At 52.4% G+C, this 280,351-nt stretch overlaps 7 protein-coding genes and 1 pseudogene across 15 annotated transcripts; 5 read left to right on the top strand and 3 right to left on the bottom strand.

Moving 5' to 3' along the window:
• Window positions 1-41,250: 41,250 nt before the first annotated feature.
• Tbc1d16 (TBC1 domain family member 16) lies at window positions 41,251-125,330 on the bottom strand. Of its 3 annotated transcripts, none has more exons than XM_052195871.1 (12): window positions 125,258-125,330; window positions 106,594-106,832; window positions 104,774-105,371; window positions 53,110-53,271; window positions 52,135-52,282; window positions 51,057-51,224; window positions 50,434-50,582; window positions 49,431-49,565; window positions 48,461-48,647; window positions 45,465-45,644; window positions 42,996-43,142; window positions 41,251-41,979 (listed from the first exon to the last, which is right to left on the bottom strand). In XM_052195871.1, exons 2-12 carry the CDS (start codon window positions 106,769-106,771, stop codon window positions 41,731-41,733), a joined length of 2,301 nt encoding a protein of 766 aa, XP_052051831.1. In that variant the 5' UTR covers window positions 106,772-106,832; window positions 125,258-125,330; the 3' UTR covers window positions 41,251-41,730. The 3 variants fall into 3 exon arrangements, with proteins under 3 accessions (XP_052051831.1, XP_052051833.1, XP_052051834.1); XM_052195873.1 differs by having other exon boundaries at window positions 51,057-51,221; XM_052195874.1 differs by having other exon boundaries at window positions 53,110-53,229.
• Window positions 125,331-128,445: 3,115 nt separating this feature from the next.
• Window positions 128,446-163,810, top strand: Ccdc40 (coiled-coil domain containing 40). The gene is made up of 18 exons (XM_052197246.1): window positions 128,446-129,216; window positions 131,864-132,008; window positions 134,360-134,517; window positions 135,948-136,031; window positions 136,130-136,349; window positions 141,594-141,751; window positions 141,868-141,990; window positions 142,092-142,213; window positions 146,500-146,743; window positions 146,833-147,015; window positions 150,670-150,915; window positions 151,969-152,182; window positions 153,386-153,555; window positions 153,745-153,836; window positions 154,434-154,554; window positions 159,217-159,405; window positions 161,311-161,469; window positions 162,785-163,810. The coding sequence occupies exons 1-18, from the start codon at window positions 128,539-128,541 to the stop codon at window positions 163,031-163,033; spliced, it is 3,555 nt and encodes a 1,184-aa protein (XP_052053206.1). The 5' UTR covers window positions 128,446-128,538; the 3' UTR covers window positions 163,034-163,810.
• A 1,919-nt stretch (window positions 163,811-165,729) lies between these two features.
• On the top strand, window positions 165,730-183,626 carry Gaa (alpha glucosidase). Of its 2 annotated transcripts, none has more exons than XM_052195653.1 (20): window positions 165,730-165,903; window positions 167,908-168,486; window positions 170,510-170,655; window positions 171,355-171,520; window positions 171,596-171,692; window positions 172,024-172,143; window positions 172,232-172,350; window positions 172,436-172,567; window positions 174,776-174,886; window positions 175,496-175,609; window positions 175,696-175,780; window positions 176,334-176,451; window positions 176,934-177,067; window positions 178,354-178,505; window positions 179,247-179,395; window positions 181,179-181,320; window positions 181,895-182,047; window positions 182,266-182,430; window positions 182,660-182,812; window positions 183,183-183,626. In XM_052195653.1, the coding sequence occupies exons 2-20, from the start codon at window positions 167,953-167,955 to the stop codon at window positions 183,240-183,242; spliced, it is 2,850 nt and encodes a 949-aa protein (XP_052051613.1). In that variant the 5' UTR covers window positions 165,730-165,903; window positions 167,908-167,952; the 3' UTR covers window positions 183,243-183,626. The 2 variants fall into 2 exon arrangements, with proteins under 2 accessions (XP_052051613.1, XP_052051612.1); XM_052195652.1 differs by having other exon boundaries at window positions 165,730-166,035.
• Window positions 183,627-186,867: 3,241 nt separating this feature from the next.
• On the bottom strand, window positions 186,868-199,952 carry Eif4a3 (eukaryotic translation initiation factor 4A3). The gene is made up of 12 exons (XM_052195867.1): window positions 199,688-199,952; window positions 197,648-197,720; window positions 195,954-196,020; window positions 195,371-195,433; window positions 194,462-194,594; window positions 194,215-194,295; window positions 193,592-193,733; window positions 193,260-193,398; window positions 192,684-192,799; window positions 187,526-187,633; window positions 187,297-187,424; window positions 186,868-187,076 (listed from the first exon to the last, which is right to left on the bottom strand). Exons 1-12 carry the CDS (start codon window positions 199,854-199,856, stop codon window positions 187,060-187,062), a joined length of 1,236 nt encoding a protein of 411 aa, XP_052051827.1. The 5' UTR covers window positions 199,857-199,952; the 3' UTR covers window positions 186,868-187,059.
• LOC127694319 (eukaryotic translation initiation factor 1-like) lies at window positions 188,395-188,772 on the top strand (annotated as a pseudogene).
• A 13,129-nt stretch (window positions 199,953-213,081) lies between the features above and the next one.
• Card14 (caspase recruitment domain family member 14) lies at window positions 213,082-242,027 on the top strand. The gene is made up of 21 exons (XM_052194225.1): window positions 213,082-213,465; window positions 214,711-215,066; window positions 218,095-218,232; window positions 218,775-219,100; window positions 220,350-220,517; window positions 221,856-221,975; window positions 222,456-222,581; window positions 223,038-223,187; window positions 224,945-225,061; window positions 227,731-227,873; window positions 228,041-228,129; window positions 230,009-230,069; window positions 230,257-230,449; window positions 234,269-234,395; window positions 234,656-234,896; window positions 236,194-236,257; window positions 236,864-236,975; window positions 238,103-238,276; window positions 240,352-240,473; window positions 241,167-241,282; window positions 241,823-242,027. Exons 2-21 carry the CDS (start codon window positions 214,856-214,858, stop codon window positions 242,025-242,027), a joined length of 3,003 nt encoding a protein of 1,000 aa, XP_052050185.1. The 5' UTR covers window positions 213,082-213,465; window positions 214,711-214,855.
• Window positions 240,915-252,839, bottom strand: Sgsh (N-sulfoglucosamine sulfohydrolase). 2 transcript variants are annotated; one of them, XM_052194223.1, is made up of 8 exons: window positions 252,709-252,838; window positions 249,949-250,109; window positions 248,109-248,214; window positions 247,604-247,754; window positions 247,165-247,321; window positions 246,793-246,874; window positions 244,981-245,184; window positions 240,915-244,259 (listed from the first exon to the last, which is right to left on the bottom strand). In XM_052194223.1, the coding sequence occupies exons 1-8, from the start codon at window positions 252,794-252,796 to the stop codon at window positions 243,700-243,702; spliced, it is 1,509 nt and encodes a 502-aa protein (XP_052050183.1). In that variant the 5' UTR covers window positions 252,797-252,838; the 3' UTR covers window positions 240,915-243,699. The 2 variants fall into 2 exon arrangements, with proteins under 2 accessions (XP_052050183.1, XP_052050184.1); XM_052194224.1 differs by lacking the exon at window positions 240,915-244,259 and adding an exon at window positions 244,266-244,709 and having other exon boundaries at window positions 252,709-252,839.
• On the top strand, window positions 252,801-279,428 carry Slc26a11 (solute carrier family 26 member 11). 5 transcript variants are annotated; one of them, XM_052194217.1, is made up of 17 exons: window positions 252,801-252,955; window positions 254,037-254,265; window positions 255,044-255,236; window positions 256,611-256,696; window positions 258,664-258,743; window positions 259,807-259,949; window positions 266,215-266,390; window positions 266,658-266,730; window positions 268,433-268,483; window positions 272,363-272,423; window positions 273,813-273,868; window positions 274,092-274,232; window positions 275,741-275,868; window positions 276,124-276,223; window positions 276,613-276,746; window positions 278,402-278,474; window positions 278,648-279,428. In XM_052194217.1, exons 2-17 carry the CDS (start codon window positions 254,086-254,088, stop codon window positions 278,749-278,751), a joined length of 1,779 nt encoding a protein of 592 aa, XP_052050177.1. In that variant the 5' UTR covers window positions 252,801-252,955; window positions 254,037-254,085; the 3' UTR covers window positions 278,752-279,428. The 5 variants fall into 5 exon arrangements, with proteins under 5 accessions (XP_052050177.1, XP_052050182.1, XP_052050180.1 ...); XM_052194222.1 differs by having other exon boundaries at window positions 252,866-252,951; XM_052194220.1 differs by having other exon boundaries at window positions 252,874-252,951; window positions 253,906-254,265.
• Window positions 279,429-280,351: the final 923 nt, after the last annotated feature.

The raw sequence follows: 280,351 nt of genomic DNA, 5'->3' as shown, positions 1-280,351 counted from the left end.
TTCACTGACCTCCCACACCCACCCTCCCTCAAACTGACCCTCCCACACTGACCCTCCCCCACACTGACTCTCCCCCACACTGACCCTCCCCCACACTGACCTCCCCACTCACCTTCCCCACCCAATGCTGACCCCCACACTGACCTCCCTGCAACTGACCACACCCACTGACCCTGCCACACTGACTCTCCCATTGACTCCTCCCACTCGCCCCCCCACCCGACACTGACCCCCCCACACACTGATCTCTTCCCCCGACCCCCACTGACTCACACTGCCTGGCTTCTTGGCTGAGCACTGCAAAGCCCCGGCAGGCTAGGGTTGACACCAGCTCCACCAGCAGCCTCCTTGAGCCCCACACATTTGGGGGATAATGCTTTTCAGAATTCCAAAGGATTTATTTGAGCTCTAAAGATGCTGATCTGTGGAGCTGGAACCCCGCATTTGACAAGTGAGGTGATCAAGGCGCCAGTCCTAACGGCATTCTCGGGAGATTAACCTGGCAGCTGAGGTGCGGTGGACAAGAACAGGCAGCAGAGAGCGTGTTATTGCAATTTCAGCATGCAGCTCAGGAGTCAAGGTGATGGCAGGGCTAGAGGTAGAAGATCCAGGCCTCACGCAAGAGCAGAGTGCACTCCTGAATGAAGAAATGCTTTTTGGGGGCTGTGGTCACAGGCACACATAGAGAGAGGCCTGTGGCCTGGGCAGGGGGTGGAATGGGGAGGTAGGGGGAGTGGGGGGAGGGGATAGCGGATGGGGTGGGACAGCAGTCAGATGGTCTGACTTGTGGCCCTGGCTCTCCCTAGATGCAGATAGGACCCAGATCTTAAGTCCTTGGACTGTGAGGGTCATGTATAAAGCCTAGCGACACACAGTGCCCGACTCTGGGGCTCAGAAGGCTGCTGAGCCTTTGATGCCCTGTGCTGCTGCTGGCTGTCTGAAATGCAGTGTAGACTGAGTCACTGTGGAAACCCAGAGGAAACCTAGCAGAAGGCCGGTGGCAGCCTTCAGGGAGTGTCTGAGGAAGGTAGTCACAGAAGGGATGGATATAAGCCAGAAAATCCCCAAGGACACAGCACAGCGGGCGGATGGAGGGAAGGAAATGGGGGACTTTGGGGGCACCCACTCAGAGTATAAAGAGGGGCTCTAGGGATGGAGTGGGGGATCTTGAATAGACCAGTTTGGGACAGTAGAAAATCATGGAGGGAGGCAGGCATGTATGCTTACACACAGGCATCGGACAGAAGTAACCAATTGGTGTGTCAGTGTGGATGGAGAACAGGGGAGAAAGAACCAGTTTGCCAGGCAGGAGGCCAGCAAAGGGGTGTGTGGGACAAGGAAGACCGCAGGGTGTGGGCTGGGACAGAGGAAAGGGGCGGTGGGAGCTCATTGACAGTCCGCCTTGGAAAGGGAAAGGTGACCAGTTTGACGGAGAGGAAAGGGGTGTGGCAAGGTGGCCTCCCTGACTACAGTTTTCAGAAAAGGTGAGCTCATAGGTTGGGTGTCTGAGATTAGGAAAGATGGCAGACTCTGTAATCCTCCCCTGTACCACTACAAGACACTCAGTCTGCCACCAGGGGAGGAGCCTGAGCTCAAGACTAGAGCACAGCACCCCAGGTTCCAAGAGTCTGGGTGTTCTTGTACATGGTTGGCTGGAAGTGCCCCTGGGTCCCTCCCCTCTCCCCATCAGAGTTCTAGGGGGAGCCTCTAGTGCAGCCAGAGTATTAATGTAACAAGTTCACAGCCTCCCAGGAATCCCACCCTCCCCGTGGCTGCTCCCAACTCTGGAACTCCAGTCCCAGGGCATCTGGTGCTGTCTTCTGGCCTCCAACAGCACTGCACACACACGACACACATACATAGATGTTGGCAAAGTAACATACACATAAAATATTTTAAAAAGAAAGAAAGCAAGGAGGGTGACTGTAGTACCGAAGCAGGAAGATGGAAAGCTCAGGGCCTGGGGCTGGAAACAGCTCAGCCATTGAGAGCATCGGCGGCACCATCTGCCCAGTGCTATTTGCTCTGCTTGCCCACAGTACAGGTGCAGGGAGCAGGAGGAAGCCCACTGCCCTCGGTCACTGGTAGATCGGGGAAGAGGCTCCACGAGGGAGGGCGTGATGTGAGCTGTTTCTCTGTGTTTGTTTGTTTTGTTTTGTTTGTTGGTTGGTTTGGTTTTTGTTGCTTTGTTTTCTGCTCACTTCATAACAGGAAAACATTTAAAAGGGGTTCTTCTTATAGATGGATTTCTTTTCTCTAGTGAAAATAATTATTATTGGGCTGGAGAGATGACTCAGCCATTAAGAGCACTGGCTGCTCTTCCAAAGGTCCTGAGTTCAATTCCCAGCACCGACATGGTGGCTCACAGCCATCTGTGATGGGATCCGATGCCCCCTTCTGGTGTGTCTGAAGACAGCAACAGTGAACTCATATACTATGCATATATATCCTTAAAAATAATTATTATTGCCTGTGTGCATGACATACATGCCATGCCACAGTAAACATGCAGAGGTCAGCAGACAACTTTGGAGTCCGTTCTCTCCTTCAGCTTTTCTAGGTGTCCCTTCCATGTGTGTAACCACATGGAACATTTATCATAAAGTACACACGTACTAAAAAAAATGTTGAAAAATGTGTGTGTGTGTGTGTCTGAGAAAGAGAGACAGACAGATAGACAGAGACAGACAGACAGAGACAGAGAAAGGGAAGGAAGGAAGGAGGAAGGGGTGTGTAACCACATGGAACATTTATCATAAAGTACGTGCGTACTAAAAATGTTGAAAAATGTGTGTGTACATGTGTGAGAAAGAGAGAGACAGACAGAAACAGACAGACAGACAGACAGAGACAGAGGACAGGAAGGGAGGAAGGAAGGAAGGGAAGATAGACTTGCTGTTTCTGGTCATGTCTCCTGGCTCCATCTCAGGTCTGCTTGGTCTGTATTGAGTTTTCTCTTTCTGTGCAAACACACACTAAAATTTCAATGCAGCGACGATGGCGACCCACGGACACCCACTCACTCCGCTTTTCTACTTCTCTCTACCGCAGAAGATTTAAATGATGAAAATTAAAACTGAAGCCCCCTAGTTAGTTGACCCTTGTGGGGTTATGTTTGCGGTTTATCAAATAAAAGGACCCAGTGTCCACTTTGACCTTCAGAACTGGGGCACGCCCATGCTAGAGCACGCCCATGTGTCTGGCTTTCAGCTGTGGCTACCGCCCAGATACTGTACAAGGGCCAGCCCCTCTGAGCGTGCAGAGGAAGCCACTGGGCCTCAGGCCAGTGTCCTACCTTTAGGGTGGACTCTGGGACAATGTTTAAAATTCCTCAGTGGGGATTGCTTCCTGCTACCTGCTGGGCAGCAGGCCGGTTGTTCCTTTAGCCCTCTGGAGAGCAGTGCAGACACTGCCTCAGGTTCATCCTGTCTCGGATTGTTCAACCTGGAGGAGGTTCTGGGGCTAAGGAGACAGACACTCAGGGAGGAAAGTGTTAGTAGAGTATCCAGTTCCGGGAGACAGTGCACAAAGGGGAAAGGAGGGAAAGAAGGGGGGAGGGAAGAGGAAGGGAGAAGGGGGGGAGGGGAGGAGGGAGGAAGGAAGGAGGAAGGAAATACAAAGCATGACAAAACCACAACAAAAAGCAGGGAATGGTGGTCACTCTTGTAATCCCAGCACAAGGGAGGCTGCTACAGAAAGGCCCCTGGGGATCGCTGGCCACCGTAGCCCCTTTGGTAAGCTCCAGGCCAGTGAGAAACCCCATCTCAAAAAAGAGGGGCACTTAGTGGTTAACAGAACTGGCTGGGGTTTTTGTGGGTGGAGGGAGGGGACACCAAAGTTCAATTCTCAGCATTCACCTGTCAGCTCGCAACTGCCTGCCATTTCAGTTCCTGGGGATCTCACATTCTCCTCTGCCTCTGAAGACACCAGCCATGCATACGGCGCATAAACATTCATTCAGGCACGACACACCTACACGTAAAATAAAGTAGATGGCTGCTGAGGAGCAACAGCTCTGGTTGACCTCTGGCTTCTACACACATGTGCACATAGAGACACATGGATATTACTCACACACATACACACAGACACACAGACACAGACCCATATACAGACATGTGTACACACGCACAAACATACACAGATAGACAGACACACATATGCACACACATACTCATACACAAACACATGCAGACACACAACACACATATGCACAAACATACACAGACACACACACATATGCGCATACACACATGCACAAACATACACAGACACACACATGCACAAACATACACAGACACACACACATATGCACACACTCATATACGAACACATACAGACACATAACACACACATGTACAAACATTCACAGACACACACACATATGTACACACACATGCACAAACATACACAGACACACACACACACATATATATGCACACACATACCCATATACGAACACATACAGACACATAATACACACATGCACAAACATACACAGACACACACACATATGCACACACACAAATCCATATACAAACATGCACACACACACACACACACACACACCAAATTCTGAATACAGTCTGCTTGACCAGAGCTCCGTTACCTAAGAGAATTAGAAGAAAGCATGTCCAGGCATTCAGCACGGACAGCATGTGAGGCCCGGGCCCGGCAGGGCCAGGCAGGGCCAGGCAGGGCCAGGCAGGGCCAGGCAGGGCCAGGCAGGGCCAGGCAGGCTTTGGGGTTCCAGTGCCACCAGCTCGGTGTGCCTTCTATGGCAGGTCTCCAAGATGTGGAGAGACCTCCAGGGACGCCGGAGCACACAGCCTTTGGAGAAGAAGCCCCTCTTGCCCCAAGGGCTGGGACCTTAGGACTGCTGGCATCACTGTCTCCTGAGCTCTCAAAGGATTCTTTAGAAAGAGTTCAAGGGCCCGGTCCCTGGGGAAGAGGTTAAGTAGCTGAGAAGGGGGATTAAGCGCTGGACTGGCTGTGGGCGGGGCCTGACTGTGGGCGGGGCCTAGGGTAGGCTTTGGAGCCAGCTGCTCTTCCCCAGCTCCCCTGCCCGCCAGACCCTCGCCTGTAGCCATGGACTTTCTCTTCCAAAGGTCTTGGGTGTGATCGTGCTTATAGATCCCGGGCACTGAGTGTCTCAGGGAGGTCCAGGACGAGGTCCTAAGACTCATGTGTATGCCACCCCTGACAAGGGTATAGAAAGAAAGAAGTGGACAAGATTTTTTCAGGGACTCACCGGTCCCTGACCTGGGAACAGAAGTCTCAGGGGACCACAGGGGAGTCCAGGCCTGGCAGAGTCTGTGGCCATTCTGGCAGAAGCAGGTGGAAGGGTCAGCTCTGTCCACCCCTCCTGACCTCTCAGGCATAGCCATGCCTTCTGGGAATCTCCACTTAAGGATTGATGGTATAGGGACGAATCCTCGGAGCCCTTCACCCCTTCTTCCAGCTCTCCCACAGCAGATGGCTGGGTAGTGCCGCCATGCTGGAGCCGAGAGCAGGGAGATGGTGCCTGTGCTGGACAGGTTTGTGTCAATTGACACCGGCTAGAATCCTCAGATATGGAGAACCTCAGTTGAGTAGATGCCTTCATACATCCCGCTGTAGACATTTTCTTAATTAACGATCAGTGTGGGAGGGCCCAGTGCACTGTGGGCGGAGCCATCCTGGGCTAGGTGGTCCTGGGTTCTATAAGAGAGCAGGCTGAGCAAGCCATGGGGAGCGAGCCAGTAAGCAGCACTCCTCCATGGCCTCTGCATCAGCTCCTGCTCCAGGTTCCCGCCCTGTTTGAGCTCCCGTCTTGACTTCCTTTGATGATGAGCAGCTATGTAGAAGGGTTAACTGAAATAAACCCTTTCTTCCCCAAGTTGGTTTGGTCATGGTGTTTAAATCACAGCAATAGAAACCTTAATTAAGCCTGCCTCACACGCACTAAGCCCTGGGTTCCATGCCTCCATGGGGAACGGGAAAGGGAGTCACGTCCAGGCCCCAGCTAGAGTCACAGTAAAGTTACCTTTTTTTTTTTTTTAATTTTAAATCAGTCATTTAAATCTTAAATGTACCCAGGCTTTTTACTATATAACTGAGGATGACCAAAGAAATTTATAAAAGAAAGCATTTAACTGGGACTTGCTTACAGTTTGAAGTTCATGACCATTATGGTGGAAAGAACAGCAGCAGGCAGCAGCAGGCAGGCAGCAGGCAGGCAGCAGGCAGCAGGCAGCAGGCAGGCAGCAGGCAGGCAGCAGGCAGCAGGCAGCAGGCAGCAGGCAGCAGGCAGCAGGCAGGCAGCAGGCAGCAGGCAGCAGGCAGGCAGGCAGGCAGGCAGTAGGCAGGCAGCAGGCAGCAGGCAGGCAGCAGGCAGTAGGCAGCAGGCAGGCAGGCAGCAGGCAGGCAGCAGGCAGCAGGCAGCAGGCAGGCAGCAGGCAGGCAGCAGGCAGCAGGCAGGCAGGCAGGCAGGCAGCAGGCAGGCAGCAGGCAGGCAGGCAGGCAGCAGGCAGGCAGCAGGCAGCAGGCAGCAGGCAGGCAGGCAGGCAGTAGGCAGGCAGCAGGCAGGCAGGCAGGCAGGCAGCAGGCAGGCAGGCAGGCAGCAGGCAGGCAGGCAGGCAGCAGGCATAATGATGGAGCAATAGCTGGGAACTTACATCCTGGTTCAAAAGGTGGGGTGGGGGCAGCAGGGCTAACTGGGGATAGTATGGGGTTTTTAAATCTCACACTCTATCTCCCAGTGACACACCTCCTCCAACAAACCGCACCCCAACCCTTCCCAAAGTCCCACTCTAATATACTAGCCTCTCGGCCAATCTCATTCCAACCAACACATTGACCTTGAACCTCTGATCCTCTTGCCTGCTCTGCACCTTGAGTGCTGGGATTATAGGCATCACCATGCTTAGTTTATACACCGCTGGGGATCAAACCCAGGGCTTCTGCATACTCAGCAAGCACTTCACCAGCCCGGCTAAGTCCCCAGCCCTGGCTTGAGGTTTTAGCAAAATCATTCCAAGGCATAGTCAGGGGGAGATAGGATTTAGAGGGACTGAGAAAGACTGCCCTATTCTTCCATAAAGTAGGCTCAGGTGGATCCCAGGCCAGGTCTCCTCTGCTTCCTAAGTCCAGGGAGCAATACCCATGCTGGTATTGCAGAAGTGAAATCATGGTGGCTTCTGTTTCCAGGCAGAGGGGTCGCCACTTCTCTGCCCCTTTATCTTTAGACCCTGGTAGCTAACCTGCATGAATTCTGGCACAGAGAACCATCTTTGACAGGTAGCCGGGCATTCTGAATACTGTTCTCTGTGGCCACAAGGTCTGTAGACCAATGGTCCTGTACTCTTATTGTGGGCTAAATCACTTATTGTGGGCTACGGGACCCAGGTAGCGCATGCCACACACTGGATTCTACTATCTGAGCTCGCTCATGCTGTAGACTCTATCCTCAGACTCAGAGCTGCAGTCTTCAGAGGCCCTCTCATCATCCAGGATATATCCAGCTCTTTACCAGTCACCCACTTTGTTGCCGTCTTGCTCCAAGCCCTGCCAGCTTCTTGGAGTTCTAAGACGCTGCCTGCCTCAGCCATCAATCAGGTGAATGGCCCTTCTGTCTCTCAGTGACTTTAGAACTGAAAACTGGAGGCGAGCTGGTTCCAGAGACTTCGGGGTGTCCTGTTGTAGTAAATGTTTCATCTCAATTCCGGGGTTTCTTTCTCTGCCTTAGATCATTCAGCTCCCAGATAAAAGACACAAAACCTTTACATTTATAATAAGCCTTTAAAGCACTAGAGCCTGGGCTGATATCAATCTTCTAAGCTATTATTCCTACTTCCCTTATCAATAACCCCCAGTGATAACTTGCCGTGTTTGATCTGGGCAGCTCTTAACTCCAATTGGCCAGCCCTCACGTGACTCACCTACCCCATGGTGTCTTCTCCTCTCTCCACCTTCTTCTCTCTCTCTTCTTCTTGTGGTCTCCTCAGACCCCAAGCCCCAGAACTGAAACCCCACCTACCTCTCTTCTGCCTAACTATAGGCTGTTGGCATCGTTCTTCACCCATCAGGGATAACTTTCGGTGGGGCAAGATTACATAGCATCATTTGGGTCTCTGGGCCCTGGGGGCCAGCATTTAGCATTACAATACCAAACCTCAACAGTGTCCCTGCCTTTTTTCAAGAGTCCAGGAGCCCAGGCCCAGGGCATCCTAGAGTGGGTGGTCCTGTGGGGGACACGGGTCATGTGCCTCAAGTCTGGTCCTACTGGAACCCCACCTAGGAACTGCTCCCACCTCGGACATGGCCACAGGAAACAGATGTTCTGAGCGTGAAGCCTGATGGGGCTCAGTCAGGGAGCCTCTCGTTGGCATTCAGAGGCTGGCTTCCATGCTGTTCTCCAAGGACCTGTGCCACACTCACAGGCTCGGAGGGGCCCAGTGGTGACATCACCGCCACCTGGGGCAGAGAGAAGACGTGGAGAAAATGCCTCCCCCAGATCTGCTGCCACACATTCCAGGAGACCCTGAGGGCTGGGTACCTGTTACCATGGCAATGGTAACCCTGTTCATTCCTGAATCATCTCAGATGCTGCCGGATGCTGCCTTCTTCCTGCCCATGACTCTGGCTGCTGACTACTTCCTGCAGAGGCGTTTGCTTGCCGGGTGCAGGGAGCGCCCTCTTAGGCTGCCTTTTGGGAAGAATCCAGGGGAAAGTATGATTTTGACTTTAGTGGCATGCTGTAGGACACAGAGGCCAGATGGGGAGGGAACAAAGGAATCAGAAGGGAACTTTGTCCCTCATGGGTGGTGACAGGAACAAATGGGGTGGTAGCAGGTCCATGCTTAGTTTTGTTTTTAATTTTTATCTTTAAATCTTTGTTTTATGTACATGGGCGTTTTGCTTACGTGTACGTCTTTGCATCATATTGTGTGCCTTGGCCCATGGGGCCAGAACAGGACATTGGCTCGCCCGAACTGGAATTATAGATGTTTGTGAGCCTCCATGGGAGTGCTCCGAACTGCTTAAATATTTCTCCTCACTTTTTATTAAAAAAATAAATGAGCATGCCCCCTCCCCAGGATTCAGAAACATGAAGATAACCTCAAATATGAGGCTAGCCTGGTCTACAATGAATCACAAGCCCCAGGCCAGCCTAGTCTACATAGCAAGTCCCAGGCCAGCCATGGCTGCATAGTGACACCCTGACACAAAAATAAGTCAACCAAACAGAGCCAGGTGTGGTGGCTCACACCTGTGGGAGATGGAGGCAGGAGGGTGAGGTGTTCAAAGTCATCCTTGACTACACACTGTGCTCAAGGCTAGCCTGGGCCTCATGAGATCCTGTCTCCAAAAACATTTAGTGTTGGGCTGGTAAGATGGCTCACTGGGTGAAAGTGGGCTTGCCACAAAGCTTGTGACCTGAGTTCAGTCCCCAGGACCCACACTGTGAAGCAAGGAACCAGGGCCTACACACATACACACACACACACACACACACACACACACACGCACGCACACAGAATGAATGTAATTTTAAAGTCTTTTCTGTTTAGGTCCTTGTACACTCACTTGCTGTAGTGAGACATGACACAGAGGGCTGGAGAGAGGGCTCTGTGGTTAAAGCTCTTATTGCTCTTCTAGAGGACCTGAGTTTAGTTCCCAGCACCCACACTGTATGCTCACACCCGCCTGTAAACTCCAACTTCAGGGGCTCCAACATTCTCTTCTGGCATCTTTTAGCACTGTACATATGTGACACACACAACACACACTCAGGCACACATACATATAAATAAAAATAATAAGAAGAAATCTTTAAAATTCGGTCTATTTAAAAAATAATTTAGAGTCTACTTTTTTAAAAAAAAAAGATATAATTTCTTGTAACTACTATACAGCAAATCCTAGAGGTGACTTTCTCTTTCTTTTTCTTCTCTTCTTTTTCCTTCTGCCCCTTTTTCTGCCCCTCCCCACCTGCAAACAAACAGAAATATGGCTCAGTGATTAAGAACACTGCCTTCCAGAGGCCCCAGGTTCCATTCCCAGCACCCACACGGCGGCTCACAACCGTCTGTGCCTCCAGTTCCGGGGGACCTGACACCCTCTTCGTGTATGTGGTACACAGACACACAGAGGCAAAACTTCATACACATATAAAAATTATGATAAAACAAAAATGTATAGATTTCTAAAGTTTCTATCTTGATTTTTTTTTCTTTCTTGGAAAACGTAAATCATCTTTATTTTTATTTTGCATGTGTGGGTATATACATGTGCACTCGTGTATCTGCATGTCGGAAGTCCGAGGACAGACCTCTAATTTTTGTTTGGAAAGGGTCTCTCGTTGACTTGGAGTTTCACCAAGTAGATGAGGCTAGCTGGCTGGGAAGCTCCAGGGACTGCCTGTCTCCTGCCTCGTCATCGCGAGGATTATATCTCCACAGATTTTTTTTTTTTTTTTTTGAGAAACATGGCCTCACTCTGAAGCCAGAATGGTCTAGAGGTAGCTATGTAGTCCATGCTGGACTCAGCACGGTGGGGATCCTTCTGCCTCAGCCTCTCAGGTGAGGGAGTTACAGACGTGAGCTGCTAAGCCTTGTTTCCATCCTGGTTTGTTCCTTTTGTCCCTCCCTCCTCCCTCCTTCCTCCCTTCTTCCTCCCTCCTTCTTCCCTCCCTCCTCCCTCCTTCTTCCCTCCCTCCTCCCTCCTTTTCCTTTCACACATCCCAGGTGGACCTCAAACTTGGATGACCTTGAATGTCTGATCCTCCTGCCTCCACCTCCCATGTGCTGGGATTGCAGGCAGGAAACACTGCCCAGTTAACACCAAGCTGGAATCAGAAGGGCTTCCTGCGGGCTCGGCAGGGCAGGTTAGCCCTCCAGCGACTGGGTCCCACCCTACCGGTCTTCTTGTCTTTGTGGTAGCCTTGAATGCTTCATTTGTGTCCTTCCCATGGCTCTTCTGAGTCTCCTGTCTTTTCTCCTTTGATAATGGGGGGTAGAACCCAGATTATTTCTCCTGCTGGGCAAGTTCACTGTCCCTGAGTTACATGCCCAGCCCTGGGTATTACAAAACTGTTGGCAACTGACTGTGCTGGCGTTTTGCTGCCTGGAGTGGGATGGGCAAGGCTTTGTGCAATTCATGTTTCTGGCCTTTGTCATTTCTGTGTGTGTGTGTGTGTGTGTGTGTGTGTGTGTGTGCGCACGTGCGCATTTGTATGTCTGTATGTGTAATTGTATACATGTGCATCTGTGTCTGTGTGATCTGTGTGTGTATGTATGTGTGTCTGTGTGTATCTGTATATATGTGTCTCTGTGTGTATATCTGTGTGTCTGTGTGTGTATGCAGCTGTATGTGTTTGTGTGTATCTGTGTGTGTGTACCTCTGTGTCTCTGTACCTCTGTGTGTCTATTCGTGTGTCTATGTGTGCATTTGTGTGTGTCTGTGTGTGTATCTGTACGTATGTGTGTCTGTATATATGTATGTGTGTCTGTGTGTGTATCTATGTGTGTCTATGTGTGTGTGTCTGTCTGTATGTATGTGTGTGTGCATCTGTGTGTCTGTGTGTCTATGTGTATGTTTGTATGTTTGTATATGTGTCTGTGTGTGTAGGTCAGAGGACAGCTTTTGGGGGTCAATTCTCCCTTGCTTGGTGTCAGTTCCTGGGATTGAACTCAGGTCATCAGGCTTGGCAGCAAGCCCCTTTACCCGCAGAGCAGCCTTGCTGTTCCCCTAGTATTGTCAGCCTTGTTCCTCCCTGCTTTCAGAACTCTGAGAGTGCGATGCGTGCTTACTGGCTCCCAGACTCTGCCAAGGCTGGGCCTGTTCCCTGTGATCTCGGGGTCACTGGTTCTGGCCTCTGCCACCTCTGCTCCCCCACAATGAGGCTGGTGTTACCACAGCCCTTCTATCGTTCCCTTTTGCGTCTCTTGGTGATTGTGTGGTGAGTTTCTGTTTCCACTCTTGGCAGGAGGGCTTGCGGCTGCTTGCAGAAGCTCGCTCATGGAGCTCTGATTCCCTGCAAGCAAGCGGGCTGGAGCGGCAAGCGAGCTCCCAGCCGTGACTCCGCTCCTCAGCAGCAGCGCGGGCTTTCTCACTCATGCTGAAGCACCCGCCCTTCTAAGAGCAATGGATGGATTTTTGTCATCGCTCTTGGGTCATTTAACCAACTCTATCCGCAGACTCCGGTGGCCTTTGAAGCCTCCCTCTGAGCAGCAGTCCCCTTTAGGCTCAGCAGTAGGCCCTGGTGACTGAGGGCTGCAGCTCACAGTACAGTCTTTGCAAAGCTCCCCGAGTGCCAGTCAAAGCAGGTTTGTCTGGGCCCATGAGGGGGACTTCTGTGAATCCTTGCTGCATAAGGGACAGGCGTGTCCCCGAGTCAGGACAAATGATCAAATGAAGCACCTGGTAAGTGAAGGGGTCTCTGGCTTACAGAGTGAAAAGGCAGGAGAGTACGTTGCCTGAGGCCTGGCATCTCTTGGTTGGGAAGGAAATCTCAGGCTAGACTTTTGAGGAGTCCCCCTATTTACTGTCAGTGCCAATGGGGCCTTGCCTGGGCCCCAAGCACAAGCAGGACCTGGGGACAAGACTGCAGAGCCAAACCCAGCACCAGCTCACAGGGAGGAAGGTGTTCATGACAGTGAGGTGACAGAGCAGAGAATGAGGAAGGCCCCTAACGGGCACTGTGTGGTACTGCAGAGAGGCCTGAGGTCTGGAGGCAGGGAGTGAGGAGAGCGCAGAGGATTTAAACGACAGGGCTGACTGTGGCTCCGAAGGTCCCACCCCTACTCCCCCATCTCTCCCCTCCCAGCCCCCTCCCTGGCTCAGCGCTGCCAGGCTGAGAGCTGACATCACTCACACCTGCTCTCTCCAACCCCAGAGCCTTCTGCAATTAAAGTCTTAAGAGCAGGTCTCAGAAGCAGGAGGGGAAAAGCAATTCCCTGCTCAACATGTCAAAAGCTGCTCATCCCCAGCGCCCCAAGGAGAGACATCAGGCGGGAAGAGGTCTGTGTGGGATTTCCCAGGCGCTCTCACAGGGCAGCAGGGTCACCCCTGCTCCCTGCCGTGTGGGACAGCCCTTCTGTATAGAGACCGGGGAATGGGGGGTGGTGGGCTGAGGTCCAGACGCCAAGGTCCCACGAGGCAGAGAACACACCACAGCAGGTGCCCCCAACCCTGTCCAAGGTAAATGTCAGGCCCGGCTGTCTGTGCTCTGTTCCCAAGTCTTGTGCTGGAACGTGCCCTAAACATATCTCTCTGTGTGATGCACACATAGGTGTGTAGCTATGACACACACGACACAACATCCAAGCATGTGTGTGAAGGCATAATGCTTCATTATGTGCTTGCGTACACACCGTCTGTGTTTAAGCAGGCGAGATGCACATTTAGGTTTGTGGATGTGCACGTGTGTAAATTGGTGGAGCGGGTGTGGAAAGCGTGTGCATGTATGAATGTGTGGATTCTGGGTATGTCACAATTAATTTCCTCAGTATTCCAAAAGTTCATTCACGCTGGTGTCGGAGCCCAGGGAAGAGCAGGTACCACGTCTGAGGCCTTGGGTTCCATCTCTAGCATCAGCACAGAAGAATACAGGGGCCAGAGGGGTGACTTGGCAGGTAAGAGTGCATGCTGTGCACACCTAAAGACCTAAATTAATTCCTGGGTCCAACGGTGGAAGAAGAGAACTGACTTCCAAAAGATGTCCTCTGACACGGACGGTATTGATAATGGTGATGATGGTGATGATGATGATGGTGGTGGTGGTGATGATGATGATGATGATGCCGCTGGCGCCACCATTTCTTTTTATGAAAAAGAAAGAGAAAAGACACCGTGGAGATGGAGATGGCTCAGTACGTAAAATGCTTGCCACACAAACAAGAGAATGTGAGTTTGGCTCCTCAGCAGTCATATGAAAAGCCAGAGTTTGGTAGCACACACTCTTAATCCCAGCACTCGGGAAGCAGAGGCAGGTGTGAGTTTGAGGCTCTGTGAGTCTGAGGCTAGCCTGGTCTACACAGCACATTCTGGGCCAGCCAGGGCTACATAGTCTGATTGTCTCAAAAAGATAAAAATAAAAAAGTTGGGCGTTGTTGCCCAGGCCTGTAGTCTGGTGCCAGCCTGGGGGCAGCATAGCGGGGATAGAGACAGTCAGATTCGCTTGGCCAGACAGTCTAGCCAATCAGCAAGCTCCAGGCTCAGCGAAGGCCTGTCAGGGAAAAAGCAAAAAGACAAACAAAAACAAACAAACAAATCCCAAGAGCAACGGAGGAAGAGGCTTGCCAAACTTCATCTCTGCCGTCCACATTCACACGCAAGCATCTGCACGCACACGTGCGAGCGCACACATGAACCCAATGTGTTTTATGAGTAGACAGTGAAACGCAAAACAGGGCAAAGAATAGAAAGAAGGGACTTAGGGCAGACAGAGACACAGCTTGATGGTTTCCCTCAGGCCACGCCCAGCCCCATAGCAGGCCACGCCCAGCCCCATGGCAGGCATCTCTGTTCACCACTGGGTACCTGTGGTGCGTGCGTGCGTGCGTGCGTGCGTGCGTGCGTGCGTGTGTCTGTGTGTGTCTGTGTGTGTGTGTGTGTGTGTGTAGGCCAGAGGATATCTTCTACTGTCGTTCTTCAGGGATCATCCACCTTGTTTATGAGACGGGGTCTCTCACTGGCCTGGAGCTTGTGCAGGAGGCTAGGCCGATGCCCAGTGAGCTCCAGGGAGCTGCCTGTCTCTGCTCCCCTAAGGCTGGGATTACGATGTGTGGCGCTAAGCCTGGCACCTTCCAGTGAGCTCATTCTGCTTCTTGCAAGGAAAGCACTTTACCAGCCGGGCTGCCTTATTTATACCCTACTCTTTACCAAGCTTTTCACATTACCCTGCTACTTTTGTTTGAGACAGGTCTCACATAGCCCAGACCTGTCTCAAATTGGCTACATAAATAAGGCTAGCCTTCAATTATTCTTCCTTCTGCCTCCTCTGCAGGCCAAGTGTTGAGATTTCAGAAGTACACCAACAGGCCTGGCCCTGCTCTATCACCTTTTAAATTTGTCTCTGATCTCTCGCGCGAGCGCGTGCATGTGTGTGTGTGCGTGCACGCGTGTGTATGTTGAGACTGGACATTAAGGTCAGGTGCCCTCCTCAATCATCCCCCACCCTCTTGTTCGGCACAAGGGTCTTCCACCGAATCTAGAGTTCGAAGTTTCAGCTACACTGTCTGGACGGGAAGCCCCAAGGACTCCAGCTTGTTTCTGTTTGCCAGAGCTGCGGTTATAGGTGTATAGCACTGTGCCTGACCTTTGAACTCAGGTCCTCATGTTTGTGCAGCGAGCACTTTACTGAAGGAGCCGTCACCTCAGTCCCATCCCCATGAACTTTGTGTCAGAAAAGAAGTTTAAGGGGTAGTGGTGGCACACACCTTTTGGGAGACAGAGGGATCTCTGTGAGTTCGAGGCCAGCCTGGTGTACAGAGTGAATTTGAGGACAGCCATGGTTACACAGAGAGACCCTGTCTCCAAAAAAAATGGGGGGGGGGAGGAGAAGGAGGAGGAAGAGGAGGAGGAGAGGTTGTTTAAATGTCAGCACACCTAGATTTTCTTTGCTATACCTTCTGATCTCCGACCTCACCCGTGGTGTTGGGCATTTGTTCCTGCTGTCTTAGAGACTGCTTTTTCCAGAACTGCTCCAAGCCAACAAGATGGAAACATTCCTCCAAACCAGAATGTTTCCAATGTGGTTGCTACAAGACCCTCAGGGCACTGGCTGCTTGTCTCTGGTACATGGAAGGGTTTCTAAAAACCTTAAAGTGGTCTCAAAAAACTAGGTGACCCAATAGAAGGACGATCTTTACTATCCAAAAAGCAGTGAGCCTTTCCCAAGAGTGACCGACCCATCTGTCATGTGCCGCACCTGTAACCCCCTCCGTTCCCTTGATTGGTCTCCACACGATGTGGGGACACTCGGGGTACCCAGCCTGAGGAGATGCTGAGATGGATGGATGGCCTTCTGCAGCTACAGCCACCCCCCCCCCACCCCCGTCTCACCTTCCTCAAGCTTCAAAGCAAAGGTTCTAGAACACCACTCCATCTTCCCGCTCTCCCCTGGACTCCTGAACACCTTCACAGGAAGTCTGGCCCGCAGCTGGGTGTAGGAGGCCCTCTTCCTCTGCCAAGCATCACCCATAATCCTCTTGGCATATCAAGGAGAGCCGCTGTGAGGAAGGTGGCCAGCAGGCTCGAAGGACGGGGTCACCAACCTCTTTGCCGCTGAGATTCTCCTGTTGCAAATGCCTTATCAACGAGGAAGCTTAAAACCACAGACAAGCCATCCCCTGGCTGTGTATTCTGGAGCATGAAAAACAAGATGTCTACAGATCCCACGGGCCTGGCCCATCTGCCTTCTGGGACCCCTTGTCCCAGCCTCTGACACCTTCCTGCCCTCTCCGAGGCTGGAGGCCTTCGCTGTTGGCTCTCACCACATCGCTGAGTGGCCGGCCAGCCGCTGCCTGGCTCTCAAGCCGCCACTCCCACCCTGAGTTCTCTGCTTCTCTTAGCCAGCCCCACTCCCACAGCTCGGGAGCTGCAATGTCCCCAGTGTTCCTCGGCTTTCGACCACTCTAGTCTCTGCCTTGTCCTGGTGTGGCACCCCTCCTCCGGGTCTGTGTCCTGCTCTTATTCCCAAGGACACCGGTCATTAAAGTGAGTGCTCATCCTAAGTCCCAGATGGCCCCGTGGCAGCTCCTCTGTAAGGAAAGATGCCCATGAAGATCTCTCTCCTCCGTTCTGAGGGTCGGAGCACCATCAGGGAGCACCAGTCAACCCATACGGAACCCTGAAGGCTAATCGTGTTGCCGAGGCAGGCAGGCGTCTGCAGGCGTCTCTGAAGCGGGCCGGGACAAGGTTGTGAGTCCTCATGTCTTGCCAAGGGAACTCTGCAGGGAAATGGCAGAACCCTGTGTAGGGAGAAGACGCACCCTACTTAGGGAGCCTAAGGAAGACTCCCCATCATACAGTGTTCTGAAAGCCAGGTGTCTGAGTTGAGGAAGGAGGCTCTTGCCTCTGTCCTGGGATGCCTGCTGATCTAGGAGGTGTGACCCCCACCCCCACCCCACCCCCTGTCGTGTGTGGCTTTCCTGTCGAAGCTCACATCCTCCTCCCACCCCTCCCACCCCCATCTCCAGCTCCTTCCCTGAGGGCTGGCAGTGAGAAGCAGCTTGGTCTAGAAAAGCAGGTTTTGACTGGAGAGGTCGCCTTGCTGGCCTCTACCAAAGACTCATGGTAGGCCTTCCCATAGGTGGGCCTTCCCATAGGTGGGCCTTCCCATAGGTGGGCCTTCCCATAGGTGGGCCTTCCCATAGGTGGACCTTTCCATAGGTGGGCCTTCCCATAGGTGGGCCTTCCCATAGGTGGGCCTTTCCATAGGTTGGCCTTTCCAAAGGACCTCAGCTCGGACTGGCTCCTCATGCCCCTCCCCCCACATACAGCCATGTCCTCCCTGCTCAGGCCAGACCCTTGATACAAGGTTACTCCAACTCCAACTTACAGACACGCTCATCCCATGAATCACCACACCACCCTACCTACAGCCAAGCCCCTTATCCGCAGCCACGCCCACTCTATCAATAGATACACCCACCCTACTCAGACCACACCCACCCAGTCTAAGACCGTGAGCATCCTACACAGGCCACACCCCCTCAATTTGTGGCCACACCCATCCCTTCCAAGCACTACTAATGCTCAGTGGATTCCTCCCAGGGCAAGCTCTGGGACTAACAGAAAGAAACAGCTCCAGCCCCCTCCAGCGGCCCACAAGCACCGTACACGGTTCTCGCGTGGACACTGTGGAGTGGGCGGGATCCTCTGGCAGCACCTGTTTCCTAGTGGGGTTGGCACTGAGGGTGGTTCTCTGCACTGCTTGTGTTGGAAGGGACAGTGAGTGGAGAAAGCTCCTCCTTCTGAGTGTTCTGGGCTTCTAGGCCGAGGATGCCTAGAAGTCCTCTTGATCTTTCTGGGAGGAAGCCAAGGCTTCCAGGTCAGGCTCCACACTCACAGCAGCCTCTGCCCGATAACCAGTTCTTTCAGAAACTGGATCCTGCGTGGAGGACCTGCAGGGCCTACCCATCATGCAAACCTTGCTGTAGTTCACGTCTTAGGTCCTCTGCCAGAAGCCCTTGAGAGGCTCCCCTCGGCCCTCCCAGAAGCTGGTCATTTTATATTTTCTTCATCTATTATGTGTCTGAGACAGACAGGCTCTCGTGCTGCCAGGGCTAGCTTCAAGACGCTGGCCTCTAAGGCTTTTTCCTGTCTCAGCCTCCTGTGCAGCTGGGTGTGTGCCACCAAGCACAGCAGTGCTGCCCATTTCCGGGGAAGCAGAAAGAAACAGAAATGGAGAAGGTGGCGTCCTCCCCCGATGAACCACCACGACGTTGCAGGCCAAAGGCTCCCGGTCTGGAGGAGGCAGCTTGGTGCCCAGCCTGGGTCTGAGGCTTTGAGTGCCCACGGCAGGCTGTCCCTGCCCTTTAGGAAGAGGTAAAAATAGAAGTCTTCACAGAGCCAACCTGGTCATCTTCCCACTGGTCCTTCCTGCTGCCCAGGCCTCCCCAGGAAGTAAGAAGCCCAAGGACAGAGCTAGCGCGGGCCCTCTCATGCCACCTCTGTTCTGGCCTCAAGGACCAGGGAAGATGCCAGCTTGGTCATACTGGAACTCAGCCAGCGTCGGCGTGTGTAGGGGAGACTCCTGACCAGGGCTAAGGGTTCAGGGTGGACCCTGGGCACAGAGGACACCCATGACTCATTAAGCATCCAGAAGGATGACAGCTGGTGTTAGGTACAGACCCCCAGCCCACTCCTCACCTCTGTCCTTTACTGTCCCTCACCCCATTAAGCCCTATGCGACCCCAAGATATCGATGTTTTTAACCTCATCCTACAGGATCAGAGATGGAAGGTAACATCCCTGAGGCTACACAGCTACAGAGAAACAGAGATAGATTCAAATATCGGTTTCTAGGGTCTGTCATCATCTCCAGTTCCATCCTGGTATTGTGGGCCTGTGACCAACCTACCCTCTGAGCTTCTTCCAACTCACCTCCCCTGGGCCAGTGCACACCACTGGCCATGTCTGTGATCTGCTGGGATCCCTTGGGCTCTAGGGACAGCAGGGCTGTTCCTCTTCCCTGCTGGCTGGGATGCTCTGGTAGTGTCTGCGTGACAGACTAATCAATGGCTCTTATTCATGGTCACATCCAGCTGCCTGTGCACCAGGGGACTGAGGAGGGGCTCACTGGTGGCTATGTGGGTGTTAAGTGGCTTCAGGAGCTGGGCCTCTCTGCATCTATGCCCATAGTTGTCTCTGATTTGGAGACTGACCATGTGATAAAGAGGCCCCAGCCCTAGGTCACCGTTAGCCTCTGTACTGGCTGGCTTTGTGTGTCAACTTGACACAGGCTAGAGGAATCACAGAGAAAGGAGCTCCAGGTGAGGAAATGCCTCCATGAGACCCAGCTGTGGGGCATTTTCCCAATTAGTGATCAAGTAGGGAGGGCCCCTTGTGGGTGGTGCCATCCCTGGGCTGGTAGTCCCGGGTTCTATAAGAGCAAGCTGAACAAGGCAGGGGAAGCAAACCAGTAAGTAATATTCCTCCATGACTTCTGTATTAGCTCCTGACCTTCTTGAGTTTCAGTCCTGACTTCCTTTAGTGATGATCAGCAGTGTGGAAATGTAAGCTGAATAAACCCTTTCCTCCCCAGCTTGCTTCTTGGTCATGATGTTTGTGCAGGAATAGGAACCCTGACTAAGACAGCTCTAAGCACTGTGCCCAGAGGCCTTTGCATCGACTCCAGGGCTAGCCTGGCCTAGGCATTGACTTCAGGGCTAGCCTGCTTGCCTTCTGGAACCCCTGCCCCAGCCTCTGACATCTTCCTGCCCCTTTGCTCCACATTACACTCCTTTTCAAGACCCCCGCCCTCTGGCTCTCTGCCTCTCATTCCTAGTTCCAACCTCAGATGGCTCCCAAGGCCAGGAAAACCCAAGTGACTCAGACAGTTCTGGTGCCGGTGATCCCATCCTTTGGACCTTCCCTTATAAGGCCACCAGTGCCTCCTGCCAGTGTGTGTGTGTGTGTGTGTGTGTGTGTGTGGTGTTTAGGTAGCAGGTCAGGGAGGCTACAGTGAAAGGTAGTAGAAGCCAATAGGGTTAAGGGCCAGGTCAAAAGTCAGTGTGGAGGCCAAAGAAAGAGGCCGGCGGGGGTAGGGAGCAAAGGGAAAGAGGCCTGCTGTCCCCTGGAGTGCTCCGGGATGTCCTCTGGGTACAGCTGAATACACAGGGGGCAGGTCAGAACTGACAGGAAGTCAGGAGCAGCGGCTGAGGGCTTGCCAAAGGCTCAGAGCTCAAATGGGCCTTTGTCCTGCAAACCCTGATGGTCTTCTTCCGAGATCGGCACTGCCACCTGGCTGGTCACGTGCAACCTTGCTGAAGCTTGGCCAGTCCACCAGGGCGGGTCACCTCCCTGCTTGGGAATGAAGGAGGGTGCCAGGCTCCACCCAGCGGGGTGATTACTGCTCTTCTCCTGCCCACCTGCCTTGAGGTGGCTGGCTATAGAGGAGCCCACGGGCAGCCTGCCTACCACACCTAGCCTGCTCGCTCTCGGCACTGCCTGCCCTGCCGGCCCCGCAGCATTCCCTCCCCAGGGAGGAGCTGACCCCTGTCTGCCTGATGCCTCTGCTGTGAGTCACAGGGCTGGCCTCGGGCAGAGGGGGGCAGGTCCAGGGGCTTGGCCTTGTCACCATAACCAATGGACTTTGGGTGGATCCTGCCCCCTGGCTGTTTGCAAATAAAATGTTCTACGATTCTTTTACCCACACAAAAGCTGGTGCTAGCGTCCGGTATATTTCCTGCTGGTCTTTTTACAATGCACATCTGTGCACATTTTTAATGAGGCTGACTTAAAAAAGCACCCAGCGACGATAACTCTGGCGACATTTCCCCAGGACACTTAAAACATGCAACAGTTGTATTGAGAAATGACAGCAGATAGTGAATCCTTCTCTAGAAAGAGAGCAAATAAAATTCAATTGTTTTTAGTAAATCTTCAGTTGCACAGCACCACTATAATCTAATTCCAGAGCATTCTAATTACTCCCCCAAGCACCCCGTGCCCATGAGCAGTCATTCTGTGCCCCCTGCTTTTCCTAGGCCCTTGGGGCAAACCCCAACTATTTTCTGTCTCTGTGGATCTGCTTCGCTGGGTGTTTTCCTGCCACACAAAAGCCTTTTGAGACGGCACACATTTTGTAAACCCCCGTATTAGCTGGTAATGGTGATTGGTGGCTATGTGGGCTATGTGGTGATTTGATACAGTGTATCTTGGCCGTTTGGAGCCTTGATTGGCTCTGTGATCTAACTGGAGGAGGGGCTGAGACAAGCAGCCAACTGGCCTCTCCACACAGAGCGCTTTACCCCAGGAAACGGGCATGGTTACTTTTTCTTGCAGGACAGCAGGGCTCTTTCTTTGCTAGTTTGCTTGCAGGGAATCCCCAGTGCGGGCAGCAGGTGCTCAACGAGCGAGCGAGGCTGGGATGGTGTCACACGGGTCAGGGCTGTCTCCACACTGGCAGCCCAGCTCAGCCTGTGGCATGTCTGGAATGCCTCTTCCATGTCTCAGCCACTGCTACCAGGACATCCTTCCTTCCTGATTGGAGACTGTCATGCTGACCCTGGAGTTGACTTTGGTGTGGCCCAGTGAGTGACCCATTCCCTAGCATGCTGGAGACCCTGATTCTGACCCCAGCTCTGTAAAAACAAGAGAAGGTCTCCAGGAGATGAACCTGCCCAAACCCATATCCCCACTGCCATCTGAGAGCATTCTTTTCAGTCTCTGTTTTCCAGCTTGCTACAAGGGATTTTTATTTTATCTAAGTGGCTCTCAGCCACCTGGAAACCGCTGAGTGACTCAGAGAGGAGGGCTCTCCTGACTTCCCTCCGCCCAGCATTTGAGAGCCCAGGGCCTCTGGCATCCAGGACATCCATGCCAAGAACTTGCAGTGATTTCTTGATAGGACTTACAGGCTGGGGTTACCTGTCAGGACAGGAGGGCCCTCCCGTAGTGGCCTCTGCCAGCCCCCAGACCAGCTTGCTAGGGAAGTAGGTGAACAACTACATTCATCTTGAACGGTGCGACACTCCCCTGCCCTGGTCAACCATGGGCAAGTGCCCTGTTACAAAAGCCCAGCAGGACCCAGCCTGATCTACCCTTGTTGGGGGAGCTAACAGTTGCTAAGACGGAGCCAGAACAAGTCCAACTGCACCTGGCAGCCTGTCCCTGGATCACCCCTCCACTCCCCTCCCTCGCTGACCTCTGTGCCCCATCCTGTGGCAGTGTGCCAGGCCTTACTCACACATTGCCAGTGTCAGGGCCTCTGGGGGAAGGGGGGAGATGGGCGGAGCTGTGGCTTCTAGGAGCTGTGCCCAGGGCAAGTCCTGCTCTCTGCTCCTCAGCCTGCACTTTATAGCTGCCTAGAGGAGAAATCCCTTCTGGTCACCAGGGAGCTGAGTTACCTAGCGGGAGACCAAGAGAGCCTGAGAATTAGTGGCCTGGGCTCCATCCCAAGCTTGCAGGTTGCACACAGTAAAGCCCATGGGAGCTACGGAATCACCCTGCCTCTGTATCCCTGAAACAACTGCCTCCCTGTGAGGATGCCTCTCCCCGTCTTCCTGGGATTTCTGGGTGACTGGGCTGAAGGGGAATGTGCCTGTGCCTGCCTTTGCCTCTTCTCCTGAGCACCCCCTGACCCCTGTATTCACCACCGAGGCCCGGAGGAGCAGGCGGGCTTCTAATCATTTTTCCTACCTCAACAGAGAGGCTTCCAGACGGTGGGGACTTGGGAGTAGAAGCAAGAGTCCTCCCTACCTGGTCAGGCCCACTCCTCCCTACCTGGTCAGGCCCACTCCTCCCCACTGCTTGCTCTCATCTAGCACAGCGTGGGTCTCAGCTCACCAGGGGAGCTTGTGATCCAATGTCTCCTTGGCAACAACAGTGTCTCCCAGCAACCTGCCACCCCCCAGTGCTTGCCTTGCCCCTAGGAGAGAGAGGTCCCCCAGGAGCCCAAGTGTGTCTGGTCTGTGTGAGTTTCAGGCATTCCTGTTTCTGGCAATGAGAAGGGGGTGGTGGCAGGACATGCATGGGTAGCAAAGGGAAAACCCAGGGCTAGCCCCAGTGCTGTCAGGGAGGCCCACTTACTGGAGCTGCCAGGGGTTGGGGGGTGCCCCTGGGTAGCCACCAAGCCACCAGCCACAGAGGGAGATGGATAGCTTAAGCCTGGTGGAGCCTGTTCCTCCCAGACCCTGGGGCCACCACCCATGTAGTCCAGGGCATAGGTGTCTCTCATTCTGTCTGGGTTTCCTTTCCGCTGAGAGCCTGCATCTCAGCAGGATATAAACCAGCTGAGACACAGACCTATTTAACATCGATTCAAACCTGCAAAAGCTCCCGGATCAGCACTTTCAAACCTGGAGTACCAAGTCCAGGTGTGTGGTCCCTGATCTCAGAGAATCGACCTCATTTCAGTGGTGGAAGCGGGACTTGGGCAGCCTGGGGGCGGAGCCGCGGCTCTCCCCTGCCCATGCTGGGCCTGCACTGGATCCCAATCCTGAAGCACGCCTCAGCATGGTGTACGGTCTCAGCTGACAGGAGCTGAGGTCCTTTCCCGAGGTCCCTGGGCAAGGTCAAGGGCAGAGGAGCATGAACAGGCTCAGACTGGTAGGATGGTATCCTCTCGTAGGATGGGTTAGGTAGGATGGCATCCCAGTCCCACCCCTCTGCACCTGTTTATCCACAAACTGGAGAACGGCCCACTCCTACTGCTGAAAATCTTAAGGCCTCTAGTGACCCAGAGAAAGCTCCCTCCTGAAGCCCCAGCAATGATGTCACTGAGGCTCCATGTGGCCTTGAGTGGCTTTTCAACCTCCCTGGGCCTCATTTTCTTGTTCTGTGAAATGGGGACAACACAAGGCTTCCTGGTACCTCACAGGGTGTTTTTCTGACTGGCGACCCGACCTGGTGTTCAGCACTGAATCTCTGCTGCCTCGCCAGCGCCAGCGCCAGCGCCCCCTCCCCGCCCCCCCCCCGCGCTCCTCCCCCCCCCGCACTTCCCCCCACCGCGCTCCTTCCCCCCCCCCCCACCGCGCTTCTGCCCTTAGCCCAGGTTCTTCTCTTTCAGCTCCTTCCTGATTCTCTACACCACGGTCATCCCACCCACCCACCCCCACTACTCTCTGCCCGGTCTCCTTTCTCCAAACAAGCAAGCACTGCAGAGGGCCCGCCCCGCCAGCATCCCCAGCAGCGCCCAGCACTCTTCCCCAGGGTTACCCTCCTGTGATCCCAGTCCCGGGGCGCTGCTCTGACATCACGGGCGGGCGTTTATCTACTGCTCCTCACCTAACGCAAATTTCATCCGCGCCCTCTCTGAATCAATTTACTTTTATTGCCTCAGCTGCTCAAAAGCAATTTTTCAAGAGCAAAAAGGTCAGCACGTCCAACACTAATCAATTCTCGGAGAGCTCCTGCTGTCGCCAGGGGAGCCGGGACCGGGACGGCAGTCCTAGCCCTTCCCGCCAGCCCCCGCCCACCAGCCCCCGCCCACCAGCCCCCAGCCCAATCGCCACCTCACTTTTATTGCTTCTTGATGCCTGTCATTAGCGTTGTGTTTGAGATACCCCACAGTGTTCTTACAACATAAAACCTGGGTGACTTGCGGAGGGGGGCTCAGAGCGTTCATAGCCACTAGCTGACTCTGGACAGTAATAGCGGAGCTGATGGATCACTGGGAAGGGTGGGGCAGGACAGGAGGCACCCGACCACTTGTTTAAAGCTCGCAGATAGCCAAAGGCCACCCTGAAGGATCCAGGTCCTGCTGCCTGCCTCGGGCACAACCTTCCCTACCACCCTGAACTGGAGCATCAGCCAGCTCCTCCACACCCTGCCTCTGCTGCTAAACATGCTGCCAAGCTGTGGGCTCTTAGAAGACATTCCACAGATGGGGAAACTGAGGCCCAATGTCCTGAAGTCTAGAGGGGGTGGAACAGACATGCGATGTGTGCAGCTGCCCTTGTGCACGGTGCCCACCAGAGAACCAGATCCACATTCCTTGTCCCACATCAGCCTGACCCCTGACCCCTGACCCCTGACCCTGGAACACTAGAATCTGACATGCTCTGGGAATCCCAGTGACAGATACTCAGCATTCCTCATAGGTGACCCTCTTGTAGGCACTCTTAGGCCAATTTTACAGTTAAGGAAACTGAGGCAGGAGGTTCAGTCTTATGCCTTTACCTGCACAGCTGGAAACACACAGCTGGAAACACACAGTTTAAAAATGTTACAGGAGGGGCTGGAGAGATAGCTCAGTGGTTAGGAGCACTGACTGATCTTCCAGAGGTCTTGAGTTCAAATCCCAGCAAACACATGGTGGCTCACAACCATCTGTAATGGGATCCGATGCTCTCTTCTGGTGTGTCTGAAGACAGCGACAGTGTACTCATAGACATAAAATAAATACATCTTTTTTAAAAAGCCACAGGCTGGGATATGGCTCTGTGGTGGAGCACTTGCCTGGTTTGTACAAGGCCCATTCCATTCCCAGAACCACAAAATAGACCAAGAGCAACAAGGCTGGGGAGGTGACCCAGTGGTTAAGAGCGCGAGCTGTTGCTGCAGAGGACCCAGGTTCGAATCCCAGCACCCACACGGTGGCTCACTGTAACTCCAGTTCCAGAGGCTCCAATGCCCTCTTCTGGCATCTGTGCTTACAAGGCAGGAATGTGTTGCTGACACACGTGCAGGCAAAATGCCCCCAGACACCGAAAACAACACGGACAAGCCCTGAGGCTCAGTTAAGCGTTTGCCCTGCAAGCACATGGAGAGCCTACGTGGGGTGTCTATGTGTTATCATAGTGCCGGGGAGACAGAGGCAGGAGGATCACTGGGTCATGCTAGCTAGCTTCTCTCACCCAATCTGTGAACTCTAGTCTCAAAACATAAGGTAGAAGGCAGCAAAGAAAGACAGCGACATCTCTGTATGGCTTCCGCGAGCTGTGCACAAACAAACACACAAGCAAGGACCCATGCCTACACCACACCCACCTCCAGAATAACCAAAACAAAGGCGTGGCAAAGGCTTCTGATTGACATGATTGAACATGATTGACAGGTGCTGCAGAGCAATGGGAATGAGGTAGATTGCCCCATGGCAACGACTTTTCTCCTGGGTGACAGGAACACTCTGGGTGCACACGGGTGACAGCCATGCACCGGATCTGCATAAATACCTTGCTATCATATTCTTGGAAATGGTGACTATGATATTCAGACATGAACTCTCCAAGGACTGGGAGATGACTCAGGAGCTAAGAACACTTGCTGCTCTGACAGAAGACTCGGAGTCCATTCCCAGCACCAACATGGTGGCTCACAAACATCTCTAACTCCAGTCCCAAGAGGATACAACACCCTCTTTTGATCTCCACAAGCACCAGGTACTATCACCGCATACACATTGGCAAAACACTCGCATACATAAAACAGAATAAATCAATCTTTTGAAAAGGAAAAGAAAATAACTAAACTGCTTAGGTATTTGTCCAGAGGCCAGGAGATGGTCTGTGGCCATGATCCTGAAAACACAACTGCAAACAAATGCTGGGACACTCTACCACCAGCAAGAAGATCACTTCCCTCGGGAAGCCTCCCCACCTGCCCTGGCGGTCCTCGGAACACCATTGCCAGTCCTGAATTTGTTCATGCCATCTGCCTGTACCTGACTATGAGCTGAAGTCACAGGTCCTTGGCCATTTTGCTCTGTGAAGTCTCCACCTGGGCCAGATACCTTCCTCATCGTGCTTGGTTCCCTCGATGCGGATCCTGGGTGCTGTCAATCAGCCCCTCCAGGCGTGATACAGGCAAGTTTTCAGGCCCTCCTAGGGGCTCCCTCAAATCCCGGCAGCAGCTCCATCAGGTCTAAGCTGAGTTCTCTGGCTTTTCAGGGCTTCAATGTCGCCCGGGAGACCCTGGGCCTCGTGGGAGTGTCTCTTTAGGCCTCCTGTGCTGCTCAGGGATTGAAGCTCATTGACTCCCAGGTCCTTTCTTGCACTGACTGCAGGCATGCCCTGTCAATTTCCAGATTGTCTATAGAAGGCTAGCCAGAGCAGACAGGCAGCTCCAGTAGAGGCCGTTCCCAATCTGCCCTGTGGTCTCTGATACAAGCTCCTCTTCAATGCATATCTGCCCCCCAAACCCTCTGCCTCCCACCCAGGAGGAGATTCTGTCCCATTGTCTCAGGATCTTCTTTGGGGGTGAAGGCTTAGAGAGAGGGTTGTGGGAGGCCTCCTCAGCTCATGGCTTAAGGGGTGGGGAATTGATTGTTTGGGGGTAGCCATGAACAAATCCCATTTCTTCTCCAAAGCAACCACACCAGGAAGACCAGGCAGGAGCTGGTCAACACTGAGTCCTTGAGGATGTTAGTTCCTTCTGCCATCTCTGTCCCAGGCATGATGCTAAAGTCCTCTGAACAGGCTCCTGGTTAACTAGGGATAGCCAGTGGTGGAGGCTCCTGTGTAGACAATCACTAAGGAACAGAGAGCTGATGACAGTCTCTGTCCCTTATACCAGACACTGGAACCTGAATGGCTTCCCTATTCTGGCCAGGCTGCCAGGGCCCCTGCCAAGTCCTCTGGGGCCAATGCCAAGTCCCTCCAGCAGCAGCGACTGCAGAACATTCTGAGAAATCCCCTTGGGGTTTTCTCTAGAAACCTTGTGAGGCAGGAAGTGCTGTGGGGCCTGGGGCTGAAATAGCAGGTGGCACCTAGGACTCTGGGGGCTGGAGAGCTCTCACTAGGGGCCAGGCTGGTGAGCAGAGGGAGCTTGAGAGGCCCAGCCAGGGCTTCTGCCTGTGGCCACGCTTCGATGGCTGGCTGGATTCCACCTGACCCATTTATAGAGCTGCTGTGCTCAGAGCCAGAGAGAGGCTCGCAGGTCCACAGGTCCACAGGGGCTGGACCAGAACAGTCCAGGCCACTGTTTAGAGGACACGGACGGATGCTGCTCCTTATGGAGGCAGGTGACTCCCCAAGGGTGCCCTCTGAATACCTTTCCCACCCAGAAGAATCTTCAGCAACTCTGTCACCCCGGAATCATTCAGGCCCGTCCATGGAAGAGAAGAAAGCTACTAGTTTATCCTATTTCGTCAACACACTGAATCTTAAAAAAATATTTTTGTTCAACAAGAAACCGAATATTTTAAACACAGCCGGCCAGTCAGCAGCCGTCTCTAGAAGACTTGAGCAGCAGCCACCCTGGGACTGCCCTCTCTCACGTCCCTGGGTCCCTTCAGGGTGGGAGAGAGGGCTTCTCTGCCACTTTCTCCAGAGCCTCTGCTGCACGTCTACTCAAGGGCCACACTGTCACCTGAACGAATGGCTCACAATGGGGTCCATTATAGTCCCAAAGCCATCAAAGAGAGAGGGGGGCTGGGGGTGTCCAGCAGGAGCACAGTCAGCCATTGTAGTCCTGTTAGAAGTCTCAGTGATAAGGACAGAGGCAGGAAAGGCGGCCAGGCCTCCTGAACCAATTGCAAAACAGAACAGAAGGTTCAAGGACCCGAGATAGCAGGGACCACGCCGGGAGCAGGGACGGCCCCGATGGCCCCTCCACCCTCCTCAGCGGCTCTGTGGATGCCTGTGTCTATCTTTCTTCACATCCTGTGCCTCAAGGGGGTCAGGGCACCGAGCTGGCACCAGCCCAGAGTCTGTCTCCAAGTCTTCGCTGGCAGCCACACACTGACTACCCTGTGTCCCGTTTGTGTCCAGTATAGACAGGAAACGGAGGCATGGGGAAAGGCTGCTGCCATTGCTAGGGCGGGAGCTTGGAGGCAGGGCTCACAGCCCCCCTTTGACCACACTGTTCTTTTCCCCGAGGCTGTCCCTGGGGCTGTCTGGTGTGTACGGGACAATGACAGCAGGCCCCACCCTCTCCTATGTCTATCTGGACATTTCTCTCTGTTGGTACCTGGAGAGTCCAGGCCAAGTTTCTGTGGGGATGGCCACATTTCTTCTTCCAGTCTCAGGCGATCTCATAGAAGCTTCCTTCCCTTCGGGTCTAGGTCCCAGGTTCGGTCCGTTTTCTCCTGGGGACACCTGTTAATTGAGCTGAACACCTGTTCCAGTTTGGATCCAGCTAGTCAAGAACAGCTGTGGAACCACAAGCAATCCACTCAGTCTGTTTGTACCTCAGTTTTCCCAATCTGGGAAATGGGGGTGGGAACCATTCTCCCTCTCTTGGCCATGATGAAGAAGGATTAAGAATCCTCAGCTAAGTTCTAAACTGCCCGAGGTGTGTCTCCAGAACCTTCATTTTGTAGACTAACGGCACCTTGGGGATCCCGTGCCTGTGTTTGCCAGTGCCAGCCATCAGTGGGTCCCTGGGCTAGCTCTCACTGAGCGCAGGTGGCCGATGTGGTGTCCCTGAGTTGCAGGGTGGGGGTGGGGCAGCCAGCTGACAGCCAGTGAGCTCTGCCCCCCCATTCCTCGGAAGCATCGAAGTCTGCTGGCTTAGGGCCCCAGGCTGTCCGTCCCCAAGTGTGGGGTCACACTGGTCATCAGCTCCCCCATCAGACTTGGTATCCGCCTCTTCCTAAGAGCCTTTCAACCCTCTACAAGGTTCCGGGGACATCCCTCCCCTCATGGTCACTCCCCAGTCCATCAAGGCCAATCACCAGCTCCGACCCCACTATCCCCTGGCTGAGAATGAAATCAGTTTTAGGGGAGACATCTTATGATACTGCATGGAGCCCCTGCTGCGGTCAAGGTCATTCAGCAGAGGGGCCAGTCTGTATCCAGGGCCTTCTTGCTTCCATGATACCCCTGGTCAGAGCAGGGGGCTACGGGTACAGGATTGAGCCACTGGAGACCCGAATGTTCCAGAGCTATAGAGGGTGCCTGACCATGGTGTGCAGTGTCCCTGGGCTGAGCCAGGCCCTGGTGGCCTAGGTCTGGGGTATCTTCTGTCCTACCCCTCGGTGTCCTCATCCCTGGCCGGCCAGGAGGCCCCTGTCCCTGCTATGGTTTGCTTATGAATGGGGGCCCCTCCTCCCATAGCTGAGCCATCATACCCCACTCATCCGAGAGACATGCAAGAGCTACAGGCAGCAGAAGCCTATCTGAGAAGGACAATCGGTGCACGCAGACTTCCGGACCCCTGCACTTGGTCACGCCCCATCCCACACCTGTGCCCAGGTTGCCTCAGCCTGCGGTGGTGATGGAGGCTCAGGATTAGCTGTGTGTGCTGGGGCAGCTTGAGACAGTATTGTACGTGACCATCCTCTAAGCCAAAGGACAGCCATGTTGGGCAGTACAACTGGGCTCTCTTGCAAAGACCAACTCAGCTGGGCTTGTTGGCTATTTATACCCAGCCCCACCCCCACCCCATGTGGGGTAGGGTTGGGTCACCTGAGTACACAGCCACTTCCTACCATTGCTGCCTGCAGCACCCTAAGTGTACAGGGGAAGGGATAGGGTGTGTAGGCCAGGGTAGAGTGAGGGGTGAGAGCCAGTGTGAGGGTGGGTTGACCATGCTGAGTAGAGACTCTACTTTCCAGTGAAGGCTTTTGTGGGAGGCACGCCCACCCACACCCCTGAAGGCTACCCTTCTCCTGTGCTCTCTGAGGAAACCCAATAAACTCATTTGTTCCCAGAGAGGACTCTGCTGGGTTCCTGCCCACCTTTGTCATTGGGACTTTGGGAGGAGGGGAAGACATTGTTTATGTCTCCCTCAGAGAATGAACTTAGCAAAGGACGGGGGCCTTTAGGTCAAACTTCACCCAGCCTCTCTCTCCAGAATGTTTCCAACCAGTTAGACTCTCGTCCCCAGGCTGCCACAAAATAGCTGAGTGCAGAGGGGGACAAGCTATGGGTCCAGTCTCTGTTGTGGAAGCAACTTGGAGAGCTAGGTGCTGTCACTGTCCATACGCAGGTGAGCTTTAGGAGGCTCAGAGAGGCTAAGCAACTTGCCTGAGATCACACAGCAAGAGATTCCTAAACAAGGCCACATTCCTCAGGCCTGACTGTGCGTAGAAGGCATCTTCCACCTCCCCTTAGCTCCCTTGATTGTCTCAACAGGCTCTGCTGGGAGGTGGTGGGAGTCCCTGACACCACCCCCTGACAATCTTATATAGACTAGCGTGGTCTCAAATTCAATATGAAGCCGAGGATGACCTTGAATTTATGATCCTCCTGACTCTACCTTGCAGTTGCTGCAATTACAGGTATACTCCCCACCTCCCCCCCACCCCCCACCCCCACTTATGTACACTGAGTACCAACCTCAGGGCTTCTGGAGTGCTTGGCAATCTCTGTACAATCCAAGTTGTGTCCCCAGCCCCCAGGGGTCTTTGGGTAGAGTCTATGCCTGAGCGCCAATCTTATCAACACATCTCTACCTCGTTTACGACCTGTGTACCCTGGCATGTGTCCATATGGGTGGTGACACTCCTCCAATGAGAAGCTATTTGCTGACTGCCCTCCCCAGGAGGACCCTGGTTTATTAATTTATTATCCTGCAAACACCCAGGAGGCTGCTGCAGCTACAGATCGCTGCCTTACACAAAGGTGGCATCTGAGGCCCCGAGAGGGCAGGTGTGGTCCCCAAGGCCATCCTGTGAACTCAGTGTGCTCCCTGCTCCTCATTCCTGGGGAGCACGGTCAGTGGCAGCTGGACCTCCTGTCCCTTTGAAGTCCTTGGTTTTAAACGAACGCTTAGTAGTGTGTTCTCCTTCAAGTGCTGACCTACAGAGTACTTGGTGTGAGGTAATAGGGTGCACATCTACAGGGAGGTACTCGTCTACCTCAAAGGAGGAGGTGTCCACAATGGGGCTCTTCAGGCCCAGAAGCCCAGTCTTCTCCCCACAGGGTCCGTCCACCAAAGGCCTAGCGAAGGCTGAGCCAGAGCCAGGCAAGGCTCTGCATCAGATGACCAGGGAGGGGCTGAGGCTGGCTTGTTTTAGCTTCTCCTCCCCAGCTCATCCCACTGTCTTGGCCAAAGACCACCACTGTATCAAGAACAATCATAATGGCCGGGCAGTGGTGGCACACACCTTTAATCCCAGCACTTGGGAGGCAGAAGCAGGCAGATTTCTGAGTTTGAAGCCAGCCTGATCTACAGAGTGAGTTTCAGGACAGCCAGGGCTACACAGAGAAACCCCCCACCTTTTTTTTTTTTTTTTGGTGTTTTTGAATTTGGGTTTTTTCGAGACAAATCCGCCTGCCCAAAAACCCAAAAACCAAAAGTGATCGTAGTTAGGATTTTAAGGATGTTTGTGCTTCCTCCTGAGAAGAGGCCCTGTTGGCTGACAACTGTCCAGGGCAGGGGTCAGGCACAGACCCAACTCTAGGGTCTGCGAGGGCTATGTTCAAGACAGCTGTCTGAAACCCCACAGTGCGTGTGCTAACCTCCGCAGAGACAGGAAGAGGTCGAGTTCGGTGGCGTCATCCCGTGGCTCTGTGCCCAACTGCTCACCCCACCCAGGACCAGTCGATGGAGGCTCCTGACCCTGCGCACTCTTTGAGACCTAAGCCATCTCTTGTCCTGTGATTACAGGAGTAGAGGCACCATGTGTGTGTCGGGTTCAGAAGGACAGACAGAGAAGGTCTGCTGAGGGCAGGGTGTCCTGGCTAATCTGGTTCCTGGGGTGAAGGGGGGTAGGTAGATTTCAGGGCTAGAGTCCGAGGCCTGGAGGGGGAGGTCTCTGGGTGCCTCTGGGCTTCCAGGGCAGTGTGTGGTTTCCCTTGAAGTGCTGCGGGCTGGCACGGCACAGTGTCCTTGTAATTAGATTCTCCCCTATCCCCTGTGTCACGAGTTATTAATACTTACCTAGAGCGCACCTGTTATTTGATTGGTGGTCCTCCTCCTGCACTCCCGCAAGTGACTCTCCCCAAGCTTCCGGCTCAGGAAGCCCTTGGTCCCTCTCTCATCCTACATACTCCCGCTCCCAAGACCCCTGCTCCTTACTTTATAAGCAAGCTGTCACGGTGGCTCTGTGATGGCGTGGGAGAGCACAGTGGGATGATCACATTGGGTATGAAGTCAGAAGCTGCCACAGGGATCTTGGCAGAAGAGAGCATAGGGTGGTGGGAGCACAGTCTCTTCTGTGGAAGCCCTAATGAGCCCTGAGGACACCTCAGGAAGATGCTGCCTCTCACTGTGCACAAGTACCACTCTCTAACCTTGGCTCTGGGTGCAGACCTGGCCTGCCCCTTCCCAGAAGACAGGGCTAGTGAGCCCAGGTCCCGGGGGTTTGAACTGCTGTTGCATCTACGTGTCTTGTGCAGAAGTGTGGCTGACAGCCATTATGTGGACGAGAGAGGAGGAGGGGCAGGGAGGCTGGTGCAGCCCACCTTGGGATCGGAGGAACAATTAGGTCCTCTGCCTGGCAAAGTGGCTCCTCTACCCAGCTCCACAATGGAGTAAGCCCTGTGGAACCCAGGGACTATTGGGTTAGGGGACACAAGGCCCCTTGTACCCCCCACAAACACTCATCCCTCTCAGGATGGAGATTCTGAGTGGAGATGCCAGAACTAGGCTGGTTTAGAGAGCATAGTTGAGCTGTAGTCCACCTCAAGGGCACCTGACAACTGTGTTCTACCTGAGGCATGGGGAGGGGGCTGTGGATTTTTTTTTCCCAGACAGGGTTTCTCTGTATAGCCCTGGATGGCCTGGAACTCACTCTGTAGACCAGGCTGGCCTCGAACTCAGAAATCTGCCTGCCTCTGCCTCCCAAGTGCTGGGATTAAAGGCGTGCGCGCCACCACTGCCCGGCTAGCTGTGATCTTTTTGATCAGCCTGCAAATCTGCAACATCCTGGGGGTGGGGACACCATGGCCGCTGTGAAAGGAGGGAAAGGGGATGCCCAGGCAGGAAGCAGGACCTTCGCTTCCAGCCTTCCTCTGCTTACCTGCAGACACATCTGTCCCAGTCACCTACCTGGACCCCATCCCAGTGAAACTGGTAGATCTCATGTAAGCCTAAAGTCTCCATAGATACTTGTGCCAGGAGCTCCCCATCCCAGGGACGCCGATCACCTCTGAAACTCCATTTAAGCTTGTCTTCTTGAGCCGGGCGGCCCGAGGCCGGTCAAACAGAAATGCCCAAGAATGAGGGACCGCGGCATTCAAGGGAAGCATCTGGCACAACTGGACACTTCCCAAGAACCCAGAAAGAAAACTGGGGAAACTGAGCTTTTCGTGGAAGGGACTCGAGCCTGCTTTTGAGAAACACCCGGGTGGCCTGTGGGTTTGGTGGCTCGTTGCTACAGCCCGCAGAGGTGACAGAGGAGAGGGACTCAGCCTGTGGCTATCATGCAGGTTGCTCCTTCCTTCCACGGCCCCCTTGAGATGTGTGACTGGTGGACTTCCCACAGAGTTCACTGTTTTCCAAGTAGACTGGATTCCCTCTCGTGGAAGCCGGAAGGCCCCCACCCAGCACCCTACCCAAGGGTGGTCCTCAGGGCTGGTGGATAGAGTCTCCATTGGCAGCAACTTCTGGGCCAGGCTGAGCCACACCTACAGCTTGCACTTGGAGCCCCTGGGTTCTGGGGGAAGATGGACAGGTTGCCTCTGGGATGGGACAGCCTGCAGGTTCCCTCTGCCTCCTGCAGCACTAGTCTCTTTGCCCAGGACTCTCCAAAAGAAAAGCAGTGTGGAGAACACACTCCTGGGCGCTCCCTCTTCAACGAACACTTAGCAAGGTTGACTCCCACATGGCCTTTCTTTTAACCAGCCCTGCCCTTCACCTTCTGACGCCTCTCCTGTTAACTGTGTCGCTCTTCTCTTCCCTTGCCGCCTGCAGCTGGTGTTCTCATGCTGGCCACAGATCTTAATGGCACCACCCACGGCCCTGGCCTGTCACCCTACCCCACCCTGGCCCTCTTCCATTCCCACTGCTGGACAAGCTGTCCGTTCCCTCCTTGCCTTGCAGTCAAGAGACCCCTGGCCACCTGTGCATGGCTGCTTATGGCCAGGGGTGAGTGAACACTCTCTCAGGTGGGTCTCAGCTCAGTGGGCACTCCCACTTTGTGGTGGAGTGTGGCTAGAGCCAAGTGCTGTGCCAAACTGAGGACTCTGTGTCCTGTCTGCATCCTGAACTCAGAAGACTCTGTCATCCTCGATAATGTTGAGTGTCCCCCTCTGCCTGGGGGTCAAAGGACAAGAATCTGGCCTGAGACCAACTTCCCTATCTGAAGATAAAGCAACACACACACACACACACACACACACACACACACACACACACACACACCCTGCCTGCCATGCACACATGGAAGCCAGAGAGCTATAACTCTCTTGAGATGCGGAGATGGGAGGATGGGTCTGGAGAGGTAGGGAGCCAGTTATCCCCCTTGAAACGTAGGAACATTGAAATCTGAATGCCACCCACCAGGCCAGGGGCAAGTGTCCTCTGGTCCTCAGAGGTATGAGTGGGTTCAGGTCCTGGGCCTTTTGGAGGGTAGGACAGAAGGCAGCTGCATGGGAAATGGATACAGAGATGGCCTGGCGTCTCCTCTGCTTGGATACCCCTTCCCCAACAGGTGGGACACAGGCATGGTGGTGATGAGTGCCCAGCTAAAGCACAGACAGAGCTTAGGCTTGAAAGGGGTGACCTGGTGACCCCCTTTCACCAAGTCAGTGTGGGCCCGAGGTGTGCTTTGTGAATGAATGATCCATCATTTCTGCACTCTTGGCTTGTCAGGCAATATCGGGGGGACCCTTACAGCCAGGACTGCTCTGGAGTAATGAGGCAGAGACGGGATTTCTCTGGAGTGAGGAGAGGTAGCTTTTGCACATTCCTGCTCAGGGTGGCAGGAGAGGCAAGAGGAAGAGGCTGTAGGAATGGGGAAGTTTGCCTACTGAAGGCACAGAGGGGTGGGTGGCCTTGTCTATGTGAGCCTTGCCACGTAGGACATGTGTCAAAGCCTAAGCGACTCCACGTAAGTCCGCCCTGTTTCAGTGGGTGTGACTGTCCAATCCGTGGCTCAACATGGGGGTCATCCTGTGCCTCAGCCCCTGTGGTGACTGGCCTGTGAGCATGGCTGTCCTTTCCTGAGGGCAAGTCTCTCCTGTCCCCTGGCTACATGCCACCCTCCACTGTGGAGACACTGAGGCTACGAGCCTTCCTGGCTACCTCCTGCCCCTTTGGCCACTGGTCGTCACCAGCATCTCACACACCACTGACAGTTGGAGCTGAGCTTCTAGACATGTTGGGCCAGCAACCCTCTCGCTTCCAAGTGGATGGAATTTCTCTACAGGAAACTAGCCTCTGGCACCTTCATGAGTGGACCTCCAGGCTTGGCTGGCACCTTCCAGGCCTCACCGGGGTATGCTAGTCATGAATATGTCCAACAAAGGACAGACCCTTAACATGGGAACCCCCAGTGAAGCTCATATCAGTCCACCCTGCCCCTGGCCCCTCCGACGGCTGCAGGGGCACACAGTATATATGGAAGCTGCTCAAAGTTCCAAATGCTCCTCAGAACCCAGACCCTACGTACCTTCTCACCACCCTAGGCTGCGTGTCCCTGTGACTAGCTCACAGAGCTGGTAAAACAGCAAGATTCACTGATGATGCCCGAATTTCCCTGTTAATGCCTAGGCCACACCCACCCGGTTTCAATATGGTGTTTGTCTCCAAAAGGAAGTTTGCACCGTCTGACTTGGGCTTTTCCTGAAGTCAGAGCAGGGTGGCTAAGGCGCTGTCAGTCGCTGGTAGAGTTTCCAGGCACTGGGCAGCCTGGGTGAATGCTCTCTGCCGAGGTGACAGTCTGGAAACCCATAAAGGATCCCTGGGCTCCCCAAGGCCCTTCTCTTCCCATTGCCAGGCCCAGAGCGGCCTTCCAGACATGTCCCTGTCTTCCTAGAGCAGGGCTGCAGATCATTCCATCTGTTTTGCACCTCAGGTTCCCCTTCCCAGTACTCTCAGAGCAGCCAAGGAGCTTCACAGGCCGGCTGTGGCTAGAGGCCCCATGGCTCCTCCACAGGGCCTCTCTGCCCAACCCTGGGGCGCCTGACCTGGCCAGTCTCACTTTCTCTCAAGGCGCAGGACCATGTGTGTGGCGATACTATTTTATTTGTTTTGTGAGGGATCCATGAGAGTCATGATTCACAGGGGACCTGGTGGCCAGTCCTGACCTTGACCGGAAGGGGACTGCTTAAGAAAACAAAATGCAAACAGAGAGACAACCACTTGCCGTAGACATTAGCAATGGGGATATTTCATTACTTTAAAAACAAAACGAAACACACACACACACAAAGCTGTCCTCCTTATTCTCAAAAGCGTGGAAGACAGTCATGTGACTTGATTTCTGAGACCCTGAAATGCTATCTTCCCACCTGGATTGGAACACGACACATTTAAAGGCCTGGTGGAGATTTCCGCATGCGGCTGCTCAGAAAGTGCAGAGTCCTCAGGAAAGGGTCTTCCCCGCCGAGGGCCGAGGCCGTCCACTCCACGGAAGAGCTCTCTCTCGACACACACCTGTGTGCACAGCTAGGCGTGGACTGAGACCGCTGAGGCGGCTCTGTGGCTCATTTTTCTTCAGGGTAGGCGTGGGTGGCACAGAGTGAATGTTACAGGGAGATTTGCCCTCTGCAGAGGACAAGGTAGAGATGCTGGAGAGGCATTGGTTTGCTGACTTCAGACCTAGGAGGGCACTTGACTGGGAGTGGACAGCCCCTCTCCGTCACTGCTGCGGAAGGCTAAGGCCAGTGGGCTCGTCCCTGAGTGGCAGGTGAGGTCCCTGGGCCAGAGTTAGCCACCCTCAGAGCAGTTTTTGAGGGAGCCTGTGGGAGGGCCTTGTTCTCCTGTTACAAGCAAGGAAGTGGGCTGGGGGAACCCCTTGCTCCCTGCTGCGGAAGCTCTAGGGGAAACTGGTTTCCTAGATTTGGTGTGTCCCGGTCCCGCTAGACCAGGTTAGCCCAGGACGAAATGCATCACAATCTCTGTAGAAACACAAGACTAACATTGAGAGGCCACTTGGCTCTTCAGGGACTCCAGGGATCTGGCAGGTCCAGCCTTGGCTAGTCAGTTTCCCCGGTGTCCTCTCTGGTGGCCCAGCTGGGTGGCAGTTCTGGCTCATCTCTAACCCAGGTCATAGCCCTGCATAAGTTTTCTGGGGCACTTGTCATCCGGCTCCATTCTAGACAGAGTGACCTCCAGGGATCTCTGCCAGGTTCCTTCCCTCTGTCTGGCCAGCCCAGGGCGTTTCTGACACTCCCACCCTGACTGCAGTGGAAGGGAGCCGACAGAGGGGAGGGAGGTCATAGGCGGATTCCTGGCACCCTGGGGTTGCTCTCCATCTAAATTCATGGCAAACATGAAGCAGACTGCATCGCTTATAGCCTACCGTGAATGTGGCCCCAAGTTCCGCGTACTGTCCCCGTCTCATCACAGCAAAACCCCAGCAAAGCAGTAAGGAAAACACAAATACAGGCCAGAGGGCAAAGGAGCCTTTCAGGAGCTGACCCTGACAGCCAGCATCCCTCTCCCCATTTATTTATTGCCATCCCAACTGGGGCCATTAAAGGCACCAGTTCCAGGAGGCCGTCTTCTGGGCTGGTGTCCTGCACTCAAAAGGCAAGGCCCAACTCATCCCCTCCTGAATGTAACATGTCCCCCTCCCTGACCTGGGTCAGTTGGATCTGTCTGCAGATGGCCCAGCTCAAGGTTACTAACAGAGCCTCTCTGGGACTTCCACCCTCCTCTGCAGAGATGGGCTGGCACTTGAGTGGAACTTTCTGGGGACACAGTATCTTTCCTGTACCCAATGAAGACATCCTCTAGCCCAGAGGGAGGAAGACACATTCTGCTCCAACCCTGCTCTCTCCACTGGCTGCTACCCCCTCCCCGTCACTGTCCCTTCTCCTTGAAGAGTGAGTCAGAAGTGAGAAAGGCTCTCCAAGGTAGGCATCAGGTCTCAGCAGTGGCAGTGCACACGCACAACACACACATCAAAGGTGTCCTTCTTTCCAAGAGCCCTAGATGACGGGGCCTTGATGACATTAGGCGATGTCGTCAGCACAGACATTACGGGTGGGGCATGCGCACATGGACGTGCTGGCCAATAGCATTAAGCATCATTTTAAAAAATGGGTTAAATAAGCCTTGTGGCCGAGGTTCGGCATGCGTGCTGATTACCCGTGATTTGTACGTCTTGGCGGTGAGACGGCTAGAAGCCTAATGACTGAATTATCACTCTAATGCCTTTTGCTGGCTGGGAATAATCCCGGGGTAACAGCTGCCACAGGGCATTTGGCTGGTTTCCTCTAATTGCATCCAGATTAAGGTTGCTGTTCTGTGCGGGGGCCTCTCCTCTCCTCAGAGCAGAGCAGGGCTCTGGGAGCCCACACACCATGTCTGGCTGCAGAGGCCCCCGCTGGCCTGGTGCTGAGGTTACACCGGGGTCCAGTAGTCCACAGGACTAGAGGGGAGATACTGGCACAAGGCTGTCACTCAACAGCCTGGGTCAGGTCTTGGGGAGCAGTGGGGGAGGGGGACTGTGGGAGCTAGAGACTTAGAATAAATGCTCTCTGAGACTCTCCATGGCCAGTGAGTCTCTGGATCTGCTCCGACTGACCCTACCCCAAACAGTGGAGTGTAGATATTGGGGTGCAGTACAGAAGTGTGACCCTAGGGAGGGGTAGGAAAGGAGTTAGTTCCTTCCTAGGAAAGGAGGGATCTGTGCCTAGGCCTGTGGGACCTCTCTGAATTACCAGGCTTCTGCCACATGACTACCAAGAGAAGACCCTGAAACGAGGGTTCACTTTCCCAGGGCTGGATGCTTCCTTCAGCAGTTCCACTTGCTTTGACCTTAGCATGGTTAGCAAGTGGGGTATCCACTTGTAAGAAACACCGCCCTACCATCTGCCTCTACAGTCATGGGGTGGCCTAAGACCCAGAGGCCAGTGCTGTCTCACACCCATATACCTACCCACGGGGATTTCAGAGATGGTGACAACGCCAGAAGTGATGAGCCAAACCATCAGTCCCGGGGTCTGTGCCTGCCAGGTACACAAAGTTCTAGGTCACTAGGCTCTGCCCTGTATTTCTGTTACTGGGGTGACAGGCAGTGGATATACCTGTTTGTGGACCTAGCTTCCAGAAAGGGTCAGAAGCCAGTATAGAAAGCAATTCGGATGAAAGACCACTCCCGGGACTGCACTGCTGCTCACAACGCACAGTACCCCCCAAGATCAGGACAACCTCTTCCAAAGGCTCTTTCTAGAAGGACCTACATTCTCAGAAGTGCCTGCAGAGGGGGAATGAGCTCATGGAGAAAGGAGGTCTATAAGAGGCCACGCCCCTCTTACTCTGAAGCTCCACCCCCTCATTCCGAGCCTCTCCCTTATTCAGTCCCCTCATTCTGAGGCCCGCCCCTCTCACTTTGAGGCTCCACCCCCTAGTTCTGAGGCTCTACCCCTCATTCTGAGGCCTTGCCCCCTCTTATTCTGAGGCTCCTCCCTCTAGTTCTGAGGCCCTGCCCCTCTCATTCTGGTCAACGTGGCACCGCCCGCAGCACCACTCTCAGTGAGAAAAGCCAAAAAGCAGGGCACCTCCACCGACCTTGCTACCTGCACCCACTGTGAGGATTCAGTGGAGGCATCCAGGCTCCTTGCTTGCACCAGCTTTTGGGACACCGGCTAGGAATGCTCTGGAACACACCTTTATCCAACCACAATCCTCAGCTTTGGAGGACGAAGCGTGGGCGTGGCCTTTTCCTTCTTAAGAGGAAGAGCACCCCGGTGATGCTTAGATAGGGCTACACCACGGAACAGAAGTCCCCTGGGTCATGCACAGTGACAGGGGTACCTCCCCAGCCGTGTCAGATGCCTTTTTCTTGGCTGGGGAGTTAGATACTCCCCCTTCCCGGGGACCAAGTATTCAGAGGACCTTGTGGTTCCGCACACCACACCCATCAACCCATTCAGGCCCCAGTGGGTTGCTGTTTCTGCTAGAGAAGACACACCTTAGATCTTCAGGGGAGGACCCCAGGGGAGGGTGCATATGACACTTGTCTCCCAGGCTGTTCCTCTGGCTCCAGGTAGGCGTGTCCTTCCATACATAGCAGGCCACAGACCACTCATGTGGACACTGTGAAGCCCAACAAGGCCCAAACACCTGCCCTCACAAGCTTTTCCTCCCCCACCCCCCTCCCTCCCTCCCTCCCTTCCTCCCTTTCCTTTCGTTTTTGGACAGGCATCTTCATGCCAGTCTTGCAGCTGTGACCAAGACACAGTGCAAGCGTGCTTGGCTCACTCAGACAGCAGTCCTGAGCCTCTGTGTCCCTTGGCACTGGGGTATGGACGAGGCCTTTTCTAGACTCTGTCTTGCCCACGGCTTTCGGAGAGACTCCTGGCCTCTGCTGGAACCCCCAGCCAGTCAGCCAGCAGCCTGCATTCCAGGGGCTGGCCAGACATCCTGGGCTAGCTTTTCAGGAGCTGAATTCTCAGGACAGCTGATACCTGCTGTCAGTTCAGTTCTAGAGCCCAGTTTTGTCATCATGACAAGGTTCCCTTCACCCTGGCAGGAGGCCCTTGTGTCCTCTCCATGTCTGCCCCCTCCCCCTCCCACTTGCCCAGGACCTCCTGGAGGGCCCCATGCCCACGGTCAAGGTCAAGGGCAGGGGCTTTCCTATCTTCGGAAACCAAAGGCCTCCCGTGGTGCCTTTGGGCCTTTCTTGCCTTCTCTTGGGGGCTTGGGTGATGGCATCTCCACTGTGCCCCCATAGGGACAGCTCTCTGAGCCTGGGTGGTGGCCGGCACACTCCACAGCTGGCATGTACCCGCTGTCCCACATGCCTGTCCCACACAGCTTACACAGGTCATGGAGGCTGCAGGGAATCCGTGGCAGAAGACGGAACTGGTACAGGAGACTCCTGGCCTGCAGAGAGAGGTCAAGGGGCTAATGGGGCTGAAAGGCCATCGGGATACAAGAGACCAGTGGAACACTGCGGAAGCAAGGGCCACGCCCCTGAACTTACTATGTGGGGATAGAATAGTGCCCTGGGTCTCCATTGGCTGCCAAGAGGGGACCATGAGATACCTGGGCAGTTTAAGACACAGAGTTCCCAGATGATATAAATGTACACCGATGACAGAGCCACACAGCCCTTCCTGTCCCGTTATAACCCCCCCCCCTGGATAGTTAAAGGCTCCTACACTCTGTCCATGCTTCTCAGAGTTATCATTGGCCCCTGAAAAGTCTGTCTGGGTAGCCAGTGCACTGATGCGTCCAAGAACCCCTTCTTGTCCCCAAGAACCAGCAGAGGCCTGGACCCAAAGGACTGCCAGCTAGACCATGGGAAGCGAGAGGTGGCCAGCTTCAGGGTCACTTTTCATCCAGCCACGGATGAGCTACAGTCTCCCCAGGCTTTGTCTCCTCATGGAAGGAGGCGTTCACACACCGTAGCAAGTCAAAGAGGTCATGTCCCGTGATGACCCTCTGAGGACCATGGGGACAAAGTAGAGACACGGCAGGCCCACCGGGCTGAGGAGGCAGCAGCAGGTGCCAATCACACGGACTTGGTAGAGAAAGCCCAACGGGCTCTGCACTATGGTGGTGGTGGGGGTACCTGTGTGCAAAGGTGGAGCTCTGTGATATGGGAGGGACTCTACATGCAAGCTGAGCTCATGCGCTGGGCAGCGTTCTGTGGTGTGGACAGGGCTCGGTGGGCAGAGGCGGGTCTGTGAGGTATGGGTGGGGTTCTGTGTGCAGGGCTGGGTCCTTAAGGTAAGGACAAGGCTTTACATGTAGGGCTGGGTCTGTGAGGTGTATCAGGATGCTCAACAGGAAGTTCCTAGAACCCCCGTCCTTCCTCTACCATCTTGCTCACCCCTCCCTCCATGTGCCCCACCTATGTGCAGGGCGGGCCTGACAGGCCAGGCCGGGGCGCCCACCTTCCTGAGCACCAGCTCTCCACTCATGTGCATGGCCAGGTTTCCGAAGTGCAGGAGCATCTGATCCGTGGCCAGCTGCTGCTCGATGACATCATCCCCGTAGATGGCGACGATGGCCACACAGATGAACAGGTGGAAGTAGTCCGTCTGTGGGGACAGAGAGAACGTGTCAGGCTGGCTCAGGCTACCTGCGTCTGGGCCTGTGCTCGCAGGCCCCTGCTCTAGGAAACTACACCACCCCATCGTCCCCCACCTGAAGACAGGACCAGTGTTGGCAGCTACATCTGGAGTTTCTGTGACATACTAATGGATGATAATAGTGCCACCACGTGGCTGTTGGCGCTCTCTTGGGGGGTGTCTTCGAGGATGGCAAAGCACGCCCTCCTCCCTAGCCTGAGCTCACCACAGGGTCTCATCCGCAGGGGTCTTGAGGGTGCTCTGTGTGTGTGTGTGTGTGTGTGTGTGCACATGCGCGCACGTGCGCATGCAAAGGATTAACCAGACTGATTCCTGAAGACTGGAGGATAGACCACCAACATGGAAGAAGTTCTGGCAGCTGGCTTCCTGGCGGTGTGTCCCTCTGTATCAGCCAAGCATCCCCAGCTAGCATGGGCCCCACTCTACGGCTGGTAGCTGAGTATTTGGGAAGACCCCTACTAAGTGACTGCTTAGGGGTCCTGTGGAGGGCTGCTACCATCCTGCTGGCCTTCTTTCCAGATACCCACAGTCCCTGCCCGCCTTTCTTTAGGGCCACCTTGTGGTGCCTGGCCAGGTGGCAGGCAGTCACGATGACGGGCTCTCCAGCCTGGACACTTGAAAGTGCTCAATCCTGAAGTAGAAAAAGGATGGGGTTGGGGTATGGGTCTAGGAAGTCCTGTTGAGTATCCTGATGGCACCATGTAGCCTGTCATCTCCCAACCAGACCAGCAGTGTGCAGAGGTGTGGGTGCTGGAGTCCCCAGCAATTCCCCCTAGCTCTGCAGGAGTGGAGGGAGTGTGATACACGTTCTGCAGAGACTGGGGCAGAGCACAGGGCAAGCCCAGCTCCGGGGCACAGCAGTAAGCCGCAGTAAGCAGAGGACTATGACGTCCTCCCTTTAGGAGGCAGCGGCTCCCCTCTGGAGCCCGTCCACTGCCCACCTGCCTTTCCCCTCCTCCTAACCTCAGCTGCAGTTGTGACCACAGATCCCCACATCTGAAGGCAGCAGGAACTGGCTTCGTGGGTTTTGAACGACATGGCAGCCAACGGGGCTATTGAGGAGTGGGTACTGCCAACAGCCTCGGGATGGGTGGGGGACTTCTTCATGACCCAGCTGCCTTCCGGGCCTCTCAGTGTATCTATCTATCTAGAACAGTCTTAAGCTCAGGATGTACTGGCTGGTGGACTGATGTTGCAGGTGACAGGAGAGAGACTTGGGCGTGTGTTTCTCAGCTGGGGGTTGAAGTAGATTCGGACAGAGCTGCACCCTTGACACACGATGGTACTGATGTTTGTGTGTGCAAGTGTGTGTGTGTGTGTGCACGCACATGTGTGCATGTACACAACATCAGGCAGAAGACAGAGCCTCTCACTGGGACCCGGAGCTCAGGCATCAGGCTGCACTGACTGGCTAGTGAGCTCTGGTGAGTCGCCTGTGTCTGCTTCCTCTGGGGTTATGGGCGTGCACCAGCTTCTTTCGAGACAGGTTTGCACTGTGCAGCCTTGACTTTCCTGGAACTCATACACACACACAAAAAAAATCTGTCTGCCTCTCAAACACTGGGATTAAAGGTGTGCGCTGCCACACCTGGCACACCTGCTTTAAAAAAAAAAAAAACATGGATTCAGACATTCTGACGTAGATCTGCAAGCTTGCAGGGCAAGAGCTTACCACTGAGTAATCTCCAGCCTTTGGTATTACCGTGTTTAAGACCCATGAAGTCAAGTGACTTGTCTACTCTCTTACTGATGGCTTGGGTATTGAAGCCATGTGGCAGTCAGCCCTGTGGTCAGAGAGGAGTTGACAGAAGAGACACTGGCCATGTGAACACAGGTGGATGCCCGCATCACTAACCCAGGATCTCTCTGACACTGTGGGAAGGCAGGAGCTCAGGGTGGCCCAGCAGTCCCAGAGGGCAGGGCGGGGCAGGGCAGCAGCAGCCACAGCATGTGTGGGCACACATCCTGGGCTGCCTAACTGTCCTGCGGTGCTGATGTCCCTCCCACTGGCTGACCGTGACAGAAGGGAGTTCAGCCCAGGATGCGGTAACAAGCACGTGGGCCAGCAATTTACATGGATTTCAATTACATGGGAGGTGAGGTCTGAAGCCAGCTGCACGGGCCTGGAAATAGTAGCTCTGAGAGTGAGAGGCTGTGGTGTGGTGAGTGGGTGGAGCAAGGAGGAAGAGACCTCCACACAAGAGAGGAGGTCTGGGGTGATCCCTTGACCCTCCCTTCCCAACACTCAGGGGTGGCACCTGCACCGCTCACCTGGTAGTGGGCCCAGCAGGCCTCCCAGATGCGCAGGGCCTCGGCCTCGGGAAACTCCCGCTTGAAGCAGAGCAGGAGCCAGCGGTGGCAGAAGAGCATCTGGAGGCCGTCCTCACCCAAGGACACCAGGTGCTGATAGAAGCGCTGCTGTGTTAGCCGGAGCAGCTCCCGCAGGTACAGCTGGGGCGGGAGAGTGGAGGGGGCGTCACCCAGGCGCTGGACAAGCCTGCCTATCGGGGCTAGAAAGAGGACTGACTACTCAGAACACCTTCAACTCCAAAAGCACAGACAGGAAGTCTCTGTGTCTGCCAAACACATCAGCCAGCCACTATGTCCGCCCACTACTGGACCCTCTTCCTCCTCCCCTATGTGTGTGTGTGTGTGTGTGTGTGTATGTGTGTGTGTGTGCACACGAATGTATGCATTCGTGTGATACTGCGTGTCTTCTAACAGTTTATACTGCATGTCTTTTAACAGTTTACCTTATTTTATTTTTTAAGACTTACAGTATTATTTTAAAATTTGAACCGATTTATTTTGTGTGTGTGAGCGATCTGCCCGCCCGTCTATGCAGCACAGAACTGCCTGGTGTTCAAAGAGGCCAGAAGAGGGGGTCGGATCCCCTAGAACTGGAGTTATAGACGGTTGGGAACCACCATACAGGTCTTGGGATCCAAATCCAGCCCTCAGCAAGAGCAGTTGGTGCTCTTAACCACTGAGCTGTCTCTTCAGACCTTATTTTATTATTTTAAATTACGTGTGTAGTCTGTGCACATGACTTCAGGCAGCCGGGGAGGCCAGAGGAGTTAGATCTCTCTGAAACTGGGGTTACAGGCAATACCTGCCCGGTGTAAGTACTCAGAATCAAGCCCAGGCCCTCTGCAAGAGCAGTAGATGATATTAACCTCAGGGCCAGCCTGAGATGGAGTCACTCACTGAGCTAACTTGCCGATTAGCCCGCCTGGGCAGCAAGCTCCAAGGATCTACCTGTGTGAACTTCCCCAATACACACCCAGCATTTTACCTGAGTTCTGGGGATCTGGGCTCGGGTCCAAATGCTTGTACAACAGGCACTCTGCTGTCTGAGTCATCCCCCAGCCTCCACCACTGGAACCTCCCTCACACCTGTCTTCCAGTTCATCTTAGATTTAAAGATATTCTAGACAGAGACTATGGCATAGCCCCAGGCGCAGTATGATCTCCTGGGTGGTCAAAGAGGCTGACTCAGTGTGAAGTCATCCCCCAGCCTCAGTCGACCCCCAGGGGCTGTTTCTAACTTATGCTTGACCAGGCGGGTGAGTTCCTTCCATCCCACCATGGTCCAGCAACTCACAGAGCTGATTATGGGAGAGTAGATGTCTGAGTTTCAAGACCCTGGATTCCTGTGTGTCGGGTCACCAGGTTGCATGGGACTTGACTACAGAGGCTATTTCTGGCAGCACCGGGTGGGAGCTGCCGACTTCACTGACGCCACTAGAAAACCAGTCTCCAGCAGCTAATGACTCACTGGCCATGTGCCGCCAGGCTGTAGAATGATGGCGTCAGACCCTGTAATTGCCTCCCTGGGTACCGTGGAAACCTGACATCACAGGCCTGTACGATGTGATGCGGCGGCAGGGGGTAGGGGGGATGGGGGGGTGGGGGGATGGGAGTGGTTGGTGCCTGGTTAGGGTCAGAGCTGCTGAGCACAGCAGGGCCTCAGGACTGCCTCTCTCCAAAGTAAGCACACTGTCCTTCCCGGTGCCTGAAGTTGTGTGACTCTGGAGTCCAGGAGTCCTTCCCGATGGGCCAGGATCTCCAGTTTGTGGCCCATGGAAGGTCAAGGCCACCGTATGGCTGATAGCTCTCTAATGGATGTCCAGTCTGCACAACTGCCAGGATGCCCCGTGGCCCCTGCTGCCAGCTGTCTCCCTCACACCTCTGCCATGATCAGCCCTCTGTTCCCAGTGGCTGATCTATGGGACATGTTTTTCGCCCTCCCTCAGCTCTGTCCTCACAGCATGAGGTACAGCACATCCAGCAAGAGTTCACTGATCATGATTAGCCAAAACCCTCGCTTTCCCGGAGGCACCAGTGTTTGAGGTCTGACCCATATGCAATAGACACAGCCATGGAGGGGGGCACCTGGGACTCCTGTCTCCAGGGTCCAGTGCCTTCTGTTCATACATTCATTCTGTCAGCTTATCAGCTTCCAGACTAGGCCATCTGCAGGAGGGAGAGCAGGCTACCTACATCCAGGACCTGGAACTGGGCAGAAGCTTGACACAAGTGCAGGTGTGTTGCAGTGACAAAGATCTAGTCCCCGTCACCTGGTGCTGCCTTGTTTGTGTGCAGCTGATCTCCGTGGGGGAGGACCTGTAGCCAGTGTCAGCTGAGTCTCACAGAAAGGTCAGCCTTTGGGAGCAGAGATGTGAGGCTTGCCTGCTCATGTGCCATTGCACAAAGACACCCTGACTGTCTGCATCGGGCTCTGCTAGTCACACAAACCTGAACCAGGTAGCAAACCTTATCGAGGAGGCTGGATTAACAGTCCTGCAGGAAGGCGGGAAGCCACCAGGGCAAGACCTTGAACAGCTGTCCTCTGGTGTTTTAGGAGGAATGGATTAGAGACTGACTCAGACCCAAACGAACATCTCCTATAGGTGACTAGCTGGCCCTTCCCAGAAGGCCCATGCCCTGTCAGCAGAGATCCTGGTTTTCTGCTGACCTCTAGCCCCCCTGATAACATGGCTGCATCTCACCATCAAGATTCATGGAGCAACAGGAGGCAGTGTGCTATCTCTCTGAGACCTTCAGGGCACAGACTCACATGCACACACACACACACTCACACACACACTCACACACATGCACACATGTGCACACAGATGTAAACATACATACACATATACACAAGCACAAATATAGTCATGCCCTCATATGCACACAGTGATACACATGCATATGTACACACACACACACACACACACACACACACACACAGTTTCACGCCTCACCAGCTGCCTCTCCATGTCCTCGTCCCGTGGAGAGCTGACAAAGATGGTGTTCTGCATCAAACCCACGAAGCACCAGAAGGTGTCCGATTCATCCAGGACCTCAGCCAGGATGGGCGCCACCAGATCCGACATGCCCTGTGAGTAGCCCATAGCTGGGTTGTACACAGCGTAGTTCAGCAGGATCCTCCTGGTGGGGCAGTGGGGAGCAGAGGTGGCTTGAGCCAGCCCACCCTTGCGGTCTCCACCAAGGCCTGTTGTGACAGTGCTGGGTCCCTCCTTCATCTTGGCGTCAGGGGAGGCAGGCAGCCAGTGGCAGGGGCCACAAGCCCTATCTCAAAAATATGGGGTATTGGCTGGGTGGGGCATACACGCCTTTAATCCCAGCACTTGGTAGGCAGTATAGTCTCTTTGATTTTGAGGCCAGCCTGATCTACAGAGTTCCAGGATAGCCAGAGCTACACAGAGAAACGCAAAGTCTACGTTCTGAGGGAAGGTAGTGAGTGGGACAAGTGATGACAACCACTCGCTGGGGCTGGACACAGCAGAGGTGGCACAGGAATGCGGGGGTGACTTTCTTAATTGTCCACTGGCGGATGTATTTATTGGCCGTTAATTTTGTGCAGTTACTTGCCAGGCTGCAGCAGAGTATAAAAGGACAGCAGCTCTGGCTGTGCCTGGTGTTGCGACCGTGCATCCACTGCGGAGACAAGAAGGGCTGCGGAACGGTGTCCTTAGTAAACAGGGACACGCAAGGAGAGGGACTGGGGGCTTTGCTGGTGCTGTCAGATAGGACTGGGTGGCCACACAAGGTTCAGAAGCTGAGAGCTCTGCTGAAGTATCTGTGGGTTCCCTGTACTAAGCCTGGGTGGGGCACTGCACAGCAGACAGTGTGTGTGTGTGTGTGTGTGTGTGTGTGTGTGTGTGTGTGTGTGTGAAGGAGAGTTACAGGGATGCCAGAGTCACCACGTACCTCATGCTCTCCACGTTTGGATTGTCCTCCCCTCGGAAGAACTGGTTGTTCCTATCTGTCCGAACCACATCTTTGTCCACAGTGAACTGCACATTACGCCAGAAGGCTCTGTGCTCCTCAGGAGTCATGGAGAGCCTGTGAGGCAGACAGCACAATCCTGAGGTCAGCTATGGAAGGGGGATGCCCGGAGTACCAGAGAGAGGGAAATACAGCAGTCTGTTTGGACCTGGAGTAGCTGCACAATCCGGGAAACAGAAGCCTGTGCTCTGCTGAGCTCCAGCCTCTGTTGCTAGGGCTATGAGCAGTCAACCCTTCAGCTCCCAACAGGGTGTGTATGTGTGTGTGTGTGTGTGTGTGGTGTGACATGTATTTGTGTGCATGCACATGTATGTGTGTATACATGTGTGTGTGTGCATGTGTGGTGTGTGTGTTTGTGTGCATGCACTGACCCTCTTGCTCCCAACAGGATATGTGCATGTGTGTGCATACATGTGTGGTGTGTGTTTGTGTAAGTGTACACATGTGCATGTACTGTCAGCACTGACCCTCATGCTCCCAATAGGGTATGCACATGTGTGTGCATGCGCGTACATGCATATATGTGCATGTGTGTGTACATGTATATGTGTGTAGGGGGAGTGTATTCAAGGCTATCCTCATTTTAACTCATCTAACAGGTCTACCCCTCAGAGGAGAGCTGACTGCAGCCTGTGGGTCAAACCCATGTGGAGGCAACCTTCAGCCTCTGAAGTCGGGCTTCCAGCCTGGCTGTACTTGGCAAACATTGGCCCCTAGTTAAGTCTGTTAAACACAAATTCTAAAACTCCTGGCATGTGAACTAAGGAGCCTAGACCAAGGTGCTGAGGGTGCCATGTAGTGACTGCCCTTATCCTGCCAATGGTGCTGGCTCTTAGGAGACTCTAAGAAACCATGGTTCATAAAATACAAGGTCAGCGGTGAATTCCCACCGAGATTTGAAGGGACTTCTGGGGCCCCGACACACCTCTTCTGCTGGATAGCTGCGTATTCCTTTCGCTTCTGCGACCGAAGTGCCTCGCGTTCCTCAGACGTGGACTCGTGGCTATAATAGTGCAGCAGGAAAGGCCAGACCTCCCCCCGGATCGACACATCAATGCCACCAAAGAAAATGGCCTGGAGGAAGCAGTACAAATTGAGGGGGTGTGGGGGGAAAGAGTATAAAACAGGGCAGCTCAAAGAACCCCCAAATCCTCAGAGAAGGGTGTTGTGGGTCCTTTGGTGAGCCTCGATTCAGACCCCGGCAATTTGCACATGTTTACAAGGGGAAAGGGCTGGAGAAGCATTCCCATACAGGAGACAAACTGGCTCATTTCAATGTCAAAGCCCCCCCGGGGCGGCTCTCTGAGATCAACACGCTGTTCTCACGTCATGGACTAATCCTGGGGGTTTCAATACAGAAGAGTCTGCAGGGCCCACATGGGATCCCCAAACTCTGCAATTGTCTTTTCAATGAAGCTGTATCGGGGCCTCGGACAGAACCTGACGCAGGGGACTGGCCCTCCGGAGGTGATGGCTGGCCACCCACCCTCCATCCCTGCTGCCTGACTAAAGGGCTCTGTGGAGGCTGGCCAGGCGCCCCCTCCATACCTGCCGTAGCTTGTATTCCTCCTCCACCTGGCCCAGGTCGTTCAGGTGGTTGAGCCAGGCGGACACGTCCAGCCTCCGGTACAGGCTCTCCTCTGGGTGGATTTCCGAGGACGGCAGCTTGGGCCTTCGGATGGAGAACTGCATGCACGTCCTCTCATCCGTGACCTGCTGGACGGGTGGGAGGGACCTGGTGGAGAGCAGGTCTCAGAGCTTGGGCTTTTGAAGCCTGAGAGGCTGTTCCCAGGATGTCAAAGCCACTCTCTCCTCTTGGAGGAGGGGTGGCGCTGTCTATGCACACAACTCCTAAATGGCAAGTGTAATTAGACACAATTAAAATGAAAATACCTTCACCCTAAAATCTCTCTCCCTTTGCAACTCACAGCCTCCACTGCCCCCATCCCCTTCCTGCCCCAGCCGCAAAGAAAACCAGAATTAATACCCCTCACAGTCCAACTTCCCTCTGCCAGGGAAAGTCTGCAATAGATTCCATTCGATCGGCCACATACAAAGGCCCGCTGTTTGGGCGAGCAGAGAGCCAGACTGTCAGATTGTCTCCATGCACAGTCACGAGACCAGGGCGAAACCACAGCTGACATTTAATTCAAAAATCAAAGGTTGCTCATTGCAGGGGGGGCATCTGCCACCATCGTAATAAGAGGAGCCAGCAGGAGGCTCTACGGGAGGGTGGAGCTGTAAAGTCAGCCCCGGTTCTAATATGCACATGCAGTATCTCAAACAGGTGATTAAGAGGCTCTTATTACCTCTGTATGCAGATTGAGCAAAATATGGCAGAAAGCCTCGTGAAAACAGGGGTCTCCAAATGCTCAAAGTGACCTCCAGAAAGGCCTGGCGCAGCCTTCAAACCCCAAGCACACTGATGTCAACCACTTTGAACCACAGATGGCCAAATGACATACTCCTCGGAGGGGAACCCCCAGAGTCAGACCACCACTCCCCTCTCCCCTCCAGGAAGGTGCATTGGGACAATCCTGGACCCTTGGGGTTGGCATCCCGAGAGAGGCGCTTCCATCCCCTCACGGCAACCCACCACGTCCTGCCCCACTGTCGGCTGGGCTACCTGGTCCCTGAGGTGTGTCTCCGTGCAGAATTTCCATTGCTGGAACACCTCGGAGAGCTTGTCCAGGCCACCGTGGTGGAAGTGAAAGATCTTGTACTGGCTTTCTCGGCTGGCCACCACCAGCTGGCCACTGGTGCAAGCCTCGTCACTGAAGAAGGGCCATGGGGCAGGGGAGGGGTGAACGCATTAACACAGGTTTTGATTTCCGAGTTTAATCAGAGCCCGCTGTCAGCCACCTCAGGCAGGAAACAGCCGGTCCCGAGGGAGTCTGGCTGCTTGTGTGGGGAGCAGAGTCAACAAAACTCAAGCACCCCGTCTACCTAGGAAGCAAAGCAGCTGCATCCAGTGGACCCCTGGCACGCCCACCCACCATTCCTGAACTGTCCTGGAGACCTGGAGGAGTGTGTTAGGGCCCGCTTGCTGAATGGAGACCTCAACCCCAGAAGGGGTTTCTCAAACCTCCTCTAATCTCATGGCTGGATCAAAAGAGGACAGAGGAGAAGTTCTCCCAAAATCTCCTTCAAGACTGTCCGCCCCCCAACCACCTTAGCACCCTCAGGGGAAGGCTGGAATATGGGTGTGGGGTTCCTATGGATACTCTTGGTCTGTGATGACTTGGGCTGATGTGGGAAACCATAGTCAAGAGGTTGTGACAGAGGTTTATGAAGGAAAAGCCACCTAGGAGGCCCCTGCTGGTGTCAGCTGTACAAATGATCTGTGGAGCCCGGAAGCGCAGCAGTCCGCAGCATCCGCCTGCCACGCTTTCTTTCCTGAAGGCCACCCTTTGCCTGGATGAGCAGGGTGCTGGGTAGCCTCGGGTGGGAAACTGCTAGCATTGGCTAGACCAGTTGCAGGCCTCTACTGCACACGAGACTGGAAATGCACAACGACTGTGTGTGCCCCCCGACATGTGTACTTATACATACATTCATACATACATACATACATGTGCACATCCGTGCTTCAGAATCTTACCTGAAGAAGAGCCGCAGGGAGCGCATGTGGCCCAGGTCCACCCGGAACACACCGCAGATCTGCTCCAGAGCACATCCTCGCTGCGGCTCATCCCAGCGAGGCGTCTGCAGGAGGCCATTGCTGTCAGGGAAGCGCAGGTTGGTATCGGAGCTGGAGGGGGAGCTGGTGGAGGAGGAGGTGTGAGGATCTCATATTTCTGTGCTATGCTATCCCAGGAAAGGATGGGGAGGGGACGCGTAACATACACCCTAGGCTTAAATACAGAGAACACGATGGAACAGGCCCTGTGGAAACCGCGACCCAGATGTCAGTAAACGAGCCATTGAGAGAGCAGATCCCAGCACTCTTCAAGAACTATGATACTCTGGTTTGAATGGAAAAGCATTTTTTGTTTGATTGTAGTTTTTTCATGAGCAGACTCCACAGTACCTTAATACAGGTAGCAGGTTGTCAGGACGGCTCAAGTCCCCTCCTGGGTGACCTAAGGCAAGTTACCAGGCCTCTCTGAGCTTTAAATCTTACTTATAAAACCGAGGTAGCAACAGAACATGTGTGAACTGAGCAACTGTGAAGCCCTGGGGCCTGTGTGGGGCCGCTGCCTGTTGGTCTTGGACAGGATGTGGCTTCCACATAGGCTTAGATTTCTTCTGTTTCTCAAGGACAATGGTTATTGGAGGAAACACAGGGGTACTAACTAGTTAGTCAGTTATTAACTGACTGACTAATATAACCAACTTAACTAAGATTAACTATAAGCATCCCTAATGACTTGTGGACGTGGGCTTGGCCACTTCCCACGTGCTGTGGGGAGAGAGTGTGTAAAGGTAAACATTGGGGCTCTTCCTCCATCCCTCGGCGACCCAGGAGCTCCCTGACTGGACAGACTGGCTGCCCAGCACAGGTTCCAGGGTTCCTCGTGCCCGTTTTCCCCAGCACCATGGAAACAGTGCATGTCAAAGGGCCTGTTATTGTTTGTTTGTTTATTCTTCTTCCATACATCACAAGCCGACCAAACCTCTACCCATCCCTTTCCCACAGATCCACTCCTCTTCCGGTTCCCTTCAGAAAAGAGCAGGCTTCCCAGGGATCTCAACCAAACACAGCAAAACAAGTCACGATAAGGCGCAAGCCCTCACATCAAGGCTGGACGAGAGTCAACCCAGTAGGAGAAAGGGGATCCCAAAAGCAGGCAAAAGAGTCGGAGACACCCCAACTCCCACTGTAGGCGTCTACAAGCACACTAGGTGTTCTTACATAAGTGCTAGAGATCAAACCCAGCAAGCACTTTACCCGCAGAGCCCTGTGCCCAACCCTCGTGTGTTTTTATAGCACAGGATCTTATTACATGAGGACTGGGATTGCCCCACTGTTCAGAAAATGAAACTAAGGCCCAGAGGGGCTATGTCATTTCCCCAAGGTCACACAGCTAGCAACTAGTGGAGCTACGCCTGGAACACGACGCTCCCTTGTCATTTCACTTCAAAAAAAAAAAATCCACCAATTATTTACATTTTCCTTTTGCAAAATATTTAATTATACAGTTTTGAGTGTCGCTGGTTAAATCCTGGAGATGCAGCAGTGGTGTTCTGCAGACAAAGCTAAAGTATCGTTTGAGCAAAGGCGAGAGCTGGTTTCTTCTGGACTGTGCTGGCTCAGCACAGCCAGCAGCCATTCTCTGCTAGCAGAGGACCCAGCGGATACCACCCAGTGAACAGCTCCCTTGGAAGCCTGAGTCTAGCTCCTTCCCTCTCAGCCATCAAGGACAAAGCAGAGCACTTCACATACCCAGAATGCCTGGCCAGCATGTGGCGTGGCTCTCCTTCCCAAGCCGTGTCAGGGGGTCATCTCAGCAGGGTCCTCCCTCAGGCCTAGGATGCGCCCTCGTCCTCCCGGGTGGACCCCGCTTCTTTCTGTACACTGTACCCCTCATCCACAGTCTAGGAGAGAGTCTGCCGAGAGCTGCTGCCTACCACATCCTGCATGCCACCGATAAGCTCTGTGCAAAGTGCCTGGGTCTGTCCTTGGCACGCTCCCTTTAATTGCTACTGGGTCACTATAACGTGCTCCAACACCATCCTCCAAACTCCCAGAAGCCCACAGAGCAGGCAGCTGAGCCAGGCCCCTGCTGGCCCCTGGGAGTCGGGAGTGTGCAGGAGGTGAGATGTTTCTGGAACACAATGGCTATGTGGGCAGGCTTCTTGCCCCGATGTCAACATGGCGGCATTCGGGAAAAGGAGAGCTAAGTGGACAGTTAAAACGTCAGCGTTTATCAGGAGCTGGCGGAGAAGAGACACACACCGTGGTGCATGAGACAATGCAGACCTCTGTATGACATCACAGAGTCGTTTGTCCCAAGCCAGAGAGCACACAACAGCAAGAGAGTGCCCTGTGCCAACTGTGGGCTTCTGTCAGTGTGGTCCGTCCGTCCGTCCGTCCGTCCGTCCGCCATCGCATGGCTCATGCTGACGCTGGGGTGTCTGGGTGCCCAAGGCCCCAAGGACACATGAGAAATTTCTGCAATGAATCTAAAAGTCTATCAAGCCAGGTGTGGTGGTGCAAGCCCACAAGGCCATGCTCCAGAAATGGAGGAAGGAGCCTGAAGTCAGCTGGGTGAGCAACACAGGGTCTGGAGGCTAACCTGGGCTATATGAGATGCTGACTCAACAAACAAAAACAAAAACAAAAACAAAAACAAAAACAAAAACAAATAAATGTATTGGGTTTTTTGTTTTGGTTTGATTTGGTTTTTGGATTTGGTTTTTTTTTTTTCGAGACAGGGTTTCTCTGTGTAGCCCTGGCTGTCCTGGAACTCACTCTGTAGACCAGGCTGGCCTCGAACTCAGAAATCCACCTGCCTCTACCTCCCAGAGTGCTGGGATTACAGGCATGTGCCGCCACCACCACCCAGCAAATGTATGTTAATAATGATAATAATAAAACAGAACAAACTGATCACATACTGCATATGCTAAAAATTAATATTGTTAATATATAAAAATGCACATAAATTATAGAAATGAATTCTACACAGGAGAGTGTCGAAAAGAAAAGACAATTTACTGGAGAATACAAAAAACTATTTTTTTTTACTATTTTTAATAGTTTTTAGTATATTTATTCATATCTAGAGTAATAAAATGAGATCAGGTATGAAAGAGGCTGTTCCGAAGGTAGGCATTAAATTGGTGGTGATTCAAAGATTATAAACTCTTAGCTGGGGCCAGAGAGATGGCTCTCAGCTCTGTATGAATACTGTTCTTACAGCAGATGCAAGCTCAGTGCCCGTCACCGGCTTCTGGCCGCTCACGACGCCCTGCCACTCCCCGTAACTCAGGGGATCGCCTGGCATCCTCCTCTGACCTCTGTGAGCATCTGTGCTCATATACAGAAATGCATAGGTAAGAATGAAAAACAAATATTTAAAATATAAACTAGGAGGGGTGGCATACGCCTGTAATTCCAAAACCTGAGAGGGAAAGGCTAAAGGATCGGGGGGTCAAGTCATCCTAGAGGGGCTGGAGAGATGGCTCAGCGGTTAAGAGCACTGACTGCTCTTCCAAAGGTCCTGAGTTCAAATCCCAGCACCCACATGGTTGACTCACAACTATCTGAAATGGGATCCGATGCCCTCTTCTGGTGTGTCTGAAGACATCTACAATGCACTCATATGTATAAAATAAATTTAAAAATTCCTACAAAAAAAGAATGTCATCTTAGAGATCAGGACAGAGCATCTGATGCCCTATCTCAGGCAAGCAAATATAATAATAATAATAATAATAATAATAATAATAATAATAATAATAAATCATCTTGGGACAGCCTAGAGGAGTGTAGCAGACTTGCCTGATATTCTCTGAATATCAATCTGGAAATAAAATGCAGAAGGCTTAACATATCTGTGTGTTCTAACCATTTTATTTCCTTTCTAGCAATTAATTCAAGGACGACATGCGTGAATTGATACAGGACATCCTATTGGCAAAATTGACAAAAACCCACAGACTAGGAACAGAGGAGACCGTTCTCAGAAGAGGAAGGAAGGACACTGTGCACACTCTACAGCTAACGTCGGACTTAGCGGAGAAGGATGGAATTGCTTCCCTCAAAAACAGGAGCTTGGGGCTGGAGAGACGGTTCAGGGGTCGGCGCTGTTTGCTCTTGCAGAGGACTGCAGTTTGGCTCCCAGCACTGGTGTCATGGCTCACAACCATCTGTAACTCCAGTTCTAGGGGATCCGACATCTCCTGACCTCCGAGGCACCAGGCATGCACATACATGGTACACAGACAAACATGTTGGCAAAACACCCGTGCACATACAATAAATAAATCTAAGAAGCTAACAACTGAAACGATATTAAAACAAACCAGGAGCTAGGTAACGGCACTGGCTTCCGCCGCCACCCTGTATCCTCCAGTACCCGGGCTCGCCTCTGCTCAAGACAGGAAGAGGAAGGGGGGCCACAAAGACGGGAGGAGAAAGCACGCAGAGGATGTGACTGTTTATATGAGGCCTCTCCGGGGAATTATAAAACAACTCCTAGAGCCAGTGAGTGAACGGAGCGAGTTTATAGGCTAGGAGGTTAATAGAGAAGAATGCTCTGCCTCCTTGAACCATCCAGACACAACCGGAAAACCGAAGAGCACATTTAACGAACACACACCAGAACTGAAGCCACGGCTGAGGGGGATGGCTCCGTGGATCAAGCCTTGCCCTGGAAGCATGGCAACCAGAGTTTGGACCCCCAGAACCCAAATAAAACCCAACTTCACCCCAGTGCTTGGGAGGTGGAGAAGGGATTCCCAGAGCAAGCTGACTGGCTGGCGGAGTAGAAGCAGGAGCTCTGGGTTCAGTGAGGGACAGGAGTCCGATGAAGGAAGACACCAGATGCAACCTCCACATACATGCACGCACACGTGCCCACATGCCATCGAACATGCATGCACACGTGCCCACATGCCATCGAACATGTACACACATGTGCCCACATGCCATCGAACACGCACACACATGTGCCCACATGTCATCGAACATGCACACACACATGCCCACATGCCATTGAACATGTACCAACAAAGAGAGATCATGGTTGAGACCTCCATGCCGAAAACACACGGTGCTGAGAGAAATCAAACGGTCAGTGCACGAGGTCACACCACATCCATGTCCTCAACGGGTATGGATCCAATGGATGTCTCCGCAAGACAAATTAAAGCCAACTCCCTCATGCCACACCCAAAAGTTAGCTCAAGATAGAGTATAGATCATAATGCAAAAGCGGCAAACCTGCAGACCTCCCCAACATCACCGCTTTTGAGCTAGTGAGATGGCCCAGAAGGTAAAGTCTCTCGCCATCGAGCCTGACATCTTGAGTTGGATCCACAGGACCCAAATGGCGGAGAGAGAACTGATTCCTGCCAATTGTCTCCACCTCCACACATGCATTGAGGCTTACGTGAACAAACACATGTACCAGGCAAACACACAAACATATAAATTAATAAATGTAATGTAAAAATATAATCCTAATATAAAACCAAAAGCTATGTATCAGTATCAGTAATCAAAGATATTCCAGCACCTGAGACCTTGCAACAGGGTAGGCAGGGTTTGGCTTACACCCTACAAACCACAAAGGTAGTAAAAGCAGAAAACTTCCTTCAAAGCATCCTCATCAAAGGAAAAAGAGAAAGAAAGAAAGGACGTCACGGCCTGGGAGAAAACACACGTCCAACTGAACTCGCGTCTTGACTATTTATAAGACACTCTAAAACAGTCTCAGTCGGCCAAGGCTGCACAGCTTTGCAATCCTGATCTTGGGGGAGGCTGAGGCAGGAGGACTGGGGTTCAAGGGCAGCCTGGGGCAAGTGGCAAGCCTCTGCTTGCCCAATCAGACACTGTGTTCCTCATGCTCTGTGGGAAGACAGTTACTTGGGCCTGTGGGTACAGTGCTCTAAGCTGAGAACCAAGACCCAGAACAACTCAGCCGAAAAGATTAACACTGTGGTGCACAGACCAGAAAAGGCACTCAGGGACAAGGCTGGCCCACAGACACACAGGCAACACAGCAAGGGCAAAATGATTACACTGAGCAAAGGAAGCCAGATCAAAACAGATCACACTCACTGTGTGATGCCATCTGCACACCAATGTACCCAAGTGACTAACCTCAAAATGACAGAAACTGAAGTATGTGTGTGTGTGTCCTGTGTATGCAGTGTGTGTGCTGTACATGTGCTGTGTGTATATGTATGGTGTGTGCAGTGTCTGTGAATGCAGTGTGTGTGTGTGGTATGTGCAGTGTGTATGGCATGCATAGTGTATATATGTGCAGTATATGTGCATGTATAGTTGTGTGGTGTGTGCATGTGGTATGTGTGCATGTGTAGTATGTGCGTATATGTGTAGTGTCTGTGTACTATCTGTGTATAATGCATGTGTGTGTGATGTGTATGTGTGCAGAGTATGTTTGCATATATGCATGTGTGTGTGGTGTATGTGGTTTGTGTGTTTGGTGTATGTGGTGTGTGCAGTGTGTGTGTGTTGCATATATGGCCTGTGTAGTGTATGTGGTGTATGTGTATGGTGTGTGTGTGTATGTGTATGTGTGTGTGTGGTCTGTGTATGGTCTGTGTGGTGTGTGATGTGTGTGTGGTGTGGTGTGTGTGTGTGTGTGTGTGTGTGTGGTGTATGTGGTGTGTATGGTGTGTGTGTGTGTGTGGTGTGTGTGGTGTGTATGGGGGGTGTGTGTGTATGGTGTGTGTGGTATGGTGTATGTGTGGTGGTGTGGGGGGTATGGTGTATGTGTGTGGTATGTGTGTGTGTGTGTGTGTGTGTGGTGTGTGGTGTGGTGTGTGTGTGTGTGTGGTGTGTAGTGTGTGGTGTGTGTGTGTGTGTGTGTGTGTGTGTGTGTGTGTGTATGCTTTTGAATATGTTTTACTGGGGACTGGACCCACATCTTTAGGCAAGCTCTGACATAGAGCTACACCCCAGCTACACCCTCTTTTTACTTTTTACTTAAGACAGGGTCTTATTGAGTTTTCCAGGCTATTTTGAAGTTTCAATCCCCCTGTCTCAGCCTCCTGAGTACCTGGGACCAGAGGCCTATCTTCCAATTTTGCTGCTGTAGTCAAAATATCACATTCCCTGAGGTAAGCTTTTTTTTTTAGATTTTTTTTTTATTTGTTTATTTGATGTATACAAGTACACTGTTGCTGTCTTTAGACACCAGAAGAGGGCATCGGATCCCATTACAGATGGTTGTGAGCCACCATGTGGTTGCTGGGAATTGAACTCAGGACCTATGGAAGAGCAGTCAGTGCTCTTAACCGCTGAGCCATCTCTCCAGCTCTCCCTTTTTTTTTAGATTTTTAAGTACGATTTTATGTGTACATGATTTTTGTCTGTATGTGCATGCACACCACATGCTTGACTCATTCCCAAAGAGGTCAGGAAAGGGCATCAGGTCACCTAGAACAGGAGTTACATCCAGTTGTGAACAGCTATATGGACACTGGGAACTGAACCTCTGTGAGAACAGCCAGGCCTTCAGCTTAGTCGTCTTTAAGAGCTGTGTTCAGAGGTGTGAAGTGAACCGCAGCACAGCACAGCCACTCTCTGCCTCCCCCGGGACACAGAGGTGCTGTCTATGAAACTCCCGGCCATTTCCCTGCCTTCTGAATCCCCTGTAACCTCATCCTGTGCTCTGTGGACGTGAACTTGGCTGGGTGGTGGATGTGGCGCACGCCCTTCTGCGACTGGAGTGTTTCACTGAGCACTCGGTCATCCAGGCTCTCCGAGGAGGAGTGACATTCCATGAAGCAGACAGACCTCCCCGTATTTGTCCGTGTGTCTGTCCACTGTGTCCCTGATGCTTCTTTGACAGGAGCACCCCCTCAAGTCTCTGCTATCTGACCTTTTGGGTACCAGCCCTGAAGAGGAATTTCTAGATCATTTTGTTTTTAGGTTTTCTGAGGAAGTGCCTCCCCATGCCTATTTCCCACAGAAGTGGGACCGGTCCTCACACCAGCCACAGTACACACGGTTCTGTGTTCTCTGCGTACCTGCCAACCCTTGTGATGCTCTAGTCTGGTTTACAACAGCCATGCAGAGCTGACAGGCCTCTCCCCCTGAAGCTTTGGGTGACTTTCCTCGGTGACACCTGCCCTCCTGCGTACTGCCTGTTTGAATACCTTTGGGGAACCGTCTCAGTTGGGGGCTTTAGAAAATCTGTATATCCCGGATATTAATCTCTTACTGAATGTGTGATTTCTAAGTTTATTTTCCTTTGTACACTCTGTGGGTTTCGTTTTTGCTTGATGTACAAACTTAAAAAAAAAACCACTTTGAATTCGATTCGCTTGCTTTCCTTTTGTGGCTTGTGTCTCTGGTGTCACTCGGTGTCACTGTTGCTAGGGTGCAGGTGAGTCATGCAGGGCAGGACCAGGCAGGGGACCAGACACGGAGGCGGTGCTTCTTGTCTGAGATGTAGTGAGGCTATACACTGATGCACACCAACACTGGCCAAAAGGCAGGCGTCGGCCATGCGAGCGTTATCAAACAGCAGTTACAATCCACTGGAACTTTTTGGATAGGGTTTTTTTTCTTATAATTTTACTTCTTTACCTTTTAATTTTTGTATAGAAGTGCTCTGCCTGCATGCATGTCTGTGCACCGCATGTACAGATAATGCCCTCAGAGGCCAGAAGAAGGCACTGGATATCCTGGAACTGGAGTTAAAGATGGTTGTCAGTTGCCCTGTGGGTACTGGGAATCAAACCCAGGTCTTAACCATTAAGCCATCTCCCCAGCCTGGATTTAAATTATTTTTAATTAGGGGTGTGTGTGTGTGTGTGTGTATGTGTGTACTGTTCACATGAATCCAGTGCCTGCTGAGGGCAAAGAGGGCATCAGTTCCCCTGGAGCTGGAGGCAGAGGTAGCCGTGAGCTGCCTGACATGGGCGCTGGGAACCAGACTTGGGTCCTGTGCCAGAGCAGGAAGGGCTTGACCTCTGATCCACTTCTCCACCCCCCAATAGCGGCTCTAGATACCCACCAATATCAGCTCAGCGTCACTACCAGATTTCCAAGCAAGGGGGATTATTTTCATATAGAGTGGCAAGGTCATAGGGCACCATACCATTAAGTTATTATAAAACATTTCATAAAAGTATTTAATAACTAGGAAAAGTGATCACAGTACACATCAAATGAAGAACGTGATATTCCACCTTACAGATTTACCCATATACATACGCTACGGGTGTTACAATAAACAGACGTGTCTAGATGGCACCATTAAGGTTTACTCTCATCTCGTTTTGTGGTTTTTTTTTTTTTTTCAGATTTCCTGACAGGCATAGTGTATCCGTCCGATTATCGAAACCACCAAGCCAACCTGCCAGACTCTTATCCTTGTTGTTTGTTCTTACATGAGCCTGAATCTCCATTTATATTAGAAAGTAAAATGATAATTCAAAAAAGAAGGAAAGGGAACCGGGCTGGCCATCCCAGCCCGGGGGCAGGGAGGGGGGAGCTGGAGGCAGGAGGGTCAGGAGTTCAAGGTCAGCCTGGCCTATGGGAGACCTTGTCTCAGATGCAAGAAGAAAGCAGAGGGAGAGTAGAGAGACACGAGCTGTCCCCAAGGCTGCCCTTCTCCAGTCCCTGAGGCTGGGCGTGGCTTGCCGGCCCTGTTCATGCACTGAAGATATCAAGAATGTCACAGGTAAATCACAGCTCGGGAGACTCTCCGCTCAGGAGAAGAGCCATTCCTGCCCAAAAGATGCATCTGTTCCGAAAGAAGACCCCAGAGAGCGCCCATTCCCTCTTCACCCTGCACACTCAGCTGAGAAATGGCCTCCGGTCACCTTGGTCACCAGTATCCCTGCCCCTTGGCCTGGTACCCACAGGCTCCACCGCCAGCCCATCCCCCTCTTCCCTCTTCTCCCATAAGTGTTTCCTGGGGTCATGGTTAGAAGTGGCCAGCAGACCCAGCTCAAAACCACTAGAGTGAATCTTCACACTTCTGGGAACCAGGAAGGGGAGGCCAAAGCATGAGCAGGGCCACACACGGTCTACAGAAATCTGGAGAAGGCTCCCTTCTGGGTGACCGAGGTACCCGGAATCCACCCAGGAAGAAAGCAATCCTGTAGCGTGTCTCAGCTGCCTTGGCACAGACACCCACAAGTTGACGCTAAAATGTACATGGAGCACGGGAGGATTTGGAAGAGCTGGGATGTGAGAACACAGGGTACCGGGATCTTCCTAAACCCAAGAACCTACAAAGGCACAGACGTCAGGATGGTGTGGTCCTGGTGTACGGGGAAACATGGATGAATGAATGAAGCGGGTCCTAGCGTCAGACATGAGACGTGTTGACGGTTGAGTGGTCCCCAAAAAAGCGCTCAATAATCCAGCAGAGGGAAGAAGAAGTGTCAACAAGTATCACTGGGCATCCCACACAGGAGAGAAAGAAATTAGGACGCATCTCACAGCACCTACCAAGATGGCTCAAACAAAGGCTGGGTAAACGCACCCCAGCAGCCTCATTAGAAAGAAAGAAAGAAAGAAAGAAAGAAAGAAAGAAAGAAAGAAAGAAAGAAAGAAAGAAAGAAAGAAAGAAAGAAAGAAAGAAAGAAAGAAAGAAAGGAAGGAAGGAAGGAAGGAAGGAAGGAAGGAAGGAAGGAAGGAAGGAAGGAAGGAAGGAAGAAAGAAAGGCAGACGTGGGAGACATGGGGTGATTCCACTTACATGAAACAGACAGACTAGCAAGTCAAGAGAGAGAAAACAGACCTGTGGGTGCTGTGGCCTGAGGAGGTGGGGACTGCGGCGACTGGTGTGGGGTTTCTCTTTGGGATGGTGGGAAGTTCTGGAATTAGATGGTAGTGAGAACTACACAGCTTCATGGATGTACCATGTGTCACGGGAGTATTCTCACACTACATAGATGCACCGTGTGCCCTGGGAATATTATCACACAATACGGATTATCTCCAACAGAGGTCCCGGGACCCCTCTCTCCTCAGTTACCTGAACTAAGATAACCTCAAAAACATTTTTCTTTATTCTACAAATACCTTCTGACAGTCTCCTTTGACCTAGGACCATGGGCATGGTGCCTATGTGATGGCTTCCTATCGATAGGGGATGAGGCGGCCACACTGACCCAGCGCCCACGTGGGCTGTTAAGTGGTAGGAGGCAGGGTTGGCTGGGACCAGCCATTTGTAAGAAGGGGTCCTGGGGATTGGAGAGCTGACAGTCCCACGAGGATTAACACATGAGGTCGTCAAGACAGGAGGATAAGCACCAGTCCCTTTAATTTGCCCTACTGTGGGATATGACCTACTGTGAGACCTGCCCCCCATGGGAACTGACACGGGTTGCTGGTGAGTCGCTCAATTCAACTCCCCTCCTGCTGTCTTGCAGAAATGACTTCAACCAGCAAGTAATTTTTACGTTAAATTGCCCTTCTGTATTTGTTACTTGACTGATATTTGCAAGTAATAAATCAATTCATTCTTTTGTGTGGTTGAAAATTCACAAAACTGGGCCACGGAGAAGGACCTGTAGATGAAAGGTTGCCATGAAATCTTTCTATCTGTAAAGTGCTGATTTTAATCCCTAGAGTTTAGTTTTAATCCCTAGAACCCACATATAGTCAGACACAACAGCACATGTCTGTAATCCCAGGGCTCCTGGGGCGGGACTGCAGGCAGACCCAAGAGACTCCCTGGAAGTCCGTGGGTCATCTAGCCTGGTGCCTGCAGTGATGAATCACCAGAGACTCTGGCTCAAACTAGGCAGAAGGCAGAGACACACATCATTGTCCATGGGTGTTCCATACTATGTGTGCATGTGCACACTCACACACACACACACACACACAAAGATTAACAAAACACTGACAAGCAGACTCACAGCCTGGTTCATGCAACCCCAAGGAACCCCTTTCTCAGTTTTCAGGTGACTATTCCCTTAAAATGCATTCCTATGATTAGACACGGCCGAAGGTCCCTTTCCACACAGTTTGTAGACACTGTCTTTACCTGGCCTCTGTCTTTATCAGAGCTGTACCCTCAGAATCAACGAAGCAGGTTCAAAGTATTTGGGAAAGGTTAAAGTGGAGCTCAGTGACAGAAAGTGTGCTTAGCGCACACAAGGCCTCATCCTCCAGCCTCTCCCTAAACATACAAAGAAATACTTTTGCACACATGTGCACTAAGCATGTACAGATTCTTTTTCTGGCCATGAGCCCTTAAACAGCACACACAGCAGGTATTCTCCGTATCTACATTCTATGAGAACCTAGGAGTCCAACTTGGATTCTAAGCAGTGTATTACTGCATATAAAGCCTCAGGCATTTGCAGATTTGGGGATCCCCGCCTGGGATCCTGGCCTCCATCCCCTGTGATATTGAAAGATGACAGGGGAGGCACTTTCTCAAATGGAGCCATTGGGTGGTTGGGTCAATTGTCTCTCTGCCTGGGTCAGCACCACCAAAGAAGGAGTGAAGACGGGCCACAGTCTGGAGACAAGATTACCTGCCAGAGAACAGGGTGGTGTCGGGTGGTCAGGTGGCGCAGCCAACAGATAGGGATTACAGGTATTATCCTGGAGTTGGAGGTATAGGGGCAACCCTGGCTTTGAGGAGTGTGGAAGGCACAAGGCATACTGGGAGTCAGAAGAGGACATGAGGGTCAATGAGTGCACCAGAGAAGGGCCCTGGGAGGCTCTCTATGTGTGAATGCATGTAGTATGTAGTGCCTGTGTAGTATGCGTGTGTTTGGTGTGTGTAGTGTATGTGTATATGTAGTGTGCATGGGTGTATGTGTTTGTGTGTGTTTATGTGTAACATCTATGTGAGTGCAGTGTGTGAATGTGTATATAGTATCTATGTATATGTAGTATACATGTGTTTGGTGTATGTAGTGTATGTATATAGTGGGTGCAGTGTTGGTGTGTATGTAGTGTGTGTAGTGTTGGTGTATAGTGTATGCTTGTATGTGCTGTGTGTAGTATGTATACTGTGTGTATGGAGTATATGTATGTGGTATGTGTAGTGTATGTCTGTAGTTTATGTAGTGTGAAATATGCATAGTTTGTATAGTGTGTATGTGTGTATGTGTGTGTGTGTGTGTTGTACAGATATGGGCAGGCATGTCTGTCTTCCACTATAACTCTGAATCTCACTTTTTGAGATACTTTCTCAATGAGCCTATTGCCTCCAGTTGGCTAGACTGGCTGTCTGGCTGGGGAACTCTGGAGATTCACCTGTCTCTTCTTCCCCATGGCTGGGGTTCAGATGAGTGTAACTATACCCGAATCAAACTCAGTTCCCTCATGTTTGCGGAAGCAGCACTTCACAGATAGAAAGATCTTAAAAGTGTCACCCAAGGGAATGGGGGTGACTGGGGCCATCGGATGGGCCCATGCACACAGCTGCCAGTTGCCAAAAACTGGGACAGACGAGTGTCCACTGGAGGGAGGGGGAGCAAATGGCCAGAGTAGTGTGTGGGGCTGGAGAGTGGGTAAAGACACTGGCCCCCAAGCCTAATGAGTTTGACGCCTGCACCCCACAGAATAAAAAGGCAGACCCAGTCTCTGCCTGTTCTCCTCTGACGTCCGCACGAACAGGCACCCACTCTAACAACTACACAGAGAGTAGTGTGTGATGGTTCGTCCCTCCGTCAACTTTAGGGTTTAGGATCATGCTTTTGGGTGTGCCCACATGGGTACTTGCACAGAGGTTTAAGCAAGGAAGGAAGAGTCACCCTGGATGTGGGCAGCCCCACCAGAGTGCTGGCGTTCAGAGTGTGGGACAGTGGGCCCATGACAGGAAACTTGGTAGGCTGAGCAGGTTCAGAGTCCCCAGCACCTGGGCACCTGCCTAAGACAGCAGGTGGCTCCCGGCTCCCGCTCCTGGCCCCCTGCCAGATTCCTGGCCTGGAACACAGGCCACATTTTCCATATAAGGAAACATGACCTGTGATCACAGAGCCCAGAACAGAGTTCTCCATGCTAATGAGGAACCTAGAAGCTTTGAGGGTTTAGCCAATAGGCTTCCCTTCCCGAACATTCCTCCCTACAAAAGATATTTAATCTCTGATCCACCCTGAGGAGGTGGTACGAGCCCATTTTCCACGATGACCAGTCAATAAACAGTTTGGAACCAAGAACTGTCTCTCTCATCAAGAACTACCATAGGAAGCACGGAGAAGGCCTTTTCCTCCAGAGCCACAGCCTCAGCCTAAGTCTCTCGTAGAACCTCTCTCGCTCTAAGACAGCCGCCACCAAGCTAAGGACAACCGCCAATGAGGACCACCGTCCCGCATCAGAGATCGATAAAAAGAAGGTGATCTGGGCACTGGCGTCGTGGCCTCGGGTTGATGCAAAATTAAACAAGGCCAGTCGCAGACTGATACAGTAAAGCTGTATCATGGAGACGCAGTCACAGCAGCTGGGAAACTCAGCAAGTGTACATACAACAGAAACCGGCAGACAGGTTAGGGGAGCAGGCTCGGGCTAGCCATCTGGAAGGAGAAAATGGTGGTTGATTTTTTTTCCACACAATAAACATCCCGACTTGGACCAGGGAAAATTGTTGTTGTTCCGAGACACCAGGGCCCTCGACATGCTTACACCAACAATACACACTCGAGGGGGCTGGAGAGATGGCTCAGTGGGTAAGAGCACACTGACTGCTCTCCAAAAGGTCCTGAGTTCAAATCCCAGCAACCACATGGTGGCTCACAAGACCCTCTTCTAGTTTGTCTAAAGACAGCTACAGTGTACTTAAATATAACAACAATAAATAAAATCTTTGGGCCACAGCAAGCAGGGACTGAGCAAGCAAGGTTAACCGGAGCGAGCAGGCGGGCGGGGTTGACTGGAGCGAGCAGAGGTCCTAAAATTCAATCCACCGCAACTATGTGAAGCTTGCAACCATCTGTACAGCTACAGTGCACTCATACATAAAATTAAAACAGTAACAAAAAATACACACCCAAGACCTAATACACACCCCCACCCCACCCCTGCACGCAGCTTCTCTGGCTGTTTCCTGATTGTGAACACGGCGTGAGTAGCAGCCTCACGCTCCTCCGCTGTCATGGCTCCCCGGCCGTGATGGACTGTCCCTGCAAACACACCCTTCTTCTCTTAAGCGATTCTGTCAGACGTTTATTCACAGAGATTGGAGAAGTAATTACCGCAGTGTACCTACACTAATATTGCTCAGCCTTAAAAGGGAGAAAGTCCTTAGGCTTGGGCGTCATGGCCACACCACTCTGCTGACAGGACCAGACCCAGCATGATGATAACTACACACAAACACTGCACACGCAGCATACACACGTCCACATCACAATCCCACTGACAGGAAGCCCCTGCAGAGAGAGAGAGCGGAGTCAGCGGCTGCCAGGACCTGGGCCAGGGAGGCTGGGTGATTGCTCAGTGGAGCTGGGTTTCAGTTTGGGAGGATGAGAATGCTCTAGGGATAGAGGTGGGGCTGGCTCACAGCGGCATGGGTCTGAGCATATTTCACTGCAATTAAAGGGGGGGGGGTGCTTTAGAGATCTTCTCTTCTCCGCCCCATAGCACCACCCCATCTTCCTTCCACTGTAGCCTGGTCGTGTCAGGCACAACACACACGCAGGAGCAGTACGCATGGGCAGAGTGGGTCTGTCCCACCCCTGCATCGGGACGCCCACTTCCAGATGGAAAAACAGCTCCCATAGTAAGCTGTCTTGTGATACAGACTTCTGCTTGTGCAGGCTGAAAGAGGACAGTAGGTCTATGGCACATCTATAGGTCTATGGCACATCTATAGGTTTATGGCACATTTATAGGTCTATGGCACATCTATAGGTCTATGGCACATCTATAGGTTTATGGCACATTTATAGGTCTATGGCACATCTATAGGTCTATGGCACATCTATAGGTCTATGGCACATCTATAGGTTTATGGCACATCTATAGGTTTATGGCACATCTATAGGTCTATGGCACATCTATAGGTTTATGGCACATTTATAGGTCTATGGCACATCTATAGGTCTATGGCACATCTATAGGTCTATGGCACATCTATAGGTTTATGGCACATCTATAGGTTTATGGCACATCTTCAGAAGTACTCCAGGCAGCAGGAGGAAGGCTGGCCACCTTCTCTCCCATGGACCTTTGAAACCGTCTTCCTATCTAATTCCCCGTTCCACTTGGACGGGGAAACCTGCACAGACTGGGGAGCACCACCTAAGGCGCTCACGTTTTGTGCAATGGGAAGCTCATGGGAGAAGCCGGTTTGCTCTGCCTCTGGAGCCCTGTGCATTCCCCGCCAGCAGCAGGAGAGAGAGAAGCTACTGGCTGCATTACCCAGAAGGCCCCAAACACCCAGAAAACTCAGCTTCCGCCAGGAACCTGAACTCTTGGTGGAGTCTACATGGGCTGCATGGCCGACCGAGCTCGAGGCTGCAGGAATTTCTGACGAGCCATGTCCTCTCTGGAAGCCCTATCTTCCAAACGGCCTATGAAAGGGGCACCTGACCTGACCAGGTGTTCTTTGAGCCCCTGAGGAGTCTCTGATGGATGAGGAGTCTCTGATGGATGAGACAAAGGGGTTGCTTAAAAGAGCAAGAGCGGAGGCAACTGGAGCATTCTCTGATGTCCCAGCCCCTGATATCAAAGGATCAATGGAGGACATTGATGGGGAGGGGAGGGGAGGGGTGAGTCCATCAGGAAGTGTAGAAGACAAAAGCTTCCTTTTTGCCTCATATATAACTAACTGTTCAAGGCATGCGGTCCCCAGAGTCCCTAAACCTGTCCCAAGCTACCCAGGAGTCCTCAGTGCAAGGCTGGACACTGACACAGTTCCAGCCACACTGAGCCTACTCTCTGGGGCCACAGGTTCAGCGTGGAACTGTCAGGGACTGAGAGGAGACCTGAAGGATTCTGGGATTCGGAGTGGCTAGGGCAGGGAACTAACTGGCTTCAAAAAATGGCCTCCTTACGACCTTTCCCAAGGTGATAGCCAGCCAGGAGCAGGGAGGCCATTGCTCGGTGTCTGTCAGCCATTGCTCCGTGTCAGTGCACGGCTGCCCCATGCTCTTGCTCTCTGCACAGGAACCAGCGCTCACAGGATAGAGCCTTCCCAGGCCTGTCCCACCCCTGCATCAGGACACCCACTTTCAGATGGGGAAACTGAGGCTCTGGCTCTCACACTGAGCTGTCTTGTGGAGGTGTCTTCATGCAGGGAGACAACAAAAACGTAGGAAGAAGAGACAGGAAGACAAAAGGAGGCCGGGGACGTGGGCTCGCGGCAACAAGGAACATGGACAGCTTAGCTTCCTCGAAGATGGGCATCGGTGTCCTGGCTGGTTTTGTGTTGGCCAGATCCAGTCTAGTTATTTGGGAAGACAAGGTTGGTCTGTGTGAGGCATTTTCTTATAATGATTGATGTGGAAGGGCCCAGCTCACTGAGGCCCAGGCCACCCCGGGAGGGTGGGCTCCATAATAAAGCGCCACAGGAAGCCAGTCAGTCAGTAAGCAGCGATCCTCCACGGCTCCTGATTTAGTTCCCACCTCCAGGTTCCTTCCTGAAGCTCTGTCCTGACTTCCCTCTGGGACAGACAGTGCCAGGAGAGCCCTTTCTGCTCCCAGATGCTCTTGGCATCACAAGGGCTGGAGAGATGGCTCAGCAGTTAAGAGCACTGACTGCTCTACCAAAGATCCCAAGTTCAAATCCCAGCACGCACATGGTGGCTCACAACCATCTGTAATGGAATCTGACGCCCTCTTCTGGACTGAGAACAGCTACTGTGTACTCACATATAATAAATAATAAATCTCTCTCTTTTTTTTTAAGAAGCCCTAATGAGGGCAAGCAGCCACCTGTGCTCATAATCTTCCTGGTGGCCGTAAATTTCCACCCCATGGGAACACCAGCTCAGGGACGTCTAATGGAGACTGTACAAACTGAGGCTACATGGACCACACCCCAGAGTTGAGCCTGGAGACCTGCCGGAGCACAGATCACCCCTCCAAGGCTAAGCCAGTGAGGCTGACTGTGTGTGTGTGTGTGTGTGTGTGTGTGTGTAACCTCCATGTTATATTCGTACACTACATGTGCTCCTGGTGCCCTTAGAGGCCAGAACAGGAGATTAGATGCCCTAGCACTGGAGCTATGGACAGTTGTGAGCTGCCACGTGGGTGCTGGGAACAGAACTGGGTCCTCTCTAGTGCACTTAACTCGCTAGCCCACATCCACTTTTTAAGACAGGGTTACAGCTCAGGCTGACCTTGAACTCGTGGTGTTCCTAACTACTGGGATTAAGGGCACGCTCCACCATGCCCAGCAGCTTTTGCTGCCGTTAAGTTCACTCTCGCTGTTCCACCTGCTGGAATATTCCGCCACACCCTAGCACTCCCTTCTTCCTGACGTGGCCACAGCAGACCCCATTCTACAAACTTCTCCGACATTCTGTCTGCACTCTGACTTCTGCGACCCCCTCCTTTACCAGGTGAAGGCACCAAGCCCTGGGCCCCGGGAAACAGTCCGTGTGTTCTATGCACAGGCCTCAACCAGAAGGGAGCTGGCTAGGATGTGTGGAGCCCTCTATCCTGGGGGTCCCCCTGGCAAGGAGACTTCTCACTCTAACCCTGACACCTCGCTAGCATCTGTGCCATCTACTGAGGGGTCCTGATCCCCCTGGGCCAGGATGGCATCTTTAACATCAAAGCCTGGCACAAGGGGGCATGGAGGGGAGAGTTGATTTTTTTAGTGACACAGGATGGGGTGGAAAGTTTGACAGCTCTGTGGTCCCGCTTGGCTCTCACGGTCTCTAAAATGCACACAAAGCTAAGCTAACCATTCCGAGACTGTCAGCCATAATTAACGTCACACGTGCGTGCAGACACACACACACACACACACACACACACACACACACACACGGGGGGGTGGGGGGGACCTCTAGTGACCACTGGATCAATCCACCGACCAGGTCGGGCCCTGCGGCTTTCTGCTGACTAGAGTCCCTCACTCTGGAGGGCTCAGCCAGCCGTGCCCAGGAGGACAATTACCGCAGCTCCCAGGACGGCAGGTCAGAGCAATGAACCTCTGCAGCCATGTGAGAAACCTGCTTCTCAGGGCCTCCGCGCTAGGACGTCCCGAGGGAGCCCTGTGCCGCCTGGCTCACGATGTCATTTCTGACAAGCGGAGACAGGGAGCAATCTGCAAGAAGCTGGCCTGAGTCTGCCATTCCGGCCCTTAGACCCTCCCGTGGCCCAGCCTAGGGAGCCAACCTGGCCATCCCAGGCGGGACGGGGTGGGGGTGGGGGATGGAGAGGGGGGAGGTGGTCTCCAGGGAAAGAGGCCGGGTGGAAATAAATCACTGCTCTTTACAGGATGTCGCACTCTGGGAATGAGGCTGCCGCCACCGCCGCCGTCAGCAGAACGCCATCCCGGCTCCGGCGATTACTGTGACACCACGTGGGCACACGCAGGGCTAATTATGAAAGGTGTAAATCACAGACAGGGAGAGACAGGCACATCACTCAGGTTTATTACCCACACCGTTTAGGAAAAGATAACCAGGCCGGCCTGCCTTCTCCTTACCAACCCCGCTGTGGGGCGGGTGAATGGACGAAGGGGAGGCTGTGCCTTCATCTGCAGTGGAAGGGAGGAAAAACCACCGAGTCTCTTGGGTACCATTTTTATTTAAATCTTTCCATATTCAACTGAGTGACCTCATCCTTTTCCCAGGAAAATTAAGAAACATTTTGCTCAACGTATCCAGCGTACCCCTGGTTTGTATGTCACATGTGTCACTGAAGGGCCCTGTCACCCACAGGAGACGCTGTCATTGCCGTTAACTGGTGTCATTCATTACCAGCTGAAGACCAGCGAGGCAGGAGTCATTTGCTTTCCGTTTTCCCTTAAGGCATTTGCAAATGTGCTTCGAGGCCAAGAGACGCTGGTGCGTCTAATAAATAAAGCAAAATAATTAATAGCCTGCTCGGTCTGGAAGACTGTCCCCACACCACTCCTGGGCTGGGCGGTTGAGTTCCCATCTTGTCTTTGGAATACGCTGACTTACAGACAACATGGCAGCAGCATCCTGAGCTCAAAACCAGTGAAAACCAGGCTGGTGTGTCGGCCGGCAAAGGCGCTCACCACTAAGCCCGGTGACCTGAGCTCTATCACCAGAGCCCGCATGGTAGAAGGCAAGGACCTATGTCTGTCCTCTGACCTCTGGGTGCCTGTGTCATGTGCACTCCCCCATCCTCCACACAGAATAACAATGTCCGATTTTACAGTAATTAACATGGGCAAACATTTATCTCTGAACCAATGTGCTCTCGTGGGCTCCGTGTGCACAGCCCAGGTTCTCACAGCGAGACCGACGACATTTTATGTAACACCAACTCAAAGGAGGAATGGGAGTAAGGGCAGGAGAAAGCTGCCCTGGAGACCCCCGGTGCTGAACAGCCATCGGAAGCCAAGAACACAGGAGGATGCTGGGACACCGTATGCTCCGAGTGGGTGGCAGCCCCATGTCACCATCGGGACTCCTTTCGAGATGAAGCCACACATCTGTCCAGGTCTGGCTGGCACATGACACTTGCCAGAACGACAGGGTAGGAGGAGGGAGCAGGAGAGAAAGGAGGCTGACATTCCCCACGGGCCATGGTATGATGCCCCTTGATTCTTGAAGGGCCTCAACTTACCCAGAGGCTCAGGGCTCGCTGAGGTGTTCTGCTAAAACATCAGGAATAGTAGGCCCTGGATAATCGGTTAGTCCCAAATCTCAGTCTCACTCAGAGGAGGAGAGGCCCCTAGTCCTTTCTTCACAGCCAGAGAGCCCCGACCCCTGACCCCGGGCTGGTATGCCAACCTGCAGTAAAGCTCAGAGAACAGCCATGCCTCATGCCACCAGGGAAGGCCGACATGGCCAGGGTTAGGAATGGCTCACAGGTCACTGTGTTCTGCACACTGGCCCTGCACAGGGCTCCTGTGTTCCCCAGACCTGGGCCACAGAGCTGAGAGAGTGAGTTCCCTGTGTCAGTGACTTTGGCCCCCAGGCTCTTGGGGATCTATCTCTATAGCCTCTTGGGGTTCCACTGCTTTGCAGAAACGACTAATCACCACCCAGGCTGGTAGTTCCCCAACTTTCTGTGACGTCCCCCTAGGCAATTTAAAAATGGAATGAATACTAATAATAATTTGACTAAATTTAGGTGTTCCCCTTAGGCACTGATTAAATTTCACGAACTCCTTTTTGGGTATTCAGCCCAAATCCCCCCTCTCTCTCTGCTCCACAGTCAGATTTCCTAGCCATGCTGCAGGGTGGGCAGAGGCCTCCTTCCAGGCAGCAGCACAGGAAGAGGGTCTCAGGGAAAAACACAGTCTGAGTATAAGATAGATGGCTGAGGGCTGGGTAATCAAGGTTTGTTCAAATAAAGAACACGTGGTCCTAGAACCTGCAGGTGGCCAAGGACCTGAAGATCACCAGACTGAACTCATCTGTCCAAAGGAGGGGAGGACCTAGCGTGGACACCCTCTTAGAGGGAAGAAGGGCTAGAAGCCAGAACCTTCGGGGTTCTGGGCATCAAGGCTTTGAGACACTCTTTGGCTAGTCTGGATTTGCCAGAACTACCTCCAGGGTTTCCATGGCTCAGACAGCAAGGCCTCCCTGGCTCATCTCAACACACCTTGACTCTCCAGAGACACACCTGCCCTCCCAACCGGGACCCAAAGTCCTTGAGAAGACCTAGGGATGACTTGGACCTTTAGGTGCCAAGAGGAGCGTGACAGGACCTAAAGAGGCCAGGGTGACAGTCGTCTGCCACAATCATCCCTCAAGTGCCAGCAGTCCCTAGATTCCCTTGTCTTCCGCGTGAGTCATCAGCTGTTCCTTTCTGTCCCCTCTTTCTTCCCTCCCTCCACCCCATCCCTTATACAGTACAGGAGATAGAGCCAGGACCAGGTGTCTTAGGGTTTCTATTGCTTTGATAAAACATGACCATCAAAGCGGCTTATAAAAAAAAGCAGGTTCACACTGACCCATGGGGACAGCTGCAGGTTCACACCGACCCACGGGGACAGCTGCCATTCAAACTGACCCACAAGCAGGAGGCAGAGAGCACACCAGGAATTGTGGCAGCCTTGAACTCTCAAATCCCGCCCCCAGTGACGCTCCTCCTCCAACAAGTCCACACCTCCGAATCCTTCCCAAACAGTTCCACCATCTGGAGCCCAGGCATTCACACATATGAACCTATGTGGGCTACTCTTAAACAAATCACCACCCCAGGGAAGTGCTCTATTCCTGGGCTACCCTCCCAGTCCCCCACCTCCACTGCCTTTTAAAGGTTGTTTTTATTTTAAAAGTTCTTTTTATTTTGAGATGCTATCTCAGTGTATTTTCTAGGCTAGCCTCAAACTCCCCATGCAACCTAGGATTCAAACCTGCAGTCCTCCTGCTATACCTCCCAAGAAACTCAGATCATACAAGTATCACTGCTCAGATCATGCGTGTGTCATTGTGCCCAGTTCATGCCCTTTTCAAATCCACTCACACACTTGACCAGGCAAGCTGAATTTTTTATAGACCCCATATGCATGAAGCACATTAGAAGGATCAGGAACCTTTTCTCCCTCCTCCTGTCTTCCCCCACCCTATCTCAACATTCCCTGGGCTGGTTTCAGGACTGACACAGTCTCTAGGCACTGAGACACTGCCTGGCTTGGCTCAGAGCATTTAGGAGCAACCAAGACAGGGACCACAGCTAATAGAACATTCTTAGAGAAGATGGCTGTGTGACAGACAGGGTGGTTCCTAGAAAGGAACCTGGGATATTCCAACTCAGAGTGTCCCTGCAGTGTACACAGAGAAGTGGGGAGGCTTCTGTGTCAGGGGAGGCTTTGGTTGCCAGGGCAAGTTTGGCACTGTCTTTCTTGGATACAAATGTCCCCCAAAATGACAGCAATTGAGAAGCAAGCAGGCCCATACAGAACTGTCAGTTGTAAAGAAATGCAGAAGAACCAGGGAACTACCTGTCACTTCCTCACTGGAGGGATGGAGGCAGGAGACTTGTGAGTTTGAGGGCAGACTGAGCTATAGCACGAGGCTTCTCTAAAAACAGATAAAGCAAAGAGGGAGCACAGATAACTTTCACCCACTCTCGAGCAGAGGTGAGCCAATGTTGGGCATCTACCACAAAACGGGGTTTCCTGGCCCTGTGAGACACGCAGCAGCCACGCCTCCAAGCTGCAACACCCAGTCTGCCCAGTCACCCAGAGAGACACTTGAGAGTGTGTGACCCAGAGCTCACTGCGTCCTGTCTTTTCATCACTGGGTTTGGCCCAACTGGGCCTCACCCTTGTAACACATCTCCAGAAGCAGGAAGCACGTGACTCTGCAGGACACACAAGCCTAACACACATGCTTGAATGCACATACATGTAAGACGGCAGCTTGTGAAATTGCTGTGGGATTGCCGCAGCTAGAATATCCAGGAAAGGGTCCCATCAGCATCCCGGGATGCTGTTTAAAACCTTTATAGCAGACAATGCCCCCTAAGACACTTCTCCATAACACAGATGTCTGGGGTGTGTGGTCATGGCTGTGGACGGATGGATGGATGGATAGATAGATGGATGATAGATAGATAGATAGATAGATGGATGGATGATAGATAGATAGATAGATAGGCAGGCAGACAGGTCGACCCTAGGTGTGCATGGGAGCTTGTGTGTGCCTCTGTGTGAAGCTATCCATCAGAGCTCTAGATGCACTCACAGGCTGCGTGCGTGTGGGTGTGCGGCTGTCATATCATCGCGAACATCTGCACTTCTCCACATCCAGAGCTCAAACTGCTTAGTTACCTGGCAACCATCTCAGGCTGGAAGTGCCCTGCCCTGGCCTGTGTCTCTGGAAACCACCAGAGGAAGATTCTTACCTGTGGGCAAGCTTCAACACAGACGTGGCTATTAAAAGACAAGCAAAGAACTGAGAGCAGCTGGATGCCCACAGAAGGGGCGTGGCCAAGTGGAACACCACACAGGGAGATGCTCTGTAGATGCGAAGAAAGATAGCCAGGGAAAAGGCAAACGGCACGGCACGGGGGGAGTGGGCTCCGCACGGAGGGGAGGGGAGGGAAGGGGGAGGATACAGTCACTATTAAAAAATGGGTGTGTTCATGGGGTTAGGGTGTTGTGGGATGCAGGTGCCATGGGCCAGGCACGGCCCCTCAGGGAGACTGTTCATGTCCTTGTGCAACGAATACCTGTGTAAGAATAATCACAGTGTGTGTGCACGCGCGCATACACACGCATACACACACACACACACACACACACAGAGGGACTGGGTCAGTAAAGTACTGAGCTCCAAAGCAGGAGATTCTGCATCCTGACCCCCAGAACCCATGTAAAATGACAGGCCATTGAGCACAAAGGCACAGGAGGGTCCCTGGGGCTGACAATGAACTCCAGGTTCAGTGAGAGACTCAACCCTGAAAAATGAGATGGAGGCGCAGGGAGACGCTGACTCAGTCAAACGCCTGCTGAGAGCCTCGGAGTCCAGGTAAGAGGCCAGACACGTGGTGCCCAGCCTCGGGTGGGCGTGGACACAGGTGGAGCCCTGAGCGGGTTGGCAGCCTGCCTAGCCAAACTGCCGAGCTTCATGTTTGGTGAGAGACCTTGTCTCTCGGTGTACAGAGCATACAAAGACAGAAGACAGCAGAGGGAGATGCCAGGAATGGACCTCTGGCCTCACATACACTTGTGTGTACATATGTGTCTGTGCACACGCAAACACACATACTACACACCACCTACACACATACCATACATGTTTGCACACAGAGCACATGCAATGCATACACATATACATACATAACAGAAAGCACACACACACACACACACACACTCTCTCTTTCTCTCTCTCAAGCCATCAACCGACAACAGTAAGAAAGACCAACCAATGTCACATCATGTAGTATAGCCTGGCCCTGGCTTCCGGTCCTCCGGTGGACTGGGATTGCCAACATGCACCACCGTACCCTGTTTGCTTTTGGTACTGTTGGGGATGGACCCGGGGTCTCCAGACAAGCTCTCTCCTCACTGAGCAGTCCCCCCCCCCCCCCCGCAGCCTCATGAACTTATTCTTAACAGAAAATAAAATCAGGCTCAACAGCCCAATATGGCCACCAGCTGCCCATCCCGGCTTCCTCTAGACCTTCAGAACGTTCCAGCTCCAGATGCTGAGCAAAGCACTGTGGCGGTGACATGGTGTTTCCTTGGGCCACCCTAACAAAAGCCCACAGCCCTCGTATCAGGACGCCTCTGAAGGCCCTTCCTGCCACCTCAGCTTCCTGGTGCTTGCAGGCAACTCCCAGGTGCTCCTCAGCTTACAGGGCAGGGCTCCCATTGTCACGGCTCCCAGGTCTGCGCGTTTGTTCGTATCCTGTAAGGATAAACTCCGGGCCCAGGTCCACGTCCATCCAGGATGACCTCATCTTCCCGTTGCTTTGACCAGAACAGCAAAGCTCCTGCTTCAAAGCGTGGTCACGCTCAGAGGTTCTGGATGGCTACGCATTTGAGAGGGGAGCTATCCCACCTACCAGACACAGTTCCCAGGAAGGAAAGGCATAGTTGATGTCTCCACCCTGGTTCCAGGAAGTGACAGTGGGGACAGTTCCTGGTGGCGCAGATCAGTCTGTCTCATGTGCCACGTCGGTACCTTCCCTTCTCCCTGCTGGGGAACACCCACCCGTGCCCGGGGATCATGCTCTGGCTAAAATGCCAGCAGACCAGTGCTGCCTGTCTTTGCGGAAGCCATCTTCCATTGACCTCCATTCCCCCTCAAACATGCGTTTCCACTGTAAACTGTGCTAAATGCTATTTAGTAGCTAATTAACTTTCCTGTGAAGACCTCTCTAATTGCACGCTCTCCCCGGCTCTGCCCGGGTCCTGGGGGACCCTGAGCTGTCCGGGGGCATTTGTTCTGCCTGCTCCCACCTTCCCGGTGCAACATCCAGCTTGACAACAAACTGTCAATCAAGGCTGTAGAGGTCAAGGGGGACCAAATTAGGTGCCCTCCACCACTGCCAAACTTGCTTGTCAAAGCTTAATTTAAATAAGAAAGCAAAAAGGTTATGAAAAATAATTTTCCCCAGTGAAACTCTGCAAGGCAGCAGCAGCAGGGCAGCCTCCCCGGCTCCCTGGAACTGCCGGATTCTTCTCTGAAACGTTCAGCCGAATCTGCTTCTATTTCCACTGTGAGGGAGCCTGCCATCCGTCACAGGGAAAGATAATCAGAAGATAAAAGGCTTTGATTAGCCCTCGCATATATCACTGCTATGCCAATTAGGGTGCAGTCCCCATACACGGGAGGCAGGATGTGAAAGGTAGGCGTTGTCTACTCCAGATCCCCCTAGCGCAGAGCCGAGAACCTGGCTTTGTTCACGGTTGCCAGATTTTATTTCTAGGACAACCAGACGTAATGGTCTTCATAGCAAGTCAATACTTGCTCCATCAATCAACACAGGACAGTCTGTGATCATCACTAAGACAGAAATCCAACGGTAGCAGAGAGCACCCGAGCAAAGTCCTCAGCCCTCATTATCCGTGCCACCATGCGGGTTGACCCCCCACCATGTCCTCTGCAGAGAAACAATGTAACCTCACCTTCCCGCCCGGAGGATCTTTCAATAGAGAAAGCAAACTTCCATTTTGCCACAGCTGCAGCCAGCCTTGCCTTTGAGAGGCGAAAGGCAAGGGTGTGTTCACTCTTGTGGTAACCAGGACAACCTTGTACCTGACCTCTCAGACAAAGGCTCCCACCCTAGTGGGAGCATGGTTTCCACCTCAGAAAGCACTAAGCTAGAATGTTCTCGGTTCTCAGAGAGGGCTCAGCAAGCCTCCACCCACTTGGAAGGTACAGTTGCCTGAATGTAGTGTAGGGGCTCCCTGCTGCTGGGGAGGCGGATGGGAAGGGCATGGCATGTCACCCCAGCAAGAGGGGCTATATTTTGAGGTCTCTGCTCTTGTACTGGCCAACTGGTCTCTCCTCCCAAGATGGCTCCTGAGGTGACCCAGGATGTACTGTGCTTTCACAAAGAGGTCCCAAACTTGGTGATGCCAAAAGATCAGGAGTTGATAGGAATTGAGACTTGCCCAGAGGATTTGCCTCCTGAAGAATTGGTGGCTGGCCAGAGCCATCTTCCTGGCCAAGATTACAACCCTGGCTAATGGGAAGATTCAGTCCGGGACACAGAGATGGGAAGCAGGGAATTTGGACTTTAAGGGGCCAGGCAGTGGTGGCACACACCTTTAATCTCAGCACTTGGGGGGCAGAAGAAGTGGGATTTCTGAGTTCAAGGCCAGCCTGGTCTACAGAGAGAGTTCCAGGACAGCCAGGGCTACACAGAGAAATCCTGTCTCGAAAAAAAAAAAAAAAACAAAAAAACAAAAAACAAAAAACAAAAAAAAAAAAAAGAGAGAGAGAGAAAGAGAGAGAGAGAGAGAGAGAGAGAGAGAGAGAGAGAGGACTTTAAAGATGACTTTTTGTTTTGTTTCCATTTAGTTGTTTGAGACCCTGTGTCATGTAGCCCAGGCTAGCTGGCTTCAAAATCACTATGTATCCAGGGATCATCTCTAACTCCTGATCTTCCTGCCCCTACTCCTGAGTACCACGCTAGGTTTTCTGTCGCTTGGGGGATGAAGCCCACGGCTTTGTGAACACTCCGTTAGAAAGCTACCGATTCAGCCACACCCTGGTCCAAGTAGACATGACCAGGTATTTTCCCAGGGCAGGACCTTACTCTTCTTGAGGATGAAGGCTGTCAGGGTGGGCCTGTCATTTCAGCTCTATGACCGCAGCCTGGCTCTGACAGCAGGAGTCTGGGAGCCTCCTAGGGCCAGCACCCAGGGGGAAAGAACCGATGCCAGGGCCAGGTTGAGCTCCTGCAGGGCTCCAGGTCCTGGGCACACAGTTGCAGACCCAAAGGTTGGTACAGAACGTTCCACATTCGAGGAGCTTTTACACAGATGACTTTGTTTGCTCTTGGGGAGGAGCATGGGGTGGCCTTGTGGCTTGGCAGCCCTGAGGCTGTAGGACTTTACGCCTGTGGGAGACCAGGAGGGGAGAATCTCAAATCTGGAAGAATTAGATTGCCTGGCAACCCCAAACAAGGGTTAGGAGAAATAAACAAGGAAAACAGTAGAGGACTCTGAGCAGGAACTTTCTCTCAATCAAACACAACACCGTGTATGTGGTATGTGTACATGTGTGTGCACATGTGTGTATGAGTTCCCGTGTGTGCACATAGAAGTCAGAGGTCGACATAAGGCATCTGCCTCACATTCTCTTCACCTCATTCTTTTTTTTTTTTTTTCTGAGGCAGGGTTTCTCTGTGTAGCCCTGGCTGTCCTGGAACTCACTCTGTAGACCAGGCTGGCCTCGAACTCAGAAATCCGCCTGCCTCTGCCTCCCAAGTGCTGGGATTAAAGGCATGCACCACCACCGCCCGGCTTGTTTGTTTGGATTTGGTTCTTTTTTAAAATTTATTCAAAGATTTTTGTTTCTTTTTAATTGTATCTGTGCCAGATATATGCACATGATCCCCTGCATGTGTCTTTGGAGGCCAGCAAAGGGTTTCACCTCCCCGGGAGCTGGAGTCACAGGAAGTTTCGAGTCACCCAGTATTGGTGCTGGGGATTCAGGTCCTCGGAACAATACGCGCTCTTCTCCAATGAGTTGTCTCTCAGCACAATTCTTTTTTTTTTTTAAGACAGGGTCTCTCACTGAACCTGGAACTTGCCGATTCAGTTAGACTGGCTGGCCAGCGAGCCCCAGGGACCTACCTCTCATCTCCATCTCCTGAGAGCTATGATTACAGAGAATTATCACCACTCCTGCTTTTATGTGGCTACTGGGAATCCAAACTCAGCTCCCCATGCTTATTCCGCAAGCACTTACAGGGCCATTTCCCAGCTCCCCACACAAAATGCTGTTAAGTTTTCTCTGAAACTCTATGTGTATATGTGTATGCATGTGAGTATGTGTACATGTGTGTGTGAGTGTGCATGTGCGCACGTGACTATGTGTGTGCATGTGTGTTTATGTGTGAGTATGTATGTGACTATGTGTGTGCATGTGTGACTATGTGTGGGTATGCTGTGTGACTGTGTGTGTGTATGACTATGTGTATGATTATGTGTGTGTGTATGTGTGTGCTTGTGTTCTGTGTGATTATGTGTATATGACTATGAGTATGACTATGTGTGTGTATTTGAGTGTGACTATGTATGTATGGGTGTGATTGTGTATATGTGTCTGTGCACGTGTATGAGTACACGTCTGTTTGAGTATGTGTGTGGTATGTGACTATGTATGCATGAGTATATATATATATGTATGTACATGTGTGTATGCAGAAAGGGGAGAGGAGGAGGCCGTGCATCCTCGGGAATGATTTTATTTATTTTGAGCTCTGTCCCAGTGACTTCCTCAGGAGGTGGCTGTCCAGCCCCAGCCCCAGCCTGTGCCCCTCAGCAAGAAGGCATCTGCAGAGTCTTTCATGCACTCCCCAAAACAACACATTACACAAACAGTTCTGTCCTGTGAGTCACCCAATAAGATGGCCAAGTTCCTTGGCTTCAGCCACACTTATAGCTGAACTGGTCCCACTGAAAATATTTTCCTTTGTCTGCTATAGAGAGCCGTGAGTTTGGGCCAACCCCAGGGACTGTTCTTTGGGGTGTGTCTCCAAGGGGCTTGGCAGCAGGGACTAACCTGTGTCATCAGGTCGTTGGGTCTCAACAGTGGATGAAAGTCTCCCTCTGACTCTCTCTTGCGTGTTCTCTCTCTACTTGTGTGCATGAGAGAAAGAGACCCTACTCCCTCAAGGTCCAACACCCTCAGTCTGTGGCCAAGGGGAAGCCATTAAACCACTGAAAGAGAAAAGAGTTTCCCTGAAAGGCACCAACCAGGAGGGGTGACTGGGGATACAAACTCAGCAAGACCCCAGTGGGTCAGCTGCAGCGCCTTCGATGGCCAGAGATCCCAGGACGACTTAACATCTGAAGTCAAGTGGGTCCCGGGGTGCATCCTACCACAGACCGCTCTGTTCACACAGTCACTCAGTGGAGACGCTGGGTGGGGTTCCTGAGTCAGCTGCTCATCTGTCACCATCAGGGACACAGGCGCTATGCTCCAAGTGAACACTGGGCTCCGCTCTGACCTTCTGACCTGCTCTGGGGAAGCGCTGATAAATAGAGAGCAGCCTTTGCCTCTTCCCCATGCTCCCCACAGGCCCCTTATCTCCAGCTGGTGTGCTCTGTGCTGCTAAGAACACGGCTTTATAAACGGTCTCCCCTCTATGGAGACTGGCTCCCCACATGCCCAAGTCTCTCGTACGGAATGTCGCAGCGACGTCCAGAACCCACACACGCCCTCCCGTGTGCTTTCAATCACCCATAGATTACCAATACCACCACCCTGCAGAATAAATGCTGTGTCAACAGTCTTTATAGAGGATGGTGACAGGAAAAATGCCTACATGTGTTCGATACAAGCACATTCTCCCCCACTCCCCGGGTATTTTTGATCTGTGGCCAGCTGCATTGGAGGGCACAGAATCTGCAAAGACACAGAGGACACGGTGCTGACCCTGTGGGTGGGCTGGTCCTGTCATCTGCTGACTGGCAAGTCTCCATGAGCGCCATCTACAGGATGGCTCTTGTCAGTGACAGCATGCTGAGTCAGCCAAGGTCTCAGGCTCCCAGTGGACTGAGGTGAAGGTTGTGAGCTCTCCCAGAAGCCTCAAGGGCCCTACAGGGAGGTGTGAGGTGATCAGGGGCTTGCACCCACCAAACACAAGGGTCACGCTGTGGATAAACTGTTACTACAGCTTTGGAAACCCACAAGACGGATCAAATGTATCTGGAGCACTTTGAGGAAGAGATGATTGGCTATCAGGCCAGAACTGCGACACCAATGGCTGCATCCAACCTGGTTACCACCGAGGTCCTACGGACCATAGGGCCTCTCCAGCAGCCCTGGATCATGTACCCACGGTCTGCTGGCACGGTTGCTGGCTGAGCCAGGTGCGAGTACTTTCTTTTTAACACATAAACGAACCGTGGAGCTTTAAAAGGACCAAGGTCTGCCCTCACTGCCTCGTTGGAGAGTATGGAAAAGATTACTGAGGCAGAGGGTGGAGAAGGGGGCTCATGTGGGCCTCCCCATCATTCCATTCAGGATCCCCAAAGCACTAGCCTAGGGATCCGGCTCTGTGGGGTGCCTGAGGTCAAGAGGTCAGACTTTAAGGACCTGGGGCCCCAGGCCCATGAACTGTCTCCCCCAGTGCAGGCCTTCCGCCCACTGTCCACACCCAAAAAACCTAGATTGTATTTCCAATCTCAGAAGGGGGCGATGGGAGAGGCGGTTTCTGAAGCTCACAGGAGCACTGAGGAAGAGCTACCCCTGACCTGCTGGAGCTCTGAAAGTACCGTGCCCCCCCCTCCCCCGCCCCCGGAAAGGACCTGCTTGCAGAGCTGAGTGATCAGAGAGAGCATGCTACACCCATGGCCACACCCATGGCTCCACCCCGCATCAGGTATGCAGTGTGGTGGTGGGTCAAGTGGACACCCACCCCCATCAGCTTTTCCCTTTGAACATACTGCCAAGTGCTAGCTAGATCTGCCCTTGGCTGGAGGCCAGGATCGCTTCAGTGTGTTTTCCCAACGCTTAAGGTTCAAGAATAATTGTTGGTCCAGGATGGCCTTGGTGGGAAAGGCAGTTCTCCTCGGAGGACCAGGAATAGGTACGGGACAGATGTGGGTCCTATCTCCTGGAGAGCCTGACTTTACCTCCCTCCGGGAACACCAATTTACCACCTTAAGCATAGCGTCCTCACGGTCTGAATTTTCTCCCCCTAGAAGGCTGGATGATGAGTGTGTGTGTGTGTGTGTGTGTGTGTGCGCGCGCACGCGCGCGCACGCGCGCACATGGAACCCCAGGGCCTTGTCAGGCATGTCAGACAGGCTCTGCCACTGAGCCCCGCCCCCAGCCCTATATTCCAGGTCATGGATCCGCCCACTCTTCTGCATGATCACCTGATCTTCCACGCCCCACGTCCGCCTCCCGTGACCCACGAGGCTGTGAACCTGGATGTGCAAGCCCAGTCGGACCACTGCTCTTAGTCCTTCAAAATGTCATTTCCACCTCTTTATTTCTTCCCGCTCACCCTCCCCTCCCCTCCCCCACTCTTCCCTTCTTCCTCTCTTTCCATACTTCTTTCCTTATTTTTTATTTATTTGTTTGAAACAGGGGTCTGGAACTCATTATGAACCCAGGCTAGCCTTTAACTAGTGATCCTGCCCCCCCTCCCTAGAGGGAGTACAGGCACTCACCCCACACTGGCTCTTGTCAAGTTTTTCTTTTTTTCCCCATTTTGTTTGGTCCCTTTTTGGTGGTGTCGGGGATCGAACCTGGGCCTTGCGTGTGCTAGCAGGCACCCTCCTTCCCAGTCTGCTTTTTTTTTCGTTTGCTTCTAAAGATATCTATTTTACTTGCCTGTGTGTGTGTGTGTGCAACACATATGTCCTGGCACCCACAATAGTCAGATGAGGGCTTCAGGTCACTGGAACTGCAGTCATGGGTGGTTGGGAGCCGCCGCGTAGGTTGAGGGAACCTGAGTCCTCCACAGGAGTCACAGCGCTCTGACCCGCTGGCCACCTCTCTCCCCCTCCCCTCCTCTTTATTTCTAACACTGCTGTATGGACGTGGACCATCTTCATAATAATAACAGTAAAAAAGTATCTGAAGGCAGGTAAAATATTCTGCTATGCAAGCGTGAAGCCCAGAGTACAAATCCATTGCCCCGGATCAATGCCTGGATTGTAAACTAGCCCTGTGGGGCAGAGACAGGGTTCCAGAAGCAATCTGGGTTTAAATGAGAAAGCAGCCTTGGACTGGAGAGATGGCTCAGCGGTTAAGAGCACTCACTTCTCTTCCGAAGGTCCTGAGTTCAAATCCCAGCAACCACATGGTGGCTCACAACCATCCGTAATGAGATCTGATGCCCTCTTCTGGATTGTCTGAAGACAGCTACAGTGTACTCACATATAATAAATAAATAAATCTTTGAGAGAGAGAGAGAGAGAGAGAGAGAGAGAGAGAGAGAGAGAGAGAGAAAGCTGCCTCAATATCTGAAGAAGACACCCAGTGTCGATGTATGTGGGCCTCGGCACTCATGTGCACACACATGAAAACACGTGTGCACACACACGCACAAAGCCTGGCATAATGACGCGTGCCTGAAATTTCATCTGGAATCTACATAGAGAGTCAGCAGGACCAAGCAGGATCCAAGTCAACCTCAGCTACCTACGTTGTTTGAGGTCAGCCTGGGACAGGAGACCATATCTTGGAAAAGTAGGGGGCAGGGGGAGAAGCAGAAGGCACTGGTCAGCCCCAGACAAGGCGCCCTTGAGTGAGTGGGCCTGTCTTGTGCCCATGGAGAGTGAGTAGACAGGATAGGAAGCAGGCTGTATCCAGCTGGCCACCCACTCCATGCAAGACATCAACCACTTGCCTTTGCTCTGGGGCCAGTGGCCAAGCCAGTTTGGAACCTGTTTGGTCTCTAAAGAGGCTGCGGCTGGCTCAGTGTCAGGGACATTCACCACCACCCAAGGAGGAAGCAGAGGCGGTGGGGAAGGGGAAGGCAGGCTCTGGTCTCAGGCAGGCCACAGCAAGGAGCCAGGTCTGGGCCTGAGTTCATCCCCACTGACCAAAACTAAGTCAGTTGTCATGACAACTGCCTTCAGGGGGAGGGTCTCAACAGCTGCCTGGGCTGTTTAGTTTTCCCTAAAACCAACCACAAGGAGGAAGAACAGAAGGGAAAGGGTGTGGTGTCCAGGAGGAAGGAATGGATGGAAGTGTCTGGTGGATGGCCCCTGCTGATCTGGGAGAAGACTGCCACCTGCTGGGCACCCAGAGATCCCTGCAGCCTGCGCTGCCAACTCCACACAATAGAATTTCTGGGGACAGCGCCTGGTTTTCTGTTTATGAGGAACGGCACAGCAAAGAGGGAAGGTTGGGGCTACAGAACCCAAACCCTACCCTGTGGTAAGAGGTGACCACCGTTCTGCAAGGAGCTGGGGCCCACATGGGCCCTTTGGGGGTCGCCATGCCCTGTGCCCAGGAGCGTCCTCAGCGATGGCCACTGCCCATCCTGACAGATGCCTCTCAGCTCCTCCCAAGGCATTTCACCCCGGGTGGGCCTGGTGCAGGCTGATACCGTCCCTCACAGTCCTCCTGAGCACCCATGATCTTGGTAGCTGTAGCCCTGAACCCCTCAGAACTGACGCCCACCAGGGAGACTAACGGATGGGGGCGCATGCTGGTCATGAAGCCTTACCTACAAGGACCATGTTTCCACATCTCCCAAGAGGGGAGTCTGTGACCCAAATAAAATAGTGGTGTTTGGAACCACAAGCCTCTGAAACACTGTGGGGAGGAGACGATCACTCGACATGGCTGCCAGCGTCAGAGAGAGACTGAACTACCAAACATGAACCTTGCTGTGTTTAAATATTTACAGACGTGCAGCGGATGCTGGTGCCTTCTCCATCTCCCTGTGCTGTCCTCTTCAGAGCCATATTTTAGTTCCTGCTTCTGTAGGTCCTGGCTCCCTTCATCCCAGATCCACACAGCTGCTTCCTCCAGTGACCTACAAAGCATTCAACCTCACCCCTTGTCTCCTAGCCCTCCGTCAGCATGGGTTCCTGAGCTGTGCCTGGGAGAAACCGCTTTTCTTAAACATGTCTAAGAGCCACAGAATAAAATGGAACAGAGGCGGGTGTTTAAATCCTGTGAACAGTCTCAAGCTCTCCTCTCCTAGGGCTCTAGAGTAAAGAAGGCACTAGAACAAACATGAGCCAGGCTAGAGCTCCACAGAAGACTAGAACTCGACAGTCATCTCGGGACCCGTGGTCTAAAGCCTCTCCCAAGGGCTGTCTTGTAGCCCCATCATGCAGTGGACAGGCAGAGCAGAGACATGGCCCAGGGTTTGGTTGCCAGGGCCCACCATTAGGGCCACCTGTTTTACCCTTGGCAACTGAGGAAGATCAAAGCAGGAGGATGGGCTGTTCGGAGTGACATGTGGCTGAGTAAGACTGGGTGGCTGTCCACGTGGTTCCCTGAAACAAGGGGCACACTCCAGAGAGGGGTCACACTCGTGAAAAGTGAGGGGTCAGCAGGAGCCCCATGTCCTGCATGCCTATGACACAGGTGCCTAGGAACAGGAATTGAGACAGACAGAAGGTGCCGTTGGCTTGACTGCAAAGTGTAGGCATTCGAGCCAGAGGCAGATAAGGGTGTCTGCCGCTCAGGACAAAAGCCCCCAGGTTTCCGAGGGTTTCGTCATGTGTTGGTTACATTACGACAGCCAGCTTGGGCCCCTAGAGGCACTGCATGATCTCCTGGATGCCGCCACGTCATTCCCTAAGGGTGCCTGAGACCTCAGGCTGGCCTTGATGATCTATCTGAGCTGCTGATGCAAGAGACAGGCCAACAGCTGCTGGTTCCCCAGGGCAGCTCCTGCATGTAGAGCACAGGCCCCAGAGAGTCGCAGGAGCCTGTGCAACCAGTCGGCTAGGTTACGTCAGGGATAACCCTCCCCCCCCCCCCGCACCCCTGGAGGCTGTGGAGAAGTTCCCAGTCCTGGCTCAGGTGCCCTGGGCAAGGGGGGAAGGGATGGGATCAGGAGGGAGATGACCTGTCTCTTGGGACACTTGCCTCTTCAGCTTAGGGGCAGTAGTTTCCTTCCTTCCTCGACGACCTGGGAGCTTTAACCAGAAGCGTTCAGCCGTTTAAGACCTGCCAGTCTCTGCTGACAATCGAGTTGAGTTCAAGACAAACCTGACCATCCAATGTCCCCATCCCCTGTCTCTATAGCCCAGTTCCCTTGCAGCTGGAATCCCAGTTCGGAGAGGGGAGGAGTCTGGTCTGCAGGATTTCCTAACAGGAGCAGTTAGCCAGATCAGCCCTCTTGCCAGAAGCCATATGACTATTACAAAGGGAAAGTCTGCCCAAGAACAGGTAGGGGGAGCTGAGGCCAGACCTCAACAGTACAGAACCACACTGAACCACAGAGGGCTCAAAGCTGCTGACAATGTAGGGCTCCCAGCCACAGACAGTGAGGGGTCCTAGCGATGGACAAAGCTGGTCGCTAAACAATGCACCACAGAGAGCCCTAAACCAAGTCACGGACAATACAGTGCACTGAATCGAGGGCACTGCAGGTCACGGGCCACTCCTGATACCCGAATGCAGCAACCCTATGCTGAACTGTGTTCTGATTTCCCAGGGCACCGGATGGGATGCAAACCCCCTTTGAGTGATTCTGTATGGACCCCACACTGAGCAGATACTGATTTCAACACCCGGGTAGTTTCAATGGTTCATTTTACATCACTTTTGCTTTCAACAACATAGCCAAGTATTGTGAGATTGTCTCTCTTAGAAATGTCAGAAGCCACACCCACAAGGTCTCCCCAACATGACCTAAATGTGACAGGAACAAGAATGGTGCCAACAGACATGCTAAGGTGGATGGGGAACACCCACGAGGCCTTACCCCCACACAGAGAACTACAGGCAACCGTGGAATGCCTGTAGTGTAGAGTGTGGGAGAGACAGTCTTCCTCAGGGAAGGGCACCGGCTGGTTAGGCCGTGGTCAGCCCTGAGAACACACATAAGGTAATATTACACAGACTGAGCAGGTTGTATTTATACACTTGGGAACACACATACACACACAGACACACACACACACACACACCCCGCCACCACCACCACCACCACCACCACCACCACCACCACCACCACCAACAACAACAACAACAACAATTAAAGAAAAGAAGGGGCTGGCAAGATGGCTCAGTGGTTAAGAGCACTTGACTGCTCTTCCAGAGGTCCTGAGTTCAATTCCCAGCAACCACATGGTAGCTCACAACCATCTGTAATGAGATCTGGCGCCCTCTTCTGGTGTGTCTGATGAGAACTACAACGTATTCATATACACAAAATAAATAAATCTTAAAAAAAAAAAAAAAGGAGTCGGGTGGTGGTGGCGCACGCCTTTAATCCCAGCACTTGGGGAGGCAGAGGCAGGCAGATTTCTGAGTTTGAGGTCAGCCTGGTCTACAGAGTGAGTTGCAGGACAGCCATGGCTACACAGAGAAACCCTGTCTCGAAAAACCAAAAGAAAAAGAAAAAGAAAAGAAGGTTATAAATTTGAATGGGACAGCATGGGAAGGTTTGGAAGGAGAAAGAGAAGGAAGAGATTATTATGATCTTTAATAAAACCAGAAGGCACTGAGCCACACAAGCTCCCCCCCCCCCTGACATTAGAGACGGGGCTCTGCAGGCAAAGGAGTCTCTCCAACACGTACCGCCAGGCCCGAGGCACAGTCTGAGCACAAACCTCACACCTTCCACCCAAGTTAACTCACACGGGCCACAGACACAAAGCCACGAAGCCAGGAAATGCCGGAATAGCTAGCTTCCCATCCCCAGCTAGACCAGGGGTTCCAAGGCTTGGCATCAGAGGTGTGAGCCTGGAAGGGAACACGGATAAGACACGCGTGTTCAACAAAAGCCTAGTCTCTAAAATAAATCGAAAAGTACTGAAATTCAAGAAAGAGTGAAGCACCGGGCAGTGGTGGCGCACGCCTGTAATCCCAGCACTCTGGGAGGCAGAGGCAGGCGGATTTCTGAGTTCCAGGCCATCCTGGTCTACAGAGTGAGTTCCAGGACAGCCAGGGCTACACAGAGAAACCCTGTCTCAAAAAACCATAAAAAGAAAAGAAAAGAAAGAGTGAAGCAAACATGGCCGCTTTGGTACAGAGGGACACACTGAGGGACACACTGACAAAGGCGGTGTAGAGACTGCAGCTGAAGGTAAGGAAAGATGCGAAGCGCCTGGTCATCACTGGGAAGAGACTGTGGGCCTGTGGGCATCCTCCTGCCCAGATGGTTTCAAAAAAACAAAGCCAGATAGTCCTAATGGCTACTGAAGAGGCTCAAGCAGGGGGATTGCTGGAGTCCAGGAGTTCAAAACCAGCCTCGGTGGAGATACAGAAAACTGCATCTTGAGTGCTGGGCCCTAAACGGCACGTCTGTACCACCTCCTCCAAGCCTTGGAGAACATCACGGAAGAGAGTTCAGTGAGGACATAAGAGCTAGAAGATGGAGAGGACGGTGGAGAAAGGCCACCTTGTAACACACAACGGTGGTGTTTCCCCATGTGAGACCCTCACAAGGCCTGTCAACATTCCATCATGAACGAGGGCGGGGAGTTTGTGAGGACCCACCCTCCTCCTCCCCAGGAGCTCTGGGTAGTAAATGGTTGCTGCGGATGGAAGGGGAGAGATCTTCTTCAGTGGTGTAGCCGCTGGTGGAGTCACCTCCCACCAATGCTCATGCAAGCAGCTCTAATTAACTCAGTGGGCCAAGTGGCCATGGATGTAGGATGGGGGACTACTTAAGAGGACAAAGAGAGACAGAGGGAAGAGGTAGAGGACAAAGGGAGTCAGAGGGAAGAGGTAGAGGACAAAGGGAGTCAGAGGGAAGAGGCAGAGGGCAAAGGGAGTCAGAGGGAAGAGGCAGAGGACAAAGGGAGTCAGAGGGAAGAGGTAGAGGACAAAGGGAGTCAGAGGGAAGAGGCAGAGGACAAAGGGAGTCAGAGAAAAGAAGCAGAGGACAAAGGGAGTCAGAGGGAAGAGGCAGAGGACAAAGGGAGTCAGAGGGAAGAGGTTAAAAGACAAATGCTGGCAATGTAGTATGTTGAGGTGCATCACACTGGAGCCGGGAGCGGTAGCTTGGCTTTGAAGATCATACTGCTCTTCCAAAGGTTCCTGAGTTCTGTTCCCAGTATGCTTTTCAGGCAGTTCACAGCCATCTATAACTCCAGCTATGAGGTATCTGAAGCTTCTGGCCCCCATGGACACTGCACTCATGTACACACAGTCAGACAGACAGACAGATAGACACACACACACACACACACACACGAGTACTAAAATAAAAAAATATTTTCAAAAGAAAAAAATTAAAAATATGCCCTATATATGCATAAAACTGTCAAAAATAACAAATAATAAACCTGGATCAATATCCTGGATTGCTGGAGGAAATATAAAGGAGACAGTCAGAGCTGGAGAGATGGCTCAGAGGTTAAGAGCACTGACTGCTCTTCCAGAGGTTCTGAGTTCAATTCCCAGCACCCACATGGTGGCTCACAACCATCTGTAATGGGATCCCATGCCCTCTTCTGGCGTGTCTGAAGACATGCTACAGTGTACTCATACGCATAAAATGAATAAATTTTTAAAAAAAGACACAGTCAAGCTGGAAAAGTTTGGCAATTTCTTCTAAAACTGAAATAGATACCTTGTTGCCCAACAGGCCCACTCCTGGGAATTTGTCACAGAGAACAAAAACATCCAGACAAAAACCTGTCTATGAACATTCACAAAGGCTTCGTCTGTAAGCCCCAAGCTGGAAGCAATCCACCAACGTCCTTCAGTGAGCATGGTCACACTGCGGTCGTCACACCCAGACCGTGAGACACACAGCTAATATAATGGCATGTGGTCTTACCCAGACCTCAGCTGGGGTGGTGCTTGAGGTTCCTCGAGGAGACGGGAAAGGAAGCAGTGACCAAAGACGCAGACAGGAGCTGGGGACAGTTCTGCAGCGCTGTCCTAAGGGTGCCTTGTGCTCTGTATCTTGACGTGGTGGGAGATGAGGCCACAGAATACACACACACACACACACACACACACATGGATTTACAGACTGTGCCTGTAGCCACAGGGCACCCACAGGCTGGCTCAGTCTCCTTTACTGAACAGAGGCCAAGTGGGGGTATATCCAGGATGCCACCATGAGGCACGGGGCAAAGGTCATCTCTCCTGGGCAGTGCTTGGCCTAGACCAGGGCCAGGCAAAGTGCAGGCTACTGGCTGTGCAGACAGACAGGCAGACAGTCGATCTTTGTTCCCTTATTTCATTAATGTGTTTGTGTGTACGCACACACAGGTGCGGAGGTCAGAGGACTCGGTCCTTTCCTTCACTATGAAGGTCCTGGGACAAAATGTGGGCCATCGGGTGTGACACCCACCAGGAGCATTGCCATGCTGAGGCATCTCTCTGGTCCTGGCGTTTCTTTTGTCTGAGACAAGACTCATCCTGAAGCCCATCTGGCCTCTACTTCACGACCCTCTTCCGAGTTCCAGACCTGCAGGTGAGGGCCACCATGCCTGATTCTAAAATATTCCATCAACAGACTTCCTTCTCCCCACTCCTATACATACTCTCAGCTTGCTTGCTTGTTTGTGACAAGGTCTCATGTCTCGGAGGCTAGCCTCTAACTATGTAGCCAAGGATGACCTTGAGTCTGATCTTCCCACCCTGGACGCTGAGATTACAGGCATGCTTCACCATAGCTGGTTTATAATGTGCTGACGATTACACCGAGTTCCATAACACATCTCCAGTCCATACATTCTGGGGGTTTGTTTTGCTTGTATTGCTGCCATGGGTGTCCTGGAACTATGTAGACCAGGTTATCCCTGAACTCAGAGAGAGCTACCTGCTTCTGCCTTTTGAGTACTAGGATTAAAGCCATGTGCCACACCTGCTTTAAGTCTGAATCTCTTAAATGTTCAAAGGAAATTTTAAAAAAATATATATTTCACAACTTACAAATACCATACAAAGCTCACATCTCCGTGTCTCTGGTGAGGTTCACAGGGGTGGAGGAACATATTTGCAGACTTTGGGCGGAGGCTTTTGCCACACACGGTGGCATTCAGACACAGTAGCAGTACCCATCTGGTCCACAAACCACAAATGCCAGCTTTCTCTCTCATTCTCAAGTCCCTGGGACACAAAGTCCCAGTCAGATTCCACTGAGGCCAGTAGGAAAATCAGTCCACAGGGTAGCAGTGACCACCGCCCATGCAGCATCAGAAGTGCTCCCCCAAATTCCTGAAAAAGGAGAGGTGTATGTCCTTTCTCTTTTTTCCTTGGAAACAAGGTTCCACTATGTAGCCCAGGCTAGCCTCCCACTTACAGCAGGTTTCTTGCCTCCACCTCCCTGCTATAAGATTACAGGTGTAGGCCGGGCAGTGGTGGCGCACGCCTTTAATCCCAGCACTTGGAAGGCACAGTCAGGTGGATTTCTGAGTTCAAGGCTGGCCTGGTCTACAGAATGAATTCCAGGACAGTCAGGGCTACACAGAGAAACCCTGTCTTGGGGGGGGGGGGGGAAGATTACAGGTGTGAGCCAGCACGCCAAACAATTTCATCACCTTTTAAGAAGATTTATTTTCTTTCATGTTTATGAGTTTCATTTTGCCTGAATGTATGTCTGTGCCCCTTGAGTGTGCCTGTTGTCCACGGAGGCCAGAAGAGAACATCAGAGAACATCGGATCCCTGGAACTGGAGTTTCAGATGGTGGTGGATGCTGGGATTAACCGCTAAGCCACAGGTCCAGCTCCAGTTTGTCATTTTTAAGGCAAATGTTCTAAGGCCCCACTCACTTATGGGGACTTAGAACAAGATCCACATGGCTTGCCTCAGAGGCCAACTGGGGCTGAGGTGCAAAGGGCACACACACATGCACACACACACACACACATACATGGCATGCACACACACAGAGGCCTTCACACACATGTACTCACACACATGCACACAAATGCACTATAGCATGTATCATACTCACACACATGAATGCATACACACACAAACATACATGCACACATGCACAGACACACACATGCACACACACTGTAGCATGTATCACAACACTCACACACATGCACACACTCACACACATACATGCACACACACATGCATTCACACACACATGCACTCACATACTCACAAACATACATGTACATACTCACACAGGTGCATTCACACACATGTATTCATACACACATGCACACACATACATGCATGCACATGCATTCACACACGTGTACATACATACAATGCACACACTCGCACACATGCATACTTACACACATGCACTCACACATGCACACTCACACACATGCATTCACACACACACAAACCCTCACCATAGCATGCATCTGGAGGTCAGAGGTCAGTCAGTTCTCAACTCCCATGTAATCTGGGATGGCTGGCCTGTGAGTTCCTAGGGAGATCCTCCTGCCTCTGCCTTCCCCACACTGTAGGCATGCTGGGCATACACACAGATGCACACCACTTCACCTGGCATTTTCTGTGCCTTCCAGGATTGAATTCAGGTTGTCAGGCTTGCCCAGATAGTCCTATACCTGCCAAGCCACCTCCCCGTCCCCTCCCGTTGTTTTGTTTGAGATAGGGTTTCTCTGTGTAGCCCAGGCTGTCCTAGAACTTGATCTCACTCTGTAGACCAGGCTGGCCTCAAGCTCAGAGATCTGCCTGCCTCTGCCTGCTGAGTCCCGGGATTAAACTCGTGCGCCACCACTGCCCGACTTCCGTAGTCCCTGTTAATTTTCAAGCTCAGAGTTAATGTCGTGGCCGGTAACTCAAGCCGCTAACCTTGCTGAGTGACCCTCTCTACAACTGGATGTGAACAGGACCTCGACTTTGGTCCTAGTCATTGACATCGATGCCCCAGAACCTGGGAAACGTTCAAATCCCTGTTCCGCGGGAAGCTCGCCAGGAGGCCTCATAGGTGCCAGGGTACAGTAGGTGTTGTGAGGTTCAGATCAGGATGTGCTGGAGAGGGGGGACCCTAATCTAGCACACTCATCAAGAGGGGAGTGTGCACACAGACAGAGCAAGGTCATGTGACTACAGTGTGGCTGAGGCTGGAGACCACGGGAACTAAAACAGACGTCTCGATTGTGAAAGAACGTATTTCTCGTGTCTTCAGTGGCTGGCTTACGGTTCTTTATCATGGTGGCCCTGGGACACCCGTACCAAACTCTGAGCAGAGGGCTGAAGAATGTTAGGTATATGAGAGTGCCACCTGTCAGTCTGGTCACCATAACAACTGTGAGTGGCGTCTGCTGTGCTGGGCTCATTGCCCGGGGCTCCGCACATACCGCATGCCCTCACCAAGGCCCCATTTCACAGGTCAAGAGACTGAGGCTGGGAAGTGAGAACCTTGCTGAGGTCACACTGGGAACTGCGGATCTAGTGCACGCAGTTCACACCTGGGCATCTGGCTATGAGATGCGCCTGGCTGCAGCACTGCTGGATCCCTGGGTCCTGGCCCACAGCTCCTCCCATTGTCATGTGTATGACAAACACATGTATACATCGAGTAGCATGTGGAAGGGGCCGGGCGCTGTCGAGACCCAATCCAAATTCTTTGGCAGAGCCTCCGAGTTCCTGGAGTGGGTGGCAGCCAACAACTGAGGGCCCCATTGCAGCCCGGCCATCCTCGACTTCCAGGCCCGACAGTGAGACCGCCCTGACTGTTCTAGCCGTCCCTCAGGGGATCTGCGGGCCAGTCCCTGGTCTCGGACCTGCTGCTGTCGCCCGAGCTCCCGGGGGACCCCTAAAGGGCTACCCTCCAAGCTGGAGGTGCAGGTGGGGACAGCCACCTCGACTGGGGGTGGGCTGGGGAAGGCCAGCCTCCGCGAGGAGCCTGCCAAGTGCTACAGAAACATACGGCGAGCCGAGTCTTCCGCGGCACGGAACAGATTGCAGGGTGTCGAGTGGAGGGGATGTTTTAAAGAAATAAATCGCAGCTCCAGGCTGCAGAAGCGCAAACAAGCCCAAACAACGGCTCCCGGAAGCAGCAGCAGCCTCCTGCGCCAGGATGGAGGGGTGTGCGGGTCTCCCCGGGGTTTCCGGACCGGGCAGGGGTGGTGGGCGACTCAAACACCTGCAGCAGCCCACAGTGGGGCTCAGGAAGATCCAATCCTCCTGGGCGCCCCTCGGGATTCCTGGCTGCTACCTTCCCTTGGTCTCTGCAGGAGACCCTCCCGGCCACCAGCAGGGGGCAGCACCCGTGGACCGGCCTCTACCACATGACCCCCATCCCAGCCCTCCAGGTCCCCAAGGTGACTAAGACACCCACAGGCCCTGCCCTTCCCTACCTCACCTGCTCACCTGTCCTCTCCTGCTTCTGGGCCTTTCTCTACACTTGCTCTTTATTACCCCCGCTGACCCTTTCCTCCCTTCTGGTGTCTCCTCAGAGCACTGGGCAGATTCTGAGGAAGAACAGAAGGACAGGGCGAGACTGAGAGGGCTGGCCAAGCCTGTTCCCTCCTCCCTGGTTCATCTTCCTTGGGCACGCCTCCCTGTTCGTGATGGTCACACAGAACCGGGCCATTCAGGAAGCAACCCCGGAGCATGGCTCACCCCTGCCACCCGGAGCCAGGCTGGGGTGATGGGTGGGTGCCAGGAGCCTCTGGGGCAGCCACACCTCTAGGTTCATGGTTCCACCAAGCTTAATAATTCTAGAGCCTTTTTAGATACTCGGATTTCTCTTCGCACTCTGCGCTGTCTCCTACACGTGTGGGAGTACTGGCTGCCGCGCCAACCATGCGTGGTAACGCCATTAATAATTCAGCCGTCGAGCTGATGACTCGTTCCGGACCCGTTTCCTCCCAAAGGCAAAAAACACTTAGACCATTTACTCCAGCAAGCTCACCCTTCCAGGTGGGCTGACCCCCACGAGTGCCGACAGAGTCAGCGTGACACCCGAGTGACATCCACCGCAGCAGCTGTTCCAGGCTCTGCGCATGGCCTCCAGGAAACCTGTCCCTCACTCTCCACGAATGCAGCCACTTTGTCAGAATTCACATCTGGCAAACACGAATAAAATGAAAAGTTCCGCCGGTTATGTGACACTATTGCAGACACCCGGGGACCTCTGAAGCAGCAGCAAGGAGATGCAAGGGGATTTCAAGACCCCACTGGCAGGGGCCAGAGAGGTGGTTCAGCAGTTAAGAGCACTAGCTGCTCTTCCAAGGGATCCGACTTTAGTTTCCACCACCCACATCAGGCAAGGTTCATAACGATCCGTAACTGGCAAGCCCTCTTCTGGCCTCCGAGGGCACCTTCCTGCCCATAGCAAACACACACGCACACACACACACACACACACACACACATACACACGGAGGGGGAGGGGAGGGAGGAGGGAGGGGGAGGGAAAGATCCTACAGATGCGCCAAGTGTGCCAATGACCCTTATTACCCGAGCTCATGGGACTCAGTGATGGGCAAGAATGCGAGTTTCAGCGTCATATCCTCTATGCAGCAAGTTCAAACCCAGCCTGGACACATAAGACCAGGAGAAACAAAACAGTAAGACATGAGGGGCGGAGGATCTGAGTTTGATGCTTGGCAACCATTTGAAAATCTGGGACCCTTGATCTCAGCCCTGAAAAGGCTGACAGGAGCAGCCTGTCTTGTCAGCTACCCAGTTTGGCCCAATGAGAGACCCTGTCTCGGAAAACTGAAGTGCTAAGCAATTAAAGAAGGCATCTGATGTTAACCCTCCCTTACACACACACACACACACACACACAGAGGTGTGACCTCCCTTCTGCATGAACACACAGACATGTGCACCCCACACAGGTGTGTGGGCACAATGAATTGCCTGCACAGGGAACAATTTCTGGTCTCCAGAAAATACATACATACATGCATGCATACATACATACATATATACGTACATACATACACACACACACACACACACACACACACCCTTCTATATGCCCCATTCAAGGGCAAAGCTTCCTCCACCTGAGGTGGCTGGGGCTTCAGCTCGGAGGACGGAGGCCAAAAAACAGGGAGACTGCTTGGGGTAGAAATGCCCAGAAACAACAGAGGTGTGTGTGTGTGTGTGTGTGTGTGTGTGTGTCTGGACCTTGACACAGGATCCCTGCTGAAGACGCTTGCTTACCTCTGCGGCTGAGCCAGGGTCCTCTGGGCCTCTGGCAGGCTGGCAGGAACACAGAACCTCAGGAAGATGCCACCACCCTGCTGGGGACTCAAAGCCACCATATCTGTCCCTCACCTAAACACCAGTCCTTCGCTGGCTCTGGCACCCTGGGAATTTGTACCAGGAGTGACAGAGAGGACCTGCTGAGAGAGAACTTGGCCCTCACTGTCCCCAGGGAGAAGGCTCAGATGGCCTTCTCCCTGGAACTAAAGGTGGCAAGCCATCAGCATCTGCTCACACCGTTAGAAGGCTGAGATATTTTTTGTAATTAAAAAAAATTTTTTTAGATTTATTTTGCTTTTATAGGTGTTTTTTCTGTGTGGTGTGTGTGTGTGTGTGTGTGTGTGTGTGTGTGTGTGTGTGCATGCATCACAAACATGTCTGGTGCTTTTGGAGGTCAGATCCCCGGAACTGGAGTTACAGGCAGATGTGAGCCACCATGTGGGTGATGGGAATTGAACCCTGGTCCTCTGCAAGGGCAGTCTGTGCTTTAAATGCCGAGCCATTTCAGCTCTGGGTTATCTGTTCTGAGACAGGTCTCACTGTGTGTCTCTGGCTGTCCTGGGACACTATGCAGACCAGGCTAACCTCTGAACTCACAGAGATATGCCTGTGCAGGGTGTGTGCTGCCCCACCCAGCTTAGGGCTATGTTTGAAAAAATTGGCCCTCTTTCTAAGATTAATATTAATCACAAATTAATATGTGCAAAACTAAAATCTGCCTGATAACCGGCCTGTGCTTACACTCTCTCGTGTGCTTATCCTGACTCGGCTAGCCAACACTGGCCATGGGTGCTGTTTAAATCCGTAGTACTCCATACACCCAACTAACGTGCTTGGGTGTGGCTGAGGCTGGAGCTCAGTTGGCGCAGTGTGTGTCTGGGATGCAGGTTCCATCCCCAACACCGAATACACTAGGAACATCCTGTGACGTCACACTCCTGTGATATCAGGAGGCTGCAGCCAGACATTCAGGGCTTCAGGGTTACCCTTGACTAATGAGTTCAAGGCTAGCCTAGGCTACATGAGACCCTGACCCTAAATATAGATAAGAATGTGCCCTATTTCAGGGCTCCACGGGGTTGTGGCATGAGGGGCTACGATGTTTGGACAGCTCAGAAACAGACTGTTCTCCTCCATGACCAGCGTCCTGCAGCCTCACCGAACAGCCACCTTAGGTCTCAGCCCTTCCCATAGCTCAGCCTCAGCATCAGTCACCCCGTGTGCTTCCTGGTGCATACGTGTACGTGTGTGTTTGCACACGTGTGGAAGCCAGGGGTCATGCTTGGTGTCAAGTGAATGGCTGTTCTGCCTGCATGTCTGTCTGTGCACCACTGGAGGCCAGAAGGTCTCACTGGATCCCTGAGACTGGAGCTACTGGGTACTGTGAGTTTCCATGTGGGTGCTGGGTTCCCGGTCCTCTGAGAAACACCCAGCCAGCGCTCTTAACCACCGAGCCTCTGCCTCAGGAGTGCTGGGATCAGGGGCACATGCCCTCACGTGACTATTTATGTGTCCCTGGGGCTGAGCTCAGGCCACCATGCTTGTGACTGGCTGAGCCATCTCCCAGGCCCACTCTGGTTTTGAGTCTCTAGGAATTTGCTTGAAGTAGCAAGGGATTCTTTTGCCTGGTGCTGCAGGGCTGGGAGAGGTGGGGTTGGGGCACAGGCTGCGGGAAAGCAGACACTCAGGAGCACTCACTAGTGGGGTCGGCTAACATTCCTTCCCTCTGTGGGTATGTGGGCCAGATCCTTGCTGCCTCAGACGCCTGAGTGCACTTTCCTCATTCCGACACTTGGGGATCTTACTTTCCACACAGGGCATTTGGAGCAGGGCAGGATAAGGAGAATGCCTGCTGTTAGTCTCTATCCCTGGTACAAGGCCAGCTCACACGTGCTAGGCACACGCTCACAGGAGCTAGGCACACGCTCACACGAGCTAGGCACACGCTCACACACGCTAGGCACACGCTCACACGAGCTAGGCACACGCTCACATGCTCTAGGCACACGTTCACACGAGCTAGGCACACTCATATGAGCTAGGCACACGCTCACACGAGTTAGGCACACTCACACGAGCTAGGCACATGCTCACACAAACTAGGTACACGGTCACATGAGCTAGGCACACTCACACGAGCTAGGCACACGCTCACAAGAGCTAAGCACTCTCACACAAGCTAGGCACGCCCACACGAGCTAGACACACGCTCACACTCAGCTGGGTCTTCAGAAGGGACCCATTCCTCTTGGAGGTGAAGAGGTGACCAGATGCCCCTGACTGTGGTGTCATATTTGACACTGCCAGGACTGGAGCTGTGTTTGCTGACACCCTGGAAGGGACAGGAGGGTAAAGGGAGACAAAGGCCACCAGCGCCCAATCCATGTGAGCCAGGTCCCAGGCATCCACCCCCAACAAGGCCTTGAACCAACAGAGCATGGGTTCCAGGCTGTCGCTCAGACACGGGAGGGGAATCAAGAGAGACCTCAGAACTTGGTACACCTAGAGGTGGACCCTGTCCGACTATATCCCAGAGGCAGTGGACAAATTCAGACGGCCCAAGGGACCCTGATATGCTTTTAGCTACTCAGGCCTTCTGTGAGTATCCTGCCAAATAACAAAAGGAAGAGGAACATGACATTGTCCTGTCTGTCTGTCTGTCTGTCCATCTTCAGACGCTACTATGCCTGCGCATGCTATTCTTCAGTTCTGCCACTAGAGGGCACCCATGAGCCAGATTATCTGCCCTGCCCTAGCCTGGCCTCCCTGGGACTCAATTCCCTGGATTCAAGGAGCAGGCCAGGTGGGTACACTCAGGTCTTCAGAGCTAAGCCCCAGCCCCGTACAAGTGCTCTCCGGTCCTCAGCCCCGACACTATTTCTGTCCAGCATATAGGACCCACTCTCCCTTGGACCTCTCCACAGCCATGGTTCTCAAGACTGCTGCAAACAGAAACTCCTTGGGGAGTTCAAAATATAACAATGAACGGGACCTGGAGGCCCAGGCCTGTCATCCTGGCCACTCAGAAGCTGAGGCAGAAGGATAGAAAGTTAAAGGCCTGCCTGAGCTACCATGTGAGTTCAAACTCAGGCCGGACCACTGTCTGAAAACGTAGGAAAGGTCTGGGGATGTATCTCAGTGGTAAGGGACCCTGGGTTCACTCCTCAGTGCTGGAGAAGCAGGTCTGGGGGCTGGAGACTCGGCTCAGACGGTAGAGCACTTGCCCAGTATGCATGAGGCCTGGATTGGATCCCAGGTACTGGATAAACCCACTGTGGTTATCACACAGTCATAATCCCAGAATTTGGAAAGCAGGAGGGTCAGATAGTCAAGGCTCTGAGGAGTAGGGGAAAATGGGTTGGTAGGGATGGAGGAAGGGAGGGGGGAGGGAGGGGGAGGGAGGGAGAGAGAAGGGGGGGAAGGAGGGAGGAAAGAGGGAGCAAGGGAGGAGGGAAGGGAGGGAGGGAGGAGAGAGGGAGGGAGAGAGGAGGGAGGGAGGGAGGAGCCAGGATGTAACACGAAAAGATCAATAAATTCATGACAGACTAAAGCTAGCCAACCCCATCCTGTGATCTGGTCTCCTATCTTTAAGGACCACATTAGTGTCATGTGACACAGCCAGCAGGGCCCCACTAGGGAGGCCAGAGATGATCCTCTATTAGGCTAGGGTTTCAACTTCTAAACAGTGACTTAGGTGTGCCTTTTATTTGTATTTATCTTGTTTTGTGTTTTGCTTGCATGCACATGTGTGTGTCCCATGTCTGTGTCTGGCACTTGCAGAGGTTTAAGAAGGTCACCAGATTGCCTGGGGTTATGGATGGCCGTGAGCCACCACATGGGTGCTGGGAACTGAACCTGGTCCTCTGTAAGAGGCTGCTCTAACCACTGATCCATCTCTCCAGCCTGTCTTAAATGGAGAGAGAGGGGGGAGAGAGAGGAAGAGAGGAGGGGCTGGCTGCATCTGTGTGGAGGTCAGATCTCTCTTTCTAGCGTTTAGGTCCTGGAGACTGAACTCAGCCTTGGCAGCACAAACCTTTACCTGCTCTGCCGTCACAAAGGATGGAGCTTCCTCTCTTTCTTTGTAAACACTCTGTCTCAGGCAGGTGTCGCTGAGCCCCGGCTCCCTGTTTAGCGTGGGTCTGGGGCAAGCTTATCTTTCAGGAGCCTCTGCCTCCCCTTGTAAGATGCAGGCCATAATCCGCACTTCACACCCCTGTGAGCTCAATAATTAGTCACACACTCCATGCCTAGCACTGGCTCTCACCACCATCTTTATCATTGTCCTTTTACCAAAATCTAGCACGTTGAGTACCACAATGTCTGGGATACAGAAGACAGAGGTGTCTGGTGGGTTCATCCTTGGGTGTCCAGCGTTTGCACAGTTACACATGCGTGCATCAACCTCTGAGGACCTGTGGTTAACATTCAGTCTTGCAGGGAAGCTCCTTAAGTGGGAAGGTAAACAACTCAAAAAGCTTCAGGAAGTCCCTGAAACTGACCAGATTCACTAGGCCCCTTCCTGCCAGAGTAAACAATAAAAGCTGTGAATCCCTCTGAGACTGACCAATGCTGCAGAGAGCCCTCAGGAGACCAGACCAGCGGCCTGCAAGCAGCAGAACCCAGCTTTTCACCTACTGAGGCCCCTGGAGATGAGCTGCCTGCAGACTGCGCTGTGAGCTCCAGATTCCCAGCTCATGCGTGGGTGGGCATTGGTGATGCAGCTGTCTTTGCGTCATTTCCACTCCTGTAAGTAAGCCCTCACCCACATTCCTGTAAGTAACCTCAATAAAACCCACGGGTCACCAAGCTGGACTCCGATGGTGTCCACACCTTTGTCTGTTGTGGGCTCCCTATCTGAGCAGATGCGTAGGTTGTGTCTCCCCAGGAAAAGTTCTATTACACAACAGGACCTAAAAACCCTGAGGACACTGGGTGACATGGTGATCTGACATATCACCCTAGGCCCCCGACCAGAGGACACCTCTACAAGACAAGCCACCCTGTCTCCAGACTCCTGAAAGGGCAGCAGATGCCCTCCAGCCCACTCAGCAGCCAATCAGTCCAGGCACGAGCTCCCCACGGGGCACGAGCTCTCCACGGGGCACGAGCTCCCCACAGGGCACGAGCTCCCCACAGGGCACCAGAACATTGACTCAGCAGCGTGACTGCTGCCCACAACTCTCTGTCCAACACCCAGGGCTGTGATTCTATCTCTGCAGCTACAGTAGGAAACAATCCCAGTGGGCTAGGTCATGTGTCAGGCAGTTTATAAAGATACAACACAGAGCCCAGAAGCAGGCGAGACAACACCACATGAACTCACAGTACCACACAGGGTCATGAGCAGGAGTTTGCCTGGGGGCTGAGACACACCTGACACTCTCCTCCAATAAGAACAGAAAAGGCCAAAGATCCTGCCAGCGGAACCCTGGTCAGAGGCCACCCTACCAGGCAGTAGCCCTGTCTGTGGAAGAGGAACAGATCAAGGAGATGATTGGGGAAGATAAACGCAGGGACCCATCGAGTATCCTTCTCAGTCACCACGTGGTGGCCTGAGCCCGATCCTGGACCTTAGGGACTGAGCAGGTGATGTCCGAATCACTGCCCGCAACCCAGGCTGGGTCTTGGAGTCTGCATCATGAACTCACCTGCCCTCGCTCTCCAGGAATGCAGAGCTGTTCCCCTCCACAAGGGCTGCACTGATGGGTGAGAGGCAGAAGGGAGAGGAAAACGCATCAGAGTCAGAGTCGAAGGAGCTATCCCTGCTCACACCATCAGCCGACAACTCCAAGGAACCCTCTTCCTCCACGGCCTCGGGCCGTGGCTCCCGGCCATCCTCCAGCCCATCCTGGGAGCTGACTGTAGACAGGATGCCAGAGTCACTGTGCACAGGTTGTGAGGTGGCCAGGGGCCCTTCCACCTCTGGGCCCTGGGCCAGCTTCTCCCCATCTTCATCTGTAGGGCTGCTGTGCGCAGTATCCTGCGTGTTCTGCACCACCACCAGGATGTCCTCGTCTTTGGGAATCAGGGGAGGCCTTGGTTCTGTGGGAGAGGGTTGGTAGGGGGCGCCCAGGCTTGTGGTACGCCGCCTCCGAGGACGGGGCGCCTTGCGCACAGGGGAGCTCTCGGGGGTGATATAGCGTAGGGCCTCCTCGTCCTGCCTCTGGATGCGCGAGTTGGGGACCCACGCCAGGATGAGGGTCGCCCCCAGCAGCTCATCTTTCTCCATATACAGGCACAGGTACCCTGTGGAGAGTCGCAGGGCAGGCGATCAGGGGCTGGCTGGGCAGGTGGCATCCCAGCCATGTGCACAGCTCTAGGGAGAGGGAGGCAGATGGGAGACCCAATCCTGTCAAGACCGGATCCAAGATGGGCAGACGGATGGGGGCACTTGGGCCTCCTCCAGTCAGCAATGGCTCTCTTGGCTTGTCGTTCTAAACGGAGGTTTGGAGGAAGGGGCCTCTTTTAAGGCTGTTGTCAGCACCAAGCTCTCGAGGAGGGGGAGTGCGGCTGGCATCTCCCAACACAGCCCCAGGCTGTTGAGGGGCATCCCCCGTTCCCGGGCTATGACACACCATCTCCAGGCTTCCCTGGTTTTGTGATTCAAAACCCTTTAAGCAAGAGCCAACAACATCAACCACATACATCCCTGGGGACTTGAACTCCAGCCAAAATCCCCTTGGCACACTTCCGTGTCTGGCAGAGGTTGGGAGACTCCGCCAGCTGTTCCTAGCACTCACATGAGGGGGAGCCTGTTCCCACACCCTCCAGTCACATGGCCTTGGGATCCAGATGAGAGCCTGAGTAAGGTCCACCCTTGACACAACTTCGCAAGCCCGCAAGCGAGGTGCAGCTGTTACAGCTGTTGTTTTAGATTCGAGAGGGACTGGAACCTCCAAGCCCTCAACTCACAACCTAGAACCCTGCCAGGCCTCACAGGCGAGGCTCCCATCTCCAGCCTGCTGGACCAGCTGGGACCTCACCAGCGAGAAGCTTACATGCACACTCCCTGGTGGGCGAGCCTCTTTGCTGAGGTCTCATCCTCCCTGCGCTAATGCCCGTTTTAAACGTCCTTTCTGAGCCTCAGGTCTGCCTCACAAACAAGCCACTTCTGAGATTCCTTTCTGTGTCAAAGCCACGGACCCCATGTTGCCCTAAGAGGGGCCTCCGAAAGTCTAAGGCTGAGCCTCCAGAACACGGCAGGGGCAGGGGAGGGGGGCGCCATTCCCAGAGACCACAAGTGGACCAGGAATGGTCACAGGTGACACGAAGGTCCAACACAGAGATCTAGGACGTTTCCCTTTCCAGTCTCCCTGCTGATCCTCGACTCCTCAAAAGCTGGAGCCCAGGGAAGGACAAACCAAAAGGGTGAATCCTTGGGAAGCTCCATCCCATCCCTCGGGCCTTGGGCCTCCCCCTCCCTGGCTTGGCACGTCTAACCTGCCCCAGCCCCTCCCCCCAGACTCACCTGGGTGGTGCTCCCCAGGGCCCTGCAGCCCCTCGGGTGCGTGCACGCAGACATTGTTCTTGGAGTAGATGACCTCTCCATCCAGGACGGAGAGGGACCCGCCACTGCCCCCCGTGGTGAGGGTCAGGAGGTCCGAGGCCTTGGAGGAGGCCCTACGAAGGAGGCGGCCCAGAGACATGGCGGAGGAGCGCGCGTTTCCATCCTCCGCACGCTTGGGCCCGGGCAGGGCTTGTCAGGACCTGTAGGGGCGAGAGAGGAGACCCCGTCAGAGGCATGGATGTTGGGCTGCGTCCTGCCCGGCCCCGTGTGGATTCCGGTGGCTTTGGGATCCTGCTGGCACCTGGAGCATGCAGAGCTGTGGGGCCATGCTGTACAGCCTCCTGGAGCCCCACCTACCACAGGCCACTGGCATCGCTAGCTCCAAGGTTTGAGCCTCTCATCCCCACGTCACTTAGGGAGCCGCACCAGCGCCAGGGTTGGCGGCCAACAGCCCTCAGCTGCTTCCAAAACCAAGGACGTGGGGAGAGGAGGAGAAGCAGAAAGAGGGCGAGGGAGAGGAAGAGGAAGGAGAGGAGTTAGAGAAAGGAGAAGAAAAGGAAAAAGAGAAGGGGGAGGGTGATCTATCTCTGGCCCAGAAATTACACAAGCCGCGTAAACAACGCAATACTTTCTAGTAGCTATGTTTGAGAAGAGAAAAAGAAACTATTGAAATTAATTTTTTTGTTTTCGTTTTTTGGTTTTTCGAGAAAGGGTTTCTCTGTGTAGCACTGGCTGTCCTGAAACTCACTCTGCAGACCAGGCTGGCCTCAAACTGAGAAATCCGCCTGCCTCTGCCTCCCGAGTGCTGCGATTAAAGGTGTGCGCTACCACTGCCTGAAATTAATTTTTTAAAAAGATTTATTTATTATATGCAAGTACACGGTAGCTGTCTTTAGACATCAGATCTCTTTACGGATGGTTGTGAGCCACCATGTGGTTGCTGGGAATTGAACTGAGCACCTCTGGAAGAGCAGTCAGTGCTCTTAAAACATGTCATAAAAAAAAATTGAGCAGTGAGACATTTTACATTCTTCAGTCTGGTGTGTTGTTGTAGCAGTCCCTGCCTGCCACCTGGGGTGCCAGGGCTGCTGTGGCCGTGGCCGTAGCTGCCACAGTGGCTGCAGAGGCGTGTGCCGCCTCCTCTGAGCCTCTCATCCCCACCCACATCACTTAGGAGCTGCGTCAGCGCCAGGCTTGGCTGCCAAAAGCCCTCATCTGCTTCCGAAACCCAAGAGCATCCTCGGTGGCACTGTTTAGCCACAACTGAGGATAATCAAAAGAACGTGCTGGAACTTTGGGGGGGAGATTCCAAACGCCGGGCGGCGGCTGCTGCGAGATGCATCCTGCGGCTGTTCGTTTAATAGCACAGGCATCCAGAGCCACACGGGAGGAAGAGACACGGAATGTGGGAGGCCCTCGTCTCTGTGTGGGAAGTCCTGCTTCTCCACGCTGGGACGGATGCATGTGTGGACTGCCTCCCTCCCGCGATGTTCTGGAGAGCCCTGGCTGCTTCTGGACAAGCCAGGGCAAATCTGTTCCCTATTAGCCAGGGTCATTTACTCTGGTAAGACAATTCTTATTTTCAAAACGGATTTGCTTTTTGACTCTTTCATCTAAATTAAAGCCGTCGCCTGGTGTCTGGTAAACCCGTTGCCTGGTGTCTGGTTTCCATCACACAGGGCAGAGGAAACCCTCAGTCTGTTTTCAACTCTGAAACCCTTTTTTTCCTGCACTGGGATGTTACATTGTAACATCTGCCTGGAGTCTCAGCATCTGGAAGACCGAGGTAGGAGGGCTGTGAGTTCAAGGCCAGCCTGGGCTGTATAAGACCTGGTTGCAGGAGGCAACTGGAAGGCTCGGAGGCTAAAGGCATTTGCTGCCAAGCCTGATGACCTAAGTTTGATCCCTGGGATCCACAGGGTAGAAAGAGAGATCTGAGCCCCAAAACTGGCCTCTGACGTCTATACACCCACCATCGTGTATGTGTATGTATGTATGTGTGCGCACACACACATACACACATGCACACATAATGTAATAAAACTGTTTATAACAATCTCCGGGCTACGGTGTCTCAGTGGTAAAATACTCGCCTAGCAATTAAAAATTCTACTTTAAAATTCTCTAGCACTGGAGAGAAATAGGTTTAAGAAAGTTATGATGGGCTGGGGTGTTGCTCAGTGGGTAGAGCAGCTGCCTAGTGGCACAAAGCCCTAGGCTCCACCCCTAGCGTAAGCCCTACATGGCTGCGCACGCCTGCAATCAGAAAGACCTAAGTCTACACTGTGAGTTAAGGTTAGCCTGGGGTATGTGAGACCCTGTCTACAAAAGAAGAAGAGAATGAGGAAGAGAAGAAAAGAGGGGGCGGGGAGGAACAAAGGCAGATGCATGAACACGTTCCCTTAAATAGCGTGTTCCAAACTGCGTCTTCTATGTCCGGTCTAAAAATACAGAAATTTGAAAGTGTAAAATCCCACCCACTGGAATTATATCTTCCTTTTGCTTACATTACAAACATACTCCCTAGCCTCGTGGACTTGATGGACATGTTCCCTGAGTCCCATATGTTGTGATCCTAACCCCCAGCTCTGCATTCAGGGTTATCTGAAGAGGAATTCAAGCGATCGGGGTCATGGTGTTCAATCCAGGATGACGGGGGCTCTCAGAAAAAAGAAAGGATTTGGAGGCAGACACACCTTCACAGCTATCTGGCTTGGTAGACAGCCACCTCCAGGCCCGGGAGATGAGTCAAGGGGTCATTTCCCTCACAGCCTCAGAAGGTACAAACGGGCCAGCACCTTGGCCTCGGGTTTCTAGCTTCCAAAGCTACAAAGGAATAAAGAGGGTTCCTTGTATGTTAACTTCTTATTGCAAGCCAGGAAGCCAAAAGCTGGAAATGCTAAGCTCCGCCTTTTGTCCCATGTGTGCTGCAGGCGCCCCACGCTGGCGAGACCTCGCACTCAGCTCTACCGCTTTGCTGTATCACCAGCCCTTGAGTCTGAGATCCCCCTGCCTCGACTGCTATTTATTTATTTTCACCTTTATCCAACCTAATCATCCGAAAATCTTCAGATTGGCCTGTGGTCATGTCTGTGGGCGTGTCATCTTGATTGATTGGTGTGGGAGGGTCACTGTGGGCGGTGCTACGCTGGTCTGCCAGGTATAAGCAAGCAAACTGAGCGAGTCAGGAGGAGCCAGCCAGGAAGCAGAACAGTTCCGGCCCTGACTTTGACAGGCAGGCATGTGTCAGTGGAAATTAACCCTTTCCTCCCCTGGTAGGTTTTGTTGTTGTTATTTTTTTGGTTTTTTTCGAGGCAGGGTTTCTCTCTGTAGCTCCGGCTGTCCTGGAACTCACTTTGTAGACCAGGCTGGCCTCGAACTCAGAAATCCACCTGCCTCTGCCTCCCGAGTGCTGGGATTACAGGTGTGCGCCACCACTGCCTGGCTCCCCGTGTCTGCCTCGCATCTGCTCTGAAGGACAGAAGTCTCCCATTTACTTCTAAATGTGACTCCTGACTTCTCACGTTCCTGGAATTCTCCTCAAGCCACAAACCACGCAGTTCAACTTTTATCTTGCTTTTTCTTACATCTTTAATTTTCAGAGAGCCACTGTTGATGTATCAGAAAGCCTGGTGTGAGTGTCCACCTGGGAAAGCCTGGGAGCTGACGGTCATCTGGTTTAGAGTCAGCATTTATAGCGGTTTTATTACTGTGAATGTTTTTATGGGTGAATGATAAAAGGTGGAAAATCAACAATTAACTTCATAGCGCTGGGATATTTGGGGCCCTGAGCTGTGGACTAGGGACCTACATGTTCTGTGTTTCCATCAGCGCCCTGCAGACACACCCATGCTGCACACCTAGGAACACGGTACACATTCACACATAGGACCCATGGCTCTCACTACCAACACTCCAATGGTGCAGGCTGTCAGAGGCGCAGTTCAGGGAAAGGCAGGGTGCCAGGGGGTCCACTAGCCTCCTCCGCAGGCTGTCACCATCACCATATAAATAATACCATGAATGAAATGATAAATAACACACAACCCATCTCCAATCAGAAACAGCAGGACTCTGGGAGTTACACAGCCACCAGATGTTCTCTCCAGGTGCTGGCTGGCACAGCATCCGGCCTTCGCCTTCTGGAAACCACAGCTTGTGTCTGAGGCCTTAACAGTAAGCCTCCTGGGGGCCAGAGAGATAGCTCAGTGGTTAAGAGCACTGACTGCTCTTCCGAAGGTCCTGAGTTCAAATCCCAGCACCCACATGGTGGCTCACAACCATCTGTAATGGGATCTGACGCCCTCTTCTGGTCTGAAGACAGCTACATATAACAGGTTACATATAACAATAATAGATCTTTAAAAAAAAAAAAGTAAGCCTCCTGAAAGCAACCCCCTCCCCTCCCCTAGGCGCACCCTGCTTCTGGAGGTGACTGAAGCTATTTAGAACTCCAGGTCCATCCCAGGGTCTTCCCTAACCAGCGAGGGCCAGAGCTGCCAGCAGCCCCAGGGAAGGGGTGAGCTGGGCTGTGGGGAGGGAGGAGGCTGCGGGGGTTGCTCCCTTGCCCTCTTGAGTGTCTCTTCCCAACTCCCAGCTCACACCACGGCTTCCTGCTGTGTTGGCTGCCACACCTGCCACCCTGTGGTGAGGAGAGGGGATGGGAGGCACTGCCAGCCCGCAGAGCCCAGCCTGGGTCCTGTCTCCGGGGTTCTGGCTCTGACAGTGATTTTCTGCTCAGGGCCCATAAGTCATCCCTACCCCCAGCCGGGAGAACCCCGGGAGGGAGGAGCCCGGGAGGGAGGAGGCCGGAGAGTGAGAGCTGAGCGGGCCGGCAGCACTCAGCAGCCTGGGTGGCCAGCAGCACACAGGGGCCAGGCCAGAGAGAATGGCCATCCACGGTCAACACTGCGGGTGGGGGGCTCCAACCTCCGTGCACGTGCAGGGAGCGTCAAGGCCTAGCTCTGCAGCACACAGGTCACGTACACCAGAGGCACACGCGCGCTGGCTGCGTGCCGCACACACCACACCCCCGGAGCGGTTATCAGTTCTGCTCCCTCTCCAGCTGCACAAATAATGACACGTCAGCCGCTCATGTTTCCAGCTCCACCTCGAAACGCTTGCTGAGCACTGTCAGCGTGAAAAGTGGGGGTTGGGGAGCTCCAGAAGCCCCCTCCCCGCCCAGCAGTCCAGCGTTCATCTGTCCAGGCGACACTGGATGATCAGAGCTGGTGTTCCCGGGCTGTCTCCCAACACACTGGCAGCTGGACAGCCATGTCCTTACCCAAGCTCTGGCTCCAGGTCACAGCCTCTATTGCCCTGATCATGACAAACCCTGCCAGTCCCATAACCAGGGCTTGGCTGGTATCCTCTATTGTCCCTTGGTGTGTCCCCCAAGCCAGGGACTGGACAGAGGACAATCTGTGATGTCACAGGCTCCTCTACACAAACAAGAAAGCAGGGACAAAGAACAGCCTCAGGTCTTGGGTGATCTGGAGGCCCTCTGGGAAAACTAAGAGCCCCCCCCCCCATCAATAACTGACTTGTTCCCTTGGATGCCTAGGTCAAGTCACCCGGGTCCCCACCTCTTCAGGATGCGGCTGCTCCCTGATAAAGGGGCACTCAGAGGTCTAAGCTTCCTACTGAGCTTTCTACTGCTGTGGGAGGAGTCGACAAGAAGGGGGGGTGAAGCGCACCCTCTTCCCATTTGCCTTTCCTGTCATCCTAGAGCAGGCCACTGGAGCCTGCGGGCGGAAGGTTCTGTCTGTCACACAGCCCCAGTCCCTCCTCACACAGTCCACCAGCTTAAATCAGCCTACAGGATCCACCAGCATCCTCTCCACTGGCCTCTTACCCACTTGTCACGGGGAAGCCTGCCAGGTGGCAGCAGGGCAGGACCCTGGCAGCAGGCCAGCAGGAGTGAGGGTGGGTTATCACACGGCCTCACACTGCGCTTCCGAGATCCTGGTCGGATTGAGCTCCTCCTCATATCACGTGTGCCCACTTCCACAAGTACAGGGGTGCTGGAAAATTCCAGAAGGAGTCCCCAACAGGAGCACCAAGTCCCCAAGGAAGGGGTGGAGCTAGAGTTGGAGTCTGATGTTGCAAGAGGGCAGTGCCAGGGTCTCCACACAGGCCTAATGGCCAAAGGGTATAAAAACAGAGAGGAGCATGGGAAGACAGAGAAAGGGGGAAGTGGCAAGTCTGGGAACTGGCTGGCAGGAACAGGTGCAAGGAGGGAGGAGCAGGTGGGGAGCAGGTGGGGAGGAGCAGGTGGGGAGGAACAGGTGGGGAGGAGCAGGTGGGGTGCAGGTGGGGAGGAGCAGGTGGGGAGGAGCAGGTGGGGTACAGGTGGGGAGGAGCAGGTGGGGAGGAGCAGGTGGGGTGCAGGTGGGGAGGAGCAGGTGGGGAGGAGCAGGTGGGGTGCAGGTGGGGAGGAGCAGGTGGGGAGGAGCAGGTGGGGAGGAGCAGGTGGGGTACAGGTGGGGAGGAGCAGGTGGGGAGGAGCAGGTGGGGTGCAGGTGGGGAGGAGCAGGTGGGGAGCAGGTGAGGAGCAGGTGTGGAGGAGCAGGTGGGGAGGAGCAGGCGGGGAGCAGGTGGGGAGCAGGTGCAACTCAGGCTTCAGCCTGGGGCCAGTTCTGCAGACACTGAACCCTGAGAGCAAGCTTAACTCCTGAGACCTAAGTTTAGAAATAGTTAAGGTGGTAAAGTCTGTTATCCTATACACTGTTTTTTAAAAAAACTTTCAAGCATTGTTGGGAGGGGGTTATACAACCATAAACAGCTCTTTCTGGATGTTCTGATTTCTTTTTTCTAAAAACCTGAAATTGTTCTAAAAAAATACCTAGCTTAGGCCTGGGAAGCAGCTCGGCGGGTGAAGGCGTTTGCTCCAAGCCTGACGCCACGAGCTCAGATCCCTGGAACTCATTCAAGAGGACAAGAAACAGAATCCCCGGGGACTCTCGAACCAGACAGCCTCGGGTGTGCGATGCAGCAGAAACAGGAGATGTGCTGCCTCAGTGAGGTGGACGGCAAGCCCAAGACTGGAGGTGTCCTCTGATGGCCACACCTGTCCCACACACATGCTGTCATACATGAACGTGACACACATGTATCGTGCACACATACATTTCATGCCTTCTGCAGGCTGGAAGCCTGCACATGGATGCTTACCGTAGCTTATTCGCTCTAGAATTAAGAATAGCTAAGTGGACAGATTGCTCCAGACAAGGGAACGTTGCTCAGCAAAGGAACTCAAAATGCAGGAAGGAGCCTTCTGGGTGTGTCTCTGTGAAAGTAGCCAGTCCACACAGGCTCCACAGTTCCAGCACCAGGCTCAGCACCTCTAATCCCAAACTTAAGATCCAAAGTCCTCTCCATGTGACATGACCCGACACATGAAGATTCCCATAGCCAACTGCATGTTGTGAGTGACAAGCAAAAGACAGGTGCACTAAAGGCACTGTAGTCGGGCAGTGGTGGCGCATGCCTTTAATCCCAGCACTTGGGAGGCAGAGGCAGGCAGATTTCTGAGTTCGAGGCCATCCTGGTCTACAGAGAGAGTTCCAGGACAGCCAGGGCTACACAGAGAAACCCTGTCTCAAAAACAAAAACAAAAAAAGGCACTGTAAAACCATCCCATGTGTGTGTTCAAAGTGTGCATATGGTATGTTACACACAATAACATGTGTGTTATTGAGGACAACACATGAAGACACCAATGCCTAGTCTCTAGATGCATATGCATAGGCAAGACTTCACATGAGAGAATGCGCACACACACACACACGTTCACTTATGTGTGCACACAGCATACATATGCAAACACAAGCACACATGTGCACATGTACACACGTGTGCAAGCACACATGTGTGCATACTCATGCATGTGCACAGGCACACACGTGCACACCTACACATGTGCACCTACACGTATATTTATACATGTGCACTGTGCACACACGTGCACGTGCGCAAAAACAAAAGTTCTATGCCCTATTTTTTTAAAGGGGCTGCTTGCCCCTTCCTCACTCTTTCTTTTTTTAAAGATTTATTTATTTTATGTATATGAGTACACTGTAGCTGTACAGAAGGTTGTGAGCCACCATGGGTTGCTGGGATTTGAGCTTAGGACCTTCCGAAGAGCAGTCAGTGCTCCTAACTGCTGAGCATCTCTCCTCCTTCTCTATGACCTATTTTTTGTTTATTCAGTTGGTTTGGTTTTGTAGTGGGTTGGCCTGGGGCTGCCTGTATTCTAACGGTAAATACTGGTTCCTCAAGATGGGGTTTGCCCAACGAGCAGATTCTCTTGTACTCACGTGCTGCCTTGTGAACCTTCTCCCCAATTTAACTGGTCAATAAAGGCTAGAGCCTGTGATGGGGCATTGGAGGTGAGGGGGTTGTAGGTACAGGGGGAGAGAGAGAGAGAGAAAGAGAGAGGGGGAGGGGGAGGAGGCAGGAGAGGAGGAAGGAGCCACGGACCAGAACCACATGGCCAGGAGAAACTGCAACAGGGGCTTTATAGCTGGGGAATAAGTTAGTATAGCCCTAGATCTACCCAATCTCAGCATATGGCCTATAAATAAAACGTCTGGACTGTATGTCTGCTTCCGCTCCCTCTCCAACTTCCTTCAGTGACAGACTATAAGCCAATCAAACCTCCCCTCCCACACTTGCTTTTAGTCCTGGTCTTTATCGAAAAAAATAGAAATCAAACTAAAATACTAGTGTCGTTTGTTTCCTAACAGAGAGAGTAGAGACTTCATTGAAGGCAGCATGGGGCACCCGGATGTGGATCAAGTCCCCAGGAAGATAGTTGCTAAAGGCAGGACAAAGCCATCAAAGATGGCTTCACTGAGTCTACCGGTCTGTCAGAAACCCTCCTGATGCATTCAACACACACAACCTTGAAGCACAACAGTACTGAGCAGTTTGGACCCACGACCTTAGGGGCCTGGTGTCCTCTGAGGTCAGAAGGAGCAAGGACCACCAGACGTCAGAAAGGCTGCCAGCCAGCCGGGCGCTGGTGGCACACACCTGTAATCCCAGCACTTGGGAGGCAGAGGCAGGTGGATTTCTGAGTTCGAGGCCAGCCTGATCTACAAAGTGAGTTCCAGGACAGTCAGGGCTACACAGAGAAACCCTTTCTCAAAAAAAAAAAAAAAGGCTGCCAGCCACGGGTCTCCTTCCACATCTGAGCTCTTTCCACAGCCAGCACTTCGACCAATTACACACAAGGCCGTGGGGGAAGACACAGCGCACGACAGCATCACCACAAGGCTCCCTGAAAGGCTGAGGGGTGAGCACACCTGACCTTCCAATGGATCACAGCATCAGGGTCAGGGGCCTCAAAGGGTGGGGTGCTCAGAGAATGGGTCGTCAGCCAGGGAGTCCCAGAAGTGTCTGAAGAAACTCAAGACAAACACTTTTAAAAAGTATTTATTTTTGTTTTGTTTTTTATAATCTGTGTGTGTGCATGCCCATGTGTGGGGTGTGTGTATATGTATGTACAGACATGCATGTATGTATGTGGGTGGGTAAACACACTGTACAAGTGTGGAGCTCAGAGGACAACCTCAGGTGTCTTTGCCTTCTTTCTTGCTTGAGACAGGGTCTCTTGTTCACAGCCACACACTCCAAGCTAGGTAGTCCATGTGCTTCTGGGAATTCCTGTCTGTCTCCCTTCTCTCCGTAGATGCTGAGATGACAGAGGTCGGCTGTCACAGCTTTAATGTGGATTCTGGAATCCAAATGCTTGCACGGCAGGCACTTTAACTCTGAGCTTCTCCCCAGCCTCTAATACTGACTGATTGGATACTTGCTTGGTTGATTTAGACAGGGTCATATTTATGCATGCCCGAGATAGCCTGGAACTTATTATATAGACCAGGCTGGCCTCAACCTCACACATTCAAGGTAGATCCTTGATGGCCACGAGCACTTGTCTCGTGAATATGTTCCTGTGATATATGTTCTTTAAAATGCTTACATCCATGTCAGTACCTTAGACCACACTCAGTGTGCCAGACAGCTCCCTCTGGGCTGAACCACCCCTCCTTCTGCTGATGAAGGGGACAGCAGCCAGCCTGACAGCTGGCACAAAGAACCAGAGATGGAGGGAAGCCAGGGCCAGACTCCAACTAGCTCGGACACACAGGCAACCAGCCACGGCTGAGGGCTTGAAAGGGCGCAGTGTGGAAAGCCAAGGCTGTCTTCCACGTGTGACTGGGTCTGCCCCCAGCCACACCTTAGGCTGTTCTAGGCTGCCAGTGCCAGCGAGGCAGAGCCCTTTGCAAAGGAAAACTACTGTGCAATTGGAAAGAAAGGAACAGCATGACCTCCTCGACTCAGAGACAGCTCACAAAACCCTCCTAAGAACCCCACAGGGAAATGTGGACTCCCTGCTCTGACAGCTCCCAGGGGACATCAGTGGGAATAAAGATGCTGAAGACAAGCCGGGCGGTGGTGATGCATGCCTTTAATCCCAGCACTTGGGAGGCAGAGGCAGGGGAATTTCTAAGTTCAAGGCCAGCCTGGTCTACAGAGTGAGTTCCAGGACCGCCAGGGCTGCACAGAGAAACCCTGTCTTGAAAAAAACAAAACAAAACAAAACAAACAAATAAAAAAGGGGAGAGCAGTCAGGAAGAGACTGGATGTTTGTCTCTGGTCTCAACATGCCAAACATCCATACATGTACACACACACACATGCACACGCACGCACACACGCACGCACATGCACACGCACACAAATAATTTGGGGGAGATGAGGAGATGGCTCTGTGGTTAATGTTCACTTTACAAGTGTGAGAACTAGAACTAGGATCCCCAAAACCCACATAAATGCCAGGTGGGTATGGTGGTCCACCTGTAATCCCAGCCAGGGAAGGTATAGCTAGGGAATCCCAAAGCAAGCCATCCACTGAGACTGGCCATATCGGTTCGTGAACTCTGGGTTTGATTGAGAGTCCCTGCCTCAATGAAAACAATGGAAAAGGAATCAAAAGGAAAGGTACGATTCCAAATGCCAATGTCAGGTCTCCACATGCACACACACACACACACACACACACACACACAATGTACAGGCATATTCACACACATGTGCCTACACACATACATACCACATACACTTATGAAAATGGGAAAAAATAAATTAAAAACAACCAGGTTGGAGAAATGTTACAGCGGTGAAGAGCTCTTGCAGAAGACCCAAGTTCAGCTCCGTGAGCCTGCATGGTGGCTCACAGCTGTCTGTGAACTCCAACTCCAAGGATCTAACACAATCTCCTGGCTCCCGCGGGGTCACATGAGAGTGGTGCACATACACATAAAATTAAAATAAACATTGCTTTTAAAATGGGGTAAGACAGGAGTCCCAAGAGGAGAGAGACAGGAGACAGGAGGGGACCCACAGCAGGGCCAGGAGAAAAATAGGTGACTTCTTACACAGTCCCTAGTAAGACAAGCTCTACCCCAATGGAGCCTGCTGTTACCGACTGCCCCACGGGAGCCGCTGAAATTTAATCTTGGAGGCTTTAAGTCTGCTAGCCAGAGTGGCAACTGGAGCGCTCAGTAACTCTTGAGGCACTGCGGCTGGCATCTCCTTTGGCTGATGTTTACAAGGAGTGAAGTTAAGACACGTATTACCCAGAATTTATGGCCAGAGATTGGGTGACTTACGCCCTAGATCCCTCCAAGATGTGGAGCAGGCGAAGGGCATCCGAAAACCAGTGAAAACATGACAGCCGCCTCTGTTTCTGAGCATCAGCTTCCTGCGGCTGCTGCAGCGGGAGCCGGCCATGTTCAGAGTTCACCCAGCCCAGGTGCACAGTCCTGCATCTCCGCGATTCAGAGGTGTAAACGGGATCTCTGTGCTACAGTGGCAAACGGACAGGGCTTGGTCTTTCTGGAGACCCCAAAGGACCTTCCGGGAGCCTTGCATCCTTGGCCAATGATAACCAGTAGAACCCTAGCCACATTCCACGGATCTGACACTGATAAACCCAACCTGTACGAGGCCTGTGATCACACTCAGTAACCCAGGCTCTCCTCTCCTCTCCAGGTCAGCTACTGTGTGAACCTGAGTCCACATGCAACCTGAATCCTGCTGGAAACAGCATTAGCATCACATGGTCCCCGTGTCAGGACAGGATATGTTTGGAGTCCATCCATCTGCCAGAGTCTAGGACAAGAGTCCCACGACATGCTGACTGGCAGCTCTCCAACAGTCACCAGCTCCCAGGCATCCACCCGGAGCAACTGCCCTGGAAGCAGCATGGAGGCCTGAGGCCTAGAGCCAGGACCCGATGTCACGGGCCACCTACCGTGAGCTGCGTGCTCAGGGTAGGGGGAACTGAGTGACTGTGAACTTTCTCCATCCAAAACCTCGGTTTCCTGTCTGGGTAGAATGGGGCTTCGTCAGTTCCCTGGGAGCTGACCAAGAGCAAAGGGGCAAAAGTCTCTTCTGGAAACTTTCTAGAAAAAAGTCAAAGTAAGAGGGTGGTCTGTACCCAGCAGGAGAGGAGGGCAACCACAGCTTGCCACCCGTACGCCCTGCGCTGTCCCAGCTCAGGCTATCCTGGGTCTGATGCAGGCTTGCACCAGTCTGCAGCACATACCGAGACACTGCACAACTGCTCATGCATGAGCTCTGCCCGCTGCCCTGAGGTAGGGACAGTTAAGAGACGAGGCCAAGGATGTTTAGGGCACCGTGGGATGGATGTAGCCCACAGTCGGTTACTCCCCCAGCACTATCCGACTGCTCTGGTGTAGAACCCTGAGCTCGGGTCACCTGCCTTGTGGCCGACAGAAACCGGTTCATCAACTTTTCCCTCAAGGCTCCAGCACTAAAGCCTGGAGTGAATGATGATTTATTAAACAGGTCAGACACACCAGCAAACAGGGATTGGTTCCTCCCTCAGCATCTGTCACAGCTCACCTGAGCAGAGGCCTCAGCTCCCCTTTCCTTCCTGTTGGCTTTCCCGAGTCCCTCACATCCTCACCAACCCTGGGAGAGACAACTCTGCAGATCAAAGAGTGAGATCAACACACCGGGCGACCAGCCTGTCCCTCTGGGAAGGCCTTGGGTCACCCAACAGAGCCATCGGGGGTGGGGGCTGGTGTCCTCGGGGTGCATTTAACTCTGGGTATGGCATCAAAGCAAAAGAGAAATACCAGAAAATCCAGCCCCTGGGCCCCCTGTAGGATTCCACAGAGCTCCCTGTGAAGAGAACAAGATGGCCGACTTGTGACCCAGTGGAAGAGCTGAGGTTGAGGGGGTTAACCTTACTGCTGGAACCCAGACCATCTGCCACAATGAAAAGGTCCTTCACAGCATGCCAGTCAGTACAGCAGGGCTGGGAGGCCTCAGAGGCCCTGAAGCTGCCATCTTCCCCTTCCAACTGTTAAGCAATCACTCCGACACAGCCTCGCCCAGCAAAACCCCAAAGCCAGGGCCTCCCTCCTGAAGCAGCCTGCTTTCATGTCCGGAGACCACAAATACACACATCCTATTTCTCCACAGAACAAGGGAAATTGGGCCAGGAAGGGCAGGGAAATTTGGTGATGTGCCAAGCGCTAAGACAGAGGAGGATTAAACCCAAGGTGGCAAAACTCAAAGCCAGCCAGGGACTCTGCAAGCAGTGCAAACCAGCTAGGGAGACCACCAGCAGCACAGCCCAAACCAGGCCACCCAGGGGATACACCAGCAGCACAGAGACCAGGCTAGCTCCTTCTGATTTCTACATTGTATCTGTAGATGATGCTCTCTTTGTGCAAAGCACAAGTTAAGGAACCACAAATCAAGATTCAAATCAGAAAGAAGTAAGAGGGTATTGATGATATTCCCAAAGAGTAGCCGAATTGATTCAGCTTAGAGAAAGTGACTTAGTTACAAAACGGGAATTTGTGAGGGGCTGGAAAGATGGCTCAGTCGGTGTCATGTCCTTCAGTATCCTGTCTGCCCCAGGAGCCTAAGAACTGGAGTTCCATCCCCAACGCCCATGTAAAAGCTGTGACACACCTGTAATCCAGTGGTAGGGAGGTGGAGCTCCCCAGAGCTTCTCAAAAACACAGGATGAATAGCTCCTGAGGAATCATATCTGGCCCTATATGTTCATGCATGCACATGAGAACATACACCTACACACACACACACACACACACACACACACACACACACAGGCACGCATGTGAGTATATACACATTTGTGTACACATGCAAACCCACCCCATACATGCCTCTCCCTCACATACCTCCCACCATATTCTCTCTCTCTCTCTCTCTCTCTCACACACACACACACACACACACACACGTGAACATACACACATTTGAGCACACACACATACATACCCACCCCCACAAACCTCACACACACATTCTCTCTCTCTCTCTCTCTCTCTCTCTCACACTCACACACACACACACACACACGAGTGTATTCTCTCTATATATACATATATGTATGTATGCATGTTCGTATTTACACACATATAGACAGGAAATACGCGTAAGCTAAGAAAATGTTTCAGGTAGTAACAGCTTATAGGCTGCAGCCACGGGTGTGTCATAAGCCCGCCCACTTTCTGGAAAAGCCAGATTGCTTGCTTTCTATCATGTTGTCCTTAACAATTTGGGAACATTAATCAACATTTTCTGGTTTCCTTATTGGTTTTGGTTGGAGGGGTTGTTTTGCTTTGTTTTTATTTTCTCCTAAAGCCTTCCTCCCCGCCCCGGGGTTCTCTAGTAGTGTGGCCTTTTCCCCTCTCTCCTCTGTTCTCCTCAGGCGGCAGCTGAGATTTTACAGCTTGCTCACCCTGGGGTGTTTCTCTAAAACTCTGATCAAATCAATCATTCTTGTGTAGACAAAACATATTTATAAAAGATTAACCATTAGGCGAATGGTGACGGCCTGAAACTACCACCGTCTGAGGTGAAAGGAAGATTCCCAGTATCCTTCCTTTATAGTTCCGGGTGCGTCCACTAAGGGCGGTGCTCTGCGCAGGCTCGGGGCTTCTTCCCTACCCGCGACGTCTCAGCTGCATCAATATCCTACAAGTGCGATCAAATGATGTGGAATACAATAGACATGATAAAGTCAGCTTCTCCTGCTACAAACCCTCATGGCTAGCAGATCCCCTCCCCTGTACCTGAAGCTTGTATCACTCTACATAGCCAATTTTACAAGAGCAGAATCCAGCCTGTGAAAGAATTTTTAAAAACTCAGTCATAGGGAGGAGGTGTAAGCTAGAATCTTAGAGATTTGTGTTGCCAGGTAGCCTGACCAACCCTACTCCCCAGAACAGCCCGAGGGAGTCCAGTCCCCACCAAATTACAAAAACTGAAGCGTAGCAATATCCTGTGGTATTGGCCTGTAATCTCAGCTACCCAGAGGGCCAAGGCAGGAAGATCGAAACTTTTTTGTTTTGTTTTGTTTTTTGTTTGTTTTTTGAGAGAGGGTTTCTCTGTGTAGCCCTGGCTGTCCTGGAACTCACTCTGTAGACCAGGCTGGCCTCGAACTCAAAGATCCTCCTGCCTCTGCCTCCCTAGTGCTGGGATTAAAGGCATGAGCCACCACTGCCCGGCTTGGAAGATTGCAGCTCTAAGGCCTGCCACGGCTCCACAGTGAGCCCACGAAAGGCCTTCACAAATCCACAAGCTCAGAGGCAGAGGCACCTCCCAAGCAAGTGTGAGGCCGAGCCCACGTTCAGTCTCTGCTATGGCAAAAGGAAACGAGAGTAAATCAGTCCAATTACTGATTCCGATCAACTTTCCACCCAATCCACCATGCACACGAGAAGCCAGCACTGAAAACAGCTGTACATGTTGGCAGAGCCCTGACCCAGGACCCGAGCTGCTCGCCCTCAGCCTTGGTCACAGAAGCTCCGGTGGGCAGCGGTCTCATCAGGAAAGTGCAATAGCAAGGCTGCGTCCTCCGCCCTAAGTCCTCCTCACCAGCCTCCACTCTGCACCGCAGAGGAGGAAGCAGGAAGAACGTAAGAGCCAGGAGATGAACTGATGACATCCGAACAGGACAGAGGTAGCGAACCCACAAACTCACAGCCACAGCTGTGGCTACCTAATACCTGCAGAAGAGCAAACCAGTCAGCCTTCCAGTGCAGGAGAGGGAGGCAGTCCCCAGGCCCCACCCCTTACTGAGGAGCTGGCAGTTGGTAGCAGCTGGAGCAGATCACTTGTAGGTTTCCCACGCTGCTGCCACAGTGGGTGGTCCCACACACATGCACACGTGGACAATGGAAGCACACATCCGTAATCCCAGCACTTAAGATTCAGAGGCAGGGGGATAACCATGAGTTCTGGGCCAGCCTAGGCTACAGAAGAGAGACGTGGGAGAGAGAAACTAAGTTTCAACAAAAAAGATTTTGGGGTTTTTTTGGGTTTGTTTGTGTGTGTGTGTGTGTTGTTTTATTTTGTTGTTGTTGTTGTTGGTTTTTTTTGGATTTTTTGGATTTTGGTTTTTTTTGAGACAGGGTTTCTCTGTATAGCCCTGGAACTCACTCTGTAGACCAGGCTGGCCACCTCGAATTCAGAAATCCGCCTGCCTCTGCCTCCCAGAGTGCTGGGATTACAGGCGTGCGCCACCACTGCCTGGCTAACTAAAAGTTACTTGCTATCTGCCAGTCACTTGGGTGGTGACATTTTGAAGAGGAGCCATGGAACAAGGAATCCAACAGCAGCCAGGGACTGGTGTATACTGTCTATTTTTGGAGACCATACAGGGGGTTTGGGGGTTTGGTTTGGTTCTTTGAGAGAAAATTTATGTACCCCAGGATGGCCTAAAGCTATGTACCAGGCTAGCCTTAAACACAGAAATCCCCCTGCCTCAAGCACTAGAATTGCAGTCCTGAGCCACCAGGGAAGATGATTTTATCACTGTAGTTTTTCGCTCAAACCCGGAGCACGGAGAGACCAGGGCAGTAGTAGGGAGTTCTGTCATCCCCAAAGGCCACCCTCTCCAAGGCAAAAGCTCCAAAGCAAAGAGCGCTCCTCAGGGAGCACAGTGAACTGATCCGAGCTGCTGAGGGAGCTGAGCACGGTGCTCCCAGCTCCCCTCCATTAACAAATCCCTGTGAAGAGCAGGCCAGCCAGGTCTACGCTGGGTCACATGTCGTCATGTGACGCCACCCTGGGGTAAACATGAGTGAAATAGTTCTGTGGATAAAGGTGACTGCCACCAAGCCAGAGGGCCTGGGTGTGATTCCTCTCAAGACTCACATGGCAGAAAGACAGCACTAACCCAGAACCGCCCTCTGAGCTCCATACAGGCACCACGGAGGCACACATGGGCACGCATACACCCACACAATAAATAGGTACAATAAAAATTGTGGTTTTGAAAATGTATGAACCGCAGCTCTTTCACAGGCCTGTTTGTGCATAAAGAAAACCCACACATGATGATCAGAGGCTGTTAACAGGCATCATGACTGCCAGGAGAGTCAACGGTTCCCAGGGAAGAACTTCCCAGCTATACTCAAGACACTCCACTTGCCAGGAAGTTATAGGGGGGAAAACAAAACAAAACAAACAAACAAAAAAGACCCATAGGTACTGCTCAGCCAAGAGATCCACCCCCAACAACCAGCGAAGAACTAACTCAGGTAAGTTCCCAGTGGGTGAATCTTAGCGTCCCCCCCCCCCCCCCCCGTGCCCAAAGTTACCGCACCACTAAGTTCAATATTCGCTTACAAGGTTGATGTCAACCTTTCTATGGAGAGCCAAGACTTGCATAGAGTTTCTTTTAAATTCTTTAATCAGTTATTAAGATTTAGAATGGAGCCCCTAGTCCCTAGGTTTTTGCACCTAAGTTCTGACCAAAATGTTTGGCGACGGGACGTTTCCCTTCTTTTTCCTGATAAAGAAAGTTGACGGGGGCCGTGGAACAAACTTTAACGGCGGCGAGAGACACACTTTTCTATTCCCCTATTTCCGAACGGAACCTGGACTAGATTGTGGCCAACATGTGACACCGACTTCAGAGGAACTGGCTTTCTCACCGCGAGTTCTGGCAGGGTTCCGTGGGTTATTTTTAGCAATCTTAAATTGCCCTTTTTTCTTTTTATACTATCCCTTTTTTTCTTTCTTTTGAGGGAAGGAACAGAGGAGGGGGGGGGGGCCTCAGGCTAAAAAGCTAGGACCCTGACATGGGGCTCTTAAATAGCCCTGACCATTCCCCCTAGTGCCCCAGCGCTAAGACCGCGCACGCCCCAGGACGGCATGGCACACACTGGGGGCTCCGACAGACAGTGCGGGAACCCCACAAGTTCTTCGCATGCTCAGACCAGCCAGCAAGACAAAGACCGCAAGTGCCCCGGCCCACAGCTCCAGACAGGCGGGGACCGAGTCTCCTCGAGTGGGCCCACTCCCAGAGCAGGGAGTCTCACTCGAGGATGGAGTCCCCAGGGCATCCCCAGAGAGATCCGGGTCCCTCCTCATCGCCCCCGCCCTGAGCCCAGCGCCGGTCCCCCGAGCCCCTCCCGGCTCCCCCGCGCAGCAGGCCCGCGTCCCGTGCGTGCAGATTCCAGCGTACCTAGGAACCGCCACGGCGCCCCAAGACCCCAAAACCCCCGGCCAGCGATCCCAGACGAACCCTGATACCCACCCGGGTCCCGCCGCGAGGGCTGGACACGCGCCTGCTCCAGGAGCCGCCGCCGCCGCCGCCGCCGCCGCCACTGCCACGGCCGCCGCTTGCGAGGCGCGGCGGGGAGGAGATGTGGAGAGGCCGTCCCCGCTCCGCCTCCTCTCCGCCCCCGCTCCGCCTTCCTCCGCCCCGAGGCCCAGCCCAGCTCAGCCCGGAACGCCACGCCCAGACTCCAACCTCAGGGTCGGGGGCATCCGCCAACCCTTGCTCCGGGCTCTCTGCGGGCTCCCTCTGCAGGTCTCGCCGCGCGCCAGGTACCCGGGACCCTGCCCTGGATGGGAGCCCTGCGCCCTCGGTCCCGGAGGCAGGGCCTCCCTGTGCCCACGTATGCGTTCACCCCCTGCGTTTCTGTTTCTCAAATTTGGGGCTACGAAGGAATGATGCCCACCAAGAGGTACTGTGCCCTTCTCCTCTGCCAACGACCCCTCGAAAGACCCCCGTGGTCAGGGATCTTAAGAAACCCAAAGCTGGAAGTGGGAGAGCCAGAGAGTCCCCGCCCTGCTTGCCACTCTTGGAGTGCCTGGACATCACCAGGTCGAAGAAGGTGCACTGTCGGTACTTTCCCGTTAAGTTCCGGCGGGAAAGTCTGGGACACATGGCAACAGACAGGCAAAACACACATTTGTGCTTTTTAATGCGTTTGCTTAGTGTTTCTGTGAGGACCGCTGGACGCAACCAGGCCCCGCCTCCTGCGGTCTAGGAGCGCGAGGTCCAGACTTCGCCGGATGTTGATGGCGTCGCCTAGCAACGAGAGATGGCTGAGCCGGAGGACCAAGCCGGCCGGTAAGGCCCGCGGGAGGGATAATAAACCCTCCAGATGTTTGCCCTAGCTTTCTACACGCAGGTCCCCTCACCCGACGCGCCTTCTCCTTCACTTCTGTGCACCTCTCCACTCTCTTCACCACTTTTTGGGCCTCTCCTACCCTACCCAGCCCACCCTCCCCCATGTCCCTTATCTCTTCCACCTCCTGTCCTTTGTCCTTTCCTAGAGCCCCCCAACCCCCCGCCATTCCCTACTCCTAGCCCCTGCTTCTCCTGGACTACAGACTTGCATGCCCTGAGGTAACCATGGCAACCACCATGCTTGGTAAATCAGGCTGCAAAGCGGGACTTGGATGGATAAGAGCTGTTCATGATTGCAAGAGTGGGAAGAAGGGAGGAGCACTCGCTCCGTTGGGATTGGGCTAGGCCCATGGCTCCCCCTGCAAGAATGGATCCACCCCACCCCACCCCCGTCATGGACTTGAGGGATAGACAGATCCCCATCACTGAGTGAACCCCAAAACGCTGCTGCCGGCTCTGTTTTAGGTTTTGTGCAACAAAAACAAGTTTAAACAATTCTATTCGCTCAGACCCCTCTGGGTTGTTTCATATACTTAAAGGTTAAGTCCTTATGGACCCCCCATGGAAACACACCCAGAGCACATCACACGAGAAGGCTAACTGGGCAACAATGGGGATAGAATGAACTCCAACTTGGGGAAGAATTGAAACGCAAAGATTCTGAACAAAGGCATGTGCACACAAATGCCTGTTCCAGTGGTGCCGTGGGAAGCAGAGACGGGGGAATCGCCCGTGCTTCCATTGTCTGTGAAGCAGAAATCTGTATTAGTTTTTTTTTTTTAACTAGCTTAGCTTTTTAAATATTTAGTCTTAAATATTACATGTGGCATATTTGTAGAAGTGGGGTGTGTGCGTGTGCACGTGTGCATGTGTGTGTGCATGTACATGTGTGTGCGTGTACGTGTGTGCGTGTACGTGTGTGCGCGTGTGTGTGCGTGTACATGTGTGTGTGTACACGTGTGTGTGCGCGCACGCATACATGTGTGTGTGTGTGCGCGCGCGCGCGCGCGCGTGTGTGTGCGTGCAGAAGCCAGAGGAGGATTCGGGTGTCCTGCTTTATCTCTCTCCTCCTTATTCCCTTGAAGCAGAACTTCTCACTGAACCTGGAGCTTGACTGGTGGCCCCAGTAGTCCTCCTGCCTCAAACCCTTACAGTGCTGGAGTTACAGGCACGGGGAGTTCTGGAAGTCCAGACTCCAGTTCCTAATTAAGTTTTTGAAAAGTCAAAATATTTTACATGCAAACCTTGGCTATGTCAAGGAGCAGAGATGGGATGCTGTCCTCTCTCCTGAGACCTTCTCTGCTTTGCCCCAGAAACAGACTTTTCATGTTATAACTGGGCTGTACATTCATGCCCATACCAAGTTTGTGGCCCAGGCTAGCGATGGAAGAGCCTTGGCTGGCGGCAGAGTGGAGGAGAGGCGGAGGCCTTACCAGTGAGCAGCTGGTATGCAGTTTGCATGATAGGCTGTGAGCCCGTGTTCCCTGTCTAAGCAGGTCACAGATGGAAGGCAAAAAGGCTTCTGCCAAAGAGAAGAGGAAGCAGCAGCACACTGAAGGCCGTGAGGTAACTTCCATCTGGACTCCTATTTGCCAGGAGACAAATAGACAGGGGCCGGGGACCGTGGGACCATGATCTTATGTTCTGGGGCAATCTCAGCTCAGGCACAGAGAGACTCGTTCCTTCCCCACAGTGTTCTACTCACACTGATAAATAGTCTGACCAAAAGCATCTTAGAAGAGGAAAGGATTGGCATGGCTTATACTTCCAGGTCATAGTTCACTACTGAGGAAGTCGAGGCAGGACCCTGAAGGCACGCCTGCTAGCCAGTACACATATACATTACCTCTAACCAGAAAACTCACTCACAGCCAAGGAAGTGCGGTAGGAACTGTGGGGAACACGGCTCATTCACGGCTGTGCTCAGCTGGCTTTTTTATACAGCCCCCAACTGATTGTGTAGGGATGGTGTCACCTGCAGTGTACTGGGCCAATTAATAACCAAGACAACCCCCTCAGACAGGTCAGTCTTCTCTGGTCAGCCCCTCACTTGAGACTCCCTTCTCAGATGACGAAAGGCTTTCGGTAATAACACCTCCAATCCTTACACCCCTTTGTATTTCCCAGAGTTCATGCTTGCAGTGCATGACTGTAGAAACCAGGCAGTGGTTACATGAGACACAGAGCATCATCTCTGGGGGGGTGGGGAGAGGGATGTCGACGTCCTTCTTGTCACCCTAACATCTCTCAAGATTATATTTTCTTCCCTGGGATTTCTTGCTGCCCTGTAACAGGTATCACAGGAATACAGTGGCCAAGAAACTGATGAGAGCAGAGATCCCGCCACAAGTCCCGAAGAGGACATCACAACTGAAGGCAGAGGCAGATTTGAAAGAGAAATGGTGGATGCTGTCAGCACGGATGGGGAAGCCGTCTCTGATGGAGAAGTGGGGTCCATTGGAGAGTCTCCCCCAGAAACAGAAGTGGAATTCATTGGAGAGACTTCCTCAGGAACAGACATGGAACGCACTGGAGAGAACATACCAGAAATAGAGGTGGATGCCGAAAAAGTCAGCACGGATGGAGAAGTGGGATCCACTGGAGAGGCTCCCCCGGGAACGGGTGTGGAACCCGTTAGAACCGTGACAGAACTAGAAATTGAATCCGCTGGAGAAGACACCTCAGAAACAGACGTGGAAACCATTGGAAAGGCCATCCTGGGAATGGACTTGGAATCTATTGGAAGTGCCACACAGCAGAAGACAGCTAAGCAAGCTGGAAAGGTCAGATCCAGAGAGGAAGTGGAACTCACCGGAAGAGCTGCCCCAGAAGGGGAATTTGAAGTTTCCGACCAAGAAAAAACAGAAGGCCATCTCTCCGAGTTGGACGATCTCTCTGAGCTAATCAGCTCTCCTGAGTTCTCCTACTCTGATGTCAGTCCCTGGGAAATGGGTGGGGAGGAGACCGCCTCAGCAACCACCACCGACACATCCCGGCAGGGCATCTACGAGCCCGTAGAGCCCGTGGAACACATGGAGCCGATTGCAGAGCCAACGGAGCCCGTGGAGGATGGCACGGTGAGTGTTAATGCAAGCCTCTTCCCATCCGTATGGTTTGCCACCCGAGAAAGGAACTTGTGGAGATGTGTCCAGTTGCTGTGATAAACACCATGATCTCCAAAACCTTGGAGGGGGAGGCTTTATTTGGCTTATACATCATGACCATAGTCTGTAGGGAAGGGAAGGGAGGGGAGGGGAGGGGAGGGGAGGGGAGGGGAGGGGAGGGGAGGGAAGGGAAGGGAAGGGAAGGGAAGGCAGGAACCTGGAAGCAGGAACTGAAGCAGAGGTGTGCAGGAGCCCTGCTTCTAGCGTGCTGCTTTCTTAGAAAGCCTGAGACCACCTGCCCAGGGCTAGTTCAGTAAACGGTTTGCTGAGCTCTCCCACGTGGATTATGAATGCAAAACATTCCACATACCTGGTCACATGATGGGCATATTCTACCACGCTGGCCAAGGTTAGGAATCTCTTAGCAAACGTAGTTCACCACTGAGAAAGCTCAAACCTCAAATCCTGGCTGCCACATGCAAGGCTGGGGACATTCTGGTAGCTACCATCCATGCATGCAACTGCGCCCAGGTCCCCAGTCTTCCAAAGAAGTATGGAACCAAAAAGTTGCGGGGGGGTGGGGGGAGGGCGGGAAAGGGGCATGAGTTCATTTTATGAGCAAGGAAGGAAAAGGGGCTGAAATTCTTATTTCTCAAAATTCAACTTAGCTGGCCCTAGTAGCACCCACCCAGAAGGAAGGCTGAGGCAGGGGGATCTTGCATTCTAAGTCAGCCTGAACTTCTTAAAGAGACCTTATTTCAAACAAAACAAATCCAACCACTTTACATTCAAAGTGTTGTCTGTTGTTAGTGGCTAACATTTTGATCTTGGTTGGTTGGTTAATTGGTCTGTCTGTCTGTCTGTCTGTCTGTCTGTCTGTCTGTTTGGGGGATTGAACCTAGGGCCTGGCACCAAAACTTAAAGCAGGTCACAGACTTACAGGGGGAAAAACCCGAAGTGCAGTAGAAAGCATATTTTATTTTCTTAAGTGCCAGAGGTAAGTTCTGAATCAGATTTGTCACCTACGAATGCTTTCCATTTGGTCACAAAGCATCGAGTGACCTTTTCCTGGGGAGACACCAACAGATGTGTCCTGACCACACCCCACCCCTGACAGTGAGCCCACAGCAAGCTGAGGTAATGATTCCACAGAAGTCCGGTTTGGAGAACCAATGAGCTTACTGGGGTCACTTACAGGGGCACGGGTGATTCAAAGGCAGCCGTGTCCCCAAAACACCCAGTTCAGCATCCCTGGGGCTCCCCTACAGGACCTGGAGGCAGGTCACCCTTCCCAGAGTCAACTGTCCACCGCTTCTCCTCCTCTTCTTCCTCCTCCTGCTCTTTCTCTTCTTCCTCCTCTTGCTCCTCCTCTTCTTCCTCCTCCTGCTCCTTCTTCCTCCTCCTGCTCCTCCTCTTCTTCCTCCTCCTGCTCCTTCTTCCTCCTCCTGCTCCTTCTCTTCTTCCTCCTCCTGCTCCTCCTCTTCTTCCTCCTCCTGCTCCTCCTCTTCTTCCTCCTCCTGTTCCTCCTCTTCTTCCTCCTCCTGTTCCTCCTCTTCTTCCTCCTCCTGATCCTCCTTATTTTCTTCCTCCTCCTCCTCTTCTTCCTCTTCCTGCTCCTCCTCCTCTTCTTCCTCCTCTCTCCTCCTCCTCTTCCTCCTCCTCCTCTTCTCCCTCCTCTTCCTGCTTCTACTCCTTCCTCCTCCTGTTCTTCCTCTGTTCCTCCTCTTCTCTTCTTCCTCCTCCTGCTCCTCCTTCTTTTCTTCCTCCTCTTCTTCTTCCCCTCCTCTTCCTACTGCTCCTCCTCTCCCTCCTCCTCCTCCTCTTCCCTTCCTATTCCTGCTGCTCCTCCTCTTCTCCCTCCTCCTCTCCCTTCTCCTCTCCCCTTTCCTCTTCCTCTTCCTCCTCTTCCTCTACATTGTATACAATGTAGGGTCTTGTGAGGTCTTTGTGTCAGGGTCTTGTGAGCCCAGCCTTTAGGTGATGCTCCCACTTTGATGAACGTTTTCACTTCTGTGTGATCTGTTTCCCCTTCCCTACATCCGGGACGTGGGGCTCACGGGCAGAGATGAGGGCATCCATACTTTGCTCTTCGTAAACTGGGTGGTGAATCCCCGTCTCGCCAGCTCCTGGGCCAGCATTTACCTCAGCTGCTGCTGAGTGCTGATGGCCCAGCTCAGTAACTACAGGAATCCCTTCCGATGCCAAAAATCAAGCTAGGGGTGAGAGCACAGGCTTATAATTCTACCGCTGAGGAGGCAGAGACATAAGGGTTGTAAGGACCCAGGCCACCCTGGGCTACATACGAGACTTTGTCTCAGGCTACCCTGGGCTATATAGTAGACTGCATCTCAAGTGGGAAAAAGAGCCAGACATCTGTATGGAGAGAAGGTGTTTAGATGGGAGAAGAGAAAATGGTCCCCCACAAGGCCCTTGCTGGAGGTGCAGAGAGCCAAGGCTAGCCCCTAGGACGAGTGTGTTCAGGGTACTCTTTCCAGCCTCCGGCAACAGAGCAGAGGGTCTAACAGGTCCATTCAGAACCTTGGTCCGGAGGGAACGCCATTAAACCTGCATACAAACTACAGCAGTCTTCGTTAATTGGTTCCTGATATTCTTTCTGCAGGAGAGACCCCCAGAGCCTCCCCATCAAAGAGTCTTTCCTATGGGGGCGCGGCACCGCTTCAGGCTGAGCATTATGGGAAGTCTGACTCCCTCAGACATTGACGATCTTCCCCTGGAACCCGAGGAAACGCCTCAGGAGGAGTCAGGTAACAGGCTCCAGCTCACAAAGCCACACACTGAAAACAGGGGCCAGGGCTGGCTGGAGGGGATGGCTCAGCAGTTAGGAGCACCGACTGCTCTTCCAGAGGTTCTGAGTTCAAATCCCAGCAACCACATGATGGCTCACAACCATCTGTAGTGGGATCCCATGCCCTCTTCCAGTGTGTCTTCAGACAGCTACAGTGTACTTACATATAAATAAAATAAATAAACAAATCTTTAAAGAAAAAGAAAACAACTTGACAGAGGAATGCCCCGAGTGGCTCGTTTTTTTCCGAAGTACCAAGAACAAAACCCTAAGTTTCCCTAGGTCTTGTAACTCAGCAAGGTTTGTGAATGGAAATAATAATACCCAATCACATTCTGCTTTAAAAGGTAAATGCAGATGAGAAAGAAAGAAAGAAAGAAAGAAAGAAAGAAAGAAAGAAAGAAAGAAAGAAAGAAAGAAAGAAAGAAAGAAAGAAAAAGAAAGAAAGAAAATTAGAAAACAAGGGTCCATGTAGCCTAGTAAAAATGGGACAGTGGTTCCAGATGCAGCTCACTGGTGGGACTTGCCAGGCACACACAAGGCCTGGTCCACAGAAATGGGTGCAGTGCTTCACGCCACAGTCCCAGCAGTGTGAAACCTGAAGCAGGAGAGCCCTTGAGCCACTAAGCCCCAGACAAAGCTAGGCCCTCAGCACAAGGTGAGTTGGGTGTACAGAGGCAGTAAGACGGTGCAGACACTGCACATCCGATCCACTGTCACCATTGTCCTGCCTGTGGGATGGCTACATGAAGGGGGCAGCCCCTGGAGGACTGTCCCCTGGAGGTCTGTCCCACACATGCCGGCAAGCTCACAGAATGGCAAATGCCCACCAGGCATGCTGGTTGATTTTGTAAGTGGGCCAGCTGTCTGCCGACTGGCCCCGGGAAACCCTCTGCTTCCTCTCCAGGGAGGCATGCCCAAGATCGGTTTCGCTGGACCAGCTCCTGTCCCACGGTTCACACTCCCCATAGCTTTACCTGCACAGTTTGTTCCTGGAGCTCACCTGTAGGGATTGTCTTGTTTGAAACAGGGTGGCGGGGCTGGAGAGATGACCCCGCAGCTAAGAGCACATACTGCTCTTCCAGAGGATCCGAGTTCAATCCCCAGCACCCACACCAGGCGGCTTACAATCACCTGTAATTCAAGCTCCAGGGGTATCCAACTCCTCTGGTCTCTGTGGGGACCCGCCCTCATGTTCACAGACCCATACACAGAATAAAAAGTAATCAATGAATAAAAGTCAATGCAGTCCCTCAGAGCCCAGGATGCCCTCGAACCCCTTAGGTGCTTTAAGACTGGTCTTGAATTCCTAAGTGCTAGGACTCTAGGTGTGCAGGACCATGCCAGGCCTTGACCGTGTGTTTCATTTGTCTTGTCTGTGCAGTGCTGATCTGTTGAGTACTTGTGTTCCAATTTCTGCTCTGAGCAGCAGGGTACAATAGATACAGCCAGTCTGCTCAGCAGCCAGTGTGATAGTCCCAGCAGTGCTCCGGAGGCAGGAGATCTCTCTCTGTGGGTTCAAAGTTAGCCTGGTCTACATAGTGATTTCTGGGCCAACCAGGCCCGCATGGGGAGACTCCGGGTCAAAACAGATAAGTAATCACTACAGAAGGAGGAAAGGGTCTCTATGACCTAATTTCTTGTTTTGGTTTTGGTTTTGGTTTTGGTTTTTTGAGACAGGGTTTTTCTGTGTAGCCCTGGCTGTCCCGGAACTCACTCTGTAGACCAGGCTGGCCTTGAACTCAGAAATCCACCTGCCTCTGCCTCCCAAGTGCTGGGATTAAAAGCATGCACCACCACTACCTGGCTTCAATCATTTTAACTTTTTTTTTTTTTTTGACTTGTGTGCATATATATGCAGTAGGTCTCATGAGTGCAGTACTCAAGGAGGCCAGAAGAGGGCATCAGATCCCTCTGAGTTGGAGTTAAGCAGTGTGAACTGCCTGACATAGTGCTGGGAACCAAACTTTTGTTCTTGAATAGCAGCATTTTAAACCATCTTCCCATCCCCACCCCGAACTTCATTTTTTTTAAAAGAACCCAAAAGCCCCACAGTAAGGGCCCCCCTTTCTTTCCACCCTTCACCTGGGTACCCCCATCCACTGCTAGGATGTGGCTGGTCCTGTGGGATGCCTTGAGTCAGCGCCAGCTGATTCCACCGGCAAGCCAGAGACCCTGGAAGGCTCTCTCTCTGCCTGCTCACGCCCAATAATATGCCCTGTGAGAGCAGGACGAGCATTGACGCCCACGCCCCCAGAACGCGACAGCCAAGCCTTGGTGACTTTTGCTGTCTCTCCCTGACCTCTGCAGTGCCGTCACCTATCAGAGCCCGTGAAGAAACCCGGATACAGTTCCTAGACCAGGTCCAGACCCTCAGCCCCGAGGCACTGATGGAAAGAGCCACGTCTGAAGGGAGTGACGAGGCAGAGGAGGAAGGCGCCCAACTGATGGTGCTGGACCCAGACCACGTAAGAAAACGCCCTGGGGTTTTGCTGTCACCCCGTGCAGGGGGAAGTCACGTGGGCTCTTTCTACCCCTGACCAACATTTCGGTGCTAGCTGCCTCGTGGCTGCTCATCAGCTACACCTCCTGCCTTCGTTTGTTTTCTGTCCGAGTGATAAACACTGTAAAAAGTTTATTTCTGTCGATAGTTACAGTTCAGGGTAGGAACCAGGAGGCAGGAGCTGATGCAGAGGCCATGGAGGAGCACTGCTGACCCACTTGCTTCACCTTGGCTTGCTCGGTCGCTTTCTTATATACCCCAGGACCATCAGCCTAGCTTTGGCTCCACCCACAGTGGGCGGGGCCCTCCCGCATCAATCATCAATCAAGAAAATGTCCCACAGTCTTGCCTCTAAGCCAGTGTAATGGGGGCATTCTCTCAGTTAAGGTTCCCTCTTCTCAGATGACTCCAGTCGTGTCAAATTGACAAAACAAAATCAAAAACACCCTTGACTCTACTATTTTTGTTTGCTTTGCTTTGTGTTTTGTTGAGAGACCTGGGCCCTATAGGACATTGACCCAAATCTCTGACCTCTGTCCTGACAACTAAAAATATGTCCCAACGATGCAGGATGCTTGAGGGAGACGGGGATAGTGTCCCTCCCTCCTGTCATCCACACCAAAGGTCCTCGGTCCAGGCCCACAGCACGGGAGAAAGGCAGCCTTGATTTTAGCGACACATTTGGAGAGCTGCAGTGCTCCAGGGAGCTGAGGAGTCCAGGGCATACTGGGAAAATCCCCCGGGCCCTCACTTCACACTGCTGCGCTGGGTGTCATCGCCCTTACTGTCCCTGGCGAGTCTAGGCTGACACCCCCCCCCCAGCAGCCATATCCTTCAGCCAAATCTCTGCAGTATCTGGTGTGGGCCAAAAGGTGCCCAGGATTTGTGGCTTCCACTTGGTTGCCTGCAGGTCCCTGAAGGTTGGGGCAGGGGCTTACCCTGGCTCTGTTGCCTGCCTGCCTGTGGATCCTGTTCCCCTAGATGGGCTGTCTTGTCTTGTGGACCTAGTCTTGCAATGACTTGAAGTGCTGGGGTGGGTTGGTACCCAGGGGGGGACTTCCCCTTTCTCAGAGGTGAGGGGGAATGGGAGGAGGAGCGATAGGGGGGGACAAGTGGGAGGGGGAGCAGTCGGGATGTTAATTAATTAATTAATTAATTAATGAGGGAAAAGGGGGGAGTCTTGGCTGGGAAATCATCTGTGTCTGCCCATACCACCCCCACAGAAACAGACAGACAGACTGAGACAGAAGTCAGAGAGAGGGAGAAAGAAAGCCAGAGAGAGAGAGAGAGAGAGAGAGAGAGAGAGAGCGCACCAGCAAGCACTGGACCGCTCAGCAGAGCACTGCCACCTTGGACTTGAAATAACTGACTGCTTGTGGCTCTCTGTTGCCTTAGCCCCTGATGATCAGATTCCAGGAGGCCCTGAAGAGCTACCTCAACCGGCAGATGGACAAACTGAAGCTGGACATCCAAGAGCTGGTATGTACGGACGGACGGTTCCTGCCTTCCTCCCAGCCCGCAGTGGCAGCGGGGGCCCCCACGGACCTGCCTCGACCCCGCGTCTCTCTCTGATACAGGACGTGGCCACCAAGCAAACCCGAAACCAGAGGCAGGAGCTGGGCGTGAACCTCTACGGCGTCCAGCAGCACCTGGCCCGCCTGCAGATGCAGCTGGAGAAGAGCCACGACCGCCACTCTCTGGCCGCCTGCGAGCGGAGGAGGAAGGAGGAGGAGCTGCAGTGCGCCCGCGCCCTCTACAACAAGACCTGCGCCACCGCCAACGAGGAACGAAAGAAGCGTAAGGCACCCCGTGAACCCCGACACCCAAGGCCAGCGCGGCCGTGCCTAGCCCCTGAGCATGTGCGTGTCGTTAAAGATCCCGGCAAAGCAATGACCCTGCAGTGCGGCTCACTGGGGTGGATGTGTACAGAAGGGCCCACGGTGGTCCAAACGACGAATGCAGAGGATGCGGAGTGGGTGGGACTCGGCACTGGGAGGGGCCGTGCTGCTGGGCACAAGCGCTGGGTCAGGCAGTGCCCCAATCCAGACAGCCACAGCCAGAGTTGCTGAGGGACAGCGGAGAGGAGCCCAGGAAGCCTGGGGTCACGTGAGACGGGCCTCGCGGTGTGCGGTGTCCCCACTGAAGCCACGCCCCCTCACTGATCAGCGAGCGGAGGACCTAGCAGTCCTCGCACCTGGTCTTCGTGTATTTTGATGTTTCCAGTTTTCTTTTTCAACTTTATTACTAATATAATAGGGGGGGAAGGAACAAAGGTAAATGAAACAAAACAGGTGCACTGTTCTGGCACAATGTGTTTTGAACCCCGACGAGTGCAGGTAAGAATTCTGTGCTTTCCTTTTCTGTTTGGGCGTTATATTCTATAACAGAATCTGCTGTGACACTGGTGATGAACAGGGTTTTGTTTTATTTTTTAAATTTTTTAAAAATATTTTTTGGAGGCAGTGTGCCATGTAGCCCAGGCTGGCCCCAAACTTGTTCCGTGGGGTGATCTTGAACGTCTGACCCTCCTGCTTCCATCCCCTCCTCGCTGGTATTGTGTGTCCTGTACCACACTCCACCTGGCGTCGTCCACAGTGCTGGGGATCAAATCTGGGGGCCTTCATGCACACCGAGTGTGCAACCCACCAAACCATCTGTCACGTGGTTCTGGGAAGAAAAGGTGTCTAACGTGGAGGGACCAACATGTGTCCAGTGATGCTCTAGTTACTAGCTGAAGAGCAGAGAGGAGAGAGGACCAGAGACAGGCAACTGTCACCCTGCACTAATCTGACACATCCAGGGCAGAGGCATGTGACCTGTGCGGTCCCATCTGCTGTGCCCCACCCCTGTTCGCTGCACTGTCGCACTAGGGACTGGGTTCCCAGCCGATTGTATTTTGAGGGGACGCATTCAACCCACATCAAGAACCTCTCCCTACTTACCCCGAATCAAGAGAAAGCACCCAAGGAAGGGCGTGGCATTGAAACGGAAGCCCCGCACCCACCGCCCCCCACCCCCACCCCCATGCCCACTCCCGCTTTCTGTTATTATAGACCTTGGAGCATGCTGCAGGCACACTCTGTGGTCCCTGTCCTGCCGCCCACCTGCTGGGAGGCCCCCAGCCATAGAGCTGGGGAAGCTTCATGCTAAGTGGCTCCTACCACACAGCTCATGGACCAGGCTGGCTTCTGTCCCTTGAAGGGCTCCCTGAAGGGCTGGGCCACCCCTTAATCTCCCTTTGATATACAATAGACAGAAAGGGACAAAGCTAGGGGAGTCATGCAAGACACACACACACCTGTCTGCCCCCTGCCCCCCACCTGCCTACCTTGTTTTTATGACAAAGGGTACTCGAATCCCTTTTGAGACAGCCAAGACAAATACCAGGGGAAGGGGCAGGGGGGTGCTTAAGCAAGCACTCCAGAAGAGGAAAATGGGTTCCAGGCAGTTAAGTTTGAAATCAATTTATGTTCGCTAATACTTGAAGGAATGAAAATTTAGAAGAACAATTGAAATATTGACTCAGTCACTCATCCGGCAAAGACAAGTTGACCTTGGTTGGCATGCTTAGGTAAGTGTGTGATACACACCCCTGCTTGTTCAGGTGGGGGCAGGAGGCAGCCAGCTTCGGTCGCAACACCGAAGTCCCAGACAAGGCTGCTTCATCGACAGACATGCCTCCCTACAGGACAGTCGGGGCTGCTCCCCCCACTCGGGGGGCCCTGAGATTCTGTGTGGCCGCCATCCCTCTGTGTCCCGATCTCCTCTTCAGAGGATTGGAAGGCCACCATAGTGACCACACTTGTTAACCTCTCTAAAGACCTCCCACGTTAGGAGGGCGTCAGGTGGCGCCTGCCCCGAGGGCGAGCATGCCCTGTTTACTATCACTTAACCTGGAGGAAGGAATTCCTACATGAGCTTGAAACAGACAAGTTCTCTGAATAGAAACTGTCCCAAATAAGTCAGAGCTAAAAAGATGGTCCCCGGGTGCCCAGTGAACTCTCGTCTCCTTCCGCTGCCTCAACGTGTGTTAGGCAGACAGAAGGTGGCACAGGAAGAACAGAAGAAATACCTTAAGACATCACAGATGAAAGCTGGTACACTGCTGCCAGCACCAGGCTCTTCGCAGGCAACTGACTAAAACCGGAAACAACGGAGCCCTCTCCTCCAGCACCCAGAGGAAGCATCGGGTTGTGCAGAGAGAAACCCAACGCACCACGAGTCAGCTCTAGCCTGGCTCCCTCCTTCCAGCCTCCCTCCCCGGAAGCCAGCGTGCGCCCCAGTGCCAAGTGTAAGCCGCATCCTTCAAGGACACCTGACTCAACACGCCCTCTCCCAACCACCGACACACATTTCAGCTTTCTAAGTAGCTCCGCCATTTGAACAGGCGATGTTCTGTGCTAGTACACAAACCTTTCTTTCTTTCTTTTTCTTTTTTCTTTTTTCTTTCTTTCTTTCTTTCTTTCTTTCTTTCTTTTCTTTTTTTTTTTTTTTTTTTTTTTTTTTTTTTTTTTTTTTTTGGCTTTTCGAGACATGGTTTCTCTGAATAGCCTTGGCTGTCCTGGATCTCACTCTGTAGACCTCGAACTCGGAAGTCCACCTGCCTCTGCCTCCCAAGTGCTGGGATTAAAGGTGTGCGCCACTACTGTCTGGTAAAGATTTATTTATTTTATGTATATGAGTACACCATTGCTCTCTTCAGACACACCAGAAGAGGGCATCCAATCTCATTACAGATGGTTGTGAACCACCATGTGGTTGCTGGGAATTGAACCCAAGACCTCTGGAAGAGCAGTCAGTGCTCTTAACTTCTGAACCATCTCTCCAGCTCTTTTTAAATGTTCTTATTTCTAGAAGATTTATTTCTCTTTTAAGAGTGTGGGTGGGGTGTTGTTGTTGTTGTATTGTGGTTGTTGTTGTTGTTGTAAGACAGGGTCTTACTATGTAGCCCTGACTGGCCTGGAACTTACTGTGTACATCTGGATAGCCTCAAACTAGTGGAAATCTGCCTGCCTCTGCCCTCTGAGTGCAACACGCCTGCCTTGTGTCTGTCGGAGTGTTTTTCCTGCATGCATGTATGCACACTGTGTGTACATCTGGAACATACGTGGGCAAGGAAAGAGCTTTGGGTCCCAGCTCCTCGTGACCAGCCATGTTCATACTGGGAACGACTGGACCCAGGTCCTCTGCTCTTAACTGCTGACCAATGTTACTTATTTATCAGTGGAAACCTATCTATGTATTACTTATAACCGCCAATTTTTTTTTTTGCAGTGTTGGGGGTGGAGCCAGGGCCTTGCACATGCTAGGCAGGTGCTCACCACTGGGCTAACTAACCCCCAGGTGGAGCAAACAAGTGCTGACTGAAGTGTAGCATCCTTCATACCTCATCGTACTAGCCTCACAGCAAGTCCCCTGTGAGTTTTGTTATGGGGAATCCATTGGAGCTGTGAGGCCCTGCCTGAGGGACAAGCCCCCACACCAGCTGCACCAGCAGCTGCACCAGCTGAGGGGCACAGCACCTTGCAGCTGCACTAGCAAGGGTCTGTCTGTACAGAACCTTCAATGGAAGTCAAACCTGCTTACTGTGCTTGGAGCTCCTTCCTCCAAAGGGCCTTTGTGTTGTGTCCAAGCTGCTTCCCGCTCTCAAGTGGTAGGAAACCCATGAGATAGATGTGAGACCTTATCCAACACCATTCTGGGAAAACCTTAGTCTCTGCAGTGTGCTAGGAGGCAGGCTGTGGTAACTTGCAGATATGGGATGTATAGACACAAATATGTGTGTGTGTGTGTGTGTGTGTGTGTGTGTGTGTGTGTATCTGTGCATTGCTCTGGCTGGCCTAGAACCTGTACCCCTCCTGCCTCTGCTTCCGGAGTGCTGAAGTGGTGGACCTGCACCACCGCATCTGACCACTCAGTGTGCGCTTGCTCCTTTCTGCCCTCTGGTGACGTTGGCATCCTTCCAAGGCAGGGTGGAAGTCTTTAGAGTCATGCAGGGGCTGGGAATACAACTCTATGGAGCGGTGCTCTCTGTCCAAAAGTAAGAATCTGTGTCTGAATGCCAAGTACCCCCCCTAACCTTGGCACAGTGGAGCCCACTTGTAGTCCTATTGCTGGGTGGAAGAGACAGGAAGGTCCTGAGGGCTTGCTGGCCAGTCAGGCTTGCCAGATCAACCAGCTCCAGGTACCATGAGAAATCTCATCAAACAATAAGGCATGCCAGCAGTTAAGAGCACTGGCTGCTCTTGCAGAGGACCTGGGTTCTCATGGCAGCTCACAACTGTCTGCGAATCCACTTCTAGGGAGTCTTGTGTCCTCTTCTGGTCTATGAAAGTACCAGGCATATATGTGGTGTATACACACACACACACACACATAGGCAAAGCACCCATGCACACAAAGAAGAGGAGGAGGAAGAAAAGGAAGAAGAAGGAGAAGAATGAGGAGGAAGAGGAGGAGAGGAGGAGGAGGAGGAGGAGGAGGAGGAGAAGAAGAAGAAGAAGAAGAAGAAGAAGAAGAAGAAGAAGAAGAAGAAGAAGAAGAAGAAGAAGAAAGTTTAAAAGCCAGTAAGATAGAGATAAAAGAAACCAGCTGGCTCTTTCTCTAACTTCTATACAACTGAACACATGTGGTTACACACACACACACACACAGAGGTAGTATGTATGTATAGGTACATGCCTATAATCCTAGCCCTGGGAAAGTGGTGGAGGCAGGAGAATCAGTAGTTTGAGGCCAATCTGCATCTCATTTGACGCAGATACGAACAGATTCTCTGAAAAATAAAGATTCATCTCCATCAGAGCTTGATGCCACAGGTCTTTAATCCCAGCCCTTGGGAAGCAAAAACAGGGGGATTCCTGTGAGTTCCAACAGCCTGGTCCACGTAGCCAGCTCAGGAGCCTGATCCATGGAACCTGTTCCCGGCAGCCAGGGTTCCAAGAGTCTCCAGTTTCTCTGTGAAGGAAGAGGTCACAGGGCAGAGTGCTGCCCCAGGGGTCAGGCCCCAGGACGGGCACTGAGCAGCTTCCTCCCCCACAGTGGCCGCCCTGCAGACCGACATGGAGAGCCTGGCTCTGCACCTCTTCTACATGCAGAACATAGACCAGGATGTGCGCGACGACATTCAAGTCATGAAGCAGGTAGTGAAGAAGACGGAGGCAGAGAAGATGCATGCGGAGATAGAGAAGAAAAAGCAGGTATCCTCCATGAGCCAAGAAACCTCTGCCCACAGGAGGTGCTCGGCCTTGTGGCCATGGCGGAGAACTGACCTCAGCTGCGGACAGCTCTGCCTGACCTCCTCTCTTTCTCCCAGGACCTGTTTGTGGACCAGCTCACCGAAAGGGCACACCAGCTAGAAGAAAACATCGCCCTGTTTGAGGCTCAATACTTGTCCCAGGCTGAGGACACCCGGGTCCTCAGGAAAGCAGTGACTGAGGTAAGAGCAAGCCCCGCCTCCCCGCCCTTCACCTGCACCTGGCCTGGCCCTCTGTAAGCCATTGCTGCCAGCCATGTCCATGTCCCCCCCCCCCTCTTCAGGCCAGCACAGAGATTGACACCATTGTCATGGAGAAGAAACGCATCCTGCAGCAGTGGACCACCAGCCTAGTGGGCATGAAGCACCGTAACGAGGCGTACAGGACAGTGATGGATGCGTTCAGGTACCACCCTCGAGAGGGGCTGCCAGGGACCCTGTGGGGCCTGAGGATGGCCAGCAGAACCACTCCACGCAGGAGCATCAGGGCCCACTTGCATTGCCATATTTGGGTGTCCCCAGCACCGGGAGAGGCCAAGTTGCTGGGTCAGGCCTCCAGACAGGAGGTCAGAAAGAGACGTTTGTCAGTGGGAGACAAAGGTGCCCCTTCACTTTCCCCATCCAAGCAGGAAACCCCAGCCCTTCCCAGGTTGCCTCCCCACCCCCACCCCCCACCCCCAATTGTTCTGCCCCGGGGCCTCGTTCCTGCCAAAATCCAATTTCCACAAAAGGAAGGGATAACCAGAAGCTCCCAAGTAATGGGAATCTGATTCCAAAAGAGGCTCGCTCGCGGCTCACGGGCCGGCCCTCTCTACCCTGGCACCCACAGAGGCCTGAGCCACGACAGAGCAGGTAGCTGCAGCTGGCCTGCGAGGCACTGAGCGCTGGGAAGATGGCTCAGAGGTTAAGAGATCATGTTGTGCTTCCAGAATATCCAAGTTCAGTTCCCAGCACCCACGTCAGGCAGCTTATAAAGACCCGTGACTCTGGCTCCCGGAGGTTCAACACCTTCTTCTGGTCTCCTTGGACACCTTTGAGTGCACATGTACACACAGATGCACATACAGACACACACAGATACACAATTTATATATATACTGGTGTGTGTGTGTATGTAAAGACAGACAGAACACACACATATACAGAGACAAACAGAGACACACAGACAGATACACATACAGAGACAGACAGACACACACACACACACAAACATATAATTTTGTAAAATGGCCTGCCTAGCATGCACAGGGTTCAGGCTCCATTCCCTGCGGTGGGAGCCAAAGGCTGAGGTGTGTGTAGGAGAGGTGTGTGTGTGACGGCTGGCCGAGGCGTGTGTATGACGACACACTTAACAGACAAAAAACACAAGACAATTTTTACATGCATAATACTGGATTTTAAATATCCATTTCTGTTGGTTTTTTATTTTGCTTTTGTTTTTCAGTCAGCAATACTAAACCAAAGGTAGCTTTGTGGAGCTGTCCAGGGAAATTATGCTCAAAGGTTGCGTCACCTTAAATATACACAGGCAGGGGAAACAAGACCTGCTGGGTGGGTGCAGCCTGGTTCTCTGCCTGCCTGCAGTTCTTTTGTTTTTCTTTTTCTTTTTAAACGATTTCTTTATTACTATATGTGAGTACACCGTAGCTGTCTTCAGATACTCCAGAAGAGGCCATCAGATCTCATTACGGATGGTTGTGAGCCACCATGTGGTTGCTGGGAATTGAACCCGGGACTTCTGGAGGAGCAGTCAGTCTCTTAACCGCTGAGCCATCTCTCCAGCCCCTTCCTGCAGTTCTAGTTGTTGTTATTTGTTTGTTTGTTTGTTTTGAGCTAGTACATATGAGTGTATGTGTGTACGTGTGTGTGTGTGTGTGTAATCTGTAAAACAGGATTTCACTGTGTAGCTCTACCTGGCCTCCAAACAACTATGTACACAACTCAGTCCATGAAATCCCCCTGCCTTTCATCACAGGATGCTACCCTGAGCCTTTCTTCTCTGCCCAGCACTGTCCCTAAGTCACCTGAGCAGTACTCAGTCACCCAGTGTTTCCTGAGAGGCTCCCAGGTGCTTCCACTCAGGTGCTGGGGGTAGAGAGTTGTTACACTTCAGGACTGTATGGGCCAAAGGCTTGTTCTGACCGCAAGGTGCCACCACACAACTTTTCCATAATATCATCAAGTCAGGGGCTTCTGTCTTCCAACGCGCATACATCTGTAGTCAGTGCCAGAGAGGACTTTGACAGTCACACATGCTCAGTAGTACCTTAAAGTTTCTGTCATCTTGCATATTGTGTCACCTGCTAAGATCAAACCAGTTAGACCGTGGGGAAAGTAAACATCTTGTATTTTGTGGATTTGCTTGCTTGTTTTTGAGGCAGCCCCAGTCCGTAGCCCTGGCTCTCCTGGAACTTGCTCTATAGACCAGGCTGGCCTCAAACTCAGAGAGCTACCTACTTGCCGAGTGCTGGGATTAGAGGTGTGCACCATCCCTGCCAATACTCTGCATTTTAAAATATGCACTCCCAGAATGTCAGGTGGAGATTTTAGCAGTCTATGTACATACTAGTACACGTAACCAGTAAATGAGCCTCTGCCTCTAAATATAGCTGACATGCCAAGGCCCTGGAAGCTAGGAGGCCAACTTTTGATCACTTGGGCCTAGGAATTCAAGGCCAACCTGGATATCATAGTGAGACTATCCCCCCAAAATGACAGAAACAAACAAAATCGGGAGAGCCTCCTTGGCAGGCGCCAGCAGACCATGAGGACTGCTCAGTGTCTGGCCAGGCACTGTGGTGAGTTCAAGGCCAGCCTGGCCTACACATAGTGAACTCCAGACCAGCCAGGGATACATAATGGGGCTCTTAGAATTCTTGTCTTAAATAAGAAAGTTAAGATACTGACACTGGAACTGTCAGGACAAAAGGGAGTAAAGTTTCACACACAAATAATTTCAGCTTCCGTCCCACACGTCCCAGGATCCGTGTGTTGTGGGAGTGGCTTGTCTAGAGACGCTGGGAGTGAGGCTCAGTGCTCCGTGCATGCTAGGCAAGTTCTCTACCACTGAGTTAGAGCCTCATCTGTTCATCCGTCCGTCTGTCCATCCGTCTGTCAGTCTGTCTGTTACTGCTGAAGCAGGCCTTACTCTGTAGACCTGCTGGCCTTTAAAGTACAGCCAACTTCCTTCTGCCTCCCAGATGCAGGATTACGAGTGTGTGCCACCACGCCAGGTCAGTTTTGAGACAAAGAGCAATTGGAGTGACAGGCCTGCCCCACCCAGCAGGCTCAGCATCTGTCTTTTTAAAACCTGGGGTGAATTATGAGCTTTCCAAACCATGGAGGACAGAGTAGAAGCGGGCCCTACTGCCAGCCCCAGGCACACCATGAGCTATGGACTTCGGACAGGTGACTTAATGAACTGAGAGTCAGTTTGGTGCGTCCATCTAGAGCAAGGTAACATCATCCTGACAGACAGGCGAACCTCTCAGCACACCTGGCCCTCGGATTGGTTCCTTTCCCCCTTATAGTCAGAGCAGCAAAGACCTGTACACTTGGGTTCTCATCTGGTTCCGTCAATGGTCCTGTTGATACACTAGAAAATAGTTGTCAAGGGCCAGGCAGAAGTCGTGGCTAGTGAAACACGCACTATACAAGCACGGACCTGAGTTCAGCCCCACAGAACCGTGTAAGAAAGCCAGGTGAAAAGGTTTTATGAGGCAGAGTCTGTCTGTGCGGCTCTGGGCATCCTGAAGCTTGCTGCATAGACCAGGCTGGCCTCAAACTCACAGAGACCCGCCTGCCTCTGCCTCCTGAGTCCTGGCATTAAAGATATGTGTCACCACACCTGACTAAATATTTATTTACCTATGTATTTAGTGTAGATGGGTGTTTTGCCTACATGTATGTCTATGTAATGCATATATGTGCAGTATGCACAAAGGCCCGAAGATGTCTGATCCCCTAGAACTAGATGATTGTGAGCTGCCATGTGGGTGCTAAGAATCGAACCTGGGTCCTCAGGAAGAGCAGCCAGTGCTCCTAACCACTGAGCCACCCCCGCAGCTAAGGGTGCACACACACATCGCCAGGACCGTGCCACCACTGCGCTGGCATTCCTGGGCCATGTAGGAAAGGAGACTGAGCAAGCCAGGAAGCAGCACCCCATCACAGCCTCTGCTTCAGTCAGCTCCGGCCTACAGGTTCCCGCCTTGCCTTCCTTGACAATGGACTGCCCATAACCTGTGAATCAAACAACCCCTTTCCTCCCCCAGTTGCTTTCGGTCAGTGTTTTTTTCACAGCAGTGGAAAAGCTAACTTAGAAGACACGCATACAGAAATAAATAGCAGTCAAGAGTTGGCACCAGGGCTGGAGAGATGGCTCAGTGGTTAAGAGTGCTGACTGTTCTTCCGAAGGTCCTGAGTTCAAATCCCAGCAACCACATGGTGGCTCATAACCATCTATAAGGGGATCTGACACCCTCTTCTGGTGTGTCTGAAGACAGCTACAGTGTACTCATATACATTAAAAAAAAACTTCCAAAAAAAAAAAAGAGTTGCTGCCCAAATTATCTCTTCATGTGTGGTGGAATCCACTCAGTGAACCTCCTGGAAAACAACAGTGTACCCCAAGCCTCGCGTGTCTCGGCTGTAAGCAGCCTGCCTGTAACAGGCTTTCCTTTGGTTTCTCAGGGAGTGTGAGCATCAGGTAAAGTCCATAGACAGTGAGATCGAAGCCTACAAGAAGTCCATCATGCAGGAGGAAGAGAAAAACGAGAAGTTGGCACGCCTGCTGAACCGCGCAGAGACAGAGGCCACGCTGGTGCAGAAAATGACCACCCAGTGCTTAAGCAAGCAAGAGGCTCTGCAGACAGAGTTCAACACGTACCAGCTCGCCCTGCAGGACACGGAGGAGATGCTGAACAAGGGCTATGTGGTGAGCTGTGGGCCCCGACCCCAACCTCTGCCCTCTGCCAGCCCCCGGGAGGGCATCCATTGGCACGACCTCTGCGTGGCTCTTCACAGGAACACTCGGCGGTCTTGAGTGAGCTCCAAGTCACCCGCCAGGCTGTCCACCAGGAGCAGGAGCTACGGCAAAAGATGGACATGTCCATCCTGGACAAGCTGCAGGAACACGGGACCTCCAGCAAGATGACCAAGTACTTCCAACAGCTCCTTCGGAAGCTGCAGAAGGAAAACACCAACCTGGTAGGTAGCCCCAGCACACGGAGCAGAGGCCAGGCTGGAGCCAGAGACAGGAGCAGAGGGTTCTGGGGGCAGGGAGGGGGCTCATTACCTTGTTTCTAGCCGTCAAGGCAATACTTTCTATAGTTACTTATTTTGAGATAGGGTTTCTCTATGTAGCCCTGTCCGCCCTGGACATTGGTACATAGACCAGGCTGGCCTCGAATTCAGAGATCTGCCTGCCTCTGCCTCCCCAGTGCTGGCACTAAAGTTGTGGGCCATCACACCCAGTCCTGTAACTTATTTTAATTAATTAGTTAATTAACTTACTCTCTGTATAGAGAGAGATGAAGCCCAGAGTCCAGCTACCAAGCTGGTGATGCACGGAGAGCCCCTCACCCTCCTTCCCTTCTTCCCTAAGACAGGGTCTCATGTTGCTCCAACTAGCCTCATACTCACTGTGTGAGTGCGCGCGCTTGCACAGCATGTGTGTGCATGTGCATGTGTGTTTGTGTGTATGTGTGCATGTGTGTGCATGTGTGCATGCGTGCAAGAGTGTGTGTGTGTGTGTGTGTGTGTGTGTGTGTGTTTGAATCCTTGAATTTCTGATCCTCCTACCCAACCTCTTAAGTGTTGGGATTATACGCCTAGGCCACCACACCCAATTTACTGGGTCGAAGAGTTAGCTGCACACCCCACCCACCCTGCTCCCCAAGACATCTCTTTGTTTGCCTGGGCTGACCTTGAACTTATGCTGTAGCCCAGGCTAGGCTCAAACTTGAGATCAGCATGGCCCAGTTAGTCCCTTGAGCAGCAGGGATGACACATCCTGTTAATAATTTCTTACTGTGAAACACTTGGGGAGCCTGCGTGGGGTCCCCGGGTTCTGCCCTCCAACGTGGGGCGGGGGAGGGGAGGAGGAAGCGGGGAGAGAACAAGACACAGTGAAAACAGTAACAGGCAGGGTGTGGTGGCGCATGCCTGTAATCCCAATGCTCTGGGAGGCAGAGGCAGGTGGATTTCTGAGTTCGAGGCTAGCCTGGTCTACAGAGTGAGTTCCAGGACAGCCAGGGCTACACAGAGAAACACTGTCTCAAACAAAACAAAACAAAACAAAAAACAAAGAAAGAAAAGAAAACAGTAAGAGGTTGGAGTCCTGCCATCCAGGAAACCCCATCTATGTTTCTTTCCTTCTGCACACGTTTAGACACACACACACACTCATGCTAACACTGCATTCTTGTTAAATATCTGGTTCCAGGTCCGATCAAATACATTTTTTATTAGTTTCACTGAACCGTGACACAGTTCTATTTTATTTTACTTTATTTTCTGAGACTGGTCTCTCTGTAACTGGTTGTCCCGGGATTTACCAAGGAGCACATGGCAGCCCCAGACCCATGGCTGGCTGGGTGCCTCCACCTCTCGAGTGCTGGACTGAGGGGTGCGCCCACACACCCTGCTCATTTTTCCTCCTTCATTTCTTCATACAGTAGGAATCTGTCTTGGGTGCCCTGAGGAGGACATTGCCCCACCCGCTAAGGGAGCACTGCAGCTGAGGGCACGTTCTCTCAGGACGACTGCTCTGTTGTCTCCTCACACCACATAGTCTTAGGAAGAGAGTCAGGTCCCAGCCTGCCAGTGTGGGTCCACGCTATCAGCTGCCCCACCCCATGCAGATACACTCCCTACATCTTCAACCCCAGCCGCGCCATCCCAGCCCACGCTCTCTGGCTCCGTCCTGGAACCTGGGAGATGGGGAACACTGGGTGTGTGTTCCGTTAAGTCTTGGATCCTTGAGAACCGGAGCCTCCACACTCCATCTGGCTGGGGCCTTGGGCGCAGGCGGCCTCAGGCCCTGGGGGCTCAGCTCTTTCCTGTTATCTCGAAGGCGGCAGAGGACCCGACCTGCCCAGTAGTCAGCCATTGCTCCTGATGTGGCGGCTACTTGTCAGGAGTACATGTGGCTGTGGCCACCTGTTCCCCTGAAAGGACAGCCGCTTGTCCGGCAGCCTTGGTAGCTGTGACTCACACACGCCCTGGCAGGAGGGGAGCTTATGTCCCCTGGCACACACCCTGGCAGGAGGGGAGTCACGTGTCATGACTGGACACAGCTGGCAGCAGCTAATGCATACATATATGGCCCAGCTGCATCTCCTTGGAATGTCCTTTCCTTGGGAGCAGGGGAGGCATCCTCGAGGGAAAGTGGTTCCAGATACTTTTGAGATTCTGGGGAGCGTGGTAGGTGTGAAGTAGCCAGCCTGGCCCCACCTTTCCCGTCATAGATAGGACATGAACTACCACCACCTTTCCCCACCAGAGGGCAGTAAAGAGTCTTAGGCTAAGAACTGTGTATTACCAAGGTTTTCTAACAAAAGTAGAGCCCTTGAAAGGGGACATAAGTACTCAAAAGTCCTGTGCGCTGGTGACAGGTGCTGGAGGGAAGGAGCCTATCTGGGGAGAGGGTCAGACGTGGCAGCCACGCTGTCTGGAGCTGGTGCAGGAGGAAGGGCCGAAGGGTATCAATGCAGAATCTCATCATCAACTCAGGCAGCGCGGAAGTCCTGTGGTCCCCTGGCGGCCAGGCCTGGGTGGCAGAGAGTGGCATGCCACCTGATCACAGTGCAAGAGGAAGAAAGGTGTCATACCCTGAAAGGGATCAGGACGCTGCACAGCTGTTAAAAAACAGACAGCTTTAATCTCAGCACCTGGGAGGCAGAGGCGGGTGGATCTCTGAGCCTGAGGTCAGCCAGCACTAGACACTGAGAGGCTTTCTCAAAAAGAATTTTTTTTTAATTACATAAGAAAATGAGACAGGATCTGTCAAACTAAAGAGATTGGTGGAGTGTGGTCCCCCCATGCTCTCCTGAGGAGCACAAGAGGGCGCAGGAGGACATACGCAACACCGGGACGAAGGTAGGATTCCAGGTGGTCCTTCTGGTGGCTTTGTGACAGAATCAACACCACACACACACACACACACACACACACACACACACCAAAATTGTGCCCTGCTTGTTTAAAGGAAAATCAGACGTGGACAACTTGCTTTCTCCTCTGTTCTCCTGTCCACTCCTTCCCTCCTCCCCTTCCTCTCTCCGTTCAAGGTCTTACTATATAAACCTGGCTGGCCTGGAACTCAGTATGAAGACCAGGGTGGTCTCAGACTCACAGTGATCCTCCTACCTCTGCCTCCCAAGTGCTTGGATTAAAGACAAGCAGCAGCCAGGAGCAGAGACAGGCAGATCTCTGAGTTCGAGGCCAGCCTGTTCTACAGAGCAAGTTCCAGGGCAGCCAGGGCTACACAGAGAAACCCTGTCTCAACAAATGAACAAGCCAGCATACCAGCCCCCAACCCCCCCTTTTTTGAGAGAGAGAGAGAGAGACTGTCTTTTGTAGCCCACACTGACGCCCCCTCAGCCTCCCATGAGCTGGGATCACAGGCATGTGCCTCGGCACAGCTTTCTTTTATGCAAGCTGTCTCCATTGGGTAAGCACGCCCCTTGTGCTTTGAGGTGGTCCTTGCAGGTCCTCGAGATGCGAGGCCAGTTAGCCTCCTCCTGATTGCATGCAGGGATCTCTCTGGTATACCTGCAGGAGACTGTCAGGAGGGACACAGCAGGCTAGCCCTGCCAACCAGCGGAGAGCGCTCACATCTATTGCCCTCCATGCCCTCAGGTGACGCATCTTTCAAAAATTGACGGCGATATCGCCCAGGCCACCCTGGACATCACCAACACCAACTGCAAGGTAGACATGCATAAGAAGACGCTGGCGGAGCTGGACAAAGAGGTGAAGAGATTCAATGAACTGATCACCAACAGCGAGAGCGAGATCGTCCGGCGCACCATCCTCATCGAGAGGAAGCAGAGCCTCATCAACTTCTTCAACAAGCAGCTGGAGCAGATGGTGTCCGTGCTGGGGGTGAGGCACCGCTCTGCGCCAGGGCGTGGGTGCTCACAGACAGCGGGCACCTATCCCCCGCCCATCCCCCACCACGGCAGCAAAGTGTCCACGTGCGCATGCTCGGCCGCCGCCGTGCTGCCACGGTGGTCCTTGTACTGTGGTCACACGAGACCAGGAAGGAAAGGGTCTAGGCTGGGTGACACAGCTGCTCCCGCCTCTGTAACTGGAACAGAATTCCACATCATTCACACCTGGCGTGGGCCACCTTTTGATTTTGTTTTTCTGTTTTGTGGGCTATGTGTCCCTGCTGGACCTCAGCCGTGTGGCATCACAACTGGATTCTTTCAGTTTTCTTAATGGCTTGTGAACCACACAGACACATAGTTGGCGGCCTGGACTTGACCTAACTACTGCACCAGGAAACGTGGCCCTAAGGAATTTGAGGCCCCAGGCCTCAACTGTCTCCCAGGCACCTGTAACCCGAGGACCCACTATGGGCTTCAGCTCAAGTAAATCAAGCTGTCAGGGAGGCCCTAAACCTTGATGGTCTGGGCTCAGAGCGCAGTATGCAAAGTCCCCTTGTATACTGTGCCCAGTATACAGGGGTCAAAGCTGTGCCCACCCGGAGGACCTGGGACCTCCAGGCCCGTCAGGACTCGGGAGTCAATGCCTTGAATGATGGCTCTCCATAGCCCAAAAGGAGGCCTTCCGGGAGTTAGCTCAGTCGGCAAGGCAGTGCTTTGTCGTCATAGGATGTGGGTCCACCCCGCACCCACAGTAAAAGCCAGGCATGGGACCTCTGCACCCCAGGGCTGGGGAGGAGGCTGGAGGATTGCTGTGGCCTACTGCCCAACCAGCCAGTGAGTAACAGGTTCAGCAGGAGACCCTTTCTGAACAAACTAACCCTCAAAGTGGAAACCTGACCCTGAGGCTGTACGAGAAAGGCTGCGCGCGCGCGCACACACACACACACACACACACACACGTATACACACCCCACATAAGTAATAATAATACATGCACGCCTGTGGATCCAAGGCTCACGCCTCACTATGATTAAATCTCCTTCAGGGGGAAGAAGCCGGACCCCTGGAACTGGAGATCAAAAGGCTGTCGAAGCTGACAGAGGAGTTAAACACTGGAGTGGCTGAGGCGCAGATGACCTGGCTGCGACTGCAGCAGGAACTAGTCCAGGTCACGCATGAGCGCGAGGAGCAGCTGCTGTCCGTGGATCAGCTGAAGAAGGAGGTGCACATCATGGAGCAGAAGAAGCTTCGCATAGAGAGTGAGCCGGGGCGGGCGGTCTGGGGAAGGGACTGCACAGCACTAAGCTCCTCCGGCCACGCCCACGGAATCCCAGGCCAGGGCGCACACCTGTAACCCCAGCAGTCGGTGGGCGGAGGCTGTAAGTTTGAGGCTGGCCTGGGCTGCATAGAAAAGACCCTGTTTCAAAACAAAGGCAAAGCAAGCCACAAAAAATGCTGAAGCCACCTAGCCTGCCTGCGTTATTCACCTGTGCTCCCGAGGTCTGTGGAACTCAGACAGATGCAGCAAATCTCAACCCCGCCCCTAACTAGAGCCTTTTGTTCCCACCCACCACAGACCTCAGAAGCACAGTTGAAAACCCTTAGCCACCCCGAGCGGTCGGTCCTCCCTGGTTGACCCTGTGCTCAGGAGAAACGACCTTACTACAGCAGCCTCACCAGCTGTATCTGAGACCCCAGGGCCTGCCAAGGGTCACCACCAACATATAGCACTTCCTGGGTCCCACGTGGTCCCGTTAGGCCTTCTCCGAAATGTCTGGAGCGACCGTGCTTGCCCACATCCCAGAGATCCCACAGCACCCCCTCGCAGCCTTTGGCTCCTCACAGCTACCTACCAGCTGGGGAGGATCAGGTGTGCGGCTTCTGGATGCAAAGTCTCCCCACCCCCACCCCGTGCTTGAGATCAGCTGGGACAAAGACAACCACATGCAAAACCTTAGCTCTGAGCCAGCCAAGGACACTGGTTTGGGAATGGCAATGAACAGCTGAATTGTGTGTGTCCTGTAGCCTGCTGCCTTTTTTTTTTTAACCAAAAAAAAAAAAAAAAAGGCAAGAACATCTTTTGTCTTTCTCCTTCCCATCCTGCCTTCCCCAGATACCCAGAGCATCTGAGCCCCACGCGCGCTCCTGCTCTCGGCCCCGCCCACCTCCACTCTCTGCCCCGCCCACCCCTGCTCTCGGTCCCGCCCACCTCCACTCTCCGCCCCACCCACCCCTGCTCTCCACCTGCACTTCTGCAGCACGCGGTCCTTGCAGTTCCCTCCAGCGACCAGGCTCTGGAAAATAAAGTTCAGGAAGAGACACACACACCACCCCACAGCCTCCATCCATAGAGGGGCACCTGGTTGAGTCAGACCGAGCAGGGAGGTGCCACAGGAGCATGGCTGCTGCCTGCTGAGGACCCCTAACCCTTCACCGTCCCTCCACTTGCCTGTCCCCTGCAGACAAGATTGAGCATGAGAAGAGGGAGCAGAAGATCGTGAGCCGCCACATGAGGGACCTGGACAACGACCTGAGCAAGCTCAACATGCTGTTGGACAAGAACCGGTGCAATTCGGAGCTGCTGGAGCAGAGCAACGTCGTGGCGGAGACGGAGTTCACGCGCACGCTGAAGGTGGGTACCGCCCGCCCACTGCCCGCTCAGGCCGCGGCGGGGTGTGCGTTCAGCACTCTCGCACTGGGCAGCCTCCCAAGAGTGGCTCTGCGGAGGGATCAGGATATTGTTCCGAGGCCTTGCAGGTCCTGAGGGGCTCTAGGGGCCACAGCCCCGAGTCCTCCTCACAGCTCCCCTTGGTCCCCACAGGACGCAGAGAGAGAGACCATCCAAATGCAGGAAAAGCTGACCGAACTCTCTGAGGAAAAGGCCACCCTCCTCAACAGCCTAGTGGAGGCCGAGTGAGTAGGGGCTCAGCTAAAGGTCACCAGACTTGTGAAGAGTCTGTGGGGAGGGATGGCTCCACTGGGTTACATCTGAGCCCCAGGAGAACCCCAGAACCACCATACAGATCTGTAGAACGCCTCTCAGCAGCAAGCACCAGCCAGGCCAATGGCCTCTGGGCATTGAGCGGTTTCTTTATAAACTTTATAAAGTTAATCTAATTTTTTACGAAAAAAAAGTAGTAGCACACAAACCCAAGCCTGAGTGTTTTATATTATGACAAAGCATTGAGGGTAGAAAAGAAAAAAACAGGGAGCTGGCTCAGTGGATGAGGGAGCTTGCCCTGTAAGCACGAGGACCTGAGTTCAAGTCCCCAGCACCCATGTAAGCCGGGCATGGCCAGGTGTGCCACAGCCCCAGATGACAGAGCTCTGAGCTCATGGGAGAGACCTTGTGTCCTGAGGATACATGAAGAACACATTCAGCAGGAAACCCAATGTCCTCCAGCTTTGGTATGTGCACAGGTGCACGCCAAGCCCTGGGCAGAGGCGGGGTTTCTGTCACCCCGACTGAAACCCGCTCTGCCTCTGACACTGCCTCTTCTACCTCCGAAGACACCAGATCATGCTCTGGGAGAAGAAAATCCAGCTGGCCAAGGAGATGCGCAACTCCGTGGATTCTGAGACGGGGCAGACAGAGATCCGAGCCATGAAGGCCGAGATCCACAGGATGAAGGTGAGTCATCCCAGAGCCGCGGGCACAGGTCGTCCGTCTGCGGCACGTCGGGCCACCCTGCCCGTGGCAACCGTTGAGGTCCCCGAGGGGGACCCCGCTGCTGCACAGTGACTACATTCTAGCAAACATGGCCACAGGCTCTGTGCCCCACTCGCCTCTCACACCAGGATCTGCCTGCACTGTGCAGAATATAATCCTAGGACAGCCAGGGGATGCACGTCACCGAGCAACCAAGGCCCTCTGACCTTTCCAAATACGGGTTGTAAAGCCTCGTTTCCCAGCCCGCTAATCCCACAGCAGGACCAAGAGCCTCTAATGCCACAATTTGAGGCCAGCCTGGTCTAAACAGCAAGTTCCAAGCTAGCCAGAGTGTGACACAGTGAGACCCTGTCTCAAACAAAACAAAAAAAAAAAAAAAAAAGCTGAGAAAACCAGGTCCAGAGGGCCCTTATCCCATCTCTGATGTGTAGCTCGATTTCACTAAATGACAAGTGACCATCAGTTTAAGGTTCAAGTGGCTAGAGAGATGGCTCCGTGGTTAAGATCACTGACTGCTCTCCCAGGGGTTCCAGGTTCGATCCCCAGCACCCACACGGCAGCTCATGACTGTCTGTAATTCCAGTTCCTAGGGGTCAGGCGTCCTCTAGTGACCTTCATAGGCAACAGGCATGCAAATGGTGTAAAGACACACATGTAGTCAGGATGCTCATATACATAGAATAAAAGTTTAAATTAAAAAAAAAAAGAAAAAGATCAGGGCTGGAGAGGTGGCTCCGCAGTCCCAGAGGTCCTAAGTTCAATTCCCAGCAACCACATGGTGGCTCACAACCATCTATAATGTGATGCCCTCTTCTGGTGTGTCTGAAGACAATGACAGTGTACTCACAAACATAAAATAAATAATTCTTAAAACAAAATAAAAAACAACCTGAAGATGAAGCCACTTAAAAAAAATAGATCAACTAATCAATTAGATTAACTAATCAAAATGATACCATTTTCCAATGTACCTATTGCTGCGTAAAGGCCTCTGGCTGTTGGCTGCTCTCTAGCTCGCATGCGTGAGCTGAGCATGGACGTAGCGTGGCATTAAAGCGCTCGTGTAGGAGTGATGACTGCCAATTTGACAGGACCTGCCATCACCTAGAAGACAATGCCTGGGAGTGCCTGCAAGGCATCACCTAGATCAGGCTAACTGAGGTGGCACAAGTCACCGGGACCACGAGCCCCTCTGTGGCACGCACTGGAGTCCTGGATTCAATACAGGAGAGAGGGAGACCGGCACCAGCATCCCCTGCTGCCTGTGGGCAGCGTGGCCACCCAGCCCAGCCCCTGTTGCCATCCCTGCCAAGACAGACTGTAGCCCTCAGAACTGCAAGCCAGAACAAGGCCCTCCCCCCCTAAACTCTTTTTGTCAAGATATTTCATTACAGCAAGAAAATAAGTAATTAATACATCTAGCATCCATAAGATATAATGACAATGACCTCTATTAACACCTGTAATCCATCCCAGCGTCCAGGCAAGGGAATATTAAGTTCAAGACCACCCTCAACTACATAGTGAGACCCTGTATCAAAAAGAAAAAAATAGCCAGGCAGTGGTGGCGCACGCCTTTAATCCCAGCACTGGGAGGCAGAGGCAGGCAGATTTCTGAGTTCAAGGCCAGCCTGGTTTACAGAGTGAATTTCAGGACAGCCAGGGCTACACAGAGAAACCCTGTCTGAAAAAAAAAAACAAAAACAAAAAAACAAAAAAACAAACAAAAAATGTTTTTAAAAAATCCTCAATTTCCTATTCAAAGCAGGGAGGGGGGAAACCAGGGTAAGGGGATAACACTTGAAATATAAATAAATTTAACAAATAAATTAAAAAGATATTCAAAGCATAGGCAGGCTGGATATGGTAATCCCAGCACTCAGGAGGCAGAGGCTGGAGGATCAGGAGTTCAAAGTCATCCTTAGCTACAAAGAGAAACCAGATTAAGTTTGACCTACACAAGATCCTGTCTCAAAAGAAAAGCACAGAAACTATGATTGTTGCAGCAAACTGGCTCCCCATCGCCAGGGTGGGGGAAAAGCTGAGGGGCTCCTCCCGCCTCTGCCTCCAGGATCTCAGCTCACAGGAGTCAGTGCCTCCCTCCACACGTGCAGAAGGCTGGGTTTGCTCCACCTCCACAAAACCCGCATGCACACTCTTCTGCAGCTCCTGACAGGCAGATGCAACCCCGGCCTCAGCTGTGACAGGCAGCACTGCTTTGGCGATCGCTGGGGCCATTTCAGTCATAACTGCCATCTGATCTACCAGGTGACCTTTACCATGTTCCACACCCTACAACACAGAGTCACTGAGACCACCAGCTGGGCGTGCTGTGCAGCGGTGAACCAACGACACGTGCTTTCTTTTTAAAAAGATTTTGGTTATTTCGAGCTAGCTGTAGTCAGCACTTGGGAGGCAGATTTCTATGACTTCAAGGCCAGCCTGGTTTAACAGCCAGCACTACATAATGAGACCCTGCCTCAAAAAAAAAAAACGTGTTTTATTATTTTTGATTGTGTGTGTGTGTGTTCACATGGGGGTACATGCACGTGTACAGGCTGAGGAGACCAGAAATGGCAGACTCCCCCGAAGCTGGAGTTATAGGCAGTTGTGAACTGCTTGACGTGAACATTGAGAACCAAACTCCAGTCCTCTGCAAGAACAGCAAGTGCTCATTAACAATGGAGCCATCTCTGCAGCCCCCAGCCACTCCCCAGCCACTCCCCAGCCCCTTTGGTAACTGACGTCGGATAAATTTGGTAACTGACGTCGGATAACTGGTTCTTTCATCTGGCTGTTCACCTGTGTCTAGGTTAGCACCGAAACCCCTTCTTCCAGGATTGATGTCTGGCCACCCAAGGCACACTCTGTCCACAAGTCCCCATCATATTCTCCTGTAACCCTAAGTCTGTCGTCACTCCCCCACCCGCCCCGTTTCCGGTTCCTCCTACACTCCGCTTTCCTGTGCTGAGTGGAGTTTTTTAGACGCAGTGAGGGGTCCCCAGAGAAGCAACCCAACAGGACATATGTCCAGTCAAGCTCCATTCTGTCAATAATGCGAGCGCCTGCTCCAACAATGTTCCCATAAGAGACCTAGGAGGGCCAGCACCGACAGTCAGCCCCGATCCACAGACTGAGGAGCCCGTGCAGGTTCATGTCCACCTCGGAACACTCTACCCCACCGCAGCAATGAGTGTTTACATCAGCCACGCCCACTAAGGAGGCTGGTTCTTCTTGGCTCAGTCTACTGCTGCGCATGCTCGCTCATGACCGCTTCTACAGGCTGCCCCACAGATACAGTCAGCTCTCGGGGCAACCCTTAGGCCAATCAAACGAACGCATAAAAGCAGATATTTAAATCTCCTATCCCTTCCTAAAGCCTAGGTGACCAGAGGTTGTATATGAATCCTCAATTTTTAGGAGGTCTGTCAGATTACGCATGCGCGTGTCACGTGAATGTTCCTGTCACCTCCTAGAAACCAACACCAGTTCCGGGTGTTGTCAGTCGTTGGCACTTGCACTTTTATTGCCTTCTGCTTTGTTTTACGTGTTTGTATGTGTATGCACATCTGTGTGTGAACACTGGTATGTGTTTATGTGTGTGTGCTTCTGTTCGTGGAAGCCAAGATTCTCAGGAGCATCGGTCACTCCCTTTGAGACAGGGGCTCCCATTGGCCAGTGGGTCCAGGGGTCCCTCCCTCGCATTCCCAGCACAACCTCTCTAGCATACATGGCCACACCTGACACTTCCGTGTGGGTTCTGGGGATTAAAGGCAAGCCTTTACTCTTCTGAGGCAAACACCTCAGCTGAACACCCCGCCCACTCCCTCTTTTAAAAATTCATCCTCATTCCTACTAAAGCCTCACACAATTCCATATGCTTATTTAAACCAACTACAAATACCCCCTTGTGACTCCAGGCAGTTCCCTTGCAGTCCACGGTCCGTTCTCACATACCCTGGCCCCCAGCTCCCGGCCCCAGCCCCTCCCCAGCCAGCTTCTTCAAGAATTACTGTTTTGTCCCATCCAAAGAGTCATGACACTGTTCACCATCACCACCACCACCACCACCCGCCCGTCTCAGGACAGATTCCACTGCCCTCTCAACACACCTGGCATAGAACCTGGCACCTCCTCTTCCTCTCCACTCCCCCCACACACACACACACCCCGCCTGTGGCCATCCCCTGTACCATCTTTGAGGATCCATACCACCACGCGGTGGGGCCGTGGTGGCGCACGCCTTTAATCCCAGCACTTGGGAGGCAGAGGCAGGCGAATTTCTGAGTTCAAGGCCAGCCTGGCCTACAGAGTGAGTTCCAGAACAGCCAGGGCTATACAGAGAAACCCTGTCTCAAATTGAGAGAGAGAGAGAGAGAGAGAGAGAGAGACAGAGAGAGAGACAGAGAGAGAGACAGAGAGAGAGAGAGACAGAGAGAGAGAGAGAGAGAGAGAGAGAGAGAGAATTTTCATGCCATCTCCAATGTGAACGGTCCCCCCAAACTCCTTGAGGCCCCCCCGCATGCCCGACGCCTCACTGGCCAGTGTTAAAGGCAGATGACCCTGGAAGGGTGGACCACCCACCCTCAGCGTCCCCCTCACCCCTCCGTCCTGCATCCCCAGGTTAAGCATGCACAGCTACTGAAGCAGCAGGAGAAGATGATCCGTGACATGGAGCTGGCTGTGTCCCGCAGGGAGACCATCGTCATCCAGGCTGAAGGGCAGAGCAAGATAGACAAGAAGATGATCACCAAGACAGACTTCCACTACCAGCAGGGCGAGCTGCGGAAGAAAATCAGGGAGATTCACAAGGTACAGCCTGCTCTTCCTCCACCCACCCCCCACTCACCCGGGACCCCGTGATGTGAGCCCTGGCTACATGTCTGTCTTAGAGGTGGGGCTCAGACACAAGTTAGGGTTCATCTTCCCTCACTGCATCTCCATCCACCACTGGCCAAGGCACCTGTCAGAGCATCAGCACTCGCCGGGCGCTTCCAAGCACACTGACTGAAGCCCCTCTTGGCTCTGTCACTGGGAGTCTGTCTTGGGTCCAGGAGACTGTCCACACTGGGCACCACCCAGCACAATGCGAGAGGCCACTTCCTGCTAGCAGGAACAGACTCTAAGCATCCCGAAGGAGCCTTGAAAATAAAACTCCAGTACTCAAGAGGAGATGGAGAGACAGGCGGATGGGAGTGTGGCTACTTCCTCCCTAAAGGAGGGCGGCTAGGCCCACAACTCAGGGCCCACTCCCCTCCAGGCCAGGGCCCTGGGATGAAAGCTCCCAGTTGTCCTGAAGCTCCCACTAATAGACCCTCGGGCCTTGGGCATATTTGGGACCTTTAAAAACCTGCTGGGAGAAGCAGAAGCAGCACCCACCTCCTGGGGAGGTGGATGGTCACGTGTAACAGTGTCTGTAAGGTGGTGGCATTAAGGAGATGCATCATGATCCTGACATGGAGCTGGCTGTGACCCGCAGCTTCCTGCGAGCGTGACCTCAGCCCCACCATCCCCTCATGACGGGCCATATCGTCTCACCTGTCTGCCTCAGCTTACTGACCTGTGGGATCTGCCTTACAGAGCCACCCAGAGAGCTAAGCAGAGAGCTGAGAGTCCCTATAGGACAGGATGCATGACACGCACACCTTCGAGTCCACCGCTCAGGCAGAGTCAGGGGACTTGCCTCAAGTTCAAAGCCAGCTCAGGCTATAAATGAGACCCGGTCTCAAAACAAGAGAAGATGTAACGGCCTCTGTAGAGCACATTCTCTACAGGATAAGCTCAGCTAAGCAGAACCGTTCCTGCAGACAGGCGTGACTAGGAGCATCCAGAGTGAGGTGCCACAGAGGCCTGTCTCGGTCTTCATTCGCCCAGTGGCCTCTCCTATTCTTCAGCTTCAGGATGAATGTCTGACCTCTCCACCTGCCTTAGCTGCCTTCTCAGTCCCCGCCAGAACCTCTGTCCTCTCTGCCCCACACCCAGAACCAGGCATCCTGGGCCTTGCATCCCACTGGCCCCATGCAGCAGGGCCTCTACCTCCTTCCACAAGCCCCTCTCCAAGTTCTGTGTCCCCAGGAAGCCCCTAAGGGTTACTGTTTGTAGTTCACCATTACCCAGACGCCCAGTCAGCCACCAAACACTGCTAGTAACTTCCTCGTCCTGATGATGTCACTTCCCCCGACGGCCCCAAGCTTATCCCTGCCTCTCCGTCATGATCACTCCCAGGGAAGCAGTGTCCCATTTGAGCTCTGCAGAGGAGCCCGGCACCATGCTGACCAGCCACCTCCTACCGTCCTTCCTTGCACTTCCCACGTAGCCCCATCCCTTCCTGGCATCAAAGTCCCCACATCCCTGGGCTCAGTCAGACCACAAACTTACACAAGCTGCTTCCCCTATGTCTTCTGTGAAGCCACAGCCTCCCTAGTTTGCACTGTCAGCCTCTGGGCCCTGCTGTCTCAGAGCCCAGCCACCCCCCCCACCCCCCAGTATAGATTCTATAAGCCCTGTGGCTGTTGGATTCCTCTTTGGGAATCGTGGTGGTTTGGATGCGATGCCCCCATAGTCTTATTGCAGTCATAGGAAAGTGACTGGGACAGGAACTCCCCAAGCCCCCCAGAACACATACTCTGGGGCACATGGCTGATCCTTAGCCAGTGCCTCCATCCACCAGGTTCCGTGGGTGCTGGAGCCCACCGAGTCCTGTATTTCCTCTCCTAGGCCACAGATGATTGCGCCAACACCATCTTAGAACTCGAAGAGACCCAGAAGCTCCTAAGCAGCTCCCTCCAAGAGAAGCAGCAGTTGCTGTCAGAAATGCAGGGCGATACCGATGTTCTCGAAGAGGAGATCAGCCTGCTCACCGTTCTCAAACGGCAGGTAAATATCCTGAGAGGTCCCTGGGTGTCTTAGTCAGGGTTTCTATTCCTGCACAAAACATCATGACCAAGAAGCAAGTTGGGGAGGAAAGGGTTTATTGAGCTTACACTTCCACATTGCTGTTCATCACTAAAGGAAGTCAAGACTGGAACTCAAGCAGGTCAGGAAGCAGGAGCTGATGCAGAGGCCATGGAGGGATGTTTCTTACTGGCTTGCCTCCCCTGGCTTGCTCAGCCTGCTCTCTTATAGAATCCAAGAGCACCAGCCCAAAGGTGGAACCACCCACAAGGGGCCCTCCTCACTTGATCACTAATTGAGAAAATGCTCCACAGCTGGATCTCATGGAGGCACTTCCCCAACTGAAGCTCCTTTCTCTGTGATAACTCCAGCCTGTGTCAAGTTGACACACAAAACCAGCCAGTACACTGGGCCTGAAGCATTTCAGGCAGGGTGACCACCCTAGGAGAAGCCTGTGGGTCCCCAGGCAGAGATGGCCCTGCGTCTGGCCACACTTTTGGCTGATGACAGCACCACGTACTTACCCACCTGTACATCCTTTGCGGGTTGTTCATACCATACAACATCTTGGTCTCTGCCTGCTATTTGCTGGGCACCATTCTGGATGCCAGGGAGCCAAACAGAGCAAAGTCCCTAGCTGTACTGGAAAGTTCAGTCCTGGGGCACAAGGACGGAGGATATCAAAGTCTTACAGTAGATGGAACCGAGGGGCCGAGGTTTTGAGAGGAACAGCTCAGGAAGGCCATGTGGGAAATGTAACAGAGTCAAGACGTCAAGGAGGGGGGAGAAGAGGAAGCCATTCATGTAGGTGGGGCAGTGCGGCCTAGAGGGGCCTGGGGCCAAGAGGGGCCTGCCCAGACCACACTGAGCCTTGCAAGGTCCGAGATACTGACCTCCGTAGATGGCAGGGAACTCTAGGTCTGAGGGTGAGCTGAAATCAGGTGATCCCTCCCCCTAGCTCTGGGACAGCATGGGACGGAACATCGAGGGTAGATTGCAGAGGCATGGCAAACCTGAATCCCAGTGTCTGAGTCTGCGTGTAATTCAGAAGCTGCCCCAGTGGCATTTCCAGCTGGGCTGAGTGTACCTCAAGTTCTCAGGGGCGCATCCAGCACCAGTCCTGACAAACTCCACCTCGGAATGGATGAGCAAGGTTCCCACCTGGTATAAGGCCCCTCCTTTCGGGTCCTGGGACCCTCAATACCACCTCTTCTCTTGGGCATCCCTTCCAGAATGGGTTGGGGACCGGAGTCCTCCTGACCCGTGAGGCAGGACACTGGGTTTCTTTCCCACCCAGAACCTTCTGGAGATCGTGACCCTGCAGACCCGGGCCAAGCACCTGCAGGCCGCCGTGGACGGGAAATACGTGTACCTGCACCGCAACAGCAAGTCCCAGCAGATGGAGCGCAAGCGCCTGAGCACACGGCTGACCCAGCTCAACACCGTGCTCTCCCGCGTGCAGGAAGACTACCCCCAGTACCAGGAGCTGCTGCAGAAAATTCAGCAGAAGATCACCACCAAGCTGGAGTCCCCAGATCCCTCCTAGACAGCACCTGGCCCGCACCTTCCAGGGCTGTCTTGGAAGCAGACCCCGGGGGAGTCGCCCCGGGTTCTGAAAAGCCATGTGTCCCCTAGCACGACACCCTGTCAGGCCAGACACGTGAGTCGTAGCCTCTCCGCTGTTCACACCAGGTCAGGTGTGATGCAGCCACCCCTTCCCGATGCTTTGAGCATGCCTACGGAGGCACTACCTGGGTGTGGAAGCAATCCACGCTCCTGTGGGGCTTACCCACCCTGGGAAGACCACCCTGTTGGCAGTTCTAATCTGCGCCCAGCACCTCTCACTGTCCTGGGGAAGGCCCTCAATTTTGTAGCGCAAGTAATGGAGAGAGGATCCCAAAGAAGCCAGGAACGACAGACTGTTCGAGCCTTGGGAACGCCTGCTCCAGCCCATCTGAAGCCCAGAAGATACCCTCATTCTCCACCCCACAGAAAGCTCAACCTTCCCCTACCCCCACCTCCCGGGATGCATTAAATTAGATTGGACCCCACCCAAAGACCAAAGCCGAGGACCCCAGGAGTCCAAGGAGAGCAAATGTCTGTGGAGCAGAAAGTACTTCAGTAAGGCGACACCTGTCTCTCATCCACTGACCTCCGACCTCTCTCTTCTTCATCTCTGCTTCCCCTACCCTGGGATTTCTGGTCTCCAGCTGCCTTTTTGCTTGTGTAGATGCGAAATGGAAAGCATCCTGTGGTAAAATTTCATTTTTCAACTTTAACAGCAGAAAAAAAAATAAAGTTTACAAAAGCTGTTTCGGTCAAAAGAGTTAAGGCATGTTTATCTTAAGATTGATATCTAAAAGCAGCCTAGGGGCTGGGGAGATCCCAGCCCTACCCACCCCACCCTATTCATCCCCGAACACATCAGCCCCACCCACCCCGCCCTGGACACACCCACCGCCAGCCAGGCCTTCTCCTGTGCTTCTGTTTAGAAAGTGAAAGCTGGGCTGGAGAGATGGCTCAGAGGTTGAGAGCACTGACTGCTCTTCCAGAGGCCCTGAGTTCAATTCCCAGCACCCACATGGTGGCTCACAGCCATCTGTAATGAGATCTGATGCCCTCTTCTGACATGCATATATATATACATATATATATATATATGCAGAGCACTGTGTATAATAAATAGATCTTTAAAAAAAAAGTGAAAGCTGGAGCCGTTTCAATTGCACACCTGTGCGTGCTGGCTGGCCTGTTTTAGTTTCCTGATAGTCTGACAGCCCTAAGGAACTAGGTTCAGCTCCCTGTCCCCAGTACCAATTAAAGAGACAACTACCAGTGAACTGCGGAGAAAGGGGTTGAGCCAGTATGGCCACTTTGAGAAGTAAAACAAATCAATGGGAATGGAACAATTGGGTGGGGTCCTGCTGTGAGGTCTGACTCTGACTAGGACAGAAGATCTGTGCGGTAAGCATGCTCCATCACAGTGTGATCCTGTCTGCTAGGAGTCCCCTGCACAGCAGGGGGTTTCCCGTCGGACCCCAGAACAGGCACAAGCCACGCTCAAACAGCAGTTCTCACAGAGAGATCCGTTAGTCAGAGAACAAGGGTGAGTGGCTGCTTTCTGACTCGGGCAGAAGAGCATCAGCAAATGACTTTGCAGGTGTAGTGGGGCGGGGGGCACAGGTTCAAGACAGGGTTCTGTACTGTTGGCTGTCCTCAAACTCACTGTACACCAGGCTGTCCCGGAACTCACAGAGCTCCACCTGCCTCTGCCTCCCAGCACGGAGATCAAAGGCCTGTGTTGCTGTTGTTGGCTGCTGGTGTAATTCTTAAGAAAAGGGGAGGACTGTGTTAGGATGGGCTAGCGTGAGGTGGTATGATTTGATTTTACATGTTAATTCCGTGAACCAAAGGGGGCTTTGGATTGCAGGGCTTCGCTACTTTATAGCTGGCCCTTGGCAGTCAGCCTCAGGCAGAGAAGTGGCCAAATTAGGGAAGAGACCTTGACGCTAACTTTACAAGTGTAATCTAACATTTGTTTTGTTTCGTTTTTTAGTGAGGCAGAGGGAATGGGGATAAGGGTAAGATTGTCAGAGCCAAGCTCAGCACATTCAAGCTGGCCAGAGTCCCTTGACCCTCCCTCACTGACTGGTCCTCTCCGCTCTAGTCATCCTGCACACACCGTGCTCTGACACGCCAACAGAGCTGCGGGCAGTGTCTCCCCAGGACTTTCTCCTCTCCCAGCATGGGATGGGGTTGGGAGGTTGGCTTTAATTTCTTGGAAATCTAGAATCCCGGACTCTGCCGGAGCCCGCAGTCTTACTAAGGTAAGATTCTTGGAAGCGCAGTCCATTGTTTCAAAAGGCTGACGGCTGGCACAAATGCCCCCACGGTATCCTGTCCCAGTGGTACAGGAAGCCAGGGCCTTGCACATGGTAGGCCAGTGCTCTACCCCTAGCTACATCTGGCCTGCCAACTTTGGTTTTGCCAACCAGGTGTCCTAGGCTGGCCTCAAATTGGCAATCCTCCTGCCTCTTCCCGAGTGCTGGGATCACATGCCTGCACCACAACCCCGGGCTTATGGCTCAATCTATGACTTTCATTTTATATCAAATGTCCCAGCTCATTTACTGTTTCACCGTCGTAGGTTTTCTGTGCGATCACGTGTTTGACTCTGACTCCAGGTCTGGGCTGGTTTAATCTACTGGAGCTTTTTCCTTGGGCTGCCATCCCAACACCTGCGCACGCTGTCGCCCTCGGCCACCAGGGGGCGCAGCGATAACACTCGCCCGGACTCCAGCGCCTACGCAGGAGGTCGTGTCACGAGGTCCGCGCGGATGAGCCCCGCCCACAGACCACGTGACCCACGCTGCCCGCTGAGCTTGGGGGTCTTCGGCTGCGACAGTGATTGCGCAGGTGAGCTGGGCGAGCTGGTGAAGGCCGCCTCAGGCCTCAGCGCCTCCGGAGGAGCGGCCTCCTCCAGGCAGGCAGGGCCGACTATCAGCGAGTTCCTGCTTGGGAGAATCGAGCAGAGACACCGCGGCATAGGTGAGACCCCCGACCCAGGCAGCCACGCACAGTGACCTTAGTAAGACAGCGGGCTCCCGGCAAAGTCAGGGATTCTAGCCCGTGCCCTCAGTGCCAGGCGGACAAAGTTCCGTGTGTATGTGACGCAGGGGGAAACTGAGGCACAGAGAGACCGAGAACCTTCACTTAAACCTCCGTTGTCTGAAAGGCTGGGTTTGGACTCGCCTGTGCCTGGTGGCGCAGCGATCCAGCTGCTTAACAGGTTAAGCTTGAGGTCAACAGGTTAGCCGTGGCTTCTGAATTCAGTTCCTTCCCGAGTTTGGGTTTTTTTTTTCTCTCTCTCTCTCTAAATTGTGACGGAGAGAACGGGTCTCGGCTGACTGGTCCCTGATTCTGGGACTTTGTTCAGATGCGTGTATTTCTCAGTTGCGCCCTGCGGCCTCATTAGAGGGTCCTGGAAAAAGCAGATTCCCACCCTGCCCGACGGAGTCTAAGCCTGTAAGTGTCCTTAGTTGCTGAATCATGGTCAGTGTCACACATGTCTGGAAGGGCCAGATGGAGCTGGGCCTTACTCTGCAGTAAAGACAAAATGGGTCTCTGGTCTTCGAGCCTGATCCACACACCAGATCTTTCTATTGCTCATTATGGTGGCTCATTATGGCCGCCGGACACCTGAAAGACCAAGGCGTGATTGGAGGGTTGGAAATTGCAGCCTACGCAAGCACTCCAACCCCACAAGATGCTGGAGATCACTCACCATGGTAACGGGTTTCAGTCATGCCTACGTAACCGAAGGCCCATAGAACTGAACAGAGCCGGGTGCCATCTCCAAAGCCAGAAAGCCCAGCGTGTGGGAGATGGTGGCAGGGATCCAAGACAGCCCTGGCTTCATAGCAGGTTTAGGCAAGCATGGGCTCCTGGAGACCCTATCTCAGTATGGCAGCCAAGTGGGTTCAGAGAACGCCCTACCCAGTTAGTCAACACGTTTAAGTGCTGGGATCTTGGGGACCACTCCCAACCATTCTCCACCCATTTCTCTTCTGGATGTTCTTGAGTTGCAGCTTTTAAAACCAACCACCAATAAATAAAAGCGAAGTGTTTTTCTGGGTTCTGTGAGACAGTCTAGTGAATTGCCAGTCTTGGTGCAGGGTTTGAGGGGTGTCCTGGGAACCACCAGGTCTATAGGTAATCCACCATAGAGGTGTGGTGGCAACCTGGGGCTTACACCTGGCATCTAAGTGTGGCAGAGCCCCAGCCGGGTCCTAGTTCACAACCCCCCTCCTGGACTGGAGAACTGGGGAGTCACTAGCGGGAGAAAGTCATAGGAATTGTGGGTAAAAACTGTCAACCAGGAGCACCTGACTCACCAGTGGCCACAGTTGATCTCCAAGTGCTGGTCAGAATATTCACAGCTGGCTCTTCTGCAGCCAGGCCATCTCCTGAGTGTGTCTGGTGACCCTGAGAACCTCCCTCTGTGCTGAGCCCCACCACATCCAGAAATCATCCCAGCTTCTACCCAAGCCCCATTTCCAGAAAGCCCACAACTCCTGCAGCTAGCGAGCCCTGTGGCCTGATCCTGGACTCTTCACCTTCCTCCCCTTGGGGCTGCACTTGGGTGTGGTGGCTCTCCGGCTCTCCCACTCACCCTTCTCTCTCACACAGAAGGCCCCCTGATAGAGTCACATCTGTCTGTACCTGTGTTGTGGGGCCCATGTCTGCAGCAAGCCCTCTGCCTCTGAGAAGCCTGTACCCAGCTTCTACCTGCTTCACCGTTGCTATGGGGATACTCTGGCTACCTCCTTCTGCCTACTGGCAGTGTGTGTGGGCGCTGCTTGAGAACATGTCCAGGGCCCTCTGACCCCCACCCACATTGATACTGACTCCTCTCCTCAGGCCTTCAGAACTGTTCGTGCTGCCCGGGGCCAGCAGGCTTTCACCATGAGATTACGGAAGCCCCTCTGTTCGAACTCCGTGGTTGGGGCCTGCACCCTCATCTCCCTGACTTCAGCAGTCATCCTGGGCCATCTCATGCTCCGTGAGCTCATGCTGCTTCCCCAAGACCTTCATGAGTCCTCTTCAGGACTGTGGAAGACTTACCGACCTCACCATCAGGAAGGTCACGAGCCAGGGCCCCCGCACAGCCAGGAACGGGTTGAACAGCCCAAAGTGGTACCCACACAGTGTGACGTGCCCCCCAGCAGCCGCTTTGACTGTGCTCCTGACAAAGGCATCTCCCAGGAGCAATGCGAGGCCCGCGGCTGCTGCTATGTCCCGACAGGGCAGCTGCTGATGGGGCAGCCCTGGTGTTTCTTCCCTCCCAGCTACCCAAGCTACAGGCTGGAGAACTTGAGCTCTACAGAGTTGGGGTACACAGCCACCCTGACCCGTACCAGCCCCACCTTCTTCCCAAAGGATGTGCTGACCCTACAGCTGGATGTGCTGATGGAGACAGACAGCCGTCTCCACTTCACGGTGGGTACAGGCGTGGTAGACACGGATGGAGCTGGGTCAGGCAGATAACTGTCACGAGGGGACCCTGTGCAGAGACCGTCCCAGGCAGACAGGCCCGGCAGAGCAGAGGATAGGTGTGTGTGTGGATAGGTGACATGTTTCCCAAGGATATGTGTGGTATGACTGCGTGTGGACACGTACTGAGACACCAGGTGTGGCTAGAGTGGCGTTAGAGGCTGGTACAGGTGCAGGTGGGAGACAGGTCAGGAGGTGTGTGTCTACCTCATGCACAGGTGAGTTAAACAATATAAAAAAACTAACAACTGTTTGTGAGACCGGCGAGGGATGGCGCACACTTTTAATCCCAGCACTTGGGAGGTGAAGACAGGCAGATCTCTGTGAGTTCTAGGCCACTCCAGTCTATAAGGTAAGTTCTAGGACAGCCAGGACTACACAGAGAAAGCATGTCTCGAAAAACCAAAGTTCACTGGTGGAGCATATGCCTGACACTTGCAAGCTCTGATCCCCTGCAGTAAAAAAAAGAAATGGGGTCTGGAGAGATGGCTCAGCGGTTAAGAGCACTGACTGCTCTTCCAAGGTCCCAAGTTCAAATCCAAGCAACCACATGGTGGCTCACAACCATCCATAATGAGATCTGATGCCCCCTTCTGGGGTGTCTGAAGACAGCTACAGTGTACTCACATATAATAAATCTTAAAAAAAAAAAATTGAAGACGTGGATCATGCCTGCAATCGCAGCATCTAGGGTGCTATACGAGAGGATTTGTGGGCTGCCCCTCTAGTCACAACCCTGAGGAGTCTGTGCAGGAGAACCTCTGTGAGGGAAATGTCAGCCTGGGCTTCAGAATGAGCTCCAGGCTAAGAGTGAGAACCTGACCCAAAAATTAATCACTTGATTAAAAAGATAAAGAAGGCGAGGGAGAAAGGAGTGCACAGAGAACCAGTTACTGCTCATCTGCACTTCAGGGTTAGTAGATGTTCTGTGTTTATCCCCAGGGAGGCCTCCTTCCCTCAAGCTGTATAGTTGCAGAAACAGAGGCTCAGTGTCACACACAGTCTGCAGCCACCCCCAGACCTGAACTGACGACTATTCTGGAGCCACAGAGGGACTTCAGTGAGGGAGGGAGTCATCGGGGGAGGGGACCTTCTCTGGAAGGGCTTTGAGCACCACTGTCTAGTACCTGTCTCTTTAGCTATTTTATTGGGTTCTTTTACCTACCTTCTCCACCCTCCCAACCCCCCTCCACCTTAGAGAGGAGAGAAAGAAGTTTAGAGAGGAAAGGGGGGGGTCGATCTCTTTAAACTATTCCTGCTGATTGAGGGGCATCAAGTTCCCTGCGGCAATCCAGTTTGTCTCTCTGCTCACAGCCACTTGCGAACCAGCAGCAGCTGGAGACCAGCAGCCTCTCTAGGCTCTGGCGTTTTTATACCGTTTTTATACCGTCTCACAGAGTCCGCAGAATTCTAAATGTAAACTGTGGCCAGCTGGCAGAATCGCGCCCCTCCCAGAGCACGAGACAGTTGTGGCCAGCTGCTGCGGACAATCTGAAGCAGCCCCATAACTCACGCCTGGGATTAAAAGAAAAACATTCACATAACTTTTTAAGGTTTATTATGTATACAACATATTACCTTCACATATGCCTGCAGGGCAGAAGAGGGCACCAGATCTCATTATAGATGGTCAGGAGTCACCAGGTGGTTGCTGAGGTTTGAACTCAGGTCCTCTGGAAGAACAGATAATGCTGTCAACCTCTGAGCCATCTCTCCAGCCACATAGGGTTTTTTTTTTTTTTTTGGTTTTTTTTTTTTTTTGTTTGTTTGTTTTTTTGAGACAGGGTCTCTCTGAATAGTCCTGGGTGTCTTGGAACTCACTCTATAGACCACACTGGCCTCCAACTCAGAAATCCACCTGCCTCTGCCTCCCTAGTGCTGGGATTAAAGGCGTGCGCCACCACTGCCCGGCTCCCACGTAATTTTTTAAGAAGTCAAAATTCTCATTGTACTGTCTCCCCTCTCCTAGATCAAAGACCCGGGTAGTAAGCGCTACGAGGTACCCCTGGAGACCCCACGTGTGCTGAGCCAGGCGCCATCCCCACTTTACAGCGTGGAATTCTCAGAGGAGCCCTTCGGAGTGATCGTTCGCAGGAAGCTTGGTGGCCGTGTGCTGTGAGTTGAGTCCCTAGAGCTTTGACTCCGCCCTGATTGACGGGGACCCTGCAGCCCCTCAGAGCTGCTGTAGTCAGCAAACCTGGCTGCCTCATCCCTAACCCTGCCTCTTTCTGTCTTATTTTCCGTTGCTCTGGTAAACACCACAAGCAAAAGCCAAGTGGGGAAGAAAAGGTGTTTCACCTCACAGCTTCTAGGCCACGCTCCATCACTGCCAGGGCAGGAACTGAAGCAAAGGCCATAGAGGAGTGTCGCTTACTGCCTTGGTCCTCATGGCTTGCTTAGCTTAAGTTCTCATCCAACCCAGGACTACCAGACCCAGGGTGGTCCCACCCACAGTGAGCTAAGCCCCACCCACATTATGCTAGGTCCCACCCACAGTGTGCTAGGCCTTCCCACATCACTCAATCAAAATAAAAAATGCTCCCTCAGGTTGCTTATAGAGCAATCTAAAGGAAGCACTTTCTCAGCAGAGAGTCTTTCCCTCTTCTAGATGGCCCAAGCTTGTATCGAGTGATTACCCAGGTCTTGGCGTGGTGGTGCTTCATTGGGTCCCAGAGGTCCCCTCTGTGGCTTCCCAGTGAGGACTGATGCCTCCCAGGAGAGACACTGCAGAATGTGGAGGTGACCCACCCCAGTGCCAGGGCTGGGCTCTGTGTGGCCCCTGTCCCAGGGTCATCATCTGGCGTCTCCCTGCAGGCTGAACACAACCGTGGCCCCCCTGTTCTTCGCTGACCAGTTCCTGCAGTTGTCTACCTCCCTGCCCTCCCAACACATCACGGGTCTGAGTGAGCACCTCAGTTCACTCTTGCTCAGCACAGAATGGACTCGGATCACCCTCTGGAACCGGGACATCCCGCCCTCGGTAAGAGTCGGGCAGTGGGTGGGAGTGCGGAGGCTGGGGTCCAGGGTGCGAGATGCTGGTCTCTTGTCACCCCAGGAAGGTGCCAACCTCTATGGGTCACATCCTTTCTACCTGGCGCTGGAGGATGGCGGCTTGGCTCACGGTGTCTTCTTGCTAAACAGCAACGCCATGGGTGAGTCACCACCAGACTGGGGCTCTTCAGTTGTCACTTCTGTGGGAGAGCTTGCCTGCCCCAGAGTGTGCCTGTCTCCAGGCGACCTCCGTGGAGAGAGTCCTGTGAGCAGAGCCTTCCTCTCCTCGGTACCTAAGGAGGTCCTGCGTCATTCTCCAGGCTCTCCTGTTCCACGTCCTTCAGGCCTTGCTAAGTGGGGCTCAGAACAGCTGCCCCAGACCCACCCTGCGGGCATCCCCTTGATTCCTATTGGAAGAGCCACACTGCAGCTATGGGCTGAGTTCCCCCGTCTGTGGGGGACTTGTTTCTGAGCCCGAACACCTCCCTCCAGATGTGGTCCTGCAGCCGAGCCCAGCCCTAACCTGGAGGACAACAGGCGGAATCCTGGATGTTTATGTGTTCCTAGGCCCAGAGCCCAAGAGCGTTGTGCAACAATACCTGGATGTTGTGGGTAGGCCTGCCCCCTGCCCACTGAGCGCAGACCCCTGCCCCTCGCCCCACGCCCCCAGTCCCTGCTCACTTGCAGTGCTGGTCTGCAGGATACCCCTTCATGCCTCCGTACTGGGGCCTCGGTTTCCACCTCTGCCGCTGGGGCTACTCCTCCACCGCCATCATCCGCCAGGTGGTGGAGAACATGACCAGGACACACTTCCCCCTGGTGAGTGGGAGTCGGGGTGAGGGCAGCCCCAGCTTCCGTCCTCTCGGCTCCCGACCTCAGTGCCAGCTCCCATCCTCTGCTTCAGGATGTGCAGTGGAATGACCTGGACTACATGGACGCCCAAAGAGACTTCACCTTCAACCAGGATGGCTTTGCAGACTTCCCGGACCTGGTGCAGGAGCTGCACCAGGGTGGCCGGCGGTACATCATGATTGTGGTAAGTGGATCGGATCGCAGCCAGTGCTGCCGCTTCCCTGTGGCCTCTTCCTCCTCCTACCTGAGCCCTTTTCCAGGAGAGTCGGTGATGTGGAGACATTAGAAGTTTGCAGGCTGCTTGTCTGCTCCCCAGGTTCCTGAACTTACCTATGAGCTCAGGGCTCTCTGGTCAACAGACAGGAGCCACTGAACTGCTCTACCTGCTGTAAAGCCCGGGGCCATAATGAGCTGGTATTGGGCTGAGGACCTAGATGTGGTTTGTGCGTCCTCCGGGTCCTGCTCCTCCCTGAGGCCAGCTACTGTGTTCCTGTGGGAAGGAGACATGCTTGCCCTGTGCCTCTGCCCACAGCCGTAAGGTCCAAGAAGACCAAACAGCCACAGTCATGGGACATCTTTGAGGGGAGGGAGCCAGGCTGTGGGAGATAGCGTTGTAAGGACCACAACTGCCTCACCTCCACCTCGGGGCAGCAGTGAGGGCCACCCAGACATCAGGCAAGCTCTCTACCACCCAGCTACACTGCCAATTCCATTTCCAGTTTTTATTTGAGACAGGGCCTCACTAGATTGCCCAGACAGGCCTTGAACTCATAATCCTCCTGCTTCAGGGGTCCAGCCAGCTGGGATGACGAACCTGTATCACAAGCCGTGGGGCAGATTTTTTTTTTTGATCTTTTTAAAAAAACGTGGTCTCATCGTGTAGTGCTGTCTGGCCTATCAGTCACTGTATAGAGTAGACCAGGCTGGCCTCAAACTCACAGAGACCTCCTGCCTCTGTCTCCCAGCGGCTGGAATTAAAGGCGTGTGCCACCATGCCTGGGTACCTTTTTGTTCATCTCCATTTTTAAAGAGTAAGTGGAGATGGAAAGATGGCGGAGCAGGTAGAGCACTCTGCCCTTGAAGAGGACGGGAGTTCAGTGCCTGGGACCCACACTAAGTAGCTTGTCATTTCAGCATCTGCGGCTGGCCTCTGCAGGCTCGTGTGTACATGCACACAGACACACACACAGACACACACAGACACACAGACACACCCACAGATACACAGCACAGACACACATATACAGACACATATGCACAGACACATATGGACACACATGAAAACACACCCACACATACATAGACATAGACACACACAGAGATACACAGAGACACACGGCACAGACACATACACATATACAGACACATACAGACACACAGACACATACATACATGCTGACAGACACACACAATTAAAAGTAATAAGCTGGGGGCTGGAGAGATGGCTCAATGCTTAAGAGCACTGACTGCTCTTCCGAAGGTCCTGAGTTCAAATCTCAGCACCCACATGGTGGCTCACAACCATCCATAAAGAGATCTGACTCCCTCTTCTGGAGTGTCTGAAGACAGCTACAGTGTACTTACATATGAATAAATAAATAAATATTTTAAAAAAAGGAATAAGCTGGACAGTATGGTAAACACCTTTTTTAAAAAAATATTTTTTGTATGTATGTGAGTACACTGTAACTGTCTTTAGACACACCAGAAGAGAGCATCAGATCCTATCACAGAAGGTTGTGAGCTACCATGTGGATGCTGGAATTGAACTCAGGACCTCTGGAAGAGCAATCTGTGCCCTTAACCACTGAGCCATTTCTCCAGCCTGGGTGGTGCACACCTTTAATCGCAGCATTCAGGAGGCAGAGGCAGGTGCATCTCTGAGTTCTGTGCCAACTTGGTCTACAGAGTGGGTTCCAAAGCAGTCGGAGATATACAAAGAACCCCATCTTTAAAATTAAAAATAAAAGCCAAGCGGTGGTGGCGCACGCCTTTAACCCCAGCACTTGGGAGGCAGAGGCAGGCAGATTTCTGAGTTTGAGGCCAGCCTGGTCTACAGAGTGAGTTCCAGGACAGCCAGGGCTACACAGAGAAACCCTGTCTCGAAAAAACAAAACAAAAAAAATAAAAATAAAAATAAAAGGAGCAAATATAATCAACTCGTGTAACTCTGGAAAGCCAGAGGCCGTGAAGGTCACGCATCCAGACTCACCTGTGCAGGGTCCAGTGGGATCTTCACGCTGGCTGACCTATGTCGTGACCTACACCCTGGCCTGTCTCCTGTACCATGCCGTCTCCGCCTCAGCCTGGGCTGGGCTTCTACCTCTGCCGCTGGGGCCGCTCCTCCACCAGGGTTGGCACCTGCCTCCTCACTGCCGGCTTCTCTCCCCAGGACCCTGCCATCAGCAGTTCAGGCCCTGCTGGGAGTTACAGGCCCTACGATGAGGGTCTTCGGAGGGGCGTGTTCATCACCAATGAGACTGGGCAGCCACTGATTGGGAAGGTAGTGTGGGGAATGGGAACTGTGGTCAGGGGGACAGGGTAGCTGTCTAGGGCAAGGGTCAGAAACCATCATGTCCAATAGAAACAGTGGGAGAAGGGTCCTCACTGGGGGTGACTCCTGACAGTCACCTGAGATTTTCTAAGTGGAAGGTGTTCTCAGGCATTATGAGTAGCTAGGCCAAGCTAAGCCTAGCAGACCTTTTTTGAGGCCTTGGGAGGGGAGGGAGGGTCTCCCTTGTCCTCCTTGTCCCGGGGGGCCTTCTGTGAGTTCTGAGTCCCAGCCTCCCCATCCTAAAGTGTCCCTGGCTGTGGAGTGAGGGCTTGTGTCTGATGGTTAGGGGCTACCTCAACCTCTTCCGTGGCTCTGGTTCCGTGGCTCATCTGCCCCACAACCTTATGTGTAGGGTGGCCTCTGCTCTCCCACAGCTGGCTGAATGCCTCTATGCCCTGAGGCATTGTGGGAGAGACTTGTTTGATGTTGATCTTGAGGCTCTCTGATGTCATCTTCGGCTTATAATGAGACTGCTGCTCTGCTCAGGGCCTGAGGCCTGACAGGGCTTTGGCACAGGATCTATGTGGTATTGGTTCTCCCGTCTGGGCTCTTGTTCAGGTTTGGCCTGGATCCGCTGCCTTCCCGGATTTTACCAACCCTGAGACCCTTGACTGGTGGCAGGACATGGTATCTGAGTTCCACGCCCAGGTGCCCTTCGATGGCATGTGGATCGTAAGTGGTGCATCCCTTCCTGGGTACACCCTCCCCTGCCCCCAACTTCTGGGGACCAACCCAGCTCACATCTCTGCCTCTTCCAGGATATGAACGAGCCATCCAACTTCGTTAGAGGCTCTCAGCAGGGCTGCCCTGACAATGAACTGGAGAACCCCCCCTACGTGCCCGGTGAGCCCCGCTTGCCTTCCTGGAGTGAGGACAGTGCTACAGTTAGTGCCTGAAACCAGGAAGAGAGAGCGACCTTCTGTGTGGTTTGGAGGATGCAAAGCTCTCTCTCTGGTTTTTTTTTTTGTTTGTTTGTTTGTTTGTTTTTGTTTTTTGGGGGTTTTTGGGGGGTTTTTTGGTTTTTTTTTTTTTTTTTTTTTTTGGCAATCAGGCAGAGCCACCACAGGACAGAAAGAACCCAGGAGTGAGGTCCTGCAGCATGTGACACAGACATTGTCACAGCTAGCCAGTGCCTCAGGGGAAGGGGATTGGGATGAGTCAAGAGAAGGTAGATGTAGGTTTGCAAGAGGACCATCATTGGTACACCCGCCCTGTCTTTGTATAGTGATGTGCCCCAAGTACCATGGGAGGGGAGGGGAGGGGAGTGGGGCCAGCTTCAGGAGGCTCTGCCCTGGGCAGAGCCCAAGGAGGCATCAATCAGAGCAGAGGTCAAGGAGAGGGCACAGGGTCCCGTGGAGGGAATTCCACCTAAAACTAGTCCTCCTCTCTCACCTAGGGGTGGTTGGCGGGGCCTTGCAGGCAGCCACCATCTGTGCCTCCAGCCGCCAGTTCCTCTCCACACACTACAACCTCCACAACCTGTACGGCCTCACTGAAGCCATCGCCTCCAGCAGGTGAGGCTCCGCCCTGTGCCAGCCAGCCTGCCCTGCGCTCCCATGGGCGTGTTGAGAGGTGGGCTGGCTCCTGTCGGGTCGTGGAAGGAACTGAAGGAGGCCGCCCACACCGCCTATGGGCCTGCGAAGCCTTCACTCCCGAGCCCAATTGGGTTGCTGGTCTCCACCGCGGCTTGGAGCAGGCCTCTCCCCACTATGCCCAGACCATCGTAGATGTTAAGTGGGGGTGTCACCAAAGGGACTCCATGTCTCTGGCAAGGCTCAGATTGTGGCTCCCCTGTAAATGACTTAATCACTGGGACAGAGCTGACTTGTGCTGGCATACTTTAAAGATGGCCTCTCTTTCCCGCCCATTCTGTACTACTAAACTGTCAAGTCCTCCTGGCCTTGATTCCCTTGCCGCTGGCCCCCGTGCTCCGTTCCAGCACACGGGTGTGTATTACCTAGGTGAGCCCAGGTCTCTGTGTTCCCACCCCACTCAGGGCCCTAGTCAAGACTCGGGGCACACGTCCCTTTGTGATCTCCCGTTCAACCTTCGCGGGCCATGGCCGGTACGCTGGTCACTGGACAGGGGATGTGTGGAGCTCTTGGGAGCATCTTGCATACTCTGTGCCAGGTGAGTACGAGCTGCCTGCAGGGCTCTGGGATCCTTTCGGTTCAGGGCTCAGCACTGCAGATAGTATTGTGACAGACTGGGCGCCTGAAACCTGCTGGTCCCCACTCACCTGTGCAGTGTGGCTCACCGAGGGCGCCTTTCTTCTCAGGATCCCTGTGCCCATTTCACCATAACCACCGCTTGAAAAGCCCTCAGACTCCAGTTCTTCTCTGGTCACCCCATCCTGAGATACAGGCCTTTGCTCTACTTGCTTTGGGGAGTTTTGTTTGTTTGTGTTTGTTTTTCGAGACAGGGTCTCTCTCTGTTTAGCCCTGGTTGTCCTGGAACTGGCTTTGTAGACCAGGCTGGCCTCAAATTGATAAGAGATCTGTCTGCCTCTGCCTCCCAAGGGCTGGGACCTGCTACACTTGCAAAAAGTTTTGTTTTTGTTCCAAGAATTTTGTTGCCATTGGCCCCTGTTAGGTCAGAAAAGTCAGGAGCCCTGGAGAGCAGACTAGGGAAGAAATGGGGGGTGGGGGTGGAGCCAGGGCTCCACATGGGCAACTAAAGGGCTTGACTAAGAGTCTGGAACCTTCTAAGTTCCGAAAGACTGGCTTCGGTGTAGGATATGCTCACAGACCTATGAAGGGCCCCAGCTAGCTGAGCTCTCAGAGCTGGAGCTGGCTACCTCAGACTCGTGGGCTGCAGCTCGCTCCAGGCCGTCCTTGAAGAGCTGAGTCTCGTCTTTCTCCTTTTCTTCTGGGCTCAAGTCTCTTAATGTTCAGAAACTGCCATAGCTGAGGGCATCTTTCTGGGAATTTAATGTCACAGAAATACATCTGTGGACAGTGACTGGACCAAAAGTCTGCAACCAAGGAGTGACCGAGCCACACCTCAGGGCAAGGGGGTGTGGCTTGTGCCCCGCACAGCCTTGGGGGCCCTTCGTTCTGCTCTGGGTCCGCTGGGCATTGCTTCTGAATGCATCTCTATCTTTACAGAGCCATCTTCCCCTGTGGTTTTGTCACATGACATTTTCCTCAGGACCACATCAACCCCTTCACCTTAGTGCCATTACATTCGGGGAGCTTCTGTTTCCAAATGAGGTCACAGCCACACATCCTGCACCTCAGCCTATGGGGCTCTGGGTTGCTCTGCTGACCCTGGGCCTTAGGACAAGTGGACACCACAGAGGACTGTGGGCTCTTGCCCATCAGCAGGGATGGCAAGGCTAGGCTAGACCTGGCCAGCAGGCCTGTGTGTCCAGCTGCTGTCTTGGTAACCTGGTACCACTTTGCCTCTGTACCCAGAAATCCTGCAGTTCAACCTACTAGGCGTGCCCCTGGTCGGGGCGGATATCTGCGGCTTCCAGGGAAACACGTCAGAAGAGCTCTGCGTGCGCTGGACCCAGCTGGGGGCCTTCTACCCCTTCATGCGGAACCACAATTACATGAGTTCCACGGTAGGTTGGGGTGGCAGGGGCGTCCCTGCCCATCTAGACCCTGTCCTAGTAAATCCCATACCTGCTGGAAGAACCACTCTGTGCCCTCCTCTCCACAAAGGATGACCAACAAGCTACTGGTTCTTGGGGCAGAAATTCTGTTGAACCCAAGGCCTAGGAGCCTGGCTACTTCCTGTTCTAGCGTGCTCTCCTTCTGCAGCTTAGGCAGAAGGGTTCATTTCATCATTCACCTCACAGTTATGAAGGGAAGTCTGGGCAGGAACTAAAGCAGACCACGGAGGAACACTGCTCCTCACAGCTCTCAGCTTTCTTTTTAATGCAACTCAGGACTGCCTGCCCAGGGGGTACCACCCAGGATGGCCTGAGACTTCCTATAGCAATCATTAAGAAAATGCTCACCTGGCAGTGGTGACGCACGCCTTTAATCCCAGCACTTGGGAGGCAGTGGCAGGCAGATTTTTGAGTTCGGGGCCAGCCTGGTCTACAAAGTGAGTTCCAGGACAGCCAGGGCTACACAGAGAAACCCTGTCTCAAAAAATACCAAAAAAAAAAAAAGAAAAAGAAAAAAGAAAAAAAAAGAAAAAGAAAAAAAAAAGAAAATGCTCCCCCTACCCTGCCTTAAGGGCCAGTCTAGTGGGGCCATTTTTCTCAAGTGAGGTTCCCTTATTCCAGGTGATGCCAACTTATGTCAAATGGACAAAATGTTAAACAGCTCCTGCTTTGCCCTGTCTGCCCACACAGGCTCAGGAGCCGTACAGGTTCAGTGAGACAGCACAGCAGGCCATGAGGAAGGCCTTCACCTTGCGCTATGCCCTTCTGCCCTACCTGTACACGCTCTTCCACGGCGCCCACGTCAGAGGAGACACGGTGGCCCGGCCCCTCTTCTTGGAGTGAGTTGCCCCAGACAGGGAATGAACAGCCCACATGTGTCCCTGGGAGGACTGACCAGAAGTCTTCCAGTGCCACCGAATTCCCTCCTGCTGTGGGTGTTCTCACAGGCCAAGCAGGCTCCAGCTGAGGGCGACCAGAGGGCTTTGTGCTCCCAGGCCTCCTAGACCTCAGCTCAGCTCGGGGCATCTGGAGTATGGAAAACTGGCTGGGATACCCACCAGGCTTGGGGCTGACAAAGCTTCCATGAAACAAACATGTCAGATCCATTTGGGGGTGGCTTAAGAGAGGACAAGTAAGCCAGGCGGTGGTGGCGCACGCCTGTAATCCCAGCACTCTGGGAGGTAGAGGCAGGCAAATTTCTGAGTTTAAGGCCAGCCTGGTCTACAGAGTGAGTTCCAGGACAGCCAGGGCTACACAGAGAAACCCTGTCTTGAAAAAACCAACCCCCCCTCCCAAAAACGGAGAGGACAAGTAAGAGATGTAAGAGATGTCTCATCTGTGTCCCCAGACAGGACTCTGCTTACATAGAAGGCCTCACCAGTGGGCAGGCAGGAGATGGTTCTTGGGTAGGAAGGGAAGCAGCGCACTGCAGAAAGCAGCGTTCTCTTAGACCACACATGGATAAGTTCCAGACAGACTGGATGGTTAAATAGCCATTAGGCTGGGCATGATTGGTTGATAGAGTGCTTTCCTTAGAAGTATGATGGGTCAGGTTGGATTCCCAGAGCTTTAAGAAGCTGGGCATGTGGCATGTGGCTGTGGTGGCACTCAGGAGGCAGAAGCAGGTGGATCTCCTGTCTTTGAGGCTCCTGAGTTTGAGGCCAGCCTGGTCTACAGAGAAACCCTGGCTCTAAACAAACAATGGCCATCCAAACCTGGACGTGCTGTCTCTTGTCTCTATCCAGCACGGGCAGACAGCTATGTCCTTGGGGCTTCACTGGCTACTGGCCAGTCAGCCTGGCCTCGTCACCAAGCCTTAGGTCCCAGTGAGACCCTGTCAACAAAGACCAGGTAGATGATAACCAAGGATCAATACTAAAGGCTGTCCTTGGCCTCCACAGAGATGCACAGGCATGTGCAACACACACAGTTTTAAGCAAGTGTAATTTATTTACCTAGAAGCATTCCTCCACAGGAATGAACGTAACCAAGGCTGTCAGACCCAGTGGGGGCAGGTGCTCAGCCTGAGCGTTCCATGCAGACGTATGAGGTCACAGCTGTGCACACAGAATATTTTTGACTCCCTGATGGATGGCTTAATTCCACAAATGGAGTTATCTGTAAAGCATGGCGATCAGTCATGCCCCTGGCACTGTCATCTTGCCTCAATGGTCAGAGCAGAGCCCAGGAGTGATGAGGTATGAGAGGACAGCTGGGGTCTCCAGGTGTTCAATATGGCTGCCGTGAGAGAACTGGTGTCTGTCAGGTGGTCAATATGGCTGCCGTGAGAGAACTGGTGTCTGCCAGGTGTTACATAGTGGCTGTTGGTCAGTGACATTTTGGGGATGTTTCCTGATCATTGATGCTTTCTTTTCCACATTTTACAAACTTTTGATCAGATGGATGGCATCACCATTTTGAGATTCAGGAAACAGTGAGCAAAGCCAGAGATTCCCCAGGGCTTCATGCCTGAGCCTGGAGGTTAGAAAAGCAAGAGTTGCTCTATGCTCTGGCACAAGTATCCCAGATCCTCTGGTCCCTGGGGTTCCCGACTCCCTGCAACTGAACAGCCGGTGCCAGAGCCCCCATCACCAGGCCCTCACCCCTGTGTCTCCTGTGAAGGTTCCCCGAGGACCCCAGCACCTGGTCTGTGGACCGTCAGCTCTTGTGGGGGCCGGCCCTGCTCATCACACCTGTGCTTGAGCCTGGAAAATCTGAAGTGACCGGCTACTTCCCCAAGGGCATGTGGTACAACCTGCAGATGGTGAGTCCCGAGGACCCTATCGTACAGAGGCGTGGTGGGAGCTAGAGCGGCCACGCCCTCCTAGCCTGCCAGTGACAGCGAGACTGCCCAGCTCTGAAGTCCAGGCTGTATGCTGGATCCTCATCTGCACAACTCTTATAGATCAGCTCTTTGCTGTAAGCCCCACTTCTTAGTACACTGTAGCTGCCTCAAGACACCCCAGAAGAGGGCATCAGATCTCATTACGGATGGTTGTGAGCCACCATGTGGTTGCTGGGATTTGAACTCAGGACCTTCAGAAGAGCAGTCAGTGCTCTTACCCACTGAGTCATCTCTCTAGCCCTGTACTTTCAGAGGAGGAAATTGAGTCTGGAATAGGTAGCTTTCAGGGCCCCACAGCCATTGAGGCTGAGCCAGACATTCCATGCTTAGCCCAACACCAAGTCCATCTCTGGGTCACAGCTAGTCTCAAGAGCACACACAGACCACCACACATAGCTAGCCTTGGGGCGGGGGGCGGAGAACGTGGCTCTGAGATCCAGCACGGCATCTTGGGTGCTACCTGGGACCCTTCTGATGGGACTCCTTCCTCCAGGTGCCAGTGGAGACCCTCGGCAGCCTCCCTTCTCCACCACTGGCCTCATCCTTCAGATCTGCTGTCCACAGCAAGGGGCAGTGGCTGACACTGGAAGCCCCGCTGGACACCATCAATGTGCACCTGAGGGCGGGGTACATCATACCACTGCAGGTACTCAGACCTCAGGAAGGACCGAGATGGCTTTGGGGGGCGGTGGCAGGGAGCTGTCCCTGGGCACAGCCTGCTTTCCCTGGCTGGAACTGTCAGGATACACCCTTGGCAGTCAGGGAGACACCGAAAAGGACAAACCTGGGTCTACCCAGCACCAGGCCAAGGTGGTGATCATACATGTCCCTGGGGACATGACATGTGCCCCACCCTCTGCCCAGGGTCCCAGCCTCACAACCACAGAGTCCCGAAAGCAGCCCATGGCTCTGGTTGTGGCATTAACGGCAAGCGGTGAGGCCAGTGGGGAGCTGTTCTGGGACGATGGGGAGAGCCTTGCGGTTCTGGAGCGTGGAGCCTACACACTGGTCACCTTCTCAGCCAAGAACGTGAGTCCCAGGGCCCGTCCAGGCTGGTGGGTAGAAACATGGGGGGTGGGGTTGTCGGGGGATGGGGTTGTCTTGACCTGGTGAAGGGAAGGACTGGGCCAGAGTACCCTGTGGCCAGCATGTCCCTTGTGTCTGCACAGAGGAGGTTGCCTGTGAGTCTCTATCCTGGTGGGCTCACTGTCACAGTCCTATGACACTTTTTTTTTTTTTTGGCTCTTCATATTACCAGAATACCATTATAAACAAGTTAGTGCACATGGCCAAGGAGGGAGCGGAGTTACAGCTGAAGGAGGTGACCGTCTTGGGAGTGACCACAGCTCCTACCCAGGTCCTTTCCAATGGCATCCCTGTCTCTAATTTCACCTATAACCCTGACGACAAGGTAAGAGGGCAGGTTGAGGATTGGGGATGGGCATGATCGAAGAGGGTGCTGAGGACCCACTTGGTGCAGCCAAGTCAGACATGCTCCTGGGAGGGAGACGGGCACTTGGACCTCACAGAGTAGAGTGGGCCAAGTGGAACCTCACCCCTCGCCATACCAACCTTTTAATACGGCAGCGATGGCGGAGGCTATGAGCTGCTAAACAGAACCTTGCTCCCAATGTAATCTAATGCTGGTTCTGAGGCACTGGTCGGTCTACCTTGGGGAGGGGATGGCCTGGTGTCTGCTCATCACCTGCCTGTCTCCAGAGCATCTGGGGCCTGCCTAGGGGAGGGAACCACTTGCCATTGAAGCTTCTTCCATCTTCCAGAGCCTGGCCATCCCCGTCTCACTGCTGATGGGAGAGCAGTTTCAAATCGATTGGTCCTAGGAGACTACAGAGGCCTCCAGGGAGGCAGCACAAGCCTGAGCCAGATCTGGCTGGTGGCTCCTGTAAGGACCTGCGTCCTGCTCGCCTGACACACCCTTGAGCTTTTCCCATCGTGTTGCTGCATGTGCCCCTGAAGCTCTGTGTTGTTAGGAGGAGAGTGAGGCCTGCCTCACCTGCCCTGCCCCAGCCGTCTGTCCTCGCCTCACACTGGAGAATGTGGAGCTCAGTGTGGGGACATGGTGTCTGCACCAACATCAGGCCGTGTGGCCACTGCAGCTGTGACCCTACAGGGACAGAGCTGGTGCCGTCACCGGGTTCCCAAGACTTGAGAAACTTACTGTGAAGTGTACTTACTTTTAATAAAAAGAGTATCGTTTGGAAACAGTTCTCACATCACCTCACATCTTTATATCACCTTTGTGTCACATCTCTAAGCACCCTCCGGTCCCCATGTCACCCTCTGGTCCCCAACCACCTTCAGGTCCCCATGTCATCCTCCAATCCCCATGTTACTTTCAGGTCCCCATGTCACCCTCCAGTTCCCGAGTCACCTCAGGTCCCCATGTCACCCTGTTTTAGAACTCCCCACTACTGAGTTAGCAAGAAAATGTGACAGGGAAGTATTGGTGGAGGTGACCTGCTAGAGCATCGAGAGCAAACCCTGGGAGCGGATTTTTGGAGTGGGGCCTGAACCCTTGGGCCCAGGCAGAAATCTGTCCTGGCAAGCCCAGAGAAAAGAAAGGTGTTTTATGTCTGTCATGAACTGGTATGTCATTCAGATGCCAAATTTGTCACCAGAATTGATGGGCCAAGAGAATCAGCAGCTGACCCACTCCTGTGATCTCCAGAAAACCAAGAAAGGCACGGGGACTCTGGGTGCCTCTCATCTGACAGGAGTTTCTTAGCCAGCTCACTTGGACTACTGGGAACCTCTTGTTAGGCTTTTGGCTCCAGTGATCAGTCAGGCGAGTATCAGGTTCTGCCCCACCCCTCCTCCCTGCCTCTGGGTACTAGGAAAGCAGGGAAACTCGGTGGATCTCATTTTACGCCACCACATGGAAGGGCAGACAGGCAGGCACAGGCAGGCTCCCCAAGTGTCCCGACAACAGAAGGGCTGGAACAACCAGAGCTGGTGCCTCCCAAGCAGCAGCTCCCGCAGCCCAAGTGGCCACAGGCATGCTGCCTGCCCCTGGCACCCTGCCAGCCTCACTAGAGAGGCAGTCAAGTGGTCTGCTGGAGCCGAGGATTGGCCACTACTCTGCCCTTGAGCATACCTCAGGCTGTTAGAGGGCTGATCCCGCTTTAACACGCCTGGAAACCTGGACAGGAGCTTTCCTGGAAGGGATGCGGTGGAAGTGAGACCTGAGGTCTCTTCCCAGAGTGGTCCACACTGCATAATCATAGTGTGAGACCTGGGGATGCCCAAGGTAGCTTCAGCGCTTCATCTGAAGTAGAGAAGTCCAAAGCCTAGGACTGTGGCACCTGTCCTGTATGGGGGAAGGCAGCAAGGGGCCTTTGCACAGTCCAGTCCCCTCCCAGCTGTTGCATGACTTCATGTCAGAGTCCCCTTTTCCCCGGCTACAGGGAGTCAGATCAATCTTGGGACTGGAGGAAAAAACAGCTGCTTTAAACCTGTCAGAGAAACCAGTTGAAAGCTGTCTCTGTTCAGTTTACACGGTCTAGAATGGCATGAGTTCATCTGTTACTCAGCATCTGCTCGCCCACATAGGTGTGACCGTTTTCCCACATTCTTCATTCCAACATTACTTCCTACAGCGAAGCTCATTAAGGTCCCAGAAGCTCCTTAAAAATGTGGCTTACAGGGTCTCCCCAAGTTACACAGCAGTAATAGATAGCAAACTACAACTGGCTGATCTGTTTTGTCTTTAGAGTCCAGGGGTACAGGTTTCATGTATGCTGGGGTAGACACCACCTGTAACGCAGCTTCCCGCCAGTCTATGTTCCCTCAGTGACCCCAGTAAACACACTGCTTCACTAAGCCGGACTGGGAACGTGGCCGTCTATCACTGGTGCCACTGTGTGGGGTGAGCTGCTTGCTCAAATCCCCTGGGGAACAGTCACAATACAGGGACACACCATATTTATAATTGGGCTTTTTTTTCCAAGACAGGGTTTCTCTGTGTAGCACTGGCTGTCCTGGAACTCACTCTGTAGACCAGGCTGGCCTCAAAATCCACCTGCCTCTCCCTCCCATGTGCTAGGATTAAAGGCGTGCGCCACCACTGCCAGGCTTTATAATTGGGCTTTTTTATTTTTCTATTGTCTATTATGGGTCTGGTAAGTCTGACACGACTATTCCAGCTCGTGTTGTGAGTGAACCAGAGGGTGATAAGGAACTTTATGGGAAGAATGTGGTTTTTTTTGCTGTCCTGGCAGCCATAGGGGACTTGTTGGGAGATCCCAGCAGGGCAGTTCCCCTCCCTTCTCCCCCCGCCCTCACTTGTAGGTTCAGGGAAGGCCGTAAATGAGATGGTTGGAGAGTAAGGGGACGCATGCCTGGCCAGCCAGATAAGCGCTATCAACCTGGCACCCATGGGATAACAGCCCACATTCCAGGCAGCACTCAGAATAGTCTGCCGTTAGCAGCTGTGGAGACAGCACGTGGAGGCATCTGCTGGGATTCTCGAGCCCAGCAGCAAGCAGCTCTCGCCAGGCTCGCACGCCATCCACCCATCTCTTCAGCAAGCGTCCAGCTCCTTGAGTTGCGTACTCTCACCCTGACACAATGCTAATTTCCGATCACTGGCACATTTCATTACCACAGCATCAAATAACATGAGATGAATTCTGCCACAGTTCTGTGGGTCCAAACTTGGCTGAAGTCAAGGTGTCAGAGGCTGATGTGTGTTCTGCTCACAGGCCGCTGGCACAATCAGCTACGGTTTAGGTGTTGTTCCCTGCTGACGGAGGTCAACCCTCATCTTCAAGGCTCCAAGACTCCTCGACTCCTCCAGGTCTTGCTCTGTCTCCTCAGCCTGTTGTTACCTGGTACCCTGTCCCTGAGCACGTGCAGCCAAGGCTCCTGACCCTCATAGGATGTCAGTGGGTCAACTCCAGGGTGACCTCTCCATCCATCACAGGGTGGTACCCGCCTTTAATCCCCCACAGAACTCAGGAAGCAGAAGAGTGTGAATCTCTGTGAGCTGGAGACCAGCCTGGTCTACATAGCTAGTTCCAAGCCATCAAGTCTTACTGTGTTACTTACATAGTAAGACTCTATCTCAAAACAAAGAAACATAAAACAAGTGTCTGGCAAGCCATTTCTGGGACCCTCTTGCCCCAGAGGGAAGCTGTTATTCTATTTTTAAATAAAACTTTACTTACCTTAAAAGAGAGAGAGAGAGAGAGAGAGAAAAGAAACTCATCAACTCCACACACCTGCCCCACCCCTCCCCAGTCTCCAGCCTGTGTTTTACTCTGCTACTTTGTGTCCTTTGCCAACACAGGCACTGTTGTCTTCTGACTTCTGCTAAGGATTTTGTTGCTGGCTCTTACTTCAAATGTCTCAAGCTGGATTCTGCACATGTGGAGCTTGGGAAGAAATGGTCTGGGCTTATGACCAGATCAGGAAAGCTGGTGACAGCACAAGAATCTGCACTCGAACTCACGGGAAAATTTCCAAGTTTAATGTAAAAGGTAAGCATTGGATTATTTACACGTGCATTAGAAAAGATGGCAGAGGCTGAGGGTCTTCCTGAGGGGCTATGAGAAGACAGTTCATAAGAACCCCATTAAATAGAAGCTTCCATTTCCAAAGAGGAGCTCCAAACAGGCCCTTGGTGTCCCAGCACCAGCTTCAGATGAGGTCAGCCACTGAGGAAGAAAATTCGATGTTAATATGTCACCTCCTTAACCCCAGTAAGGGAGCCCCCCCCCAAACACACACACACACACACACACACACACGCAGCCCCCAGCACAGCCCCCCCCCCACACAAAGATCCCAGCACAGTACCTCCCCACAGCCGCCAGCACAGCCCCCCCACACACGCACGCACGCACACACACACAACCAGCAGAGCTGACGACTTGCCATTCATGGGCATCTCGTCTATCTGGGTGGAGTAGTACTGCTCAATGTCCCTGAGGATGCGGATGTCATCATTCTTCACAAAATTGATGGCCACACCTTTGCGTCCATATCGACCTGATCTCCCGATTCTTTGGATTAAAATATATGTGTTAGCAATAAAATATACGTGTTAGTAAACAGTAAGAACAGAGATGGAGGTCAAGGGTCTCGAGCAAAGGAAGGAGCACACCTGTGAATGTACAGTTCTCTGTTGTTGGGCAGGTCATAGTTAATGATGAGCGACACCTGCGGGACGTCCAGGCCCCGGGCCCAGACGTCTGTGGAGATGAGCACCCGGCTGCGGAGGGAAAAAAGCCAGAAGGTGAGACAGGACGACCTCCGCAGTTGTGACCCGCACACTAGCAATAACATCACCCACATCGGAAAACCTGCTGCCATCATCAAAGACATGGCTGACAAGAAGACAGCTCGGTCAGAGCTAATTTGTTTAAAGTCAGCCTCTCCAGGAAAACATGACATCTGCTTAGCAAAAATCCCATTATGAACAGGTGTCTACCCCTCCCATATGATAGCAGATGCTCTGACAAGTGGTGTCAACTGCCCAGAGGCCAGTCACCTGATGAGGCCCCCTACCTGGTGATGCCTGGTCCTAACAGACACACTGGGTGTGCATAGGTAAAAAAAACACATGTAAGAACACACACACACACACACTCCTGAAATGCTGCCACACTGACAGAGAGCTAGAAACCATCTGCTTGTTTCACCTATTGACATGGTTACTAGAAAGGAGATGGACATCTGTTTCCACTCCAAGTTAAGGGAAAGGAGCACAAAACTCGTGGGTTTTTTGTGCAGCACACAACTGACCCAGGAGGAAGGAAAAAGGCCAGAGACTCCACAGTCTACAGATAGCAAAAGAACATACAAAGAATTTATATCTAGATTCAGCCAAAGATCATCAACTGCTGAAAACCAAAGCAAAAGAAAAGCAGGCAGAGGCCCCAGTCACTGAGCTGTACCCCCCCCCCCCCCGGGACTCAGCTGTCTCCCCCTTGCTTCCTGATGCTCCGTCCCTACCCCACCCCCGGCCGCCACCTTCCAAAGGCAGTTTCACTGAGGAAAAGGAGTCGTATCGCATGTCTACTATCCAGAACCTGCACTCTTTCGATCCCTTTGCTGATGTAAGGGTGATGACCTGCTTCCCTCTAGCACTGAGGATTATATCCATATAAGAATTCAACAGAGAAACAGCAGGAAGACCCCTACAACTGTCCAAGGGATCGCTGATGATTACGATAAAGAGAAACCAGTAAAGACGTTGAAGAAGAAATCCGCCTGCAGTGGCACTGTAATTGGGCATGAGAACATAGAGATGTAATTCAGCTCCAGGGTGACCAGCACAAGGACACATGCCAGTTCCTGCTAGAGATCGGACTGGCTAAGGACGATCAGCTGACGGCTCATGGGTTTTAAGAGCTTGTGGCTCTCTGAAGCTTAAGCGAAAAGGTTTCAGTCAAGAACCCCAAGATCACAGGAGGCTATGTCTGACAGAGGCTACTTGGGGCTCCCTCAACAGCGTCCCTGTCCTAGGAGACTGTCACCGTTTGAACAACCCAGGTGACTGGGAGTATGGGTAACAACACTACCCCAGCTATGTCACTAGAGGGGGGGTCTCTGGCAGTCCTGGTGTCTCACCAGGCAGGCAGAATTCAGCCACCTCTCCAGAGAAGTCACAGACATCCAGCCCACCTCCAGGGTGGTCTCTTTAAGCAGATCTGTCCCAGCCAAGGGATGTTGAAGCATAAAGGTGAGGCCAGCCCGGCATCAGCTAAACTTAGGACAAGGGAACAAACGCCAAGCTGGTGCCACTGGCGGTGTGGCTGGCTGTAGAGGCCTCAACTCCATACAAGCCACTGCCCAGTGCCATGTGAAGGAACAGACTGGCCTTTTGGTTTTCTTTTCCCTTCCAGCTTTAATGTTAAATAATATATTTAAGTCCTTATTTAAATAACATATGTTTTCAGAAATTAAAAATAAAGAAAAGAAAAGCAGGCAGAGAGAAGCTACAGGCAGCAGCTGCTCAAGAGCAGCGGGATTGTGCGCTGAGGCCTCAGAGCAGGGCCCGAGAGGGGCAGACCCCTCAGCCCATGGAGGGAGGACGACACTGCTGGGCCACATCAGACCCCTCAGCCCAAGGGAGAAGGACTCTGCTGGGCCACGTCAGCACCATCCCCCCATGTCTCCTGATACTCTGAGGTGGAGGAATCACTCCGAACAGCCTGAGGCAAACTCTCATCCTCTGACCCACACTCACTTGAACATTTCTCAGATGAAGTTCAGAGATGAAGAAAGAAAAGTCAACCATGTACAAATCTAAATAAATTCTATGATAAAAAGCAAAATGCCACTGCAGATCAAAACAAATATGAATCTCCTGCACTGAAAAACAATTACGTGTGAGAGAGAGCACATATGGTTTAACATTAACTAATCTCAGGCTTGGAACTAAACAAATCTAGATCCTTGTATTGCAAAGACAGAGAAAGTAGGTAATGGTAATGGATGTTAGGAATAGAGATGGTATCATCTCCAGGTAGGTACTAAATAAAAAACAATTTTAAAAAATACAGGAAAATATTCTTTAAAGAGAAGGAAAAGGGCTGGTGAGATGGCTGGTGAGATGGCTCAGCGGTTAAGAGCACTGACTGCTCTTCCAGAGGTCCTTAGTTCAAATCCCAGGAACCACATGGTGGCTCACAGCCATCCATAATGAGACCTGATGTCCCTGATGACCTCTTCTGGTGTCTAAAGACAGCTACAGTGTACTTACATATACTAAGAAATAAGTCTTAAAAGTAATAGTTAAAAATCAAAAATTAAGTTGGGCATATTAGCACATACCTTTAATCCCTTTGGGATTAATGCCTTTGGGAGAGAGAGAGGCAGACATGTCTTTGTGAGTTTGAGAACAGCCTGGTCTACAAAGTGAGTACAGGATAGTCAGGGGTCTGTTACACAGAGAAACCTTGTCTTAAAATCCACACAAGGGAAGCCAGGCAGTGGTGGCACACACCTGTAATCCCAGCACTCTGGAAGGCAGAGGCAGGCGGATTTCTAAGTTCGAGGCCAGCCTGGTCTACAGAGTGAGTTCCAAGATAGCCAGGGCTAAACAGAGAAACTGTCTGGTCTCGAAAAAATCAAATCCAAAACAAAACAAAACAAACCCAAAAAACCACACAAGGGTTGGAGAGATGGCTCAGCATTTAAGAACACTGACTGTTCTTCCAGGTCATGAGTTCAATTCCTAGCAACCACATGGTGGCTCACAACCATCTGTAATAGGATCTGGTGCCCTCTTCTAGTGTATCTGAAGACAGCTACAGTGTACTCAGGTATAACAAACAAATCTTTAAAACACACACACACACACACACACACACACACTTTAAACAAAATACAGAGGAAAAAATTAACTTTTAAGATCAGTACACACTGCCACACCAACCCCAGGAGTTCCTGTGTGACAAAAAGTTCCACAGGCTGAGGCATTTGACTGGCAAGACAGAAGTCTCCTAGGGAGGCTGTGGAACTCTCCAGATTGGAGGATAATTCTGAGCCCATAGTTCTCAAAAAGCAGTTTACTCTAAATTCCCTCCTTTTCCTCTCTTCACAAGGGCATCCTAATGGCCCGTTCTTTGAAGCAGAGTCACTGACCGCAAACGCTTTGCCTCATAGTCATTTACATAATTACAACCTTCCAACAACATGCAGGTTTATACGGCTGACTATGTGTATGTAGAAGAGGGTGGCTCTGACACTGTGGTACAGGAAAGCATTGATTAAGTCAAGAAGTTTTTACAAGGTAAAAGCTAAATGTTAGATAAGCATCACTCACAAAAACTTAAGATGGGGTGGGGAGGTGGGGGGGGTGGGGGTGTATAAGAAACTTCAAACTCTTTGAAGGTTTACTGTTAACTACAAGTGACTGTATTCTAATCAGGAAGATTGAGGACATCTGTAAATTGATCCTCTGAATCTGTTACATGAGAAACATTGTACCTGACTGATTTTGCATTTCCTTGTACCAAATGGTTATGATAATTGTGCCTGCTTCACTGGCTACATCTTTTGAAATGGTAATACCAACTCTTCCTGTGTAAAAATCTTTACTTTAGCGCTCCTAAATACATTCAGATTCAAACCACACCACCAAACCTAAGCCTTTTCCTGAAATCCAAAGTTCCCCCTCAGATCTAAATCTTCCCGGCCGTGGCACACACATGAAATAAACTGTTGTAAATGGTCCACTACAGTGACTAGCTATACACACACCTGTGACTCTTACACTCCAGAGGTGGAGACAGATCATAAATCCTGAACTGCAGAGATAGATCTTGTCTCTAAAAAAATCCAACAAACCCAGGTGGCAGTGGCACAAGCCTTTAACCCCAGCACCCAGGAAGCAGACAGAAGGTAGATGTCCGAGTTCAAGGTCAGTCTAGTCTATGGATGGAGTTCCAGGACAGCCAAGGCTACCCAGGGAAACACAAAACCAAGCAAACACCACAAAACAAAAACAAAAACAAAGACAGGAAGGGCACAATCTTCACAGCACTGACAAACCAATCCCAAGTCTAATTTATTTCCAAGAAAAAAGTGGAAGGATGAGACGTGCTCTGGCCATACTGAGGTAAAAGCTGCCCGGCAATGGTTCACAGGCTTCAGGACACCAAGGATGGGTTTGAGTCTCCAGAGGAAAACTCTGCGTCTGTATATCTGCATACAAGGTGAGCACACACACATGCAGCAAGCATCCAGAAGACAGCCCAGTGCGTGGTCAGTTAAGGAACCTGATGCCTGACATCCTGAGGTCAATCTCTGGGACCAACACACTCTACAGGGCACATTCAACCCTACACCCCCCGGGACAGATGAACTGTAATAAAAAGAACAGACAACGAACGCCCTCACCTACTCAGTCACAGAGACCTATGAAAGGGAAGGAGGGCAAGTGGAGGTCTATCACAAGCTATCAGCTCCAGTCTAGCTGGGCATCTCCTGTTGAAGAACACATACACCATGCAAGAGTGACCCCGGAGAATCACAGCAGGACTGAATCAAACTTCAGAGAGTGTGAGAGGCCTCACAGACTTGAGAGGCCTGTTCTTTGAACACTGTGTGACTATTGATCCAACACCTGGCTACCAGACAACCTACAGAAACCAACGTGAATGACATCAACCCAATGGCTAGCAGCAGTTCACCACCAACCCAACAGCCCAAACGGGACAGTGTCCTCTCAGAACAGTATCAACCCCTGGCCCTGGGGCCCTGTGGGCAGTGCCATCCGTCCTCTCACAGGAACCAAAGCAGCAAAGACCTACCTGGCACCTGACCGGAACTCCTTCATGATAGACTCACGCTCCTTCTGGGGCATGTCTCCGTGCATGGACGACACAGTGAAATTAGCTTCTCTCATTTTCTCTGTCAGCCAGTCAACCTACAGAGCAAAAGAGATGTGCTCACCTACCCAAGACACATGTACAGTGGCAGCTCTCCCACAGGAGACATTTACAGACACGCAGACGAAACCCTCTTCCACCAACTGCTGGGATAAGCATGCCTAAGAAATCTTTAAGGACACTCTCGCAGACTCTGCCCATAGGCCATCACTTCAGCCTACTGGGCCTGGGCCCAGCTTACACCAGAGACATCAAATATACTACAGAAAACCAGTGTCAGCAAGCATCTCCAGTCTGTCCCAGACACAGGTCTTCTGTGACCTCCCTGCTCAGCTGCCCCAGCAGTTCTCCCATTGTCGAATCTCAGCATTTCTGTCTAACACACCATCTAGAGCTGAATTAACACAGGAACCCTAAGCCCGAACTACACCCTGCCCGCCTTTGACAGGACACCTAGCCTGCAGTCCCCCAAGGTCGCTACAGAGCGAGGTGGCACACCTTCCTCTTGGTGTTGCAGAAGATAACAGCCTGAGTGATGGTCAGAGTGTCGTAGAGATCACACAGAGTATCAAACTTCCATTCTTCTCTTTCCACGGCCACAAAGAACTGTTTGATGCCTTCCAGAGTCAACTCATCACTGGAAACAGAGAGCTCACATCACTCTTCAAACCAGCACCCGAAGGACAAGACTACTCAAAGAGCCCCCAGCCCTCGTCCACCCAGTTGGTCTTAGCCCTTTCCCAGTTCCCACTACCCTGGCTAGCTATCACCCCATAGAATACACAACACCAAGCTGGTGTCCCCCAAGGGAACGAAGGAGCGCATCCTACCGCTTCACCAGGATGCGGATGGGGTCGGTCATGAACTTGTTGGTCATCTCCAGGATCTCATGAGGCAGTGTGGCGCTGATGAGAACGACCTGTGTGGCCGGTGGCAAGTACCTGTACACATCATAGATCTGCTCCTTGAAACCTACAACAGCCATGAGCTTACATTGGCTTGAAGGCTGTCACTGAGAAAGCCACACTGCCAGGTCTTCAGGGGAGGTCAGTGGTCAGAGCAAGTTCACGAGTATCATGTGGACCCCTGAACCCTGACCAGGCAGTGTGCAGTGCCGAAGCAGACAATAATAAAACACTATCAGCCGGGCAGTGGTGGCGCACGCCTATAATCCCAGCACTCTGGGACGCAGAGGCAGGTGGATTTCTGAGTTCGAGGCCAGCCTGGTCTACAGAGTGAGTTCCAGGACAGCCAGGGCTACATAGAGAAACCCTGTCTCGGGGGGGGGGGGGGGGGGGGGGGAAACAAATCCAAAAAAACAAACAAACAAAAAAACAAACCACTATCACCCCAGCTAGGATTGGTCTCCTGGACCTTAACTATGAAAACATTACAAGTTTCAGGTCACATGAATGCCTGACAGTGTGTTAGTACAAAATTATGGTCACCTTACCTTTATTCAACATTTCATCAGCCTCATCTAAAACCAACATCTTGATAGCCCGTGTCCTTAAACTTCTACGACGGATCATATCTGGCGATTAGATTTGAAAAGAATCACGAGTGGCTCTAAGGAAAGAACTGGCCCCTCCCACTGGCCCGAGAGCCTTGAGTCGGTGTCTGCGACTCAACTGCCACGTCCTTTGAGCACACCTCATAAACACCACCACAGCCCAGTTCTCAGCAACAGAAGCACTCACCAAAGACACGTCCCGGCGTGCCCGCCACCACATGCTGCCCGTAGTCCAGCTTCCGGATGTCCTCCCCGACGTTGGTGCCCCCAATGCAGGCATGGCACTGCACGTTCATGTAATCCCCCAGAGCAAGCAGACCCTGGAGCAAAACAGGTGTTCATTTCAAGTGTCATCTCTGCTCTAAAGGGAGACACCGCCTACCACTCACTCACTCACTCAATAAAGCTCAAGCTCTTTCCTCTGCCAAATGAAATTCATTTTGAGAGCTTCTCGATACTGAAGAGGGGCATACCAAGTGGGGGAAAAGTCACAGTTCATAATCTAATCGTATTAACATCCCAATACATATCCCTCCAAGATAAAAAAAAAAATCACTATTTGTTTAAAATGAATTTCGTTTTCCTGTGAAGAAAACAGTGTCCCCGGCCAGTGTGAGGAAGAAACTCGGGCCATGTGTATTACAGCAGAGCTGACCTCCACTAAGCTTCCTAAGACCACGAACACCCCACAAGAGCAGAAACCCGAGGAAACACCAGAGCCAGAGGACAGGAAGGAACCGTAGGCTGCCGGGCGTGCAGAGCTCCGGGCTCCATCTTCCCACGTTGTGAAAACCAGAAAGGAAGGAGAGCACAGGTCAGAGGACAGCGCAGGCCGTGGTCTCCACCCACCCACCTTTCCATAACTCTGGAGTCAGGATCTGGGATGAGCCCTAAGCACCTTCACCCCTCTACCGTCCTGCAGCCCCTACCCCAAGGAAAACACAAGTTACCCAGCCTCTCAGATAAGCCCTATATGGCACACTTGCAAGCACAGTGGCCATCTCTGATGCTGTGCTGCAAGGACTGAATGGGGGCCTCCCACATGCACTCTGCGCTGAGCGACAGCCAGCTTGACCCGCCATCTCGGATGTCTCACCTTCTGGATCTGCACTGCTAACTCTCTTGTAGGAGCCAGTATCAAAGCTTGGGTCTCTCGAACCTGGTGAATAATCAGAGAAACGTCATGAGACTACAGAAGAATGCACGGGTCCCCGTGACATCTCCACAGCTCACTCACACTCTCTTACCCCTTCCTTCCTGACTCTTCCCAAACAGTCTCAGCTCTACTTTCAGGCTCGCTTTGAAAAATTTAAAAAAACAAATCTAGATTCTGCATAAGAGAAAACCTGGTGTCTGGCCAGGTCGAGCTATTCTTACTCACAGGGCTCGCTAACAAGCCCCGGGACCGACTGTAAACAGTTGCTTGGGTTAGCTTGCTGCTCCTTCCTAAGGAGACATGAAATTGGAAGGCAAGAGCGTGACTCAGTCAGGGCTCTCCTGCGCAGGTCAGAATTTCCTGGCCTCACTAAGTACCCTTGGCTGGCCTGGAACTTGCTGTGACAATCATGCTGGACTCAAGCCCAGAGACCCCCTGTCTGCTGGGATTAGAGGTACACGACCACACCCCATGTAAAGCCTGCACTCCGTACACACAGCATTGGCAGTAAAGAGCAAATCACCTGGATATCCAAGCACTGAAGGACTGAAATACTGAAGGTGGCCGTCTTGCCTGTGCCAGACTGAGACCTGTTTAAAAAAGCACAAGAGTAGTTATCAGGGAAAGAGCACCTGACACTGCCCTGCTCTGCTGAGCCCAGCCCACAGCAGTGCACCAAAGGCCGGGATGCAGCTCCACTCCGCATCAGTTGGAGGATGGTGTGTGCAGGTGTAAAGGATCTGTGTGTCAGTCAGACACCAGACTGCAGAGGCAGAGCACTGAGGACAGGCCAGACTTGGTAACTGTTACTTTATGAACCACTACCTGCCTCAGTGTTTTGTAAACTCTCCATTACCACCTGTCTTAGGAAAGAGCTGATCTTTTAGCTGGACAGAAGAGAACCCCAGTCAGCGGTTCCCAGAGACCAGAGGAGGAGAGGAAGAAGGGAGGTAGAGTGAGGGAGGAAGGGAGGTAGAGTAAGAGGGGAAGGGAGGAAGAGGGAGGGAGGGAGGGGACAAGGAGAAGATTTGGAGAAGCCATGTGAAGAAACCATGAGGAGAGACATGGGCCAGATGGAGCCACGGCAAGGCCAGATGTCAAGTTACAGTTGGACATTCGTCTGACGGGCCGGCAGCAGCCCAGCCAAGGGAGTGTGTCTCAGGACTGCCTGGCTTAGGCTTGCAGCCTGTTAATAAGAACACCAGGTCCCTGTGTCTTCATCGGGAGCTGAACTGGGCTAGAGCAGGATTAGACACACCACAGTTATCTGAGAACCAGGGGCAGACACCCTGGGAGTTACTCTTACCCGAACACTGAAGTACAAGGTCACATCTTTTTTTGTTTGTTTGTTTGTTTTTCAAGACAGTGTTTCTCTGTGTCCTGAAACTCACTTTGTAAACCAGACTGGCTTCAAACTCAGAAATCTGCCTGCCTCTGCCTCCCAAGTGCTGGGATTAAAGGCGTGGGCCACCACTGCCTGGCCACATCTTATTTTTACTTTTATTTCTACTTATGCATCTGTGTGACTGGACCCCACCCGTGAGACTGCTTTCAAAGCTGGGCAGAGGGTGCTGGACCACAGACTGCAGTTAGAGGCAGCTGCGAGGCACTCAGTGTGGGTACTAAGAACTGAGCTTGGGAACAGAGCAAGAGATCTCCACCGTTCCCAGACACACAAACTACTACAGATAGAACAGATGTGTGGCTTTTGTACTAGGAACTAAGAATCTGCAACATCAACAAGAACTTCCCAAAGGAGGCAGAAAGGGACCTCTCCCTTTAATGTACCGGCTCCTACAATTCTGAAGTATGAGTTAAAAGGTTAGCTGGTTGTTTAAAAATTAGGACAAATAATAGTTTAGAGTGCAGTTCAGTAGTAGAAAAGGCCCTGGGCTCACTCAGTACCTAGCATGCACCTTTGATCCAAGTAGCAGTCACAATTCTGAGTATGAGGCCAGCCTGGTCTACAGAGTGACAGCCAGGTCTACAGAGAAACTCTGTCTCAAAGGAAAAGAAAAGAAAGCTAATGAAAAAGTATCTTACACAAATCCATAAGTCTACCCCAGGACTTAGTGTACACAATCAGTGGTGAAGCACTTATGTCCTGCGCAGTGACCTTGACATGACCCAGAGTACCAGCGACCTCCCAAATACACAACCAAAACAAATTGGCATAAATATAAATAAACCAACTCGCTCTCAGCACCCACAACTTACTGTGCAATGACATCTCTCCCTTTAATTATCTGCTTGATAGCACGCTGCTGGATTGCTGAAGGTTTCTCAAAACCTATAAATACAAAGAAGAAAAAACTTAACTCCCAGGACTATGACTGCATAAACTACCTGAGGAACACACATTGTTTCTTACTGACAATCCCAGGCAACCCAGGCAGGGCTGAGCACATCTTTCCAGGCCGGCCTACGATTGATTACCTTTGAAGATGGTATCTACTACACAAACACTTGGAACTTAAGAGGCAGGAGCACAGAGTTCAAGGCCAGCCTAAGCCACATGAACCCCCTCTACAAGCAAATTCACAAACCCAGAAGCATTGCAGTTGCTGCCCCTTCCGGCTAACAAGCTCTCAAACCCGTGTTGTTCGTGTCTCCAGAGTACTGAGCTGCACAGGCATGAGGTGAGCTGCCCCTTGCTTGCCTGCAGGCAGCCCCACCATCAGGTACACCCCACCCCCCACTCCCCCACCCCCCCCCCCACCCCCGCTGCTGGGCCCTCACTCCCAGCAATGAAAACAGTATGAAAGACTGCATAAGGTTGTGCATTCCTCTAATCCCAGCAGGAGAGGCTGAGCAAGAGGATCTCTGTAAATTCCAAGCAAGCTGGTCTACAAAGTGAGTTCCAGGCCCGCCTGAACTATGTAGAGAAACCTGTCTCAAAACAAAACAACACAACAACAACAACAAAAACATAAGTACTTTCCAAATAAGCAGACAGAATTTATATAGAAAAGATGTTGGTTTGGGTTTTTTTGGGTGGGTGGGGTGGGGGTTAATGATAGGGTTTCTCTAAGTAACAGAGCCCTGGCTATCTTGGACTCACTTTGTAGACCAGGCTGGCCTCTGCCTCTCAAGTGCTAGGATTAAAGGTGTGAGCCTGGCTGTTTCAGTTCACTTTTACACTCTTTTAAGATGTAGCTCATACCACTTCCCAGCTCAACACAGGACTTGTAATGCTATTCTTGGCTGTCAACTTGCCTACATCTGGAATTAACAAAAACCCAACCTATTTAAAGTTGGAAGGACCAATCTTCCTGGTCTAGTGAGTTCCAGGACAGCTAGGTCTAGTTAGAGACCCTGCCTCAAAACAACAACAACAACAAATCCAGGCTTGGTGTGGCAAACCTTTAATCCCACCATCTGGGAGGCAAAGGCAGGGAATCTCTGAGTTTGAGGCCAGCCTGGTTTACAAAGAGAAAGCCTGTCTCAAAAAACAAAAGACAAAAAAAACAAAACAAACAAACAAAAAAAAAAACAGAAACAAAGACATCTGGCCTCCCTTAAACGCTCCTAAACAAACACCAGCAGCAGCACCGACCATTCACTCAAAAAAGCCAGGAGATCCTTTAGCCCCATCACAATGACAACATCAACATCTCTGCTATGGTCCGGCCATCACTCCGCCTCCTCTTCTAACTCCAAATCCAAACACCAAAATAAACTTTCAAATTGTAAGCTTGATCCCATCAATTTTTGCTTAGAGCCCTGCAGTGGCTTCCCGCTGTATTTAGGAAAGAATCTCAAATTCTTTACACACGCCTAACATTGACAAGGGGGTTCTTTCTTCTGTTCCTTGCACTCGCCTGGCAATGGCTTCAAGAAGCCAGGCCCAGCTGTCCTCTCTCCCCTGGTGATTCTGCACGTCTCTGGGAGCTCTCTTCCGGCTCTTTTAACTGTCCGCTGCCAATCTATCTACTCTCTCCGCTGCCAATCTATCTACTCTCTCCAGTCGCTCATTCTCTCGTTTTCCCAATTCCCACCGTTTGAAGCACTTTTGCTTCGCATTTTCCACTTCCCTAGTAAACTTTAAACTCCATAAGGGAGCATAAACCTGGTGGCAGGTTTAGAGCCCCGACTTCTCCATCACAGCTTTGGGGCACCTCATGGGACACACATGGTTATCCGCTACACGAGCGACTGTTAGAGCCCGGGCCGGAGCTCTGGAGCGGAGCCGCACGTCCCCGCCCAGCCTGACCCGGCCCGCCCCCATCCTCCCCCGCCTCGACGCCCGCGCCCCACCGTAGGCGTAGATGCCGCGCAGCAGGTCCTCCCGCAGGCCCATGGTGTCGAACGTGGGGGTCACGTCCACCTCTTCGCTCGTCTCGAACTCCACTTTGGTCATGTCCTCCTCTTTGAGCAGCCGCTTCCGCGCCGAGCCGGACGTCGCCATCGTGGCCGTGGCCGCCATGATCCGGAGCCCACTAAAAAGACAACTGCGAGTGGCGGCGGGAATCGGATAGAAGGCTCGCGCCGCCGGCCCGGTCGGGAGGAAGTGATGCAGCACAGCGCCCCGGAAGAGCGTCAGGAGGGGCGGGAGGCAAAGCGACCAAGTCTCGCGATATTTCGTGCTCCGCGGGATTTGGCAAGAAGCTGGACTGGCAGTTGGTCTCGGTGGCTCCCGGTACTCTTGGCACTTTGGGCGTCTGCAGAGGGCTTGGAATGGGGATGTGGATCTCTGGGAAGAGCAAGAGGACGCCAAGATGTCCCTGAGGGTACAGAGCAAAAGAAGATGGCACCACCCGGTGGGCTCCACGCTCCTTCGCTGCCGACGGCGTTGCCATGGCAACCTCAGCGCGAAGCCGCGGGAGAATGAAGATGCTCTCCCGAAGTGGCGGTGGGGGGGAAATCGGTGGGGACAGAAGCGATGGGCGTTTTTGCCTGGGGGAGCAGGAGCAAGGGCCGCCTAATTCATCGATCCGAGAATTCTTCGAGCCTCTGACCCGGCGTGGTGACCCCAGTCACTCTGGAGGATCCTGATTTTCAACGTAGGCTGCACAAGGGCCTTGCTTCTGGGGCATGTCTGTCTGTTTTGTTTGTTTCTGAGGGTGGATCATCCCAGGACGTCTGCGATTTCGAGCCGTACCCTGAGTTCTTAGCAAACATTCATTTGCACCTGGCCTCTCTCCTTTTTTCTGCTTTTTAGGAAAGCTGACTAAAGTGCTAAGAGCTGTTACTCCTCTTCCAGGGAACCTTCGATATGTTCCAGCACTTAGACCGTGTGACTCACAAAAGCCTGTCTCCCCAGCTCCAGGCGATCCACAAATACACGCACATAAACAAATCTTTAAAAGCTACTATTAAAACAACCTCATTTTAGCCGGGCGGTGGTGGCGCACGCCTGTAATCCCAGCACTCTGGGAGGCAGAGGCAGGTGGATTTCTGAGTTCGAGGCCAGCCTGGTCTACAGAGTGAGCTCCAGGACAGCCAGGGCTACACAGAGAAACCCTGTCTCGAAAAAACCAAATCCAAAAAAACAAAACAAAAAAAAAAAAAAAAAAAAACCTCATTTTTTTTTGAGGGTTTGAGCTGAAGAGATAGATAGATGGTTAAGAGCACCCTTTGCTCTTGCAGAGGTCCTGAGTTCAATTCTCAGCAACCACATGGTGGCTCACAACCATCTATGAGATGGATGCCCTCTTCTGGTGTGTCTGAGGACAGCTACAGTGTACTCATATACATAAAATAAATAAAATTTAAAAAAAAAAAACAACTCAGTTTGGTAGCCGGGTCTACAGACTGAGCTCCAGGACAACCAGGGCTACACAGAGAAACCCTGTCTCGAAAAAACCAAATCCAAAAAAAAACCAAAAAAAAACTACTTCCTTCCCTTGTGAGCTCTGCTCTCCCTCTGGAATCAGGATTTGCCCAGACCAGATGTAGAGCTGGCCACCTTTCTGAGACGAAGTAACTAAGTTCAAGTTCTCCTGTCTTCTCACTCCACAAGGATTTATTCCAGGTGCTCATGCCCTCCGGCAAGCCCGACTTTAAGGGTTGTTTTTGCAATCTCTGCTGTAAAGTACACATGGATTTTAATGACCTAAGAAGAGAATGTAAAGTCTCTGCCTGTTGAATCTAATTATAGCTTGAGGATACTGTTTAGAATGGTTCTTAATCTCAATGTTTCCTTTGCTTCATCAGATGAAATAACTAGAGAAAGGCTTTATTGTAGAGTCCTGTTGGACCACTCTGCTTACCTACCCTTTTGTTTATTGTGTCTGCGTGTGTTCACATGGTTTATGTGAGGGTGCAGGCCCATGCCACAGAGCAGATGCAGAGGTCAGGGGACAAATGTGTAGAGTTTGCTCTTTCCGCCTACCTTTATGTGGATTCCAGGATCAAACTCACTCGGGTCATTCCTTAACCCACGAGCCATCTTCCCAGCTTGCTATAGTTTCTTAGAGTACCCAGGTGATTTGAAGACCCTGGTTTTCTTTATATCAGTAGTAAGCAGCTGTAATCTAGTCTGTTATAAATAGTATGTATGCCTTTGTCACTTGCCTTGTTAAAAGTATCTGGTCAACTTGGTTGCATTGTATTTTATGCATAAGGATCTACTTAGACTAAGGTGGTGGTGGTATATACCCTGCGACCCCAGCACTTGGGTGGTGCAGGCAAGAGAACCCAGAATTAGAGGCCAGAATGGCCTAGGTGAAGATACTGTCTTTATAAAACAAACTACAATAAGGGCTGGAGAGATGGCTCAATGGTTAAGCACACTTGCTGCTCTTGCAGGGGATGCAGATTTGGTTCCCAGCACCTCTTTCACATAACTCACAACCAGTTCCAGGGGACCTGGAACTGATCTCCAAAACCACCTGTATGCATGTGGTCACACACATGCACTCAGGCATGCAACTGATAGTCCTGTTTGACAGTCTAGAATTCCAGTGTTTAAACTGACAGATTAATTTGATTTTTTTTCTGTTTGTTTGTTTTTTGAAACAGGGTTTTTCTGTGTAATGACCCTGGCTGTCTTGGAACTCACTTTACAGACCCAGCTAGCCTTGGTCTGAGATGTGCCTGCCTCTGCCTCCTGAGTACTGGGATCAAGGGCGTGTGGCACCACACCAGCTAATTTGATTCTTATAAAATTCTACCACCATTAGAAGCAGAGGGTGCTGGCAAATTTCTCACCTTACCTATTTTACTGACAGACTAGACTCAGGCTACATTTTCAGCAAGGGGACAATTGGTCCAACTCTGAGTTATATTCCAGTGGCTTTATCATGCTTATAAGTCCCCTGGTTACAAAGGTGGTTAGATCCATTACTTTAGGTCTCAGGACCCTTTCCCATTAGCATCATATTGCCTACCCACCTGTATTTGGGGGCGTGCTCAATCTAAAAGACTTATGGGTATAAATGTTCAGCTTCCCAGTCTCCTTAACATAAGTAAACAGTTGCCAGCTTTCTCACTACTCACATGCAGGGGAGAGAGGCGGGACGCAGACCCAGTCCTGTTGAGCAGGAGCAGCAAGCTCCTGTGGGAGTTCTGGGGGACAAGATGATGCCTCAGTGTGCTCTGCTCAGGAGCCCGTCTGCACTGAGCTCCAGGACTCAGGATGATGAGGTCAGACAGAGGGGAATCCACATGGTTGTGCCCCAAAGGATCGCTTCCTGCTAGTGTTCCCACCCACCTAGCAGGAGCTGGGGAGCCCTGCTTAGCATCCTGTGACCTCGCGTTGCCCTCTGCAGGCCTGGGGTTGTGCCCGTATAGGCAGGTACATAGCAGCTGCCCTGCCCCAGCCATGCTGTATCGGAACCACTGTTTCCAGTCCCGGACTGGAGGTAAGGGTCACCTGCTTTCATTGCGTGTTTATTCCAGAGAAGGGCAAGACCCACGAAAATTTGTTTATCTAATAAACAAATGAGATGATTGTGTATGGCTACTGTGATGTAAGCGGAACAGACAGCGTCGACTGAGTTGCTGAGACCCTGGTTTCACTTGGTGGCTGGAGGGAAATGTCACCTGACTTAAGGTGTTCATAGTCACACCCAGGGAAGGAGCTCGAAGGGAAGAGGCAGTGAGAACGAGCACGGACAGGGCGAAGTGAGGAGGGCCTCCGCATGCATCTGCAGGGGCTCGCAGACCGTGGTTGCCACAGTGCCCCTCCAGATGGGCCAGGGCTAAGGATGGCTGCCGATCCTTGACTTAGAAAAGGGACTCAGCTGCATAGAGAGATGGGAAGGAGATGCTGAAACTATGTAGAGAGAGGGTGGTGGCTGGGGCTGCTGTCTGATTCTGTGGAAATCAGACGGAAATTTACAGAGCTGATAGTTGGCTAGGCTGGGCGGGTCTGTCAGGATTACAAAAATTTCTGGGTCAAAAGATGGGGAACTGTGGGTGTGCCGCAGGAGCTGCTGGCATGGAGTTTCCCGGTGTGGCAAGCGGGGTGAGGAAAATACGGTATGGAAAGTGGGGTGAGGGCAGCTTAAATCAGCTGTGTGCGTATTGTCTGGGTAAACAAAGCTTCCCATGTCACGTGATTCCTGCTGAAGTGGATGTTGATCCAGATGGAAGGGTGTTCGGTGTCCTGCCTGGGTGGGAGGACCTTAGGAAATTTCATTTGCTCTCCTGTCACAGGCTAGTCCCCCTGGGGAAAAGGCCACACCCTCTGCCAGGATCACAGAGTCAAACAGAGCAGGAGCCTCACGGCCTCTTGGGCAGGTTGAGCCCTCTGGTCTCAGGCTTCTCACATCTCGACATGCCCCTACCTTGTGTAGGAAGGCTCAGCTCACCGAGGCTTGGGGATAGAAAGCTCTAGGTAAATCTAGGAAACGCAAAGAATCGCTGTCGGGCCACGTGACAGAGGGGACCCACTAAGTCTCTGCCCTAAAAGACGGAGGCCAGGCATGATGCCACATGGCTGCAGTCCCTGGCACCCAGGAGACTGAACCAGGAGGAAGATGAGTCCCTGACCAGTGTGGGCTTTGGGGGGTGAGGGAGCTCTCACACACACGCACACACACACACACACGACCAAGCAAGCCTAGCGTGATGGCGTAGGGCAGCCTGTGATCCTGGTGCTCAAGGAGCAGAGGCAGGAGATTCATTCTGAGTTCCAGACCATTCTCATCTTCCTACTGAGTTCCAGGCGAGCCAGGACCACACATAAAGACCTGTCTCAAAACACAGCAACAGTCTGAAAGACAGACCATAAAGAGAAACATCTATCCTCTTGAGACTCTGGGGGAGCGACAGACACAAAGCAGGAACTCCAACTTATTCACTGCAGAAAGCGTGCTTCAGAGCACACTGCAGTAGCTATCCAGGCTCCCTCAGGATTGCAACTGGGAGTCTCTTCCAGGACCAGGAACACAGTTTCTGACACACTAAGAGCAGCTAGCTCTCTCAGTACGGCTTGTGGTGGTGGTGATCAGAGTGGACGAGGAACAGAAGCTGGCCCCGGGCCGGCCAGAGGGCAACTCTGGGCGATATGGCCCTTCCCTGTGGTGTCCTGGAGACCAGGAAGGCTCAAGCAGGCCTTAGAATCACCGTATTAGCAAGAGTGGAGATGTAGGAACTGGCCAAGGGGGCCTCCCCAGGAGAGGAAAGATTAGACACACCAGGGCCAGTGAGGCAGCAGGCAGGAGAAGAGTCCAGGACGGGGTTACACAGAGGACTGGCGTGTCACAAACACTGAGGCCGTGCCTCTCCTCACTCACTGCTCGTGGGCAGGAGAATTCCAGGACTTCTCCCAATCCATTGCCAACAGTTTCTCAACACTCAGCCAGAAGCCTAAGAAGGCAGGGTGCAGGGCACCCAACTCCCTGCCCACAACCGGGTGCCAATGCACCGAGTGTGCCAGGGCAGGGCCAGAAGTCAGGTCCACCGAGCGGCAGCAGAGCGGGTCGCTGTCCGCTGCTCCTCGCAGCAGCCACCAGAAAGCTCCACACAGTCTACCCGACCACGTGAGATGGGTGGAGGGAGGTGAGAACCCACCCGCATCTGCAGCCCTGTGTCTTCTCCCTGCAGGACAACAGAAGCCAGTGCCCAGTGTTCCACCACCACACTTAGCACATCTTCCAGTGCAGGCAGGAGGGCTCCCCCACCCCCTTGGCCACTCTCCTAGCCTAGGATGGTGTGGCACTCATGATCCTCCTCACTCTGCCTCTTGAGGACCAGGAGCTACAGGTCTGGGCCACCATGCCTGGCCCCTGTAGGTATTTATTTATTTATTTATTTATTTATTTATTTATTTATTTATTTATTATACAGTATTCTGTCTGCATGTATGTCTTCAGGCCAGCAGAGGGCACCAGATCTCATTATAGATGGTCATGTCTTTGCTGGAACTGGAACTCAGGACCTCTGAAAGAGCAGTCAGTGCTCTTAGCCTCTGAGCCATCTCTCCAGCCAGATTCTGCTTTTTTGTTTTTGTTTTTGTTTTTGTTTTAAGATTTATTTATTTAGCCGGGCGGTTGTGGCGCACACCTATAATCCCAGCACTCTGGGAGGCAGAGGCAGGCAGATTTCTGAGTTCGAGGCCAACCTGGTCTACAGAGTGAGTTCCAGGACAGCCAGGACTATACAGAGAAACCCTGTCTGGAAAAAAACCAAAATCCAAAAAACAAACAAACAAAAAGATTTATTTATTTATTATATGTAAGTACACTGTAGCTGTCTTAAGACTCTCTTCAAGAGGGCATCAGATGACCATGTTGTTGCTGGGATTTGAACTCAGGACCTTTGGGAGAGCAGTCAATGCTCTTAACCGCTGAGCTATCTCTCCAGCCCAGGCCTCTGCTTTTTTAAGAGCAGAGATTTAGTGGCCTGGCAGTGGTTCTTTGTGTTTCCTAGATTTACCTAGAGCTTTCTATCCCCAAGCCTCGGTAAGCTGAGCCTTCCTACGTGAGGCAGGGGCATGTCGAGATGTGAGGAGCCTGAGACCAGAGGGCTCAACCTGCCCAAGAGGCGGTGAGGCTCCTTCTCTGTTTGACTCTGTGATCCTGGCAGAGGGTGTGGCCTTTTCCCCAGGGGGACTAGCCTGTGACCCAGGAGAGCAGCCTCGACTGTCCAGACGAAAAGTCCTCCCATCCAGACAGGAAGGACATTCTTCCACCTGATCAGTGTCTGCGAGCCTGACACGGTTTTATCCTTTCGCCCTGACAATATTTATGCAACTGTCCTAGGGGTGGGGCCCAACAGAGAACAAGAAAGACAAGATCTCTTTGTCATGCGCCATACGGGAGACAAACAAACAAACAAACAAACAACAACAACAACAAAAAACAGACCGCAAAATAAGATCTGGGCAGACAAGTGAAACAGGCCAAGGGGGAGGCAGGGCCCAGACAAGAAGCCTGCAGTTTAAAATAGAAGGGCCTGGAAGGGCCTTTTTTTTGGGAAGCTGGGCCTCGATGGCACGAGAAGGCGCTGAGGGAAGTTCTTGGCAGCGGGAACCGCAGGCACAAAGGCTGGTGTTGGAGTGAGCCTGGAGCCTCAGGCCTAGAAGGAGGCCTGCAGGCCTAACGAAGGCAAGAGGCGTGGGCTCAGTGGGCACCGCGTAAGCACTGCAGACTAGGCATTGCGCTCTTGCGTGCCCGCACGCCAGAGGAGGTGCTTGAGTCACTGCCTGCTGGGTCGAGTGCTGGCAGCAGGTGGGGTCTGAGAGCCTCTGTGCAGAAGAGGAGCACGGATGTAGATGTAAGAACGCCAGGCAGAGCCGGGCGGTGGTGTAGATGTAAGAATGCCAGGCAGAGCCGGGCGGTGGTGGCGCACGCCTGTAATCCCAACACTCTGGGAGGCAGAGGCAGGCGGATTTCTGAGTTCGAGGCCAGCTTGGTCTACAGAGTGAGTTCCAGGACAGCCAGGGCTACACAGAGAAACCCTGTCTCGAAAAAACCAAATCCAAAAAACAAAACAAAACAAAACAAAACAAAAGAGTGCCAGGCAGGCGAAGTGATTAGACTCCAGAAGGAGTCCCTTTTGTCACAACCCAAGTCCCCTTATGAAATGTTGACCTTTAATGGGCCTGCTGGAATCATTTTGTAATTCCTGTAATTGGCTATGGGAACGAGGAAGGTCCCCAAGTCATCTTAACCCTCCTAGGTTCTTTCCAACAGTAGAAGCTAATGAACCGGACCAACAGCTCAGGAAGGAGGGACGATTCTCCTGGCTGCCACCACACCGTCTAGCACAGCCCTCCGTGGGGAGACCAGATACCTGGCGTCTCTCAGTGGGTGATGGCAACTCTCCCGTCAGCCAATCGGGCACGGGAGGAGGGAATGTGCTGGCCCTTCACCTTTGCACCCAAGCCCTGTATATAAGGCCCTGCTTCTGTGGGAAGATCCCAGATGACTGTGCCCGTCAAACCTGCTCCTCGGTTGCTGTTCCGCCCAGCCCAGCCTAAGACTGAGCCTCCGACCATCACTGCTACAGGACAGGAAGGCAAATGCAGAGTGGGTCCCGCCAGAGCCTGTCAGCATGCCCGAGGGACTGTGGACAGGTCAGGACAATGGACAGGTCAGGACAGGGCCCCAGCTGTTCTGAGGCCAAGAGGGGCCGCCATCTCCCTCACTGAGAGTGGAGGTGGTGCCTGGTTTGTGGGAAATGAAGGGAACAGTTTGTCTCACTGTGCTTGATTAAAGTGCCGGAACTTTCTCTGGCTGCTGCATCCCCTCATAGAGCCAGAGAGGCTGGAGGGGGGAGGAATGCTGGGATTTATGGTCACACCCTCAGGTTACTGAGGTGACTGGAGAGGAAAGCGAGCGTCCATCCGGAGGCAGGGTTACCGTGAGCTAGGCCTCTTGTCCGGGACGGATTCCCACTAATGTTTCTGGGACCACGGGATTGGATTTAAGCAGAAGAATGCAAAGGGGACCATCCTCCCCTCTTGGCTTGGTGACTCTCTGCTTGGCTGCTACATTTGTGAGCCACATGTTCTAACCTTCCGTCCAGACTGTGGGGTGGGGTAGTGCATGCGTGTGTGTGTGTGTGTGTGTGTGTGTGTGTGTGCACGCGTGCGTGCTCAGGTGTAAGAGAGTGTGTATATGTGTGGGCAAGAGTGTGTGAATATGTATGTGTGTGTATGTATAAGAGAGAGAGAGGACAGTGTGTGTGTAAGATCATGTGTGAAAGTGTGTATATGTGTGCATGAGAGAGTATGTATGTGTGAATAAGAGTATATATGTGCTCATGTGTAAGAGAGTGTATATATGTGAGTGAGTGTGTGTGCTCACATGTGAGAGAGTATGTATATGTGTGCATGAGAATGTGTGTTGTGTATATGTGTGTATTAGAGTGTGTGTGTGCTCATGTGTAAGAGTGTGTATATATGTGCAAAACTCAGAAAGTATGTGTGTGTATAAGGGTGTGTATGTGTGTGTATAAAAGAAAGATTGTGTATGTGCCCATGTATAATAGAGCATATATATGTGTACATGAAAGAGAGAGTGTGTGCGTGCGTGCGTGAGAGAGAGAGAGGGAGTATGTGATGATGTTTCTTCCTGAGCCTTGGGTTCTGAGAAGGCTGACTGATGGGAAGGTCTCCTAAGAGGAGGAAGAAGCTTGCAGGAAGTCTACGCTAGTCTTGGGCAGAATGAGAAGATTCTAGAGAGCTAAGACTACCCCGAGAGTGCCAGATCTGGGGCAAATTTTCTTTCTTATTCAGACTCACCCCTATCTCTAACCTTATAGTTAGTCCCGCACCCTGTGCCCAGCCCCACTTTCTGTTTGTTTTCTGAGATCTAGTCTTGCTCTGCTGTCCAGGCTTAAAGTCGTGGGTGCTTCCCAAACTGGGACCACACCCAGCCCATCCACTCTGTGTGTATCTGTGTGTGTGTGTGTGTGTGTTGTGTGTGTGTGTCTCTCTGTGTGTGTGTCTGTGTGTGTACTCCAGGGCTTCACACACACATTCAGTAAGTGCTCTCCTACTGACCTGCACCCCAGTCCCAAGCAATGTTCTTCTGATTTGGGTTTTTAGTTGTATTTTGTTTTCAATTTTGTGACAAGAGTCTCATGTAACCCAGGTTAGCCTCATATATATATATATATATATATATATATATATATATATGCCCAGGCTGGCCTGGCCTAGAACTCCCACTCTGCCAGCTTCCACCTCTTAAGTGCTGGATTGCAGCCATGTGCCCCTACTTGGCAGACTCTACCTAGTTCTCCAGCAGTATGAATTGCCGAGTGCTGATCAATAGTAGGCCACTCAGAATGGCCTCGAGGGATGGCTTGGCTGAATCCACTTACACCCTCATCCTTGACTGGGCAGAACTAGGGTTTGGAAAGCCCTGACTCTCCAGTTCACCTCACCAGTGGCCGAGTCAGCTCAAGGGTTGTGCCTATCAGGGAAGACAGGATGGGAACTGTCCTATTAGCTGATGCTCCCAGAGTCGCTGTAGCCACTGGGACCAAGTCCTGGAAGGCTCCAAAACCCTCACAGACCTCAGCACCCCTTTCTCTCCAGCCATGGACCCCAGGACCTCTGGGAGGCCCAGGTGTCTGGAACATATGAGTTCCGGGTGCAGGCTAGAATGCAGCTGTCGGCATCTGCTGCCACCCTGAGGCCCGATGTAGTGATTAATGGGTGGATAACATATGTGTGATTTGCTACAAATCAATTAATATCCAATGTGCCCTTCTTTGGAGTCATTTAGGGCCAATTCAGTCATAGAGCTGTTGATCCTGCCAGGGCAAGGTCACAGTTCATGGATGCCTACAATGTCTGCCTCTGCAGGTCAGGTGGGGAGAGGCTCTGAGTTTGTTTAAGTGGATGTCTCTGGTGGGACCTGAGGAAATACTCTGCACCTCTGTACTGTGTGGGAAGGGAAGGAATCCTGTCCCGACAGTGACGTTTTCCCGACTAGAGCAGTTCTGGGTAACCATCTCCTCCCTTGTGACTTTTCCAGAACTTTCCCCATGGTAGCCAGCATCTGTTGCCCTCTGGTACACTTCCTGGTCTCAGTGAGAATGCCTTCTCTTGGAGCTGGGACAAACATCTAAAGAGAAAATGTCTCTTTGGGTGAGGACACTGCAGAAGAGGCAGGGAGGTAGACCCCGCCCACTGCACTCCTCTTCTGGTGGGCAGGGAGCAGGAGGGCAGCAGCCCGACAGTATTCCCTCAGCCAGATCAGAGGAGGGGTCTCCTCAAGGCCCACTTCCTAGACCCTGACAGGTATAGCTCTGAGATCTCTCTCTCTCTCTCTCTCTCTCTCTCTCTCTCTCTCTCTCTCTCTCTCTCAGAATTTACTTATTTTATTAGAGTACACTGTAGCTGTCTTCAGACACCCCAGAAGAGTGCATCAGATCCCATTACAGATGGTTGTGAGCCACCATGTGGTTGCTGGGAATTGAACTCAGGACCTCTGGAAGAGCAGTCGGTGCTTTCAACTGCTGAGCCATCGCTCCAGCCACCCCTCCCACCCCCAACCCCTGCCCCACCCCACCCCCACCCCTGCCCCCCACCCCCACCCCCACCCCCACCCCTCCCACCCCCACCCCACCCCCCACCCCTACCCCCACCCCTCCCACCCCCACCCCCACCCCCACCCCCACCCCCGCTAGATTTTTCAAGAGAACAATTTCTCTGTGTAGTTCTAGGTATTATGGAGCTCACTCTGTAGACCAGATTGGCCTCAAACTCAGAGACCTGACTGTCTCTGCCTCTGCTGGGATCAAAGGTGTGGGCCACCACCCAGTTAGCTTTCTTTCTTTCTCTTTGTTTCTTTGTTTCTTTCTCTCTTTCTAATAAGCAGCTTTACTGACCCTATTTCTCAAGCCCCATAATCCACCCATTCTGGTGCGCAGTTTAGTGGCTTTGGTGTCTTTACAGACACATGCATGCACTCCATAGTCATTTCCACACCCAACGCACATCGAATGGAATGTTGGGGTACTGGAGTCCCCCAGCCAATCATATCAGAGCTAGCTTCGGGTGCATGGGCTTCCCAGGTCTATGCTAGGCTGGTGCTCAGCTATCATTGTCTACAATTTTAAAAATATTACTGGGGGCTGGAGAGGTGGCTCAGCGGTTAAGAGCAGCGACTGCTCTTCCAAAGGTCCTGAGTTCAAAGCCCAGCAACCACATGGTGGCTCACAATGATCAGTCACAAGATCTGATGCCCTCTTCTGGGGTGTCTGAAGACAGCTACAGTGTACTTACATATAATAAATAAATCTTTAAAAAATACTTATTTTATTATATGTGCATTGGTGTGAGGTGTCAGATCCCTTGGAACTGGAATTACAGAGAGTTGTGAGGTGTTATATAGGTGTTGAGAATTAAACCCAGGTCCTTTGGAAGAGCAGTGTTCCTTACCCACTGAACCATCTCTCCAACTCCTACAAAACTTTTTTTTTTTTTTTTTTTTGGTTTTTTTGAGACAGGGTTTCTCTGTGTTGCCCTGGCTGTCCTGGAACTCACTCTGTAGACCAGGCTGGCCTCGAACTCAGAAATCTGCCTGCCTCTGCGTCCCAAGTACTGGGATTACAGGCATGCACCACCACCGCCCAGCTCCTATAAAATTTTTTATATTAAAATTTAAAATTTTTGAGACTAAGGCTCATGTAACCCAAGCTGGCTTTGAACTTGCTATGTAGCTCTGGCTGACTTTGAGCATTTATTCATTTCTTCTTTTTGGACAGGGATTCGAGACAGAGTTTTACTGTAAAGATCTGGCCATTCTAGGGACTGGTGAGATGGCTCAGTGGGTCAGAGCACCAACTGCTCTTCCAAAGGTCATGAGTTCAAATCCCAGCACCCACATGGTAGTTCACAAACATTTGTAAAGAGATCTGATGTCTAAAGACAGCTACGGTGTACTTGCATATAATAAATAAATCTTTTTAAAAAATCTTCCTTTATAATATAATATAATGGAACTGTGTGTTCTGTTGTTGTTTGTTTGTTTGTTTGAGACAAGGTCTCACTATGTCAACTGTGGCTGGTCTGGAACTTGCTATGTAAACCAGGCTGGCCTTGAACTCACAGAGACCTACCTGTTTCTACCTCCTACATGCTGGCATTAAAGCTGCCCCCAAGCCTAGCTTCACTTCACTCTCCTCACCAAGCTTGCCAGGCTCCCAACCCTGTCCGGATGTGGAGTTAAACACGGTGCAAACGTTGGGTACAGAAGAGCCCTTGGGATGTGTCCATGGCTGGCATGCTGACAGAGGACCAGGCACCCCAGGGCCTGGACACTTCCAAACCTCCTTACCCTGTGTGACTAGTACGGCCCAAGCTGTAGCTCCAAACTACAGGTGTTTCTGGCCGCCAAGCTCCAGATGTGTCTGAGGCCACTCTGGGAATGACTGCCCCACTCTTTTCTAAGTCTCTGTGTTCTAGCAATCTCCCTGGCAATTTGACCTGGCACCCCAAGTCCTACTCCTCTCTCCTCCAGTCAGTACCTCTCCTCTCTTTCCTAAAAGGACACCAGTCACTCTAGAGCACTCACTGACTCCACCTGTGAAAACCTGCTTCCGACAAGCCCATGCTCACAGGTCCTTTGGGGGTGCCACCCGGAACACCCTGCTTCCCAGGCTTGGCTCAGCTGTTAACAGGAACTCAGGAGCAAACTGAGGGAGCTTGTGACTGCTCTCTGCTCATCCCCACATGACCCTCTTCCTTGTGACAGCTCTGGCCTGCCCACCTGCTCTCCAGAGTTCTTTCTGCAGGAGGAAGTTCAGGGCAAGGGTGTTCGTGGAGCCCGGTTGCTGACCAGCCTGTGAACACCCGCTTACCCTCCTCAGTGTGGTGGGTTCTCTGTCCAGAACCTGCTTCCTCTAAGGAACCGAGGAGAGCATGAGTCAGAGGTGTCTGCGTCGATTTCTGAACTCGATCTTTTATTGTTTCTCTTCCCACTCACTGTAGTCTTTGGTGCTGGACTTTGAGTTTTGGAGCAGGTCACATGGTTTGAAGTAATTTCCTAGCCCTTCCTGCCTGGCCCCGCCAACCACAGCCTGTGGAGAAAGAACCTTTGGCAGAGCACCAGCCAGATTGGGGAGACACCAGACTCTCCAAGCTAAGCTATAAGAAGGCCCTGAAGAAGCAACTCTGGACGCCTCTGGTGAGTAACTTGCTGGAGTCATCGTCCCAGCGTGGTTCATTAGCGGTTCCTCTTGTTGCTGTGAAGAAACAAGTCACCTGAGCTCATGGTTTAAGGGAATCAGTCTTTTTCCTTGTGGAGTGTGTGCTAGGGGGAACGTGACCTGCTCACACTGCTTCCACAGACCGGAAGCAAGGAGATGCAGGCTGCTGTTCAGCTGCCCCTCTTCCCTCAGCCTGGGACGGCAGCCTACTGATGTGCATGGAGATTTTTTTCTTTCTAGATGATTGTAAGCACAGTCAAGCTCGTGATCAAGATTAGCTGTCCCAGGTGTTGGGCTGGGTGTTGCTCATGAAGACAGGATGATGCCCAGCTATCACCTTCTGTTATAAGCCACCAAGGTTGACTTGCTGTGGTTTGGGAGAGCACAGACCTCCTCATGGGAGGCCAGCCCACTGGGCCAAGTGGAAAGAATCAAACCATGGCACTCTGTTCCTGAGACTGCTCCCACCTATACTTAGAGATGCCCAAGGATGTTGACAGGGTTGTGTGGGTGTGACGCAGAAACTTAGAGTGGCCAGTCTCCATCCACAGAAGCATCGCTGAAGTGGCGGCTTTAAGTGGATGGTGCTTGTGACTTGGTCTTCCACAGAGGCAGAAGGCAGCTACCGCAGACGCTGTAGCAACTGTTATAAAATAGCTAAGGATTGGAGAGCTCTGTAGTGGGAGCCCTTCCCAGCCCCCTCATCAGTCTGGAAGCTGATGGGTTTTGTTTGTTTAAGGCCAGGCTGCGCATGCCTTTTATGCAGCCACCTTGAACCTCCTTCTGACTCCTGACTGGCAGAATCAGTCCTGGGTAGATGCTCTGGCCAGCCCTGTCCCCACAGGACCCTTTCTGCCCTGAGAACAGCAGCAGCATCTGACTCTAAAGTTTACTCCAGGACAGTTTCTTAACCTTACTTTCTTTTTCTCCCCACTTTGTGTGTGTGTGTGTGTGTGTGTGTGTGTGTGTGTGTGCGTGCCTGTGTGTTGCTGAAGATGGAACCTACACCCAGGACCTCAGCAGTGCTAGGTAAATACCATAGCACTGAGCTTGTGTGTCCAGATCCTGACCGGTTTTTATTGTCATCTTCGGTTAGTGAAGTCCCCGGGGCATGAGCAAAAAATGACTAATGTGGTGACACCAGGTGAAGCCACCTGCGTGCCCAAGGTGAGGGACAGCGGGGGTGGGGACAGGGGCAGGAAGTGAGCCTAATATTGTTACAGGGTGTTCCTCTGACTTTCCGAGTTGGATGCTGTTTCTCTACTGGCAGTGTGGAGCCAAGAGGGCCAGAGCAGAAAACTCCCTGGCCTTGGAGGCCTGAGCGCAGCCTTCGATTGCACCCCTACCCCAGCCTCCCGGAGTCCAGGAATGGCAGAACTGTGCCGCATGGATTCTACCCTGACCTCTCTGGACGAGGAGATGCTCTGGGAGATGCTGGAGAGCCACCGATGCAGGATCGTACAGAGCATCTGCCCCAGCCGGCTCACGCCCTACCTGCGCCAGGCCAAGGTGCTGGGCCAGCTGGACGAGGAGGAGGTCCTCCACAGCTCCCGCTTCACCAACAGCGCCATGAGAGTGGGTGAGTCGGTAGACGTTAGCCCCTCCTTGAGTCACTGGGGTCACAGCTGGGCTCTTCCTGCCCAGGAGTTCAGCAAGGCTTGTGCTGCAGCAGTGGGGGTGGGGGAAGCTTCAACACAGAGGGTGTCTATGCCTGTTATCCCAGCATTCCAAGTGACTGAGACAGGAGGATGGCTACAAGTTCAAGGTCAGTCTAGACTGCAGTGTAAAATTCTATTCCTGGGAGTAGGGAGGAAGTATATATAGCTTTATTGGTAGGAAACCTTGCCAGCATACACAAAACAATGAGTTAGATCCCTACTGCCACACAAACCAGGAGGTGTACACCCATAAACCAGTCATTGTTGGTTGTACCATAACCCAGGCCTTGCGGGGTGCACCCATAACCCAGGCATTGTGAGGTGCACCTGCAACTCAGAACTTGGGAGGTGGAAGCAGGAAAATCAGAAGTTTAAGGATTATCTTCAGCTCTGTATCTAGAAGTTCTAGGCAGCCTGGGGCGTTTAACAATCTCCACAACAAAATCATCAAGGGAACCAAGGTTTCCCACTTCCTGGATACTGAGTTAGTCCCCTAACAAAGTCCCAGAAAATAGCTATAAACAATGCTGTTTAAAACAAGTGTGGGGGGTTGGAGAGATGGCTCAGTGGTTAAGAACACTGTCTGCTCTTCCAGAGGTTGTGAATTCAAATCCCAGAAACCATATGGTGGCACACAACCATCTGTAATGAGATCTGATGCCCTCTTCTGGGGTGTCTGAAGAGAGCAATAGTGTACTCACATATATAAACAAATCTTGCTGGGCAGTGGTGGTGCACACCTTTAATCCCAGCACTTGGGAGGCAAAGGCAGGTGGATTTCTGAGTTCGAAGCTAGCCTGGTGCTCCAGCGTGAGTTCCAGGACAGCCAGGGCTACACAGAGAAATCCTGACTATAAACAAACAAACAAACAAATAAACAAGCGTGGTAGGACTGAGGTATAGCTCAGGCACAAGGCCCTGACTTCCATCCGAGCTCCAAGGAAAAGAACCCACGGGGATTTGTGCGCTCAGGTCTGCAGCCTAGAAGTCTTGAATGTGGTATGAACAGGGCTGCGATCCCACTGCCGGCTCTGTGTGGATTTCCCTTGCCTTTCAGCTCTAGGGGGCTCTGCCGGACATGTAGTCCTGTCACTCCGGCTCTGCCTCCATGCTCACACACTCGCTCCCTGTGTACCCCTTTTCTTGTAAGCACACTTGGAGTTGAGATGTGGCCCCTTCACCTTCTCTTTCTTTTAATTTTTAATTTTTTTTTTGATTGAGACATTGTCCCGTGTACACTAGGTATGTAGCTGCAGATGAACATGAGTTTCAGTTCACCGATCCCTGCTCCCCAGGTGCCAGGGTGCCAGGTGTGACCCTGTCCTCCTTGTCTATGTAGTCCTGGGGGCTGAACCCAGGGCTCTGTGCATGCGCAGTGCATGCAGGGCTGAGCTGCGCCCTCAGCCCTGGGATGGTCTGACTTTGAAATCTTTCACCTAATTCTATCTACAAAGATCCTTTGTCCAAAATGAAAACCTCACACAGACACTGTCTTAGTTTGACGTCGTTGCTGTGATAAATGCCGTGACCAAGAGCAACTCTGGGAGGAGGGGGTCTATTAGGCTCACACATCCCAACCACAGTCAATCACTGAGGGAGGCAAGGACAGAAGCAGAGGCCATGGGTGATGCTACTTGCTGGCTCTGCTCCCATGGCTTTCTTTCTTACACCCCAGGGCTGCCTACCAGAGGTAGCTTCATCCTTGGTGGGCTGGGCCCTTCTATATATGTCATTAATCAAGGCAATGTCAGCCAGGCGGTGGTGGTGAACGCCTTTAATCCCAGCACTTGGGAGGCAGAGGCAGGCAGATTTCTGAGTTCGAGGCCAGCCTGGTCTACAGAGTGAGTTCCAGGACAGCCAGGGCTACATAGAGAAACCCTGTCTCAAAAAGCCAATAAATAAATAAATAAATAAATAAATAAATAAATAAATAAATAAATACAATCAAGGCTAGTCCCACAGACTAGCACATAGGCCAGTGTGCTGGGGACAGTCTCTCAAGCGGCATTCCCTCTTCCCCGATGACTGTAGTGTATTGGGTTGACAAAAACTAACCAGCACTGGTAGGTTTTGCGGAGGGCCATACCTTGGGGATGTCTTTGCGATTTGTTCTTCTGGTCTGGCAGGCAGGATCTTCTCACTCAGAAATGAGTGTGCCACTGAAGGCCGGTGAGCAATGTGCTGTTGACAAAATGCTCACTGCAAATGCCGGCCATAGAGGCCAGGTGACAGTGGCAAGTATTGATGTCATAGTGTGTATGTACTGATCTAGAGTACTAAAGAGATTGATCTGTAAAAGGCTAGTGTTCTCTATACACACATATGCACATGTACACATGTGCAACACACATACATATGCATATATACATGCACACATACACACACACATATATATACACACACAGGGGCACACATGCACATGTGCACACATACACATAGACACACATGCACACACATGTACATGCACACAAACATACACATATGCATACACAAGAGAGAGATAAAGAGAGACAGAGACAGAGAGACAGAAAGGAGACAGAAAAAGAAACAGAGAAAGGAGAAGAGGGAGACAGAGAGAGGAAGAGACAGAGAAAGACAGAGATGGGGAGACAGAGAGAGATGGACAGACAGACAAAAGAGAGAAGACAACGCTCAGGATTGTAAGACTGTTCGTCTGTGCATGTCCTTTTGTACCCAGCTCATAGAAGAACGTTTTCTTGCCCCTAGTAGGGACCCAACAAATATGGATCCTGCCTCAAATTGGTGATGCATGAATGGAGGTAGGCACAGAGCCTGCGCCTCCCTGCCAGGGATCCCAGAGAACTCCAACTCCAGCTGTCCACACACTTTGGTGGCTAAGGCTCTCTCTCTCTCTTTCTTTCTCTCTCTCTCTCTCTCTCTCTCTCTCTCTCTCTCTCTCTCTCTCTCTCTCTCTCTCTCTCTGTCCAGGGCACTTGCTGGATCTGTTGAAGGCCCGAGGGAAGAACGGAGCCATTGCCTTCCTGGAGAGCCTGAAGTTCCACAACCCTGATGTCTACACCCTGGTCACCGGGCTGCAGTCTGACATTGACTTCAGCACCTTCAGTGGTGAGAGCCGGCTCAGAGCCCTCCGACTGCAGCTCTTCCCTCCCAGCTACGGACTTGGGTGCTTCAAGGCCAATCTCCAAGAGCCTGTACTATGAGGAGGCTCTGGGGGGGCTGCCATGAACCCCAGAAGTGAAGGGCTGGCATTCATGCCACCTCAGGGGAAGTCTAGTTCTCTCTTCCCAGGGGCAGGAGGCTGGGAAGCTAAGACTTCCACAGGAAAGCACAGTCACGCAGTGTGGGGGACATACCCTTGTGTTCAGGAGCAGACAGACTCTGGCCTTTCCCAGGGAGCTGTTGAGAGATTTGGGTGTTAAAAGAGTAGAACTCAAAGCAGCAGCCAATAAGCCATCTGTTCTGGGTCGGTGCGGAAAGACTCATTCATGTGAGTTCCGTCAGGAGACCTATGTCTCTGCTGGGTTTTCCTTGGAGTTCCACGGAAACTGCTAACCTCAAACACAGTCAGCTAGCTCATGGAGGGTAAGGGGGACTGAAGAATGACAGGGTCTCGCAAAGTGACAGAGGGAATGATCGCCCATCTGCAGGCCTCATGGAGACATCCAAGCTGACCGAGTGTCTGGCTGGCGCCATCAGCAGCCTGCAGGAGGAGCTGGCCCAGGAGAAGGCCCAGAAGGAGGTTCTGCTCCGCAGATGCCAGCAGCTGAAGGAGCGCCTGGGCTTGGCCGAGGCCCACGCAGAGGGCCTGCGCCAGCTGGAGGCTGACCACAGCCGCATGAAACGAGAGGTCAGCGCCCACTTCCACGAGGTCTTGAAGCTGAAAGACGAGATGCTGAACCTGTCACTGCATTACAGCAATGCACTCCGGGAGAAGGAGCTGGCTGCTACACGTTGCCACAGCCTGCAGGAGGAGGTACCTTCCCTGAGGGCCAGCTGCTGAGGGAGCCAGGCAGCCAGCCTCTACCTGCAGACCCCCTGGGTTTGCCTTAAGGGTGCTTCCTTCCAGGAATGCCACACCAACATAGCGGGGAGGTCTAGGAGATCCAGGTTACTCTTGAGCCTTTGACGGAGAGAAGAGAGGCCAGTGTGATCTGGCTGGGTAGTTTGGGGGCTCAGGACCTTGGATACACACAGGAAACTCTGCTTGGCTGAAGGATCCACTTCCTGTGGCTCTCAGCATCCGCAGCCCTCCCTGGCTTGATGTGGCTGGATTGGTGGCCTTGCTATTTATCTTTATGAGTCCACATTCTTTCCATCAGAGGGATGAGGGCAGTGAAACCAGGGGCCCCAGTGGCCATCAGTCTGACTGCAGAGATGGAAGCTGGTACCCAGCTGCTTTGGTCTCCCTCCAGGGACCCAGGGCACTAGTTTAAGCACTCAGCCTCATCTGTAGCAAAGTGAAACTAAGGTGTTTCTCTGATAAAATGGCTCAGTGGCTGCAACAGTTACTTTTCTGTTCTAGTAAAGAAACATCATGGCCAAGGGAAACAGAGAAAGAAGGGTTTGCCTGGGCTGTGGCTCCAGAAGGGTAACAGTCTATGACAGCAAGGAGTGAGGGCAGCAGACAGGCCTGTGCCTAGGGCAGGAAGCTGACAGATCATAGCCTCTACTACAAACATAGAGCAAAGAGGGTCCGGGAGGGGAGCAAGGCTCTGTATGCCCAGAGCCTGTGCCTACTGACACACCTCCACCAGGAAGGCCTGTACCTCCCAACCTCCACAAACGGCACCACCAACTGGGACCAAGTGCTCGAACACCGGAGCCGAAGGGGACACTTACCGTTCAAACTGTCATAGTGGCTAAGACAGCACACTGTTTTTCCAGAAGACACAAGTTCAGGTCCAAAACCATATTGGGAAACTTATAACTCCAGCTCTGGGGGAATCTAATGCCTCCGGCCTCTGCAGGCAACCACAGTCCCATGCACATATACACCCACATATGTAATTTAAAATCAAATAAATACTATTAAATGCCCCTTCTTCTCACGGGGGTCTGGGTTGCTCAGGAGGTGAACCCATGTCCCGTGCCTTTGAAGCTCGGGCTGAGGCTCTCCACATGGCAGCAGCAGCAGCAGCAGCAAAGGATGGACAAGCTACATCCAGTCAATGCCTGATGGGTAAACCTTTCCCATGATCCTCTCCCTGCTTCCTCCCACATAGCTCTATCTGGTAAAGCAGGAGCTCCAGCGGGCAAGCCTTGTCTCTTCATGTGAGAGAGAATCTCTCGAGAGGTCCCTGAGGATGGCCAGCGACCTGGAACCCGAGGGAGAGGAGCTGAATCGCCTTAAGGAAGAGAATGAGAAACTGCGCTCCATGACCTTCAGCCTGGTAGGTCTCGGTCCTCGGGAGGCCAGATGTCTCCTGCCGATCGGGAAAGGCCTTGTCTTGAGTGTCAGTGGACGCCTATGGGCTGGGAGACTCTCTCACAGGCAGATTCACTAAAGCAAAGCTCATGCCAACTCCTTGTCTTATCTTAGGCAGGCCTTGAACTCACAATCTTCCTGCCTCCATGTCTTGCCATAATAGACCTGCACCACCAGGTCAGATTACACAATCCCCTCTCATTCCTTCCTGCCTCCCTCTTCCCACCCACCCAGATGGTGACAGCATTAAAAACCTTGTCCTTGGGCTAGAGAGATGGCTCAGCAGTTAAGAGCACTGACTGCTCTTCTGAAGGTCCTGAGTTCAAATCCCAGAAACCACATGGTGGCTCACAACCCTCTGTAATGAGATCTGATGCCCTCTTCTGGTGTGTCTGAAGACAGCTACAGTGTACTTATATATAATAAATAAATAAATCTTTAAAAAAAAAGCTTGTCCCTATATTAGATTGCTCTATAAGCTAATTTACTGAGACCACATGGAGCTGCAAAAGAAAAGCCACTTGTAATGACGGGTTCTGCTGGGTGGGGTGGTCCATGTCTGCAGTCCCAACATGGAAGCCTGAGGCAGGTGCTGTCTTGGCTAAAATAAGATAAAAGGCTGAAGAAACTATAGGGATGTGGAACTATGAATCCATTCTGCCCATAAGGCTTTCTGCATCCTGTTCACCTCGGCTCGGGGAAAGTGGGCTTCCCGGAACCTAGGAGCTGGAGAGAGTGAAGCCCTGGAACTCTGAGAGCACTTTACTCCCTCCTTTTGATTCCTTTTTCTTCCTTTTCTTTCTTTTTTTTTGGGGGGGGGAGAGGGGTGAGAGTGGTGGTGGTGATTCAAGACAGGGTTTCTCTGTGTAGCCCTGGCTGTCTTGGAACTAGCTCTGTAGACCAAGCTGGCCTTGAACTCAGAAAGCCACCTGTTTCTGTTACCACTACCCAGTTCCCTTTGATTCTTTTTAATTAAAGATAAAAATTAGTGGGGCGTGGGGAGGTATTGGAGAGATGGCTCAGCGATTAAGAGCATTTGCTGCTCTTGCCCTTGACCAAGGTTTAATTCCCTAGATCCACATGGCAGTTTATAGCCATGTGTAACTCCAGTTCCAGGTGCTCTACTGCCCCCTTCTGGCCTCTACAGGCATCGCACCCACGTGGTACACATACATGCATGTAGACAAGCATACACATAATCTCTTTGGTAAGAAATTCCTTCGGTACAACTTCCTTGGGGATGGGGTGTGGCTCACTGCAGCTTGGGCCAAACTGGTGTGTCATTCGCATTCTTCTTCCCCAGGTGGAGAAGGACATTCTGGAACAGAGCCTGGATGAGGCCCGGGAGAGCAAGCAAGACCTGGTGGCCCGCATCCACTCCCTGCGGGAGAGAGCAGTGGCCGCAGAGAGGCAGCAGAAGCAGGTGAGGCTGTGGTGCCCACTCTTCCCTGGAGTCACAACCATCCATCTTGGGCAGGCTTGTTTGTGGGACAGACAGACAGACAGACAGATTCACTCAATCATCAACACAGTCTGACTAACTTCACCATGTTAACCCATAGCCCAGACCTCATAGTCAGGCAAGCAATGGAGAAACCCCAGGAGCGTGTCAAAGGCTTTGGGACCACTAGAGCCCAGGACTTAGACAAGGAAGACAGAGAGAATGAGCCAGGGGGAAATTGATTGTGTATTGTGGGCCATTAAACATCATGTAATTCTGCACACACACGTGTACAATTGCTGATTACATCCAGTGTGATTAGTTCTGTCACTCTGTAGACTCTCTAAACCCGTTCTTCCCTTGCCCTCCAAGCCCCCCACCTCCCTTCCCCCATCCCCACTCACCCCTTCCCACCTAAGCTCTCAGAGCCAAGAGCATTATGGGTATGTTTTTGTCCTACAGTACTGGGAGGAGAAGGAACAGACCCTACTCCAGTTCCGGAAGACCCAGGTGGACTGTGAACTATACAGAGAAAAGATGACCACGCTTCAGGGCCAGGTGGCCGAGCTGCAGAAGGAACGTGACCAGGTATCCTAAGCGTTGGGGGAGAGACCAGGAGGAGAGGATGCAGGCGTCTGTCCTTGCTGGCACAGGGCAGCATGATTCCACCCTCTACACTGTCCCCTGCTGGTGTGTGGATAAAGCTTGGAGCTGCCGGCTCAGGGGATTCAAGCTTCAGGGTTTCTTTCCTTGGTCCATGGGAGGTTTCTCACTCCCTGAAATGCACTGACACAGGCTCTCTGTCAGTCTCCCTGCCCTTGTTCCTGACATGAGACGTAGACCTTCCATCCCAGATGTGGATTTTATTAAAACATAGTAGGTTTGCATAACCAGTTATGAATCCTGGTTAGCGCACACTGGATAAGTTCACAATAAGTGCCTACCGTGTGGGGGTGCCTTTTGCAGCTCAGATGCCTGGCTCTGTGGTTCCACCCCTAGCCACCCTGTAACTACCCACTTCTGTCTCTCCTGTCTTGGCTACAGGCGTACACAGCAAGGGACAGGGCCCAGATGGAGATTTCTCAGCGCCTGGTGGAGAAGGATGCCCTTCGCAGGAGAGTGTTCGAGCTGACGGAGCGGGTCTGCGAGCTGCGCACTCAGCTGCGCAGGCTGCAGGCAGAGACACCGGGAGGAGTGAGTGCCCCACCCCAAGAGTGGGAGGCTGGACAGTGGGCCGCATGGGTGACAGGGCAGGGACGCACAGGAAATGATAACTGCGCTGGAGAGATGCGGACAGAGCCCACGTGGTCCTCCACAGAGCTGTCTGCCTCTAGCCAACCATGGAGCTGTGAAGTGCCGAGCATGGGGCAGGACCAGCTTGCTTCCACTTCTCGTCATGTTGATATTGCTGTGTTATAGGAAGGGAAGCTTAGGGGGAAGGTTCTGGAACCAGGAAATCTGGGTGTGTTGTGACAGAAGAGGCATCAATATGTCCACTTTGTAGATGATTTCCCCAAAGTCACAACTCCAGGGGCTGAGTGACACACACACTGACAAGGGACCTCTGTGCCTGAGAGCTGTGTCACAAAGCCTGCTTGGTCCCTTAGGCAGCATGTGTCATGTTCCCTGGGCGGACAAGACTGCTTAAGTAGCCATGGTCCAGAAGGGAGGCATAGTCCGAGCCTCTTCCTTGTCCCACCCCTCCCTGTGTGCTCCCGTGTGTATGCAAGCATGTGTATGTAGCGTGTGTGCGTGGTCTCATGCTGCAGTCATGTTAAGCAGGTAATGTGCTACCAAGCCATATACATCCCCAGGCCTCCTCAAAACTTAAAAAAAAAAAAAAAAAAAAAAAAAAAAACATTTAGTTTTGGAATGGTCTCATTAAGTGGCCCAGTCTAGCCTTGAACTTGTAACCCTGCCTCCCCAGTCTCCTGAATGGCTGAATGTACAAGCCTGGGCCAGCAGGCCCAGCTTATGATGTATACCTATGCACAAACACAAATGTATGTATGCATACATGCATGCAGAATACATACATCCATGCATACACCAGCAAAATGACTTAAGTAACAGCACTTGCTACCAAGCCTGAGGACCTTAGCTCAACCCCATGATCCACAGGGAACAGAGAGAGAGCCGACACCTGCAAGGTGTCCTCTGACTTCCAGAGGCACACCGTGGCAAGTGCATATGTGCACACATGCACACACATAAAGTAATTATAATCTACACTTGCTATTTGGTAATATGTGTACCTACATATGCATATATGTGGGAACATATACATATTTTATACACATGTGTATATGTGTCCATACACAGAAAAAAGGCTGGAAGGGCAGACACCGCACACGCACGCGCACGTGTGTGTGTGTGTGTGTGTGATTTGTTTTTATGGGTATCTGTGCATGCTTCAGCATACAGAGATGCACCACATGCATGGAGACCAGAAGAGGGCATCAAAGTCCCTGGGCCTGGAGTTACAGATGGTCGTGAACTGCTATCGTGGGTTCTGGGAAGAGAACCTGGTCCTCTGCAAGAGCAGGCCTGTTCCTAACCTCTGAGCTGTCTCCCCAACTGTAACTGCTCTTTTTGGGTTTGGGATATATTCAATGTCATCTTCTTCCAGTCTCTGATTGCTTCTTTACCCACCCAAATTTTCTTCCTAGCATGTAAATACATGCACATGGATGTACATATGCATACATTACACAGGTTATTATCTTTAAACCTAGCACACAACATACATTCTCTAAATTCTCTAGAAAGACTGAAATGCACTTTTCTCAAGCCGGGTGAAGCTCTTCTCCTTGGCGGGTAACTGCTGAGAGTTATAGGAGATACCAGCATTTCAACCAGAAGTTAAGATGGGAACCTGTTCAAGCAGGGTGTGGTGCGGGTATTCAGGGAGAAAGTTCCTGAGCTAAGGAGACATCTGGCCTCTTTGGAAGCCCAAGCAGGAAGCTGGAGCCAGGGAACTCTGCCTCCGAGGGAAGCAGCGACTTGTGCGGATGCATGCCGTGTGCCCACCAGATGACAGTGAGTGCAGCCTCTTCAGTTCCACCGAGGTATGTGCTCCTGACCCTGACCCTGACCCTGACCCATGACTCATGACCTGTGACCCATGACCTATGACCTATGACCCTGACCTAGGCCTATGCCCTCTGCTGCATTCAGCCCAACACATCATTGGGGCTAAGATGTCTCTGGGAAGTTTATTCCCATAGAGAAGAATTGATGCTACTGAGTGTTTTCAAACAGGAAATCCACTCCCCCGTGGTTCTGGGAGCTGGAAACCCAAAATCAAGGTGCTAAAGGGACTACATTTCCCATGACTTTGGAGGAGGACATTTCTATCTCTCTGGCTTTGCTTTCCCAACAGTCCTTGGCTTGCAGTCACGTCTCTCCGATCTCCACCTCTGTCATAGTGTGGAGTTCTCCAGATCTCCTTCTGTTGGTTCTCAACCTACCTAACATTGGGACCTTTAAGACAGTTCTATTTTCATTGCTACATTATAACTAAGTTTGCTACTGTCATGAATTGTAATGTAAATTTGTAGACAGGTTTGTCAAAGGCGTTGTGACCCATAGGTTGAGAACCACCGGCTTAGCGTTTTAGACACTCTCCCTGAGATTATCAACTTAAATGTCAAAATATTGTTTGTATTCACAGTTCAGAGGTTTCCCCCACAGATGCTCAGACCCATCACTTCAGGCCTGTGGTGAGGCAGAACCTCCCAGCACAGCAGCTTGGAGAGCAGAGAGAAAGACAGAGAGATAGACAGAGACAAATAGACAGAGAGACAGACAGGGGGGCAGAGACAGAGACACAGACAGACAGAGAGACACAGAAAGAGAGAGAAACTGAATATAATGCAGGGGATGGTAGGTGGTGGGCTCACGCCAGGGTGTACCTGAGGAATCACGCCATGCAGCAGGTCTGGTCTAAGGGGGTATCTGGGGGAAGGAAAGCAGGAAGGGTGTAAAGAAGGGGTGGAGGCAGCAGACTGGAGCAGAGCTATGAGGGCAGAGGACAGAGAGAGGGGGAGAGGGAGACAGACAGAGAGAGAGTTGGGGAAGGGAGAGGGAGAGAGGGGGAGAGAGAAAGAGAGGGAGGGGGAGAGAGGGAAAGGGAGGGGGAGAAAGGGAGGGAGGGAGAGAGAGAGAGGGAAAAGGAAAGAGGGAGAGGGAGGAGAGAGAGGGAGAGGGAGACAGAGAGAGAGTGGGGGGAAGGGAGAGGGAGAGAGGGGAGAGAGAAAGAGAGGGAGGGGGAGAGAGGGAAAGGGAGGGGGAGAAAGGGAGAGAGGGAGGGAGAAAGAGAGAGAAAGAGAAAGAGGGAGAGGGAGGAGAGTGGAGAGAGAGAGAGAGAGAGAGAGAGAGAGAATAACTGGGCTGTGTCCAGCAGTCCTGGCAGCACGTGATGACTTAAGTCATTGCTAAGTCCCTGGGAGGAGCCTAGGGGAATCACCTGTAAGTCAACAGAAACAGACAGACAGACAGACCAGCAGACAGACAGAACCTGACTTAATATCTCCTGCAGGGACACACCAATGACCCAACTAACTTCCTTCCACAGGCCTCCTCCCAAAGTTTCAGTTACCCAACAGCACCACACCACAGACAAGCCTTCGACACATAACCTTAGGGACATTTAAAAATGTAAACCACGATAGGAAGACACCAGCGGACTTGCGCCTCACTCTGCCACAGTGTGACATCTTAGCCTGATTCCACCTGTGAAACCCCTACTTTCAAACGAGTTCACATTCAGTAGATGTCAGGGGACCTGGATTTCAGGGGACACTGCTTCACCCAGCTTAACGGTCCCTGGAATATGAGACCCACAGTGTTTGCCTTTGGCCTTTGGCAAAGAGGAGAGGTGGTCTCTTCATAGTTGCCATGGAAGTTGCGGATGCTGGAACAGGGATGAGGGGCGGGCCACCTCCTGAGCCTGTCTCATGCTCCCTTCTTAGATGACCCCAGCAGTGTCCCCCACACAGGCCAGGCATCTCCAGAGAAGCCAGACTATATACACACATGCTTATTGGCTCTTGGAAAACGGGACAGAGAGGGAATCCCAGAGGCCAATTGAAATCACATCTTCTAGACCCTCCGCGCGCTCACTGCCCAGAAACAAGGGCAGTACTGCCTTTGGGGTTGTGGCCAGGATGGGAAGGACCTTATGGACTCAGCACTGACTCCCGCTTTGCCTCCCTCTCAAATACCTGAGTGGGATCACCTCCCCTGTCTAGTCCTCCCCCACACTTCAGGATGTGGTCATCTTGGCCCTGGCTCCTCCCACAGTGCCAGACCTGTTGCTCACTCTGCCACACCCTCCTCCACGGGCTCCTCTGTCACTCCCTCCAGGAAGTCTGCCATGCCCGAGTACTTACTCACTGGTCGGTGCTTTCCCCTGTGATCAGCCCTGCACCCGCACCCCCGGATGGCACCTGTCCTCAGGGTGCCAACAAAGATCCGGATCCACAGAGCTGTAGGGACTCCCAGTGAGTGGACCTGGGTCAGCTCAGTGCCTGCCCAGAACTGGTTCCATCCTGTGCCCTCATCCCTCACCAGTCAGTAACTCCCTTTCCCAGAGTCTCATTGCTTTATACGCAACATGGTATACCAAACGCGCAACCCCGGGGGGTACACAGTGGGCACTCAGCAAGTGTGACGTAACGCCCTCCTCCTCTGCTTTTCCTTCCTGTGTCGTCACCCTCTGCCCACCCTCCGCCAGTCCCGGCTGTGGTGGGACCTGAATTCCACATCCAGCCGGGAGCAGATGGACAGCTTCCGCTCCTGCAGCCCCATGCCCCCCAGCCAGCAGTCCCTGTACAAGCGGGTGGCAGAGGACTTCCTGGAAGACCCCGAGTCTCTAAGGTAGGACAAGGTACAGGCTTGGGGTCCAGCTTGCAGGGGTGCCAGTTGGACCAAGGACGATCTGGGCTTTGGGTGCCGCAGCTCGGGAAGGTGCTGGGAGCTCTGGTCCTTGACTGGAGTGAGACGTGCCTCCTGGCTGTGAGCTAGCTTCCTGTGCTCTGTGACAGCTTCTCAGAAGTCCTCGAGCTGCGCCTTCAAGGGGCCACGGTGGACGACACAGACACAGACCTGGAGTTTGAGATGATAGACGGAGCAGGTGAGCATTGCCACACACAAGGATCTCCACAGTGTGCTCTCTTCCTAGACCCTAGGGGGGCGAGTGAGACAGCCTGGACCTGTCTCCAGGGACTGTACAAAGATGTGAACTTGACCTCTGACCTTGGCCAGAGGCTACCACTGCTCGGCTGGGCTGTTTGCTGTTGTCTTTTTAATTCTCTCACACCGAGGCAGAGAGGGTTGTTTCATAGCCACACAGGGTTTGCATGTGTGTTCAGGTAGCCACAGACATGCGTGTTCTCCTTCCCATCACCTGCCCTGGGAACAAACACTAAGGAGGCAGCAGGCATGGGTGCTCAGTGGCAGCAGAGACATCTGACACAGGCTGTATCTGCCAGGGGCGTCCCTTCTTCTGGGAGCCGACTCCCAAGGCGCTCCTCATTTCCTTACATCTGCGACTGAACTGGCCTTTGTGATTGGCATTGGCATGTTTCCACCTCACACCTGGGGCACACCTGGGGCACACCTGGGGCACACCTGGGGCACACCTGGCTCTCACAAAGGTGCTTGGCTCCTCTCCAAAATTCATCCTACAGCCACCAGGGGGTGATAGTACCCTGTATTGTTGAGCACAGTGGCCCAAGGGACCAGAAATCCAAACCCTTGCCCACTTCTACCTCAGGTTCTCGCACTTACTGAATCAAACTCAAACACATCTGGAGTCTTTCCTCAATTTAATTTGTCTTTTAAGATAATCAAGTGGTTTTTTTGCTTGTGGTCTGGGCTAAGACCTTCTGTGGGTGGCACCTTTCAGATTTCCATGGGATCTTGAGATAAGAATAGGTTGCCTGGGGCCCTAGGTCGAATATAAATTTAAATGCTATATCTGGGGTTGGGAAATGGCTCATTTGGAAAGTGCTTGCTGTGTGCAAATGAAGGCCTGATTACCAGAATCCACATAAAGGCCAGGCACAGCAGCAGGCAGCTAACAGCCCAGCGCTGGGGAATTGAGATAGGTAGTTATCCGGGTCCTCTGACCAGCTAGGTTAGCTAAACGGAAGAGCTCTGGCTTCAGTGAGAGAGGCAGCCTCACAGAATAAGACGGAAAATGATAGAGAAGACAACTGATGCAGACCTCTAGGTTACATACGCACAGGGAGGGAGGGAAAGACAGACAGACAGAGACAGAGAGAAACAGGGACACAAACACAGAGATAGCGACAGGCAGACAGCTCTGGATGTGGAGACACACACATGTAATCCCAGACCTTGGAAGGATGGAGAATTCAAGGGCTACATAGTGAAACCTTTTCAAATTAATTGACTTTTAACATGCTAGAGCTCCAGGGAGCATCTAATGAGAAGATTCACAGGCCAAGCAGAGCCAGTGGGGTTCTGGTCAGCGCCAAGGAGTGGCCGGCGCTGTGCCAGATTTGAGACTCCTCTTTTTTGAGATTTATTCTATGTGTACAGGTGTTTTGCCTGCATGTGTGTTTGTGCACCACATGCATGCCTGGTGCCTACAGAGGTTAGAAAAGGGTGTCAAGCCCCTGGAGTGGGAGTTATAGACAGTTGTAAGCCACTGTGTGGGTGCTGACAACTGAATTCAGTCCTCTAGAAAAACAAGTCCTCATGACTACTAAACCCCTCTCCAATCCTTAGATTTGACCCTTAATTGAAGTCAGAATTCTAAATGTTAGAATTCTGTCTCCTCATCCTTGAGATACTGGCAACTAGTTCAGGTGTGATAGAAGGATACAGGCATCTCCCATCATTCCTGGAAAGATGAAACCAGACAGCACAGGGGAGAGACCTCAGGAAGGGGGGAGCCAGGCCTGGGGTGCCTGAGGCACAGCAGGGGAAGAAGAAGAAGATGGTGAGCTCAGGCTCAGGCTGCACTGGGTCTCATTTCCTTCCAGACCTCTCTCAGACAGAGGACAGCCTGCAGGGGTCTTCCCGGAGCCTGAATGTCTCAGAAAGGTGAGCGGCATGCTGGGGCACCCACTGACTGGAGAACCAGAGCCTGGAGGTGACAGAGCAGAGTGTGACTGTGTCCTCTCACCGTGGGAGCACAGCATTTCCAAGAGGGCGGTCCAGAGCAGAGGAGAATTCCAGAATCTGGGACTCCTCCGACCTCTGAGCTCAGGTTGTGTCCCGCCACCCACAGCAGCATCCCCGTGAGGCGCAGGCCAGCCCGCAAGATCCTAAGCCAGGTCACAGTGCTGGCGTTCCAAGGGGACGCGTTGCTGGAGCAGATCGGTGTCATCGGAGGGAACCTCACTGGGATCTTCATTCACCGAGTGACCCCGGGCTCTGCAGCAGATGAGGTGGCCCTGCGTCCTGGAACCCAGATCATGATGGTGAGTAAGAGAGGGATACCATGACAGAGCCAGGCCTATCGCCACGGTTGTGATGTTTTGCAGGAGACAGTGGTCTGGCTCTGACACGGTTGGTCTCAGGTCTGTTTTGGGTTGATAGAAAATGCGTGTCTATAGACGAGGGTTATGGGAGGAAAACTGAGCCCCCTTCTCAAGCCTGACTGTCCAGACCCCTCCCCCCCAGAGCCTGGAAACTCAGAAAATGCTATTGGGATACAGCAGTTCTGATCTTAGTACTGCTCTGGGGTGAACTTGGCAGAGGGGTGGGGCTCGTATCTGTCAGACAAGCGATCTAGCTCCAAGCCGCACCTCAGCCCTGACCAGGCTTCATAAGCCATTCTGATGGCTTTGACTGTATTGTTTGTTTAGTATGATGATCTTAATGTCATTTTGTATATGTGCAGGAAAAAACATATACATGACATAAATTCATTATTTTAACTATTTTTATTGGAAAATGCTCAAATCTGTTTAGCCCACAAATATACATATAAATGGAAAACATACATCATTCTTATTAAGTGATGCATGTGTGTGGCCTAACTGCATAATTTTCTTCAATTATGTGTATGTGTGCATGCATATATGTGTGTATGGCATGTGTGTGTGCATGCATGTGTGTGTATAGCATATGTGTGTGCATGCATGTGTGTATATGGCATGTGTGTGCGCATGCATATGTGCATGTATGGCATGCATGCGTGCATGTGGCTGCATACTAGTGGTTATCAAGGACAACTTTGGTTTCATGTTCTCTTCTTCCACCTTGCTCCAAGACAGGCTCTCTCTTCTTCAGAAAGATATTTATTTAGTTGGGCGTGGTGGTGCACACCTTTAAACACAGTACTTAAAAGGCAAAAGCAGCTGGGTCTCTGAACTGTAGGCCAGCCTGTTCTGCAAACAGAGAGTCAGTCTCAAACACATTTATTTATTTACCTACTTACTTACTTGTCTGTGTGTTGTCGAACACATGTGGAGGTTAAAGGGCAGCTTGTTGGAACTGGTTTTTTCCTTCCTCCATGTGGGTCCCAGGGATTGAATTGAAGTCCTTTGGAAGTGAGCAGCTTCAGCCACTGAGCCGTGGAGCGGAACCTGGGGCTTTCTCCTCCTCTCCCTCCTCCTCCTCTCCCTCCTCCTCCTCTCCCTCCTTCTCCCCCTCCTCCTCTCTCTCCTCCTTTTCTTCCTCCTCCTCCCCTCCTCCCTCCTCTCCTTCTCCGTCCTCCTCCTCTGCCTTCTTAGGGTTTTGTGTGTTTGATGCTTGATTTAGTTTGGGGTTTTGTTCTTTTTGTTTGTTTATTTTATTTTGTTTGAGACAGGGTTTCTCTGCATAGCCCTGGCTGTCCTGGAACTCAGTCTGTAGACCAGGCTAGCCTCGAAATTAAAGACATCCACCTGCCTCTGCTTCCAAGTGCTGGGACTAAAGGTGTGCGCCATCACTCCTGCATCTTCCATCTTATTTCTGCTTCTTGCATGCCCACTCTCTGGCGAGTACGTTCCTGAGCGCTGGGTCATTCCCCTTTCCCACCTCACACCTCCATGTAAAAGGAGATTACAGACGCACAGTGCACAGAGCTACATCTGAGGGTTTTGCTTGTGCAACAAATGTCCTTTCCCACTGAGTGTCTTCCCAGACCCAGAAACAGAATCGTTCCACTTCGAACCTTTTAAATGTTTTTTTTAAGATTTATTTATTTATTATATATAAGTACACTTTAGCTATTTCCAGACACTCCAGAAGAGGGCGTCAGATCTCATTACAGATGGTTGTGAACCACCATGTGGTTGCTGGGATTTGAACTCAAGACCTTCAGAAGAGCAGTCAGTGCTCTTAACCGCTGAGCCATCTCTTGAGACCCCTTAAACATTTTTTTAATTCAAAGTTTTATTCTGTGTATGGGTGTTTTACTGGCATGCCTATGTATCATATGTGTGCCTGACACCCATGGAAGTCTGAAGAGGTCACTGGATGTCCTGCAACTGGAGCTACAGTTATGTGGGTGCTGGGAACTGAACCCTTCCTTTGGAAGAGCAGTCAGTTCCGTTAAACACTGAGTCATCTCACCAGTCCCTACTTTTATTTTTAATTATGTGTATGTTTGTGAGAGGGGTGCGTGTGAGGTGCCTGCAGATCTGGAGTCACAGACAGTTGTGAGCTACCATGGAAGTGCTGGGAACAGAACCTGGGTCCTCTGGAAGAACACCAAGTGATTTAAGCCTTTTAAAAATATCAAGAAACCATGCCAGACAAGTTTTACCCCATCCCTGAGGCTTGCCTGTTGGCCCTAATGAGAGAATGGAGTGGGGCAGACTACCTGAGCAGGGTCATTCCCTTCAGAACAGGGTGTCCACAGTGAGGCAAGAATGTCCCTCATTCTTTTTTTTTTAAGATTTATTTATTTATTATATATAAGTACACTGTAGCTGTCTTCAGACACACCAGAAGAGGGAGTCAGATCTTGTTATGGATGGTTGTGATCCCATGTGGTTGCTGGGATTTGAACTCAGGACCTTCAGAGGAGCAGTCAATGCTCTTAACTGCTAAGCCATCTCTCCAGCTCTGAGCCCCTCATTCTTAAGGAGCCCACACACTCGTCCTACAAGGACATCCCCTGTGCCACTACATACAAACACAGAAAGCTTTGTGATATTCCAGTCCTAAGACTAACAAGTCAGTCGAGGAGCTATTCACCATGCAGAGATTCTCGAAGGCATTTGAGAGGCAGTCGTATCATCCTGGGGCAACTATGAACTGAGTCTAGTATGTATCATAGCACACACATATACTAACACAAAAGAACATGGTTCATTAAACTTAACCCTGTGATGGGGGAGGCAGCAGAGAACCTGCTCCTCCTAGGGCTTCACAGCTGAGGAGGTAAGGGTGGAGAACTCTGCACCTAGAGGAGGATCACTGATGCCACTCAACAACCTCAACACAGAGCCCTCGGGCCCCGAACATACAGAACCCTGATCTAGAATGATCCAGAATGTTCTGGAACCTGATCTAGAATGATCCAGAATGTTCTGGAACCTCCTGAGGCCCATTTTCAACCAAGGGAAGTGGCTATGACAAAGAGGTTATCCTCAGCAGTGAAAGTTCAGGGGTGGGTTGATAGGCCATTCTTCTGGTCAGAAATGTGTAGAATGTATATCTTTGCATCTTGATGCTGTAACAACACTGTCCCTACATTGTAGCTGGTCCTTGATACTTTGTGGGTTCTTCTGTTTCCCTCAGGCATCACACCATAACACTAGATAGGAGGCAAACAAGGATGGGGCAGGGAGAGAGGGAGATAGATCTGTGAATTCAGTTTCTTTCCTTTTGTTTCTTCTGTGAGTATGACTACTAACAAACCACAGCCAATTCTCTTGAATGGCCACCGACCACTCTCCCACCCACATGCTAGGGCTCTAGCTTTTATATGCTCTCTGAAAAGTTTCCAGAATTCCAAACATCACACAACTGCAGAAACTATCTGCAGCTGGCAAACTCACGCTTCTCCTAGAGCACGAGGCAAATCTTAGCTGCTGCGGACAGTCTGAAGCAGCCCCACACCCCCATACCTGGGATTAAGATGAAAACACGTTCTTATAATATTTCTGTTTTTTAAAGAAACCAGAATTCCAGAATTCTCACTCCACTACGCACAGCTTTTGACAAGAGATTCTGATAGACCACGAGAAGAGAAGATATGTGGGTGGCTGGGGAAGGCCAAGGGGTCCTCTGAAGGCTCCCACCCCACCCCATCTCAGCGGCCACACTGCCCTGGTGAGACGCCCATCTTCATGCTTTGCCCTCAGGTGGACTATAAGCTTACCAAGCCATCATTAAGGGCCACTCTGGAGAATACAACACTGGAGCAGGCTGTGGGCCTTCTCAAGAGGGTGAATGGTTCCTGCTACCTGTCTGTGAAGATCAACACTGAAGGTACAGGCACCACCCTACCCCTGCTCAGCTCTCGGTCCCCTCCTGTGACCCCGCTGCACCCCAGAACTCAGGCCTACCAAGAGTCAAGGCAGTTCAGCCAGGTTCTCCCTGAATTCCCCAGACTCTAAAGAACTGGAAGCATCCCTCCACCCGACTGGGTGTCTTCCATGACTTTTCCCTCCCACTTCCACATTCTAGAAGCTTCCTTGTGTAAGTTCAGAGGTCTGGGATCATCAGCCACTAGCATCTTCTTTTATCAGGTTATAAGAACCTTATCCAGGACCTAGATGCCAAAGTGGTAACGTCTGGGGATTCATTCTACATCCGCGTCAACCTGGCCATGCAGAGGAGAGGGGAGGGAGAGCTGTGTGCTCACTGCAATGATATCCTGCATGTCACAGACACCATGTTCCAAGGCCGCAGCTGCTGCTGGCATGCCCATCATGTGAACCCCTACACCATGAAAGACATGGAACCCGGCACCATCCCTAACTATTCACAGTGAGTAGCTGCTGCTGGCTCTGTACGACCCCACAGATGTTCCAAGGATAACATCTGCCTGTCTTCACTCCATGTTGAGGTCCCTCCTGCCCGGGAGGAAACAGAAAGACCTTCTAGAATCTTCCCTGCCCTATAGAACAGAGTGCCAATAATCAATAGTGAAGGAAAAGGTTTACTTGAATGCATGGGGTCTGCTGGTTGTAGGTGCCTCTCTGTTATATGCCCTGGCTGCCCTTAAGCCCCCGCTGGGACCAGGGTAGGACAATTAAATTAGCATGGCCTGGCTGGGCCTGAGGCCTGGGAGATATTCTCAAGGCCTGAGTCTATGCACCCTGGCCAGGGTGGAGCACTCCTGCTCCCTGCCTGTGCGTCTGCTCTCTTGGCCCCAAGAGGCTCAGTCAGGCTGTCAGAGCTCAGTCAGGCTGTCAGAGCTCAGTCAGGCTGTCTGTCAGAGCTCAGTCAGGCTGTCAGAGCTCAGTCAGGCTGTCTGTCAGAGCTCAGTCAGGCTGTCAGAGTTCAGTCGCTGTCTGTCAGAGCTCAGTCAGGCTGTCAGAGTTCAGTCAGGCTGTCTGTCAGAGCTCAGTCTGTCTGTCAGAGCTCAGTCAGGCTGTCAGAGCTCAGTCAGGCTGTCAGAGCTCAGTCAGGCTGTCAGAGCTCAGTCAGGCTGTCAGAGCTCAGTCAGGCTGTCTGTCAGAGCTCAGTCAGGCTGTCTGTCAGAGCTCAGTCAGGCTGTCAGAGCTCAGTCAGGCTGTCAGAGCTCAGTCAGGCTGTCAGAGCTCAGTCAGGCTGTCTGTCAGAGCTCAGTCAGGCTGTCAGAGCTCAGTCGCTGTCTGTCAGAGCTCAGTCAGGCTGTCAGAGTTCAGTCAGGCTGTCTGTCAGAGCTCAGTCTGTCTGTCAGAGCTCAGTCAGGCTGTCAGAGCTCAGTCAGGCTGTCTGTCAGAGCTCAGTCAGGCTGTCAGAGCTCAGTCAGGCTGTCTGTCAGAGCTCAGTCAGGCTGTCTGTCAGAGCTCAGTCAGGCTGTCAGAGCTCAGTCAGGCCGACAGAGCTCAGTCAGGCTGTCAGAGCTCAGTCAGGCTGTCAGAGCTCAGTCAGGCTGTCTGTCAGAGCTCAGTCAGGCTGTCTGTCAGAGCTCAGTCAGGCCGTCTATCAGATCTCAGTCAGGCTGTCAGAGCTCAGTCAGGCTGTCAGAGCTCAGTCAGGCTGTCTGTCAGAGCTCAGTCAGGCCGTCTATCAGATCTCAGTCAGGCCGTCAGAGCTCAGTCAGGCTGTCAGAGCCTCTCTTCGTCCATTTGCTCAGGGCTCAGCAGCAGCTCCTGGCCCTCATCCAGGACATGACTCAACGGTGCACCATCCCCCGCAAGGTGAGGCTCTGGCAGAAGGGTATGGTCCCCCTGGGGTGGGCTGGAAGGGAGTGGGGTGCTGTGTGGGGACTGTGGACCACTGAACTGAGCAGGACTCCCCACCAAGCCCTGTGGGCCTGCAGGCCCTTGGAATGTGCCATGTGAACACCCCAGGCCCGACCTCAGAGCGCCCCCTGCTCTTCCTCACTCCCAAGTCCCCCAACTCACCTCCCTGTTCTTGTTTCCTCTGAGGTCGGGCACCTTGCTGTCTTGGGACACAGAGCACCTTTCTCTTTGAACACCCATCTGTCCCTGAGCAAGGTGCTAGGATATTCCTGCCCGGAGCTTGGCAATGCTAAGTCGGGAGAGGGCCTGTTCTTCCCTCTGCCTTTTGCACCCTGCCCCTCCCTGCAGAGCCCTGCTGCCTAAGGCCCCTCCCCTGGCTCTCACCCTTGGTGTGGGGCCTGGGAAGCCCGGTTGCTCCGTGGCACAGCCTGATTGTTCAGAGGCTGTTCTGGATTTGCTTGTGTGGCAGGGTGCTGATGTAGGGAGGGGGGGTCAGGCTGTAAACCCAGTGCCGGTGGCTGAGTCTGCTCTCTTTCCTGTCCCCTGTTCCTCCCGTGGCAGCCTCCCGGAGGACCCCAGAAGTTAGTACGGATTGTCAGTGTGGACAAAGCTGCTGTCAGTCCTCTGACGTCATCCTTTGACCAAAGCCAGTGGGATTCTGGCAGGGAGGAAGGTGAGGCCTAGCTGGTTGGCACAGGGACCATGTGGGCATTGGGGTTCGTTTCTGGGCAGTACCATCAAGGTGGTGCCTTGAACTCAGGCCAGGAGCTGTTGTTTATTTGTTTGAATGCTTTGCCTGCATGCATGTTTATATGTATGTATGCATGTATATATGTATGTATATATGTATGTACACCATGTGCATGCAGTGTTCCCAGAGGCCAGAAGGGGGCATCAGATCCATTAGGATTGAGTTCCAGGCGGTTGTGAGTCACTATGTGGGTAATTGGAACCGAACCCAGGTTTCTGTGGAAGGGCAGCCCCAGCTCTTAACAGTTAAACCATCTCTCCGACCCCCCCCCGCCCCAGGCTGTTTTTAAAGAATCATAATAAATATCTACACGTCTTCTGAACAGCAGCTGAGCAGCACATCTGATGTCTTCTAAACGGCCATGCTCTGCCCTGAGGCCTGACCCAGTGAAACTATACAAAAGCTGCTAGCCCACAAATGTGTGCAGGGACGGTAAAACCTGCCAGACACCCAGTGTTCTATAAGGAAGGTCACTGGGTGATAAACGCTAGAGGTCTGACTGGTGTGGGCCCCGCAGGTAAAAACTGCAGAATGAAGTTGATCAGAAAAGAATCAGGTAGAAGAGAAATAATTACTTTCTTTAAGACAGTTTGGGTGCATAATGTAAGATGGGGCTGAAGAGATGGCTCTGCTGTTCATTACACTTACTGCCTTTGTAGAGGGCCCAGGTTTGATTACAACACCCAAATTAGGCATCTTACAACATCTGTAACTCCAGTTCTACAGGATCTAATGCTGTTTTCTAGCCTCTGCGAGTAATGGCACACACACACACACACACACACACACACACACGTAAAATAAAAATAAATCTTAAAAAAATAAGGTTGATATTGAAAACAGGAGCAACCTCCTTCAGGAGGAACCAGGCTCCTCCTATCCTCAGGAGCTCATCCTGAAGAGCTGCGCGATCCGTAGCAGCTGTGCCAGCTGTGCCAGCACGCAGAGTTAGCAGCATTGAAGCTGAGAATGTCCCCCCATCAGTGTCTCCTGGGAGATCGGGGGCAGGGCCACAGGTGGGTGGGGTTCACAACCTCTGTCCTCTGCAGGTGGCCCCAGCACATGCTTCTGGGCAGAAAGCTGCTTCACCCTGGCCCCGTACACCCTGGTGCACCCTCACAGGCCTGCCCGGCCCCGGCCTGTGCTGTTTGTACCCAGAGTGCTGGGGAAGATCCTGAGCAAAAAGCTGTGTCTCCTTCAAGGCTTTAAGCCGTGTCCGGCAGGTACGTGCTCCTCTGTCAAGTGGCCAGAGCAGGTGACTCTAAATTCAGAGATACCATAACGGAGGGCCAGAAACTGGAACACTGAATGGTGACCACTGTCTCACAACTCCCAGAATGTCTGATCCCAGGGCCTCAGCAGGGCCCTGCTCTCTGGGGGGCTACAAGTGTGGGTCCTTCCTGGCTCTTCGAGCACCTTAGGTGTGCAGAAGTCCCCAGTCCTATCTTGGCTTTGGTCATTACTGACCTTTTCCTCTTCCTCCTCCTCCTCTTCCTCCTCTTCCTCCTCCTCCTTTTTAAAAGGTTTATTTATTGTTATATGTAAGTACACTGTCGCTGTCTTCAGACACACCAGGAGAGGGTGTCAGATCTCAGATCTCATTACAGATGGTTGTGAGTCACCACGTGGTTGCTGGGATTTGAACTCAGGACCTTCAGAAGAGTAGTCAGTGCTCTTAACAACTGAGCCATGTCTCCAGCCCCCTGACCTTTTCCTTCTGTGTGTCTTTGTCTACATATGAACTTTTTAGGGTCCACTATAACCCAGTGTTGTCTCACAGAGAGAACCTATTTCCAAATAAAGTCTATTTTGGGTTCCTATGGGCATGAGAGAGGTGGACCATTACCTCTCCCTCCAACACAGGCACACGGAAAACAGATGTGCTTGGGGGGGGGGGCATGGCTCGAGGGTTCTGTCACTTTGCTATTGGCCACGAGGCAACTTCATTTTATTCATTTACTTATTTATTTATTTATTTATTTATTTATTTCATTTATTTCATTTATTTCATTTATTTAGTTTTTCTAAATAGGGCTTCTCTGTAGCCCTGGCTGTCCTGGAACTCACTCTGTAAACCAGGCTGGCCTCAAACTCAGAAATCCTCCTGTCTCTGCCTCCCAAGTACTGAGATTAAAGGCGTGTGCCACCACTGTCCTCCTATTTATTTATTTTTGAGACAGGGTTTCTCTGTGTAGCCCTGGCTGTCCTGGAACTCACTCTGTAGACCGGGCTGGCCTCATGCTCAGAGATCTGACACTGACACTTCACGAAAGTGTTTGCTGATCCCCAGACCCATGGGCTTGGGAAAGGCTCACAGGGTGAGGTTACCCTGTGGGGTGACAGTTCATCCAAGTCTCCTGACTCTCAGAAGAGAGAAGGAAGCAGACCCCTGTGAGGCTCCTCTGACAAGTGCCTTCCTTGGCTAGTATCCATGGGAAAGTGGAGACACTGAGTCCTGGGGGCCCATGAGTTCCTCTGGGATCGGCTGCCTGGGTTCAGCTGGGCCGACTGGGACAAAGCTATGTGGACGGTGGGCTCTGCACTTGGCCAGAGAGGGAGAGAGACACTGAGGCATGAAGGGCCAGCTGACAGGGGCAGAAGGAAGACGGGTGGTAGCAGGAGGTGGCCAGGTGGTCCAGCTGCTCAGTGGGCATACACAAAGGCACAAGGGCACACAGAGCACTGGGCTTGAGCCACTGCTGTGGTGGCTGAATAGAGGTCAGACTTCCAGTTTATAGACGCCTGAGATTTTACAGGAGGGCGGGGCTCACTGACAGTCGACCCTTGAGCATCTTTTTCTAAGGCAGAGTGCTAGAAGGCCTGGCCAGGGTTGGGGATGCACTCACTGGAACTTGGGGACCCAGGGTTCCCATCAGTGCTGCAGTGACAGTGGGGAAGGGGACTCTGAGCTGTGTATAGCTGGGGTACCTTGATAGACAGAGGCTAGACCAAGCTGTGATGGTGAGAGCCTGCTCAGGAGGGCTCCAAGATGGTTCTCAACCTCAGCACCAGGACATTGTGGCCCATTCTCTGTGTAGCTGTCCTGAGCACTGTAGGATGTTTGACAGGACCATGGACACGGACACACAATGGAAACACTGCCCAGGGTGCACACATGCCATGCCTGTGGCTCAGGGTGGGTGTGCCCGCGGGCTTTGGTCAGAGGTGGTATAGGTTTCTCTGTGACCACTGTAGAAAGCCTCTCCTGGATGTGGTGGGAGACCTCCAGTGTTGGGGGCTCAGCAGGGCTCCCTCAGGATCCTGGTGTATGACCCCCCTCATCTAATGTCACCATCAGAGTACTTGAGCCAGGAGGAGTATGTCACCTGGAGTCAGAGAGGGGACATCATCCAGGAGGGAGAGTCAATGGGTGACCACCACTGGGTCACTCGGCACGCTGTGGAGTCCCTCATGAATATGGTAAGGGATGGGTCAAGACGCTACTCTGGGGGTGGCAGCTCCTGCCCAGGCTTGGGGTGTGTGTCACTTGTAGGGCCCTAGATACCCAGCGCTATAGGAAAGACACAGAAAGCCTGTTCCCAGCATTTGGGATCCATGTGATGATGCTGGACCACCCTCAGGCGGGCCTTTGGGCCTCTATTCCCTTAACTTGGGATGTTGGATAGATGATTGTTAATAAATGAAATAAACGAAGACATTAAGACGCTCAGATTTGACAGCTCTCAGTGAACTGTCAAGTTTCATACTTCCATAAGGAGCAGGAAGGAAAGCACACATGGGTGCACACACACACACATGCATAGGCACACACATGCACATACACGTGCGCACACACGCTCATGCATACACACACATGCACGCATGCACACACATACACATAACAGCAGGCAACAGCTGGCATTGTCTGATCCTTAAGGTTTGTACTCCATGCAAAATCTACCACAATGCAAAGGCTTGCAGATCCAGGCTTCCCCAGGAACGAATCAAATGGGTTTCCCCCTTTAAGGCTACAGCAGGCGCCCTGGTGCATAGCACGCCGCCTCTGTCTGGGCCTCTCCCACACAGCCCCGTTCACTGCTGCACAGGCCCCTCCCCACCCCACCCCCACTCCAGGCCCGGGGGCCTGACTTGCTTCTCTATGCCCTCCCAAAGAGCACCCACGCCCTGCTGGACGTCCGGCTGGACAGCGTCCGCATCCTACACAGCATGGACATTTTCCCCATCATCATCCATGTGTCTGTCAACGAGAAGACGGCCAAGAAACTCAGGTAGTTGTCGGTGAGGGCTGGGCAGCAGGTGGTCAGCGGAGCTGGGCAGCAGGGTCTTTAGCAGGTGCCTGTGCTCTGGGAAAGCTTCTCGTGTGCCCCCAGAACACACTGGAGCTCTCTAAGTTCCAGTCCCAGTTGTGTCCTTGTAACCTCAGGCCAGAGGTCTAGCTTGCTCTCTCAGGAGTGAACCTGTCACCTACCCGTTACACTAAAGCTGCACAGTGCCCGAGGTCAAGAAGCTTAGTCCCACCCCATCACTTGGCGTCTGTCTGGGACAAACATCCCGCCGCCGCCCGTGTCCTTTGGGATGTGAAGTTTGCTCTGCTCACCCCATCAGGGAATGCCGCCAGCAGCCGCAGCTGAGTCCTACCTTCTTCAGGACCTTCCCTGGATAGGAGCCCCATGCTCGCTCGTGCCCAAGGGTGCATGCAGGCTGAGTCCTCTACAGCCTGGGTGCCTACTGTGCTCTGTACTGGAAAGCCAACTGTGTCCTTTCCTGGCTACCTTGCTGTTCTCGAGCTGACCGTCTCTGCTTTGCAGGAAGTGCCTGCATCGACTCGGCAGCTCGGAGGAGCAGTTCCTGGAGGTGGCCCGGCAGGAGGAGGGGGACCTGGACAGAGTGCCGTGTCTGTACAGCAGCCTGGCCCCCGACAGCTGGAGTGACCCGGACAGCCTGCTCAGCTGTGTGCGCCTGGCCATTGCAGATGAGCAGAAGAAGGTGGTGTGGACAGAGAACACCTGCTGAAGCCCAGACCTGGCTTGGGACTGTGAGGACCTCCATGTGTCTGTTGATGCTGTCAGCAAACAACCCTGCTTCCTTCTCTGGTCGGGGTCTGACCTCGGGTGCTCACAGAAATCAAGGTGTAATTGATGAAGTCACCTTCGCACGGCATGGCCTGGGCCGATGGAGGGCGGAGAATATTCTGCCATGTGGGACTGCTTCCTGAGACCTGCTCAGCCCAGCGCCCCAACCTCCTGTGATACCAGGAATAGCTTTGTGAGTCTGTCCCCTAGCTGGGCAGTGTTGGCGCACGCCTGTAATCCCAGCACTCTGGGAGGCAGAGGCAGGTGGATTTCTGAGTTCGAGGCCAGCCTGGTCTACAGAGTGAGTTCCAGGACAGCCAGGGCTACACAGAGAAACCCTGTCTTGAAAAAACAAAACAACCAAAAAAAAAAGTGTGAGTCTGTTCCCTCCTTTAAGGTTCTGATGTCAAATGAACCTTGGAAACTCACTGGAGCAGTCCTCCCTGCCCAGGGCGGGGGCACTGACTCTGGGGCGCCATGGGCGTGGCTGACTCAGCTGCTAACAGCCAAGTGCTGCCACAGACACCTGCAAACCACATTGTTGTAGTGGACAGACTTGAGTGGCTCTTTGACTCACTGCCTCTGTGCCCAGCCCCGAACACCTGGTTGCTTTGGTTTGTACATATCCTGGAGCCAGCAGACCCTCTATGAGCAAAGAACTCTCTCTCTCTCAGACTGACATGAGCCCTGGTCCTTCTCGGGGTGCATCACACCACACGTGGGTGAAGCCATCACCTAACCATAAACGGAGTCATTTTGACAGGGTGTTTGTGTCTCCAGTGTGCTACTGTGAAGTTCTGGGAATGATTATACTGTTGTAAAAAGGTTTTCCGTTGCTGGGGCTCATGACTCTCATTCCCTCCCAAGACGGAACTGACAGAGAGGCAGAAGGGACAGATCCCCTCTTTCTAGATTTCTAGGCTGTGCTTCTGTCCCTTGGTAAGTGAAGGAAGGGAAAAGCTGGAGCCAGGTGCTTCGTGTCACTCAGAATGAAAGGCAGGAGAGGGAGAGGGAGAGAGAGCACTGTCACACCCAGTCCTCCTCAGTTACCCTCAGAAAGGACACACTGAGCCCAGAGAGACCACAGGCTCACCCCTCTGAGAACCAGCACAGATCCTGGCTAAGCCTGTACCTGGCTAAGCCTGTACTGTGTACCTCATGGAGGCAGAAGCAAGCTCAAGGCCTACTGAATGCTCCCTCCAGGCCAAGGTCGGTTGAAGTAGTCAGTGCGGTGTGCCCCCTGCCCATGTGGCAACCAGAAGCCTGTGAAGTGCCTGAAAACATCCATGGATTCCCAAAACTAGAGGGCTTCAAAGCCCAGATCCTACCCTTCCATCTGCAGATCTCCAAACTCACCTATCAGAACTTGGGGTTCTGCCACGCCCAAGTTCCCCTAGAACTCCCTAGCCAGGACATGCAGACATGAGGACAGCAGTGTCCTTGGTATAGCAGCGAGAGTGCATGCTTGAGTGTCCTTTACAGGAGGCAGGGGTGACTTCCCATTTGGTAGAGGGAGCCTCCTGGGATGGGTGTGTAGAGGGTGGGGCTGCTGGCACTGCCACCATTGCTCCTCCCATCATGTCCAGGTGGGCCGGCAGGCGCCCCGGGGACTGTCAGAGCTCATTGTGAAGAGGTCGGCACTGAGGTGTGAGCTTTTCTTCCAGGACCCCATCGGGGGCGCACACCCAGGGGTCATGCGTCTCCCACTGCCATTTGACAAGCTGAGCTCTCAGCATGTCCAGCACTTGAGCGAAGTCTGGGTCAGCGGCCAGGTTCCGTGTCTCTCGAGGGTCCCGGCTGACGTCGTAGAGTTCCCAGCGCTCCCGGTAGTAGTAACGGTGGAGATCTTTGTACCAGCCCGTGGGCAGCCCCGCCGTGGTGCGGTTCAGGAGGTCCTGGAAGGTCGGCGAGACATAGAAGTCTTGGTCGATGGGAAACGGCATCTTGAAGCTGAGGTTGTGAATGAGGCGGAAGTTCTGGTGGTACACGGAGCGCATGGGGTAGGACATGGTGACCTCGTGCTGGCTCTGGCTGCTGAAGACAGTGGCCCAAAGGGGCTCCGCCTCCAGCGCCGGCAGGAGGGATCGGCCTGTGAGCCGGATCATCTTTGAGCCGAAGATGGAGTAGCTGGGGTACGGAATGGAAAACCAGTCCAGGATGGTGGGGGTGAGGTCTGGAAAGGAACAGTCTCTTAGCAGGGGTTCCTGGGGACATGGAACCCTTTGGAAGGGCTGGATCTGGGTCTCTCTGGAAATCCCATGGGGACCCGTAGGATCAGATCACCTCTGGCCTGTGAGGCTGACAACAGCGTAACCAGAGGCCCTAAAGTCCAATGGACCAGAGGAACCCTGGGTAGGGAGGGCTTATCCAGTCACTCTGGTTGGTCACAAGGTTCCCTCGCTCATGGGTTAGGGCCACATGGAGAAGTGGGTCCTGAGCTGGCGGGAGCCTATCTTGTAACCACTGAGAAGAACACAAGGGCTCTTTCCAAGCAGCTGGGCTGGGCACAGAAAGCCTCTGCCTGGGCTGCTTTAACTCAGCCCCTCCGTTTTTCACACCTGCCGGCATGTTTGTTCTTTTGTGGTATGGATTCTCAGAGCTGAGTCATGAGAGGCTCTGGATCCTGAGAAAAGGGGAAATGGTTCTCAAGCGGGTAACCCACATGCCATTGGTGCAGCCCGGGACCCCACCAGACACCCTGGGGGTCATGACATGAAAGGAAGAGACTTCCCAGGTAACCCGGATTCTCACCATGTAATAGAGGAGGCTGTCTTGTCCCTACTTAGGTGAAGGAGCACTACCTAGATTGGGGAGCACTCGAGCACCTAACCCATGGTAATCATTTCTCCCCTCCCATGAGACAGACAGACTGACAGATAGATAGACCGACTGACCTAGAAGGCTCACGTAGGCATCGCTGACCTGGCCCCAGCGTTGTGGGTGCTCTGGGGATGACACCAACAAAGGTTCGGCTGTGCCAGGCCAGTACAGGTTGGTCCTGCCACTGGGGAAGGGGATCCCGTTGTCAGATGTGAAGATGATGAGGGTATCGTTCAGCACACCAGCACCTCGCAGCTCCTGGAGCACCAGTCCTACCCCTGAGGATGGGGAGGAGGGAGAAGGCTCAGAGGCACGTGTGTCCACCCACCCCTGGGCACTATTACTTTCTGGCCCTCAACACCGCTTCAGTCTTCCCTGCAAGCCCGGCCTCTAGCCCAAACCACACAGTTCCTGTACGTGAGCAGGTCACATGGCTTCCAGGGGCCTCTCGTCCCTCAGAACTGCTGCCATCCGGGGCAGCTGCTACTGCCCCAAGCTGGCTTCTGTTTCTTGTGTCTGTCCCATGGAGCAAAGAGAGACAGCTTGGGTAGGAGCCTGAGATAGGACTCTGGTGTTAGGGACCTTCTGGTAGCAGGAAAATTAAGAATTCAGGGATAGCCTGGGCTATCAAGTGAGTTCCAGGCTAACCTGATCTATGACAAGACCCTGTGTTTAAAAGTCAAAATCAGTTTTAATTTAGAAGAGATGGCACCAGGCAGACAGACCAGCAGTTAAAGTGCTTGCCACGCAAGAGTCAGGATCACAGTCTGAATCCCAGAAACCCGCATAATTGCCAGGTGGGCGAGAGCTTGCCTAAGTCCAGCCATGGAAGGCAGAAATGGGATTCCCAGAGGAAGCTGACTCCCCAGACAGCAACACCAGCCAGCGCTGGGTCTGACCGACAGACTCAGTCTCAGTAAAGGAGCTAAAAAAGAGGCAGGATGATTTTGCACACACACATTTGTAAGCCCACATACATGTAAAACATGCAAACACACTTGTACACACACATGTGAAAACATACACATACGCTTGTATAACCACATGTGTGAAAGTGTACACACATTTGTACACCCATACACATGTGAAAGTATGCACACACATTTATACACCCATACACGTGTGAAAACACACTTGTATACCCATACATGTATGAAAACGTGCAAACACCTGCACCCTGAAAAGGAAAAATTTTAATTACTAAAATTAGTAGCTGGAGCTGGAGAGGTGGCTCAGTGGTTAGGAGCACTCGCTGCCCTTCCAGAAGTCATGAGTTCAATTCCCAGCCCCCACACAGTGGCTCACAACCATCAGGTTTGATTCCCAGCACCCACATGGTGGCTCACAACCATCTGTAACATATTCCTCTTGATCTGTTGTCCTTTCTGGCCTCTGTGGGCACTGTGTGAATGGGATGCACTTACACATAAGTATGAAGATGGAGAAGGAAAAGGAGAAGAAACAACACTTGGGAGGCAGAGGCAGGAGGATCTCTGTAAGTTCAAGGCTAGCCTGGTCTATAGAGTGAGTTTCAGAACAGCCAGAGCTACACAGAGAAACCCTACCACTAGTAATAATAATAATAATAATAATTATTATTATTATATAATTATATATAATTATTATATATAATTATATTATTATTATTTTAAAAAATTTAAAGACCAAAAAATAAAAAGCAGAGCTACAGACAAAAGGGTCTAGACACAGCTAAGCAACAACATGAAGGGATACTGAGGCCCCAGTCCCAGAAAATAAGCCCCACCCCTTCAATACCAACCCTGGCTCACACTAAGTGGCTCCCAGGACTCCACTGTGTCAAGCCCAGCTTGGCTGACGGTCCCTGGCCTGTGATGACAGAGACGGCTATGGTCACTGGGACCCACCTTGGTCCATCCTCCCGATGGTGGTGTACTGAGCGGCCAGGTCAGCTCGGGCTGCCGGCGTGTCCGGGACAAAGTAGGGCACCTGAGGAGGAAGGCAGGGTAAAGCACCTCAGAGCGGGGATGGAGGGTAGGATGGGGATGGGAGGCATGGATGACACGGGCCACTTCTGACTGGGTAGGAGACAGCATACACACACACACACACACACACACACACACACACACGAACCTGGAGCCCACTAAGTCAAGTCTCCTCACACACATTATACCACATCCTGGAGGCAAGGGCTGCAAACTCTAAGCAGGGCAGGGCCCTGGGTTTAGAGGACGATGGCTTTCACGCCTTGAAGATGTCGCAAGGGTCCCTCCTACCTTCACGTCCTGAGGGTCGTACATCCGGGGTGTCCAGTCTGGAATGCGCCCCATGCCGCTCTCCCCGTTCCCAAACTTCTCACAGAAGGTTCCGTACTGGGGCTGGGAGTGCCCACAGCGATGGGGGTCATGGAAAGCCACATAGAGGAAGAAGGGCCTGAATATGGTGGAGGGAATCAGTGGGGGGGGGGGCAGAGCCAGGCCACTGTCTTGACCATGAGAGCCCCAATTCTTAGGTAGGCACACTTTGGCATATCTCATGCCCACGGGCACCCTGTCTCCCTCACTGCCTCAGTTTCCCCCCTCCCCCTCTTCTTCTGGGTATGTAGAATGTTTTTCTCTGTCCCTGCCATGGCCAACTGTGGACCCTGGATGACAGCCTAATACTGTTCAGAGGTCTGGCTACTCCAGAGGGCTAACAGGGCAGAGCCCTCCTGACCTGTCATCCCGAGTGTGCAGAAATTTCCGGACCAGTTGCTTAATTCTAGTGATGTTCCGCCCCACCTGCATCACGGAGCTGTTCTCCTCTGTGAACGCAAAGTCGAAGGGATAAACCGTCTCCGGACCCACGTGCTTCTTCCCAATGATGCCTGAGGGTGGACACGAGAAGAGGTTGGTCTGGAGTCTACTCTGTCCCCTTATCCAGCCCAAGTATGGCTGCTCTGTGCGTGGAGGCTTTGGCCTGGTTCTTGGGACGGGTGCTCAGGGAGGACCACATGAGCTGAGGGTGACTCCACGCCCTTGACCTCCCTCTCTAAGAGGCTAGGAAGGATCACACAGTGGCCTTGAACCTACAACCTGTCCTCAGGCTCACAACTCTCCTGTGTGCACGCTGGCTGAGCAACAGGTCATACAGGCTGAGAGTGACTCAGACCCCTGGCTTCGGCTGGCAGGGGTCAGATAGGGACGGCGTGCGCCTGCGCCATACCCTCCCCACACCTCACCTGTGCACACTCCAGCCCGGCTGAGCAGCAGCGGTAGGCTCTGTACCTTGTCGAAAGAGTTGAAGTGATGCACATCTTGGTGCAGCCCATACATGCCATTCTGATGCTGTAGATGAAGACAACCATGCCGTGAGGCTGGGCTCCAACACCCTGCAGCTCATCCCAGCATCCTCGTGGGTGCTGGCCTAGGGGAACTCCACCCCGGCCTCCCTCCCGTGACGGGGGACACCAGCCAGAGGAGGAGAGGAACCAGGGAGGGCGTGCCCCAGCTGCACAGAGAGCTTGAGGCAAGCCCTGTCCTAGGCCCTGTCTCGAAAAATGTGGGGGGGGGGGCGTGCAAGACAACTCACGTGGAAAAGCACTCAGCCCGAGGGCGACCCGAGCCCCACCCCTGAGACCCACGTGGTGTGAAGAGAGGTCCAGTTCCCACAAGCTGCCTCTGACCTCTAGAGACTTGCTGTGACGTGCCTGGTGTGTTCCTGGTGTGCTCCACCTCACCCACTCACACAATATATAAATTTTAAAATGTAAATTAAAACATTAAAACAGGGGCTAGGGCCAGGCGGTGGTGGCACACGCCTGTAATCCCAGCACTTGGGAGGCAGAGGCAGGTGGATTTCTGAGTTTGAGGCCAGCCTGGTTTACAGAGTGAGTTCCAGGACAGCCAGGGCTATACAGAGAAACCCTATCTCAAAAAAACCAAATCAAAAAAACAAAAAAACAGGGGCTGGGGAGATGGCTCAGCGCTTAAGAGCACTGACTGCTCTTCTGGAGGTCTGGAGTTCAAATCCCAGCAACCACATGGTGGCTCACAACCATCTGTAATGAGATCTGATGCCCTCTTCTGGTGTGTCTGAAGACAGCTACAGTGTACTTATGCATAACAAAGAGTGAGCAGAGGCCCTGAGTCTGAGTTCAAATCCCAGCAACCGCATGGTGGCTCACAACCTCTGCACAGCTACAGTGGACTCATATACACAAAATAAAAAAATAAAGAAATCTTAAAAAAAAACTTTAAAACGTAAACCATTGATACAGGCTCTCTGTATGTAGCCCTGGCTGTCCTGGAACTCACTCTGTAGACCAGGCTGGCTGTAAACTCAGAAATCCACCTGCCTCTGCCTCCCAAGTGCTGGGATTAAAGGCATTTAAAACAGAGATGTTGAAAAAGATTTAGTAAATTTTGACATGGGCCACAGAGATGCTAAGATCAGTGTCACAGCCTGTCACAAAAGCTGAACAGCGGTAATTCCATCAAGAGAGCCCTAGAGTCATCAGATTCAGAAATGATAGAGTGGGATCTGGTAGAAATTGGGGAGGGGTGGGGGTTAATGAAGACAGGGTTTCAGTTAAAGCCGGTTTTAGAGGCGGATTGAGGAATGGCCGCAGTCATGTGAGTGGATTTCACACCACTGACTATGCACTGGAAGACTGCTAAGATGGCAAATTTTATGTTTTATGTATTTTACCATAACAACAGAAAAAGGAAGTCCCTGACCCCACGGAGATTCTGAGCGCAAGGCTGGACAGGAGGTGTGCCAGCTCTGTACAGAGCACTTCTCCCCCACCTCCACGCACAGCCATACTTGACCAATGCCCACGATGACCTTCAAGTGACACCTCACTGTGCCCACTTCTCAGAGGAGGACACTAAGGCACTCATGACCGCAGAGCTGGCTGAGCTGAGGGGTAGGGAGGCAGAGCCCTGGATGCACCTGAGACATCTGGGCAGTACCTGCCCCTAAGGATGCAAGGGAAACCACCTCCCAGGAGAGAGGCCTGGGTCCTGGAGTCACCGCCTATCCATTCCTCCCCGCGCCATCCCACTGGCTGCTCTCACCTGGGGCAGGCCGGTGAGGAGGCTGGCACGGCTCGGGGAACAGCTGCTGACGGACGTGAAGGCGTTTCGGAAGATAAGGCTGTGGCGGGCCAGGGCATCCAGGTGAGGGGTGGCAATGGCGGTGTTGTTGTATACACCGCTCTCAAAGCCTCCATCATCCGCTGAGGAAGACAGAAACGAGGGCGTGTTGGCGGGTCAGGAGGGACAGTGGTGGGGGGACCCAGGGTACTGCTGCAAAGGCTGGTCCTGTGGTGCTCAGGAGTTCTCAGACACTCCCAGAAGGCAGGACACCTGAGGGGTGTGGTGCCAGGCACAACGAACAGAAGTTTGTAAGCAAGCAGGGAACACACAGGTAGGCAAGATCGCTGGGTGATGTGTTAGCAGGGAGAGAAGACACCATGGTTTGCAGGGGACCCAACACAGGAAACTCGGGTGGGAATATTAACAGGTAGGCTAGTGAGGACCACACCCCACAGACTGGCGTCCATGCAGGCGTGTTAGTAGGTGGTGGCTGCAGGCTACTGGGCCTCCCTGGGCTCTGCAGACTCTACCTCAAAGGTGACAGCCAGCCAGGAGAGACACAGGCCCAGGACACAGCTGAGGGGTGTGTGTGTGTGTGTGTACACCACACCTCTGCCTCGCTCAGAGACAGCCTTGCAGATTGTCTATTTCTGACCCTCGACCCTACAGGAGGAAGTGCAAGAGAAGACATGCAGCACCCACAGCCATGCAGAGGTTCCCCAGAACTAGCTGTGGGCCAACATGTCACCCACCTGCCTCAGAGGCAATGCAGTCCCTGAACAAAGGTGGATGCCCAGCCTCCAGTCCAGCCACCAGCCACCAGCCTCCACCTCACTGGACCACTTGGGCAAGAACCAATGACAGCAAAGCAGGCAGGGGACAGACCGGAGGACAGGGAGGAAGGCAGACAGGAGGACAGACGGGAGGACAGGCAGGAGGACAGGCGGGAGAACAGAGAAGGCAGGTGGGAGGACAGGGAGGAAGACAGATGGGAAGACAGGCAGGAGGACAGGCGGGAAGACAGAGAGGACAGGTGGGAGGACAGGGAGGAGGACAGACGGGAGGACAGACAAGAGGACAAATGGGAGGACAGGCAGGAGGACAGACAAGAGAACAGATGGGAGGACAGGCAGGAGGACAGACAGGAGGACAGGCGGGAGGACAGACAAGAGGACAGATGGGAGGACAGGCAGGAGGACAGGCGGGAGGACAGATGGGAGGACAGGCAGGAGGTCAGACGGGACGAGAGGCAGGAGGACAGATGGGAGGACAGACGGGAGGACAGGCAGGAGGACAGGTGGGTAGACAGACGGGAGGACAGACAGGAGGACAGACGGGGGAACAGGTGGGACAGACAGGAGGACAGACAGAAGGACAGGGAGGAAGACAGGTAGGAAGACAGACAGGAGGTTAGGCAGGAGGACAGGGAGGACAGACAGCAGGACAGGCAGGAGCAGTTCTGTTGCTTGTGCCTTCTGCTGCAGGCCAGGAAGCCATGCTGCTTGCACACATGGGTCTCAGCTCCTGCCTCTGCCTCTGATCCAGACTGAACTGAGTCCTAAAATTCCTGCTGTCACTATCTGAATCCACAATCTTCAACAGTTAAGTGAGGGTGGGGTCCAACCCAACGGGACTGTGGCATTTCTCTGTCGTGTTAGGAGATGAGATCGGTACCATCAACAAGCCAGGAAGGCCTCCCCGGAAGCAGACGGAGGAGCTGGCCTTCTGAGCCCAGTCTCCACAGAAAATGGAATTGTCAGACATTCATTTGTTTCATAAAACCTGGCCTGTAGTGTGGCTTGCACACATGTGTGCACGGGTGAGTGTGAATCTTTTCTGCTTTGTGGGTATTTTGCCTGCATGTATATACACAACAGTTATAGATCATTGTGAGCCGCCACGTGGGTTCTGGGTATTGAACCTGTGTCCTCTGGAAGGACAGCAAGTCCTCCTAACCACTGAGCCACCTCTCCAGTCCCAAGCCGGTCAGGTCCAAGCTGAGACAGGCCCGAAGTTGCAGAACCACAGGGCCTGGGCTCCGGGTATTCCAGCACCAATCCTATCCCGTGGATGTGCACCCTCACTGCTGTCCTCAGGGAGACTGGGGCAGTGCCGCTAAGACAGCGCTGTTTATGTTACAATTAACCAACTGGCCTGCCCAGACACCACAAAGTTTATCAGAAAGAGTGGGCCTGGCCCAGGGCCAGACCTCAGAACATCTGGGCTGTCACAAGCCAGGCACTGATCACCCAAACAGGAAGTCTCATGAATGCCGGAGGAACTTGGTGGTTTCTAAGAGGGACTGAGGGAGTTTGCATGGGCAATGGAGTACTGTACTTTTGGACCAGGAGGTAAAAGAGCTGCCCAGGGCATCCTGCACAAACTCGGGGACTCAGGCACTATTCTCTTTTCCGGAACCTTCTCAGAGGTCTGTGCACCCCCCTAGCTCTGCAGAGGCGCCCAGTCTGAGTAGCCGGGATCCACGGGGTCTCCCTGGCAACTCTGACTTCAGATGTGGGAGTGCTGAGCCAGACTGGGGAGGGCAGAAGCCGGGGGGGGGGGGGCGGGGGGGCTGGGGGTCGGGGCAGACGCATCAGGAGTCACTAGGAAGAGACCTGCAACAGGAGGCTCCGCAAGGAACTGGCGCGAGGGGTCAGCACGGACCAGTGGCGGGGAAGAGTCCAGTGGCCGCTTCTGGGGGCAGCAGCGGGTGGCCGTGCTAGGGACGGCGGCACTCACCAACTATCAGCAGCACGTTGCGCGAGTGCGCGCCGCAGAGTCCCAGGACCAACAGCACCATGCAGCAGGCCAGTCCCGGGCGGTGCATGGCGGCGCCGGTCCGGGTAAGCTGTTCCGGCTCGTTCCCTCCCCACGGTCACGTGCACGTCAGGCCCCGCCCATGTCCTGCCCACTCAGCCCCTGAGATTCCTGCGAACTCAGCTAAGGTCACTTCGGAAGACCCCGAGCCTCAGCGTCCGTCCGGTGGGTGAGTCAGTCTGGGTCGGTGTAATGGAGAGAGGGAGTGCGTGGCGTCGTGGCCTGGGGTCATCGGGAGCTGGGGGTGCGAGGCCAGCGCTGGGTCTCCGGGTGAGCCCTACTCCGGGGACCTTCCCTACCGCGACCCATTGGAGTCCGGGCCGCCTTACTCCAGGTTCTCAGACTTGTTTGTGTTCCCCACTGGGACCTCAGCCTCCGCGTCACACCCCCTTTCCCTCCCCCCCCCATCCCGGGATCCCGCGCTAGCCGTGGCGTGGGGGTGGGGAGGAGTGGATTTTGTCTAAAGTGGTGTCACTTCAAGGGCTGGGGCGTATGGACCGGTAATGAGGAGTCAGCTATAGGCTGGGACGTGTGTGTGTGTGTGTGTGTCTGTGCGCCAGGATCTTAGCAGATGCTACGCACCTTGAATTAATTTGGGAGCTTCTAAAATCTTCAGGGTCCCCCTTGGGCTATGAATGCCACAAGTGGGTGCTGGGTAAATCTAGACTTCAGGGATATGCCACACTCCTGCTCCCTTTCCCCCAACTGCGGCCCTCACTGGTGGGTGGAGCCCTAACACCTTGGTGACCCCCTGAGGTGGTGATGTGTACTTTTGTAAATCTTGGCTCCTCAGGGCCTCCTGGCTGCCCACCCACACACTCTGCCGGACCAGAGGAAGCCTGGGCCTGCAGGACCTGCTACTCTCTGGGCTGAGAGAGTCAGATTCCCTGGGGAGGGAGTAAAAGGAAGGAAGCAGTTCTTCAGAGGTGAAAATTTAGTCTTTAGGCATCCCGTGAAGAACTAGTTTTCGAGGTTTTGTTGGTAGAAGTTGATAATGGAGAGACACCAAAGCTTGGGGTCAGTGGGGTTCAGGGGCTGTGGCCCAGAGATGGGAAAGAGGGGCCTCCCCGAATCCTTGGTCCAGGCCCATGGGCACATTTTACCGGATTCCTTTTCCAGATCATCGTGGTTTAGTAAACTTAGCCACCTGGCCCGGCCTCCCTTCCCCAGAAGGCAGGCTCCGCTCCTGACACCCTTGGGAAGAAAATGCCACCCTCTCCCAAGCTCAGTCCCTGATCCATGTCACCCAGGCCCAGCTCTGTGAAAGGTCTGGGTCAGGCCAGATCCCCCAGCCTGGTCATGGCACCAGACACGTGCTGCTCTGGTGCGGCCCTGAAGAGGAGGCTACCCGTCCTGGCCTGGCTGCCTGACTACTCTCTGCAGTGGCTGAGGCTGGACTTCATCGCTGGACTCTCCGTGGGACTCACCGTCATCCCCCAGGCTCTGGCCTATGCAGAAGTGGCTGGACTCCCACCCCAGGTGAAGTGGCTGACCCCCTCTGCTAGCTGTCCCCTCTCCACGGCCAGATCCCTCCCCATTCCTCAGGATGGAACAGTGACCATGGAATTCAACACGTGTGTCCGACCCAGATGGCCGGTTTGTGTCTAATCTCTTAACATGTGACTTATTTTCGGTGACAAGCTGGTCCTAGATTTTCCAGCTGGGAACTGAATCATGCCTCATGGTGGCCTTAAGAACAACCAGGTGCTGGTGGCTCATGCCTAGAGATCCCAGCACTTTGGGAAGCTGAGGCAGGAGGATTGAGAGTTCAAGGCCAACCTATCACAGTGTTACATAGCGAGATGCAATCACAGACAACAGATTTTAAAAGATTGCTTAGGGCTAGAAACATGGCTCTGCAATTCAGAATATTTGCTGCTCCTGCAGAGGACCTGGGTTCAGTTCCCGGCACTCAGATGGGGCAGCTCATAATAAGCAGTTGTAACTCCAGCTACAGAGGATTTAACATGGGCCTCTGAGGTCGCCCCTACTCGCGTGGTGCGCATATGTAATTGCAGGCAAAGTACTCAGGCACATAAAATGTAAAAAATAAACACATCCTCAAACTCACAAATATAAACAGACCTCTGAGCTTCCAGCAGACAGCCCCCAACCCCTTCCTTTGGTAGTTAATGGAAGGAGAGAGGTGCATCCTCTGGTGTGTGTCGGGGTGTCTAAGTGCAGGGTTGACAACAGACAAGAATGTACAGTGACCAGCCTGGGCCTACTGGTATTCACTGCAGTCTTTCCCCAACAGTACGGTCTCTACTCTGCCTTCATGGGATGCTTCGTGTATTTCTTCCTGGGCACCTCCCGGGACGTGACTCTGGGCCCCACGGCTATCATGTCTCTCCTGGTGTCCTTCTACACCTTCCGTGAGCCTGCCTATGCTGTGCTGCTTGCCTTCCTGTCTGGCTGTATCCAGCTGGCCATGGGACTCCTGCATTTGGGTAAGACTCTGCCTTCCTGCTGTGCGGAGTGGCTTCAGGCTGCTGCTCCTGGGGCACCAGGCCCTCTCAGGTTGCTGTGCTGTGCATCTCTGTATACAGGGGCCGGGCAGCCTCCATCTCTACTGTGTTCTGCACAGGGACCAGAAACGTTGCAGCCCCAGAGCCTAGACCTTTCCTGCCTTCCAAAAGTGGTGTCCCGGTTAGGGTTTTACTGCTGTGAACAGACACCATGACCAAGCAAGTCTTATAAAGGACATATAATTGGGGCTGACTTACAGGCTCAGCCGTTCAGTCCATTATCATCAAGGTGGGAACATGGCATCATCCAGACAGATGTGGGGCTGGAATAGCTTAGAGTTCCACCTTTTGCTCAAAAGGCAGCGAGGAGACTGGCTTTCAGGCAGCTAGGATGAGGGTTTTAATGTCCAAGCCCACAGTAGCACACCCACTCCAATGAGGCCACACCCACAAATAGTGCTACTTCCTGGGCTAGGCATGCTCAAACCACCACAGACGGCTCACAGTCAAGAGTGTGTACACTTGGCAGAGGACCTGGGTTCACTGCAGTCACATGGGCAACTCAGAACCAATAGAGGCTCAAGTTTCATGGGATCTGGCATCCTCTCCTGGCCTCTGTTCACACCTGTACGCACAGTGCACATAAATACACAGAGGAACATACACAAACACACACACACACACACCATAAATTTTTAAAAAAATAGCCCGGTGGTGGTGGCTCATGCCTTTAATCCCAGCACTTGGGAGGCAGAGGCAGGTGGATTTCTGAGTTCGAGGCCAGCCTTGTCTACAAAGTGAGTTCCAGGACAGCCAGGGCTACACAGAGAAACCCTGTCTCAAAAAAAAAAAAAAAAGAAAGAAAGAAAGAAAGAAAGAAAGAAAGAAAGAAAGAAAGAAAGAAAGAAAGAAAGGAAGGAAGGAAGGAAGGAAGAAAAGAGAAGAAAAGAAAAGAAAAAAGAAAAGAAAAAGAAAAAAATAAAAAAAAATAAATCTTTAGGGCTGGAGAAATGGCTCAGAGGTTGAGAGCACTCTTCCAGAGGTCTTGAGTTCAAATCCCAGCAACCACATGGTGGCTCACAACCATCTGTAATGAGAACTGGTGCCCTCTTCTGACATGCAGATATATATGCAGAACACTGTGTATAAAATAATAAATAAATAAATAAAATGAATCTTTAGAAAAAATGTCCCTCAAATAAGAAAAAAATTTATATATATATATATAAAATAATGACCCAAGCATCATGCCAGCCGTCAGTCCTAGCTGCAGTGGATGCCCAGCCCCGGGGCCACACGCACCCCTTCCCCTGAAGGGAGTGGATTAGCTGTCTCACTCCTTTCTCTTGCCCACAGGGTTCCTGCTGGACTTCATCTCCTCCCCTGTCATTAATGGCTTCACGTCCGCTGCCAGCATCACTATTGGCTTTGGACAGATCAAGGTAGGCACAGCGTCCCTTGGACTCTGCCCCTGTGGTTGCTGCCACATGCTTGGGAGTAAGACCAAGACAGGTCACGCTGGATGGGGCCTGCGGCCGTGTGGTCACCATGGAGGAGGAGCACATGTTGCTCCTGGGGTCTCCTCTCTGGAGAATGACCTTCCTGAGGGAGGTGTAGACATACGCTCAGGTTTCCCAGAGGGCAGTCTGGGGCCGCTGTACCCTGGCTGTATTGTGTCTGTGCCTAGGTGCCTGGCGCGTTTCTGCCCCATCTTTCCGACCAACTCCTCAGGAGACCCGTGGCTGCCAGTCAGCTGCCAGGCTCCAGCAGTAAGTCCTGTCCCAGATCTGAGCTCAGTGCAGGGCTTTGCTGCTGTGGTCTCTCCTGCTCCATGTCCTGTTTGCAGCTGTTTGTAAGATAGATACACAAAGTGCTACAACTCAGTCTTCAGTTACCCAAGGGTAGAATTTACTTTCCCTGCTGCCAGCCCTCAAGGACAGTTCTGTGGTGTAAAGTGTCCCTGCAGCCAGCACGCATGTGCAGAGTGGAACCGAACTCTGTCCTGCACTCCGTGGCTTGTGCCCCTCGTGGCACACTGAGGGCCACGCCCCTGGCTAGTGACTCTGTGTCACTGTCTCATATCTCCCCGAGGCCAGGGGCTGCTCTACCTCTCTGTGAGGGCTGGGAATTGTAGGATAGGAGTATGGGTATGTGTATGCGGTGGCTGGCTTTTTTTTTCTTTCTTTTTTTCCCACCCCAATTGCAAGGTACCAGGTCAGACCTTCACGTATCTAACTCCCAGCACACACCAGACCCCTAGGACCCCTAGATAACAAGTTTGTTGTTGAGTCTGCTTTAAAACAAGCAAGCAACTTAGCAAGGTGTGTGTGTGTGCAAGTGTGTGTGTAGGAGGAGTCACGTACACATGTTGGGGTGTGCCGGTGTCTTTTTCAGGAGGCCCTGTCTTTATTTGGAAAGCAACTTAATTCAATTTTAGTACATAAGTAGGGTGTGTTTTTATTTTTCCCTTCCCTTGTGAGAATTGAATGGTCTCTTGTGGGATCTTAATGCCAACAGGTGGATCCTTCTCTGTACCCCATTTTGCAATCCTAGCTGCCCACCTGGTTTTAAAAAATGTGATTAGGGGCTGGAGAGATGGCTCAGCGGTTAAGCGCACCAACTGCTCTTCTGGAGGCCCTGAGTTCAACTCCCAGCAACTGCATGGTGCCTCACAGACATCTGTAATGGGATCCAATGCCCTCTTCTGATATGTCTGAAGATAGCTATAGTGTACTCATATAAAATAAATAAATAAATAAATAAATCTTAAAAACAAAACAAAACAAAGCATGATTAGATGGTGACCTGCCACCCTCTAGCCAGGTTGCATGGTCAGGACACGAGTCCCCTGAGACCCTGCTTACTTGTCCAGAGTTCCACACCTCAGTATTTGCAACAGTGTCAGGCTAGCACAGCGTGTCACCCCTCCTCCCGCCCCTAACCTCAAGTGACAAAAAACAAAACCGGGGATCAGAGCCCCTTCTCCTGAAGTCAGTACCCAGCTTGAAGCCATGCCTGCCCATGGTGTGTGCACAAGGTGTTGTGGAGTCTCACACGGTGTTGTGGAGTCTCACACGGTGTTGTGGAGTCTGATTTTTCCTTCTGGTTGGTGTGGGTGGTACTACAAGTGACAGCCATGACTCGGGGCCAGTGTCTAACCACAGGGCTGCAGAGCGGGTTTTAACTGGCCCTCGGTCTATATTAAGATAACTCCACTGTCCTGGCTTCAGGGCCTTTAGGCATCATCTGGCAGTCTCCTGGGAGCCCTGATATAGCCCTGGGGATTGCGGGTCCAGCATGGGACTCCAGGGGTTCTCCTGATGGAGAGAGAGGGAGAGGCAGGGGAGAGTGTGTGAGGAGCTGGCCTCTGGTGGGCGGTCATCTGATGAGGGTTCTTCTCTTTGAACAGAACCTGCTGGGACTGCAGAACATCCCCCGGCAATTCTTCCTCCAGGTGTACCACACCTTCCTCCACATCGGCGAGACCAGGTACCCGGCACCTTTTCTCCTTCCTTCCAGACCCTCTCGCCACCCCCACCTTCACCCCCATCCAGGTGACATTTGTTCTTTCTCACATGGACTCTTGGGAGCAGAGCTGTTCTGTCACCCTGCAGCAAGTTACACACGCAGACACCCAGGCCAGGCCAGACCCAGAGTCGGCAGCATTGTAGCGAGGGTCTGGGCAGTGTCTCTCTTCTGAAGCTCTTAATGAGCCACAGACACAGCACCAAGAGCTGATGGGGGTAGAGGGCAGTGGGCAGGACCAGTGAGCCAAGGAGAGAGCTGGGGGACCCCACAGGAAGGAGGCCCTTCCTCGGGAGAGTTAAATACCCACACCATCAGACCAGTGGAAGCCATGGTGAATAGCCTTTTCCTTACGCCAGAAAGTATCTGGATAGCCACCCAAGCTCAGGGCAGTCTGCTGAGCTCCCCAGAGTCTGAAAGTAGTGGCAGGGTGCTTCCTATCTGCGCCCTTCCCCAGGCAGGGGAGTAAGACTGGTTATTTTTCACAGTCCTTCAGATAGTGCAGTGGGCAGGGTGTCACTCACTGACTATGTAGTCCGAAGGTCTCCAAACCCCTTGGGAACAGACTAAGCACCCATCGGGCTAGAGGACTCGTGACTGGAAAAAAAAACAAATGGGTCAATAGTCCAGTAACCGTGGTGATGAGGGGCCCTCCCACCTCGAAGCCCTCACAGGGGTGTGTCCTTCCCTGGCCAGAGTAGTTCGGAAATAGAATAGATTATTCTGAAGGTAGAAAGTGTGGCAGGGAGCGAGACTTGCAGCAAAAGTTATACTCTTGTCTGTGATCCTGTCGTCTGGGATGCTGAGGCAGGAGGATTACAAGTTCAAGGACTGCTTGAGCTGTATAGAGAAACCCAGGCTCAGTAAAAGGAAAGGGCAGTGATAAACTGAGTCCATGCTGATTGCCCACCTCCTACCTTCCCCCTCTCTCCCACCATTCCCTTTTCCCCCCTTTCCTACCCACTTCCCTCTTGGTCCCCCGTTCCCCTTCCTTCTGCACCTCCCCACCCCGCCTTCTCGGCTCCAGGGTGGGCGACGCCGTCCTGGGACTGGCCTGCATGGCGCTGCTGCTTGTGCTGAAGCTTATGCGGGAACACATGCCTCCTCCCCATCCCGAGATGCCCCTAGGCGTGAAGTTCAGCCGTGGGCTGGTGTGGACGGTCGCAACAGGTGCGGAGACCTGCTGGCAGAAGAGCCAGTTCCACAGCGGTTTGCTGTGGGCAGGGCCGTGGACGGGGCTGTGGGCATAGGGGTTTCCCACCCATGAGCTGAAGATGGGGGCTGCAGAGAGTTTTCAGGCCTAGATGGTGACATTAGGGTTCATGGCTGTCATTGCAGTGGGGACGCTGTTGCTGCCATCTGGTGGACAGAGACTAGAGGTCCACTGTGGGATGGGCGCCTCTGCAGAGAGTCGGTAGCTCAAATAGCATCAGAAAAAAAATCAAGTCCCACAGAGACCAACCAACTCTGGTTCGTCTTTTGTTTTGTTTTGTTTATAGAATGATCGCTACTTTTAAAAACATTTAAGTTTTTTTTGTTGTTTTTTTTTTGGATTTTTGGTTTTTTTGAGACAGGGTTTCTCTGTACAGCCCTGGCTGTCCTGGAACTCACTCTGTAGACCAGGCTGGCCTCGAACTCAGAAGTCCACCTGCCTCTGCCTCCCAGAGTGCTGGGATTACAGGCGTGCACCACCACCACCTGGCCTTAAGTTTTTATGTGTGAGTGTTTTGCCTGCATGTATGTCCATGTACCATGTTCATGCACTGCCCACAAAGGCCAGAAGAGGGCGTCATATCCCCCAGAACTGGAGCCATAGACAGCTGTTAGGGGCCCCGTGGGTGTTGAGAACTGAATCTGGGTCCTCTGGAAGAGCAACCAGTGCTCTTAACCTTTGAGCCATCTCTCCAACCTCCTTTAAAATGTTTTAATTTATTCTTTGACACTTTCATACATTTATACAATGTATCTTGATCACATTCTCTCTCCTCCCTCTCATGACTGCCTCCAGCTCATCCCCTCCCACAATCACTTTTTTTAAACAAGTCACTGAGTCTACTTAGTGCTGCATACAATCCACAGCTGCAGGGCTCTCTGCTGGAGCATGCGCAGACTCCCCGGAGACCACGTGATGGAATAGTGACTGGCTTGATCCCTGAGTTTGAGGCCAGCCTCGTCTACACAGTGAGTTCCAGGATAACTAGGGCTACACAGAGAATCCCTGTCTCAAACAAACAAACAAACAACCCATACAAGCAAGCAAATTTCGTTTATTGAGACCTGTGTGCCTTCTAGACCGTGATGTGGCCATGGCCGTCAGGGACAGCACGTGTGGAGATCAGTGGACAACTTGCAGACGTTGGTTCTCTGGCCTTCAGACTTAGTGGCAAGTGCCTCTAACCACTGAGCCATCTCTATAGCCCTAGGCTTCTGTATTTTTGTCAGTTTCTTTTCTGTTCCTTAATTATTGAGGAAGGAATGTAGACCTCTGACTGTGGTTTGTTTTCCTATCTGGAAGTTGTCTGAATTGTCTATCACTAGGGACATGAACGTGTAAGACTTGTTGTTACTTGTTTCTTTTTCTTTCTTGAAATACCCTCTGCTCTACTGTTTCTCTGTAAGGTGAGATTTTTGTGGACATCAGGAGAAATGCGGTTTGTTTTTAAGCCCTATTTTTTTTAAAAAAAAATATTTATTTATTTATTATATGTAAGTTCATGGTAGCCGTCTTCAGATACTCCAGAAGATAGAGTCAGATCTCATTATGGATGGTTGTGAGCTACCATGTGACAGCTAGGATTTGAACTCAGGACCTTTGGAAGAGCAGTCAGTGCTCTTAACCGCTGAGCCATCTCTCCAGCTCCTTTTAGCCCTATTGTTGCAGAAAGTTTTAATCCCAATAGAGGGTTTCTATCCTACCTTTGACCATTTAGTTCACAGATAAAAGACACACACAACCTTTATTATTTATAATAAGCCTCAAACAGCACAAGAGCTGGGCAGATGCCTACCCTTGTGCTGTTAGAATCTTCTTTCCTATCTACTCTGCTTCATCTGGTCTGCTCTTAGCTCCGATTGGCCAGCCCCAGGGCCATGTTTTCCTACCTCATCACCGGTGGTGTCTCTCCTCTCCTCCTCCTCACCTTCTCCTCTCTCTTGGTTCTCCTCAGACAGCACTCCTAGGCTCAAGAAGCCTAAAACCCACCTACTCTTCTCTGCCTAGCCATTGTCTGTCCGCTTCTTTATCCGCCAATCAGAAGTAAGTGAGGCAAGGTCACATAGAGTCACTTGGGTCTATATTTGGGACGCTCTCCTCTCTGGGCAACCAGGTCTTAAGGAACCAGTATTAGCATTAGAATACAAGCACCATCACCAACCTATACATTTTCCCATTTTGTCCAATAAAAAGGTTGTTTCTCTTATGGTAACTAACAATACATAGTAGGAACTAATTTGAAATGATTATAAAAATTATTAAGAATGAATTACAGCCGGGCGGTGGTGGCGCATGCCTGTAATCCCAGCAGTCTGGGAGGCAGAGGCAGGCGGATTTCTGAGTTCGAGGCCAGCCTGGTCTACCAAGTGAGTTCCAGGACAGCCATACAGAGAAACCCTGTCTTGAAAAAACCAAATCCAAAAAAAAAAAAAAAAAAGAATGAATTACATAATCCCATAATCCCAGCACTTGGGAGGCAGAGGTAGGCGGATTTCTGAGTTCAAGGCCAGCTTGGTTTACAGAGTGAGTTCCAGGACAGCCAGGGCTACACAGAGAAACTCTGTCTGGGGGGGTGGGAGGGAAAAAAAAAGAATGAATTACATTTAAAAGTCCGATCTACTTGTATTTTGTAACTTAAATGAGGTATTTGACTAGCTATCCTATCTTGATGAGTTAGAATTTTTGTCTGTTTTTTTAATCTTAACCTGTATTACCATCCTAAAGATATCTTTTTAAATCCTAAACAACTTTAGTTTACTTGTGAGGCTGTAACTATCTACCTAGTCTTCAACCCTGTCAGAGATTTGAGAAGGAATAAATATTATTTGAGTGTGCAGGAAGTGCAGGGACACAACTTCCAAAAATCATAGAAATGACAGACATAGCTTGCCACCTGGGCAGTGCCCAGTATTCCATATAACATTGGAGCATCTATCTTCAACCTTCTGGCCCTGAGCATCTGACAGACCTTAAGTGAAGCAGGAATTTCGAGGGACTAACTTGCTCTGTCTTGGCAGAGCTCAGCAGTCAGCTGTCCTGTATCTGTTGTCCTTTTTGGACAGCATTCTGTCTGCAGATAAAGTTAGAGCATTTCTTGCCCAGTGGCAAGCTTGCCACTGTTGAAGCAAGTCCACACAGAGGCACTGATGCCCATCACCTTCCTTGAAGTGGAATGGGGGCACTGTCAGGAGCAGAACTATCTCATAGCCAGAAGATCTTTTTTAAAAATTATTTATTTATTGTATGTATATGTCAGTACACTGTCTTCAGGCACACCAGAAGAGGGCATCAGAACCCATTACAGATGGTTGTGAGCCACCATGTGGGTGCTGGGAATTGAACTCAAGACCTCTGCAAGAGCAGTCAGTGCTCTTAACCGCTGAGCCATCTCTCCAACCCCAAGAGGATCTTTTAATAATGAAATGACTTTAAAAAAAAAAAAGGCCGGGCAGTGGTGGTGCACGCCTGTAATCCCAGCACTCTGGGAGGCAGAGGCAGGCGAATTTTTGAGTTTGAGGCCAGCCTGGTCTACAGAGTGAGTTCCAGGACAGCCAGGGCTACACAGAGAAACCCTGTCTCGAAAAAAACTAAATAAAAAAAAATTGCCTGTCTCCAGCTACCTATGATCTGTACAAGCCCAGGTATATATTTCTGTGATAACCCTAACTCATATCCAATAGACTATGAGTTTGATTGACTCTCAACTTGTTGGGGTTTTTTTATTTTTTAAATATTTATTTATTTATTTTATGTCTAGGAGTACACTGTAGCTGTCTTTAGACACACCAGAAAGGTGTGAACCACCATGCTGTGAGCCATCATGCGTTGCTGGGAGTTGAACTCAGGACCTCTGGAAGATCAGTCAGTGCTCTTAACCGCTGACCCATCTCTCCAGCCAAGCCCCAACTATCAACTTGTTAATCGTCCTAAACAGTTTGGAATAGTAGCTATTAAAAGGACTGGGATTAAACCTTGTATTTTAAATGAGTTGCCTAGGCACAATGCGTACCAAAGAGTAACAAAATCAATCTTAAATTCTGTATCAATACACAAAGATTTATACCAATGAAAACCCTAAACCTGTATCAATATACAAAGTTCTGTGCCAGTGTAAGGAAATATAACTTCAACTCTGCATCAAAATCTCTACCAATGTGAGATTGTGGTCTACAATGCTTTTAAGAGTAGATTTAATAACCCATCTCTATTTGTCTAATTTCTGATGACATTACTGTACCCTATGGCAGTCTCGGCCTTGTTCTGGTTGAAATTTGTGCCGTTCACATCTCTAGCGTCCATGGGTGTGGCCTCTGCTGAGCTGTGCTGTGAGTCTTTGTCTTTTTGGGTCCTACCCTTGTCTTGGATTGAGCACTTTGTCTCCCCTGTTACCTTTGTTGGCTGATTAGAGCCGTCTTGTGTATGTTTGCCTAAAGGTTGTGCTTCATGAAGGTGTGGCCTTGTTGGAGTAGGTGTGCCACTGTGGGTGTGGGCTCTAAGACTCTCATCCTAGCTGCCAGGAGTCTTCTGCTAGCAGCCTTCAGATGAAGATGTAGAACTTGCAGCATGTCCAGCCCCATGCCTGCCTGGATGCTGCCCTGCTCCCACCTTGATGATAATAGACTGACTGAGCCTGTAAGCCAGCCCCAACTAAATGTTGTTTTTATCAGAGTTACCTTGGTCATGGTGTGTGCTCACAGCAGGAAATCGCTGACTAAGTCACGGTTCTTCAGGGTTTGAGGATCTTGTGCTTCTTGTCGCAGGGTGACAGGGTAATTTCACTCGGTTCTTTTCCTGCTGATGTCTGTGACCGTACATCCCCCCTCCCCCGTGTGTACTGTAAAGCCCATATAAAGATGTTGGGAGCTGGGCGGTGGTGGCTCACACCTTTAATCCCAGCACTTGGGAGGCAGAGGCAGGTGGATTTCTGAGTTCGAGGCCAGCCTGGTCTACAGAGTGAGTTCCAGGACAGCCAGGGCTACACAGAGAAACCCTGTCTCGAAAAAAAAAATGTTGGGAGCTGTTACTACTTCTCCTTTAGACCTGTCTGCTTTTAAGGAGCCCTGCACGTTAAGGAGAAAGTCACTGATATGTGGACACTGTTTCTGGTCCTCTTCAAGCTTCGGAGCCATTCTTGGGTTCTGTGTGGTGGTGCTCCCCTCTGCAGAGAGGCTTCGCTGACACCGCCCTGTGGTGCAGGCTTACTGGTCAGTTCTTTCTGCTTTTTAGGTCTGAATTGGTTTTTATTTTGGCTTGATGTTTAAAGACAGTTTGCTGTGTACAGACTGGGTACTGACGTCTACTTTTTTTCTCTTGATGCTTTAAAGGCTCTGTCTGTGGTCTTCTGGCCTTCATTCTGCACCGCTCCAATGGGAGTGTGCTCCCGTTGTTATCTGCGTTTGACCCTTTTCTCTAATAGTCCATCGGGCTGGAGATGACTCAGCAGTTAAGAGCATGACTCTGAGAGTTAAGTGCTCACTGTGTAGCTGTGCCTCCTCCCAGCTCATGCCCACGGTTATTCAGGCTGAGTCTCCCAGTATGCGGGTGTGTGTGTGTGTGTGTGTGTGTGTGTGTGTGTGTGTGGAGTTGGAGGGTTATGGAAGGGTATTATCCCTTGGCTGTGACCTGCAGTGACTCAGTTATCTTAATCTCCTCATGAAGACTAGGTCTCGGCTGCTGGGCAGTGATGGCAGATGTGATGCCTTCTTCTGGCGTGTCTGAAGGCAGCTATAGTGTACTCACTAAGACTAGGTCTCAGGGCTGAGATGGCTCAGCAGTGAAGAACACTCATTGCTCTTGCAGAGTTCTGTGTTTAATCACCAGCATCCTCACAGTGGTTTGGAACTGTCTATAGCTCCAGTTTGGGGGGGATCTTTTTAAAGATTTACTTATGTATTATATTTAAGCACACTGTAGCAGAAGAGGGCATTAGATCTCATTACAGATGGTTATGAGCCACCATGTGGTTGCTGGGATTTGAACTCAGGACCTTGGGAAGAGCAGTCAGTGCTCTTAACCGCTGAGCCACCTCTCCAGCCCCTTGGGGGGATCTTTTGACCTCAGGCTCCAGGTGCTTACATAGTATACACACACACACACACACACACACACACACACACACACACACGCACACACACACATGTGCGCGCGGCATGCATGAAATAAATAAGTTTTCAAAAATCAAAACAGACTGGGGCTCACCAGTCTTTTCCCCTTATGCCCCAGCTCGCAACGCCCTGGTGGTCTCCTTCGCGGCCTTGATTGCTTACGCCTTTGAGGTGACAGGGTCCCACCCTTTCGTTCTGACTGGAAAGATCGCCGAGGGGCTCCCTCCTGTGCGGGCCCCACCCTTCTCCGTGACCACAGACAACAAGACCATCTCGTTCTCTGAGATGGTGCAGGTGAGCGGATGCAGAGCCAGCAGTGTGGCTGGAGCTGAGGCGACCCCTGGGCCCACTCCTCAGGAAGGGAAGTGGAGAAGAGACCAAATAGGACAACCTCAGGATAGCCCTTTGCCAGGTCCCACTTCCTCTCCAGTGTAAATTCCTGTAGCCGCCAGTGCTTCTCTCCGTTAGCTGTCAAGAAGGCATATCCTACTGTGGCAGGTGTCTGCTTGGCCAGAGCCTTCCTAAGCACAGGAGGATGGCTCAGTGACCTTCTCCCCTCAGGACATGGGGGCCGGACTGGCTGTGGTGCCTCTGATGGGCCTCCTGGAGACCATTGCTGTGGCCAAATCCTTCGGTGAGATGCCCGTAACTCCACCCCTCCCCTCCCACGTCTCCCGCCAGCTCACCGCCTCCTGGTTTGTTTGTCTATTCCGATCTTTGACATCAGAACTTTAATGCAAGTGATGCATGTGCGTGTTTCAAAATGAGTAGGGGCAGAGGGAGCAGTGGACATCTGTAACCTAGAATACAGAAGGCATCACGGGCTGGAAGAGGGCCAGCATATCCCAGCCGCTCTCAGAGTACAGTCCGTGCAAGGACACAACCCTCCTAACTCCCAGAGTCGGACAGAGCACACTCAGAGCACACTCGGTGCACTGTCCAACGGCTCTAGAGTGAGGAGCCCCATCAGCTTGCCCTGTGTGGACACGTGAGGCCCTGCTGTGGAGCCCTCGCTGGTTTCCTCTCCTACCATGCGGTGCTGAACATGATGTTCGATAAATGGGAATGAGATGCACATTAAGGACCATCTCCTTCCCCTGCACAGCCTCAACAGCGCGCGCTGGCCGTTGATAACAATGATGTCAGACCAGGAAGCAGTGAAGTGTGTTATAATTGTTTTTAGTGTAATTTGTTGAATTGAAAAGAATTTAAGATTTATTATATTTTAAGCGTGTATGTGTGTGTGCATGTGTGTGTCTATGTGGGTGTACATGAATGTGTACATGTGTGTTTGTTCATTGTGCATGTGTGCACGTGTGTGTGTGTGTGTGTGTGTGTGTGTATGAGTTCAGAGGCCAGAAGAAAGAATCAGACCCCATAGAACTAGAGCTGCTTTATTTATTTGTTGTTTAATATCAGAGCAAACGATGTAGCCTTGACTGGTGTGGAGCTGACACTAGACCAGGATGGCCTTGAACTCACAGAGATCTGTCTCTCTGCCTGGGATTTAAATGAGCCACCGCATCCAGCTGATAAGTTCTAGTTTAATCAGGAGTAATGGCTGGACTTTAATCTTCAACTTTTTAGTACTTACCTCACAAAAGTCCTATTAATTTGACCCCTTGTTTTCTCACGTTGGCTCAGTACATATCGGGTCTTGGTCTTGCCTTTCCAAGGCAGGCTCTTAAATCCCTCACTTGACCCAAGTCCGCAGTTCTTACAGCTCCGCATTATCAGTGTCTGGGTGTCTGTTCTAATCTGTAAACACAGCGGGTCCTCTTTGCTATGGGTACAGGCTGATTCTGAGGCTAAAACCCAGATAGCATGATAACTCTAATTTAAGGCAAGATGTCACAGCGTCAAAATGAATAAAATATCACGAAATAAAAGAAAAAAAACCCAGATATAAGGCTTGGAGTGAGGCTCGGTAGTGCAGCATTGGCTAACGTGCAAGGTCCGGGTCCCACCCCCAGCAATGCACGCCATCTCCAGCGAAAATAATAGGAAAGTTTCAAAGCTCCGTACATCGTGCTTCCTGCTTGGACCTGGTTGTGCCTGGAATAAATTCCCTCTCCAGCAGTCCAGAACTTTGTGCCTTACCCAAGTCAGACACTCTCTAATATTTATTTATTTTCTGGACATCGTTTCCTACCTCTTATACCTAAGTACTAAGAGGTAGAGGCAGACCCTTCATGAGTTCAAGGCTAGCCTGAACACCTGCTGCTGCTTTGGGTTTGTAAGCATTTCCTAGTGTGAACTTGTCCCCGCAGCCAAGATCCATGTGTAACTAGTTCTTGCATATCAGTGACAGCGACTGCACTGTCCTTTCTCTTTAGCTTCTCAGAATAACTACCGCATTGATGCCAACCAGGAACTGCTGGCCATGGGTAAGACCCGTTCTGTTCCCGGTGCCTGTGTGTCTGTCTGATTGCATCGGGTGTGTTTGTGTGTGTGTATGGGGGAGGGAGTTTTGGAATAACAGGTTGGACTTGTTCTCATGCGTCCAGTCAGCTCCATGTAGCCCCTTCTCTGTGAACGCCGCACCCTGTTCTGTGCCCCAAAGAGAGCTGGCGGGAGCAGCCAGGTAGACTCCAGGCGGGGCGCCTTTCCCCAGACGAGCATGGGATAAGGGGGCCCAGGACGTTACTTCTACCTTTTCCCAGTAGACCCTCCTTCCAGGCAAGGACTCATGGGACAGTGAGGGCTCAGGTGGGCCACTGGGCTTAGCTGCACTTTCTTTTATCCCTACAGACTAACTTACATACTGATACGATTTGAAAGAACACTAAAAATCTTTTTGTTTTAAAGATTTTTTTTATGTGTGCACATTCATGTGTATGTGTGTGTATGTACAACGTGGGTCAGAAGGTGTGGGTTTCCCTTGAACTGGAGTTGCAAACAGTTATTAGCACCCTGTGCTAGGAATATAGAACCTGTGTCCTCTGCAAGAACAACAAGTGCTCTTAACAACTGAGCCACTGCATCAGCCCCACACTAAGAATCTTAAATTTGATAATGGTACTGGTTTTGTTTTGGGTTTTTGGGGGGGGGTGGTTTTTAAATTTTTATGTTTTTGGTTTTTTGAGACAGGGTTTCTCTGTCCTGAAACTCACTCTGTAGACCAGGCTACCCTCCAACTCAGAAATCCACCTGCCTCTGCCTCCCAAATGCTGGGATTAAAGGCGTGCGCCACCACTGCCCTGCTGGTCTTAAATGTCATGGGACCCGTGTGTACCGCCTGCTCCTCTCCCCTATGTGAATGCCCATATGCACCTGGAGATGCCACAGACTTCAACAGATTTGCCCCCAACCTACGACCACCAGGGGGCAGTGTGACCCTGTGTGATCCAGTGTAGCCTGCTGTCACTGTCCAGTCTCTGCCAAGCAGCCCTGGCCCTTTATTCTCAAAGGTCTTGGCTTGGCTCTGTGGCCCAAGAGAAGCTGGTACTTAAGGAAGTCCCAGTCTTTGGGGCTTTTTCTCATTTTTCTGTGAGTCTACCAAGCCTTCGAAGGACCCTTGGTCAGCCCAGCCTGGCTGTGGACATTGGGGACAGAAGAAGGGAGATTTTACAGGAATTGGGGTTGTGGATAGATATTTTCACGCTCAGTAATAAATGGTGCATATTAGGGAATGCGAAATAACCCACCCACCGTGTCTGAGGAGCCACTGGCAGCTATTGCTGCTGGAGACAGAGAGTCATTTTTCTCTGATGGTGCAGCTGTCCGTGCTCCACCTGGGACTAAAGGTGCGTGGTGTGCCACCACCGCCCTGCCCAGCCTTTGCTTTTTTTTTTTTTTTTTTTTTGGTTTTTGTTTGTTTGTTTGTTTTTTGTTTTTTTGATTTGGATTTTTTCAAGACAGGGTTTCTCTGTGTAGCTCTGGCTGTCCTGGAACTGACTCTGTAGACCAGGCTGGCCTCGAACTCAGAAATCCGCCTGTCTCCGCCTCCCAGAGTGCTGGAATTACAGGCATGCAACACCACCGCCCGGCTCAGCCTTTGCTTTTTGAGACAAGGTCTCGGGTAGCCCAGGCTGGCTGTGAGCTGAGAATGATTTGAACCTGGAGCGGTCTGTTCCTACTTCCTGAGTGCAAGATCACAGGCGTGGCTACCATGCCCCATGTATTCTAAGTTTACACCTGCCCTTTAGGATAGCGACTGACTTCCTTACACTTAGTGCTAAGGACGTTCCGAGTGTAGGTCTTGAACCTGTAGTCGCCAGATTAGATCACTGTGAAGATTCCTGTGTGGGATGGATATTGAGCAGGCAGAACGTGGTAGGTGTAGGCCAAGATCTTAGTTCTTGGGTCCCAACAAGGCAGTCGTATGGCTTTCATGGAATATGGTGTCTCCTGGGAGGTCATCATGCTGGCCTTGCCCTTCAGTGCCTTAGCTTGAGTTGGCATTCATAGCAGCCACATCTCAGGTGCACTCTTAGCCACAGCCCTCCCTGGGAGGTGGATGTCCTCTCCATGGTTACTGATAGTACCTCTCCATGGTTACTGATAGCATCTCTCCATGGTTACTGATAGTATTTCTCCATGGTTACTGATAGTATCCTCTCCATGGTTACTGATAGTATCCTCTCCATGGTTACTGATAGTATCCTCTCCATGGTTACTGATAGCATCTCTCCATGGTTACTGATAGTATCCTCTCCATGGTTACTGATAGTATCCTCTCCATGGTTACTGATAGTATCCTCTCCATGGTTACTGATAGCATCTCTCCATGGTTACTGATAGCATCTCTCCATGGTTACTGATAGTATCTCTCCATGGTTACTGATAGCATCTCTCCATGGTTACTGATAGTATCTCTCCATGGTTACTGATAGTATCCTCTCCATGGTTACTGATAGTATCCTCTCCATGGTTACTGATAGTATCTCTCCATGGTTACTGATAGTATCTCTCCATGGTTACTGATAATATCCTCTCCATGGTTACTGATAGTATCCTCTCCATGGTTAATGATAGTATCCTCTCCATGATTACTGATAGCATCTCTCCATGGTTACTGATAGTATCTCTCCATGGTTACTGATAGTATCCTCTCCATGGTTACTGATAGTACCTCTCCATGGTTACTGATAGCATCTCTCCATGGTTACTGATAGTATCTCTCCATGGTTACTGATAGTATCCTCTCCATGGTTACTGATAGTATCTCTCCATGGTTACTGATAGTACCTCTCCATGGTTACTGATAGTATCCTCTCCATGGTTACTGATAGTATCCTCTCCATGGTTACTGATAGTACCTCTCCATGGTTACTGATAGTATCTCTCCATGGTTACTGATAGTATCCTCTCCATGGTTACTGATAGCATCTCTCCATGGTTACTGATAGCATCTCTCCATGGTTACTGATAGCATCTCTCCATGGTTACTTATAGTATCCTCTCCATGGTTACTGATAGTATCTCTCCATGGTTACTGATAGTATCTCTCCATGGTTACTGATAGTATCTCTCCATGGTTACTGATAGTATCTCTCCATGGTTACTGATAGTATCCTCTCCATGGTTACTGATAGTATCTCTCCATGGTTACTGATAGTATCTCTAAGGAACCATGAGGCTTGAGCCAGATCTACTTTAAACTTAGAATACATGGAGCATGGTAGCCATGCCTGTGATTTCAGGAAGTAGGAACAGACTGCTCTAGGTTCAAGTCATTCTCAGCTCATGGCCAGCCTGGGCTACCTGAGACCTTGTCTCAAAAACAAAGGCTGGGTACACCACACACCTTTAGTCCCAGCACTCAGGAGGCAGAGGCAGGCGGATCTCTGTGAGTTCAAGGCCCGCCTGGTCTACAGAGCAAGTTTTGTTTGTTTGTTTGGTTGGTTGGTTGGTTTTTTTGAGATAAGATTTCTCTGTATAGCCCTGGCTGTCCTGGAATTCACTCTGTAGACCAGGCTGACCTCAAACTCAGAAATCCACCTGCCTCTGCCTCCCAGAGTGCTGGGATTAAAGGTGTGCGCCACCATTGCCAGGCTACAGAGCAAGTTCTAGCGCAGCTAGGACTATACAGAGAAACCCTGTCTCAAACAATAACAAAAGCAAAAATGCTGAATTAGAGACAGAGTTAGAAAGCTATACTCCAGGGTAGGGAATGCGATAAAGATTTGGTTGCTCTCCCTGGACAAGCACGGGCTGAGGGGCCCTGGGTCCTCTCTCCATCTTCCCCAGTGCGGTCCTGTGTTTGACTCCCCCCTTCCCTGCCTAGAGTTCCTGCCCCTCCTGGTTAACTCTTCTCTCCCCAGGCCTCACCAATGTGCTGGGCTCCCTCGTCTCCTCTTACCCAGTCACCGGCAGCTTTGGGCGGTGAGTAGCCATGGTCTTTCTTCTCCGTGCATTTAGGGTTAGCAGGGTCCAAAGACTCTTTCCCCCTTAGTTATATTTAACATTTTCCTCCTCTTCTTCTTTCTTCTCCCCCTCCTCCCCTTCCCTCTTCTCCTCTTCCTCCTTCTCCCCCCACCCTCTTCACCTCCTCTTCCTCCTCCCTGTTTGTCCATGAGGCATTCTAAAGACCTTTGGAAAGCTGTGAGCATGTCCACAGCAAGGCAGGTTACACCCGCCCCTCAGGATAGCGCCTGGCATCTCTGCCCTGCATTTAGCGGTACGTGCTCCTGGCCCATCAAGTCCTCCGGGCATGCTGGTACCTGAGTTAATTCCAAAAGAAATAGAGGGGAGGCTCTGGCACAGTGACACACATCTTTATTTCCAGCACTTGGGAGGCAGAGGCAGGTGGATCTGTGTAAGTGGAGTCAGTTCCTGGGGAGATGTTGGAGAGAGAGGAAGGGGAAGAGAGAGACTGAGAACGGGGATAGGAAGGTCTCCATCTCTGTCCTGAGCATCATTTGGATGCAAGTTTTCCTGAGGTCCAGAAGATGGGCTGGGGGGCTCTGAGGCTGAAGGAGGAGCTATATATTACTGAGCAGAAAACTGAGGATGTGGGGGGCAGAAGAGGGGAGATCTTAAAATAGTTCTTCTTGATCAGTGTTTTTCTTATGTATCATTATGTGTAAGTACACTGTAGCTGTCTTCAGACACTCCAGAAGAGGACATCAGATCCCATTACAGATGGTTGTGAGCCACCCTGCAGTTGCTGGGATTTGAACTCAGGACCTCTAGAAGAGCAGTCAGTGTTCTTAACCACTGAGCCGTCTCTCCAGCCCCAGAACGGTGTTTTTCATACTTAGTAATAAATAGTATGTATTAGGGAAAGCAAGACAGCCCACCCATCCCTAGCTGAAGAGCTGTTGGCTGCTAATGGCTGCCAGGGGTTGGGGAGTCGTTTTCTTCAGTGGTGTGGCCAATGGCCAGTTGCCAGCATTGAGGTAACAGACCCACACCCGGGCTCACGCAGGAATCCCTGATTAACGGAACCCTGAGGAAGAGGAAGGGACACTAGGAATGGGGGTGGGTGGCAAGATAAAAACTCAAACAAAACAACCAGGGAGATTGTCCCAGTCATCAGCAGATGACTCACTCATGTCATTCTGCTGAGGGGGCCCAGGCACCTGGTGTCAACTCCACAGGCCCTCACCTCCACCTCAGGTTTCATGGAAGGTCAGCCCCTGAGTGAGGCCAGACCGCTCCCCTCTCAGCCGTGTGTGTGTGTGTGTGTGTGTGTGTGTGTGTGTGTGAGGGTGTGAGGGTATGAGGGTGGGGGATTGATGGATTGACGGATTTCTCCCTGCTGTCTTCCAGGACAGCTGTGAATGCCCAGACAGGGGTGTGTACCCCGGCAGGAGGCCTGGTGACTGGTGAGCTCCACTCCCTCCCCTTCTTTACCCAGGGCACCTATGGTAGAAATGGTGGAGGAGGGGGAGCCCATAGTTCTCTGACCATGTATGGCGTTCCTACCAAGTCTGTGTGGGTCCATAATTGTCCAGTGGATAACCAGGCTCCTCCGTCCCTCCAATGAGGCTGTGTCGTTGGGTGCTGGCCGGTGGGTACCTGCCCCCAGGTGACCTGCCACCCCCACAGGTGTGCTGGTGCTGCTGTCTCTGGACTTCTTGACCTCCCTCTTCTACTACATCCCCAAGTCTGCACTGGCCGCCGTCATCATCACTGCTGTGGCCCCGCTCTTTGACGTCAAGATCTTCGGGAGGCTCTGGCGTGTTCAGAGTGCGTACGCAAAGCAGGTGGCTCTGAGGGGGGTGTCTGGGGGTGCCGAGGGCACCCTTTGTTATCCCTCACGGCCTGCAGCCCCACTGTGGGCTGGAGCTGTGGCACTCTGGTAAACTCAGAGACACACAAAAAGCTGGAAATGGTGAGATGGCTGCTCAGAGGAGCTGGGCTTCCACACAGTCAGCTGAGCCAGCTCTCTCGCTACAGGCAGACTGCAGCGTTTCCCCAACTCGGTGTCCTCATCCTCCCCTCCCCCACCTTTCTCTTCCTGTGGGTGGGTGACCGCAAGGCTCCACATAATAGTCTCTCAGTCTCCCCGTGTCCTGGCCTGAGGGCCCCTCACCCAGTGGTTCCTTTAACAGATCCAAGGTTAACTTTCCCTTCTTCCTAGTTGGGATGTAATCAGGTATAGGTGTGGTCAGTGGTTTTGTGTCCCAGGTTTCTTCTTTAGGACAGCCTTGAAGTAGATCAGTGAAGGTGAGTGGAATTGATATTCTCCTAGGAAACTGGGACTCCATGAAGGGCGGGGGCCGCCTCGGTTGCCACATCAGAGGTGGAACCCCAGGCTGAGTCCATGTGCCCAGGGCAAGAAATCCTCTGGGTCTCCTGGAGTCGCAAGACACACCACACACCACACACACTGAAAACACACACATACACACTCACCCTCCCACACACCATGGCACAGACACACACACAGACATACACACCATACCATAGACACACCACACACAGAAACACTCACATATTATACCATAGACACACACCCAGACATACACCACACCACACACACATACCATATCACAGACACACATCACACACACACACACACACACACACACACATTCACCCCTCCAAGCATGACACATACACACATACACACACAGAGACATACTCACATACTGCACTACAGACACAAGCCACACACACACCATACAAACACATAATGCACACAGGCACACACAGCATATGGACACACCACACACATACCATGCCACATATACACAGACACACATAACACACCACAGACAGAAACACTCACCGCACCATAGATACACATACCCAGATACACACCACAACACACACACTCACACACACATACCATATCACACACACACATATCACACACACACCACACAAACACATAATGAATACAGAGACACACAGATATACACAGCACATGGACACACCACACACACACACACACACACACAAACACTTCTCTCTGTATCCTTTCCCTGGATTCTCTGATGAGCCTCCCTGACACCTACCTGACCAGAGGCTGGAAGGCTGAGATGGGCAGGCAGGTCCTAGCCTGGTAGACAGAGACCCAACAGCTACAACCCACACCTTCTATTCCTGTGACCAGACCTTCCTCTAGGGTGCTTTAGGGCTCTGGCCACCTCTCTGAACCCCAGGAGAAGCTAAGTGGCTGTCCACTGGGCCGTGGGGCTCAGTGAGCAGGGGTGGGATGAGGGTTACCCCTGAATCAATTCTCGTCCTAGGACTGGATCTGCTGCCACTCTGTGTGACATTCCTGCTGTCCTTCTGGGAGATCCAGTACGGCATCCTGGCTGGGACCCTGGTGTCTTTGCTCATTCTCCTGCACTCTGCCGCTCGGCCCAAGACCCAGGTAGGCTCAGAGCAGGGAGAGTGTGGGTGGGAATCCCCAGCCCCCACCCTCCTTGCTTGCTGTAGCTCTCCTGAGGGAGAGCATGTTCTAGCTCTCCTGAGTGTGAGGTGTTGGGGGCTCTCCTGCTGGCTCCCGCTCCTACTGTACCCCATATGCTAGGCTTGGGTTAGGGGTCCCCCCTGGTGCAGCGAACGAAGCTTAGAAGACTATCCTGTCTTGTCTGATTTTAACGTTCATCCCGAACCCCCAACCCAGGTGTCAGAGGGACAAATTCTTGTTCTCCAGCCAGCCAGCGGCCTGCACTTCCCTGCCATTGATGCCCTCCGAGAGGCGATGACAAACCGGGCACTGGAAGGTATGTGAGGCAGTCAATATGAGCAGGAAGCAGCACGCACTCCTGCAGTCCCCTACCACAGCCTTGGCACCCTCAACGGTCAGGGAGACATTCACCTGCTTGCTTTCACGGTTGGTTCAGGCGTCTTTGAGTAGTGTCTGCTGCAGATAGGACAGCTCCCACTGGGAGTCCCCTACAGCCTGTCAGTAAGGGCGGTGCTTGCTCCTGTTCTGTCTGGGGAACTGACGTTTAAGGGAACCTGAGAAGGAAGTAGTTTTCTCCAGATACCCATTCTTCCCACCTTGTCCCCTTTGCTGGGCGACAGCCTGGGAACTGATCTCGTGATGGACATTTTTCACCACCGCCACAGCTGCAGAGCCCTGTGGTACACTCTTGGCTTGTCTCCTCAGCATCCCCACCACGTTCCGCGGTTCTGGAGTGCACACATGTCAGCAGTATAGACTACACCGTGATTGCGGGCCTCGGTGAGCTCCTGATGGACTTCCAGAAGAAAGGTGTCGCTCTGGCCTTTGTTGGCTTACAGGTAGGAGAGCCAGGCCACCTTATGAGGAGGGTCCACAGCCTCCCCGGGGCCCCAGGCTAATGTGATCCGTGTGGATACAATGGCACACCTACCTATAGTCCCAGAATGTAGGAGTGTCTTCGTTAGGGTTTCCTGCTGTGAACAGATACCATGACCAAGGCAACTCTTATAAGGACAACAGTTAATTGGGCTGGCTTACAGGTTCAGAGGTTCAGTCAAGTATCATCGAGGCAGGAATGTGACAACGTCCAGGCAGGCATGGTGCTGATGGAGCTGAGAGTTCTACATCTTCATCTGAAGGATGCTAGCAGAATATTGACTTCCAGGCAGCTAGGACTGGGATATTAAAGCCTGTGCCCATAGTGACACACCTATTCCAAAAAGACTACACCTCCTAATAGTGCCACTCCCCGGGCCAAGCATATACAAACCTTCACAAGGAGGCTGAGGCAGGGGTGTTGTTGTGAGTTCAAGTCCAACTTAGGCCTTACATCAGGTAGGTATGAGGCTAGCCTGAGCTACAGAGTTAAGACCCTGTCAAAATAATCAAAACAAAGCAAAAAACACAAGAACTAAAACGAAAAAAATTTAAATTCCAAGTGATGCCTCTGAACCATGGCATCATTGTAAGCACCTCATGTCAGATGACATCATTGTAAGCAACCCGTGTCAGGTGACATCATCGTTAGCACCTGCATCTGGGCTCTCTGCTGGCTGTAGTTCTAACCTGGCAGGCTACCGACCATCTGAATTCATTCAGTGCTGACCCACATATGCTGTCTGTATGCTCAGTGCTGGTGACTTCAGGCCAGGACTCTGGTCCAGGACCATGCTCATGGCCACTGTGCTGTGCTGTGTGCAGAGCTCTCATCCTTATGGGTATTAGAGATTAATGGAGGCATTGTGGAAATGAGAGACCAACCTCTGCAGGGGCAGGGTGCCCTTCAATCAGAGCTGTGGAGGGCAGGGGTCTCTAAGGGCGTGGAGGCTGTGCCCAGGGCGCACCAGCTTTATAAAGAGGACAGCGAAGCTTTGGGGGAGGAAACTTTTACCCATTGCTGTGTTCTGTGTAGTGTCAAGAACAAAGGACATCAGTAGATGTCCCCATGTCTGCACTGGCTTTCTGGTCAGGCAGTTTCTTGTCCCCATGCTGAGTCCGTCCCGGGTTGAGGCTTGTTGTTTTAAACCATTAACCTTTATGGTCACTGGAGACGGTTATTTGTAAGCTCATCTGGCAGGCCCCACCTCTCTCCTCTCCTCCCTCCGCCTTCCTCTGTCCTTTCAAGCTGAAGCTGACTGTGATGGCAGGTGTATGCCTGGCCCAGGGAGTGGCACTATTAGCTCCTGGAAGCCAGTATCCTGCTCTCAGCCTTCAGATAGAGATGTAGAACTCTCAGCTCCTCCAGCCCCACGCCTGCCTGGATGCTGCCATGCTCCCGCCTTGGTGATAACGGACTGAACCTCTGACCCTGTAAGCCAGCCCCAACTAAATGTTTTTATAAGAATTGCCCTTGGTCATGGTGTCTGTTCACAGCAGCAAAACCCAAGCTAAGACACAGCCTCACTGGAACACTCAGGGCATCCAGCTAGGCCGCCCACCACACAGAGCAGAGCCCAGGTACCCTGACCTGTATTAAAGTGTGTATCCATCCTAGGTGCCCGTGCTCCGCACACTGTTGGCCGCTGACCTCAAGGGCTTCCGGTACTTCACCACGCTGGAGGAGGCTGGTGAGTGTGTGGAATATTCTTCATCGAGCTGGGGCAGGGACCTGGCCTCGGGCAGTCCCACCCTTCCTGTTTGGGCACCAGACCCTGGCTGTCTGTCTTGAATAGCATTGAATGGTAGGACCCAGCCTTACGTAGTGCTTTCAGTACTTGATAAAATCCTGTGTGTTTTGCAGAGAAATTCCTGGAACAGGAACCAGGGACTCAGCCCTGCATCATCCATGAAGATGCTGTCCCAGAGCGTAGGGGCTCCCTCCTGAAGTCTCCCTCAGACCCCTGAAGGGCAGCTGGTATAGAAAGGGTTTCTGGAAGGTTCTGTCACCGAGACTTGGAGTCACCTGATAGACTGCACCTGGCAGGACTGAAAGGGTGTTTGTTGCACAGGTGGCTCTGGGGAAGAGCAGGGAGCCATGAGATTCCCAGGGTGTCTCTTTCCTGCTGTCTCCGAGGTGTGAGTATTTGAGGGCTGGGCTGGTTGGACAGTCTTCCAAAGAGAGACAGGGGGACCCATGGCTTCTGGCCTGGGCTGGCAGGGTAAGCTGGCACTTTCTAGATACCAAATACTTTGGAATCAGGCCCTACTGGAGAAGAGTCAGAGAGATTGGGCATCTCAGAGATGTGTCTGACCATGTCATGAAAGCTAATCTGAGCTGAAGAGGTGACCACAGTGTGCCACACAGGGGCAATCTGTTTGAAATCACGTGCTTTTAAACGGAAGTCACTTTGGTGTTTTTGTAAAGCAAAACAAAAAACACTAATGCTTACTTAAAAAAAAAATTCAAGAACTCAACTGAGGTCCCCTGCCCAGGACAGGTGTGTGCACCTGGTGCCGTCTTATGTGAAGAACTGATCCACTCTATTAAGGTGCTTAGTGAACTGTCTTCATGCAGTCATTAATTGTGAATTATTGTGAATTGTGATGATCCATGGCATTAAAATACAAGATTGTTTGTTTTATTTATTCTGTGCATGTGCAGGTGGGTCCGTGTGTGGCCCTGTGCGTGTGGTATGTGTATACGTGTGGAAGCAAGAAGAGACCATAGAGTATTCCTCTGAGCCACTCTTGCCTTGCTCCCTTGAGGCAGAGGTCCTTTTGGACTGGATGGAAGCTGGCTGTCAGCAAGCCCTACTGTGTCTGCCCTGTCCCCCAGCACTGGGATGAGAGGCTCACCGGCAACCCCACCCAACACTGTGTATGGGGCATCGGGGGTTTCTAGTATGTGCTGTGTTGTGGAACCATAGGGCTATTACTAGTGTGTTGCAGTGGGTGGAGCTGTGTCTCCATGACTAGTTGGGGGACACAATTCCTGGGGAGACATGAAGAGGCATCTATTCAGTCTGGATATGGCACTGTGGTCAGATAAAAGTACAGATACCACCATCCAAGCTGGTGAACCAATGAGTTTTATACTCGTTCTTGTAAGATACGGCGGGGTTGCTGTAGGGAGCTGTGCGGGTTAAGTGTACAGACTGGGCCTTGCCAAGCATTCCAGTGCCTCAGCCCGTGGGAGTGAGCTCGGGGACAGCGAAGCCTTCCCGGGAGCCTAGTGCACGTGAGTGACTGTGTGTACAGACTCTAGTGATGACGGCAGCTTCTTCAGGACTGTCTACAGCCTGAGCCAGCTCAGCCACTGACTCCGCCCACGCAGCTGCCTCCCCTGCGGGAGGCTGAGAATTGTGGAGGGCAGAGGTGTGGCTGTGCTTGAGTTCTTTCTAAGTTCCCTTGCTGCCTCTAGTCAGGGTTCCAGGACTGAAGTCTCACTGGATGAGTCAGGTGACTTACAGGAGCAGAACTGACTCATTGACTCCTCTTGGGTGACAGCTCGGAACTGGGAACTGGGAACTGGGAAGTCACTGGAGAGACTGCAGACAGCTCTAAG

Source organism: Apodemus sylvaticus, chromosome 10 (genome assembly GCF_947179515.1).
Source record: "Apodemus sylvaticus chromosome 10, mApoSyl1.1, whole genome shotgun sequence".
Classification (NCBI taxonomy): domain Eukaryota; kingdom Metazoa; phylum Chordata; class Mammalia; order Rodentia; family Muridae; genus Apodemus; species Apodemus sylvaticus.
Note: the sequence above shows the minus strand (reverse complement) of the source record. Positions and strands in the feature narration are given on the sequence as shown.

Bases quoted from the DNA above. Each gene is read 5' to 3' on its own strand.
- Tbc1d16 (XM_052195871.1), bottom strand. From the start codon at position 106,771: ATGTCTCTGGGCCGCCTCCTTCGTAGGGCCTCCTCCAAGGCCTCGGAC. The intron at 105,372-106,593 runs GTGAGTCTGGGG...GACTCTCCACAG, and splicing joins CCCTGGGGAGCACCACCCAG to GGTACCTGTGCCTGTATATG. The intron at 52,283-53,109 runs GTAAGATTCTGA...GCCCTTCTTCAG, and splicing joins TCCCTGCGGCTCTTCTTCAG to TGACGAGGCTTGCACCAGTG.
- Gaa (XM_052195653.1), top strand. From the start codon at position 167,953: ATGAGATTACGGAAGCCCCTCTGTTCGAACTCCGTGGTTGGGGCCTGC. The intron at 172,351-172,435 runs GTGAGTGGGAGT...CCTCTGCTTCAG, and splicing joins CCAGGACACACTTCCCCCTG to GATGTGCAGTGGAATGACCT. The intron at 182,431-182,659 runs GTGAGTCCCAGG...TCATATTACCAG, and splicing joins TCACCTTCTCAGCCAAGAAC to AATACCATTATAAACAAGTT.
- Ccdc40 (XM_052197246.1), top strand. From the start codon at position 128,539: ATGGTGGATGCTGTCAGCACGGATGGGGAAGCCGTCTCTGATGGAGAA. The intron at 136,032-136,129 runs GTATGTACGGAC...TCTCTGATACAG, and splicing joins AGCTGGACATCCAAGAGCTG to GACGTGGCCACCAAGCAAAC. The intron at 141,991-142,091 runs GTAAGAGCAAGC...CCCCCTCTTCAG, and splicing joins TCAGGAAAGCAGTGACTGAG to GCCAGCACAGAGATTGACAC.
- Slc26a11 (XM_052194220.1), top strand. From the start codon at position 254,026: ATGTCACCCAGGCCCAGCTCTGTGAAAGGTCTGGGTCAGGCCAGATCC. The intron at 258,744-259,806 runs GTACCCGGCACC...TCTCGGCTCCAG, and splicing joins CTCCACATCGGCGAGACCAG to GGTGGGCGACGCCGTCCTGG. The intron at 268,484-272,362 runs GTAAGACCCGTT...TTCTCTCCCCAG, and splicing joins CCAGGAACTGCTGGCCATGG to GCCTCACCAATGTGCTGGGC.
- Card14 (XM_052194225.1), top strand. From the start codon at position 214,856: ATGGCAGAACTGTGCCGCATGGATTCTACCCTGACCTCTCTGGACGAG. The intron at 215,067-218,094 runs GTGAGTCGGTAG...CTCTCTGTCCAG, and splicing joins CAACAGCGCCATGAGAGTGG to GGCACTTGCTGGATCTGTTG. The intron at 221,976-222,455 runs GTGAGGCTGTGG...TTTGTCCTACAG, and splicing joins CAGAGAGGCAGCAGAAGCAG to TACTGGGAGGAGAAGGAACA.
- Eif4a3 (XM_052195867.1), bottom strand. From the start codon at position 199,856: ATGGCGGCCACGGCCACGATGGCGACGTCCGGCTCGGCGCGGAAGCGG. The intron at 192,800-193,259 runs GTGTGCCACCTC...TTTGCTCTGTAG, and splicing joins TCTGCAACACCAAGAGGAAG to GTTGACTGGCTGACAGAGAA. The intron at 187,425-187,525 runs GTGTGCTCCTTC...TTTAATCCAAAG, and splicing joins AGAGAACTGTACATTCACAG to AATCGGGAGATCAGGTCGAT.
- Sgsh (XM_052194223.1), bottom strand. From the start codon at position 252,796: ATGCACCGCCCGGGACTGGCCTGCTGCATGGTGCTGTTGGTCCTGGGA. The intron at 248,215-249,948 runs GTGAGAGCAGCC...CTTCATCTACAG, and splicing joins TCCTCACCGGCCTGCCCCAG to CATCAGAATGGCATGTATGG. The intron at 247,322-247,603 runs GTCAGGAGGGCT...CACCATATTCAG, and splicing joins CTGCACACTCGGGATGACAG to GCCCTTCTTCCTCTATGTGG.